Raw genomic sequence first — 288,358 nt, 5'->3', positions numbered from 1 at the left:
GGCACCCTCTCCCCTATTGCTAGGAGTATTAGCGGGGGTCATCCTTGTAGATTTCCTGGGAATTTCTCTATCGACAGGTTTTCCCCCAACCCCACAATGGCACCCTCCATCAATTTATCTTTTTAATTATTCTCCCTCTCTGTCCTTCCCCAAACTTAAACACCCTGTTCCCTCACATTCTTATCTCTCACACCCTCCCCCCTCTAGTGCCCCTTCCCATCCCCACTTTACCCAGGAGATATAATCTATTTCATCTTCCTAGGGTGATCCATACATCCCTCTTATGGTTCTCCTTATTACCTAGCTTATCTGGGGCTGTGGATTGTAACCTGTTACCAGGACATTTTAACAGAAAAAGGAAGACCCATCCTGAATGCAGGAAGGACCACCCCATGGGCTTTAGGACCAGACTGAAAAAAGCATTCTGGTCACCAGGTAATCAGAGCCTCACTCCCACCCCAAGCCTTCCTTGACATGATGAACTGTACACACAAATCCTTTCTGAACTTGCTCTTAGCAGCAATGTTGTCACAAGGAAGAGAGAAATAATGAACATATGTGTGCATCTTGGGGTAATGCTAACGATAAATGAAGTGTCTTGTTTAACATTTGACTGAGGTTGATCAGGCCTGCAGGTTTCACTTATAGTATCTATGAAGGAACAAGTTAAATTATACCATTAAAAAATCAATCTACAATTCAATCTGCTTTGTTTCTCCAATGGGCCATGAAAAGAAAAATATTCTGGAAGTTTAAAAAGCAAACAGGAAATAAACATGATGAGTGTTGTGGGTTTAAAACTAGAGTTATAACAGACAACTGAAATGTGTGGTCCTTGCCTAAGTCCTAGATTTCTGTTTTTTTCTTTTTTGCTTTTGTTTTGTTTTGTTTTCTAAGACAAGATTTCCCTGTATATCCCTGGAACTCGCTCTGTAGACCAGACATGCCTTGAATTCAAAGATCTGCCTGCCTCTGCCTCCTGAGTGCTGGGATTAAAGACATGAACCACCAGCACCTGGCTAAGTACTGACTTTTTAAAGGTATAAATGATGTTTAGGAAACACTGAGGGTCTTTAAATATAGAGTAGAGATTAGATGGAGCTGTTGTCTACTTTCTGAGGACTGCATTAATGTGGAATAATAGCTGTTACGTCTGCTACCCTGAAGTGATCGGGTGTATATATATATTCTTGGACTATAGTTGAGGGGAAAATAGAGTGAGATATGGGGAGAATGGAGGGGGGGATAAAGGCAGAGAGTGAGGAAGAGAGGTGGGAGCAGCAAAATGCTGACAGTTAATAAACCAGACAGAGTACACACAGAATCCTGATGTCCTTTCCACTTTTCTGCACTTTTAAGTCTTAAAATAATTTAGTAAAGTGAACGAAAGAAGCATTTTAAGTACAACTTAGAATGAAATTCTCATAGTCTTAAATGTAGAATTGTAAGCCATAAAGGGAAATATAATCATACATGTGCTAAGATGCTTAAGAACTTAAATAATTATTTTTTTGTGTGTGTGATAGTTTTAAAATATGTCCATAAACTATTTGACATTTTCTCCCTTGATTGAAGGTAAGGTTTTTTTCTCCATTTTTTATTTAAATTAGAAACAAGATTGTTTTACATGTCAATCCCAGTTCCCTCTCCCTCCTCTCCCTCCCTCCCCCCTACTAACACCCTACCTATACCCTACCATATCTGCTCCCCAGAAAGGGCGAGGCCTTCCATGGGGAGGGTCTTCAGAGTCTGTCATACCCTTTGGAATAGGGCCTAGGCCCTCCCTCGTGTGCCTGGGCTAAGGGAGTATCCCTCTATGTGAAATGGGCTCCCAAAGTCCATTACTATGCTAGGGATAAGTACTGATCTACTACAAAAGATGCCGGAGATTTCCCAGATCTCCTCACTGACACCCACATTCATGGGTCTGGATCAGTTCCATGCTGGTTTCCCAGTGATCAGTCTGGGTACCAAGAGCACTCCTTATTCAGGTCAGCTGTTTCTGTGGGAATCACCAGCCTGGGCTTGACTCCTTTGCTCATCACTCCTCCCTCTCTGCAACTGGATTCCAGTTTGGTTCAGTGTTTAGCTGTGGGTGTCTGCTTCTACTTCCATCAGCTGCTGGATGAAGGCTCTAGGATAGTATATAAGTTAGTCGTCAATCTCATTATCAGGGGAGGGCATTTAAAGTAGCCTCTCTGCTGTTGCTTAGATGGTTAGTGATGCCATCCTTGTAGATCTCTGGACCTTTCCCTAGTGCCTGATTTCTCTTTAAACCTATAATGGTTCCCTTTCTTATGGTATCTCTATTTTGTTCTCCTTTATTCTTCTCCCTACACAACCTTCCTGTTACCTTATGTCCTCCTCATTCCACCTCTTCTCCCCTTTTCATTCTCCTGGCTCCCTCTCCCTCCCCCCATGCTCCCAATTTGCTCAGGAGATCTTGTCCCTTTCCTCTTTTCCGGGGACCATGCATGCCTCTTAGAGTCCTTCTTATTTCCTAGCTTCTCTGGTGGTGTAGATTGTAGGATGGTAATCCTTTGCTCTGTCTGTAAAATCCATATATGAGTGAGTGAATACCATATTTGTCTTTTTGTGACTGGGTTACCTTGCTCAGAATGGTTTCTTCTAGTTCCATCCATTTGCCTGCCAATTTCAAGATTCCATTGTTTTTTTTTTTCTACTGAGTAGTACTCCATTGTGTAAATGTACCACATTTTCTCTATATATTCTTCAGTTGAGGGGCATCTTGGTTGCTTCCAGGTTCTGGCTATTACAAATAATGCTGCTATTAACATAGTTGAACAGATGTCCTTGTTGTATGAATGTGCTTCTTTTGGGTATATGCCTAAGAGTGGAATTGCTGGATCTTGTGGTAGACTGATTCCCGTTTTCCTGAGGAACCATCATACTGATTTCCAAAGTGGCTGTATGAGCTGGCACTCCCACCAGCAGTGGAGGAGTGTTCCCCTTTCTCCACATCCTCTCCAGCATAAGTTATCATTGGTGTTTTTGATTTTACTCCCATTCTGATGGGAGTAAGATGGTATCTCAGAATTGTTTTGATTTGCATTTCCCTGGTGGCTAATGATGTTGAGCACTTTCTTATGTGTCTTTCAGCCATTTTAGATTCCTGTGTTGAGAATTCTCTATTTAGTTCTGTACCCCACTTTTTAATTGAATTATTTGGTGTTTTGGAAACCAGCTTCTTGAGTTCTTTGTAAATTTTGCATATCAGCCCTCTGTCAGATATGGGGTTGGTGAATATCTTTTTCCTTTCTGTGGCCTGTCATTTTGTCTTGCTGTGTCCTTTGCCTTACAGAAGCTTCTCAGTTTCAGAAGGTCCCACTTATTAATTGTCAATCTCAGTGTCTGTGTTACAGTTGTAATGTTCAGGAAGCTGTCTCCTGTAACAACTGGTTCAAGGGTACTTCCCACTTTCTCTCCTAAAAGGTTCAGTGTGGCTGGATTTATGTTGAGGTCTTTAATCCATTTGGACTTAAGTTTTGTGCATGGCAATAGACATCTGCAGTCTTCTACATGCCAGCATCCAGTTATGCCAGCACAATTTGTTGAAGATGCTCTTTTTTCCATCGTATATCTTTAGCTTCTTTGTCAAAAATCAGGTGTTCGTAGGTATGTGGGTTAATATCAGGGTTTTCAATTCTATTCCATTGGTCTACCTGTTTATTTTTGTGCCAATATCAAGCTGTTTTCAGGACTAGAGCTCTATAATAGAGCTTGAAGTCAGGGATGGTGATGCCTCCAGAAGTTCCTTTATTGTACAGGGTAGTTTTGGCTATTCTGGGTATTTTGTTTGATATAAAGTTGAGTATTGTTCTTTCAAGGTCTGCGAAGAATTGTGCTAGTATTTTGATGGGGATTGCATTGAATCTGATTGCTTTTGGTAAGATTGTCATTTTTACTATGTTGATCCTACATATCCAAGAGCATGGGAGATCTTTCCATTTTCTGTTATCTTCTTTAATTTCTTTCTTTAAAGACTCAAAGTTCTTTAAAGGCAAACCTATCAGAATTACATCAGACTTCTCCATGGAAACTCTGAAAGCTAGAAGGTCCTGGATAGATATTCTACAAACACTAAGAGACCTCGGATGCCAGCCCAGACTACTATACCCAGCAAAGCTTTCAATCAATATAGATGGAGAAAACAAGATATTCCATGACAAAACCAGATTTAAACAATACATAGCTACGAATCCAGCCATACAGAAAGTACTGGAAGGAAAACTCCAATCTAAGGAAGTTAACTACACTCACAAAAACATAGGCAATAAATAATCCCACTTTACCAAAAGCCAAAAGAAAAATCAGGGTAAATCCACACACAATACTACTACCAACAACAAGTCAAAAACAAAAAAGAATAAGCACTCAATGGTCCTTAATTTCCCTCAATATTAATGGTCTTAACTCGCCTATAAAAAAGACACAGGCTAACAGAATGGATACAAAGACAGAATCCATCCTGCTGCATACGAGAAACACACCTCAACTTCAAAGACACATTACATCAGAGCAAAGGGTTGGGATAAGATATTACAATCAAATGGACCCACGAAACAAGCTGGGGTAGCTATCCTAGTATCTAACAAATTAGACTTCAAACTAAAATCAATCAAAAGAGATGAAGAAGGGCATTTCATATTCATCACAGGAAAAATCCATCAGGAAGAAGTCTCAATTCTAAACATCTATGCCCCAAATACAAAGGCACCAACGTTCATATAAGAAATATTATTAAAACTCAAATTGCAAATAAGACCTCACACAGTTATAGTGGGAGACTTCAACACCCCACTCTCACCACTGGACAGGACCTCCAGACAGAAACTTAACAAAGAGACAAAGGAACTAACAGAAGTTATGACCCAATTTGGATTAACAGACATCTATAGAACATCCCATCCAAACACAAAATAATATATTTTCTTTTCAGCACCACATGGAACCTTCTCTAAAATTGACCACATACTTGGCAACATAGCAAACCTCAACAGGTACAAAAAAAATTGAAATAACCCCCTGTATCTTATCAGACCACCATACTTTAAAATTAGAATTAAAGAACAACACAAATTGCAGAAAAACTGCCAATTCATGAAAATTGAACAACACGCAATTGCACCATTCCTGGGTCAACAAAGAAATAAAGAAAGAAATTAAAGACTTCCTAGAATTCAATGAAAATGAAGACACAACATACCTAAACTTATGGGATACTTTGAAAGCAGTACTAACAGGAGTGTTCATAGCTCTAAATGCTCACATGAAGAAACCAGAGAACAGTCATGCCAGAGAGTTGAGCTCACCACTGAAAGCTCTAGAACAAATGGAAGCAAATTCACCCCTGATGAGTAGATGCCCAGAAATAATCAAACTGTGGGCAGAAATCAATAAAGTCGAAACAAAGAATCAATGTAACAAAGAAAAAGGGGACATAACATTGGACACTGAGGAAATCCAGAGAATCTTCAGGTCATACATTGAAAACCTGTACTCCACAAAATTCAAAAATTTAAAGGAAATGGACAATTTTCTGGACAGATATCACTTACCAAAATTGAATCAAGAACAGATAAGCAACTTAAACAGACCTATATCCTTTAAGGAAATAGAAGCAGTCATCAAAAGTCTCCCAACCAAAAAAGCCCAGGGCCAGATGGCTTCAGTGCAGAATTCTACCAGAAATTCAAAGAAGAGCTAATACCAGTACTCTTCAAATTGTTCCACACAACAGCAGCAAAAAGTTCATTGCCAAACTCTTTTTACAAGGCTACCATTACCTTGGGACCCAAGGCTACCATTGCCTTGGTACACAAAGACACAACTAAGAAAGAGAACTACAGACCAATATCCCTGATGAACACTGATGCAAAAATTCTCAATAAAATATTGGCAAACCAAATCCAAGAACATACCAGAAAAATCATCCACCATGATCAAGTAGGCTTCATCCCCGGGATGCAGGGTTGGTTCAACATATGAAAATCTATCAATGTAATCCACTGAAGAAGAAAAACCACATGATCATCTCACTAGATACTGAAAAAGCCTTTGACAAAATCCAACAACACTTCATGATAAAGGTCTTGGAGAGATCAGGGATAACAGGAACATACCTGAACATAATAAAAACAATGTACAGTAAACCAACAGCCAACATCAACTAACTGGAGAGAAACGGAATGTGATTCCTCTAAAATCAGGAACAAGACAAGGCTGTCCACTCTCTCCATATCTCTTCAATATTGTACTTGAAGTGCTAGCTAAAGCAATAAGACAACAAAAGGAGATCAAGGGGATAAAATTGGAAAGGAAGAAGTCAAACTTTCACTGTTTGCAGATGATATGATAGTTTACATAAGTGACTGGAAAAACTCTACCAGGGAGCTCCTACAGCTGATAAACACATTCAGCAAAGTGGCAGGATACAAGATTAACTAAAAAATCAGTAGCCCTACTACATACAGACGATAGGAGGGCTGAGAAAGAAATCAGAGAAACATCACCCTTTACAGTAGGCACAAACAACATAAAACATATCTTGGGGTAATGCTAACCAAACAAGTGAAAGACCTGTACAGCAAGAACTTTGAGTCTTTAAAGAAGGTCAGTTTTATGAATTGTTTTTAAACAGTAGGGAAGTAATGGTTTCTAAGTTCAATATCCCAGTGGCTGCCCTGTGGTTTTGTTGGCCTCTTCAGTGCTCCTTCAAAAGAAACTCTAGGGGCCTGGAGTGATGAGTCAACACTTCAGAGCACTTACTGTTCTTGTAGAGGACCTGGGTTTGGTTCCCAGGACCCACATGCAGACTGACAGCTTCCTGTACATCCAGATCCAGGGAATCAGATACCTTCTGGCCTCCACCTGCACCAAGCACACACAGGGTGCTCATGCATACACTCAGGGACACACATGCACACACAAATACATATTTTTTTTTAAAGAAACTCTAAGCTACAGCCCTCCCACACTCTAAGCTGAGCTATTTATGAAGTTTTAATGCATAGAAAATGTTGGTATAATATGCTTTGGTATTTTTAAGCTGCTATCATTTGGGATAATTTGTCACACAAAAAATAGATAATACAGAAGATTAAGGTGTCACTCCCACTTGGTAGTCTGTCTCAAACCTGCAAAGAGTGTCATCGAACACTCCCACCCCCACACATACACACTCAAAAAAAGATTTTTTAATGGTTTTTCCTAAGGAAATATCAGATAGGTATACAAATATATATGTATATATATATATTGTTTCATAGTACTATGAGGTAAGAAAGCAGTCTAAATTCAAAACAATATAGGATCAGTGGTGTAAACTATGGCAGGTGTAGGCAATGAAATGGCATGTGGCTACTAAAGAAAGTACCTAGCTATCCTGGGAGTGCTCTTAATATTTAAAGGGGAGGTGTTAAAATGCATGTAAGCAATTCCTCGTTGGCAGAATTTACCAATTGGCCTGGCTCCCCTTGTGGAGCTCAAGTCCAGTGCTCCACTACAAGTTTCTTTCCCACCTTTCACAATGCTGGTCTTTTTCCTAAAACTGATTGATTTTCCCAGAGAAGAATGCTTCAAGCCCCCTACCATGTAGGAGTGAGTGTGGCTATACTGAGAACTGGAAGATAAAGCAGCTGGAATCCTCGGTATCTCATAGTCTGGGGACAATAGCTCCCACCCTCATCTGTCCTTATTAACCATAGACATGGAGGCCCCTTCAACACTCCAACAAAAATCAGCCTCCAATCTTCCATCTGTGTGAGTATAGGTGACTTTCCCACTGTAGCCTCCACTTCCATAGGGATCAGCTTACACACTTGAATCCCAGCAACCACAGGAGGGACACATGCTGCCAACTAAGTGATGAATGGAAATGTGGACAAAGAGGTCCTGAGACAACAGGAAGACAACAGCCATCCCTAGCCATCCCTAGCTGAAAGCAGCCACAAGACAACCTCTGAGGACAACAGAAGGACCACTTGGCCAACATATAGGACTGTGAGAAAAATGAACTGCTGCTCTAACCACAAAGCATTGGGATGTTTTATGGTCACAGAGCAGGATAGCCAGCACAGCTGGGAAGAGAAAGTGAGCTGGGAAGGTGACCCAGAGCCATACTGTATCAGCCTGTGTCTTTAAATCTCTTTTCAGAATGCTTTCTTACTGCCCTCCAAGCTGCATTAAATTCTCAATTTCTAAGCATATCCCATAATCTGAGATTTGGATTGCTAAACATGAATTTAATCAAATATTACAAAATCCATTTCACCACATACAGTAATACAATTCTAGTTTGCAATGGTTAACATACAGACAACTTTGGTGATGTGGCAGAGAGCATTTTTCTGCCTAGCTCTCATTCCAAATTATATCTGTATTTATTCAAACGTATGCCTGTGACATTGATTGGAGACAGGATGAATATAGACTTGTGTCAGTTGCTTCTTCTTTTTTAAGAGTCAGGTCTCACTGTGTTCCTGAAGTAGGCCCTGAACTCATATGGGCTCTAACTGTTGTCCTGCCTCCACCACCCAAGTAGCTGGCACTACAGGCATGCACCTATACCCAATAATCAATTAATTCTTTGCTGTCGTGAATGGTATCTAATTCTTATGAGCCATGATTTTTAAAATCAGGAAACTTGACCTTTCTCCATGGTTCACATGGTTCTCTTATTAATTCTTCAGCATTTTGAGGTGAGAGATCATCTGTGAATTAGAAGAGATTCTGGCTTTTCCTTTCTACGACAGTCGTTAGTAGTATTCACCAACTTTCCACTTTCCTCTATCCGGCCACAAAGGAGGACAATGCTTCCGACCACACTAGTTTCTGATCGATGCTGTAACAGATCCCTGACAACTTAATGGCTTCAAACCATTCATATTTGTTATTTTCAGTTCCATAGGTCAGAAGTCTGACACCAATATCCTTGGGATAAAATCAGTCTAGGGGAGAGTTTTAGACTATTCAACTCTGTTACAATAAAATAATGAGAAGTGAGTAATTTGTAAACATTAGAAATTTTGTTCTCTGATTTATAGAGGCTGAGATCCGAAATGAAGGAAGTACACCGATGGCATCTGATAAGGGTGTGTTCTAAGCCTCAAGGGTGGCTTCTGGCTGCTTGACAAAGACAAAGCCATGTGCTCACACAGCAGAGGAGATGGGAGGGTGCTTGGCAGTCTGGAGCTTCTTTCCCCTGTGTATAAATCCCATTCGTGAGGACAAGGCTCTCTCCTGGTCTAATCATTGCCCGAAGGCCCTGCTTTTAACACTGTCATTTTTGCATTTTATTTCCAACCTAAGGATTTTGGAGAGGCACATTGTTCAAACCATAGCTGGGAGAACCATTTCCTCGGGGTTTTCTTTTTTCTGAATCTAAAGGGAATCCACGTTCCTTGACACATGCTCCCTTCCCCCAGCTTCAAAGCTCGCAATATAGCATCTCCCTTGCCTATTCTCTGCCGCATCTCTTTGTCTGACTCTCTCCTTTGCCCCCTTCTACTTGGAAGGCCCTCTGTGATCATACTGGGCTCAGTGAAATCACTCGAAATATTTCTACAGTCAGCTAGTTAGCAACCATAATTTCTATCTGCAACTTTAATCCCCCCTCGTCAGTGTAATTCTGTGTAGTCACAGGTCCCAGTGATTAGGATACGGGCAATTTTGCAGAAAAAGGGCATGAAAATTTGGTATGGCCACGTGATTTACTTTGCCCAGTGAAAAGTAAATGCAAGTGACATTTGTCGAGTCTTAGCAGAAACTTGAATGTAATTGGCCCTATTCTTCCCTGCTGCTACAATGATCACAGAAGCATTTGTTGTTGGGGTCTCACTTTGCTGAGCAAACATGATGAACAGAGACTTGCTGCCAAACTGCAATGGACGATATTTTCGTTAGGGTGAGATTTTATTTGTTTACCACATATAAACAGACTGCAGCAGTCACTTTTACATCCCTGTGACCAAATAGCTGAGAAAATCAACTTTAGAGAAGAAAGATTTATTTGGTTCTTAACCTGCTGGGTCCTTTGCTTTTAGGCCTGCAGCAAAGCAAAAATCATAATAAGTGGGCTTGGAGGTGAGGGATGGTGGGGGGGGGGGAGCGGCATAGCCCATGGCAGCCAGGAGAGGTAGACGAAAGAGCCAGGAATAAGACGTACTCTTTAAACATACTCCCAAATGGCCTATTTACTCCAGGTAGCCTACCCTCCTGAAGTTTCCACTGCCTCTCAATCATGTCATCAAATTATAAATCTAGTGATGAATTTATGCATTGATTGGTTACAGCCTTCACAACCCACTCACGTCTCAAAAGTCCTTAAGCTTGCAACAGTTTGAGCCCATGTATTGAACCCATGAGCTCTCGTGAGCATACTTCATATGCAAATTGTATCTTTTAATACTAACACTGAAGTGGTACCTCACTGTGTTTTAGTTGCATCTCCTTAATGAATTGATGATGTTGAGCATCTTTCCCTGTGTTTCATGTGCTTATTGACCATTTGTTTTGATTCTTTAAAAAAGTTTTCTTGGGGTCCTTTGCCCATGCTGGATTTTAAGAGCTCTTTACACATTTGGATACTCCAACTTACTTTTTCCCATACCAAGGATTCGAGGGTTGAACCTATGACTTCATACATGCTGGGCAATGCTCTGCCACTGAGCTATACCCTAAACTGTGAATTTGTAGAGTCTTATAAGATATTGCTATGCAAATATTTTGTCCTACTCCATAGATTAGCTTTCTACCTTCTTGGTGATTTTTTTATACCCAAAAGGTTTTTAAAATAATTTAATGAAGTCTAATTATCTGTTTTTCTTTTATTGTTTTAATTCCCATCATCAGACCAAGAACTTCATGAATGGTATGAGTGTCAAGCAAGTTAGTGCTAAACCACCGAGCTAAACCTTGAGTTTTTTTTTTAAAGTTATATGTTGATGCATTTGTTTATTGCTAAGATGAGGTCTTAGCATCCACTCCTTTCATCTTGCCAGGTGGATAGGACTGCACGTGTGATTGTGAATTCCCCATTTGTTTCTGACCTTTCTTTCTTTCAAATAAAGGTATTAGAAGCTATAACTTTAGTCTTCAATATTCCTTCGGCTGTGCCTTCCAAACATTGCCATATTATTTAGTTCTACATTCATTTTTCCCTTTCATTTTAATGCACACTATTGTTCCAGATGCTACAAAATCCCTTAGAGCATTTTAAAAATAATATGGAAATTCTTTGCCCACTGTTTAATACATACTTATAATAACTATATAAGTAAAAGCAAAAGGAGCTACCCTTCTGTTTTAATACAGTCTGTATAACAATTATTTGGAATGTGTTGGGTTTTCTACTGTGTCCAATATTGTGAGAAAATAATACCAGAAATGCAAACATTTGAGATATTGCTCTTTTCATATACTGAAGATCCTCACATAGGAAAAATAAAGTTTTAAAAAGTGACCAACAGTCATGGAGACACGATTTGCAGGGTTTAACTTGATACAATAGAAGTCCTGCCCATCATCTTACTCTGTGTATTCTGTTAGCTAAAATTAACGTAAGTAACCATTGCAGCTCAGGCTACTGCACAGACCCCAACAGACACAAGAACTAAATACAGGACCTTACATGCCAAACATCATCTAACCAAGCCAAAGCTTTAAGGGGAAGATAAATCCCAAAATAGATGTGTTTTTTTCCCCTGAAAACAGGAGAGCCCAGCCTATCTAAGTAAGTATAATAAGAAAGACCTCTCTGCTTTAACCTTACAGAAAAAGAAATCTGAAGTGACTTACTATTAACCATTCAGGCAATTTTTCTGTTGTTCTGTCTCTGCCACACAAAACCAACTGTGCTGTCATCACTGTAGCCCAGTGGGGACTCTCATTCTATTCTGTAGAATGGAGGATGCACCATTCATGAATAAAAGGCCATTACACTCAGAAGTAAATTAGTTGTAATTTTGTCTTTTGATACTACCATTAACTATATTATGATTTTTTTTTTGTTTTCCATTTGAGAATTTGAGTAATTTTTCTTTCCTCTAAAAGTGAAACATTACATATTTGGGGGTGGTCTTTAACTTATTATGTACACATAAGTTTACTTATTCTTGTTATTTTTTTAACTTATCAGTATCTGGTAACTTATCAATATCTATAATTTGATCCTAATAAGAAAACTCATCCCTCAGTTTTATGTCTCTCTCCAGTCCCCTGCCTATCATGGTGATACCACGCTTCAATTTTGTTTGTTAGGAATGGAAATTTCAAATTGTCTTTAATGATGGCGTTCAAAGAAACAACAGAACATAGTGAGTGTTCAGTCCCTCATCCTCCTGCCAGATGTTTTCTCGTGCTTTCCTGGAAGTATTTTCTCTAGCAGTCTCTGCATGGCATAGCTTCTGAGGAGTGTACACCTGAAGATGTTTTTAATATGCTCACAAATTTGGTTTAAAATATGGCTAGATGCAAAACTCTGGTTTTTGAATTTTTTATAACAAATTTTATAACTTTCTTGCCATTTGTGTATCAACCCACTTATAAGAAATTTGGTGTGATTGTGATTTTTATTTCCTTCTGATCTGTTCTTAATCCTTTAGACTTTGTCTTTGCTCTCCCTCTGCCCCGTCCCCCTTTTGTTCTTTTGGGGACGGAAACAAGGATCTCATAAATGCCAGGTAAGTGGTCTACCACTAACCTAACCTGCTTCCATAGCCCATCTTCAATATATTCTTACATTTCAGCTAGGTCTGGATATTTATTTTTTCTTAATCTGTTTTTTTTAATGAGACTATTATACTGAGTACTGTGATTACACTCTTTCTACCCCCTTTCTCCTCTCTCTGAACCCTCCTATGTCCCTCCTCAAACTCATGACTTCTTTATTATTGTACATAATATTTTCTAGTTCCATCCATTTACCTGCCATTCACTATTTTAGTTTTTCTTAACAGATTGATGGAACTCCATTCTGCATGTGTACCAAATTTTCATTATCAAGTCATCAATCCAAAGGCATACATCTCCTAACTATTGTGGCTGAGAATCAGTGAACATGGCTGAGCACGTATCTGTGGGGTAGGACCTGAAGTCCTTAGGGCATATGCCAAAGAGTGGTATAGCTGCCTAAACCATTGAACTCTCCACATTAGGCCATCCTAATGTGAAGGCATCTCAGGGATTTTTTTCATTGTGGTAATGATTGGAATTACTAATGGGATCCTTCTTTCCCTACAATTGCCCCACATTCACATTTTGGAGTAGCAGGCTGCTAGCAGCCTGTCATCTAAGCCCAAAACAGCAGATATCTTACTGTCCTGCATCTATGCTGTGATTACAACAGTACAGAGCCGTGGTTCCTACAATCATCTGCATGTAGAACTGTGTCCATTATTTAGTATGCTTCCCCACAAGGTGTATAACTATTATACACATTTCTAATGTAATAGAAAGAAGTGCATCTCACTAGTTGATTTGCATGCGTTTGTTCACTAATGAGACTGAAGTGTTTTCTCATGTTTACTGAGAAGTGCTTCCCTTCTCGTGAGAATTGTCTATTTGTGGCATATGCTCATTAGCTATTTTAGGATTAGGTTTTTTCCCCTCATTTGTTTAGTCTTGTATAATTTATTTTGATTTACAGTTTGTTCATTTTGATTGCCACTGAACATTTTTCATAAAGTATGCTGTAAAGAGTCTCTGCTGCAAGATGAACAACAACAATAACAATATGGGGAAGCCTAGTAAAAGGTCTCCAACAAGATCTCTGTAAGAAAAAAGTCAAGATTTTGTTACTATTTATGTATATCTGAATCTGTCAATACACTATTATTTTGCCTATTGTTTCTTCTAAGCTTATTGTTTTTAAAAGTATCTTGTCACTGCCTTTGAGCCGTTAAATTATATCTTATTCTGATATTTAAGCTTTGGTATTTTATTAGTCAATCTTTTAATCCATTTGAGATGGATTTTAGGGGGATGAGGGAGGAAGTTTAAAATGCAAAAATTACAAATTGACTTTCAAAATAGACTCCTTATACCTTTTATCCAACAAAACTATTGCTAGAGTAGATGGCAGAAGACCATGAATCCGGGCTTTGCAAGAAAGATAAATACTCTGTTGTCAAAAACAGATTGCTCAGCCGAAAGAAAATAATGACAAAAAGGAAGCTCATAAAATGTCCCTATCTTGAAGCTGTTTGGGTTTTATTTTGCTTGTCTGAAAGCTTGATTGTTGGGGAAAGAGAAGCACATAGAAATGGAAAAGGGTAGTTTATTCTTTAACTCTATATCTTATTGCAAAATTGCCTCTGAATACAAGAGGTGCTTTGAATTGCCACAGCTGAGGCAGCCTGGAATGGATCACAGAGAGTTTGGGGTGAACTGAACCATGCCTGAGAGACTTTGCTGAACTGATAATGCCTTTACTTCCCCAAATAAGTCAGTATGTATGATCCGATTCACCCTTTCTGCAGTTTTCCTTTGAGTCAGGTATTAGTGGGTATCGCCTATTGTTTATAGATCAAACTGAATTCCACTCACCTCCCAGTGACCTGCCAGCCATCCTAGAAACTTCTCTCTGGCTCCTCGTCAGTCTTTGTAAAACAAGGGGGTTGGGGGGTGGAGGCATCATGTGAATCCCTTCCTGCTAATTGTCTGGAAAACTAAGGTACCAAAGGACCAAAACTTTCTCAGCACCTCTGCTGTGGGCTTTCTCCCTGAGGAAATCATTTCCCTTATTGAATGAAACAGCTCTTGCCGTCACCCTGTGGAAGGAATTTATCAAACTGCTTTCCAACTTCACACCTGGGTAACTCCCGCTTGAGTCCTTTGCACATTAATTGTCAAACAACTTGAACTGAGTCAGTTTCCTTCCTGTGCCTTAATGTTTCATTTGTAATGACACGCTGCCCCTAGCTGCTTAAGGATTAGACCTAGTGACAACTTATTAGTATGAATATTTGAGGATCATAGTTAAATGTCCTAGCTGCAAGGGTGAGGTTAGAGAAGAAACAAAAAACTAGAATTTGAGCAAGAGAAGTTTCGAGAGTTTGAGTATTATTTTCTGGTCTCCATTTTAAATGTGTGTTTGTTGTTGTTGTTGTTTTTCTTCTTATTCTTTCTCCTCCTCTCCTTCCTTCTTCCCTCTTCTCCTTCCCATGGCACTAACTAACCTATGCAGTTATCCTTTACATAAATGAATGAGTAAAATGCAGCATTTCAAATTATATATGTACTCTATAATTAGCTCAGAATATATGACCATGTAGAATCAGCACATGATTGCAGCTAATTGGAGTAAAGCATATTAAATCATTAAACAGGCCCATGGCTCATTTGAAGAGGAAACGTAATAGTATTTTACAACTTTAAATTCTAATGCCATGAGAAGGCAATTAAGAATAGCTCAGAGGTGCTTGGACTTATTTTGGCCTGTTTTCTTACTCTATTAGAAACAGTTAGTATTCTTGTTACACATTTCCAATTCAGATTAAAAGAAAAAAACAACATATTTTCCTATTTCACATTCTTTTTGCTGTGCCCAGAAACCTGTTTTCTACTGCCCTTCATACTCAGTATTAGAATGCCTTTCTTTGATGGATTTTACCCAGGCAGACTGTAATTCAATGAAAGGCTCCTGACATGGAGTTTCCTAATAATGTTAGCCATCCTGAACTTACCTCCTTCACCTTCCTGGGGCACAGACTCAGTGTGGGCACATTTCCAAACAGGTGAGCTCAGAGAGCAATAAAGGAAGAGCAGGGACAACTAGAAGGTAGCCCAGGGTGGGGTGGATGGGGTGGGTTTTATTATGTTTTTTAAAAAATGTGAGAACATCAAAACTCTAAGTAAGACCACCTTCATTTAATGTTTGCTGTCAGCCAACCAGCATTGATGGAGTGTCTGCTATGTACCTGTGTCAGATTCCATGGCAGCTATGCTTTTTATTTTTTTTAAATACACATCCTCTTCCTGTTTTCAAACATCTCCAACGTAGAAGTATAGATATAATGATGACTCTGAAGGTAGAAGGAGACAGAGGTGATAGGGTTTAATGCATTCATCAAGCCTGGCTTCTCCTCTTTACTCTTAAACCTCAGGCTCTTCTGCCCCTCCTCCAATACTGACTTCAGGGTCATCCAATGCTCAGCAGGTAGAGACACTGGCTGCCATGCCTGACATCCTGGGTTAGATGCCTGGAACTCACATGATGGAGAAAAGATAATTGACTCCTACAAGTTGTCCTCTAACTTCCACCTGTGTGCCATGGTACACACAGACACAGACACAGACACAGACACACACACACACACACACACACACACACACACACACACACACACACACATCTTTCAATGATAGCAACACTCATTTCTGGACCTTTACCCTGGTCCTTTTTTCAACACAGAACACCTTTCCCCCAGGTGTCTACCTGGCTGACTCCTTCAGCTGTCACCACTGTAGTGAGACCCACCCCAAACACCTTATTCAATATTGTAAATTGTGTGCCTCCATTGTTCTTTGCTTTTCCATTTTCCTCAGAGCTTTTACCTCCCAGCACACTGTCTACATTACTTATGTTTATCATCTGTGTTTTCCTGCTGGAATCTCACTGAGCCTCATGGGAAAGGGCTCAGGGATCTCCATCTTTTTTGTTGTTGTTCAGACAGTATCTTGTGCAGCTCAGTCTGGCCTTGAATTTACAGTGTAGCTGATGACTACATTAAACATCTGTCTGTTCCTCTTGTCATCATCTTGTAACTACTGAGATTACAGGGTACACTTCCACACCTAATTCTACGTGATGCTGAGGATTAAACCCAGGTCTTCCTGTATGCTAAGAAAGTCCTGTACCAACTGAGCTACATCACCAGCCCTGGGATGCCACCTTCTTTGTGTACTGATACCCAAGCAGCTAAAACACTGCTCAGCACGTGGTAGGAACACAATAACATATGTTTCATTGAAACCCAACTCCTTCAACACCACTTGAAAGACAGATATTTTTGAATGTGCTATACACCAGGCTGCAATGTTATGGCTAAATATTAAGAAGTAAATAAGACCTTTCTTTACATCCATGAAGTACAAAGAGCACTGGAGAGCAGACTCCAAGGAAGTAACTGTGATGACTGCTTAGACAGCAGTAAGAAAATACTGTTGTTGGAAAATAATGTGGAAATCACACCAAGGCTTGGGAGTTAGAAAAGGCCTCCCTAAGGAAACAGTTTGAGTTAAAACCAGAATAAAATATAAATGAAAGTGGGAAAGGCAGAAGAACATTCTAGACTGAGGGAGCAGACAGGGGTGGCTTCACCCAAGCATGTATGAGAGTGATGATTCATTTATGGCAGGAAGAGAAAAGAGGAAAACAGGATGAGATCACATTTAAAGCAAATTGAATCGACTAGGTAAGGTGGTAGGGACTGATAAGAGGGCAGGGGTGAGTGTCTGGAGCAAAGGGGCCAGTCTAAGCTGAAATCTAAGGGTAGGGGAATGTGAAGCTTGGTTGATTCGGTTTGCCTGGAACACAGTGTTGATCTCCCCGGGGGTAGTGTGGAGAACAGAGAAGCAGCTGGAACAGAGGTGATGAGGAAGTCAGTCGGGAAAGGTTTTGTACAGAATTTCTTATTTAGTTATGCCATGTCGACTCCAAGAGGAACTGACAGTATGAGAGCACAGCGATACTGAGTTTTTTCCCCAACTTAGAAGGTCCCAGACCTTGTTTTTATAAAGGAATGAATGCCAAAGTCTTAGTCATTAAAATTTATAGGAGTCAAATGAGCCCAGGGATTTCAACTGACTTACTTACAGTGAAAAATAAAGCCACCACATGAACTAGAAAGACAGGTTGATAAGCCTAAACTCTGCTGACAACCATGGTCAGTGAGTGCTACTCACTGCATATACTCTTTCTTTGGATCTGGGAATGCACTCGAAGGTTCCAGAATGGAGATTTCCTGTAACCTTGGCAAAACATTGCTGTTCAGGGCTCCCACCACTTTTGTTGGGGAATGAAGCTGCTCTCATTTTCAAGTTCTTGGACTGAAGAAGGTGTCTCCCTAGACAGCTAAATGAACCTAAGAGAAACAAGCTGGGAAGTGGAAAGGCCAGTTAGGAATCTGTGTAACCCGGAAGATGACAGCAGGGCAGGAGGAGGCAGAGGAAGACCAAGGGAATGGAAGATTAAAATGATGGTATTTGTCCAAATTACCCTCTCAAATGATTTCACTGAGGAAAGAATTGAAATCGTTGAGTGGGAAGAAAATCGTAAAGCATCAGACCTGAGAAAATTACACAGGAAATTATCTTTATTATTTTGATCCTTTGGCAATTGAATCATGGGTTTTAATTTATGACATATCTGTGTGGGGTTTTTTTTCTATGCAACTTTGGTTTTATCATTATTTTTTGTGTTACTGAAAAAATATGTATAGATATGTATTGTGTGTGAGAGAGATGAGAGATTAATAAGAGAGGGAGAGACATGAGAGACACACACACACAGAGAGAGAGAACAATGAGAGTATTATGACATAGGATGGAAAAGAAAACTGAGCTATCAATAAATGAATTCTGGAAGTTCTAATAAGCCCCTGCATAATGCAGGTATAGAACATATGTATATGTGTAAGATCTTTCTGAATCACTCAAAGTCAAAGTGACTTCTAATTAGGCAACAGTAAATAGTTCTGTGATTCATGCCATCCTTTGTGGGTACCAGCAGAGAGATGGATAACAAAGGAATAAAACCAAAACTTCTAAAAGAACTATTGGAATGAGCCTTTCTAAAGGGTTCATTTTTGTTTTCAGCAAAGAGACATAATCACTCAATTGCTAAAAGTGCCTAGAGATAGAGGTGACATACTGTTTGTGAGATCCCTTTCACTCGACTTCCTGTGTGCAACGGTGCAGCACCTGTCTAAATAGCTCCCCTCCTGAGTTCACAACAGTTGGCACACACACACCACTCCAGTTTCACTTATTTTTACTGTTTAGATTTAGTGACAACTGTCTAAATTGTCACCACACTGAAGTAAACCAAATGGGAATTTTTTTTAAAGGGTGAGTTATGACTATCCTAAAATCTCAGAATTGAATATCTGCCCAATTTTAAACACAACAGCTTTAAACTTCTGCATTTATCTTTTGGGGAGGAAAAAGCATTTGTCTGTTTTCTGAGGGCCCTGGGGATTTTGCCAGAGTAACACAGCAGGCCTTGGGGAACTGGATGCTCTTGAAACACATTGTGCAATGCACATACCTATGGGGACTGTACTTAACCAGTCTCAGGGGAATCTGGGGACAGAACACTGAGAGAAGAAGATGCTTTAGGGCTAACTGCTTCACCATTGGCCTTGGTCAATTTTTGCTGCTGTGTTAAATCACCTTCCTGAATCTCAGAGGCTGATCACAACAGATACCAGTTTCTCTGTGGCTCATCCAGGTAAGGCCCGGCTGAGGCCTGGAGCTCTATCCTCCGTGTCTCTCATTTTGTGTTTTACAACATCTGTAAGGCAGGAGGACGGACGGTAAACTGGGATACTCAACACTTCTTAGGCATTCTGTTCACAACTGCCCCTCATTGATCTCATTGATCCAAGCAAGCCTCATCCCTGAAGTCAGTGAGCTGGTACTTTGATGTGGATGTGTCCCTCAAAGGGTTAAAGAGATAAGATGAGGCCTAGTGTGAGGTCTTGGAGTCACTGAGAGCCATCTCCGAAGGGCATAGGACTCCTTGCCCTTTGTCCTCTTCTCCTTTGCTTTCCAGCCCTAAGGTGAGTGCTCCCCCTCCTATGTCTACCCTGTTGTGCAACTTCACAGATCCTAAACAGTGGGGCTGAAGCCTTCCAAACTGTGAGACAAAATAGCTCTTCTTTTCCTGTACAAATTGATTTTTTTTTTTTAGCTGTTTGTCATAGTGGCAGAAAGCTGAGTAGTACAATTGTCAACAAAAACATTTTCCACAACAAACCATAGCTAGAATGTGGAAGAGAGAACAGATTGTGAAAAATTGTGTCTCCCCCTTCCATTTCTTTGAAAGCTGACACCCCATCTCCCCAGGTGTCGGGCTTTGGCATAAGTGTTCATTGGGCTGATGGAACGTGAAGCCCTCACATAAAAACCTTTCAGTACAATCATAATATGATGTGTTATCACATGACAATGAATAGTAAAGCATACTACCTTACTATATTTAGCACACTGCCTCAAAAATGTCCCTTGGTGGTCCCTGACAGTCTGCCGGTATTTATGTCCTGAATAATGCCCTTTGTTTTACTGTGGACTGGGTGTGATGATCTCCTTCTAAAAGATAGATGACTCTTCTGAGATTAAAATATGAAAAGGCAGTTACAGTCCTCTGTCTCTCTGTCTTCTTGCTATTCTTTTTCTCTCTATGTCTCTCCAACACACACACACACACACACACACACACACACACACACACACACACACTCTTTGGGAAAGCAAATTTCCTGTGTTGTGAGAGACCAGTGTGGCCAAGGATTAATATCTGTAGCCAATAAAAACCCCCAATAACTGTGTGAATCCAACCTTGAGATGGCCACAACGCTGACCAAGACCTAGATTTTGGCCTTTAGACACACATGCAAGCCAGAGGTGCCCAACAAGGCTTTGCCCAGATTGACTGTCACCCACAGAAACTCTGAGATAATAAATATTTGTCTTCTGTTAACTCATATTGGGATAATTTGTTATGTGCTAATAAGTAATGCCTTAATATTAAAATATGAATAATTAAGTTGGCTAGTCTTGTTGATAATTTTCTGACTTACTAAGGTAAAGACCATTGTTAGAAAGTAACACTTGAGTTGAAGGAAAAACAAAACCAAATTCTAAAATATGTGTATCTAAGTTTAATTACCAAGAACAATATATTTCTGTTTCAGATATAAGAAATTATATTTTATAATGACTTAAGAGAGTAGCATTTATTAAAAATGAGGCAGGCTAGGACAGGAGCTTGCTTTGCATGTGGGAGGAGGCCCTCTGTTCACTCTGGGGTGTGGGAAAGAGAGAGCAAGAGTGAAAAACAACAATGACAAACCAACGCTCAGAAAATTGCTGATATTACTACAATTTTGCTAGAATAGATCATTTATGAACTTTTCTTAGAATTTCATTTCTTGTTATGTAAAATTGCCTGAACTGGGTACACACTGGTTGCAAATCTTCCTAAGTCAGTTTTTTTTTTTTCTTCAGTTATCAATCATGTATCTACTATGCTGGGTTGATGGGTCAATGGCCTTGTCTTTATTTAAGGTACGGGTTTCTCCAGCTTCAATATTGTTGCAGGTTCGGTCACTCACATCACTGGAAGACTTCTTTGTATTCACCTTCTAGTACACTCTTGCATGTTTTTCTTCATCTTGGCTGCAGCCTGTGCTGACACACTGTCACTGCTTATCGGTTTGAATTCACGAAAGAATGAATGAAAAGGTCGGGGCTGGAACTGTGTGGCCAGCCAGGTGGCGATCATCATTTGTAGAAATTCCCCTCAGGTCCCTTAGCATGTAGATTGGGAAAACTGAATTATGAATGTGAGGCTTTCCCCACAGGACATTTGAGGGCTTTACCTGCCTCCCAGCTGTTCTGAAGAATGTGTGTAAACAATGAGGTTCATTTAACTAAATGCCTCTATACTTCTCACCATGGGCTCATGCTACTTTCCTTTCTTTATCTGCTGGCAGTTTCTTGTCAGGGTGGCCTCACGTGAAAGTTATGCTTGGGAGAAAGTTAATTTGCTTTTAAGAAAAAAGTTTATTTTCTGAGCAATCAAAAGACCAATTTTTAAAAAAATCAATAAAAGCGATAAAGGAAGGAAGTCTCCAAATTGAGTTTGCAACAGCAGGATCTTACATAGCATCCAGTGTTTCTGTAGCTGGCATCTTATAGAAAGTGTCCCATTTCAGATGATCTGTGAAAATTTTCCCTTGTCTTTTTCCCAGAGTTACTTTCCATTTTCTGTACATGCTAATCCGTTAGCCACAGCCACCATGCAAGAAAAACACATTTCCCTTTGCCCAAGGTATTTCCCCCAACTCCACTTACTTTGCAGAGGCCACCTCTTTTCCAAGGTTCATCTTAGTGAAACCAATGAAACATTCTTCAAAGAGTCCCTCAACTACAGTTCACATCAGCATCCTCAGCCTATTGATTAATCAGGACTCTGAAGCAAAGAGCACGGAGAAGACTAATTCCGCACATCGACCTCAGCTGGGCTGTGGTAAAACATTACCCTGGTAGTAATCACACACCTGAGACTTTCCACATGCACACCAATAAACTTGCATGCATTCTTTCCTGAACAATTCAAGCCCACATCGTTGTAGTGTTTCTGTGAGTCAGCAGATTCTAAGTGAAATAAATTAACTTCCATAATGTTGGTTATCTTCATGTGATAGCCAAGGCCTAAACAGAAGACTGATCTCACCTTAATGAAGAGGGTCCTCTTCATTGAGCACCCTTGGACTTCCAGCCTGCCCACCCACTCCAAAGGTTTTGAATTTCCCAAGCTTCCACAGTTGCATAAACCAATTTCTTCTCTTTTAATTAAAAAAATGTGAGAATTTTATACATTTGTGTTATATTTATATCATTTCCAAACCTTTCCTTTCTTCTCTCTAACTCTTCCCATGCCCTCCACTCCTTTCCAAATCCATGGCCTCTTCTACATTATTTTCACAGATATGTATGTATGTGTATACACAGAGATACACACAGCCCCCTGAGTCTATTTAGTTTTGTTCATATGTGTGACTAGTTGGGATTGGATAACTTATCAGGGAGTTTGTCCCTGGAGAAGACTGATTTCTCCCTTTCTCAGAGCCATTAATTAACTGTAGCTCTTCATCTATAGGTAGGGCCATGTGAGATTTCCCTCATCAAAAACTCTGGCAGGTTACCTGGTGTTTTGTTGGGCCAATCTTGTTTAGATGACCATGTTTTTGAGATCTCATTCCTTATCATGTGTAGAAGACACTTTCTCACAGCAGATATGCTGACCTTCTGTCTCTTATAGTCTTTATTCCTGTCTTCTCTGATATTCCGGAGTCTTAGATGTAGGAGTTGTATACGTATTAGTTGGAGTTGGGCACTCCACAATTGGTTGTTCTCTTGCATTTTGATCAGGTGTGGATTTCTGTAATGAAAAAAAATTAATGAGAATGAGAGCTGCACTTATTTGTGGGTATAAGTGCTGGGATCCAACCTGTATAAGTCCCATGCTACAAAGGCCATCTATTAAGGACTGATGTCTTTGTGGCTGTAATCGGAACCATCTGAACAGCCCCGGGTCCATCCCTGAGTGGGAGAGTGTGGATCTGAGGAAGCTAATTACCCAATGGCATTAAGGACACAGACATCTTGTCATTTCAGGCGGGCTCTCAGTCCATGCTGAAGTCTGGAGTCCATGGTTTATTCAAGCATCCTCTTAAATAGCTTTCCAACAGTGGGGATGATATCAGAGGATATCTATTATCTTGTATAAAGCTGATCTCAAATATTTCCTTTACTCTTAGAGGTACCTCTAAAACTGCATGTTTTAGAGCCTCTCACCAGTCCATAGGCATGTACACAAGCCCTCAGAATAGGTGTGAGCCCACCCAGGGCCTAGGTGTGTTGTTATACAAACTAGGAGATATTCTCCACTGAGGCCAAGCCATCCGGTGGTAAACAGCTAGACATCTAAAAGACAATGTGAGATCCGAGCTCCTGGGATAGAGTTTGAGGCCTGTATCCGAAATGCCATAATTGATATTTTTTGGGCCCCAACATATAAGTATTTGGCAAAGGATTACAAATTATGCTGGTTTAGATGGTAGTATAGAAAACTCTATTCTAAGGTTCATGAACTCACTAATCACAGGAAGTTTGCAGGTTTACAATATCCTTCACAAATTCTCTCCTATTGAATGGCCTGAAGTCCAATTAGACAGCTGTTGGTTACATCGGTGATAAAAGTACCACTATTGCACCTTGGGGATATCTTGCTGAACTGGTCCTTGTTCTGGTTTTAAGGCTTTAAAACTGGGTAGCACTACTGACTAAGTTTGTCTCTTGGAAGCTTGCACAGCATCTTTGTGTACTATGGGGGTTAGTCCTCAGAGAAGAAGCTTCTAGGTAAGTTCTAGCTCAATTTCTTCTTTTTCTTTTTTTGGAATTATATGTTGGCTCCATGGTTGAATTTTGAAAGAGATAACTTGTTTCATTTTATAGGTTCATATCCAGAAAATAATTTTTCCTCAGCATGACTCATACCTGAGGTCCCATCCACACCTAATTTCAATGCTATTTAGATGCTATTGAGATTAGTTAAGGCTGAAATGTCATTTTGGGGATGGGCTAATGCAATTTGCAAGTAAAAGTGATAATTTGTGTGCTGACAGAGAGCAGGGTACTTTATATGGGCTTAATATCCATTGTTAAAGCTCTAAATGTCTAGTGCATTGTATGTGACTGTATTTGTAAATAGGTACTTTAAAGAGGGAATTAGATATGATGAAGTCAAGGGGGTAGAATGTAGTCTAACATGATTGGTGTCCTATAAGGACAGGAAATTGGGAGACAAGCAAATGCAGAGAAAAGACACAAGACAAGGAGAGAAGACAAGATGGGTCAAGTGGACATATCTGATACCTTGAACTTCAACTTCCAGCCTTCATGACCAGAAAGAAAATAATTTGTCATTTAAGCCACTCACTCCATGGTATTTGTTGTGGCAGCCCTAACAAACTAAAACAGTGAGTTTTACAGAAACCCAGTTGGTAGAAATGGCCAGACCTTAGTATCGCCTGGCCTCAGTCATTGGACAGGGCTGCCTAGAAAGAATGTGGTTGCAACTTGAAAGATGGTGTGTATTTGGAAGATCCTTTAGTCAGAGTCATCTTGCCATCTCATGGCTGAAAATTCCATCTACACTTCTCATAGTTTAATGCTAAGGTCTTTCTTGAAAAGCCAAGCAGTACACTAACTAGCTGTCCCATGCACATGGATTGAAGCAGAGAAAATAGGTAAGAAAAGATGAGACAACATTCTTCCTTTGCCAACAGAAATCCGACAATTTTGCTCATGGTATAATTCATGGTAATAGGCTTGTAGTGAATATGCATTGAGCCAACTCAATTAATCTGGAAAACATTTCTTAGAATCCATTTTCCTGGGGTGTACAACACCAGATTTTTTTTTGTCATGGGATTTGGAATAGAAAAATCAGAGTTACGGCCATCTTTTTTTCTATGGTCTTGATGTCAGGACAAGACATGAAGAACTGTTGTAGCTCTCCTACATATCATCTGTTATTTGGCCTCAAGTCTTAATAACCAGAATGTCTTGCTTTATATTCAGAGCATGGGATCTCTGAGGTCACCTTCTTCAGATCTTCATTTTGGTACATATTTAACTCCCCACCTAAAGGCTCTGTATTAGACATGGTTATCCATAGAAACAGAACCAGTAGGATAAGTGAATACATGATTAATAGATAACAGATGTGTAGATTTGATAGAAACTAGAGTAAGTGATTAGGAAGGCTAAATCTCATACTCTGGTATTTTTAAGCTAGAGACCCAGGAACTTGTACTGTCCTTCCAGTGTGAAGTTGAACACCTAAGAACCAAGAGAATCACTGGTATGAGTTCTAGTCTATGGTAGGAGGGACAGGTATTCCAAGTCAAGCTTCTTCTCCCTTCCTGTTTTTTTCAAACCATCAGTGGACTGAATGACTCTACACTCTGGAGGACAGAGTATTTTATTCACTCTATATATTCAAATGCTAATATCATCCAGGAACACACTTACAGGCATATACAGATATAATGTTTACCAAATATCTGGAACCCTTATTATCTATACAAATTATATAAAATTATCCATTGGGGTTAGAGGCGCAGATCAGTGGTAGAGTGCAAGTCTGCCATGTGCAAGACCCTGGGCTTAATCCTTAGCACCTCTCCCCTTCAAACAGATAATTAACCATTGCAGGCACAAACATTTCCAATAGCACCATCTTAACCGTGAAAGCTAGAAACTTAGCATCAGTGAGTGACATATGCAGAGTGCAGTCTGATCCCAAGCACTCTACACATTCTCTACAGTTCCATTTCGTCCCACCTCTACCACTTCATGTCCAGTTGATGGCCTTCCATGCTGATTTCAGGCTGCAGTTCCAGAGAAAGGAGACTGTCTTCCATAAGCTTTTGAACCAGATTCCACAAGTGTGAAAGGCCAAGTTCTTACACAGCTCCCTTTATGAAGTGTATCTTCTAATGGTGGCAGTGCTTTCTGTTCAAACTCTGATTGATATGCTGACGTTCTTAGAGACACGACTATCTTAATTTATAATCAACCTACAATTTGCCAGGAATTGCTTTGCAAGAATAACTACACATCATTAACTTGAGGGACTGGAAATTCAGTGTGTGTTTTGTCACTCCTTCTTTGGCACCTGAGCAGCCACTGCTAATCAGTCTTCATATTCTTTCCCATTGAACAAGAAATATATCACAATTTTTCTCATTATATTGTCCGAGATAATGCTTAAAATTTTATCCTTTTTAGCATCTTAGTTGAAATCTGTCTCTGGTAGTAAACACAACAGACCCACATACTTGCATTTTATTTTAAAAGCCATCAAATTCTAGTATCAGATTGAAAGATCTTTGTGGAAATCATCAAAATGAATTTCCTCCAAAATAATGCACTTTTAAAATTGACTAGAGCAAAATATAAGAATAAAAAGCATCATCTTTTTAACCTACTTTAATTCTTGTAGACCATGGCACTCCCTCTCAAAGGCACCTAACACTCATACCCTGTGATTGTCACCTACTTACTAAAAGGCTCCTTTGGAGACATGATTGAGTTAGGAACACAAGATGAGGAAATCAGCTGGATTATTTAGGAACACAAGATGAGGAAATCAGCTGGATTATCTAGCTTGGTCCTGCATAGATCTAGTGGTAAGTGTTCACAAGGAAGAAAGACCGGTGAGCATTTGAAATAGGAAAGAAACACACACATACACAGAGGGGGGAGAGGGAGGTAGAGGGAGGAGAGGAGAGGGAAGGAGAGGAGAGTAGAAAGGACAATTCAATGTGACATGGCACCATAGGAAGTCTGCTGCTTTATCTCCTATTCATCCCCTTTGGAAAGGAGGCATTACTTTTGGATTATAGAGGAGGCTGAACACACAATAGCTAACACTGACTTGACGAGAGTTACAGCAGTTTATATGTCATATATACTCCCAGCCTGGGAAAGAAGACATTGTGTGACACGCAAGGTCACATAGAGATTACACTTGGTAACAAACTGAGCAACCAGAGACTGGGAGACTCATTGGACCATCAAGGGGATGGAGTAAATTGCACCATGGTTCCAACAAAAGGGTGCAATTGGATTACTATGTCTGTTATTTTCTATAGATCTATCCAGAGAACGTAACTGCTGAGGTATATTAGAGAGGATTTGTGGTTAGACCACAGGCAGCTCTTTTGCTTCTATGTAATCGATGTCAAGGCAGCATGTAAAATTGAGTCTCATTTCTCAGCATTATATTGTATCTATTGCTCCCCAAACCTGCAGAGGCAAAGAACAAAATCTCCATCAGTGCTTCCAGTGAGCTGCCTTGTTGATGACGTATCTGAACAGTTCTGGCCTGTAGTATTATTCTGCTAGAATAGCTTTCTTTTGTGTTCTAATACTTGTTACAACAACTGCAGCAAACTCTCTACTATTGCCTCAAAACCAAAGCAGCATGAACATTACTGGTTGGGAAATCTATCCTAGCTTATGTGAAAGTGATATATTTAAGGTATTGTGGAAAGAAGCAGAGCCACTGTCTCTTTAAAAAAGGAAGAAACCAGAGGTTTCCCTCTGCCTATTCTTAAAATTGTAGAATTATTTATTTCTATATCATTAGCTACAATTAAACTTTACCATCAAGAAGTCCTAAGTGTATAAAAATTGATGCTATTCCATGAAAAATCTTATGCTTTTGCCCTTTAAGATGTATACTCTGGTTGTTTTAATATATTTTCACCACCTATAAATATAAAATAGCTTTTACTAATTTATTTATCATTGTGTGCACATGTGAATGTATGTGTATGTGTGTGCATTTGTGCTATAGCATGTGCATGGAGGCCAGAGAGCATCTTGTGGGGGTTTGTTCTCTTCTATTAGGGGGTTCTAGGGAATGAACTCAAGTTGTCAGGCTTGGTAGTGAGTGTGTTTCCCCACTAAACTATCTCTCTAGTCCATCCCTTATCTCAGTTTATTCTTCCATTTTCCTGATGACTATTTCTGATGATACAAAATTTTTGAGTTGATTTTCTAGTTTTCTTTGTAAGTGGAGATCAACGACCTCTAGAGACTTACTTTTCACTTCTATTTATGTTTCTGTGTCTCTGTGTATGGATGTATGTACATACGTATGTAAACCCATATGGGTTTCTGTAGGGTCCAAGAAAGGGCATCAGGTCCCCTAGAGCTGGAATTATAGGTAGGTGGATGTGATCCACTGATGAGGATGCTGGAAACCGAACTCCAGTCCTCTGCAAGATCAGCAAGCATTCTAACTGCTTAGCCACTTCTCTGGCCCTTAGAAGACCATTCTAAACATCATTTAAACCAAGTATTTGTAAGAGATGAGTTGTTTTGTACTATTTTAGCAGCTTGATGTTTTCATTATGCTTCACCCAAGATTTAATAACTTATTACATGTTTATGTGCATAGCTTTTCATTACAGTTTACTTTCTACAACTATTTAGAGATTTAGTTTATTAGATCAGAAATTGAAATGTGGCCATCTTTTATTTGCAATGTGTGTGTGTGCCACCAAACCAACTTATTATAAAAGTTGCCCTCCCAGTATGTGTTTGGCTGTGTGCTCACAAGCACGTGTTTATCTCTGTGTCTCTGTGTCTCTGTGTCCCCTTCTCTTTCAGACAGAGTCTCATGGAGTCAAGGCAGGCCTCAAAATTGCTTTGACCTTCATGACTTTGAACCTTTGACCCATCAGCCACCCCCTACCTCTGTCATGCTAAAATTATAGCATGTACCATCATGCCCAGTGTATTCGGTGCTTGGGTGTTGAACCCAAGAAAGGTCTCATGCCTTCCAGGCAATCACTCTCTGCCAACTGAGCTATTTCCCCAGCCTCATGCTTTTTATATTTTTCTATTTGAAGAATTTTTGTTTCTGTTTGAATCTTAAGTTCTTTGGGAATTATTTCATTAGGCTAACGTTGGTAGAAATTGGAACTTGAATAGAAAATGGTTTAAATTACTGCATATTTGTTATCATTTGTCCTATTCTTATGCATTTTTCACATCAATTATGAAGCAAATTCAAATTAGAAAGTTTCTAGTGTTTATTTTATGTATTACTCCCAAGTTAATGACTGTGCTATTGCCTTTTTACTATTTTTTTCATTTTTTTATCTTTGCAGTATGAAAGGGAAATTTGCATCACTTAACACATACAAATAGATCTTCCCAAATAAATTTGTTTTTTATAATTGTAAGAATTATTTTAGCAACTTTATTAAAAAATGGTTGTACCTTCCATGTAATTTACCTAATTAAAATAAAATTTCAATGTTTTATGGATCATGTTTTAACTCATGCTTAACTCCTATATGAGAGCCCAATTAACCATGCCAATTTCAATGCGTAGTGTGTGGAAAATCAGGAATCAAATCATGAGAACAAGATAGCTATATTTCCGAGTCTACCAACATACTATTACCGGATGGCAAGGCACTCAGTGAACACAGAGACAGCTGCACATCATGAAAAGCTGAAGTTCCACAAAGGAATATGTGATGGAGGTGTTGGAGAGATGAAGGAGTGAAATGGTAGAGAATGCTGAGATTGATCGAGGAGCAGGTCATTGCCCAGAAAGGTCAATAAGATAACTTTGTGGATTGGTGAGGCTACAGAAGTGGAGGGAGGACATGGAAGGACTGGAAAATGAGTGGGTTTGGGGTACATTGATGTGAAATACTCAAAGATTCAATTAAACATTTATGTTATTTTTTTAAGCTGAATTTTGCCCAGGAGCTTGGTGGGCTACAAGCAGGGCTTAACCTTAAGCTCAAGGAGAATCCTGGGCTGAAGCCTGGGTGTGTGACAGTCAACACAGTGATTTTACATCCATAGACCCCTTCACCAGTCCACACCCCAAATTCCAATGGCCAGAATAATACATACATATGTTTATATGTTTATATACATGTGCATGTTCACAACCCAGTAGCTATGAAGGAGAAGGGAATTAAAAGATTCTCCGCTGGAAAATCTGAGTTATACAGAAACAAAGACCTCCCTAAGTAACATTTAAAGGCTTCCCAATAAAAAGCTACTAAGTCCACATGACTCACAGAGATGCAATTCAGTATTTTAGTACTTCAAATTTCATGTGAATACAATAAAATATTTTCAAACACTTAAGGATAGTTCTAACATGAAATAGAGAGACTAAATTACACAAAACTCAGGAGAAGTACAATAGATAGTAACATGCAACAAGGAACCAAAAGAAAACCTTCACTAAGAGTAAAATATTATAGTAGAAATAGTAACCACATTAGGTGAGTTGCATTATTGGTGATCATAACTGGTTATAAGTAAAAGTTACTGTCAACTACAGTATAATTATGCATCATTACTATTATAATGTAAAGGAAAACCCAGTAAGATATAACTACATCAGGATGGAAAAGGTGAAGAAAATTGTAAAAGATAAATCATCTGCATCATAAGTAAACCCACTAGCAATATCTAAAGTCAATAAATCAGTAAATAACACATAGTAGTGCAGTTGTCCACAGCCCACAGTTGCATTTTGGTCAGTGATGGATTACAACAGTGATCCCAGAAGATTATAATGGAACTGGAAAAAAAATGATCACTTAACATTGCAATAGCTGTCATAATATAACAGGGCAAGACATTTCACTGTTTATAGTGAAGCTAATATAAATGAATGTGCTGTTGTATAAAAGCATAGTGCATACAGTTAAGCATAGCTGCTAACACTTGGTAGTGATTACAAAGGGGTGTGTTACTGGTTTGCATATTTGCTATACTGTACTTTCCATCATTATTTTAGATTTTTAATACTTTTAGTTATTAAAACTAGGGCTTACTGCACAATAGTTTGCAGGGCTGTGCTACTAATAGCCTCACGTATCTTTGCTTGCTATGTCTCTCGATCATATAATTTTCTCTTGTGTCTCATGTATCTCACATTGATCTTGCTCATCCATCATAGCCCCAAAGCAAACAAAGTACACACTGCCAGTGTTGTCAGTAAAGCCAAGTCAAGAGTTGATCAAGAAACAAAATTAGAAGGTAAAGTCTACAGAAGTGGATAAGAAGAAATGGGTATTACTCCTCAGGCAGGCATGTCCCATAACTATCTACCCCATCTGAATAGGAGAGCAAAATAATTAAATCTGATTAAAACAAAATGTTGCTTCACTGAAGACAATACAACTAATAAAAATTCATGAAGGACCTATATCAGAATGTGGAGAACTGGTCTCTTCAATTGGAGAACAGAGAAACAGAGAGTGTGCCCTCTCAGTGTCCTGGAGATCACGGCCACAGCAAAAAGCGGGGCTGCTTTGGGATAGGCATGACAGCCAGTGAGAAGGAAACTGTCTGAAAGGCTGCTGCTTTCACTGTCTTCTAATGCTCTTTGAATTTTTAATTAGCCATGCGTATTACTCTGATAAGCAATAAGAATTAATTTAAAAGAGTAAAATCCAGGAATAGGATTTTAGTTAGCATAACTTGGCTTGTTTTCTAAATTACCTCTGGTTTTCAAGGGAGTGAGCCAGGGCTGTGCGGCTGATGACTCTGTAAATGGACCAATCTTGCATAACTTTTAAGTAAATCAGTTACACCCTTAGATAACCCTTAAAAGAGAGAGGAGATGGAAACACAGCAACTTCTGAGAAAATGAACTTTGAAGTTTAAAAACAAAACCAAATATCATTTCTACTACAAGGAAAAAAGAGTGGTGGCGTTATGCCAAGTTCGTGAGACCCCAAAGAAAGACCCCCAAGGAGCCAACTCTCTAATGCAAATGCATAAGGTTTAATGTTAAGTTACAAGTCTTGGCAGGGACCTTGTCCAGCAAACTGGCACAGCAGCTGCAGGAGAAGGGTACCTGGCCTCAATTGCAAAGGGTTTATAAAGGAAAAAAATGCAAGCAAGGTAGTACATGCCTTGCCTGTTCAGGATTGGGTAAGAGTAGGTGACCTTTGGATTCATTGAAATAGGGGAATTTCAAAATTGTTACTAACAGTTGCCCACAAGGACAGTTGTGACAAGAAGATATTATTTACCAAAATTAGTCATTGCCTGACCACCCGGATGAGGTCACTTTGTCTGGGGTGGGCACAGTTTGGGTGCTCCTTGGAACTGTTTATGGTTCCTTGGCTGGAGCTGAATCAGCCTTGAGCCATGCAGGGAATTTCTAAGGTAGCTTTTTCTGAGAATGGAGTTAACTCCATCCTCCCCAGTTTACCGTTCTCTTACAGTGGGTGATGACAATCATTTTCTCAGTCTGTGTGCAGATATAAACTCAAGGCTGTGAGGACAGGAGAGTGACAGCTCTTGATGCATTTCAGAGAAATGGTTCCATCTCACCATACTTCAATTTCCCCACTCCTTTCTAATTTGCCTCCCTTCCCTCCCATCGTCATGCTTTTCTCCTTCTTGATCTCCCTCCCTCCCTTCCTTCCTTGCTTGCTTCCACACTTTCTCTCTTCCTTCTTTTTTTTTAGAAGTACTGAATTTCCTGTGTGTGTATGTTGTTGGTGTGTGTGTGTGTGTGTGTGTGTGTGTGTGTGTGTGTGTGTGTATTTGTGTGTGTGTGTGTGTTGCTCACATGTGCTATAGTACATGTGTAGAAGTCTGAGCCAACTCTGGGGAGTCAGTTCTCTCCTTCCACCCCACAGATCCAGAGGATTAGACTCAGGTTATCAGGTTTAGCTACAGGTCCATACACACTGAGCCACCTCTCTGACTCCAAACGGCTTCTTTTGTTAGCTGTAAGTCATTGGATAAATAGGAGATGAGTGAAATTATATTTTAGAAATTCTGTTTAATGAGCAAACATAAATTAAAGATACAAGGGACAAAAGAGCTGCTTCGTTTTCTTCCTTTGTTGACTTTGATCTGAGTATGAGTAAAATTTAATAGTAAAAGAAGTTTCCACATCCACAGCTAAAAGAAGGATGGATAGGCATGTTTTCCCACATGCTGGGACTGGGGGTATCTACCACCTAGGCACTTTCCAGAAGGGATACATTCCTCGTCTTGTTGAGCCTCTCCTAAGCCTGGGTCACCAAATGTGGCCTTCATGGCACATTTTCTATCTGCTCTTCTAAGTAGGAATAAAGCTTTAAGATATCCACCCTTAATTGGGGTAGTCCAAAATGGGTTTTTGACTTTCTGTATCATGTTTTCCCATTCATGACCTGGTCCTTTATCTTGCAAAAAAAAAAAAAAAATCCACCAGGTTTAAGTATCATCATTTAATTACATACTGTAAGTCTTAAAAAAGGTCTGGCCATGTTAATTTAGGAGTTTTAGGCTTTGTGAATGAAAAGATATGTTTTCATTGTGTTGGACAGAACTGAGTAATTTTCATACCAGAATGAGAATGCTGAAACATGCTATTTTATCTGGAAGCAAAGTTTCTAATATTTAAAATAACTTTATCTGATTCTCATTCGTTCCTCCTCTACCTCTTCCCCTCTCCCTCTGTTCCTTCCCGTTCTCCTCTCTCCTTTCCCTCTCCCCTCTCTCTGCTTTAGGGTTTATAACATCAGAAGTGTTCCCTTCTTCACTCTCCTGCTCCACATTTGGGGTTAGCATGCTGTCAGTCCTCTTGCTCTGGTACTTTGAGCTCCCTATACTGAGCATTCACTTGCGTTCAGTGGCAAGTCAGATTGTAATTGATTGAACAACCAGGCCTCTACCTTGTTCCTTGTGTGCCTGGTTTTAGAGTAGATAGCTACAGGAAAAAAAAAAAACAAAAAAACCAAAAAAACTATAACTTCAGTAATCAAGGAGGTGGCTGTTGCTAAGCAACAGAGCAAACCAGGTGCCTTGTGCTTGGGTTTGGCAGTGTGCTACAAATAAAGAAGACCTGCCAATCATTCCTCGTCTTCAGGGGATGAGTTCAACATGCAGGTGCAGGGTGGATCCTATGTGGAGATCTAGCACTAACATCTGGCTTGTCCTGCCTCCAAGTCCAAGTTGCAGCTCACCACCATTCCTTCCCTTGATGCTTTTTTCTATAAAGGAGTGTTTATGCCTGAGCAAACCTCTTATTCCTAGGAACATTCTCTTCTGCCTACCGACACAATTTCCTTCCTAGGTCTCAGCTTCTTATTTAGCCAGTTAGAAGTCATTCTTTACTAAGCTTAGGGACCCTAAACTTACCCCCACCATGGACAAATGTCTTGATATTGTACCTCCAGTCTTTTCCTACATTGAGTTCGGGGTGTTCTATAAACTCCCTGGCCCTGATGGATAGTACTGTATCCTGGCTTCTTGCTGGAAGGCTTCTTCCTTCCCAAGCCTAAATTTTCCCCTGCCTGACTGAAGGACTAACCAGGGTCCAGACCGCCTTTATTCTTTCCACCTGCTATTCTCTCCCCACATATGTATTATATCCATAGTTGTGATTCTCTGAAAAGTCCAGAAGTATGAGTCACTGTCAAAATCCTCAAATATGATGCATTATCAATTTATTCCATGCTTTGCTGTCCTCCTTTGATCCTTTATTCTGACCCTGAATCTTCCTCCAGTGCTTGTGGCATAGCTCAGAACAGGGTCCAGGGTACATGATCGGAAGACTTCTCATCTATAACCAGCCTTTGTTCCTCCGCAGAATCTGATGGTGGACCTAAACGGCTGCCCAGTAGTAGAGAGTGCTTTCTGTGCTCTTCCAGGGGATCTGAATTCCATTTCTAGAATCCACATCAGTGGCTCCCAGCCTACTGAATTCCAGCTCCAGATTGATACTCTCTCCTGACCTCTTTGGACACACACACATACACACACACACACACACACACACACACACACACACACACACTTTAAAAAATGAAATCTTTAAGAAATATACATCCTTTCTCATTTTATCACAATTTTTAAAAACTATTTCCAATGCTCTATTTAATGAAATAACACAAAAATAATACATAAATATATTTGAAAGTGAATAAAATTATTGTTTTCAGATGGCCATATAACTATTTTAAATGGTTAAAAGAAGCTCTATTGAAATATACTAATTAATATGCATTCACTAAGGCAGCCAACTACAAATATAGAGAGACCTAGTTAAATTGCTAAGAAAAATCTATTCTAAAGCAATGATTGAGTCTACAGGAACATGCTTCACAGTGTTGATGTTATAAATTGTAATTGGGCCCTTGTGTCAACCTACACAAAGCCCACTTGAGGCAAGCACATCAGAAGTATCATTTGCCATTCTGCAGTTCTGTATCAACTGGTTCTGTAAGGAAGTGGAATTTGAGTTTTAGTTAACAATTCTAGGAGCAAACCAAATCCCTATCCTTTATCATTTGAAAGGGGAACTTTGTTCGTTTCTGAGAAGGGCCTGTAGACTAAGAAAGACCCCGTAAGAACACAAAGAGTTAACTGTAGCTAGGTTGAGTGGAAGATCTGGAAGTACACTGACCTCAGTTATTATTATTCAGAGCCTAAGGGTGGAGAGGAAGCTCAGCTGGTGAAGAACAAAAAGTAGGGAAGACACTGTTTAGAATGTCATACCTGTGCTGCCACTGTGGTTTGTAAAGAGCAGCGGGGCTGGACAAGGGAAGTTCGGTGCTAAAGTAGCATGTACAAGATCTTGGCTTTAATTCTTAGTGCTTGTGAATAAAAAAAAGCAAGCAAATAAGCACACATACACACACACAACCATACATAGGGACACACACACACACACACAGTGACACACTTACAAAGTCTGCTACTTTGGCCATAGGAAAGCTTGCTGATTATATCAAAGCTAGAACATAACAAACCCAAGAAAGGACTAAGGGTATGAACAACAGAGATTAAGAACTGAGAAATCTTGTTGGGCTTTCCTGCCTGGAAATTCCCTATTTTTCAATAGCCATGCCATTGCAGTGTGAGGCCACCAAGGTAAACCATTGTCTTTCCTGAACTATGTAGACTGAATAAGGGATGGACATTTGCTCCCTAGATGTTGAATAGTAGGATGATTGAGACAAAATGTAAGATTCCAGAGTTGGCCATAGAACAGAAACCCTGTTTGAGACAGAGAGGAATCAACTCATTTGTTTATTCATTTATTCAGAAAGCAGTGGGAGAGCAAGGGAGCTAACACCAAGTGATCACAGTGTGCTGCCTGCCACATCACAGAGGCTGCTGAGGAGAGCAAAGTGTGGTTCAAGAAGGGTGATGCAGTCCCATGGGGAGCCACTTGGCTGTGATGATTAATTTGCCATGATGCAGAGTCGGAGACAAAAGGCTACTTTGGCATTTGGGGTATCCACTCAGGACTTGCCATTCTACTAATAAGTTGGTTATTTGCCTTTGCTGAATGATGCAGACCTAAGAGAATTTCTGTGGGTTTCTTCTTGAGAAAGAGCAGCTGCTTGTCCTCTATGTTTATATAGAAAACCTTCACCATTCTTTTTCAATACCAACATGTTCCGAATGAAAGAAAGGCAATGCTGGTAAGAAAACATCCTGAGCCGGGCGTTGGTGGTGCACTCCTTTAATCCCAGCACTCGGGAGGCAGAGGCAGGTGGATCTCTATGAGTTCGAGGACAGCCTGGTCTCCACAGCGAGTGCCAGGATAGGCTCCAAAGCTACACAGAGAAACCCTGTCTTGAAAAACCAAAAAAAAAAAAAAAGAGAGAGAGAGAGAGAAGAAGAAGAAAGAAGAAGAAGAAGAAGAAGAAGAAGAAGAAGAAGAAGAAAGAAAGAAAGAAAGAAAGAAAGAAAGAAAGAAAGAAAGAAAGAAAGAAAGAAAGAAAAGATCCTGAATCTTGGTACAGTGGTGCATGCCTTTAATCCAAGCACTGGTGATGCAGAGGCAGGTGGTTCTCTGTGAGTTCCAAGCCAGCCTGGTCTAAATAGTGAGTTCCAGGACAGTCAGAGCTATAAGAGAAACTCTGTCTTGAGCCCCTACCCACTGCCCCCCAGAGAAAGAAAGAATGAAAAAAGCACACATCCTGAGACAAAAATATGTAATCTGTAGGGTGGGTTAAACAGCTTGCATAACATGAACAATTGAGTGGGTAGCTGTTAAAACATCCATGGTCAAACTTTGTGATTTTAATTAATGTATTCTATCTTATAAAATTGTGATCTTTTGTTATCTTCAAAGACACACTATCACCCACATTATTCACAATAACACATTTTACTGACAAGCCAACAGAACAATAATATAATCAAGATGAATACTGTTATATCCGCAAAAATAAAGCCAAACTGTAATTAACAAGTGGTGACTCAAGTGGAGTGTAATATTGCTGTGCTTGTGTGCTTTAAAAGTACCACAGATGCAATCATTTTCACTTCTCTAACTTGATAACTCTGTGCTGTCAAAATAAAAGTCTGCAGTACTCTTGACTCATGTGGCAAAAGAAAGCAAAACAAAAAACCTCATGAGAAACTAGCTCTGTGTATCAGTAAGGCTTTTTGAGAGAAAAAGAACCCGTTGGAGATGTATGTATATAGAAGGAAAGTCATGTAGAAAGAGATTTATTTTGAAGGCTTGGCTGAGGCTGATGTGATTATGAAGCTAAGTCCCAGAAAAGCTGAATCTGGGAGCCCAGCTGAGGCAATATTTAAATCCTAGCCGTCAACCGACAATCCAAGCATCAGGAGCATTGATATCCAAGGGAGGAGACTGGGATGTCCCAGCTCTGGAGGAGAGTAAATCTGCCTTCCTCCACACTTCTCCAGGTCTTCACTGGATGGCGGGGGATGCTTCCTGTACTGCTGTTCTGGAGACAATGGAGAACAATCTTTATGCAGCCCATAGATTCAAACACAGATCTCTTCTCCAAGCACCCACAGAGACATGCCCTCAAATTTTTTATCAGCACTCCACACAGCACTTAGCCTGGTTCAATAATATTTAACCTACTATCACACTATGTTTTATATTTATAATCTCCAGTCAAAACTAAGAGATGCTTGCTCCAAATTCCCGTCCCCTTCCCAAGTCATCTTTTTTTCTAACAATTCATGAACACTGGAAAATTAGGCTTTTCCTTGCCCCAGGGATATGTGTAGAGACTTTTTATCAAAACCAAACAAACAATCACGAAGCAAAAAGCAGAAGTGTCCAATGTGTCAGAATTAAACTATTTTATTGATGGTAGTATATGATTATTCAGGAAGCTACAGAAGCTGTCCCCATGATGTGACAGCCCCTGATGTCAATCTGAGATAGACAGGAAGCCAGAATTAAGGCCACAGCCAGCACACTTGACACCAGGAGCCAATCAGCTTTTTTTTTTTTTCACTCTTTTACCTCTTTGTGACAAATTGTTCTTTGAATTAACCATATAATAGTGACTGTAGGTGGAAGTGTCTGTCCCACCAGCAGCTCCCAAAAAATGGACACAGAGACTTAATTACAAATACTTAGCTAATAGCTAAGGCTTATTACTTACTAACTCTTAATTTTTTTTTTTTTGAGACAGTTTCTCTGTGTCATTTTGGAGCCTGTCCTGGAACTCATTTTGTAGACCAGGCTGACCTTGAACTCAGAGATCCAACTGCCTCTGCCTCTCAAGTGAAGGGATTAAAGGCTTTGCCACCACTGCCAAGCTTAGTTCTTACATTTTAAGTTAACCTATATTTCTTATTTACACTCTGCCACACACCAGTACATTTATTATCATGGCACATTCATCTGCTGTTCCCTCTGTATCTGGTTGCCAACTCTTCTGACTCCACGCTTCTTCCTCCCAGCATCCTCTTAGGCTGTTTTCTTCTGCCTAACCTCCTCCTGCCCAGCTTCTTTATTAAACCAATCAGAGAAAGACATATTCATAGTGTGCAGAAGAATTATTCCATAGAAAGTGGTGGCTTTCTTCATGTACGGCTTAGTTTTAAAATAATTACCAAGTAGAAATACAAAATTACAATATAAGCTGTACTGTATAGAGCATGTCAAATATTTCACATATGAATTAAAATGCACAGACTAAACAAGAATGTTATACATTGTAATTTATACTCTAGTGCACAGCTTTGAATTTTAAACAGGAATAAGATTCCAAGGTGTCATATAGAATTGATAAATTAAGATACCTAAAGCTCTTCTTATATCTGTGTAATCAATCACTGTATAGACTGTTTAAATTAAGTTATATATAATAACAGAACTTCATTTAAGTAATTTCTAATGTTTGATAATTTATTGCTAAATAAATATATATGATTGGGCCGAGTGTTGGTGGTGCACACCTTTAATCCCAGCACTTGGGAGGCAGGAAGAAAAATTATCAAAGAATAAGCGATAATTTGTGTGTGTTAATTTGGGATCAAATATGTATTGGCATCTAGAAATATAAAATATTTTTATGGAGGACAGAATATGTTTCACTCACACTGTTAAAATTTCAAAACAAGATGTCTTAGCTTCATCTGTTACTGTGATAAAATATCCAGTCAAAAACAACTTAGAGGAAAGGGCTTATTTTAGCTCTCAAGTCCAGGTATAGACCATCATTGCAGAAAAATCAAAGTGGGAGGAACTTACAGCCACCGGTCACATTGCATCAGATCCACTGTCAAGAACAGATACAAATTCTGGCTTGCCTGCTACTCAGATCACCTTCTCTACTCTCATACGGATGGTTCAGGACCCCAAACCATGGAATGGTGCCAGCCTTTGTTGACTAGGCCCTCCCTTGTCAATTACCATAAGGAAGACAAGTTCCCAAAGACATGCTCACAGAGCAGCCCCATCAGGACAATTCCTCCCTGAGATTCTCTTCCCAAGTGATTCTAGACCATGGTTGAGTTAACAATTAAAACCCATCATCGCAGATGGCTATAGTAAGAAAGCAAAGTAGAGTAAGAGGCTAGACGGACCACTCAGCAGCTAAGAGAAGTTCCTGACAACCAGGGTTTGGATACCAGCACTCATTTATCAAGTTGGGACTATAAACCCAGCTCTATGAGGGATGAGCATAGGAGGATGGGTAGGGCTTGCTGGCTTCCAGCCTAGCTGAGATAATACAAGCCCTAGGCATAGGGGAGACAGTGTCTCAGAGGAATAGACACAGAGTGAGAGGGGAGGATCTGGCCTTCATTAACATACAGATGTACACACACACACACACACACACACACACACACATTCATTTTCCCACAAAAACATACATACATACATACATACATACATACATACATGCATACATACACCCTTTTAAAAGACGGAGTGACTTTGAAATCAGCACTATTATTGTTTTGAATTACAAAAATATACCCCCTTATTCCTATACCCAAGACAAGCTGTTCCCAACAGACATTTTTGGTTATCTAAAAATTATTTTGACTTGCATAATCTTCCCAGGACATATTTACTGTCCAAGAAGAAATAACAATCTCCCCAAGTACAACTGAGGCTAAAACCTTATACACATATGAAAAACACGGTTTTCCTTTGTCAGCTAGGTAGTCACCAAATGTGTTCCAGGCTTAAAAATTACTCATCTTATGCTTCCCCAGGTTACAACATCCTAAGAATAAAATGGTGTTGCATAAATGGTAATTAAAAACCTTTCTTGCTTCAGCTCCACCTGCTATTTCAGTACTTCAGTCACTTTCCACATACCTAATTACTCATGTTTATTTATAGATGGATTCAGAGGGATAGCTGACTTTGGCAAACAAATAAACCCTCTTAGTCTCCATTAGCTCAGAGAGTTCTACCTTCCCCGAGTTCAAGGAGCCCCGTAAGGTCACCTAGGCTATTACCATAGCCCTTTGATTCTATGGAAGACATGGTGTCCCCTACACAAAGATGTTGCTATCGATGTTTTCATCACACCTGGGACACAGTTTCACAGTTGGCATGAACTTCAAAACCTATACGGATATTTGAATATTGGTAGCAGTGCTTGAGACTGCAAACACAGTTAAGAACATACATACTTGTCCTTGAGGAGTAAAGAAGGAAGATTTCCCAGAATGCATGAGGAGAAGGCCACAGGGTAGTCTGAGCCCAGAATATAGAAAGCATGACCATTTCTTTTAACACTCAAACTTTTAGACCAGCAGAACCCCTCTCCATCCAATTTTCAGACCCACAACCTGGCAGAAATATAGGCAGATATCTTTGACTAGATATATCAGTTAAGACTAGGTTTTCTCTGGTCATAGATGATATACCTTGGTAGGCTGACTATAAATTTTATCCTTGGTAATTGGGTGTTACAACAACTTACCAGATTTTTGATATTCCTACTAAGCAAAAAACAAAAACAAAAACCTCAATTACTAACCTAATAATCACTGCTTAATCCTCTCATTAATTTAAAAATGATTATGAATTCTATGAATTAGGTATTGGTATAAAGAATAATTCATCCTTTTCCTTTCTCCCATACGTAATTTTTTTCACTCTTGGCATCTGGCAAAAAAAAAAAAAAAAGAATATAAAGACATTGTTAGATTGCAGCTAATTCTACTTAAAGGTTACAAAATAAATGAGGTTACTGAGAGCAGTGCCATAAACCAGTCATTTGGTTTTAATATAGTTCACCTTTACCAGGAACCAATTTTTGAGAAAGATTCATTTAAATTATGTATATGAGTGTTTTCCTGCATGTACGTACATACACGATGTGCCTGTCTAGTGCTCACTGAGGCCAGGGGAGACTGTCAGATCCCTTGAAACTAGTGTTACAGACAGTAGTGAACTGCCATGCGGGTCCCGGGAACTGAACACAGGTCCTTTTCGAGAGCAACCAGTTCTCTTAAGTTTTAGTCCATCTGCCCACCACATCCCATTGTTTGTTTTATTTCATTCTTTTGTTTGTTTTGTGTGGGCATGGAAGTGGGTGCTCAACTTTGTGACCTCCTTAAAGATATGAGAAAATATATTGTTTCAGCTTAAGTCAAAAGTATTTGGTGGTGTGACATGGACAGATTTGGCACTCATTTGATACTACTTAGCTGGTGACAGCAGCAACTTCCTGGAAAAGTGTTGTGTTTGTCTTCATAGTCATTTAATATTCTATTCTATGTGAGGGCATAAGCTCCCAAACATCTTGATGAGGTAATGCTTTGTTCCAAAGGGGAAACCTGTAGATTCCTCCATGTCCATTGGATCATGTGCCTCTTTAACTTATTCCTGGACCAGCCCCTCTGTTGGGCATGAAATAAGGCCCTACTTTCTAAATTGTATTTCGAATTTTGAGCATGGTTGAGATGACACACTGTGTCTTCTTCAGGAGAGAAGTTTATTCTTAGAGTAAGGACAAGTAGCTGAAGTTCCAGAATCCCATCTCAACGAGTTCATCTAGGGCATCTGTTTCCAACTTCTGGGTCAAAAAAACTTACACAGGGGTCACCTAAGACCACCAGAAAACACAAAAATTTACATCATGATTCATAACAGTAGTAAAATTACAGTTATGAAGTAGCAATGAAAATTTTACAGTTGGTGAAACTGTATTAAAGGGTCACAACATTAGAAACCACTGTGGGAACTATTTTTACTTTTAATGATAAGATTATACTTTAATGATATAAATTTTATATATAATTGTATTGGCATAAGATATGCAATAATAACATAATGCTATACCCATAAATCAGTGTAGCACTCAACACTCATCAGAGAATCTTCCTCTTGCAGTAGATGGTAATTAACACAGAGACCCACACCTGGACACCATGTGGACAGTGAGAGACTTTGAACACTCAGTGCTAAATGGCATGTCTTCATCCAGCCCCTCCCTTCAAGGATCTGGGATCTTTGCAGTAGAGGAGGCGTTAGTATTCAGGCATCTGTACTGCCTTGTCCTTGGGGTTCTGACAGGATATGCCCTCAGCTGCAGCCACTAAGAGCACCACCTGTGCACATTCACTATGTTCCCTTTTAAAAGAGTCCTGCCCACCTCCCATCCTTCCCCTGCTCTCTGCCTCACTTTTTCCTCTCTCCTGCTGTTCCTGTCCCCAGAGGCCAGTCTCCCCCCTCACCTTTCCCCTTTTTATGATCCATTTCCCTAATGAATAATAAAAAAAAACTCTGCTTGAACCCTGACATGGCATCTTTCTCTAGCATGTTACTTTTCTTAAATTACAACAGGAGGTATAAAGATCCTTGGAGCCCAAGGTGGTGGATGACTCCAAGGAATCAGTGTTTTCCAGAAACAACAGGGTTGGTGCAGTATACTCAGAGACTGTAACAGCACACCCAAGGCCTGCATAGGTTTAAACCAGACAAAAACCCCAGTTCTTAGAAGGGGAAATGGACACAAAGTCCTGCTCCTGACCAAGAAGCCCATCTGCAATTGCTACCTGCTGGGAAGAGAAAATCGGTTTTCTCCAATGCAGTGTCACTGGTTGTATCAACCACAGGCCCAGAAGAGGTTGGCCAACACAAATAAGATTGTTTTGTTTTTGTTTTGTATGTGTGCTTTTTGTTTTGTTCTGCCATTTTTGTCTTACTGGTTTTATCTTTTTATTTTGTTTAAATTTTGTTTCTCTTCTTGTTTTTTAGGTTTTTGCTTTTTTTTTTTTTAAGAAAGAGTGCACACGAAGTTGGGTGTATAGGGAGATGGGGAGCATCACGTTGGAGTTGACTAGGGAAAGAATATGATCAAAATATATTGTATGCTAAAACAGAAAGAATCTATATACAGTGTAAGCACAAATATAGACATAAAACATATAGACATAAAATTTGAAAGCATAAAAGTTAATCTCACAAATCACTGGAGGTGCCAAGGAGCAGAAAATGGAGGGAAGGTAATGTATTCAAGCTAGATAGAGGGATTGGACTTTTACTCTTTCAGTTACTAACCATGGGACCTCACTAGTCTGTGAGCTTAAGAACTCTCTGTGCTTCAAACTACTTATTTTTGAGAAGGAAACGAGCAGTTCCTACATCAAATAGCATTATAAAATTTAAGTAGGGTAGTGCATGTGCAGTGTTCCTGAAAGTACCTGGCATGCTGAGTGATCCATAGCCATCATCAGCACTAGGTTTGTATCTATGTGGTATGAATCAGAGAACAGAAAGCCACTCTGCTTTCCTTTGATAACGAGGGGATAAGTGCCGTGTAAGTCTATACACGGGAATAAGAATGCTTAGTGACTGATCATTTCCAAAACATGTGGCTGATTTCCCCCAGCATGTGCAAGGTTTTCAGGTTCCTTTGGCCACCTGGGTATATTATATTAGCAGTGCTAGACAGCCTAGTATCTGATGACTCTGTTGTGGCTGACTTTCACTTGTCAGCTATAAAACTTAGTCACATGGCTTTAGCTTAATGTGTGATCTATGAATGATGTCACTCTCACCATAGTCATTTGCAGTGGAAACTAAGCTCCTACTCTCTAAATTGAAGCTCCCAAACCAGGCTTTAAAGAATAAGTTATTAGTTTTAGTGCAGTGCTCTGTGCTCCAGCTTCTCAGTGGCCAGAGAGTAAGGTTGCCATGCATTGTCCCACAGGGTGCAATGTTTCTCTTCTCCCTGTATCTTGTACAGGGATGAATGTCAGAGAGGTACTCTGTTTGCTAGAATCTTCCAGCTATTTGAAATGATGGCTAGCTGAGTTTTAATGTCTTATGAAATTTTCATGAACAATCCAAGAATAATTGTTAAGAACATGTGTATTAAAGTTCATGCGAGCGGAATAAAAGTTTATGAATGGACTTTTCAGCTACTTTTCTCTACTGCTTTTCATGTAAATTAGTTCTTTTGGTTTTGAGACATCTCTAAAGGAAATTGTCTTATTTTCCCCTCTTGGCCCCTAATGGGCTTTTACCAAATTTGAATGCAATGTTTATCCTAACAACAACAATAAAACACTAATTTAACTACCATTCCACCTGCCTCTGCCTCCCAAGTGCTTGAATTAAAGGCGTGTGCCACCACTGCCCGGCTTACTATTCTCAACTGTGGCTCACATGCCACCCCCCCTTCTTAGCCCCCTCAGAAACTGAAGTGGATTTTTTATTTTTATAGGTGGAGGAAGAGATTGATTGACAAACGGTTAAGTGTTTCATTTTAAATTTTGGTCTATGGTGTTCTTTAGCTTAGGAAGCCAATACGTTCTTGGCCCATAATGACAATGAGTCGCAATAGCTCTTAACTTCTGTGCTTCCAAACAGCTGTTGGTTTAAAGAATTTCTTAATGTTCTTTACAGACTGCCTTTGACTTCAATCCTTTATTTCTATTAGACAGGTGCACAGGATCACCTTTCTTTTTACTTTGTCTTACCCACAACCATTCCGAATTGGTGGCCATGTATTTTGGGAAAAGGCTCCACTGAGTGTCTATGATTCCCTGCTTCATCTGCTTGCATCCCACAGCCTCCCCTCATCCTCTTTCCTGAGGTGCAGCTCTTGGCCATTCAGCTCTTCATTAGACCACTCAGGTGTTTTAGACAGGCAAAGTAACACAGCTTCACAGAGTTAAACAAATGCAACATAAAAGAATGCAACACATCTTTGCATCATTAAACAAATGTTCCAAGGCATAAACAAATGTAACACATCTTAAAATAATACATGGATAATCCCAGAAAGGGGGAAGTAAGTGATAGATATTGGTAGAAGACAGTAGCAAATACCATTTGTCACTATGACAAACACCCAAGAAAAATGGCTAAAGTGAAGAAAGATTTATTTTAACTCATGGTTTCAGAGGCTTTACTCTATGGCCATCTTTTGGACCCAAGATAATAAGGTAGGTAGTGAGGGCAGGGAATGTGTGCAATCTGCTCACTTCCCATAATCACAAAAACCAGAGAGGGGAGCGTGACAGAGGCACCAGTGAAACGATAGCCTCCCACAGCTTATTTCTTCTTCTAACTAGACCCCTCCCCCGCTAAAAAGGTTCCACTGCCTCCCATTATTGCCATAAAGTCATGACTCTATCAATAGATCAGCCCATTGATGGGGCAGAACTCTTACCATCCAAACGTCTCCCCAAATCCCTACCTCTGTTACTGCTGTATCAAGAACCAACAACCTCCAGGAGGGAGAATCTTAACAAACTAACAAAAAATATGAGACTCAGCCAGGTGGTGGTGGTGCATGCCTTTAATCCTAGCACTTAAGAGGCAGAGGCAGGCAGACATCTGAGTTTAATGCCAGCCTAGTCTACAGAGTGAGTTCCAGGTTAGCCAGAGCCAGAGAGAGAAACCCTTTCTTGAAACAAAACAAAACAAAACAATAGGAGATTCAGAAAGCTCAGAAAATTACAAGACTCACAATGCCTATTCCCAAGGTTATGTGAGCAGTAGATAATTTGCCGGGGAGCAGGGAGAAGACTCTGGTGGAGCTGCCTTTAAATTGTATGGGATCTCCAATGATACAGCAAGAATTGTAACATCTGTTGTGTGTCATGCATGTTGGAGTGACTTTTCTGACAATGCAGCTACTCAAACAAGTCACTTATGCTGGTATAAGTAACCCTAACACACTTGCTACTTTGCCAAGATACATTTGGGTAGTATTGTTTCTTTGATCTACTTTTTAAAATTTGGCCATTTTCTTTTCTTTTCCCATTTTTATTAAAAATAGATTCTTTTCTCATACAATATATCCTGATTAGTTTTCCCTCCTTTTATCCACCCTAGTTCCTACTCACTTCCCTTTTTTAGTCTATTTTTAGTGCCCTAGCCGAGACAAATAAGCATTTGTTCATATCTTCCCAGGAAAAGTCACACAGAAAGCATGAAATAAAGGGATGTGTGTTTTGAGGTTCTTTGACTCTCGGTGCATATTTCTAAAGAGTAAATGAGAGCTGTAATGTGGGCAGGAAAGAGAGCTGTTATGTTGATGACACACAGGAATGCAAGAATGTCTGTGGCTGTGACAGAGCACCTTAGATAATTTAAATAGAGGAAGAATTTGTTTTGCACATCATTTCAGGAGAGTTAGTTCATGATTCTTGGTCCCAAACACTTGGGCAGAACATTATGGCAGTAGATGCACCTGACCAAAGAAGTTTCTTTCTCTTCCTTCCTTCCTTCCTTCCTTCCTTCCTTCCTTCCTTCCTTCCTTCCTTTTTAAAAGTTTATTTTATTTATTACATATACACTGTTCTACCTACATGCCAGAAGAGGGCACCAGATTGAATTGTAGATGGTTGTGAGCCACCATGTGGTTGCTGGGAATTGGACTCAGGACCTCTGGAAGAGCAATCAGTGCTCTTAACCTCTGAGCCACCTTTCCAGCCCCCAAAGAAGTTTCTTAACCTCATGCTACAAAGAAAAGGGACTAGAGCCACTCTACTTTGTGAGGGTATCCTGCTAGTCATCTACTTCATCCATCATGTTCCTGGCTTCTGAAGTTTCTACCACTTCCCATAGTAACATCAATATCTGGGGGACCAAATCATTGAACATCTGAGCCTGTGGGAGAGATTTCATATTCAAATCATACATTAACTCTCATGTATTGTCATATTCTAAATAACACAGACCAGGGCATGGGTGAGTTAACCCCATCAGCAGCAGGGAGCCATCAGTGTCCTACCTACTTCCTACACTGGGCTCACTCTCTTTTCTGTTCTAAGACTCCTTTTGCTGCAAACAAATTATCTACTCTTTGTTTTTTTTTCCATGTTTACTCATATGTGATGGTGCCTAGTAATATCTAAGCCATACTTTTAGTACTGCCATGACTCCTATTTCCTCATTGCCCCTACATATGTATCTTTCCAAATCCTACTCTGCCTGCCAATTGCTCAGTTCTATTAGTTGCAGGAATCTTCTTGGGGAGAAAAAAAATATGGCTTGGCTTTGAAAATTGCATACAATTTGAAGAGAAAGGGAAAAAAGTTGCAGAATTCTTGGGATGGAAAAGAAGATATGAAGTTATTTCTGGGACAGGAAGAAGTCTGAGTCACCAGTAGGGCACATTAAAGATCAAGAAGAGAAAAAGAAAGCTGGGAAAGTAGAGTTACATTGGTCATCCACACCTTGGAAATAAGGACCTACTAAAGGTGTTGAACAAAGTCCTCATGAGTCCATTGTTTTTACAGCCAAGTTGGTTTCATTGAACCCTTGTCTTTGTCAGCCTACTAACCAACTAGTTCTTGTTTTCAATCTCTCTCTCTCTCTGCTTGTTTTTTCATGGATGTCTTGGGTAAACCTTATTAGGCTAGAAGTAAGCAGTCAGCAGTTAGGAGCAGGTCTCATTGCTGTAGCTTAGTATTTCCTGTTGTCCTCACTGTCAGACTCAACCTCCTTATCTTGTAATAAATATTTCTGAAGTCTTCCTTTGCTGTCTTAGAAAAAATTCATACCCATACCCTCAGAAATGTGTTGAAGTCCTAATCTCTACTACCTCTGAATATTTTTGGATATGGACTCTTAAAGAGGTCATTCAGATAAAATGAGGCCATTAAGATGGACTTTAATCCAATGAAGCAGGTGTCCTTATTTAAAATTGAAAATGTGTATGCAGACATGTACAATGAGATGCTGTAGATGGTACATGGTAGAAGATCATTGACAAGCTGGGGAGCCTGGAAAGGAAGCAACCCCACTGACACCTTAATGTTCTACAATCATAACAAGCTAATCATTTGTTCAAGATACTGGATAAAGACACTGTACTTTTTTATAGTATACCTAGCAAATGAGAACATTATCTATAATTATTTTATCATAATATAAACATGAAATGTCATTTACAATAATATACACACTTTATATGAAAATGCCAAAGTACAGCTATATTTAGTACCCTGCATACAACACCTATAAACCATGCTTGAGTGACAGTCTGACTACAGCCTGGCATGGTGGGCTACATTGGCAAGACAAACACAAAACCTTGAGCAGTGTTAGTCCTGGCACATGATTTTCCTGAAAGAGTGAACAACTCATGGCAACGTCCCAAACCAAACAAATTTACAAGGTAATTGCATTCCTGGAAAATTTAAAAGTGTGTTGTGTTTATTTGTAAAACTGGGCTGGGTTCTAGGCAGAGACCATTGTAAATGGACTTTTCACCTAACTGATGTCTTGTGGTACATTTGGAGGTCCCAGACAGTGCTTATCTTCCTATAATTCTGCACAATGTGAAGCTGTCTTGCATCTCTGGCTCACTTCATTAGGATACCATGTAGTCATAACACCCCCAAACATCTTATTTCTAAAGTATTCCCTAATGGGGGGATACTAATCTTATTCTCCTTATTAAGATTCAAGAAGAAAAATTATATGACTTATGACCTTAGGTGTTTGGCCAGTCACATTGCACTTTTGGTCAAAATTTCTACCAGGGGAGCCTCATGGCTGGACCCACAGAACAGGCAAAGTCAAGCCAAAGACAGGTTGTTCTGTTGGTGTTGTTACTAATGTTTGATACAGTATGCTAGTCAGTGGTTCTCAGCCTGTGGGTCACAAACCACAGGGGTGACCTAAGACCATCAGAAAACACAGATATTTAAATTATGATTCATAACAGTAGCAAAATTACAGTTATAAAATAACAACAAAAATAATTTTATGGTTGGGATCACCACAATATGAAGAACTGTATTAAAGGGTCACAGCATTAGGAAGGTTGAGAACCACTGTGCTAGGCAAACACTCCACCATTGACTTATACCCCAGGCCTTAAAAACATATTATTTATTTATTTATTTATTCATTTATTGTGTACACATATGACAGGGATGATGATGGGTGTGCCAGGGTGCATGTACAGAAGCCATAGGACAACTTTGTAGAACCAGTTTTCTTCTTCCACCTTTACAAGGGCTCTGGGCATTGAATTTAGGGCATTAGGCTTGGACAGCAAGTGCTTTTACCTGCTGAGTCATCTTCCAACCCTTCTCCAACCTTACATAAAAATAAAAATAATAAAAAACTTTTTATTTTGAGACAGAGTCTTGATAAATTGTTCAGATTAGTTATGAGCTCTTAGTCTTTCTACCTTCGCCCCCAGTGTAGCTGGGATTACACCAGGCCAGGTTAGTGTTTTCTTTTGAAATTTTTCTTTATTGTGCAATGTGATTATTGTCAGTTACTTTTATGTTGTTGTGACAAAATACCATGACCAAGGCAACTTATAAAAGAAAGTATTTAAGAGCTGGAGAGATGGCTCAGAGGTTAAGAGCATGGGCTGCTCTTCCAGAGGTCCTGAGTTCAATTCTCAGCAACCACATGGTGGCTCACAGCCATCTGTAATGAGATCTGGTGCCCTCTTCTGGCCTGCAGGTGTACATGCAGGCAGAACGCAGTAGACATAATAAATAAATCTTTAGAAAGAAAGAAAGAAAGCATTTAATTGGGCTTATGGTTTCTGAGGTTCTGAGGGTAGAGTCCACGATGGCAGAGCAAAGGAATGGTGGCAGGAGGCACTGAAAACTCACCTCTTGGTCCACAAGCATGAGGTCGAGAGAGCAATATCTAGGAATGGTGTGTGTGTTTGAAACCTTAAGCCATTCCTCAGCAACCCTTTTTCTCCAACACAGCCACAATTCCTAAGCCTTCCTGGTCACCAACTTGGGATGAAGTTTTCAAATGCCCAAGACTTAATGAGGGGCATTTCATTCAAGCCACCACCACCACCTCCTCCACCACATCATCATCATCATCATCATCATCATCATCATCACCATCAATGGTGTGATGTTTGGGATTGAACCAAGGCCTTGTAGGGGCTAGACAATCTCTCTACTACCAACTATACCCATGGTCCTCTGTACTTTGAGGCCAGGTCTCGAAGCTATGTATCTTAGTCTGGTTGTGAAATCATGAGCCATAGTGCTGTGAGTACTAGACTTATGCCACCCTGTTCAGCGGGCTGTCCATTTTCTAAGCTAGTTCAGAGGCATGATCTTGAGGCTACCACTGAATCCTATGTGTTAAAAGGCGTCTCCTTCGGCTTGAACTTGGGCTGGTCCCTGCTGGGTGGAGTCTGGCAACTGTTTGTTGTGTATTTTGTCTGTTTCTGTGGGATCCTGTGATGCTTGTGTCAACTCCAGAGAATCTCCTGACCAATTCTCTCACTCTTTCTTCTGCTTCTGTACTAAGTGACTGGACATTCATTGTCAGAGAGTTTCTGCCAGAATACTGTGTCATCTAAGATTGAGCCCTGGCAGTACCCTCTCTCCTTATTCCATCCTGCCTGCTTCCAAGCTCTATCTCCACAGTGCTCATTTTCCACCTTTCCCATGCTTATCAAGCACCCATGTGTCAGCTTGTGTGGTCTGATACTCCCCCTATCAAAGGAGCATGTCCATTGATTGAGGAGCCTGGTTATTTCAACACTTCCTCCTCTGGCTTTCCCCTGAAAAATGCCTGTGGGGGCAGAAACTTTTTGTTGCATCAACAGTTACCAGTCATTCACCAATGGCACATTAGGAGAGCCCTTAACAATTGACTTTGTTGTGTGAACATCATAGAGTGTATTTACACAAACTGAGATTGCTAGGATATCTCTAGGCAATGAGATTGCCTGGGACTCCTTGTACCCCCTGTATATGTTGTCCATCATTCATAAAAATATTGTTTCGTGGTGCCTGTCTGTAGTAGAAACCAACTTGGGGGCTGTGGATGCAACTCCGTTGCTGGAGTGCTTGCCCAGGCCTGAGAAACATGGAACATAGCAGTGCATATCTATAATCCCAGCACTGGGGATATGGAGACAGGAATATCAGAAGGCCAAAGTTATCCCTGATGACATAGCAAGTCAAAGCCCACTGAGACCATTCCTAGGAATAAAATAAAATAACTTGAATGCACATTCACCAGAAAGGGGCATTTGCTCTTGAGTAACAGGGGTCTCAAGGAACTTAAGAGTAGGAAGGAGTTGACATAGCACAGAAAAGAGCTCAAACAAAAATCACAAAGCCATCAACACTTGTCAAACCCTTGTTTGTTACTCTCTTGTGGCTCTTTTTCCTCTTTTATGTTTACTGCTTCTCTTTTGCCTTCTTGTGTACATGATGGAATTGCATTTCTGTGAGAGAGACACACCCCTCTCCTAACTAAATTTGTTTCAATCTCTGGCTGAGTCTGTAGCATGCTAGTGCTAGGGACCAGATTTAATTCAGAGAGAGAGAGAGAGAGAGAGAGAGAGAGAGAGAGAGAGAGAGAGAGAGAGAGAGAGAGATGACACATGGGCTCTAGCCATAGATATGGCATACTGCAGGACAGTGGTCCCTGAGAAGGGAACAGGTGAGGAAAGCCTTGTGAGGAACCGCCCTCCTCTGGAGAGCAGGGCTACTGTGCAAGGAGAGAGAGAGTTCAGGCAGAGGGAACAATCCCTAGAGTTCCTAGAGATCTGGAGATAGTGGGGGTGCCCACCAGTGGCAAGCTTTGCAATTCACAAGGTGTGGAGTAGAATTTTCAGAGGTATTGGACTCAGTAGGGAAAAAATTTAGTTCTCAAAGCCATGCTGGTCCTGCCTAACAAAGCTTGAAAACAAAATGGAAAGAATCAAACTGTCTCCAGGTTACTACATTCCAGGGCAGAGCTCAGGAATATTTATAAAGAACACAAAAATACCCATCGAACAAGTTCATGATGTCTGTCTTCCAATCAAGCTCCTGGCCAAAGGGGGGGGCAGAGAAATGACAAGGAACAATGTTCTGTCCTGAAAATTCTGAGTGCTAGTTTCATATTAAGGCTATTGTTATTTTTGTCCTTATATCCCTCAGTATTGTTTGACTCGCTATAACAAGCACACATTACTACTATTATTTCAAAAGATTGAACAAATCACGTAGGAAAACGAGATTCATAGACAAAAGTACTTCTGTACTTCAGAAGTGATTTAAAATCTCTTTCCCTGACTCCTTCCTGTTCTGCCTCACTTTCTAGAAGGTTCTCCCTTTCTTTTCGGCCATCTCTTGCCTTTCCTCCCTTTTCCATGTAGTTTAGGTCAATGTGGTGGTGTGGCTATATGTTTTAAAACCCCATACAGTTAGTTATTCGGATTTGAACACCCCATGCCCTCACTAAAGCTAGTCTAAGGCCTTTTTTGTTCAGCCTGCTCCGGGACCCGGATCAGTTGGTAAATGCAGGTAAAGCCTCTATGAACCAGGCTCTATTGCCATGTCACTGAGCAAGGAAAGATTACACTTTGGCTGCACCTGTGTAGCCTGCACCCAAGTTCACCTCTGCTGTTCCCGCTAAAGGGATCCTCCTCGTGTGGAGTGAAGACTGCTACAGGCTACGGATAAAAGTGGTGGGGAGTCCACAGAAAACAGTCGGAGGGAGAAGCAGAGGGCCGGGCCACGCAAAGAAAGGGACCACTCAGCGACGAGACCCAGAGGTGAGAGCAGAGCTCTCCAGCACAGCGTGGACAGCGGGAGGAGAGCCAGGGGGCGCAGAAGCTGAGCGCCTGCTCTGGGACCCCAGATCACCGGAGTCGCCCGGGCGTGGAACGCACTGTCCGAGCGCACATCGCACGCACCTAGGGGTCCTGTTCACAGCCACCCGCGATGAGTGAGAGCAGCCGCCTGTGTTCGGGCTACTACAGCCTCAACCGCAGCTTCGTGGAGCCCTTTCAGTGCCCGCGGCACGGCGATGGGGCCGCGCTGCTCTACTGCTGCGGCTTCGCAGACCTCAAGTACTGCTGCAGTGAACCGGGCAGCTACTTCCCCTACAAGCACAGCTACATGTGGAGCCTCAGGTGGGCAGGGCAGGGCAGGGCAGGGCAGGGCAGGGAAGGGCAGGGAAGGGAAGGGAAGGGTAGGGCGGGATTGGGCAGGGCAGGGCGACTCCTCCCGGACCTGGGAAAGTGACCAGTGGAAGTCACGAAACCGGAATCAGGGAGATCTCCCAGTGCCCGCTGTATTCAGGTCCTTGTGCCATGGCGCCAGGCTTCTGAATGGTAACTCTGAAGGGTACCCTGGAGACCAGTGGGCAACCTGTGCATCCCAACCTACCTCGGGGACCTCTGCTGGCACTACTAGCTGGAGGCTCTACTGACAAGACTGGAGGTTTTCATTCCTCTTTAGGTGTTTGGGGTTGTTTGTTTGTTTGTTTGTACATACATTTAAACGGAAAGGGGGCTTCTTTGGAACACGAGTTAAGGTAGTAAGAACCATAAGAGTACTTAGGTGTCACTGGGCAGCTGGAGTCCTTAAATGTGTGTGTGTGTGTGTGTGTGTGTGTGTGTGTGTGTGTGTGTGTGTGTGTGTGTGTGTGTGTTTGCACAGGTGCATGCGTACCACTGGGCTTTACAACCCACTCTTGGAGGTTCAGACACACTGCCCAACCAGGCTGAAGATGGAAGAAACCTCGAGTTGCTCTGCTTATGCACGCAGCACGACCTTTCTGGACACCCTTCTCCTACACCCTCACGGTTTGACCATTGATGGATGTCAAGAGGCTTTGCTTTCAAAGCCACATATTTCTTGCTTCTTTTTCCTAGAGTGGGATTTTCCCTGTTTCTATTAGTCCTTATGCAAGTGTTTTCATTAAGAAATACTCCCCTCAAAAACAGCAGACTTTGAAACTTTAAATGATTCTTTTCTTTTGTCTACAGAATGAATGGAATCCTGAGACTATAGGAAAGAACTTCCACTGTCACCACCACAAATTGTGTGTGTGTGTGCGCGCGCGCAGCGTGTGTGTGTCTGAGAGAGAGAGAGAGAGAGAGAGAGAGAGAGAGAGAGAGAGAGAGAGAGAACTAGCTAGTGGGAGTACAGTAGAGCACAATACTATTGCCCCGCTCTCTCATCATGATCCAGAATTTGGCACACATGCCAGCCAGATCAACAGCAAGCTTATTTCTTGGGGGCAATAAAACAAATACTATTTTTGTGCATTGCAAAGTTGAAGAAACTCTCAAGAGCACTGCCTTCTTTCTGGGAAGTCAACTGACCAAGTTGTTCTTGAGTTGGACAAACTTGGCAGGAAATGATGCCAACGTATTCTCTATAGATTATTTGGGGAAAGAAAATGAGGTACTGCCCTGTCATTTTGGGCTTTTGGAGACTGGCTCGGTAGTCCATCTGTGAGCGTTTGAAGGGCAGATGCACCTCTAACAGAGTGGCAGTGCTCAAGTCAAACTCAATTGGAAATGGTGCCCAGGGTCTTCAGATCCTCCAGGGTGGCCATAAACCCTTCCCAAAGTCTGAGAGAGCACAAAGGAGGGAGCAACCTGCTGGTGTCTGCCTTCATCAGGCCAAAATCGGCAGCTAGCTCAGTGTCAGGGAAAGAGAAAAATCATGATAACTACGGGCATCAGTTGGCAACACTGAAGCAGGGGTTCCTGTGAATTACGGAGCTCTGAAAACACTGCAGGGAGGTAAATTCATTAGAGCTTCATTTCTCTTCTATTCTTTGCTCTTCGCTGCTAATTTAAAATGTTCCAACTGCGAAAAATATTACAGAAGTCACTAGCTTTGGAACTGAGATTCCATAGCTACCAGCGAGAAAGACAGCCATAGCTACTTTGAAGGTGCTAAGTAGGAGGATGGTGCATGGCTATGCTAGCAGCTTCAGACACTTTCCAGTGGCTAGAAAAACAACTATGCTGGAATACCAGGAGGACGGGTGTTTCTCCCTTCCCCGCCAGTCCCTTTTTTCCTTCCCTCCTCTTCTAAACCCCTAAATTCAAAGGGTCTCCTTTAGTAACCTTTTCCAGGACTTAGGAAAAGAAGGCTTATTTGTCAGGGCATTCATGGATGGATGCTGAAAAAGCATTTGTGGAAATGACCAATTTAGGAGACTCCTGGATCCCCACCTTTACATGGAGATCTTCAGGCACATAAGGAACCATGGCTATGAAACATCAACATGCTGTTTAGGTTTCCTCCGAATTGTGTAGTCTTTGTTGTTGTTGTTGTTTTGTTTTTCAAGACACGGTTTCTCCATGGCTTTGGAGCCTGTCCTGGAACTAGCTCTTGTAGACCAGGCTGGTCTCAAGCTCACAGAGATCTTCCTGCCCTTGCCTCCTGAGTGCTGGGATTAAAGGCATGTGCTACCACCACCCAGTCAAACTGGTGTAGTCTTTTTAAATCCCTGCACATTGAACATGTGATGTACATGCTGAATTTCCTTAGACTGACAAATCTTAATTTACAAAATCCCTTATTACCTTAAAAATTGTTTTCAACAACTGGGTTCTCATTTCAAGAATCTGTCCAGGTGCCCCACCTATCTGATTTGTGCACAAAGTAATTCTAAATCTAATACTAATGGATTCCATTCTTGTGTGTCTGTGTAAGTGAACCAAACCCTCCCTGGCACAGTTTGCAGAAGGCAAGGTATAGGAGTTTTGTTCTTAATCCAACTAGAGTAAAGAGCAAGTAGCATGGTGACTTCCAAGTGCAAATACATAAGTCTGTTTGGACTCTGACATAAAATTACCTAGTCATCATTATATGCAGGGGCTGGTTGGGACAAGCTCAATGTTAAGAAACCAAGTACAAGAATTTGGAACATTGACTCCATGTTGCCTATAGTTCAGGAGGAGACAATCTCTTTTGTGCAAGGGTGTTTTATCTCCTCACATCAAGGGAGAGTGGAATAAACAGCCTGTCACCTTCAATACTGTTCTTTCTCTCAAAGCAGTGATGTTCCTAGTGTCCCTGATCTAATTTTTCCTTTCTTTTGGTAAAAGTCAAGCTTGCCAGGGGCCTAATCCCTGAGAGAAAGAAGAAGCCAGAAGACAAGCCAAGAAGATAATGAAGACTAAGATCATTATTTTTCAGTGATGTGCATTGCAAATTGCTACATGCAGATCAATCATGAATTAATTAGTGTTTACTCTCATCTGTTCAATATTTTCTACAAGCTAAACTTGTATGTAAATACTTACAGAATTACAGTATTCACAACACTATGGGAAAAATGTCTGAAGTCAGCTCTTGAATAGCCTAACATTTAATTATGGCTGTTTCTCCATGACTCAAGAGACATTCGTCTGCATACAGCTCAGTATGACAGTGACTTTTCAAATTCCCTCTTTTTAATGGTACCAAGTGCACAGAGTTTATGAAAACTGCTGTTTCAGTGTCTAGCATATGTATAACCACATAAATGAATTACTCCAAATGCGGCACAGGGAAAATGACAGGAAAATCTCAGGCTTTGAAAGTGAATTTCATATACATTCTGTAAACAGCTTTATTTTAACTAATCCCTCTTCTCTTTTGCAGTGGTTGTGGTTTTGTACATTAACACATGTCTTTCATATACATCTCTAAGAGAAAAGTTTTCTATCTCTGATAAATATGTTTCCTGACTCATACTGAAGCAAGTACTTTTCTGTTTATCTTTCCTTTTGTGAAACTGATCTTTCTAATGTGTGGTATTAATTTGATTAACTTGATTTATTTGAAGTGGGATGTTTATGACATTCCTAGAGAATCCTCTGACCACTGACCTTTCTCACAGATATCATATGGTAGTAACACACAAATTTTAAAAGTCCTTGAATACCATAGACAGGATATGACAAGAATTCAATGTGAAAATTTCAACCAATTACTCCTTGTAGCAAAGCAGAATTTGGTTATGAATGGATGAGAGCAAGAATGAGCAGTGAAATCTTTGGTCTAGCTTGAGTGCACAGCAGTTTGGATGACATGACTCTTTCTGTTTCCTTAGCATTGGTGCTCTGATTGGATTGGGAATCGCCGCCCTTGTTTTACTTGCCTTTGTCATCAGTGTCTGTGTCCTTTGCTACTTATTTCTGTACACAAAACCTCAAAGATTGGACAATGGCCTTAAACTTCAGCACCTGGAGGTGTCTTCTGCACTAGAAGGTAACCAGAATCCATTCTTTGTAATCAGTTAATTGTGCTATATCTTAGCTGGGTGACAGAGCACACTTTTAAGAATGAATGTTCTTTAAAGATTCTGTTTACAATGTATCCTTGCAAGAGTTCACATTGAATCAGCTTTAGTGATGGGATACTTTAGGGAAATTGTGTTCAAGACAAGTTAGCAGACTATAAATGCTCTTATGGAAAGCAAGTCAATAAAGGCCAGAACTTTCACTTTGATATATTTAATTCTTTTTTAGTTATCAATACATATCCTTCTGAAAAGAATTACATTTTGGTTTTCTGGCAGAACCAAGAATATCAAGTACATAAGAAAATGAAATGCCCAGTAGGACACTTTTGTTAGTGAGCTTTATCAGTGGTCAGTCAGTGGTCAGACTGGCACCTGGTGTGAGGAATCAAGGGGGCATGTAAGACAATTCAGACATTTGCAAAAAAAAAAAAAAAAAAAAACCCGAAAAACGAATGGAATATTCGTTTTTAAAAAGAGAAAGCATTTAATTTGGGGGCTCATGGTTGCAGAGGGTTAGAGTCCACGGCCATCATGTAAGGAGCATGGCAGCCGGGAGGCAAGAGCAGGATCAGTAGCTGAGAGTTCACATCTGATTCATGAGCAGTCAAATAGAATGAGAGAGTCAAATAGAATATTCTTTGTTGTTGAATGGCCTACAAACTAGTTATTTCTTTTCTTTTTTGTTTTTTGTTTTTAGAGACAGGGTTTCTTTGTGTAGCTTTGGAGCCTATCCCGGCATTCGCTCTGGAGATCAGGCTGGCCTCAAACTCACAGAGATCTGCCTGCCTCTGCCTCCCTAGTGCTGGGATTAAAGGGGTGGGCCATCAATGCCCAGCTCAAACTAGTTATTTCTATTGGTGTATGTATATGTGTACAATGTAACTATGAAGTAGAAAGTAACTTTTATGTATAAATCACAGATTCTGTGTCTCATTATTTCGGTTATAAAATAGTATATAGATGTCAGTTGTTATCATTATGAAACTATCAAAATTTTGTGAAAACTGGTTTCTATGAGTGTATTAGGATACACCAATCATGAATTTTGACATGTGTGTATACAGAATATATTTTAAAGACTATATAGGTAACAATACATAAATTTAGGATCTATATTGACATATTTAGAATGGCATATGAGTGTTTATTGCTTTCATTTAAAAAGAAAAAGGAAATCTTAAAACATGAAGGAATTCATAGGCTGCATTTTAGCTGTGATGTTTATGAAGTGCCTACCTTGTGACTTAATCAAATATGTCACCATCACCATGTGCCTGCATTAGCTGTAGTCTCCTCTGGGGAGAAGAATCTCTCAGCCCCTCTTGTCCTCTTGTCACAGTACAGCAGGATAGATTCCTCTGGAATTCTCTTCCCAAAATGCTGATAAGGAGGGGCCAAACTGAGAAACTGGGAGCTGAATTTAATCCAAGTGACTTTGACCCAGTTTCGTCTCCACAAGCACAACCATGCGATTGATTGGTGGTTATCACATCATCAGACTGAAAAAGTAATTATCATCTCATTTGCTTAGATGATTGAAAATCATGGCTCTAAATCTTTTCTATACTCAAGAATCATCTGCATGGGGGAGTGGGGGCATCTTAAAAACACAGCTTCTCAGTCCTAGCTTTTCCAACAAACACCTCTTCTTCCCACTCTTCCTTGACCTCCTACTTTCCATAGAGCAGTCATGGTGGGACTGTTAAAATCTAAGTCATAGGGGCTGGAGAGATGGCTCAGTGGTTAAAAGCACTGACTGCTCTTCCAGAGGGCCTGGGTTCAATTCCCAGTACCCACATGGCAGCTCATGACAGACTGTAACGCCAGTTCAAGGGGGTCTGACACCCTCATACCAACATTCATGCAGGCAAAACACCAATACAAATGAAATAAAAATAAGTAAATGTTCTTTAAAAAAAAAAAACAAAAAAACTCTTAGTCCAAGGAAGCCTTCAGTTCAAGATCCTCCTGCCTCAGCTTCCCGGGTGCTGAAATTGCAGGCATGTAACACCACATCTCTCTGAATTCATAACACAATGAAATTTGTTCTTTTTTCATGAATTTATAATTTCAAAATGAAGAAAATACATAAAATAGAGGAAAGACAGACTATACTAGTCAAATAATGGATGCCTGGATTCCTTTTCTTTTTGGACAGGTTTTCATGTCAAGCTGACCTCAAACTCACTATAAAATCAAAAATGACTCTAAGTCTCCAAACCCTTCTGCCTTCAACTTCCAAGTTCTGGGATGACAGGCATGTACCACCATGCCTGGCTTATGGTTCTTTTTGATGTTATTTTATATCTCTAAAAAAATTTATAAGTGTTTTGAGATGACTGAGTGGGTAAAGACCTTTGCCCCCAAGCCTGATGGCCTGAGTTGGATTCTCTGGACCCATATGGCTGAAGGAGGATTCATTCCTATTTGTCCTCAGACCTCTGCACAGACAGGTGCCACAGTGTGTGTGAGTGTGTGTGTGTGTGTGTGTGTGTGTGTGTGTATACCTGTGCCTATGCACACACACACACACACACACACACTCTCTCTCTCTCTCTCTCACACACACACACACACACTCACACAGTCTCTATCTCACACACTAACACACACACACACACACACAGACTCATACACTCTCACATTCTCACACACACATTCTCACACTTACACACACACACACACACACACACACACACTCACTCACACATACTCACACAAGAAAAACCTAAGTCAGCCCTCAAACCCTAATTTTCCCCCAACCATCTCAATGGATACAGCTCTCCACTGTGACCTTTTATGGCCCTCTAGGTCTTTCTTTTTCTAATCTCCTTTGCCAAAGCACATTGGGCCCTTTGCCATTTCTTGAGAGTCTTGATCAGGGCCTTTGCACACACTACCACCATTTGCTCAGACATCTGTGTGACTTACAGTTCTTTTTAACTCCTTACTGAGATGTCCTTTTCCCAGGAGTTCCTCCTCGCCTGCTTTCTTAACTTCCCTGCAGCTCTTCCTAGTCAATCTCCCCCCACTCCCTTTCCCCCAAAATGTTTGGGTATGATAAGCACTGGGGATATTACAATGAACAAACATGACAAAAAATCTTACTTTGCTGGAACTTAGCTTTTGGTCATAATGTCAAAAATTTATAGATAACAAGTAGACAAGTAAATAGACAATAGTGAAGTTAAATGTATCTTGTGAAACCTTGACCAGGTATGTTCGCTGCTGCAGTTATCAAACACACATCGAGTGTGTCTACTATATAATGCACTGTGTTAAATAAAAAGTGGTTATTTTTCCTGGTTTAGCTGAAGGACTATTGCAAAATTTTATTTCATGCTTGCTCTGTGAAGCCAGAAGCGGAATTACTACTGGCATGCCAATTCAGATTTGGCATGTGTCTTGCTGTTTAGGGGGTGAAACCAGTTAATGTATTTCTTATGAAGTTAGATGAGACTGCTTTCTTGCAGTGAAATAGCCCCACTTTGTTCCTCACAAAAATGTATGTATCAAGGTACCAAGTTAATTTAATATACCTTTCCTGAGTCTGGCTATTAGAAAGCAGCATACAAAATTTAAAGTAACCAGTGCCTTGCTGTTGCTTTCAAAGGACTTGATGTTGGTCATGTGAGTTGATTTTTTTTTAAATCATAGTGCAGAACACATAACAAAATAGGTAATCCATATGTTGTTGGAATAGAAAAATGGGTTCCTCTTGAATGGACCCTTTGAAATGATATTTAAACATTGTGCACTTTATTAAATATGAGCAACCCATTCCAGTGTTCCCACCACCTAGCAAGAGATGCTGTTGTTTAAGCTATGGGGAAGACAAGTTAGAGATCTTACTGCATTTAAGGAACATGTTAAAGACTGAAAACATAAGGAAAGGTTTGCAGAATAACAGGCTTGTAAGTAGAATTGATTTCACCATTAAGCCTTTTTTTTTTCAATACTCTCTGTTCCAAAAAAATGTATCACACATTATTTTAGACTAATTTCTTAAAACTATCTTTTATTTTCTGAAATTCTAATTACACAATTTCCCCCTTCCTTGCTCCTGCCTCAAAACCCTCCCCCATATCCCTCCATGCTCCCTTTAAAATTCATGTCCTCTTTTTTCATTAGTTGTTACATACATGTGCACACACGATCGTGCGCGCGCGCGCGCGCGCACACACACACACACACACACACACACACACACACACACACACACACACACTCGCTCCTAAATACACGAATACAACCTATTCAGTCTGTATAATGTTACATTAAATATGTTTTCAGAGCTGAACATATGACATTAGATAATTGGTTGGTGTGTTTTTCCTTGGGGAAGAGTATTTGGATTAATTTTTATAATGTAGACTGTTTTTGTTACAGGTAATGAATAATCTAGGAGGAACTGTGTTCTTGTACATATTACAATGGATATAGGGTCCTCTTTTTCTATAAATGACAATGGTTTAGGTCTAAAATAGGCTGATCATAGATTACACTTCCAGGATTTTCCTTCAGCCTATTTTTATTCCAGGCTATTTCGATTTTAAATGCATACAGCTTAAGGCTTTATACAGTCTCTGAGCTGATCTTGAAAAGGCAGGTAGGTCTTTTCTGGCCATGGCTGCAGACATTAGTGGTATAACCTCTGTTGTCCACACTGTACAGAGTACCTCTCGCTGAGCAATTGGTGGGCTTTTAAATTGTGCCCTGCAAGTGTTTTCTTCTTTTAAAGTTTTTACATTTTGTGTTATGCACATTTCAAATGCCAAAATTCTGAAGACTACTGGGGCTTGTATTGTTTTGCCTTGGACACTATGCTGCCAAACAAAAGATGCCTATATGAAGTCAGTCCTATGCATGAGGGCTTGAGAGCTTTACCAATTCTTTCCTTTCCCAGCACCCAAACTCGCATGCCCTGGTCAGACTGGGGCCTTGTAAGTCTCTGAACAAACCCGCATATAGGTGGTCGCCTTGGAAAGGTGGAAGATAGAAATGAATAAAGGTAAGTAAATTAGCACTAAAACACAGTAACAGGCAAAAAACAAAACTGCATATAGGATACTGAGAGTGTAAGTTGGCAGGGTGGGGGGAATCCCATAATCATTTATTGCGGCCATGAGCAAAATGAGTCTTAGGCTTACTTGAAATGGTTTTATGTTTCTCCTTATAAGATGTTCTTGGTTCCTCAGAAAGAGAAGTTTCTTTCCACTCATGGTAGAAATACTGGAAATACAGAGAAACAAACAAATGCTCTGGGCACAGAGGTGAAAGGTGTTAGCACTTCATGAATATCCTTCAAGGAGGTTTTTCTGCATATCCGTAGATCACATAGAAAGCACAATAGGAAATGCAGGACATGGCAGCCTATGTCTGATCCCCGCACAGAGGGTGAGGCAGGATGGTAACAAGTTTGAGGCAAGCCTGGTGGGTATCTCTCTTTCTCTCCCCCTAGCCCGTGTGTGTGTGTGTGTGTGTGTGTGTGTGTGTGTGTGTGTGTGTGTGTGTGTGTGTGTGTGTGGTATGTGTGTGTGGTGTGTGTGTGAGTGTGTGTTTGTCTGTCTCTGTCCCCATCCTCCACCTCCCTTTAAAAAAACACAATAGTTGCATCTTTCTTTGCCTATAAACAAATGCCTGTTATCCTTTAACCCATTGTTACTTCACAAAGCACCATGACTTTTGCTGTTGATATAATAAGCCTTTTTATATCCCTCCCACGCAGATTTACTGATTGTTAATATTTTGCTTTATTAGTTCTATCACTGGTACTTTGTGCATATTTTCTGAACTATATGACTTTTAAACTATAAAATCAATAGCACTTCCTAAGAACAAAGATACTTCCTCGTGTGTGAACCCTGCCCATACATCCAAGTCAGCCACCAAAACACTGATGCAACGACATACACTCTGGGATTTATATTAAAGTTTTCCAATCTCAATAGCTAATTTTTCTTATCTCAGATCTGTTCCAGAATTACATTCATATCCTTTTATTTCTTGTTTCCTTTCATCCTCAGCCTTTCTTCTTCTTTTATGCCCTTGGCAGATATTTTGTGCAGTGTCCCTCAATCTCTGTCTGTTTTCTCATTATTGGAGAGACAGCATACATTCTTTACAGGAACACACAAAATTTATAGTATCAAAGCACCACAGACAACACACAATCTTAATTGGCCTGATTATTAGTGGTAGTAACATGATTACAGTGAGGTATTTGAAACCAAGAAAATATCCTGTTCCTCGGCAAATCTTCACTCAGTCACTGATTTTTTGACAACCGCTATTATGATGACACTTATAAATGACAATTTTTCAACTTCTTACAGCTTTTGAATTTATTATTTCACTGCTCCCCTGTTTATTTATCTAAGTTCTGTGTGACACTGAAATGAAATATCTTAGACTGTGTAATTTATAAAGAACAAAAGGTTAATTTTCACAATTCCAGAGGCTGGGAAGTTTAAGATCAAGATGTCTGTGTAGTGAGCACTGAGTGAGAGCTGATGTGTGCTTCTCAGATAGCGAGTGCCTTGATGCCGTGTCTTCTCATGGAACAAGGAGAAAATGGGCAAAAAGAAGCTAGACTGTCCTCCCCCACCCTAGCTCTTTTGCAGGATTGCTAACTCCACATATAGGGGCAGAACTCTCAAGGTCTAGTCACCTCCTAAGGCCCTCAACTCTCAATACTTGCCATTTGATTTCACACACCTTTTAGAGGAACACATGCATTCTATCCTTTTCATTTTAAAGTCAGTATGGATGTGTGCATTTTAAAATGTTGTTGTTGTTGTTTATTTTGACCCATGAATGACCTTATATTTGCCCAGTGGAAAATTTTTAATTTAATTTTTGGGTGTATGTATATATGTAGTATGTGCACATTGCATGCAGAAGCCAGAGGTAGACACTGATTGTCCAACTGTATCAGGTTCTTCCTTACTTCCTTGGGTCATGGTTTGTCACAAAAGCCGGAGCTAGGCTGCCGTCCATCAAGCTCAAGTGATCTTCCAGCACCATCTTCTATAGTGCTGGATTACAGGTATACACAGGACCTTGGCTTTTAAATGCATGCTGGGATCCAAGCTCACATCCTCATCATTGCATAGAAAGCACTCCTAACCACGGAGCCATCTATCTCTCTTGCCATTGAACAAACTCTTTTAAATTGTTTCCCATGCCTGTTTGAAATTTGCCCATCATTTTGGGAGCACTTTTTTATTCTTCAGGACATTTGGTTTGTTCCCAGTTCCAACACTGGAACCTATTTCTTCAAGAGCCTGGCTCATTTCAGATGGTAATGGTGTTTATAAATCAAATGTGGATATACCATATTTAATTAACTCACTAACTTCCACTTTCACCATCTCTTCCAGATATATCTAATACCTAAGTATTTTCTTAGCATAAATCCTTAGCAGTTGAATTCCTAATTTGAGTGTGCACACATATCAAAAGATGTGGGTATAGTTTCTACCTACCCTCCAGAAAATTACTATTTACACTTACTTGCTTTTCCACAATCTCTGTGGCTTTGTGTATTATAATTTGGAGGTATCTATTTCACTAATTTCATAAAGAATATTATTTTATTTTAAAATTATCTAATCAGACATTTTCATGTTTGTATGTTTTGTGACACACTACTTATATTTTATGTATTTTTCTATGAGGGTATTCATTCTTTAATAGATACTGCAGGTTTTCTTCTGCTGCATTAAAATTTGTGTGTATGTGCTTAAAGCTTTAATAACTCTACAGAAGCAAATATTTTTATTTTTTATTTCCAAATGAGTCAGTTGTCCAAATATCTAGTAGTCTGTCTTTCTAATGTCAACCTACATGGTCACTTATCATAAATTGTTGCATGTACTCAGGTCTGCTTTTAGACTGTGCTCTACTGAATTATTCATTCTGATTATTTTTAAGTTATGATAGACTGTAAAATTATTGCTGTTATATTAAGTCAAGAATTCATTCCCTTCCTTCCACCAAGCTTCTTATAAGAATATATTGGCTTTTTGTATGTAATGCTTAAGTTTCCAAATGAACTTTTGAATCGCACTTTAAAATTTTGAAACAGTTAAGTGATATTTTGATGGTTTATAGTAAATTTATAGATAACTTTGGGAGCCACTTTACTACTTAATACTCTGTAAAACACAAATAAAGTGCTCAAAACTCATTAAATTGGGCTCCTAACTCTACTCAGTAATACTTTATTTCACAAAAGCTATTAAAGAATTCATTGTGATATTAGTAGAAAATGAGATAATTTGGATCCCAGAATAAAAAGCCACTCATGTATTCTCTTGGAAAGGGAGGATGAATTGACAAACTTTCTTGATCACGGCCTGCAGCTGTGTCTGTGAGTCTGTTTCAAAAAATCAAAACCAACATCACCACAAAACAACACAATGACTTGGGAGTGCAGATTTAAGATTGTTTCCCAAGGCTATCCAGCGGTGGGGGTGGGGGCCAAGGTTGCTGCTTGGAGCTCCATTGCAGAAGCCAGGTGAAGATGGATGGATAATGAATGGCAGGAAAGCTCCACCACAGTCTGCTAGGTGGCCAGGGGACAGAGACCTGCAGGGGTCCCCAATCCTCATTTTCTGTTTTGAAATGCCTGTCAAGACCCAAGCTAACATGGTAAGCTGATCCCTGAGGAAAAGCTCTGAAATAAATACGAGTTTAACTGTTATCAGAACAAGTATTTGGCATCACTGCAATGAGAACAGGTAGAATGATTTTGTTTGATGCACTGGATTTAAATTTTGCCAAAAGTCAACAGTTTATTATGCTTGGGATTAAAGGAAGGCTAGGATTTACATATAGTAGCCAGATTAAAATGAAATAAGGACAGAAAGATGAAAGCTCAGCACCAGGAACTGAAGGGAAGAATTACAGGCTTGGCAACTGTACCCAACTAAAGACAGGTATCAAATAAGAAAAACTCTCCGAGTGTAACAAATCTTTGGCAGTTCAATGGCATTACAGACTTCTTACTTGAAATCAAACCATGTTGTAACCTGTGATAGAAGGTTTTATCCCTACTTGGCTAGATAAGAAATTAGTTTTTATGAAAGGAAACTAGGGAAAACAGGTTGCTGAGGTGGCTCCTTCTCTTAAAATGGCCCCAGAAAGACATTAGGGGACTTTGTTATCTCCGGGGCTTCACTTGCTGTTTTCTTGTATCTCCAATTACTTTAAACTGCTGGAGGGAAACCCATTGAAAGTACTTTTGGATTTTTATAGCAGTAAATTCTGGAGTGTTCAGGTGTTTACAACCCATCTTTTCTTATTCGAATAGGAAATTGCTTTGTTAGGGGTAATTGCTTTGGTTTTAGAAGCCAACCTAGGAAATTGTCTTGATAAGGTAACTTGTTTAGAAGCCAAGTCAATAATGAGTTAGGGCTGGGGAATAAGGGCTTTTGCAAATGCTAAGGATGGAGAATTTTAAATACTCGAATGTATTTTGATAGCTTGTACACCTCAGAGAGCAGTAGGTAGTTCTGATGAATTCCTCTAGCTTTTGCCTCAGAAATACATAATGGAACCAAACCTGCCAGAACAGAGACAAGTTAGAGCATCCAAATTATTAGGTTAGAAAATAACACCTGGAGATTCCCCCTTGCTATAAATACCATAAAATCTGTATATGGTGGTGGTGGTGGGGCTTGAAATTTTAATTCAAAGGTTATGAATTTAAATATGTAAGCATCACTTAGGAAATATGTAGGAGTCAATAAACCAACATTAGGTTTAAGTTTTCAGAACCCCCCAATACCCCAATTTGAAACTTTTGCAAGCTTGAATAAGATACAAGGACAGTAACAAACCACAGAATAGCAATCCACTTCTCCTTTGTTAGCTCAAGTGTTGACAAGTGAATACCACACTGCCCAGCCATTGCTTATTATGGGTTTACATGCAGTGTGTGAATTGGATTGTGGAGTGAACGTGCTCTTTTAAAAAACTCACATCCAGATCCACTTGCCTCTGCCTCTTCAGCAAATCCTACCGGCCTGCACCACCAGAGCCGGTGACCTGAACATGGATGTCAATAAGGAGGCCTCTGCACTCCAGGGAGCCTCTGATGGTGGATTAGTATTTTTCCCTGGTGCAAGAAGGGACTTTGAGAGCCCATCCTACGTGAAGGGTTACACACTGGCCCTGGACACATGGGGAAGGGCCCAGGACCAGCACAGGAAGATTTGGTGGACTTTGCAGAGCCCCCGTTGAGGGCCCTACCCTGCCTGGGGAGTGGTGGGTGGATGGGGTGGGGGGTGGGCTGGGGGTGGGGGAGGAGGGTTGGGGTGAGGGGAGGGAGAGGGAGAAGGGACTTGAAACAAGCTTGTTCCCTAACTAGAACTAATAAATAAATTAAAAAAAAGAACCCAGATAAAAACAAAACAGAACAAAACAAAACAAAACTCACATCCAAATTGCTGATGGTGGCAAAGCCTTCAAGTCTTGAAATCATCATGATTAGCTTTAATGCAGTTTATATTTCTGTAGGGTAGGAACAGTTACTTTCATTAAGTGAACCTGAATTGTTACCTCCTAATGAAATGTGTGCTTTCTCATAGAGACATGGAGAAAAGAACATGGAAATGAAATTCATATTCCTGTGTCTGAGTATCTCCCTTCACTTTCAGAATGAATGGCTCAAACTCGTTCTGAATGGACTTGGTTCTCACTCATCCATACAGTATTTTCAGAACATACCATTTTCAATACTATTATAACAATTCAAGCACAAACTTTGAAAAGACAAATTCTATATCACAAGTTTAACTAATTATTTCATTTGGTCTTGTGTATTTTGCAGGCAACTTGAATAGAAAAACCAAAGGCCTCATTTTAAATGCAGCATCAAATTCAACAAATGAGACCGTCTATGAAGCTGATGATGTAACTCAAGAAAAAACAATGGATACAACACAAATCAATATTGCTTATTAGCTAAAATTCCTGTTTTAAAAGCTCACTGGAGAGATGGAGCATTAAGAATAAAGAATGCATTCTACTTTATTTGACTTTTTGAGACAGGGCTTCTCTACATAGCCTTGACCATCCTGGAACTCACTATATAGACTAGGCTGGCCAACTCACAGACTTGCTTCTGCCTTCTGAGTTCTGGGATCAAAGGTGTGTGCCACCATACCTGGCAAGAATGCATTTTCAATCAGCTTCTAACTTTGCTTTTTTAATCTTTGCCACTCACAAAGCAAGACCAGTTTCAGTTTTAATTAGCTCATTTATTAAGCACTTTCTGAGGTTCTGATAAATGGTTATGTGCGTAAGTTTCCTTTGTCAAGTTTCTGTATGACATGGAACTATGCTATTTCTTCAAAATAAAGAGTTTAGCAATGACAGAAAAACAAACCAATCTTAGTGAAGCACAATTAATGGGTTTGTTTTATTACCAACATTTCACAATGACTTAACACAGGTTATTACTGCCATAAGAGATAATAATGGGTAGAGGTCAGACGCCTGCCTCGTGACAAGGAACCAATCAGAAGTTAGCTGGTGGCGCTATGCTTTACGACCCTGGGTGTACTTTACGGACAAGCGCACAGCAATGACGCACAGAGCATAGCAATCACCCTGGGGGGGCCTATGGGCCATAACAACCAGTTGACCAATCAACACAGGGCAAGCCCTCCAAGCCTGGAGGCACACCAATCGTGAGCCTGTGAGTACCCCTAGACACTCCCTTTACGCTGTCCTTCAAGATCTCTCGGGAGCCCCTAGGAGTTGTCTTTGCTAGCCATCCGCCATGGCAGGTGGGTGAAAGACCTGAGCTAACATGGGGTTAGGTCGTTAAAAAAACAATAAAGCCTCATGCAGTTTGCAGAAAAAAAAAAAATGGTTAAGTAAACCTTGGGGGGGCCTTGTCTCATAAACCAAAGGCTCCCAAGCCTCTTGGACATTGATGCTTTTGAAGGATTTGTGTGTGTGTGTGTGTGTGTGTGTGTGTGTGTGTGTGTGTGTGTGTGTGTATGTGTGTGTATGAAAAAAGAATATATTACCTTCATAAAAATTAATATTCAATGGCAAAGATATCACTATATAACCTGTAAAATGGGTACATCCTATATTTCAAGTATACAAGGCAACTCCTCTGTCAGTACATTTCTTAAAGAAAGTCTGTAATGAAAGTCATAAGAAGTAAGTTTGAATGTCAGCAGTAGGCTGGGCTGGACACACTTCCTGCTGAACTAGCTCACCTCTGGGTTAACCTAGGAAAAGACATGGGGCTCCCCCTTGGACCAACTGGGCATTTCTCTGTAACTTATAAGCAGAAGGTGTTTCTTAAGTTAAAACAAAATATTAAAAGTAAAAAGCATTATTAAACTGTGGCTCATCTTAAACACTGAAAAACATATTTCAAATGATATACTTAAATTTCACAAATATTCAGTGTACTTCCAGCTAATGCTACTATCTAACATATAAAAAGTTTCAGCAGCTTACATCTCAAAAAATTTTCTACATAAATGTATCTATTAAGAATATAGCCATAGTTCCAAAAATGGAATTCAATAGAAAAAAGAAAAACAACGTAGGGCCCGTGTCACTGCACACATCTGCTTTGGGTAAGGTTTTCATAGCTGAAAGACTTGTCTTTCAAAATGTGCTGACCATGGCTTCTTCAGTCTGCTATCAAGATTCATTATTCTTGTGCATGCAAAACTCAGGGGTAGAAACTTCTCATCGTGTCTACCAAAGCAATGGGTTTCTCTCAGGCTAGCATTAAGTTTTGAGGGGATGGGAATGTTTTCTTATCTGCAGTCTGGTACCATTGCTGCAATCTTAGTGGCTACTGGGCAACTAAAATGTAGCTGATGTCACAGAAGTGACATGTTTATTATTTTATTAAACAATTACATTTGGCTTCCCCATTCAAATAGAATAGTTTCACTAAGGTTTAAATATTAAAATGCTAGAGTGTAATTGAAGTTTGAAAGTTCAAATATTTTTAATTATAAAAATGACCTTTTTTTGTTGTTGTTTTTTAGATCAGAAAAGCAATTTTATTTTGTGCAGGTTCAGAGCTCTCATGGATACTTGTGATCTTTTCCAATAATGTTTTTAAAAAGAAGCTCCAGTTGCTGGGCAGTAGTGGCACATGCTTTTAATCCCAGCACTCAGAAGGCAGAGGCAGGTGGATCTCTGTGAGTTTGAGGACAGCCTTGGTCTACAGAGTGAGTTCAATGGCATCGAGGTTACACAGGGAAACCATGTCTCAAGAAACCAACCAACCAAAGAGAAGAGGAATGGAGGGAGGGAGAAAGGAGTAAAGAGAAGAAAGAAAGAAAGAAAGAAAGAAAGAAAGAAAGAAAGGAAGGAAGAAAGGAAGGAAGGAAGAAAGAAAGGAAGAAAGAAAGAAAGAAAAAGAGAGCATGAGGGAGAGGATGGGAGGGAGGAAAGAGAGAAAGAAAGAAAGAAAGAAAGAAAGAAAGAAAGAAAGAAAGAAAGAAGGAAGAGAGATGCCCCTGGAAATGTTGTGCATTGATATACAGGAGTCAGTAATAGTTCTAGACTAGCTCAGATGGACATCTGTGTGGAGAATGCTTACTTAAGCCCCTGGGACAGCTTTATTTTCTTTGCTGAATGAAAGGCAAGGGAAGGCACCATAAATAGCACAAAAGAGAGGAAATTAAGGCTGGAGCTCATCCTCTCCTATCTGTGGGAAAGGCAAAATGGAGACACATATGGTTGTGTACACTATAAACAGTGCCCAAGGAGTAGGACTGCAGACCTTTGTTGTGCCAGGTACTTACAGACGAGTTGAAGGGAGAGACATGAGTGAAGTCAGATGACACTGACCTTAGCAACTGGGGTTACTGTCACCTCTGTTCCTATACACTGAAACCTGGTACTGTGAGATCAGCTGACATCTTGACACGAGGCCTGCAGAGGTAGCTCACCTCTAGGTTACCTGAATGGACAGAGTGATGTGTCTCACTGTAACTTTGAAGCATTGCTGCTTCCAAAATTGAGATAAAATATTAAAAACAAGAAGCCTTATTTAATTATGACATAGTCTATACATTAAAAAATATTTAAAATTATTTATTTGGGCTTCATAGTTAAAACATAGCTTTAAGCCCATCAAGAATAAAGTGAAATTAGCAATAAATCACATTTTGAAAAAATGTACATGAATATAAATTCTTAGAACCATTATTATTATTATTATTATTATTATTATTTTTATTATTATTAGTTTTAGGAAATATAAGCCATTATGTAATTTATAAACAACAGAGCATAAAACCCTAAAATTATCTTTATGTGGACTTTTTTTTTTGGTTTTTCGAGACAGGGTTTCTCCGTGTAGCTTTGGAGCCTATCCTGGCACTCACTCTGGAGACCAGGCTGGCCTCGAACTCACAGAGATCTGCCTGCCTCTGCCTCTTGAGTGCTGGGATTAAAGGCGTGCGCCACCAACACCCGGCTTCTCCATGTGGACTTTTAATGGCAGCAATTTCACCTTTTAAAAATTGTAGAACAGAATCATGAAAGAAGAGATGAGATCAAACCCCTGTGGAAGCCATCTCCTTCCTTAAAACGCTGTCATGACTCATGGCTTAGAGAGTAAAATCTAAGCTCACAAACATGGAGCCCTAAGGGCTCCTTCTCTTGGTTGCAGGAACCTGAAATGGTGGTGTCAGTTTTCACCACTCTGCCTTACACAGGCACACTGCCCTGCCAGGCGTCCATTTCTTCAGACACACAGTTCAACTCTTATGTCTTTGTCTTCTTCCTGTCCAGCACTCCCTCGTTAAGAAGTGCCCAGACTCTAGTCATCAACCCTAATAACATAAACTTCAGGTGTTCTCTCAGTAGCCCCTCTAGCTGCAGCAGACTAATGCAGCATCTGTATTTCTTTCCATGAATCTTCGGGTTCAGTACTGCACTCGAATGAATACCCTGGCCTCCAAGAACGAAAGGGGTAAGAGATGTACTAAATTCAAGGAACTAAGAAAAACACCCTGAGAGCTTTTAGACAAGATAGGAGAAAAAAGAATGGGGAAGGGAGTGGGGAAAGCACACTCATCAGCTTAAAAACAGTAGCTTCCAAGTGTTCAGATAATTTAGCTACAAACAGAAATCTATGTGTAAATTCTGTCTGCATTTGGTGAAAATGACATACAATTGGGTCATAACAAAATGAATTGAATACCATTTATCTACTTAAGTTGATATGTTTAGCAGTCATAATAAATGCAACCTTCACAGAATGCTGGCTGCTTATCTATAATACTTCCTTAAAAGAATATTATTTGAAATTCACTAGAAGTGATCTGAGAAAACATAGTACAACATTTCATAGGCAAGAGTCACCAAGGCCCTGAGAAGCTAAATGACTTTGCTGGGGGTTAACAGAGGGAGTTGGGGATAGAATGTGCTCAGGGTGGTGGAGCCAAAGGCTGTCAGGGGCTCAGAGGAGATCGAGCACTGCCAGGGTTGCTGAGGCACAGGCTACAACAGACAGTTACCATACCAGTAGTCGGGATTGTTACTTAAATGAAGTTTTCTTTCTGCTTCACATTGCCTAAAAAGACATTTCCTAGGAGGTATTAATGAGACATGAATCCCATTACAACAACTTCTTACTTTAGTAAAAATAAATGACTTTTACTTGGATATTTCATAAGGTTTACAAATATTATAGGGAAATTTATTAATAATGTTAAGATTATTCCTGGGGGAAATGACTGGTCCATTAAACATTTTTCATTCTATTATACCAGATTACTGAGTGAGGGCTAAGTGTATATATAAAGTTTCTGAATAATTAGCTGAATCAAGAAAAAAATCAATAAAAAAAACCCTTTTAGCCCAGTGGTGGTGTCACACACCTTTAATCCCAGCACTCAGGAGGCAGAGGCAGGCAGATCTCTGTGAGTTCGAGACTATCCTGGTCTACAAGAGCTAGTTCCAGGACAGCCTCCAAAGCCACAGAGAAATCCTGTCTCAGAAAAAAAAACAAAACAAAACAACAACAACAACAAAAAACCCTTATAAGTCAATTTACATTATCTTACAATTAATAGAAATGAAACTTGAAAACATAATGAACTCTTCATTTACAACTACTGTCACTGCTAACATCTACACACACAAAGGGATAAGGCCATTTCTCTATGTAGTATTTGTTACTTCTTAAGTTTAAAATTAAAAATCCTTAAATTTACATGCACATGTACATGTCTGTGCGAGCACCTGCTAAGTGCTCATGAGTACCACAGAGGTCAGCTGAAGGCACTGGATCACTTGGAACTGGAGTAATAGGGTTACAGGTGGTTATGAACTTCCCGGTGAGGATGCTGGGACCTGAACTCAGGTCCTCTTTAAGAGAAGTAAGAGTGTTTAACTGCTGCTCCACCTGTCTTAACAGCTACCTGCTTTTTAAAAAGGATTTTAAAAATGGCATTTATTTATTTTCATTAATCAAGAGAACTAAAACAACCAAAGATGTGACTTTCACAAAATTAGTGTCGACAAAACAAATCCTTAAAAATCCAAAAATTCTGTGCTTTAGTCCTAACAAATGACTAAACTATGAATAAAACAACTTCTTATGAGCCAAGAGAGTTATCAGTTTGTGGAAAAGCTGAAGATGTGAGCGCTTCATGGAAGCACTGCTAGGAAAGGGTGTGGCTGTAGCTTGTGTGGAACCCGGGGAGAAGTGAGGGGTTTGTTCAGAGACTTACAAGGCCCCAGTCTGACCAGGGCATGCGAGTTTGGGTGCTGGACAAAGGAAGAATTGGTAAAGCTCTCCAGCCTGCAAGATCAAGTGTACTTACTTGACAAATGTGCCTGCAGCCACATCTCTGCTTACCAACTTGACGCTATATAAGTGTACCATAGCAAGGTACTTAGAAACTTCAGTGCTGTTCCAAGCTAGCAGGTTGGTTTTCAATGCTTTTACAGCATAATAAGTTAACTTGTTGGGATTTGGGAATACTAGATGTTAAAACACACTACCACGAAATTAAAAATGTCAGAAACATTTGTATCCACTAACATGTCACTGAAAATGCTTATGTATATACAAGTTTCATTATTATACAAAGGCTTTCATGATGCTACCCCCAAGGCTTCTGTTTTTAAAAGTAGAGAATGAAATTCTCGATTTTAAATTTTTTACAGTGCTACTAAAATTTGTGACTGAAGTGAAAGAGGAAATATCAACATTGGTTATCTGTGAAGTCATAAGCTCAGTGTGAAACTCACACCAAAGCCATTTCAGAAAAAAATAAATACATAGGCAAACATTCATAAAAACTGCCACAAAACTCATGTATGCAAGACTATATAATAAAAATCAGCTTTAATGAGGATTTTGCTGTTTCCACACAAAAGTTCTATGTTTGAGGTATCACTGTAAGACATGCCAATGTGGCACACGTGTTCATCAACCCAGGATGGACCCTGATAATCCTGACCAGCACAGAATCTCCCTGCCAGACTTTCTAGTAAGCTAAGTGAGTGTCTTTAAAAAGGGGATATTTTAATTTTCATTAAAAGGGGAGACACGTGTTAGAAACATGCATTTCATAAAATAATGACACTTGTTATAAATACTTCCTATAGATCCCATTCATTTAAAAACTTACGATCAGTAAAGCAGTTTTATCTTCAGTGATATTATTTAAAAAGCCAAGAGATTTAAAAACAACAGTGAAGAACTTCACTATCTTTATACATTACACAGTAGATAAAGCTATTAAACTCCTTAGTATCAAGAGCAAATCACTACCACCAGCCTAGCTACATCACTGGAAGGCGGACACCACTCAGTAGCTGCTATGTAGATTACTTGGAAATCTACAAGGCAGTAAAGCCATGTGATAATTAACTCCTGAAGTGACAATGCTAGCCTAACACACAGAAACACAAATACAAATATCTGTAGTTGAGGCATGGCTGTGGAGTAACAAGATGGATTTAATACAGATGAGCAGAGAGACAAGGGTCCCAACACATGAGAAATGTCTTTATAGACGAGGCTGGGATTTGCTGTGAAGCTTAATTATATAGCAATTCCAAGGAAGGTACAATAATTAAAAATACTGAATTCTTCAATTTCCTGAGTTAGGCCAAAGATTCAGTTACTTTTTGGTGACTTCAGAACGGTTAGGGGAAGAACGTTTTTCCTTTTTTCTCTTCTTTTTTTCCTTTTTGTGATGTTTTCCTTTTTTTGATTTGTTCTTCCTTTCTTTTTTCTTTTCTTTTTTCTGATACTTCTGTTTCTTTTGTTTTGAAGAGTCCTCTTCAGTGGAGCTGGAGTAAGACCTATGGGCAAGAACACATTATGGCTGACTCTGAAGCAGTTAGGACTGGAGACATGAATTAAGTAGGATCTGAATTGCCTTAATTCTTGGAAGAGGAAGTGCAAACATAGATACTAAAAATTTGCTTTCTATTCTCTTTAAATGCAAAATTTGAAATTTTTGCTGCTTGGTCAAAGAAGCTGATAACGCTACATCTGCATTCTGCTCAACTCTAGTAATTTAATGGGCTTTAGGCTGGGCGAGAATGACATCACCTTTCTGGGGCTGTGACAGGTATGCATGCTGCCTGCCCTTCAGAATGTTACTGGGAAAACCACAGCAGAGCTCACTGACCTCACGCATACAGCCCACTTGTGTATGTAATAACTTGTTAGCATATTCTCTCGAGTCACAAAGGGATGCAATTATGGCTAAATATAAAAAGGATCCTAATTGTTCCTCAATGTGAATGGATAAGAGCTGAAAATTAACAAAATAAAAGCATTTTTGTAACTCCTGTGATTTTTCATGATAATGAACTTGATCCTTCTGCTTGAAGTGCTAGAAATGAACACTTGTATTTCTAAGTAATTTTTTTTAGTTATAGAAAGGGTGCTTTTAAATGAATACTGCATGTAGATAAATGAGGATGATTTATCATTATACTTTATTAATATTTTAACACAAAATTGAGAGGGAACACCCTTCCCTGATATGGGCTGCAGCAGGGGGATGGGAGTGAGCTAAAGAAACAAACAAAAACTCCATCTTTTCAGATCTTAAAGTACAACATTTTACCTATGTCCAAACTAAAAATATATGTGACAACACAGAAATTGAGTTAATTTAAAATCAATAGGTTCCTTAAAAGTTAGTTCATACAAGTAACATTATATGAACTGAGTAGGGTCTATTTATATATTTAGGAGTCTATCTATCTAGTTATCTAGAAATATAAATAATATTTGAAAGCTTTTTTTTAAAGCCATGAATTTGAGACAGACTTGGGGGATGTGTATGGGAGGGTTTGAAGGGAGGAAAGTGAAGGGGGAAATTCTGTAATTAATTAAGTAAGAAATTTTTTAAGTTAGCTTACTAATTTAACAGCTAAAACCCAAACTAAGAAACTTCAGGGCAACACAGGGAGCAAAAGCAAATCCATAGCCTGTAAGGTTCAGGGATCCCCATCCCTAGGAGTGGCTTGAGAGAGGCCCTGACTCCACGCTTCCCCTCACTTCCCTCATGTTCTCTCACTGGCCTATTTATTTACACACACACACAGCTTCTTCCATGCCTGCACATTTTTCTCCATCTTTTCTGTCCCGAATTCTCATCTTTAAGGCAAAACTAGGTTTGGGCACAGCACACTATTAGGTGGCTATCTGTACGTGCATGAAGAAGTTTGGGTTTCAGGTCCTAAGGTTTGGAAGGATTGACACAGACAGGTGTGATTATAATCTCTAGCTACAAACCACATGTGTCAGAACATGGAAGACTACATAGCCTCATGTTTTCTGCATGCAATGCAGCCTGCTCCCTTAGCACAAATAACAACACACCAGTCAGAAATCTGAGCCTCTGCTTTAGCAGTTCTTAAAAGTGAGCTAACTTTGACAATTCACAGGTTTTCTGAAGTATTAAAATACAGTCAAGTGCATTATTGTTATAATTATTGTTATAACATTATAAAGTGGTAACACCTGATTTAAAAAAAAATCTGGGAGAATAAAGTCCAGACCTAACTATGAACAAATGCTCAAAACCATGTCTACTTATTTTAGTATGAATATGACTATACTTAATAACCAGGGGGAGGATTTGTCTCTTAACTGCATTTGATCAATTTCTTTAATTAATCATTAAAAATCTTACCAGTAAAAAAATTCACTAATGGCTAGTGAGGGTTGTGAAAGATCTGAGGGAAGTTTAGGCTTATGGGATTCTATTAAATTCCATTAATAAATTAATTTCTTAGTCATGGTAATGATAGAATACAGACATTTAGAATCCAATTTCAAAATAAGCATAAAATACACATGAAGAATTTAGACATGTATCCAATCAAAATTTCAGCTCTCGTTCTAAATGTGAAATCCAGAACACAGATGTATAAAGGAGGATGGTACTGCCTCTCATCAGGACCTTGATTTGTTCCAGTGAGAACATGTGAGGTGACTGCATGATGATATCATTTCTGATCTAAGGTCGAGGGCTTTGCCATTGCAACTAAAGTAGATATAAACATATGATTCTCATTAAGAAAACTCTTTAAATTAACTGGACTACATGAAAAAGACAATTTATAAACCTTCCTGGACTAACAGCTTATGGTTTTCCTTTTCAATACCTAAATAACCTGTTAGAAGGTACCTTTTCCTCTTTTTCTTCAATTTAAGTTTCTCCTTGCTTTTTTCCCTTTTCTTTTCCTCTTCTTCATTTATTCCTGAAAGGGAAAAGGTGGAGGAAGAAAATCAAGTTGCCACGAATCTAGGTACAAATATGCTATATGTGTCTGCCTGTGTGGTGTGTATGTGTGTGTGTGTGTGTGTGTGCCTGCATGTGTGGGCATGTGTATTTTAGTTTACAGTTAGAAAAGCTGAAGTCAATAAAAAACAGGAATAAAAAGTAAAAGCAAGCAAGGGCCTGCAAAATGGCTTTTCTTTCATTGGTGGTAATTACACTATTAATGGTGACATCTTCGACTATGAAACCCAGAAGATCACATTAGCTCATAAATTATGCCTCAACAAATTTTGCATCTTGCTGATCACAATGATATGAAATTAGAAATTAGTATCAAGAAGAAGACTGTTTAGAGGCAGATTACAAATATGTATGATCAAACAACACACCCTGACCCAACTTCTGTGTCAAATAAGAGGAGTCAAAGAAAAGTGAAAGTGAACACAACACCCAGTGGGCTTCAGCAGAGCAGATGGAGAAGAAAGCCGGCAACTGGGAGGAGAGCCCGTGATGGGGAGGCAAGCCCACAATGGAGAAGAAAGCCTGCCATAAGAAGCTGAGATGCTTTTCTTTTCTTTTTTTTTTTTTTATCTATTTTTTCATTTTATTTAAAATAGATTCTTTTCTTACATAACATATGCCGATTATGCATTCTGTATCATGAAGATGTTTTATTTACTTCTTGTTTTTCCTTTTTTTTAATTTAAATTAGAAACAAGATTGTTTTACATGTCAATCCCAGTTCCCTCTCCCTCCCCTCTTCCCCTGCCCCCCACTAACACCCTACCTATCCCATACCCTTTCTGCTCCCCAGGGAGGGTGAGGTCTTCAGAGTCTGTCATATCAATCATAATACTAGGCTATGTAATTGGATGTTGGAATACAAATATGTACATATGGACATAGATATGTAGGCTGTGATCATCAGTATTCTACAGTCATGATGAGATTCCGTATGTATAAATATAGAAAAAGGAATAATGTGATTGTGGCCATTAAAAATAAACACATAAAAAAAAAAAAAAAAAAAAAAAAAAAGAAGCTGAGATGCCCCGCTAGGCTCCTCATGTTTAACTGCATCTTTTACCTCAAGTGGGAACAATACAAAAATACTACTTTAAGCCCTCTGAAAATCTAGAACACAATGAGTTTTCCTCTGCATAATATCTACATAGAGGCTGTAAAGTTTCCAAACCTCCAGCGTCATGCTTATCCCATTACAATAACAAGGCTTTATACACAAAATGGAGCATAAGATTAGGGACATTTCTTTTACAACCAACCAACTGAATGAAGCTGGTTTTGTTGTTTTAAAAAAAAATAATATAAAACTTCATGTCAATCTTTCTATGATTTGAAAAATTATTTTTATTTTATGACTGTGTGACTATGCAAATGCTGTGGAAGCCAGAGGCTGGTGGAGGATTCCCTGGAGCTAGACTTACAGTAATTGTGAGCTTCCTGAGGCAGAAGCTGAACTCAGTCCCCTTGGAACCACAGCAAGCGCTTGTAACTGCTGAGCCATCTCTCCAACCCCTCGTAAGTAAATCATGGTGAGAGTATGTCCAAAAGCAGAAAGGAAATTCCTGGGTGTTACATATTGGCAATCTTGGCATTCTTGCTTGCCTATGCTTAGGATTCTTTGTGTACTTAAAATTGCTACTAAGCTTATGAGCATCTAAAACCTCTGGTATTTGTCAGTGGGACCTGAAAATCTGATGCCTGTCTTATGCCAGGTAACAAATGAGGGAAAAGCAAAACCACTGTGGAATCAGAAACTGACTTGTTCCTGGTCTCATAACTGATCACTAATCTCATGCCAATGACTTTCATCAAAGCCTATGTTCTCACCTATGCTGTAGCCCTTGCATGCAATAGGAAAGACAACTTTGTGATGAACACAATTGCATAAGCATGACATGACTCAGAAGAAGAAACGGGAAAAACCACTGCTTACTTTTCTCCTGCAGAGCCTGTAATTTGTTCAGTTCTTCATTTTCTTCATCGCTGTCCTCGCTACTTGTGCTGCTGACATCCAACACGATGTCCCTTTTGGGGTCTACCCGGAGAAAATTGCGGCACTCAAAAGTCAGATGGCCAGCTAAAAAAGAAAACAAAAACCAAGAAGGATAAAACTACATACATGTCTGTGCTCTTTGTTTGGGTGCTTCACAGGGTACAAGTTCAGCACAAAAACTGCAAGTTTATTAATTTCCCTATGTGGGTTTTTGCTTAAATACAGTATTCCAACAGAACTTTTCCTTGGAACTTCTAATTAAGAAACATTGTGGAGGCATTTGTCATACATTTCAGAATACTGAATCACTATTTTCCCTTTCTAAAAGTACAGGTTATCTTACATTATTTAGATTAGGGTAACTAAAAACATACTCTTATACATGAAACTTTATATTTTATTCCCTTCTTGTAGCCTTTCTTTGATTGACTACTAACTCATGCAGTCACATCTTGTATCTAATTAAAGTGCTCATAATGCATAAGCATCACACAAAACTAAAAGTACTTCTCTAAAGGATTAAAAAAACTAAATATTTAAACTGATTTCATTTTTCCTAAAAATTCTTCCAGAAAGGAGACTTCAGTAATTGTTCACTGTGATGGTTATCACTATCTTGATCCTGACAGGATCTAGGATCACCTGAAGACAAGCCTCTGGCTGTCTTTGAGGGTTTACATTATGTTAGTGGATGTGGGAAGATTCACCCTACCCATGGGCAGCAGCATGCCATGGGCTGGTTCTGGACTGAATAAAAAGGACAAAGTGGGGGAGTCAACAAGTTGGTTCAGTGGGTAAAACCACTTGCCACTGAGCCTAAGGACTTAAGTTCCATTCCTAGGCCCCACATGGTGGAAGGAGAGAACTCTACAAGTTTCTCTCTGATGTCCACATGGCCACGGCACACGAGTAACCACACACACACACACACACACACACACACACACACACACACACACGGGGGGGGGGGGGGGAAGGGAGAGAGAGAGAGAGGAGAGAGAGAGAGAGAGAGAGAGAGGGAGAAAGTGTTGAAGTTCTGCCTCAGTCCTATCCCATCCCATTCTGTCTTCTAATGTAATTACGGTGCTGGGATTGCAGGTGTGGGTCACTATGCTTATATGCTTATATGGTGCTAGGGATTAAACTCACAACTTAGCGAATGTTAGGCAAACACTCTACTGAGTATATCATCAGCCCCTATAACACCAATTTTTAACAATAATATCATAGCACTGGAAAAATACCTGACTCAATGCAAACTGTACAATTCAAGGTTTGATTGGCAAGTCCACATTGCTCTTTTCTTTGTAATTGCTCTTTTACAGGTGCTCAAACATGAGTATTCTTGCTAATATCCCTAGATGATTGAGATTTTCCTAATCCCTGCTTCACAGTTAGGGTAGGGATCCTGCACCATCAGGGCTCTAAGGCTTTACTGCACACAGTTCTGAAGGCCGATGGATCAGGGTGTGACTCACTGTGTGTTCAGCATGACTCCTGGTTTCACTTTAAGACCCTTTTCGTCACAGCACTGGGTAGGTTGCCTTTCCTTCTTGAGAGCTCAGGGTTTTTTTTTTGTTTGTTTTGTTTTGTTTTGTTTGTTTGTTTTTGCTCTACTATTATCTCATTATTTCCCTCCAGTGCTATGCACTTGGCCCAGCAAAGTGGGCTTTCCATTGTAGCCCAGCTTGCCATTGTGACCGGAATTCCTCATGATGCAATCTTACTTTACTCATGTTGGCTTTACAACGAAATACCTGGCACTGAAATGCACATATATGAACAATGCTTAAGAGTACTCGGCTATTTCAGCTTCACTTTAATAGAAGTGACATGACACATTACTTGTGAAACTCCAACTGAAGTGTGGTTTTTGTCTGTTACTGTTGTTTTTCTTCTTGGGTCTAAGTGAAAGAAGCTTAGGACATCATTGTCTTTCTAACCATTCATGTCCCTGTGGTTTCTCTTTAAATATACTTTAAGAAGATGAAGGGCAAAGAGTCACTATAATGTGATGGGTTGGGAAGTTGGCTCAGTGAACAAAGCACTTGCCATCCAAGTGTGAGGACTAGAGTTTGGGACCCTACTGACCCTATAAAAACATCAGGTGGGCATGGGGGATACCTGTAGCCCAGTACCTGAAAGGCAGAGACAGGGGATCTATGGGGCAAGCTGGCTAAGGAAAGTAGCCAAATCAACAAGCTCTTGGTTTACTGAGAGACCAGGGTTCACGATGACATACCCCAAATGTGGGTTGTACCTTCCCATGAGTTGGAGGCTCAGATGGAATGGGGGGGGCAGTGGGGAGGATACCAGCAGTGCAGGACTTCTCTCTCTGATTCCTGTCAGCAGTGAGGTGAATACACACTCCACCAGCCACCATGTTCTGCCTTATCTCAGGCTCAAGGATAACAGAGCAGACCAAGAAAGCTAGGAATCCAGGAAAGCTCAAGCTAAAGAGAAGTAGCCCCTCTGATGGGGAATGCCCCTCTGTATATATGTTTCTCTTAGCTGGTTGATGAATAAAAGTTCTCTTATTGGTTGACATTTGGCCGATAGAGGCAGGAAGATGGGCTAGAAGACTAGGGGAATTCTGGGAAAGGTAGGCAGAGAAGCTCAGAAAAGAGATGCCATGTAGCTGCCAAAAGGGGTCTGGGCATTCTCCAGTAAGCCAAGACCACATGGAAATACATAGATTTATACAAATGGGTTAATAATTAAGTCAGAGCTAGCCAATAAGAAGCCCTAGTCATTGGTCAACAGTTTAATAACTAATATGGCATCCGTGTGTTTATTTGGGACAGCGGCACCTGGTAGGACAAATAATCCTCAGTAACACCCCTCCCATTCTGTTGCCGTGTCAGGAATTCTGTCACAGTAACCAGAAAAGAAAAAATGCAATGACTAACTGAAATCTGTCAAGAGTACCCATCACTTGGGGAGAACAACAGTCAGCTGAGACAAGTGTCTTCCTATATGTTAAATAATAGCACAGACCTCCACCTCTCATCACATGCAAAACCACACTCAAAGAGGATCAACAGACACAAAATACAAGACCCCAAACCACCAAACCTTTAGAAGAAAGTGCAAGGGTAAATCTTGGCTGTTTTACATTTGCCAATAGACTGTTAGATGTTAGACCAAAAGCACAGAGCATAAAAAGAAAAAAATTGATAAAGTTTAATTTTATCAATCTAACATGATCAAATTATCCCTGACTTCAAGCTCTATTATAGAGCTATAGTTCTGAAAACAGCTTGGTATTGGCACAAAAATAGACAGACAAATGAATTCGAATTGAAAACCCTGACATTAACCCAAAACCTGATTTTTGACAAAGAAGCTAAAATTATACAATAGAAAAAAGAAAGCATCTTCAACAAATGGTGCTGGCATAAATGGATGCTGGTGTGTAGAAGATTGCAGATAGATTCATATCTATGGTCCAAATGGATCAAAGACCTCAACATAAATCCAGCCACACTGAACCTTTTAGAAGAGAAAGTGTGAGGTACCCTTGAATAAATTGCTACAGGAGACCACTTCCTGAACATTACACCAGTAGCACAGACACTGAGATTGACAACTAATAAATGGGACCTCCTGAAACTGAGAAGTTTCTGTAAGGCAAAGGACACAGTCAACAAGACAAAATGGCAGGCCACAGAATGGGAAAACATCTTCACCAACCCCACATCTGACAGAGGGCTGATCTCCAAAATATACAAAGAACTCAAGAAGGTAGTCACCAAAAAAAAAAAAAAAAAAAAAATCCAATTAAAAAGTGGGGAAAGAACTAAACAGAGAATTCTTAATAGAGGAATCTAAAATGGCTGAAAGACACATAAGAAAGTGCTCAATATCCTTAGCCATCTGGGAAATGCAAATCAAAACAAATCTGAGATACCATCTTACTCCCATCAGAATGGCTAAAATCAAAAACACCAATGACAGTTTATGCTGGAGAGGATGTGGAGAAAGGGGAACACTCCTCTACTGCTGGTGGGAGTGCCAACTTGTACAGCCACTTTGGAAATCAGTATGGTGGTTCCTCAGGAAAATGGGAATCAGTCAACCACAAGATCCAGAAATTCCACTCTTAGGCATATACTCAAAGGATGCACATTCATACAACAAGGATATCTGTTCAATTATGTTTATAGCAGCACTATTTGTAATAGCCAGAACCTGGAAGCAACCTAGGTGCCCCTTAACTGAAGAATGGATAAAGAAAATGTGGTACATTTACACAATGGAGTACTACTCATCGGAAAAAAAACAAAACAAAACAATGGAATCTTGAAATTCACATACAAGTGGATGAAACTAGAAGAAACCATCCTAAGTGAAGTAACCCAGTCACAAAAAGACAAACATGATATGTATTCACTCATATATGGATATCAGACATAGAGGAAAGGATTACCAGCCTACAATTCACACTGCCAGAGAAGCTAGTAAACAAGGAGGACCCTAAGAGAGACATACATGGTCCCCCTGAAGAAGGGGAAAGGGACAAGATCTCCTGAGTAAATTGGGAGCATGGGGTGGGGGGAGGGGAGAGGGAGTTAGGGGAAAGGGGAGAAGAAGAAATGAGGGAGCAGGAAGATTGTGTCTGGGGAAGAATAGAGGAGAGCAAGAAAAGAGGTACCTTAATAGAGGGAGCCACTATAGGTTTAAACAGAAATCTGGCACTAAGGAAAAGTCCAGAGATCTACAAAGATGACCCTAACTAAGAATCTAAGCAACACTGGAGAGGCTATCTTAAATGTCCTTCCCCTATAATGAGATTGAAGACTATCTTATATGCTATCCTAGAGCCATTATCCAGTAGCTGATGGAAGCAGAAGCAGAGACCCACAGATAAACACTAAGCCAAACTCCTGGAATCCTGCTGTAGAAAGGTAAGGGTAATGAGCAAAGGGGTCAAGACCAGGCTGAGGAAGCCCACAGAAACAGCTGACCTGAACAAGTGAAAGTTCATGGACCCCAGACTGACAGCTGGGGAGCCAGCATGGGACTGAATCAGGCCCCCTGAGTGTGGGTGTCAGTTAGAAGGCCTGGGCAGTCTATGGTGCCCCTGGTAATGGAACAGCATTTATACCTAGTGTATGAATGGACTTTGGTAGCACATCTCCCATAGAGGGATATTCTCTCAGCCTAGTCACAAGTGGGAGGGTCTAGGCCCTGCCCCAAATGATGTGGCATACTTTAAAGATCCCCCATGGAAGGCCTTACCTCCCTGGGGAGCAGAAGAGGGATGGGATGGGATGGGGGTAGGTGGGGAGCATGGGAGGATGGGAAATAGAGGGAACTGGGATTGATATGTAAAATATTATTGTTTCTAATTTAAATTTAAAAAAAGAACATGATCAAGAGAGGGAAAAACAACACAGAATTGGAAAAATACTTATGAATCATATATTTGATAGAGTTTGATAACTGCTCACTTCATGTAAGAAACAACTAAAACTCAATGAAAACATGACTAGTCTAAAAAAAAAAAAAAGAATGGCAAGGTAAACATCTTCAGAAAAGAAATAAAATGGCCAAAATGCATAAGAGCAGATGTTCCAAATTATTAGAGAAAAGCAAAACAAAATGATAATGAAATACAGCATCTATTGGGATGGTCTGGATTCTACTCACAACACTTCCCATAGCAATGTGTAACTTTCTTTCCATACCAACAACTAGTTCTTCACTCTCTGGGTACTAGCTGGGCATCATACAATTAAATCCATTCCTAAATTTATTCTTATAGAGGGGGGCATGTACATGGGCCAAGGTGTGCATACAGAGACAGAGGGTGACTCTGCAGAGCTGGTTCTTTCCTTCCACCTTTATATGCACTGCAGGGATGGGCAGACCATCAGGCTTGTGTGGCAAAAATGTTAACCACCAAGACATCTCGGTAGCCCCAGTTAAATTCATCCTGAACATTTTCCAGGCTTAGTGCCCCCCCCCACAGAATATGGGTTCAGTTTCTCAAGGTCCCCCAACTTCAGATGTCAATCACAAATCTAGACCACTCTCATGGACTAGCCAGCTATAAAGTTACAGAATTCCCAGAAGCTCCTCAAATCTGATGATTCTCTGTAACGGTTCACTGAATGAAGGTTAATAGATGACTTACCATTCACAGTTAATTAGGAAATACACAGCTTACAAGCAGCTGAATGGAAGAGATGTACAGGGAAATATCTGGGTGTGTCTGTGAGGGGCAGCCCTCTCAGGCTGTGCCATCCCCCAGCACTCCAGTATTTTTACTAACCCCAAAGTACTCAAAAATCTGTAGTGCAGAGTTTTCTATGGATTTCCATCAGACATAAATGGTTGGTTAAATCACTGGCCACCGGTGATTGTAGTCACCCTCTATGAATTCTCTCTCTTCCCTGGAGGGCTGGTTTCAACCTTCTCAACATCTGTGTGGTTCCTCTGGCAATCAGTGTCTATACTGAATGCACTAAAAGTCATAAGAAGAAACTTATGTTTGGCCAAAAAGTATTTGTTACAGATAACAAAAGACACCCCTATTAGCTTGGAAAATCCAAAGAAAATTTTTTTTAACCATATCTGTATCTGGAACTAGGGACAGTATCAAATATATACTTCTTACTATTACTCAAGTCTATACATTTCATCAAATTAGAAAATAATAAATGCTGGTGAGGATGTGGAAACATGGGAAGCTTTATTTATTCCTAATAGGAATATAAAGTATAGCAAGTGAGGAAAAGTTAGGTGGCTGCGCAAAAAGTTCAGACAACAATTCAGTAATTCCACTCCTAAGAATATTCCTATAGGAATGAAGATCAGGGACCCATCAATGATCACTGTAGCATTATTTGTAATGTTAAAAGGTAAAAACAACCAAGTGTCTACCCACAGGTGAATGGATAAACAAAGCAGTATATCCATGCAATGCAACACCATTGTACCAAAAGAAACAATGTCAACATGCCTGCATTGTACAACATGGGGTAACTCTGAAACATTATGCTAAATCAGACACAAAGGGCAAACAGTGTATAGTTCCTCCAATGAGAACTATGCAGATTAGCAGAAATTACCAAGAGCTAAGGAAAAGAGGGAACACATGCATTCTATTTTACAGCTACAGTTTCTTTTTGAGGTTACCAAAATGATTTGGAATAGAAAGAGGACATGGCTGTTCAGAACTCTGAAGGTAATTAATGCTCAGAATGATTTACTGAAAAAAGGTTAAAATGATACATTCTGCCACCATGGGAAGTAAGCAAAAAACAAAACAAAACAAAACAAAAAACAGCATGGCACAGCATGGAATCTGATAACCAGAGTTCAAAATTTCACTTTCCCATCTTATAATGGAAGAGCCTGGGTTTTCTGGTGTGCAACAATCACAGTCCACAAAAATTGAGGACCAGCTATGGCCAGCCAATGACCTAAAGTCATCACTTGCACAAGCTCATTTCATATTCACAACAACCTTTATGAGTTTAGTTATGAGAATTATCTCATTTTGCAGAGAGAAAACCAAAACACAGAATGGTTAAGTCACATGCCCACTAGTTGCACATCTAGTAAGTGCTAAGGTGTTTACCCCAATCATCTGTTGCCAGAGCCACCAGAAGCAAATGGCCATTAAAATGAAGACCAGAAAACCTTCTTCATAGAGTTATTTAATCGTGGTCTGTGATATTTATTTTATTTGTAAGTTTTTTTAAATAACAAAGTTTATAAATCAATTTCTTGGTCTCCATGGAAATCTTTGTCAAGTCACTTATAAATTTATTAGAAAATAACCCTTCAATGAAGTGGAATATCCTAACAATCCAGTTTAGTTAGCACAGATGTCAAACAACTTTAGAGACAGCAAGTGCTGCCAGAAATAACTATTGGTAAGGCCTTCAGAGCTGTTGAATTTACCTCCAGGAATGCTGTTTACAGAATAAAAACCACATGACAATGTATGTAATTACATAGGCTTGTGTGTACCTTCTAATTCTATTATATTAATCACATTGGAGACATTGTTGAAATCTAGGTTTTTTTTTTTGCACATGAGCAGAAATTCTGAACCAATCAAACCTTTATGCAAAGGGGATTCAGAAAACATTCAAAAGATTGTTTTTAATGCCTTTACTCTTCATCTGGTATCCAGAAACAAAGCAATACATAGGTGCAAACATAAATACACACATTTACATTTTTTAAAGATTTACTTATTTTAGATTTTTTTTTTTTTTTTTTTTTTTTTTTTTTTTTTTTTTTTTTTTTTTTTTAGATTTTTAGATTTTTTGGCCTGCACGTATGTATCTGTATCGTGTGCATATCTGGTGCCTGTGGAGGCCAGAAAAGGATGCTACATCCCTGGGACTGGAGTTTCACGAGTTATCACGTAGGGGGCATGAATGAAACCCAGGTCCTCTACAAGGGCAACAAATGCTCTAAAGTCCTAGCCATCTCTCCAGCACCACCTTATTTTCATATGCAGTCTTTTATTTTTATATTTTAAATTATCTTAGTTCTATTTTCTCTAAACTCCTAAACCTCGTGCCAACCCCTCATATTTCATGGCACCTTTGCTACTTTCTGAGTCAACTACAAACCCTGGGAGAGGCTCAGGAGCCACCCACTCAGTTGCTGAAGTCAGGATGCTAAGCTATCCTGCCCACCCTCTTCCCCCCACAATGGCCCCCGCAAACACAGTTAACAGTATGTTGCTTTTCAGCACACTTACGGTAGCCACATTTTTTGCAGCCTGCTCGGACATTGTCCTTGTTGCAACCTGAAATATAATTGGAGAACATTTGGGGAAATACATGTAAGTAAAAATAAAGACTTTATCATATGATAAAACCCTAAGAAAATCTTTTGTTCTAAAATTTCTTGAAACAAAAAACCCTCTAATCTTAATAATACTACTCAATTATTTTGAGTTAACTTACTGAAAGTGAATTTTCCCAAATCATTTGACCAATATTTCAAGAACATATATTTTTCTAATTTAATAGGAACACAGCATTATAGTTGAAAGTTTAACATTTTAGGAATCCCACAATATTGGGGAAGAAATTTTAGGATACTATGGTTTATTGTTGAAATATAACTAATTTGCCATCTATCTATCTACCTACCATATATATAGATACATATGATATATGTATATATAAACACTAAGGTGTAATAAACATTTTTGTCTTTCAGTAGAAAAATAACTCCTCCTCTTCTCAAGGAAATTGGTGAAATTCCAGAAAATTCACTATAATTGTTAGGTATCATAAAAAACAAATTCAGCACTTGAACTTTGAGAAGTGAAAACAATGTAGTCACATGTTCAATTGTGATACAAGTTTACAAATATTCAGAGTATTTCTGTGTAGTCAGAGCATTCAGATGGTGCTAAAGAAATAAAACTTATTTTTAAGATTATGATAAAATACACACCAAAGGGAGGATTTTAATCACTTTAAATGTATGTTTCAGCAGCATGGGCGATAGTCACAGTGATGTACAGCTTTCAACTACTGTCCTTCTGCAAATGATTTTTATCATCAAGAAGAGTAACTACACCCAGGAAACACCTTATGTCTCCCCAGTCTCAGCTACTCTAGTCTACTTTCTATTTGTCTCTCTGGAGAAACTGAACAATATTTGTCCTTTTAAAAGTCAGACACAGTGTTTTCAAGAATCATCCATATTATAGCATGCACCAGAACTGAGTTATTTTTTTGTGGTTGAATATTCCACTGAATATCAAAATAAAAACTTTAACCTTTCAGTGGCTTCTGTGAAGCAATAAGAGGCCTGGTGTAACATTATTCCATTTCTCTGGGGAAGGGTGTTTACTTTCTAAATCCTTCAAATGGAGTTATCCTAACAGGAGATTATTGTAAAATGTAGAGAGCTGATAGAAAACATTAGAAATTGTAAATAAATGTAATTCTTAAGCCATTTCTTTAACATGATAAAGTTGAAACACTAGATATTTCCCCTTACTCCTAATTTGGAGAAAAATATACTAAATGAGCTGCTTTTGTAAACACGGTCCTACAATGCCTGTTTAAATAACAAGCATTGCTCTACTGTCGACGGACATCCTTAGAGAACATCCCAGGGGATGCACCTTACATCCATGTGATAGATCAGGTAAATGCTGCATCCTGCTGACATCTGAGCCTCCTGTGAACACACAGTACAGATGTTAACATCTTCCTGCTAGCCTCTGAGTGACATGTCCATCAGGTCTGGAGCTAGAAACTTTCTGCCATTATCCACTACACCCTCTCCCTTCACCTTCATAAGAACTCATTAGGTGCAGTTCTTCTGAAGCCTACTTTCACCCCAAGCTCTAGAGAGCATCACTATTTGTTTTAAACAGTATTTACATGTTTAAATCTAAAAAGGTGTCACAGCTGAAGTTTCTGAGCACTCTGTACTCCTTTAGACTCTGTATCTCTACTCAGTCCTATAAGACCCCACATGCCAGAGTTAGCAAGATCCACTGTGGAATAAGACTGGATTCATATAATCTAAGGCTTCTCCATTATGAAAATAATTGCATATTGACAATAAAGCTCAGAGAATATGGGTCAGTGTTAAGTTTGTTTCCATAGAAACCACAGATGTTGAATAATACTGAACAAACTGCTTCATGCACCATTATTACTACTGCCACAGACTAACAGTAACAGGCAGATGTGAAACTATCTCACTTCTTTCTATGCTAGACCTGAACTCATTTATATCAAGAGACACTGGTGAGAAATTATTCTGCAATGCGTCATATTTTTAGAATGAACAGAACATGAAACTTTTGTCAGACCATCTTCTTTAATCAAATGAAACCTTTTATGGCAAAGAAATAAGCAGATCTCCCTATAAATTGTTGAAATATAACTAATTTGCCATCTATCTATCTACCTACCATATATATAGATACATAGATAAAGTTGAAACACTAGATATTTCCCAGTACTTGCTCACTAGCTTTTGGCTAAGATAAGATCCCAGCTTCATTTGTGATCATTTGCAAGCCTGCCTGGCCAATGAAAATCTTCTACATGGACCTTTGAGACCAAGGCAAACAATACTGGGAGAAGTGATGTAATCATAGTTCACCTTGTTGTTAAGATCTAGCTTTTAGCTAAGTATCTGTAATCTCGACACCTGGAGGCTGAGGCAGGAGGATGCTGAGTTCAAGCTTAGTTGGGCTACATAATGAGTTTGAGGCCAGTTTGGCTTATTTTGGGTAAAAAAAAAAAAAAAAAAAGTCAATTTTCCAAAGCACCAACAGCAGTAGCATAGTGTTCCGGTTTGGTGTGCTTCACCTTTTCTGATTTCTGAGCATTGCTAGGAAGGATTTTCTTAGATTCAATAAGTTCCTTGGCACCTTTACTTTTCAACTTAGTCTTTAGTTTTCTGTTGTTCGGACAAGAACTCTGGCTGGTGTGTGGTGAGGCCCCTCCCCAGCACAGAGATCCACTCTCCCATTTATTTGCAGCTCCTTCATGTTTTTGGTTTCCTCACCACTAAATTGGCTTTGGCAGTGATACGTATTTCCCCTTCGAGTTCTCTTTGGTAATCAGGACCTACAATCTAAAGATCACAATAGAAGTACATGATAGGGCCAGGTTGTGTGTTGCCACGTGGGGCATTGAGGGCTGTATTCCAGTGGTGAAAACCTCCAGAAGCAAACTCAGAACACACTTCAAAGATTGTGGAACTCTTTCAATTTATGGAATTCACAGGAGGGACAAATTCCCCACTGTGGAAAATCAACACATCGTGAGTAAAAGACTAACAGCAACTGGGAAAAAAATGGGGAAGAGGTCAAACAGTGGACCAGAAAGTATATGGAAAAGGAATAGGAATGATTCTAAAACATGTAGAAGATGCTCACTTTTCTTTATATGTGAAATGCCCATTGAAAATGGTACCAGGATTCCATTTTCACTTATGAAAGGAGCTCAGGAAGAAAAACTTGAAATGCTTTGAGTGGGGGATACTCTAGAAGGGTCAGTGGGGGAGTATACTTTGGAAGGGTCAGTGGGGGAGTATACTTTGGAAGGGTCAGTGGGGTGTACATTAACATTGCACAGTATCTACCACAAGGCTTTAACCCAACAATCTCATACCTGGGAACTCATACAGTTCACTTGCACAAATGCAAACCCACTATATATAAAGTTAATCACAGCAACACTGTAACTCTAAAAATGAGTTTAAATATAAGCAGGAGACTACTACATGAGTTATGGTATGAAGAAATGAGGCCAATGTTTAACAAAACATAACAATTCTAACACATATAGGAAGAGGAAATAAAGCTATAGCAGAATGGTTTGTGATGTTGCACACACACACACACACACACACACACACACACACACACACACACACACACACACACACACATATCAAGGATTGAACTTTACTTCAGTTATTGATTGCTTTTCTTCTATAGCAGTGGCTCGCTTGGTGGAGAACCCTTTGGAGGTAGAACAACCCTTTCACAGGGGTTGCCTAAGACTACTAGAAAACATTTATATCACAGTTTATAACAGTAGGAAAATTATAGTTACGAAGTAGCAACGAAGATAATTTTGTGATTGTGGTCAGTACAACACGAGGAACTGCATTAAGGGCCTAACACTGTGTTAGGAAAGTTGAGAAGCACTCTCTATTATACATACATAAATTTTGGGGGCTGCACATTTTTTTAGCTGCAGGCCTTTTAATATATGTAAATTATATTTCAGTAAAGCTGTTGGTACAGAAGGAAAACTTACAAAAAGCAACAGTAGGAAGCAAAAGCAAGAAAAGAGAAGGGTGAGCGAACGAAGCGAGACAGGAAGAGCAGAAGCACTGATGTTACAGGGTGGAGACAATGTTTCAAAAACTGAAACAGAATAGCTAAAGAAAGGAAAGGAAAACAAGTGAATAGGGTCTCTTGACAGCTCTAGCAAAATAAGGTGAACACATCAGATTTGACAAAAGGTAGTTACTTGGAAGTTATACTGCCTATGATTCCCAAGCCAAAAATTAATTTTGAGCGAGGCTCTATAGACCCAGCTGGCCTGTGATTTACTATGTAGGCCCATCTGACTCCAAATTTATAACACCGTTCCTGCCTCCAGCTCCCCAGTGCTGAGATTCTAGGCAGGTACACCACACTAGGCTCAAAGGCAACATTCAGCCATTGAAAAATGGAACCGTCAGGTCCCAACCACACAACATGGTAGTCTGGGTTCAGTACAGACTGGACATTCAGCATTCCTCAGAAACTTTGTTTCTGCTTGCCAGGAAAAGCCAAAAGCAGTTACAGTCTTATCCGCTCCTACACCCACCCCCCTCCCCCAATCTCCAGAAAAGGATACCTAGTTCTCTATTAACTCTTAACAAGCCTCCAACAGATCAGGGCCCCACACTAGTTCCCAGGCTGTTCCAGCTCCCCTCCCCCTGCAACATAATCCCTTAACAGGCAAGACTCTCCAACTATTTTTGCTATCTTCTTTGTTCTAATATATCTGGCAACTGCCAATTTGTTTCTCTTCCCATCTTTTCTCTCTGCTCCTGTATCTGTCCCTGAGAGGTAGCCATGGCAGTCCCCCAGAGGTCCCTGGCTATTCTCCCTTTCTTATACACAATAATAACCTTCCCCCTTATTCATGGAACAGACATTTAGGCAGTTTCTTTTCTTTTTTCTTTTTCTTTCTTTCTTTCTTTTTTTTTTTGTTTTTTTGTTTTTTTGTTTTTTTGAGACAGGGTTTCTCTGTAGCTTTGGAGGCTGTCCTGGAACTAGCTCTTGTAGACCAGGCTGGTCTCAAACTCACAGAGATCCGCCTGCCTCTGCCTCCTGAGTGCTGTGATTAAAGGCGTGCGACACCACCGCCCGGCTGGGCAGTTTCTTTACTGAGCTCCTCATATACTGTAACAGTACTGAGTAGAATTTAGTTTCCTATGTTTATTATCTGCCTTGTACTTTGAATACATAATCATTTAATGTCAAAAGCAAGCAGTTAATGAGACTAAGCTTTCTCTGAAATCATTTAGCAACTGTATCACCTCTATCCCAGGACACAATTTGTTGTTGTTGTTTTTTTTTTTTTTTTAATTTGATTAGATTCAGTAGCAGTGGGTTAGATTTCTTTTGTAACAACTTTTCCATTTGGTCATTTTATTATTTAATTTAACAATACTGTGGGGCTCCTTCAGTAGAATATCAATTTATTGTGTGGGTGTGTTTTATTAACCCCAAATAGGAGGGATATTTAATATAGAAGTGCTAATGTCTGTATAAAATATAATTCTGTCCTGTGAAAGTTGAATGCAAAAAATAAAACAAGCTTTTAAACTTCCCTCTAGTTTATATTATCAGTTGTAGACATACTCTCCTTTGGGATCTCACATGAACTAATGAGACTAAAGTATAAAAAAATAACAGAAATCAGAAATTTTCATGAATGGAAACAGTAGGCTAACTGAAATTCTTAACGGAAATTCTTTGAAAGAACGGCTGTCCTATAGTTTACATCTCTTTAATTATCTGATCCCTAAGATAAGGATGAAGGTAATCCAGTTATAGTTCCTGAAACTACAGATATGAAAGTTAACTTAAGTAAATGCATAAAACTCTTCCTTCTACTTGCTTTACAAAATAATCTATGCAAGAAAAGCTAAGCTGGGTATGGTGACACTTGCATCTAACTACAGAGAACACAGCAGAAGGGTTGCCTTTAGCTTGAGGGTAGCCTGTTTTGAGTTTCAGGTAGATCTGAGCTACACTTGCAAAAAGTTACAGGACAGATTAGAGAAATTACCAAAGTCTCCTTCAAAAATATGTTCCAACTGTCTCTAACTAAGTGAGAACAAGAAGCCTGCAGTCTTTCCCAACCCTAAGGTCCCTAACTTCCCTCTTCACTCTGCCCAAATCAGTGAGCTCTTAACCCAGGAGCTCAGGTACCCATAAGTCCTGGGTATATAACCAAAAGCTATTGTCATGGGACAATAAGTGTAATCTGTTGTTTAATGAAACAATCAAGGCTGCTAACACTGGATTGTGCTTGTCATAAATGAGATATAAAGCCTTCAAATGGGTGTATAATTCTGAACTGGTATTAGAAAAATCATCCAAAGGAAGAAAGTCCCTCACTACAAGAAGCTAGATCATACTAGGTTACCTAGGGCAGTGTACCCATAGCTGTAATGCATGACAGCCTGTGCTGGGCAACATGAAAAACAACATATAATTTTGCTAATAAGCATAGAAAGAGGCAGACAAGATTGCCAGATGGAAACCTGAGGCAGGTATAAATATATAATGAAGTGATAACAGTAACAAAGGCACATAGCACAAAGAGGAAAAACATGTGAGAGGGCAGAAAAGAGCCAAGTCAGGTTTTTTACACCATTGAAGAATACATACATAAGAAGGGCAGATAAGGGTAGAAAACAATTGGTCATGCTCAGAGCTATATACTTCATTCTTATAGAGAAGGGAGCTTTAATATTTTAGAAGCTGAAGAAGTCCAAGACACTGTCCCCTTAGTTATAGACAATGAAACAGCCTATGAAAGGCTAAGTGGCTTAAAGAGAATTACAAGATCCACAGGTAATTGTCTGCCTCCCAGGAATGATAGAATCAGACATGATTTTTATGGACATTATTTCAGCAGCCAAGAAGTTACCTATAGCATGGCAGAGGAATGAAGGAAATAGTATGTAGTATGATTTCACATTTCTATTATTACATAGATACTTCAGCAATATGCTGAAGGGATGTGGTACTGAAATGTTAACATAGCATTGTCATCCTCTACCCTGGGGACATAAAAAGGTCAGTTTTTGTGCCATCCATACCAGTAACACACATTGCCACTTGTGATTGGTATACTCTTGATGGAGAAAAGTGACTTACCGACACAACTTCCAACAACTGAACTAAATCTGAACATCTGTGAATGAGCCAAGAAATATTCCAAAGAATGTAAACTTCACTGAATCCTATGTTCAATGCTATTTGTCAAACAACTAAGTGTCTGAGATTTTTTCGAAGGTCTTTAATATCTCATTGTTACCTACATAATGGTTGAAGCTAGCATACAATACTGAGGAATAGCGGTGGAAGCACGTGACCACTGAAACAGACAAGGCTGGTGGTTTGTGAAAAGCAGCCTCATTACTCTATAGTTATATCTTATAATAACCAGGAGCAGAATCACCCCAAGCTGAATCCATCACACCTAAAATAAAGGAGCATGACACAATACTTGTCCTCCTTGATGATCACCTCAATGGAGCTCTATTTTCCTTCCATGCAGCGTCTGGATCGATCATCCAGGAAATTATCTTAACACCTTCTGTGTCTGTATTTTCTAAAGCAGTCGCATTGTGCGTTGGTGCCATCTGTCATGCCTATTATCTTGATTTTTGGTAGGTTTAAGCAGTTTATGTAAGTCGTTCCATCTAGCTTAATGACACAATTTATTATTATGTGTTGAAGTATTTTTTGAACTGAAAGGTTAACATATTTTTAACACTGGTCTCAAGTTTCAGAGCATCTCAAACAAAGCTAGAAGAAAAGTTGCTTTTGTCCCTTTTCTTTAGTAGCACATTTTCATTCCTAAAGTTTTACAGTGTGTCTCTGGGTGTGCTCATACCACATGGGTGCTCAGAAAGCCTCCTCAAGTAATAAACAGTGACAGCAGACCAACTCTGGGTGCAGATGTGTGATGCAGAGGCCACCGAGCGTCTCAAAATGCCTAGGCAAGCTACTGTTCAGACTCGTCTCTCTCTGAGAGCCCCTTATATGCTAATACTTCTTAGACTCTAGTCAGAACTTCCCTTCACATATTACACACTGTATCCATACAGTCTCATGCTTTATCCCTTAATTCCTATGACATGTGCTGTTTTTGACTCTAACTTCTGGACTAAGATCTATTTATTCCTATGCTGTCTATTAACTATTTCCACTTTGTGTCTGATTAACCTTAACACAAGCTCCAAATAACTCATTGCCACCCCCTAAACTCTGCTCTTTCCAGTTATAAGGCATCTCCAGTCATCTAACGTCAAGAACCAAGTGAATCTGTTTCCACCTGCATCAAAGCAATCATCAATTCCCAGTGATTCTACCACCAAAACATAACTCAAACTTAGCTGCTTCTCATTAGACCGCAGTCTCAACAGGTGTCATGATAATTCATTTGAATCACCTCTAGTCACTAACTGTGCCTCTAAATTAACTCTCCTTAAGGTTACTGCATCCTAAAATGTAACTTTTCTTAAAACCTTTAAGCAGTTTCCTACTGTCTATCAACATCCAAACACTCTGTTCTTGCTTAATGTCCTTCAATGACAGGTCATCTCTTTATTGTGCCATGGATAGGTTAGGATATGCATTCCCACACAGTGGGGAAGAGTTAAGATAACCCGCCATTAGCTCTTTTAATAGGTGGGTTACTTGATTTCTACATGGCTCAGTCTGTGAAGTGGGAATATTGACAGCTATCTCTCAGCAGAGGTTATTAAAGGAAGAAAAAATTTACAATGTTTGACATAGTATCAGACGCATGGGTTACAAAGTAAATGTTTAATACTGTTAGTATCTCTTTAGTTAATTTCTCTTTTCTCTGACACAGCATACTGAAGATTAGCCATGGCAGGCATCTTTCATTTCCTCTTCTTACTTTCCCTCCTTTCCATATTCAACCTCTCTCCCTGCAGGCTTCCCTCCCTCTCACATTTCCTTAAGTCTCATCTGGAACATCCTTTGTACTCTCTATACCCTGCTAGGTGTCCTTACTATTTTGCTTGCCATGGCATGAGTTCCACTTTCTGTAAATTCCTCCCTTTTCCCTGCTGAGTTCTAAGTGATCAAAAGTGTCTGTCATGCTCACTACAACACAATAAAGAGTGTACAGCCACCTCTCTTCCCCCGGCTCCAAATGTGCTCCTTTGTAAACTGCCCAAGTTAGGAAAGCAGCTACCGCCTCCCTCCCTTCTCACCCTCCCCTGCAGCTATCTCTAGAAAAAAAGGTTCAGAAAAGGCTGCCACAGAACAAAGGAAAAGATCAAACAGTAGCAGGAAGGGCAGTTTCAAGCAAAATCGGGGCTTTAGAAACATCTCAGGGTCTTTCCTACAGTACTGTGCATTGTGAATCTCTAAGAGTCGAGGCAGGGCATATCTTTTAATATCACCGTGCTAATAGGGCTCTGTAGAGAAACATCTTGACAAAGACAACTTGGGGAAGTTTTTGCCAGGAAACTGGAGTAGCAGACATAAACATTCCCAGAGCACAGTTTGCCGTTTCTAGGATAGAAACCTCTGAAGACAAAATTGAAACCTAGTAAGAATCTTATATATAATTCACCAAAGCTCCCTCTTTTACACATAGGGAAACCGAGGCCCAGGAGGGCACAGCAACCGGCCTACAGCTAGCTACACTGTAACTACAGACAGGAAGAGCTAAACAAACCCCAGGTGTGCTTCTGGACTTAAGTGTCTTTCAGTACAATGTGTATGGCTACCTGGGCTCGTCAGATATTCATATTTCGAATTTTATTTTGAAGCCTGGTGAAAGTTTCTGTCAGTGTTCTGGGTAACTTGTCCTCTTAGGCCTACAGTTCATTGCTCCCAAGTCGTCTCTCCCTCCTTCAATACACTTTCCATGTAATCCTATGCAGTTCGGGCTTGCCTAGGAGGAACAACGATGATCTCTCACTCTTTCCCCCCTCCCTTTGGACTTGTAGTGTAAACTTTTTCATGTAAACCAACTGCACATTTTCAGGCCTTCGCCTGAATGCCGGAGGACTCCCCGCCGCCCCGCTCCCTGGACTCCACTGCTCGCCCCATTCCTCTGTAAAGGGACCCTGTGGTTGATCTTCACCTGGGACTGCCATGATGCAGGTGAGCGGAGTCCTGGGCTTTCGAGATCGCGTTAGGTTCAGGTCCGCTGAGAGGACAACGCACTATCAGAGAGATATCTCCCACCCCGGTCCCCGCAACTATAGCACACGGTAGGGGAAGGCCGGATGCGCTTCCAGAGTTCGCGGAACTCAGGCGCTGCGGATGCAGTTTCCAGGGGAGTCCTATCGCGGAGCACACATGGTCGGAACCATTCTGGCCAGCTTCGGGAGGTGAGTGCCATCTGCGAATACCTGACGTGGACGCAGCACTGGGATTTACGGATTGGTCCTTTAACTATTATGACAGTTAACATGACCAATTCTCTAAAGTTGCAGAAGTCTTATAATATTTTCTAGTTACCCGAAGGACACCGAGTTTCCCCCCTCCGGAGTTAGCGGTGCTAAGGTCCGAGAGCAACATGGCGGCGTCCATGAGTGGCTAGTTTGGGGACTAACTAGTGTTTAGTACGGCTGTCTTGCCCAACTCTGAACGAGTCAAGTTTTCCCCAAGTATCTAAGTTAAAGAATTGTCTGCTAACAGGCGGACACCTTCGGAGATCCGCCATTCACTCGCGACCACACTAAGGAGCGGAGTTCTGACCACTGACCAAGATGAGTAACATCTACATCCAGGAGCCGCCCACGAATGGGAAGGTGAGAACCGCTCCACCACACCTGGACACCCCAATTGAGAGCTCCCTGATTTAGGGCGGGGACGGAGGGACAGGTGTCGGGTTCTTAGAGTTGGAAAGACCAAAAGAACTGTCGTCCACACACTGCTCTTGGACAGTGTTGCATCAACATTATTTACGTTGACACGTCTCAGTGTATTTTTGAAAGAATCCTTTTGAGCAACTTCTCTATTCCCTAGTCTGCTGGCCCCTTAACTTCCTTGATCCAATTCATGTGGGCGCCTTCTAGTGTCTGTTTTTTGTTTTGTTTTGTTTTGTTTTTTTTTAAAGATTTGTGCTAAGATTGTTAAATTGGTTGTTATTTAACTTGGAGACCATGCCTTTCTCTACAATCATTTATTTCCTCGGCTCAACATTTTTTTCTCCTGCAAAATACATGCAAGGTTTTATGTTAGGTCTTAAGGATGCACTGGAAGAAAATCCATCATCACCCCTTTTATTGTTGAATCAGTTAAAGGAACTGTGATTTGATAAAATAATTGTGTAAATAAAAATACAGTTACAAATTATGATGAATACTGTTTTTCTTCCGAATAGAAACAGGCTGGAGGAGAACATAAAGCATAGTCTATAACTTTTTAGAGTCTCTACTGCCTAATGTCCCATTAGGCACCATAGGGGTGTAGTTGGATTCAGAGTCAATGGGGCACATTTCCCTTATTCAGTAAGCATGGTATCACATAGGAAGAAGTTGATGTATGACACCAGCTTACTTCTGAATGCCATCATGGCTGAAGGAGGAAAAAGACATTATTAATTTAGTAGCTTATCAGTGGAAAGTTTTAAGGTGTGCAATGTGTCCAAACCACACATTTTTTTTCTAGAAGTAAGTTCTCAGCAGCGATATATATGTGTGGTAGTGTTTCTTGATTTGTGTGCAGCTTAGTATTATATGAATAACAGCTCATTTCATCCTCACATCAAATCTATGGGGCTAATATGCCTGTTTTTATAGAAGGAAGTTAGTTGGGTGAGAACTGGTGGATATGTCCAGGCAGTCCAAGCTAGTAGGTGGAAAACTCAACTTTGAAGTTGAACACCTTGACAAAAGAGCATGTGGAGGGAAGGGTAATTTGTGGTACTTTGTTCTCAGAGATGGTACTAATGAGGGCATATTTTAGGGCTTGGACCACTATTCCTGAGACACTGGGAGAAAATACGTGTCTATTTGCATTATCTTCTCTTTATTTGTTTAATTATATATTTGTGTGTGTGTGTGTGTGTGTGTGTGTGTGTGTGTGTATTCCCAGAACCCATATTAAACACACACACACACACACACACACACACACACACACACAAGTCCAGGTACTTGTCAGTCAGTTTTTGTATAGAGTAATTATTTAATGATATGGATATATGGTGGCTACATTAACTAAGCCAACCTTTAAAAACTTCATATTATTATTATTATTATTATTAATTTTATTTTATTTTTTGGTTTTTTTGAGACAGGGTTTCTCTGTGGCTTTGGAGGCTGTCCGGGAACTAGTTCTTGTAGACCAGGCTGGTCTGGAACTCACAGAGATCCGCCTGCCTCTGCCTCCCGAATGCTGGGATTAAAGGCGTGTGCCACCACCGCCCGGCCAAAAACTTCATTTTAAAGATAAGATTAATAATTAAAAATTTAGCCTGGTGTAGTGGCACACATCTTTAATCTAGCATTTGGGAGGCAGAGGCAGGATATTCTCTGAGTTCAGTGACAGCCAGGGCTACACAAAGAAACCTGTCTTGAAAACAATAAATAAAAAAAATGTAAAAACTTGCCAGGTGTGGTAGTACATGCCTTTAATATCAGCACTCAGAAGGCAGAGCTCTGTGTGTTCAAGGCCAGTCTGGTCCACAAAGTCCCAGTGAGACCCCGTCTGGAACAAAATAAATACAATGTACAAATATAAGAAAACTATGTTAGCATTTAAGCATAGGAAGCATAGGAAGTCTGTCAAATAATTAAAAGTTATGGAGATTGTTGGGAATACATATTTCCATTTATTATTGTTACAAATGAACTTTGTATTAAATATTTGTTCTGTCCTGAAATATTTGTCTCTAAGATTATAACACCATTGTTTATGATCTACTGAGCTTTTAAAAACATTTTAAGCCTAAATACAGAGAACAGGAAGACAGACTTCTTTAATTTCAAAGTATATTTGGTGAAAGAAATTGTACATGAGAAGGCCCATTTTGTATGATTCTCTTTATATTAAATGTTTTATTTGCAATGTCTATATAAACTGAAAAAAATTTGTGATTGCCAAGGGATGAGGGTAGGGGAGTAGAGAGGGACTGAAAATGGTCAAGGTTTCCTTTCATTCTGTGGTAGTGAAATGCTTTGGAAATAGGGTCAGTGGTTTCCAAACTCTGTGAATGTACCAAAAGCTAGTGAACTCTTTAACAGGTTGAAATTATTGATATATATTCATTTTTTGCTATATTTTATACAAAATTATATCTGAATTACCTTTTTTTAGTTTATTATTTATGTGCTGTATTGGTGTTTTGCCTGCATTTCTATGAGGGCTTTGGGTACCCTGGAAGTTGAGTTACAGAGCTGTTAGCTGCCATGTGGGTGTTGGGAATTGAACCGAGGTCCTCTGGAAGAACAGCCAGTGCTCTTACCTGATGGGCCATCTCTCCATCCCCCAATCTGAACTATTTTTAAACATGGTGTATGTAACATCACAGAATTCTTAAAAAGGTAGCTGAGAACAAAAGTCTAGGTCTCCCCAAAGATCCAAGTTATAATGAAATAGGTTAGGTCTTCGGGAAAGAGTGCTTAGTGTCGTTTCAGGTTAATTCTGAGAAAGAGGGAATAATCCAACTTCAGTTTGTATAACACACACACACACACACACACACACACACACACACAGAAAATGTAATAAAGGAAAACAGTTTGAGATGACCTAGGGCTTGCTACATAAAGGTTGGCCTAGAAGTCCTAGAGATCTGCCTGCCTCTACCTCCTGAGTGCTATCATTAAAAGCATATGCTGCCATGCCTGACCTTTTTTATATTTCTTTATGGGTTAAGGAAACCATTAAACATGTAGCATGATGTAGATATTTTCACTTCTCTTTTTCATAGTACCTGAAGAGTAGTGTAAAAGAGCTGTATGTTGCCAGAAAAGGTCCCAAAGATGTAATGCATTCATCAGTGTTATATAATTTATTATAGCATTTCCTAAGCTTCTGAAAGTGGTAGCAAATATGTATTGGGTTGGGAGCTGGCAGTGAGATGCTCTTCTCATTTTGCTATTGAAAGCATTCTCATTCAGTTTACAACTCCTAGGGTATGCTTAAAAGGCCAGGCTTTCCTGGATGCTTTTTAAACTCCCCTCATTTCCAAAACTGGTCATGACAAGTTTTAGAAAATAAGAAAAGTGTGACTTACATCATGGATGCAGACTCCTCATGAGGATCAGTTTAGTTTTAGTTATTCTGCAGTGTTTCTTTGCAAAAGCATTCTGTGTGGTGGCCACAGATTATTGACACTAATCAACTTTTCTACACATGGGGTAGAAAAGAAAAGTTGATACTGGAGAAATTAGACTCCAGCTGTGCCACAATGTTCAGACTTAGGGACCAACATTCTTTTTCGTTGTTTGTAGTTATTGACCCAGTTGTTGAATAAGCTGTTTCATCCTCTGGTCTTAGCAGAGGTTCTGGTTGTTATATAGCAGCTGGTTCCACCAAAGAGAAACTATTGCCGTGAGCCAGTAAAAAGGGGGACTATTAAATATACTACCTATTATGGAGATGATGACTTTTAAGACATAACCATTTGGGCCAGGACTCTAGCTAAGTTGGTAGAGGACTTGCCTAGCATGCACAAGGTACTGGCTTCACTCCCCAGCCCTGCTGGTGACATATACCTGTACTTGGAGATAGAGAGAAAGACCAGGTGAGTTTGAGGCCATTCTGGACTACAAGGCTATAAGACTGGCTGAAAATCAAAACAACCCCTCCCCCACCAAATATAAAGGAGCTAGAGATGACTCAGTTGATAAAGTGCTGCTTGATGTGGATTCCCAATATCCTTGTGAAAATTTGGGCATGGTGGCATGTATCTGAAACTCCAGTGTAGGGGACACTGTAAGCCATACCTGCTAGAAGCTGGCTTCAGGTGTGCCCAACCACATCTGTTAGGGCGTGGTCAAGGTGATGTCAGGGTGATGCAGTATAGGGTTCAAAGGGACAGACAAGGCACGGGGGGGGGGGGGGGGGCTTCTCTCTGGTCTCCGTTGCCTTGCTGCCCCTGGCACGCTCTGGCTTGCTTTTGGCTGGCGTTTATCTAATAAAGACATCTTAACCTCACAGATTACATATCTTCTCTTAACATCCCAGACTGGGGGTTCGGGGACTGGCAGAGACAGGTGGATCTCTGAACTTACTCACAAGCCAGTCTAGTTGAATTGGTGAGATCCAGGTTCAGTAGAAGAGCTATATAAAAAAGTTAAGGTAAAGAGCTATGGAGAAAGACACACAAAGTCGACCTCTGGCCTCTGCATGCACACATATATATTCCATCTGCATACATGCATACACAGAAAAAATATTTATTTCCAAATTAGAGCATGATTTTAATACAAAAATAGGGTTCAAAGGCAATTTCAAATGAATGATTGTAAAATTGTCTAATACTGTCATAATTCAATGGGTTCATTTACTTCTTAATTTCATAATTTTCTAACCAATTTTATTGGAAATAAAGCAATGAGAAATAGTAATAGATTCTCACTCTTGTTTTTTAAATGAGTGAAATTTGTTTTCTGTGATTAGAAAGAGTAGCTGCTTTTTTTTCCCCCTTACCTTTTTCTGAAAATGGTGTGTTAAATCATCTAATGATGATTGGCTAATAATGAATATTTGACATTTGTTCAGTGTAACAACAAAACCCAGAGTTTATAATATTTCTTCTAAAATTAAAAATTCAATAGTCAGTGTTGCCAGTTGCATTGCCAATTATCAAGCAAAATAAATACTTAATATGATGTCATGTTCTTTCAATAGGTTTTATTGAAAACTACGGCTGGAGATATTGACATAGAGTTGTGGTCAAAAGAAGCTCCAAAGGCATGCAGAAATTTCATTCAACTTTGTTTGGAAGGTCAGTATTGCCGTCAATATCATTCTGGGGAGAGACTTGCCTTAGTTGACAGATAATGGCAGTGTGTTAGGCATTTTGGCCTGCCCCTGTAATTCCATAACTTTGGAGGTTGATATACAAAAACATTTGTAGTTTCAGACTATCCTGGCCAACACAGTGAGACTCTAAGTAAAACCCTTTTTTTAAAGAAGGAAAAGAATAAACCACCATGTGCTTTTCACATTGAGGTCTGGTGTCAGCAACATGATGCTGTTGAACAATGCATAAAGAAATAGGCTGTAGGAATCACAGCTTTCCCCCAGATAAACTATAATTTGTGATACTCTTAACAGACACAGGTCATGCCTGACATTCATTTCTGCTACTTGCCACTCATTCCAGCTTTCATTCTTTAAATATGGATATTCCTTAAGTTTGCCTCTCATACTGTGTTACCTTTTCCACTCTTGTGTTGTCTCTAGACAAAAGACTATTATTTTCAGAACTCTATTCATTTCTTCCCTTCTTGTGCCTAATTGATCTGATGGTGTAATGGTCTTCTCTACGGGAAACTTCTGTTAGCTACCACTAAACCAAATTTCAACTTCTTCCTCAGACAGCCTGGACTTTCATCTCCATGACTGTAATTGCTGCTTATCTGGTCTCTCTCTCATTTCTTTGCCTTCTGCCTGTGCACATAACATTTGAATTTTTAGGAGATTGGCTTCCTAGCTTTCCATTATTTTCCATCCCATTAATCATATGCCTTCAGTCAGCCCTTCTCTCTATTTCCTGAACATTCCCTTTCCTCTCTGCATATCCTCATACTAGTTCTCTCTCTCCCTCCTCCCCCCCTCTCTCTGGTACATTTCTCACCCTGTTTTCATTTAAGTATAACCAATTTTTACTATTTCATTCAAAGTCTGTTTTTCCACAAAGCTTACCACCTGGAATTCACTAATCTGTTACCAATTTGAGTCATAACATGATTATTTTTCTTTGTAAGAAACGTGGCAAAATTTTATATTCACTTGGGTATTTTTTGTTCATGGATAATTTTGTATGCAGCTATATATTCCATAAATTCTTTACTGTTTCTGGTTGGCTTCTAGAATGCATTACATATGACTTCAAATACCTCCAGTGGTGGCAAATCAGTGTCTTCTAGTTATACCTGATTTTTAGAGACAGTGTTATTCATGGCATCAGAAAACAATATTTTGGGTGAGAAACTAGGTATTTAAGAATCCACAGTATCCTCTTGTATGACATAGACAAAGCTCTCCAAATAGAAATTAGGTAAATATAACACTGCAGGGGGAAGATTAAAGAAATAATAATAAAAGAATCAAATCCCTCAAATCAGACAAAGAAAATAGTCTGCAAAGACCATTATTAATAATTGCTATGGCAGGCAGGCAGGAAATCAAATCAGACAGGTAGTTTAGTTAGGGACGCCTCGGATAACTGTCAACAAAACTAAGAAACAAAGGAGGCAGAGAAGTCTGACTTCTGGGAATAAGTGTGAAGTCAAAAGCTCAAATTTTACAGGAGAGTGGAATTACAAAAACACGAGAAAGAATGAATGGTAAATGCAGTCCAGGACCAGGTGAATGAAGAAACAGAAAGTATCTGGATAGAATGTGACAATGAAATAAACATGAGGTTCAGCGGTTCAGCTTGATGCTGACATAGCTTCCTTGCATCAAAAAAAAAAAAAATATTATTCTCCCATTTATAAGAAGACCAGGAGTTAGAAGTAAAGAATGGAAAATTCATAGAAATAACCAGAGCAATTTTCATAATGAAACAGGCAAGAATTTAATAAAATTATTGTTGGGAAAGCTAACTAAAAACCTGAGAAGACTAATTTTTTTTTTTAAAAAAGATACTCCTGGCAGGAGAGATGGCCCAGCAGTCAAGAGCACTGGCTACTTTTCCAGAGGCCCTGGGTTCAATTCCAAGCAACTACATGGCAGCTCACAAATGTTTGTAACTCAAGTTCCAGGAGATCCAATGCCCTCTCTGGCCTTCAGGTCACCAGGCATGAATGTGGCATACAGACATACATGTAGTCAAAACACACATCACTTATTTTAAAAAAATATGTGTATATACAACTCCATTTATTTCTTTGAATGTCTGATTCAAAGAAGTTAGGATGTTTTTGGGTCTTGTAATGCACCTTTCAATACAACAGCAGCAGCAATGCATAGTTTTCAGAATGAAAAGAAAATGGACAGAAGCCTGGGAGAGAGGGAGGGAGAGAGGGAGGGAGGAGTTCAGTCTCCCACATGGCCCTTGATGAAACAGGTTTTTTTGTTAAAAGATGGTCACATTCTTTGTAGAACTCAAAGATATGTCATTACGAATTTAACCTTGGACTTTGAGGTCTTTGCTTATAGTTAGGAAAACATCTAAAATAAATACATTTTGAGAATTGCCAGTCTTAAACATGGTATAAAACTGTTACAAAAGAAGGAAAGAAACAAAGCAAAAGGCTACTGATTCTCAATGTTTAGAGAGGATACCCTATAACTCAATGGGTACCATGCTTCTATCTTATCTAAGTTAACTTTTTCCTTCTTAATGATTCTGGTTTCAGAGAATAAATGCTATGGGATACCATATTTCATCTGTGCTGAATATTTGTGGCTAAAAATATATTTATAATATAGAACATATTTAAATTTATTAATTTTATATTGATTTCTGAAAGTCACTTAAGTGAATGACTTTGATTGGAATAAAATATATATTGTGTGTTTCATTTGCTGAACATTTTGTTTGAGGGGACTGCAGGTGGACAGTGCTAGAACTATGATCAGTTAATAACTTTAGTATCTGTGGGTTTGTATAATCTTGTATATTGGTAAGTTAATTTCCTGTCAGGGGAAGAGTCTCAGTCTCAGCACTGTTGGCATTTGGGATGGGTTAGTCATTGCTGTGCAGACAACCCTTTAGATTTTAGGGTGTTTGACAATATTCTTGCCATCTTGTATTCCAGGAGTTTTCTCCAGTTGTGATATTTCAAAATGTTGATAAATATCCTCTGGGATGCAGAATTGCTGCTCCTCTCTCTCACCTAGTTGAGAGCCATTGATGTATTAAACTTCTTGTCTTTGAGAAAATTCTGGAGATAAAACAAAAACTAAAACTAAAGCACTGTTGTTTCTGTAGAAGCCTATAGTGTTTTGAAGATTGAATGTTTTATAGGAAAGGTTCTAGTCTAAAAGCATATGTAACATTTTGGAAATTAAATCTGTGGCTCTCTTTATCTATTAATTATGATTACTAAAGCCACACTGACTTTTAGAAATTGTTATATTGTTTTTCAGCATACTATGACAACACCATTTTTCACAGAGTTGTGCCTGGTTTCATAGTCCAAGGTGGAGACCCCACAGGCACCGGGACTGGTGGAGAGTCCATCTATGGAGCACCGTTCAAGGTCAGATCAATTTATTGTATTCTAAGTCAGCTTGGAGTGCTTCTTCCAAAGTAATAGTGTCCCATAAGAAAAATGTCTCATGTAGTGAACAAAAAAAAAAAAAAAATCAATGGAGTTAGAATTATTTAGAGATAGGAACAAATATTACCTACCAAGCATTCTTTTTTTTTTTCTGTCATGGAAAAAATGTTTATTTTGAAATTATTTTAATTTAGAATAGAAAACCTCTTATGGAGGAGGAAAGAAAAAGAAACCACAAAGTATACAGGCAACTTTTTACTTCATGAGCTTCTCACACCCTCATTTGTTCACTAGTTCCCACGAAGAGAAAGCACTCAGCCACTCACAATAATGTTATTAATAGGGATATGGATCAGTTTCACAAAGAAGCTAATGAATCCCATGATAGCAAACCCTATGGCTGTGGCCATGGCAATCTTCTGGAATTCTTTTCTGTGGGGTTTGGTGCATTTTTTTACCAGCCGACTTGAGTCCTTGACAAACTGCCACTGGCCTAGCAAACTGCATTACCTGGTCCATGGTTGAAAGTTGCTGGATGACAGCTGGTGAAGCTAGAGACACATAGCTTCCCTACCAAGCATTCTTTCTGATTTATTTTGTGCTAGATTAAGTTAAGGTAGAACTAAGGGTTGCTATAAGAGAGAGGGAGAGAGAGAGAAGCAGGATTCAGGAAGAAGTGCATATGGTGTATTTCTTGATGTTTGTCTGATCTCAACAGCTAAGTTTTTTTTTTTTTTTTTTTTTTTGGTTTCAAGACAGGGTTTCTCTGTGTAGCTTTGGAGCCTATCCTGGCACTCGCTCTGGAGACCAGGCTGGCCTCAAACACTCACAGATATCCGCCTGCCTCTGCCTCCCAAATGCTAGGATTAAAGGTGTGCAGGCCCAGCTCAACAGCCAAGTTTTAAACATTGCATGTGCTATTTTAGATTAAAATAATTTGATTTAAATATTATATGGAATTTTCAGTAGTCTCCTTGGGCTACAACAGTCTGGGGAGAAATGAGAATTTCTTTCTTTCAGTTGTGGAGGCTAGGAAGTCCAAGTCATAGTGTCTGACCGCCCCACTTCCTGCCTTGAAGAGCTCTGGGGATGAAACAGCCAGGTCTGATGCCCTGATCTTTGCTTTTAAGGCCATGAACCCTATTGGACTAGAATGGGAACACAACCCTTATGACTTCTTCTCAGCTTTTCATGTTTATAACGATCACCACCTTGTCAGAGCCACAAATACAGCTGCACCAGGGATTAAGACCAATATAAAGCTTTTGAGGAACCAAGCTTCCACACTGGAGCTTACTGTATATTATGTACTTACTGTCCACAAAAGAATGCTATAGCACAAAGCCATGCATGATTGACAGTCATAAGTGAGCAGAAGGAAGAGCTAAAAATATTAGGGAAAAGATATATTAATCAAAAATGGATACATAATTTCTTATTTAAATTTTTTATTAGATTTATTTGTTTTATGTGTGAATGTTTTGTTTGAATGTTTTAAGTTTACCATGTGCTGCTTGCTGACAGCCAAGGTCAAAAGAGGGCATTGGAACCCTGGAACTGGAATTATTGATGGTTGTGAAGTACCATGTGGATTCTGGGAATTGAATCCAGGTTCTCTGCAAGATTAACAAGTGCTCTTAACTGCTGAGCCATTTCTCTAGTCTGGACTGTGACTTCTTGAGTACTAGCATAAACTTAAGAAGGAAAAGAGTTAATCTGTTTAAGAAATTAGGGACAATTATGGACTTAAATATGGTTCTTTGAGTGAATAACTGTCAGTGGTTCTAAAAACCAGGAAACTTTTGAAAACTTCATATTTATTCTAGTAGGAAAGAGTGTCTGGAGACTCCTTTCATCTTTTCCTGGGTCACTGTTATTTCTAATTATTTCAAAGTTTCTATCGAGGGTCCTGCTATGTTGCCTTGGTTAGAATTTCAGTATAGTACAGACTAGCCTTAAATTTGTGACTGTCTTTGTGCCTGAGCCGCCTGCGTGCTAGGATTGCTGGCATGTGCCACAGTTTCTCACAACAGCATGATCTTGATTGTTGAGAAAAACAGTGGAACTTCTTTTTAAACTTTGTCTCCAGACTATAGTCACCCTGGAAAGTAAGACACAGTATTTAAAAAAATCTCAGTTGTCACTGTTAATCACATCTCATAATTTTAGGACCTCTACTTTGTAGGAAATATCCATGTATCAGGATATTTATTTAATTTAATTTAATCCCATTGTTTATCCTAACTTCTCTGTTGGTGTTTCCTTTCTGAGATTTTTGCTTTGTTATTTTAAAATACTACAATAGGGTTACTGTTGTTGTGGTAAAATACCATGACCGAAAGCAACTAGGGGAGGACAGGGTTTATTTCACTCACTGTTTCACATAACAGCCTGTCATCAAAAGCAGTGAGGGTGGGAACTCAGGCAGGGCAGGAACCTGAAGGCAGGGGCTGATGCAGAGGCCATGGAGGGGTGCTGCTTACTGGCTTGCTCCTTGTTCAACTTGCTTTCTTGTGGAGCCCAGAACCACCAACCCAGGGATGGTACCACCCAACAGTGGGCTAGGCCCTCTACCATTAACCAGCAACCATGAAAATGCTTTACAGCCTGATCTGATGGAGGCATTTTCTTAATCAAAGTTCCCTCCTCTCAGATGACTTTAGTTTGTGTCAAACTGACATAGAACTGTCCAGGACACATGGTGTAGAAATGCCACACATTCAGGGGATTTAAACAACAGGAGTATTTTACTCTCATTCCTTTTGAAAGCTATCAGTCAGAGGTCAAGTTGTTTGGCTCTCTGGTTCCTGGTGCAATGGACTGAGTTCAACTCTTAAGAAGAATGTATTAAAGAAAAATAGCATCTAATGCTTGAAAAGCACTGATTACAGAGATGGGTGTATCATAGATGATCCCAGTGTAGGTCTGAGGGGAAATCCTAAGTAGCTCTCAGAACAAGGAAAGTACCCAAGGAACAGTGGTCCTGCACTGTTACAATCTGCCAAGTGAGACTCTTGCCATCCCTGAAGAGTCAACTTAGGGATTCTTAGGGCTTTTAAAAGCACAGTAAAATCACTAACACAACTTGATTAGGTCTCTGAATTTAAAAAAAAAAAAAAAAAAAAAAACAAGAAGAAAGCCACTGCTTCAAAACATGTGGATCCAGATTGGAAGGAGACTAGCTGGCGGCTTCACAGTGACTCAAAGATAGGTTTCTTTCGTAGGGAAATGATATTAGACCCTGAGTCCCTCTGAGTCCCTTCCTCTGTGTGTATGTAGACTTCCATAAACAGCTATGTGGCTGAATATATTTAGAAGATACAAGTTGCTGAATTCAGGTTGAAGAAGATTGAACAGATAGTAAATTTGGATTTGATTGTACTTCAAAATCAGTTAAATAAAGCTTCAGCATTTTTTATTAGAAATTGTCTGAGCCTCACTAGTCTGCTGCATAGCTGATTGAATATGAAGGGTCTTGTGACTGAGAACAGTCACTAAATCTCTTTCATTCTTGCAGGATGAATTTCACTCCAGGTTGCGTTTTAATAGGAGAGGACTGGTTGCCATGGCAAATGCTGGTCCACATGATAATGGCAGCCAGTTTTTCTTTACCCTGGGTCGAGCAGATGAACTTAACAATAAGCACACCATCTTTGGAAAGGTTAGTGTCCATTTGTTAAGTGTGTAGTTCGGTTTTGGTTTTATGATACTCTTTAAGTTTCTATGGTACATCCACAATTAACACATAATGTCTGTCTTCAAAAATGTTATGCTGTTTTACTTACTGTTTTCGAAAATGATGGAGTATGTTCCTATTATGCTGAACTTTAAAGGACTACCTGAACTTTGGGTACTTTAAGCCAGTCATTTGTCGTCTACACATATTCTTTGTCACAGTGGTGGCATTAGCTACTTAAGGCCACTTAGCCAGTGTTGTTTGTACTTTTAAAAAGATACTTAGCCAAAACTATTTTACAATTTAAAGTTACCAATGGTAAATCCCCTTAAATTTAAAGTGGAAGTTGTATTAGTAATTAAAACTTTACTGGAATCATTACTTTGAACAGTTATCTATTTAATCCTGCTGACATTTAACAACAAATGAAAACATGATCTTCCGATAGAATTTTCAACAGTTCTCTTTAGAGAGGGATCCTGAAGGTGTCTCTCCCTCATCCTCTTCCCTTCTCATCTGAATATCCCTGCATTTAATGCTTAGACATAGTAGATATTAATAGCTTTTTAGCCCCCTCTGCTGGTTCAGTAAGAATTGCTTCCCTATGTCCTAGGCAAAAGTGAGTTTTGACTATAAAAGGATGGAAACAATTCAGTACAGTTGGACAACTGAACCTTTGAATTTGAGTCATACCCAAACTGTAAGATGTATCATTGTTGCTTACCTCTTAAGGACAGGAGTTAGGAAATATGTACTGCCATGTTCTTTGATGCATTCCTAATGCAGGTTTTTCTGGCAATCATGGATTTTTTCCTACTTGTAACTTTTTTTTTTTTTTTTTATTAGCAAGATGAGACTTGAGTTCCCATCCTGTACTGTGTTTTACACTCATTGCTATATAACCCAGGCATGAGAGAACATACAGCATGGCAGTCTTTGGGTCTGTACTTTCTTTGAACCTCTGTCAAGGAAGGCAATCTTACTTCTCATTTTTAGAGGCTTTGTGTAGATTAACTTAGGCAATAAGCTGCAAAGTATTTATCACAATGTTAATGCTTAAGCTGCTTTAAGTCCAAGTTTGTTTGTGATTTTTGAGTGAACTGTCATAGTAAGAAGGTTGATATTGTATGTTTATTTTTAGTAACTGGTATTAGTATATACTGGAAATATATGAGGCTTATTAAGAGACTGAGCCTCTCTGTGCTTTTCAGTATTAAAGTGAGCATGCTTTACCTTCATTGTTAACTGTACATAGTCTCAGTAAAAATATAAAGATTCTCTTTAATTATTTAAAAACATCCTTTCAGGAGTATGCTATTTACTGAAAAGATGAATACAGATGTTTGCCGTCATGTTCTGTGTTTTGTTTGATAGGTCACAGGGGATACAGTCTACAACATGCTACGCCTGACAGAAGTAGACATTGATGATGAAGAAAGACCCCGCAATCCACATAGAGTCAAAAGCTGTGAGGTAGGCACATGGCTGCTAGGTGCCATGTAACAAACACATTTAAACCATTAGATGAAAGATTTATACCAAATACAGTGTTTAAGAACAATTGCTGATATAGATTTTTGTTTTAATTAAAGGGTTTGGATTCTGATATGAACTTTAGATGACAGTATAAAGAATGAAAAGCTCAACTCATAATGAAAAGTTAACAGAATTAGGTTTCTTTGCTTACAGAAGTGGATTTTGGGTGAATTAAATTAGTCTTTATTGAGGAAGTGAGGCAATCCTTAAGAGCATTTGATATGGAGTCCAAATATCTGAGTTGGTTCCTTATGTTTTTCCTTCTGTAAAACAGGTATCAAATAAAGTATCTTTTTCTTGAAAAGAACATGTTTTGGGACAATTAGTGAGGGCAAGTGACTGGAAGTGCACTCTGTACTCCTGTACAAATGCAGTGTGTGTAGGGACGAATTAGATCCTAGTATCAGTACATTTCAATATTGTTTTTAGTTTTCTTATGAGATTAAAAAACTGGAATAATATGTTCAAAATGCTTCTTTTCATAGGTTCTGTTTAATCCTTTTGATGACATCATTCCAAGAGAAATTAAAAGGCCCAAAAAAGAGAAACCGGATGAAGAAATCAAGAAATTGAAGCCTAAAGGCACAAAGTAATTATAATAGAAAGATTTTTTCCAACTTTAATAGTGACACTAATTTATGTAGTTAATTTGTTTTTATAGTCATTGTTTACTATAAAGGGAAATGTTATTTTAAACCAGAGGGCTAACAGAATTATGAGATGGGGGTGGGAGGGTGTTTAAAGTCAACATTTCTTACATTTAATGACTTTAATTGAGTTAGAAATTGTTGCATATGGCCATATAATATGTGCTAATAAATATTTAGTATTCATTATATTTACATAGCTAAGTTACTGAGAAACATTTGCTTATTTGTAAGTTAATTTTTCCTTAGTATAAAGAATTTGGGGGGACAAGAACACTATAAAGAATATTTCTAATGTGTGTTATAGGATTGCATACTTTATTTAATTTACTTTGGTGCTATTCAAAATAATCTTTTTATAAATATATTTAAATAAAACCATTTCATTATTCTGTTTTTCTCAAAGATATTTTTCTTAAAAATAGCAGTTTATTTCTTAATAATTTATTAATTTGTACTAATATTGTTTACATTTTTTCCTGTTTCATTAAAAATAATACAGTTAGATTTCAACTTGCCATTTTGCTAAATTGTATCATCCTATTTATCAGTGTTAAATTCAGTGACCTACTGGCCTACTCATTGCAAATATAACGGAGGTTATATTAAGCATAACACCTGGTTGTTAGGTTAACATACAAATGCCCTGAAGTATAGGTGATCAGTACATACTGGTTTCCACAAAGTTAATTCATTAGACTGTGTTAATAAACTGTCACTAGGCACTTTAACAAACAGTAGATGTCTTGTGGTAAAATTCCTTTTTCTAGTGCTGTATGTTTGATTTTCTTTGATCCCACCATTAATTTCTGACTCCAATTCATTGGTGCTGAGAGGTCATTGTCACTGTGTTAGGATACAGTGTTTCATTATTACCATTTAGCCTGATAGAAGTCTTTCTTTGTGTGTTTTTCATTATCTTGCTTTCATTCAGAACAATGAATAAAACCATCCCTTTTATTCAGAACAAGGGATGATGCAGCATCATTGCTTGCATGTAGATTAAAAAAATACTCCATTGCTGCCAAAGGTTTTTCTTTTTCCAAAACTCAAGAGAGCACTTTAATAACTTACAGTTCATCTTACCTGAGTTTTTGTTGTTTAGTTTGAAAGACCTGAGACATTTTCTACCCATCAACTCTTTGTGTTTCTTAGTTTTAAAGCATTAAGATATATTTGTCAGGTGTTAAAGTAGTTTAATTGCTCACCTGTAGTACACTTAGGATTTCTTCTAGCTTTGATAACTATCAAAAGCTTATTTCTGTCATGCGTGACTAACTACACTACAGTAATATCCTTGGGTGAGCCTGTGGTAATAGTTGAGGGTACTCGGTGAAACGTTAGTGGTCTGAGGCCAAACCCTTTGCTCAAAGTTGTGGATGCTGGAACACTCCTGCTGAAGACTAAATGATACTGTACAAATAAAATGTATTACTTAGAAACCTTTGCTATTGCCTGAAAATGGAACATTTATGAATTTCATCTAACTTTTCTCCTGAATTTTCTTTTCTGATAGAAACTTTAGTTTACTTTCTTTTGGGGAAGAAGCTGAGGAGGAAGAGGAGGAAGTGAACCGAGTCAGTCAGGTAGCTTCCCTTTGCCCTTTGCTTTGTATTCTTATTATCTCCTGCTCTACCTGGAGCAGCATGGTTGACTTCACTTGCATAGTAAGTGTGCGTTGTATTGCCGCATAGTCATTTGTGCAGATTCTGAGTTGATTTGTTCTCATAGAAACATTGTTCATATTTATTTATTTTTAATCTTGGTATTTTTCTGTCAGTTGAATGTAGTCTTAAAGTATTTTGAATGGTTCGACTTTATGATTTAGATTTTAGTTGCTATTTGCCTTTTATTTTGCTATATGACAATTATCATTATTATAATAGTCAATGACTCAATTGTCTAATATTCATTTTAATGTTATTTTCATATATTGTGTTTGCTTCATTAATTCTCAACTAACTCCTATCACAGCCTTTTGAGATAGGTGTTGTAAACCTTATTTATATAAATACTTACATTTACTCATAAGTAAAACAAGATTCACAATAATGCCCATAGATTATAGTTATAAATATAAAGTCACATACCTAGTAAGATGCTATAACTAGAATTGATCTCTGAGTGAGGCTTTCTATAATTTGAGATTCATGACCATGCATCTGGAACATCTACCATATTTTGTCTATTTTTGGAATAGATTGTGAAATTTGTACTCAAAGAAAATTACCTTCAGAGGTTTTTTGTTCCAAATGTTGTGCTTTGTGTTTGTTTCTTGGAAGAGAGTGAGCATTGAGACCTGAGAATTAGTCCTAGAATATTTATTATATATCAGTAATTAAGCTTCATAACCCAGTTCGGCTTTACTTGTTTATGATGGTCTCCTGTTTCTCCCCAGTGCTACCAGTAAGACAGACTGAAAAAACACACCATTGTTGTACTTGTCTTCTTTATCCTTGTACTTTCATCAGTAGTGAGCATGGTTCAGAGAGGGTCTTACTGAGCACAGCACAAATTCTTGTGCAACAAAACTTTTCCTGGGGAGATGCTTCACACATCTACTCACCCCAGCTAGGGAGCACACAACTGACCAAAGTACAGATACCACCAAAGTCCATCTTGGTGAACCAGTGAGTTTTATTGGGGTTATTTATGGGGGAATGGAGCAGAAATGACTCAGACAGCTGCATCACCAAAACCCATCTCAGCATGGCTGATAGCTCAAAGGCTGGGAACATAGAACATGCTGCATAGCCAGCAGGCAGCTCAACAGAGTGTCCCTTCCAAGTGGCTCAGTTAATCTAAACCTCTTCCAGGCAGCATGGCTATTTTTCACTTGTTCCAGGTATCTAGTCTGGTTCCAGAGTCTTTGCAGCTTGGCTCATCTGAGAATGATTCTCGGTGCCCTTTACTGTTTTCTCTCAGAGTTAGGAGCCTAGTGAATCTGGTTGGCTTCAGGGACTTCCCGAAGCTATTTTGAGTTGTTTACCTCCTGGCTTAAGAAACTTCCCTGCAAGATAGTGTGCTTCAATATCAGAGGAAACTGCAATACAATAGCACTCTCCTTATATGCTTGCATTAAAACTGAATTAAAATGGGAGTGTAGAAAAGATAATTTGTCCCTGATTTTTGCTTGCTTTTTATAGTATCAATTTTAATAACATGCGATCAGTTACTGTAATCAGCAGACTAAATTCTCAAAGATAGGCTGAATATTTCTTTTGCCTTTTTACCTTTATTCTGGGCCACTTCAGGAAATGTTTGTATATTAGATTTCAAAAGTAAATTCATTTTTAAATGAAGACATTCTTGCTACAAGCATCAAGAATTACTCTGCCACCATGGTGTTGGAGTTATCTTCTGTAGATGCCGGTGATTGGTGTTGCACTGTTGGTGATTCAAATTTGTACCTCATCAGAATGATGAATACAGGATGTTATATGCCATGATTCCAGGGTTTTATTAGTGAATGTACAAAACTATAATTGTTACATCTGGGAATTACCAGTTCTTGGCTGGTGTTATCTAAAGTTGTCAAATTCTGCAGGGCATAGTAGAGCATATCTGTAGTCCTAGCACATGGAAGGCAGAAGCAGGAGAATTTCAAGTTTTAGACCAACCTGAGCTGTATAATCCTGTCACAAAACAAGATGCCAAATTTCCCTATGCCTTTCTTATAATATCCCAAACCCCACTTTTCTTTTTTTCTGGTATGTTCTCTACATTTCTTCTGTTGTTCTCCTTCCTGGCTTTAGGGTTAGCTCCACTGTCACTTTTCACTGCCTTTTTTTTCCTCACTGAACTGCCTAAGCTGAGCTAAATATGCCTTTCTTTGACTATTTGCCTATGTTATCAAAGTACAAATCACATTGCAGTATAATCATGTATTTTCCTCTCCTTACAAAATGTTTATTATGTAAGTAGTAATTTTATTACATACATAATAGTACACATTACGTATGTAATAAATTTTAGGTTATTAATAATTTAGTTTATTGTATAAGTAATTCCTTTAACAATTATGCTATATAGCCATTATTCTTCTTCTGTAGCTGTTAATACTTGGGAACTTCTAATTAGGAGATGGTGGAATGGGAATTGGGGATACAGGCTTTATAGCTTCTTAGGCCTGTGGGATGATTGTGAGTGATGTCGAAATCTCCCTCAGCCCAAGCCATTCATGATGCCGCTGAGAATTTTCACTGATAAAGTGGGTTCTGGGTGGAAGGCTTGTGTGCAGCACTCTTGACCTGCTTGCTAAGGTCCAGCAACCTGGAGAAAAGATGGGAGGATGGAGTTGTCTTGTATTTTTGTTGAAATAATGTTTCTGGTAATAAACAAATTTTGCTTATAATTACCTTAAGATGGACTAGGAAATTAGTTTGAAAATTTTCTGTTAGCTAAAATTAAATGTTCCAAGCTTGTCTTCCTTCTTTTGCTTTCTGTTTCCAAAGGAGAAAAATAATATGCTTAAATTCTACCGCATACTGAGAACTCACACAATCCATTTGTGTTTGCTGCAAGACTGAAATGTGAAAGGATCCCATCAAGATAACCCTGGCTTCTTCTTTCTTAAACCTGAGAAACATCCAACAGCTGAGAAAGAAGAAAACCCTTCCCTCTGCCAAGGAAGTTAGAGCCGCCATTCTTTCTCAATGAGAATTGCTGTCCCAGTGCTGTGGGAGCCACTGTAGTTCTCCAATCTGACCTTGTTCTGGAGGGGAGGGGTGCTATGAAAAAAATCCTGCCATATAGCTGTATGTTCTGGCTTGCTCATTTTTCCCCCCTCCAGTAGTCTAATAGATAGCTCTTCAAATAATTCCCTAATTTCTCAGCCCTTGGCCAAGGTGAAACTCTTTATCCCCATATCCTCATATCAGAGCCCTCCAAAGCACTTGAGCTTCACATCTGCACTATGTATCAGGGCACGGTGTTTTGTTTTGTTTTGTTTTTTTAAATAATTTTACTTATTTTTTAAATTTTATATGCATTGGTGTTTCACCTGCATGTATGTTTGTGTTTGTGTGTCTGATCTCCTGGAACTGGAGTTACAGACAATTTTGAACTGCTTTGTGGGTCTGGGAATTGAACCTGGGTCCTTTGGAAGAAGAGCCAGTGCTCTTAACCATTAAACCATCTTCATCCCCCAGTACATGGTCTTAACAAGCTTTCATTGAAGAAGTTTTTCAGATCAGTTTTTTTTGTTTTCCTTTTGTTATAATTGGTTATTACCCTTGTTTAGGCCTTCTGTATTTCTGGCCTGAGCTGCTGCTCTATCTATCCATGGGCCTGATATCCCCCTCTTAGTTTCCTTATAGTCATGGCTGCCAGAGTCAACTTCCTGAAGTCTAATGTTGCCATAGCCATGGCTTCCTTGACTCCCCACTTCCTCCTAAACTTTATTTCAGATTAAATCACTTGAGGTAATTTTTTTCTTCTTTCCCAGATCCATGGAGTCAGAATTTTTTAGTAAGAGGCTTGGTAAAGCTATCACCAATGAATTCTCCTGGAGTTCATAGCAGAGAAATATCAGGATCACCACAGCTGGGAATCTATGTGGGTCACTGTTTGCAGTTTTCGTGCTGGAAGTGTCCTGTTCCACATCTAGACACTAGAGATGTATTTATTTTCAACACCCCAAATACCATCTTTTCTAAATGTTTTTTCCAGTGTTTATAGATCTGTTCTGGTTCTACCCTAATGTCTGCTGTTCATGTTATCCTGTATTTCATTGCAAAGCAGTTTTTTTTTTTTCCCTTTATTATAAAAGAGGCTGTGATTGTACTCTCAGTAGTAGATCGTTCCAGTACTCTGTATTCTTTGCTTTAAGGGCTGAATAAAGTTCTGGTTTGTGAGCTCCTTGAAGGTAGATTCTGTTCATCTCTGAATCAACAGTAGAGTAGCAATAGCTTAGATTCAGTGTCATTGAAATCATACAAATCAACTGAGACCTCATTTTCCCCTGACACTGTGTGATCAGGAATGATTGCTTTCACTTTCAGGTTTTCTTTGTGTAACATAAAAGTAAGATATACCTGCTAGTGTTGTGAATAAAGATACTTTGATATATTAAACCATCCTGAAAAATGCCATTAAAGGTTGTGTCTTTAAATAGAACCGTATCTTTTATGTTGTAATTGCTATTTTATTCTTGGTCTTAAAAAGCTGAACTATTTGTAACATGATCACAATTATTATATAGAGGCTGCTACCCTCTATATATTCTGTCCAAGCAGAATAGAGAGCTGCTGAGAAACCTTACCACAGACTGGACAGTCCTTCCTAAGAGGCAGACTGAGCAAACTTGGGGTACATGTGTCTCCTCCCCTTAGTGCCTAGTAGCTCGTTCCGGCCCATTTATCTGTTTCCGTCTACTATGTAATAGACAACTGGGTAGTTATATCTGAGAAAACAAAAACAGTTTGAAATTCACTGACTTAGAGAACAGAAATTGCTCTAAGATCTGGATAAAAGCCAAATCTAATTTTATTTGTGTTTATTTAGTTCATGTACAGTTATTCAGACCATGAGCTTGTTTCAAATACACTTTCCTTTTTTGGTAAAATGATACCTTGATAAGAAAAAGGAATATACTGAATATTAGATGTGGTTTCAAAATTTAGTCTCATTGCTGAGTGTTGAGATAACTAGAGCCAAAGCCAAGTGAATCCTTTAGTGACAGAACGATTTGAAGTTTCAGTGCTTGCATGAAATTAAATATTTCTAAAAGGCTTAGAAGTAATTGTTCCATTATTCACTTGCTTATCGGATTTCTTTTTTCAGCAACTCACAGTGGTAAGCGTTATTCCAGAGCTAGATTGCAAGTTAATAATTGTTACGGTCTCAACTGAGGCATTACTGTATGTGAGACAAGAAATCTGAATCTCCTCTGGTTTGTGGATTATCACTGTGAGGTTACACACACTCTTTCACCTCACTCCTTTATGTATGCAAGGTGTCTCTCCCACGTGGATTAGCTTTTCTTGATTTGTTTCAGTATCTATGTACTACCTGATGAAAACCTCTTTGAAATCATAGGATTTTATAGCTCCAAGGGATCTAGTCCAACTTCCTTTCTTTATAGCTGAGGAAACTGAGACCCTGGCTAAGTGACTTGCCAGACTCACCTGTTTCCTTTCGGCTAGGATTGCATGATAGAATGATGCTGTAATAACCATATCTCGGCTCAGAAAAGCACTCTGTTGACTTTCTCATGGTGTTCTTATAGGCGCTTGAAGAAATCTAATCTGGGAGATAACACTGTCAGATGGATTTGTAGCTGAGTACTTTGGCCCAGACGGTGCTGTCTTATCAATCTATGCCTGATATTTTTTGTTTGTTTTCTTTTTTTAACTCTTAAGTTGAACCATAATAGGAGCATTTGTAAATTCTGTATGTTAGTTCAGTAAGTCCAAAATGTGTAAGGCAAGACAGAATAGTTAGTATATCTTAAACTGCAGCCTGGACACTCAGGCATGGTTTTTTATGTTGTTTTTCATTTTGGAAATGAAAGTTGCTTTTAAGGCCTCCAGTTGCTAAGATGAGGCCCACTCATATTTTGGAAGATAATCCCAAAGACTGCTGAACCAAGTTAGCCACATCTACAAAAAATTCGACGTCTAGACTGGTGTTGCCTATAACATAATTGGCATCATGGTTGGAAGAGATCATCACATGAGTGAGTTAGAGGCAGAGCCCAGACATCCTGGCTTGTTGACCACTGTTGTCCCTCTCTGTCAGCATGCCTTCTAGCTCTTTCTGCCTTCTTCCTTCCTTCTGTACTCTTTTTTGATGCTAATGCTATGTTTCTGCTATTTTGCTCCTCTTTATTTTTCAATATGAAGTTCCAGGTCCACCCCACTTGGTGTTCATTTTTTAGATATGCTAGTGGTCAGTTTTGACTTTCTTGTGAGCTCTTTATGCAGAATTCATTAAGTATATGTAGTCTAGTTTTTAGCATCTAAAACCTTTAGCCAAATAATGACCTTAAAATAGGTCATTCAGGAAGAATTAGCATTAAAGAGAGTCAGACTTCTGTTCCAGTCTCAGAGACTCTTCTAATTTTTTCCATTCTTCCCTAGTTACTTTCTGTGCTTCGACAATTTACTGTAGTGGGAATGGGTGTGCATTTAAAAGCTGCTTTTGATCCTCTATCTCTATGCTAACTCAGTTTGAAAACTTAATTGAAATCTAGAGTGGTAATGATTATTCAGCTTAATTTATGAGTTCTTCCTGTTTTCAGGTCTTATTCTAAATCACTATGAAACAAGTTTATTAGGCTGTTTAAAGTGAGTTTTCATTTGAGAGCTCAACAAGGACCTCTTCTCCCCTCCCCCTCTCTTGCTAAGTAGCCCTGGCTAGCCTCAAATATGCAATTTTCCTGTTTTAGTCTCCTGAAGGTTGGGATTACAGCATGCAACACTATAAGGTTGGGATTACAGGATGCAAACTGTACTTGGGAAGAACTTTCTTTTTTAAAAAGTAATTATTTTAAATTGGCAAATACAATTATAAATATTGTATACAAATTAATGTGTATACAGTAGAATGTCCAAGTTAAGCTAATTAACATACACCCATTTCACCCACCACATACATGCTGTGGTAAGAATATTTGAAATGTCTCTGTGGGGCTGAAGAGATGGCACAGTGGTTAAGAACACTTGTTCAGAGGACCCAGGGTTGGTTCCCAGCACCCATTTGGCAATTCAGATTTTTCTGTAACTCTAGTTCCAGGTGATCCATTCTGACCTTGAGGTTCCCAGGTATGAATGTGCTGCACACACATACATACAAATAGTCAAAACATTCATATACATAAAATAAATAATAAAATAAATAAATAAAAATAAAATCTCTGCGATTTTTAGGAAGATAAGAACTTACTTTTATAAATTAGCATTACAAATTTTGTGCCTGCATTTAATTTTCTCCTGTGAAGTAGATAAGGCTGCTATTCCATTTTGTAGCTAAGTGTTCTGAGATCTTACACAGTTTATTGCTTCCACAATTATAAGTTTTCAGCTAAAAGTTATACGGTTGTGGGATAGTAGATTTTGAAACTCATTTGATCAGATTATCTTTTGCTGTTGTTACTATTGTGAGATGGGGCTTCAAGGTGTTGCCTCAGTAGGCCTTTACCTCCAGGGCGGAACCGACCCTCCTGCTTATCCTGAGTACCTGTGATTAAGCCCAGGTGGTTATCCCTCTGGGCAGCACCTGTGGTATTGTCCTATGTCAGTACCTTTCTGCTGTGCTCCCTTCTATTTGTGAACAACTTTCCCAGTCTTCATAGTTAGCCAAAGGCATTAGTGAGTCATTAGTTGGCATTTTGCCCTTTCATCACTCCTGAGCTTTTAAAGAGGCTGTGGAATAGCAAGTGTAGACTAATGACATAATTTAGAGTCTATGATTTTTTACAAATAACAGTGTATTTAAATTCACTTTTTTGTTTTGTGATAAAAACCAGACTATTTAAGTTTCTTCAGAACTGTATTTGATTTGCCAATGTGAAATTTGATTTCCATTGAATAATAGGAAGTAAGGTGTCTCCCAAATAAAAATGTTCTCTTCACTTCATACTGATACATCTGCTGACCAATAAAGATGCAAGATCAGAGTTCCTCTAAAACTATGTTTCTGGTGGTCTGGTAAGGCAAATTAAAATAGATGATAACAGGAAAACCAAAGCAGCAAAAGATGCCATGGTATTTGGAAAAACCCAGACTTTCAAACTCCTTAAAGTTAGATTCTCATTATGGTTACTGATGATTTTCAAAACCTTTGGTGATGGCATGTTATGTCCTTAATTAAAATGTACTTTGTACTCAGGCTGTAGCTCCAGAGAACACTTGGCTAAGTACATGTGAGGACCTGGGTTTAATCCCCAGAACTGAGATCTCAATGCAGGATCAGAAGGGTCTTCTGTCAGGCTGATGAGTCTTTAAACAACACTGGTAGTCTGGCACTGACCCACGCATCCCTGTAATCAGAAAGACAAGAACGTTCTGTTCTTTAGCCACAGATGCTGCAGTCTACTCCTCTTCTTTGCACTCTCCATTGCACCATTGCTACAGAAGAGGCTGTTAACAGCTTTATTCAGTGTTTGAAGCATTACAAAACCCAGCACCTTAGTCTGTGCATCTTTGGAAGATTTGTAGAAATCAGACTCTTTGAAAAAGGAACTGCTGTGAGAATTGGAAACTCTGCACTTGTATGTAGGTATTTTTAGCAATAAAGCACAGGCTGAGAATGCAAAAATTTTTTTTGGAAAAAAACCTTAAATTATGTCTTTATTTTACTTGATTTGATCTTTGAAGCATAGAGGATCCCATGTTGATACAGAAATGTTTAAATCTTTGATTTTTTTATTTTGTCATGGAGGTATATTTTTTAAGGTATATACCTATCTTTAAGTAAGACCATCAAATTTAAGGGCCTATTCACAAATTAATCAGTGAAACAGAAGACCAATTTAGGAAATTCCCACCATGTAATAGGGAAATATATAGAATAGGGCTTGCAGTATTTGGTGTCTATGGGGACCTAAAGGACATAGAAATGGCTCCATTTGGATTCTGAGTGTACTAATTTAAATCCTGATCCTCTTTTACTGGCAAGCTTTGTGATTCCTAATTAATAGCTTAATCTCGACTGTCTGTAAAATGTAACTATGTTCTACACTGTGTTTGCTTTAGAGAGGGAGAGTGTGTTGCTAGCACTATGACTGGCACCAAGAACACACTTAATACATTAGAACAATAACAACAGAAATATTTACAGTTCTATTTCTTATAGTAGCTTTTCTTAGTAATGATTCCTCTTTTGTTTCCCTATAAAAATGTCATTATTGAGAAGATGCACTTTGAAATGAAAGCACTTACTTTGATAATTGGTCCCCGGTGAGTGTTATCATCTTGAGATGCGCTTCTGAGTGTCTGTCTTCCATTTGATAAGTAGCAACCTCATCTAATTTCTTAGGGATGCTTTTTTAAAGTCATCTTGTGCAGCATAGACTGTATAATGAAGGGCAGTAGTGTGCATGTATCTCAATTTATTCTTGGGCCCTGCCTTGTAAGTTTTTCGGTATGTGTTGTAGGAATTAATAAGTTGTGTGTAAACCATAAGCACTCAGAGCTGGCAAACCACAGTGCTTTTAACAGTGTCACTCTTTGTTGGGAAAGATGATCCTAAAAAAGTATGTTTTGAGCCATGAGTGGTTCTGCATTCCTGTAATCATAGCACAAGAAATGATGAAGCAGAAAGATTATGAGTTCTATATCAGTCTAGCTACTTAGAGAACTGAATGCCATCTCAGGCTAGGACTGTGTCTTAAGAAAATAAAATCAAATAAAGATTAATAACTTAAATAAATAAAATCCCATTTTCAGTCAGTAGAAGTATTATTTCTAAAGCTTTAGTTACAAGGAACCTTTTAGAAAGGTTTTTGCTAATCATACTATGTCCTTACTAAATTTCATGCAAATATGTTAATTTTCTTTTTCAGACGACTTTTAGTTTCCTATCTCAACTATATTGTGTTCTTTCCCAGAGCATGAAGGGAAGAAGTAAAAGCAGCCATGACCTGCTTAAGGACGATCCACACCTAAGTTCCGTGCCAGCTGTGGAAAGGTTAGTGCTGTGTTGAAAGCTGACTCCAGTTTTTAGGCTTTATCTCATTCTGTTGTTGTCTTGGTTACCAAGCAGAGCTCATAAATTTCCTAAGCCTAGCCAAAACAATAATACATTTTGATAAGTGATTCATCTTAGGCTAGTCTGAATACTAGAAACTGCTGTAATAATTGCATGTTGCATTGCTAACTGTCTTTGGGGCATTTTTGTTTGGGTATCATGAGTAAGCATGAGAGTGCAAGGTTACCGGAAGAAGTGACCACATTCTGGGCCAATTTACTGCGTGTAAATTCTCACAACTTTCAGAATTGACAGAAACCTGTCTTAATTGTCTTTGTTGCTTTTGTTTGAGAAGTGGAACATTAGTGAATGTTAAATGTATTAATTATACATGGCCATTATACATGGTCAGTCTCAGACTGAGCTAAAATACTGTTGTTCTGAGGTTAACTCATCTTCAAAAATTCTATTTTAAAATACTGTTTTCTTAGTATCCTTTAATTTGTAGGATTTGGTCCCTTTAGCCAGAGCCTTTTAACACAGCTTGATGGTGTTTGCTTGTATTTAAAAAAAAAAAAAAAAAAAATCCAGAGAATTCTCTTATCTGCTACTGGAGCATGTCTCTTCCTGTTTATAAAAGGTGACTACTTTTGAGCATGTTCCCATCTGTTGTGCAGTGCCGTTGTGAGAGTGCTATGGTGGAAAAGCAAAGCAAAACATTAATTCTAGCAAACTAGTTATAAATTCCAGTTTACGCTTTACATAAATGAATACTTGTATTAGTTTCACTTTGAAACTAAAATGTATTTGTTTTACTTATTTTTGTAGTGAAAAGGATGATGCAACAGGAGATTTAGAAGATGTGAGTATTCACTTTAGTACAAATATAGCTTGAACAATTTATAAATAGGTCAAAGTTTTACAAATTACATTTTCCTTAAAAAGATACAAATATATGTAATTTAAAAATGAAAATAATTTCCTATGTTATTAGAATATTTACTTCCAAATAGATTTGCATATTTCCCCACAGAATTTCAGTCTCATATATGAATTTCTGTCCTGCCTTTTCTGTCACATAACATTATGTGAAAAATCTTAAGTGGAAATGTTATAATTTTATTATGTTAAAAGTTTAAATGTGATGAGTGAGCATCCTTCATGCTATATGGGAAGTGCATAGAGGAGTTATTTGTAATAGTGTATTCCTTTTTATACATTTATCTGAGAAGATTCTCTTTTAAGATTGTATCCTTATTACTAGCTAACAGTCATAAAAACAGAAGGAGCGGCCAGTGCTAGGTAGAGGTGCTCCCAAGGACAGGGGCTCAGGTTCCTTACTCACTGGGTAGAAGAAGAGAACTGACCTCCACATTCAAGCTGTGCCAAGTGTGTGTCTCCACACACACACACACACACACACACACACACACGAGAGAGAGAGAGAGAGAGAGAGAGAGAGAGAGAGAGAGAGAGAGAGTAAACATTAAAATAAACAAAATGAAGATTTGCTTGTACTATGTGAATGATAATGGTTTTCCAATTATATAAATATTAAGATGAAACCTATTAATGTGTACATTGCATAATTCAAAAGAAAATATGTAATCTAGCATGTACAGAGATTTACCTATGTCCACAGTCAAAAGGGGAGGGGTTCTCTGATTAGGTATATCAGAGAGAATGAGTATCTGCTCTGTGAGGAAAACCCTCCTGGGAGAGAAGAAACTTGGATCTTATAGGAGACCAGACGATAACTGGATCATAGAAGAGGGGGTGGGAAAGGCGGATAGCATGGCATGCTCTAAAGCTAAGCAGAGATTACACCTTGTTCAGGAAATGCAAACTGAGCATTAAAGTTTGGAGAAACTTGCTGTGTGGAGAGGTGACCAGGCTGAATATAAAAGGAGTGACCAAGCCGGGTACTAGGGAGGCAGAGGCAGGTGGATCTCCGTGAGTACGAGACCAGCCTGGTCTACAAGAGCTAGTTCCAGGACAGCCTCCAAAGACACAGAGAAACCCTGTCTCGAAAAAAAAACAAAAAAAAAAAAAACAAAACAAAAAAAAAATGAGTGACCAGTGCCAGTCTAAGTAGGAGAGTTTGATATATTCCAGGAGCCAACAGCAGACCAGTATGACCAGTGTAGTGATGAGGAGAGTGGGGGGAATGGGCAATGGAGGGACTGGCATGCTTTACACAGTGTCACAGGTGTGCTAAGGAGTTTGGGTTTCACCTTAAAGGTACTGAATAACAGTTGAAGGATATTCGTTAAAAAGACAGGTGCACGGTCAGCTCTGCATTTTAGAAATCATTATTGGCAACATTACAGAGAACAAGTGAGAGGGAGCAGGCCATGGTAAAGGGAGTTGTGGGAAAGCTGTCGAAGGACAAATGCTCTGCGGAGGGAGATGAGGCAGGAGTCTAAGATAACCACAAGTTTCTGGCTTGGTGGCCTTCTTAGCAAGGCACCAAAGACAAGACAGGCTTGAGGCTGGATGGGAGATGAAAATTAATTAACGATTTGTATATTTTTGGATGAGTTATATTGAAGCCATCTGGTTATAATAATATGGGCTAGAAAATATGGTTTTGCTCTTAAGTTTATGGGTGGGTGGGATAGGTCACTTAAGGATAGTGTTTCATCTCTAACCTGTTTTAGATCCCAAACCCTTTTAATGTGTGGGTCCTTTTCCCAGAAAGTGTCTATACTCAGAAACAGAATCTTATGACTTTGCAAGAGATTTGTTTTATATTTTCTGAGGCCCAAATGACATGTCTGTGTCATTGTTTAAGAATGACTTAAACATCTTGCCAGACACATGTAATTTTTATCCACAGAGACTTTTGGTTCAATAAGCCTGCAACAAGATGGATTATATGTACTTAAATAATAATTTGATTGATTCTATACTGATACTTTTGCATATATGAAAATCAATATATTTAAATATGTAGGTCTTTTTGTTTTGTTGAGACACGGTCTCACTATATAGTCCTGGCTGGCTTGGTACTTGCTCTGTAGATCAAGCAGACTTCCTTCTTAGAGAAAGGGCCCTCTCTGACAGTTTCCTGAGTGCTGGGATTAAAAGTGTGTGCCTGGGTGGGTTTTATCATTTTAACAGATAATGATATGAGGAGTCAGAGAACCAGACTTTAAAAAACATGCTGTAGGTGTTGATAACCCTCAAGTCAGAAGTCCTGTCTTGCTGTGGTTGGCAGGCCAAAGAATCACAGGGGACGAAGAACCCCTTTGGTGTAGTTTCTTCTTTCTCTCCCTTCTCTCTCCTCTTCAGTAATGCTGAGAATATAAAGTAGTGGGCAAATAGACTAGACTTTAGCTTTTGTGGAGTTTTCTCCTTAATTGTCTGAGAAACAAACAAACAAAAAACCATGTAAATAATTAGTGCTGTAGAAATAAGGAGGAAAGAGGAACATGAGGTTGGAGGTGGGTTTTTTTATTATTATTATTATTTTCTCTGTTAAGTGGGTAGGCAAGGAAAAACCGAAACATTCAGATATCTAGAATAAGAGAGTTTCAGACTGGAGAGAATGACTCTAAGGAGATGGTGTCAGGAAGAAGGTAGACAGCCTCAAGCAAGTTGGGGACCTATTGCAAAGCTTTCAGAAGAGCTGTGACTGCTGTGTCTTAGATTAGGAGGTGGGGGGTGATGGTTTGGGTTGGGTTGCTGTGGTGCAGGCACTCTGATGGTTTTTGTCCCAGGGTGCTTAAGTCTCAGTGTCTGCAGGATACCCCTTCTATTTGAATGAATTCCTGGTTGATGTTATGCTGCTCAGCTGCCTCCCGAACCACATTTCCTACTGGGGTAAGGATAAGACTGGGTGGTACAGAGGGAGGGCTACACAAAAGAGCTGGTGGAAATGAGCCCATTATCCCTCTTGGGATTCCAGGGTACATTAGACCAGAATGCAGGGGTTATCCCAGTGGGAGAACAGTCTTCAAACCCTTACTGGTTCAAAGCTAAACAAACCTGGCCTAGAATCCAGCAAGCATCTAAGATGAGTCTCTGGAAGTAAAAGGGGAAACAGAATGCCTGGAAAAGACTTACTTTAGATTTTACAGGATGGAGAAGATGAGAATGCAGATCCTGATGAATGCATTGATGATGATGAAAAGAACCTGATGAGAGAAAGAATTGCAAAAAGGTTAAAAAAAGACACAAGTGCAAATGTGAAATCAGCTGGAGAGGGAGAAGGAGAAAAAAAGCCGGCCAGCCGCAGGTGAGTCAGCCATTATGCATTGGGCTACTTCTCTCTTTTTATGCTTCTGTTCACCTGGGACTGAGTACTTGAAATTGCATAATGTTTCTTAACTGTTAGGTTCTGAAAAATCAGCCCCTTTTGGAGCCTAACATGAATCAGAATTAAAGTAAATTTAATGTACAGTAAACAGTATATTAGCTGTATGTATGAAATTGTGTTAGCTACTCTCATGCTAATGAGAACATTGAGCGATTTGTATAAGAAAGACATCCTGAAAAACTTTAGGTGAGTAAAATTTGTCCAAATTGGTGAATAAAGTGGCCTGAAACCATTCTTAGACATCTTTTCAAGTGTGATTGGCTAAAAACTTCTTGCCTCTCTGATCATTGGCATTATAAAATAAATTTCAGTAAGTGCTGGAAGTTCTGTCTGGTGGTAAAAGTTTGTTGGATTTTGCTTTTTTGAAATTCAGAGCAGTTAAAACCCCCTCTCTTCCTATGTGATTCTTTATTACAACTCTAGGATATATACATCTTAAGTATCACTGCTTTACAAAGTCATAGGATGTCTTTTCTTCAGTTGATCTCTGCAATACAATAGAAGTACACAGAAATTGTGTGTGTGTGTGTGTGTGTGTGTGTGTGTGTGTGTGTGTGTGTGTGTGTGTGTTTCCCAGCCTCATGTGGAAAGCTTTATGATGGAGGCATTACCTTGGCAGAGTTCCCTCAATATTTGCTTTGTTTAACCAAAAATAAAAGTGATAGCCAGAAATGTACTGATGACATAATTTTTGTAGTCAGAGATAGAATTTAGAGCCTGGGGTGGTGGTCCACACCTTTACTCACAGCACTCAGGAGTCAGAAGCAGGCCGATTTCTGAGTTCAAGGCCAGCCTGGTCTACTGAGTGAGTTCTAGGACAGCCAGGGCTGTTATACAGAGAAATGATGTCTTGAAAAACAAAAAATACAAAAAAAAAAAGGAGGAGGAGGAGGGAGGGAGGAAGGGAGGGAGGGAAGGAAGGAAGGAAGGAAGGGAGGGAGGAAGGAAGGAAGGGAAAAAGAAAACTGATGAAAATTCTGACTTTTAAAAATCCCTATTGTCATGGTTTTAGAAACTGGCGTCAAAGATCAGGCTGCTAACAAATTTTATGTTTTCATATGGTAGAGGAGACCTGTGATGTCTCCTTTTCATAACAGTGCTATATTATCATAGAGTCTAAACCTCCCCAAAGCTTAGTCGCATAATGTTGGAGGACCACCAGGAGGAGAAAGGAGATTGGAAGACATTAGGAGGCTTTTGTCAGTGTGTGTGCATGAGAGCTGGTGACTACCTGAATTAATGACTCTAAAGCAGGGTTCACAACCTGTGGGTCACAACCCTTTGGGGTCAAATGAGCCTTTCACATGTCTGCTTATGACTACTGGAAACACAGATTATTTACATTGTAATTCATAACAGTAGCAAAATTACAGTTATGAAGTAACAACAAAATAATTGTATGGTTGGGGGTCAATACAACATGAGGAACTGTATTAAAGGATGGAGGCATTAGGAAGGTTGAGAAGCCCTGCTAAAGGATGCTTTACATAAGAGTGATGTGATATTTGAATCAAAGGTACTGTTGATCTTGTCATTTTGTCTTGTTCTTATCATGATTTCTCACATAGTCACATATTAGAAAATATCTAGTTATCTTAACAATCTTCCTGTTTTTATAAATGAGTATAATTTGCATATTTTAAATCATAAAATATTTAGTTGATGAATTTTTTTACATTCACTGTATTAGGAGAAAAACTTTAATAAAGTACTTGCAAGTCTACCAAGGAAAGTAAATTTAAGAAAATTAATTTTGCAAAAGTGGCTTTAAAATATTAGGTAAAACTTCACATGGTAGAAGGAGAAAAGTGAAGCTGGCAACTTGTCCTCTGACTTCCACACTTGTGGAGGTTATTTTAAATAAATACATGTAAATACATTTAAAATAAATGCATTTAGTTTTTAAGGTTTTGAGTATTTAAGCATTGTGAATATTGATTTTATATTTTATATTTTAGTGTAGTAATTGGTATATGTTCCTAGAAAATATGAAGCAAACATTTATCATTTATAACTATTTCTCTGTTCACTCAAAACTGTATAATTCACATCCTTTAACCACCCCTCAGAAGAGGCCCTACTACTGAGTAAGCAAACCAGAATTGTTATAATATTTCATAAAAGCTTTAAACTCCCATTTATTCTTATGTGCACACATGTCAGCCCACTGCTGGTTGACAGGTAAGGTAGTACCTTCTGGAAATGGAAGTCTTAGCTTAAAGCTTAACTGAGGAATCGTTTTTTGCCTGTAGGTGGCACTCAGTAGCTACAAGTTAGTCATGTGAAAACCAAATTGAGAATTCTGCCCTGCTTATTTATTCCTGGCCTTGGTGTTCTAGTTCAAAATAAATAGCTAAACATTAAAATCAGATGGGACAAGTAGGCTAGTCAAATATCATTTGTTGTAATGATTGTAGTCATTATGAAACCACTGTCTTTTATTGTGTAATTTCTTAATTTTTAATGTGTAAAAATGCAATCATAGTACCAAGTAGTTAGGCACAAATATCAGTCAAGGATAAAGACCTTATGAATTGGATAAGCTTTGAATTATGAGATGTGTTATTATAAAGTCATAAGTGAAATATTCATAACTCCTGAGGCCTGAATGAACACTTAAATTTAATGTCACTAACTTTAGTCCCTTTCATCTTCCTCTGCTGAGTTTGCAATATGTGACTGGGATGTCTCTAGAATTTCTAGACCTCCCCCAAAAAAGTATGTCTCAGACTTGCATGAGTCTTGTCACATACATGTTCTGCTTTTGATTTATAATCACACTTAGAAGTGTGAGTTTTCCATGGTGCATAAAGTCTGTTTTCTTTCGAAAATTTAAAAAGGTGGCCTGATAATTGAATTTCAAAAAGTAAAGATAGCACTTTAAAAATGATAGTACAATTTTTAAAGGATAGTAAAATTTAAAAGATCAGAGCACACAGACCTTCCAGCCAGTCAACTTAAAGCCTTAGAAGCATCATCTGCAGGGTGTCCCACTGTCTCCTCAGGACCTTTACAGTCAATGAATGGAATTGAACAATTGGAGGATGCCACTTCCCTTTTCTGTCTCTTATGGTGTGGACTGAAGCAAGGAGTGAAAAGACATAAAAAAATAGAAATGCATGGCTTAAATTCTGGATAATTGGTCCATACATAATACTTGGAATTATGTCTTTGGTCTGGAATAATAGTGGTATAAATATGTTTTCAGGAAATGATTTGTCTGGGCAGCAGATACTAAAGTAAAACTCAGATGATTTTTTTTTTTATGTGTATCTTCTAACCAGTCACTCTATTCTTAACTTTAATCTCAAATATTTGTTGTTCTTATTGCTAGCCACTATAAGAACTACTGGGAGCTAGGCTCTGGAAACATGAAAATATGAGAGAAATGGTTTCTGTCTGCAGATGTTCATTGTCTAATTGATGTTGTTTGGATGAATCTTCCAAGGTTCAGGTGCAGCAGTGCTCAGAGACTGAAGGAGTGATTATTAGGGCATAAGGCTGATTACTCTAAGAGTGGGTTAGTTATCTGGGCAATGGATACTGATAAAAGTTTGCCTACACCATCCTCCCTCTCACACATGCATGTATATACGTGTACACACACACACACACACACACACACACACACACACACACACACACACACACACACGTGCACGCGCATACACGTGCACGCACGCACAAATGCGTTCTTGCCCTTGTGCTTTCCATCCTGGACATAGAGGAGGCCCTCTCCATCTGCACTTGGCAAGAGAGGTGCAGAGGTGGCGGTCCATGCCTGCAGTCCCGCGCATTTGGGAGGCTGAGGTGGGAGACTCAGGAGTTTGAGATCTGCCTGGGCTGCCTAGTGTGTCAAATACCACAGGTTTTATATGTGTTAACCTAATTCTAGTAAGATAAAGCATCTTTTGGAGCACTGTTTAAATACTAACACATGCATCAAGCTCAGTTCTTCAGATTAACTTGCTGGTCTCCCCAAGCAGACTGGATGGTTTGTTTTACTGTCTTTACCTGTTATGGTTAAAATTTTGGAATAGTATCAGTTATAATATAAACCATATCATACTTTAGTATTTCTGGCAAGTTTCCTTTATCATACTGTTTGGAGCTTTATTGCAGGAATTTGGGATATTCTCGACAAAACTGTTTCTTGAACTGTTTGAAATAATATACCATTTTAAAAATACCAAGTCATAGTTCACTGAGAACTAGTTAATCCATATGCAAGGGGTCACCTTCAAACTAACCCCCTCACTCCTCATATACTTGCACTTAAGAAAATGTTCCAGAAATATGACAGCTCTGCTGTTTTTACAGTTAGATTCCATATGGCAGACAGGAAGCTGTGAAATGCACATTGGGGGAAGAGTGTCCTGTCAAAACAGGCAAGGGGCATTTGCATGTCTTTAGAATATATTTATTTGTATTACCCATGAGAGTTGCAATCAATTGATCTCACAGCATCTGTTGTTTATGAGGAATAGAGTTGTACATCTGAGATGTATTATTGAAATTTTACAGGCAAACATTTCTTTAAGTCATTCAGCATTTAAATAAAGTATTCTCTATCCTGAAAAATGTATTTCCATTGAAGAAGTTTGCAATACTGGTTGCTTTCTTGTCATCCCCAGCTGCTCATTGTGAATTCACCTGTTCACTAAACAGGCAAGTACAGTTGTATAAGAAAGAAGGACCACTAGTGATTCAAATTTCTTTGTTTTGCACAAAGCACTTAACATTGTATAAGGGCCTGAAGGGAATTATGGCTAGTGATTCTGTCTAGACCTGTCTTCTTAGTCATTCCCCCCACCCCTGCCAATTCTCTGCCCTAACTTTAGTGATTTCTGCCACCCTTCAGATACCACTTGGATTTTCCATGTACGTTGAGTATTATTTTAGGTATCTTGAGCCAAGGACTTGTTCTGGCTTTTGACACTTATTGTACTTTTCCAGTATTGTTAGGCACTTTGCCAAGTATTTTCCTCCACAACAAAGCTACAAGGTATACTTTGTGTTATTATCCTTGTTTTGACAAGTGAAACAAAGAAACCTAAAGCACAAACTTGTAAATATGAAGTGTCTTGCTTTTTGTCCATGATTACATGGCAGCAAAGCCAGTGCTCAGGCTGCAATGATCTGTGCCTGGAGAACCCTATCTTCAGTGAAGAACCTATTCCTAGAAATAGGATGGAGAAGTGATTGAGGAAGACATTAACCTCTGGCCACCCACACAAGCCAGCACACTCAAATCTCCCCCCCCCCCTTTCCCACACAGGCATGCACATATGTGCGCGTACACATGCATGCATATACATGTGAGGGGGTGGGAGACAGAGACAGAAAGATGAATGAATAATTCTAGCAACCCCTCAGATAAATAAGCAAGTATGTGTATGTATAAACATATACATAAATAGGCAAAATTTTCAGTGGCTTAAAACAGCTTCTGTCTCACTCTGGTGAAGAGCTCCAGGTCAGCTCCATGTTATCTTTATCTGGGGCCTGGAATGCAGCTTCTTTATAAGATAGCATGGCAGAGGGGAGAGTGATGATGAACTCATGCTAGCTCACAAGGTTTCTGCTTTGAGGTGAAAAATCACCCCATCATATCAGAGGTTAAAGCAGGCATTGTGATTAAGCCTGGTGTCCTTTGAGTAAGTCCCTTCACAATCAAGAACAGGAAATGGCTGGAACAGCAATGGAATCTACTATAGTTTCTGCTCTCATCAGGAATTCCAGGGATACCTGTGATTATTTAATAAGTTTAATCATCATCTTTCTGCCATTTTTGTCTTGCTCCATAGCAAAGAGAATTAACTATATAGTCATCATCACCAGAATTTCAAAAGGGATATCAATTTCTAGTTATTAAAAGAGTTTTCCCTAGTGGTTCTATACTTCACTTTCTTATCAGTCTTTATGTAGGAGGTAGGGAAGATGACACTGGATGTCTTCCATAACTTTGAGAAGTGCTGGAGAAATCCTTCACATGCACAGTTAAATTATAGCTTCTTCATGAGGTACCTTAAGGATCATTTCCTTGTAAGGAATAGAAATGCATTCATATTAGCTCAAATACAGTTTCTGCATGAAGGAACAAGGCTGTTGCACAGACTCCAGATAAAAGTATTGCTGTGGCTCTTCCTGGGAAGCAGATGTCAGAGTGTTCTATTTTTTTTCTTCCTCTGCAGCCTTAGCCTCTACTTTTCTCTGTTATTTTTCTTTTTGGTAAGCCTGTTTTTCTGTAGGGCAGTAATTGTTCTCCTAGTGTATACCAGCTCTTCAGAGAAAACTTGTTTTGATTTGTGTCCCAAATACAATCACCCAGGTGACAGAATCTTATTGACTAGGCTTAGGTCTGATGTTCACTCATCTATGGCATTGGTAGTAGGTAGGGAAGTGGGAAGCCATGAGTTAGCCCTCATCTTTCTTCCCTTCTACTTAATATAGGAATTCCAGTGTTTAGTGGAACTCATAACTGCCAGATCAAAGCAGTCACCCTTCTCTTTTGTAGCCGAGTGGCCATAGAACCTCTGATTAATGAGGTATGGGAAAGTATTACAGACCATGGAGCAATTTTTTAAAACAATGAATTTTATTAAGCGTGGAATGGCCTAATGCTTATTATTATTATTAGTGGTGGTGGTAGTGGTAGTAGCAGCGGTAGTGTTTTATTAGGCTCAGTGGTTAAGTGCATGTGCTGTTCTTGCAGAGGACCTGGGGTTGGTTCCCAGTACCCACATGGCAGCTCACATCCATCTGTAACTCAGTTCCAGGGCATTCAGTGCCTTCTTCTTTCTTCTGTAGGCACCAGGCATTTAAATGGTGCATGTGAATACATGAAAGCAAACACTCATACACATAAAATTTCATTTTTTTTTTTTTCGAGACAGAGTTTCTCTGTGGCTTTGGAGGCTGTCCTGGAACTAACTCTTGTAGACCAGGCTGGTCTTGAACTCACAGAGATCTGCCTGCCTCTGCCTCCCGAGTGCTGGGACTAAAGGCATGTGCCACCACTGCCTGGCATAAAATTTCATTTTAAAATTGTTTTTATTTTTTGAGAACTTCATATATGTATGTATGCATGCATGCGTGTGTGTGTATGTATGTATGTATGTATGTATGTATGTATGTATGTATGTATGTATACAGTGTATTTTGATCATATATAACCCCCATAGCCCCACTCAAACTCTCCCTGGACTCAACCTTCCACCCCCCACCCTACCCTCTTCCTCTCATGCCTGCCAACATAACAGCTCCCAACTTCATGTTCTCTTTATTTTTTTGTATCACACTGAGTCTAGTTAGTGATGCCCATGTACACATGGGGATAGGCCTATCTAGTTAGTGATGACCATGTACACATGGGGATAGGCCTATCTACTGGAGCATTAGCAACCTTCCAGTGGCCATACCCCCCAATTACCTTCTTTCCCCCAGAAGCCATCAGCTGCAAATTGCTCCTCAGCTAGGAGTGGGGCCGCATGAGCCCCTGTGTTATCCATGCTGGAATTTTGACTGGCTTGATCTTGTATAGGTAAACAAGGCTGGGTGAATTTATGAATGTGATAGATAGCATTGCCATGTCCAGAAGACACATCTCATAACACTCTTCCCCATCCTGTAACTCTTTCATTCTGTTTTTTTTCAAGATACAAATGATAAATTATATTTATACAGTAAATATATATGAACAGTCAACACAAATCCAAATCAGCAACCAACCCTGGGACTGAGAAACATCTGGGTGACTTCCTTCAGGAAGTTCATCAGGAAGGGTATAGTGGTACATGGGCAACACTGGCCAGTGATTTTATGATCAGTACAGCAGGTAACAGGGACATACACGGGATGGTCTTTGGAAGGACCATGGCTACTGTCCAGTGGCTACTGGGGCGGGGCCTCAGTCTCCTGCAGCAGAATCACTGGCCTAATTCTTGCATTCTTATACTTCCTCTTCCACAATGTTCCCTAAGCCTCAGTGTGTTGACATAGATGTCCCATATGGGGCTGAGTATTCACAGTGTCTTATTCTTAGTTATGAATCTCTATGTTAACCTCTGCCAACTGTATCAAGAACCTTCTCTGGACCAAGTTTGAGAGCAGCTTATATCTACAGGCATAAACATTAATATTAGAAGTCAGTTTGACAGTATGATCATTTAGCAGTATAACAACAGTAGGTTCCTGTTTAGGGCCTATAACCTCAACAGCCAGATTTTGGACCAGGTTTATAGTACCAATTATACATTTTCTCCTGTGTAACAGGCTTCAAATTCTATCAGAAAGTCGTTAGTTCCCCCTAAAACAGTCATGTCAAGATTGTAGCAAGAGGCACATATTTGTCTGGCAGATCACTGCTGTGGCATGTAGGGTCCAGACCACTGATGTCTTTTCTCCCCAAGGGCCTGCATAGCACTTTCTGGCACTATAAAAATAGCTAGCTAGCAAGAGGGAAGTTTCTTAGTCAATTCAAGATTTATTGTTTTATATTCTGCAACCAAAATATATGGCGTCTTTAGCAGTAGGGTCTCAATATATAATAATGGTAGGCAACCAAAAACAATGACAATAACCCATGTTGTTTTAGAGACCTGTGGGGCCTTTTTGAGGTAGCTAATCTATTCCTGGCACTGAGGTTTTCATTTAATAGCCCTTGTCTTCTGGGAACATCATTGTCCACCCATGCAGGTTATCTCCATTCAAACTCTTTTTTTTTTTTTTAATCTTTTAAATAGATTTTGTCATTAGCTTACAAAGCCGTGGGGCTTGGTGTAAGAATTATTAATACATCCTTAATTTTTGCCACTTTCTACTCTTACCTCATCCTTATACCCTCACCCCCATCTTCTCTTAAACCTTTGGCCCCCAGTGTTTTCCCCACTCTTGTTTCATATCACATGTGTTCTAGTGTTCCCTTTGATTACATTTTTTTTATCAGGTTCTAGTGTATTTCATGCACCTTGAGCAGTTTTGTGTTTTCCTTTTTTTGTTTTGTTTTCTTCTAAGAAAGAAAGTAAATGCTATCCCCTCGAGCCCTTCTTCCTCCCGTTAATCTGTACCCTGATTTGATGGCTGCAGAAGGGACCTGGATCCTTGAGATTGTAGGAACCAGAGTTCCTGCTTGAATTTCCCACCCTGAATATTTTTGACATGAGCTAAAATACCCCTCAGATTATGTTGATCATATTATTTGGGGTTTATGTTCCATGAAGCAGAACTCGGTGGATGTGAGTGACACAGTAAGACTGTGAGTAAGGTAGGTCCTCTAAGGCGGGGAGGGGGACAAGGAGGCGATGGTCACTGCTTATTGATGAATAACTGCTTCATTATTTTAATGGCTGCCTTTGTTGATTTCCTTACTTTTCCTAGAAGATAATCATATTAAATTTGCAGCATTCAACATTTATATCTGACTTCTTACTTTGAAATGACAATCTTGTTATTTCATTAAGATAAGAGAAGTTGTGAGAAAAAATATGTGTATTGTTTTCTTGCAGCAAGCCTACCTGTTCTGCATCCGAATCCATGTTCTTCTGGCAAAGGCATTGCTCGTGCTTGGGCCCTTCGAGCCTTGCATTGCCCTGCGCCTCGTAGAGTGTTAACCACTTTGACTTTATTTTTGGACCAGTTATACTGATTTTCTTTTATTGCCCCAGACACACTGTGAACACATCTCTCTTCTAGGCCTTAGTACTTGGATTTTCTCAGCACTCTTATTTTGAGCTACTTTTTAAAATCTCTCTTTCTTTTCACCCAGTCCTCACTGGAGTGCCTTCTTAGACTGTACTTTTAAAACAAGTGCTCATCCGTATGATGAGTACACATCCAGTAGCCTTAGGAAAATGTATCAAATATGTTTGACTTTCATCAAATACGTATGTTGGGTTGGGTGGTAGTGGCACACGTCTTTAATCCCAGAACTCAGAAGGCAGAGGCAGGCAGTTCTCTGTGAGTTTGAGGCTAGCCTGATCTAACAGAGTGAGTTCCAGGGCAGCCAGGACTGTTTCACAGAGAAACCCTGTCCTGAAAAACCAATAAGGAAAAAAAATATGTGTGTTCAGATCCACTCTTCTTAGAACAGAGAAATCCTCACTATTATAGTAGTTCTAGTGTGTGTCTTAGGTATGTGTTTTATAAAGTTAGGAACAGTGGCTCATGCCTATATTCCTAGCAATTGATGGCTGATTACAAGTTTAAAGTTAGCATGGGCTACATAGTAAAATCCTGTCTCTAACAAAATAAGCAAAGAAAAAAAAATCAAAGCCAAAGAAAATCCAGTTTTCAACTGTTTTAAGATTTAAGTAACACTAATATAGTATTTCATCAATATGAATCATCCAAATGAATGGATTTATTTTATTGAGTCATTGCCTTCACTTAGGTTGCCCTTTTCAAAGAAGATACAGTATAAACTATTAATAATGACCGGGTCTAAAGAAAACTTCACAGCATTCTCTAGAGTAATCCTTGTCTTTGTCACCTTTGATGGTTAGTTAGTATTACTATCCTTCTACCACCCCTGGAGGGCACTGCTTTCATATACTATATATGTAAGTATACTGTCTATCTCAGTCCTTTCATTTGTATATGTGCAAGTATGTTGGTGGCCAGGCAGGATTATAGGTAGGACTAGGAGACAAGGAGGATTTTGGGAAGTGTAGGCAGAGGAATTGTCATGAGATCCCAGGAAGTGATGTAGCTGGGCAGAAACTGCTACTAGCTAACCATAGTGGTCTGGAGGTCTGTACAGATAGGCAGGAAGTGATGTAGCTGGGCAGAATCAGTATATAAGCAGGGACAAACAGGAAATCACTTTCTTCTCTCCTCTGCTGAGACACTGAACTGTCGAGAGGACGCCAGAGGAGTAACAGGTCCCTGGATCTTTCTCCTGTAAGATAAGACTATGTGGAAATACTTAGATTATTAGAAATGGGTTAATTTAGACAGAGCTAGCCAGTAAGAAGCCGTAGCTAGTGACCAAGAGTTTCATAATTAATATAAGTCTTGTGTGTTCATTTGGGACTCACATGGCTCTGGGACCAGGCTGATCTCAAGAAAACTCATATTATATTCAGTAAATGCTGTTCATAAATGCATGGGTATAGAACCATCCACACATTTTTAAATTTCAGAACTATATTAACCTCCATCTAGGTCATGAATGCTGTGGTAGTTTGAATGAGAATGGGCCTTGTAGGTTCACTTATTCAAAAGCTTATTCCCTAGTTGGTTGTCTGTTTGGGGAAGGAATAGGGATTATGGCCTTGTTAGGGGAGGTGTGCCATTATAGATTGGCTTTGAGGTTTCAAAAGCCCACATCAGGCCTAGTTTCTCTTTCTCTGGTGCCAACTTGTAAGTTGACAACAAGTGTAATCCTTTGGTTACTTCTCCAGTGCAATGATTACCTGCCCATTGCCATTGTCCCTATCATGATGGTTATGGACTCACCTTCTGAAAGTGTTACCCAACCTCCAGTTGATGCTTTCTTTTGTAAGTGCTTTGATCATGGTTCTCTTCACTGCAATATAAAAGTAACTTAAACAAAGATACAAATCAAATTTACTCCTCCTAGTTGTTTCAGAGAATGTTTACCATTATTAATTATCCATTCTCTCATCCATGTAGTCTTATGTGTGTACCATAACTCCTCGGTTTGCTTGGGCAGAAGTAAGAAAATATTTTAGGTGCTAAACCACCTGTCTGCATACATTGCTGTGTTCTTTGTAGCATATGCTTTTGAATGTTCCTGTTTCAGCTTTACTATCCTGTACCTATTTCATAGTATAAAAGGGGGGGATGGGAAACCAGGGTCACTCCAGCAGTATCTTTTGATCATTTATTTTCCAGTGAGGAATTTTATTTCACTCCTATGACATATTGGATTTTAGTAAAGACATGTAGCAAAAACAAATTATTTATCATTACATATACCTATGTGAGTTTGAAGCATATTAGTGGGTATTGTTTTTCCTACTCAGTGTTTTTTTAAATCTCCTTCATGGCATTTTCCCATTATTTACTTCCTAACTGTGTAGTCAACTTAATGTGTTTTCCCTTTTAAAGTGTGTGGCATCTACTTAAATACTTTTTAAGAATTGTCTTGTTCAAACAGTCTCAAAGTAAAATTGACAGGCTTCTGTTGGGACTGAAAAGTCCTTTTCTTGTGGCTAAATGCAGATATTAATTGACATGAAATTTGTTAAATAATTTCTTTATAACTTGTTTCTTGCTTTAGAAATTCATTAGATCAAATATATATATGTACCCACCAGATAGGAAGTTAAATTTGTTCTTTGCTATGCATTTGATTACTGTTGATGTTTTACTGTTCAGCATTTTGAGGGTCCTGCCACCCAGCTCCCAAATAAATCACACATAGGCTTATTCTTAGTTATGAATGCCTGGCCTTAGCTTGGCTTGTTTCTTGCCAGCTTTTCTTATCTTTAATTTAACATGTCTACGTTTTCCCTCTGGGCTTTTATCTTACTTCTGTGTTTCTTTCTTTACTCTTACTCCATGCCTGGCTGGGTGGCTGGCCTCTGCCATCCTAGTCTCCTTGTTCTCTTACTCCGCCCTCTCTTCCAGATTTCTCCTTCTATTTATACTGTCTGCCTGTCAGCCCTGTCTATCCTTACTCCTGCCTCACTATTGGCCATTCCGCTCTTTATTAGACCATCAGGTGTTTTAGACAGGCAAAGAATCACAGCTTCACAGCATTAAAACAGTGCAGCATAAACAAAAGTCACACACCTTAAAATAATAGTCCCCAACATCTGATTTTTCTTGATTCTATAAAAAGTTTTCCTAACTTTGAACATTATGTAATATCTTCCCATTTCCTTTCTTTCTTTCTTTCTTCCTTCCTTCCTTCCTTTTTTTTTTTTTTTTGTTGTTGTTTTTTTCAAGACAAGGTTTCTCTGTGTAGCTTTGGAGCCTATCCTGGCACTTGCTCTGGAGACCAGGCTGGCCTCAAAATCACAGAGATCCGCCTGCCTCTGCCTCCTGAGTGCTGGAATTAAAGGCGTACGCCACCATCGCCCAGCCCTGTTTCCTTTTCTTTGGGTAAGTGTTTGGTTTTTTAGTTCTATTAATCGTTACAAATTATTAGTTGTTTTCTGGATATGCTTATTTGCTCAAAATATTTACAGCAACTTGAAATATCTTTAAAACAAGCTTTGTGCAAACAAAAAATCCTTGCCATGGCTTCAGAGTGTTCAGTCAAATACTGCGTTGGCTTGAAACAAAGACTAGAGTGTGTGAGGCCCTTGTATTTTATATCCTGCTGGAGGTTGGTAAGATTTAGTTTTAAGGGAAATTTGTATGTACTTGCCTTGTTACCTGAAGAAATGTCCAATAACAGACCTGTGACAGTACATTTATTATGATGGAAGATGAGGCTTTCAAATTTCCATGCCATTAGACTGGCCTAGGATTTGAAGGCTAAGAAAACATTTCATTCATCAGCCTTACTCATTTGCTCACAGGTAGAGTTTATTAATATTCCAGTACAGAAAAAATGATGCTTCTTTGTTTCTTTTTCTTTCCCTCTTTCTCTTCTTCTTCCTCCTCCTTTTCTTCTTTCCCTTTTTCTTTTCGTCTTTTTGCCTATGCTATGTATTATGGTAAGTCTTTTGGAATAAAATGTTCTTCCACTTTACCAGATGGGTAAAGGTCTTTACCAGGCATTTTTAGTCAGTTAACTAGCAATGAAAATATGCTTGTTGCCTATCTATTTTGTATTTATTGGTAGCAAAAGTAAATATGCTAAATAAAGTTAAAAGCAAGTTGGTATTCAGATTGTTTTGTCTTTCCTAATACTATCCTCCGATGTTTATAGAAGACAGTGGCCTTTTAAAGAAACCAAGTGAAATTGTTCCTCTTTTGGCCTCCTTAGTTTTATGTCTATGGTGTGTGAGTTGATTGGAACAATTATCAGTAGGGTGGAAGGGACAGAACATCTGCTAAAATCCTATGTGTGGCCTGGAGCAATAGTGCACCAGCTCCAGAAAGAGAATGCAGCCTAAGGGTAGTTAAGCTATTTGGGATGTAAATGTGATTGTAACATGAAATGCTTTTTAGATTACCTAAATCCATGAGCTGTAGGTCATTCCAAATCTCTTGATATGTATAAAGCGGGGAGTAGTGACACCTGCTTATAACTCCAGCCTCTCTGGAAGCTGAGGTAGGAGTATCCCATATCCAGGCATGTTGGGGCTGCAGGGTGATTTCATGGCCAGTCTGGGACAACCCAGTGAGGCCTTGTTGCAATAAAGTTTTTTAAAATAGGCTGACAATGTAGCCTAGTGAGAAAATACTTGCCTAGAATACATTAGGCCCTGAATTAAGTATGAATTCAATCCCCAGACTGAACAACTGAAAGTCACTAATCAAAGTATTTTTTCATAAAACACTGGTTTATAATTTTTTTAAAGTAAAACCAATGTAAAAGGCATATTTACATTTGAAAAAAATAATTTCAGTCTGCTTTTTCAAAACAAAAGTAGATTTGATTGGTCATTGTTTGATTAGTTATAATGTGTAGATCTTTACTCTGTGAACACTGAAATTGCTGTAGATTAGTAGTATAGATGAACAACTGCCATCTGAACAGATTAAAACAAAATTCAAACGCATAAAAACTTTACAAAACTATAAATCAGACATTTAAATAGACCGTACCAAAGGAATTCACCTCACCTGGCCTTTTGTAAAGGTTGGGGACTCCCAGTTTTCTGACAGAGCAATTGCCCAACCTCCATATAGCTCTTCCTGTACAGTAGTCTGTCTGCTTCTCAACACTTATTACTGGTTGTTGCATTTCCATCTGATTTGAAAATTGGAATTCTTTTGTATAGAGTTATACCTGAACTAGAGGAGCTTAACCACCATATTATGTTTTCCCTAGATATAGTTACCAGGTGGGATGTTGGAATTGTAAATCAAGGATGCAGACAGTAGGTGCAGGGGCATAGGTGAGAATTTGATACCACTGGTAGCTGAAGGAGTTTGTATACACAGATATCCATGTCTTCAGGAACTTTGGTAGAAAATGTTAGAGAATTAGAGTAGTGCAGGTCATGATGGGCCTGCCTTGAATCATGTGCTTGGAACCTGAGCTCTGTCAGTTAGATGGTAGAGGACAACATCAAGATTAAATTGGAAAATGACAAAAGCAAGTTTCTTTATGGAAATGTCACCTTTGTAATGCTAAGGAAGGAACCAAGATGACAGGTTAAGGAGGCAAACATGATGAAAACCTATGCTAAGGCAGTACTATGTCTGCTAGGTGCTTTACATTTAGAAATCCCATCCTCCAGAGCCTGACAGACAGCCTTCTGAGCTCAGTGAACTCTGTGTAAAACACCAGTGCAGAGAAAGCGCAGTAGCTTCATGTGGGAGGGAGAAGTTAATTTTAATTTAATGGATCAGGAAGTCTACATGTATTAATCTGGTCCTTGAAGAAGAAGTAAGGTTTGAATAAGGGGAAGTGGGTGGGAAAGGAAATTTCCAACAGAGGAGACCAAGAAAAGAACATGGTGTTCTTAAGGAATAATCTGTTGTGACTCGAAGAGTGGATGCAGTTGGAAATCAAGCTGGAAAGATAGGCTGGGACCAGATGACAAGGGAACTTTTAGGGTAATAAAGTGTATAACTTACTCTACTTCATATATTCATCAAATTTACCACTACAAATATAAAGCAAACTTTTTCAAATTGAATAAATAAACTTGGAAGAATCGAAGTTGGGAGAATATCGAGTTTTTCACATATTTGGATAGGAGTAATGTAAATAGGAAGGTTTAATGAAATTACTGTATCATGCTACTTTACTTTCTATGGTTTGAATCTCAGTAACAGAGCACATTAGTGAATGGGGTAGCGTGGCTCAGTTTAGTAGCAACTGTGATCTGTGAAGACCCCAGGGATGCTAACTATAAATGGGATCAGAGTAAATCAGTGTTTTTCAGATTATGTCCTTATCTTTAGGTGAGATGTATCTTCTTTTTTGGCTTAAGTAGGGTTTTAAAATGAAGTCAAATAAAAAAAAGACATACAAAACTACTTTGAAAAATGATGCTACTGATGGTATATATTGATAAAATTTAAATGGCCTTTGATTTTCTACAGACCAGTTCTCTTGGTTTTAATTACAGGACAGGTCACTTTCTAGTACTTTTTTCTAACCATAACATACTGAAATTAAACTGAAAAATTGACTTGTCAATTAACCACTGATAGTTACTAAGCATATATAGGAATATATTTATTCCTATATATATTTATATATTTAAAGCATATATTTAAAGACACACACACACACACACACACACACACACACACACACACACACACACATATATATATATATATATATATATATATATATATATATATATATAAAGTATATAATACCAATGACATGGAAGATATGGCCCCAGCTCCTGGAGTGATTTGAAGAGGCAGGTTAAGCCTATCTATGTGATTAAAAGCCACCATCGTTGGTAAGAATCCTAGTTGTCTCATCTTGCACATCTTTTTTGGCTCCAGAGAATGTAATCATATGAGATGCATATATTGATTAGATCATACACAGGAAGATGATAAAAAGTATCAGATGGTGTAGATTATTTAGTACTCTAAATACACAAGAAATCTCAAGTAAATTTTCAGGTTGGGTGACGTTTGTTTTCCTCAAGGTGTATTTAAAGGAAGTTTATAATGCAGTAACCAGAATCCAAACTGGAGAATGTGTGGATAATTTTGCTAAGAAAAAGAAGGAAAGCCTCTTATTTGAAATGGCTTTGCTAATATATGACATTTTCCTTGAGTCAGTATTTACTATTTTTATTTCATTTGTTTAATTTTGAATGCTATAAAATGAAAGTATTACTCTTAAGAACATCTTGTTTATAATAAAAATTTTATGACAACTTCATGAAACAAAAATAACTCATCTACAAACATGAATATGGACATGTTCACTCAAGGAAACAAATTTAAATAACATTCTAATTTTAACTAGCTAGTGTATGCAACTGTTTTATTTTAGAGAGATGAATATCCTTGTTTATGGTTGGGTGACATTCATTGCTTTGAGAAACACTTCATTTTTTAAAAAATTGATGTGTTTTTTAAAACATAGCACTGACAGACACTTTTCATATTGTACTAAGGGAAATAAGTATAAAATGTCAATTTTAAAAATTGAGTTTTGGCAATGAAGTTTGTCTAATCCACTCTTCTGATTTTGCTGGAATATTCACAATTTTTGAAGTTTGATGTGTCAATAGTTTTAAGAAAGTGGTTTAAAGTTTTTCCCTATGTGACTATTGTTATGATAAGCATTACCTAATACTTGGCATCGACAAAATGATGAATGATTAGTAAGAGAGTACTGAGGAATTGTGTGTCCATTAGGAATTGGAGTTACTTGGTTTGTGATGTCTGAAATTGAATTGGGATTGGCTCCTCAGGTCTTCTGCTCTGGGAGAACAATGAAGAATGAATATCTCATTTCTTACCTTTAGCCTATAGAGGGAAGTTTGTTTTGTTTGTTGGTTGGTTTTGTTTCATTTTGTTTATTTGTATTTTTAATAGGTATTTCAGTATGTGTGGAGGGGGGCTTCTGATTGACAAAAAAAAAAGTGCTTTGTATGTTGGCCTATAGAAGAACTTAAAGTAAAAAGAATATTAAACAGAAGATTTATGTTTTATCATCATAAAATTATATGGTAAATTTCCAAAAGGAAAGAAAGAAATAGAGTAGATAGGTAGGATGGCATTTTCCCCTGTGACTACAGCATAATGGTGCCTAGGTATACAGATTTCCTAGTAATGTACAAGACAACCATGACACAGTATGTTGCCACAGGAGTTCCAGGAGGGTGTTAGGAACCTAAGTTATAGGTCTTGTACATGTAGGTTTTGTCCCAACCCCATCTTCTTGACTTGGAGTGTTTTTTTTTTGAAAAGAAAGGAATTGGGGCCTGGGGAGATGGCTCAGACAGGAATGTGCTTGCCACACAAGCACAAGGAATTGAACTCAGGTCCTCAGAACCCGCATTTAAAGCCAGACATGGCCTTGTACACCAGTATCTCAGTACCGGGAGTGTGGAGACTGGAAGAGCCTTAGTGCTTGCTGCCAGCTAGTGTAGCCAATCAGTGGCTGCCATTTCAGGGAGAGACCCCCCATCTCAGAAAATAAAGTGGAGAAGTGATTGAAAGAGACACCTGACATTATGCCTCAGCTCTATACACATATGCATACATGTGCATATGAGTGTGCACCCAACAAATACATGTACACACACACACAACACACAAACACACTCATGCATGCAAAAGAAAGTAAAAGGAAACAATGTAATTGAATTACCTTTAAGTGCATATCTAACTCTTGCTTCCAAGAAAATTCTGTCTAGGCCATCTAAGCAGGGAGAGGCTACAGCTAGGTGTTTCCAATGAACAAGTTTTATTTATCATTATAAGTCTTTGAAGCTAGCAGGTATGTAATTCCAACTGTTGATGAAACTGATTCAGGTGCATTGCAAGTTCAAGATCAGCTTGGGCAACTTACTGAGATTTGCTCTTAAAAGTAAACAGAGAAGCCATGCGTTGGTGGCGCATGCCTTTAATCCCAGCTCTCGGGAGGCAGAGGCAGGTGGATCTCCGTGAGTTCAAGACCAGGACAGCATTCAAAGCCACAGAGAAACCCTGTCTCGGAAAAAAAAAAAAAAAAAGGTAAACAGAGGACTGGGCAAGCAACTCCATGAAGAGCAACTGCATGATGTATGAGGCCCCAGTTCAGGCTCCACTATCAAAGAAACAAGTCCTTGAAATACCTGTGTGATCTATAATAGTCTGTCTGAAATCCACTTCTTCCTTCCACATGTTTAATTTGTTCCTTTCCTTTCCCCCTTTCTTCTGTCTTGTTTCTCAAATTTCTGATAGAAGTTTTGGCCGTTAATTTTTAGATCTTCTTCCTGATGCAACAAACCTTTAAAACTTCAGATATCCCCTCACCACTGCTTTCTCTGCCTCTCATTTATTTTAGTTTGTTATTCTGATGATCCACTTTTTATATGCCAACTTGGCTCGGCTGCAGATACCAATTACTCAAACACATGCAAAGCAAATTTGTAGATGTGATTAAAGTCTGTAATTGGTGACTTTGCTAGGTAAAGCAGGTAATTCCAGATGTCTGGTCGTCTAATTCAGTTAGTTGAAACCCTGTAAGGAATGTTGGGGTTTCTCTGAAGAAACTCCATCTGGACAGCAGCTTTAATCCATGCCCCAAAATTCCAGGCTGCCCTACCTGATGGCCTGCACACTTTCTTAGCACCCATAACCAAATATACCCATTCTTGGTAATTCATCCACCTCCCCATCCCCAGATGATTTCTTTGAAGTGAAGCTGACAAATTATGATTTTATTTTCCTTTAGCTCAAAATATTTTTCAAATTCCCTGCTGCTTTTTTCTTGACCTGTGTGTGATGGTTGGGAATTTTCCAAGTATTTTCTGTTGGTGATATCTAAATAAATTTCATTTGTATACAGAGGCAATGCTCTACATAATTCTGTATAAAACTTTGTTTTTTTGGTTCAGCATATGCTATGTTGTTCAAAGAATGAATATTTTTGTGTGTGTTGGGGAATTGTTGGTAAATATTCCATGTATACTTAAAAAGTATGTGAATTCTGCTACAGTTGCTTTAGAATGTTCAACAACTGCTCCCATTGTTTTAGATGGTACCTTAAACTTGCATTATTGTTTAAGTTATATCAAGTAATTTGAAAATCCCTTCATCAGTCAGATTTTTTGAAGGGAGTGTATTCCTGAAAAATTAAGCACATAGTGAATTCCAACAGTATAGTGCATTGGTTATTCTGTATAATCTTAGTCATAATTTTTTACTTCGTTTTCAAGTCATACTATAACTGTTAGTTTCATGTCTTCTGTGTTAGCTTTACCTTGTGTGATGGTTGGAAATTTGTTTTCTTTTAATTGTCCAAGAATAAAGTTTTAGTGAGCTTATTCTTGGACTTAATTTTCTTCTGAATATTTGTGTGTGTGTTGTTTCATCCCAAGAATAGACAAAGTGATAGAAATAAAAAAATCAAATCAGCACATTCTTCTGCAGCTTGTTTCCCCTTCTTTAAGAAAATGATAGTATCTAGTTATTGGTATTTCCAGTGTGTGCAGATCTCTGGTTTCTTTCCTTAGATTTCTTATATTCCTTTAAACAATGTTGTTGCTATTTGTGTTTAATTGACAGTTTATGTAGCATAAAGTTATACATGTCTGCTGTGACTAGGAAAGTGAGTTAGATAACCTGTGTTCAGTGAACTTATTGTATCATTTCAGTTTGGTATTTGGAAGATGCCATAGAAGCTTTCTGGTCCAGTGTCTCACCCCATCTCAGAACCCTTTAGGTTTATCCATGTCCTCAGTTATTGAGGCCGTGTTTGTATGAGATTTGTTGAAAGATTTACCCTCTTTTCCTTTTCCTATTGTCATTAGTCATGAAAAGTTGACTCTGAAAAAGCTGCTAACCTGTAGGAATCAGAGATACTGTAGTGGAGAGGATGTTGCTTTGGAGTTAAAATCATCTAAGTTAGGGTACCAGCTATACAATTAACTTCTTATTTTTTATGAATCGTTTAATTTCTTTTGCCCTCATTTTCTTAGGTTAAAGGAGAAGGAACAGTGCCTATCTTATTAGATTGCTGTAAAAAGTTAATATGCATTCAATAAATTGCAGCTGTTTAATTACATCAATTATATTTCCTTTGTCTTCTAGGGAATACATACAAAGATATTCTCTAACATATATTCTGGGAATTTCAAGTGATTCTGAATATTGTTTGTTCATTTTATGGTGTGCCATTTTATTTTAAAGAATAATATAGATTATGTTTTCTAAATAAGTAGGGTGAATCATTAATACCACTGTTGTTTTCCCCTTAAATAGTATTTGATTTCTGCCCCACTTAATCATTCTATGCCAAATGTTCACAGTATTAGTAAAATTAAAGAAGTTTGAAGTCGCACAACCCATGTTAATTTCCTCCTAATGCCTTAATTCATTTGGGGTGCTATAACAAAATACCATAGGCAGGGCTGGCTTATATGCAGCTCAAGTTTCCTTTCCTCAGTTTTGGAACCTGGCAAGTCCTAGATTTAGGGGGTGTCAGAGTCTATGCTAAGTGGCCACTTCCTTGTTCACAGATGACCAATTTTATACAATGTCTTCATAGGACAGAAGAGTCAAGAGACACATAAAGGCCTTCTTACTTGTGAAGGCACTAATCCTATTTGTGAGGGTTCTGTATGGATGATGTCAGCCTTCAGAGCATAACACTTGGTTTGCAGATGAAGTCTTAGAGGGTTAACTGATTTATTGAAGATTCTTTTTTTTTTTTTCTGATAGTGTAGATAGTTTGAGTCTGAATGTAACTCTGAATTATTTTTTTTTCCTGTAGTGTCTTTTGAAACCTCCCAAACCACTCACCAGTCTAAAACAGCAGATAGGCTTTGCAGCAAGCTACTAAATACACAGTATCTTTTTTGGTCCACCCAGTAGTTAAGGGGCCACCTATAAAACAATAGGCTAAGAAGTGTCCTTAAGGACACTCATTGAAATAGCAGTCCTCTGTGATATATAAATGTCTATCTATCCTGTGCATGAATGAGTAAATGTTCTGATCATGTACGTGAAAATACCAATAATTGCATAAAATAAAAATAGGTTTTTAGCCAGGCATGGTGGTGTATGCCTTTAATCCCAGCACTCAGGAGGCAGAGGCAATTCAAAGGAAGGAATTATTGAGCACCTGACCTGTGATAAGATAAGAACACATTTTAAGATGTTTTCGTTCCAGCTGTACCCTGAGAGGCTTGACTAGGTGATTATTACATCATATAGTGCTTATATCAGCCTTGGTCTTTCATTAGAAATACAGTTTATTTCCAAATCACACATTAAAACTTCTTTTGTTCTTCTACACAGAATTATTCAACTATGTTTGCTGGCCACTTGCTCCTTTTACCTTTCCAATTATGTTTTGTTATTTGCAGATTAGTGAAGACACCACGCTTTTAAAACTACTAGTACTTTCTTGAATTGTAGAATTACAGTCGATAAGATAATCTTCTTTTTTGCTAGTCACCCTGTTCTTAGTAGTGAATTGTGGTAGATGTGTGTGGGTAGGGGTGTCCTGCTGTAACAATTAGACACAAAGCCCCAGAATATAGAAGAAACCAAAGGCTGCTGTCTTCTTTCCCTAAACTCTTATTGTGTATATGCTCTTATTGTCAAGTGTAGAAAGAGACTATGTGGCTTTGGTTCAATATCCTCTAAGTTTTTGATCTTGGAATCCTTTAGGCTCATAGAAAGTATTAAAGACTCCCAAGAGTTTTGATTATTTGGGTTGTTATTATCAATAATTCCTTTATTAGAAATTTAAAACATGTATTAAGTACTTTTGAAGTAACAGTAACAAAACTCCATTATAAAACTTTGCATGAATAGCATCCATTTAAAAAAAAAAATCTCCAAACAGAACACATTTAGAGGAGTTGTAATATTTTACATTTTCCCCAGACTGCTTAATTACTGACTTAAAAGAAGACGGATGGAGCCCCATATCTGCTGCTTTATTCACTCTATTTATGTGCTAAGTTGTTTTGGTCCAGTTGTAGGAGGAAAATTTGACTTCATACAAATACGTAGTTTGAGGAAGGAAGGGTGTTTAGCATCCTTTTCAGATAATTGTGGTAATTATCCTTTGACCCTGTACCAAAATCCAACAGGTAATAATTTCTTGTGCTAAGGGTAATGTGAAATCTAAAACCAAATCAATAAGCACTTCATAATCTGTTTTCCAATACAATCCATTGTTTATTTTACACTTTGAATGAATCATTTACCCATTTGTGGCTTCATAATATTATGTATTGGTCATTTGGAAGGTATTGATTCGTCATAATTTTCTATTAAGAACTCACATTATCATTGCTAATGATAATTTCTAGTCTTTCTTGAAATAAGAAGAAACTCACTTTGTTGCCTCATTGGAATAAGCATATTCTCAAGATTCGTTAGTTGTTCTTTCAAATTAGGTTGTATATGAAAAGAACCTTAACTTTTTCAACTCACAATTGAAATAATTGCACAAGTGTTCTCTGTCAAAACAGCCATCATGCTCTTATGTTCAGGGTGAGTGTTCCACCCCAATATGGTATTAAAGGTTAAATTTTCAAAAAATTAGAAGAATGTTCTTTTTTTTTCATCAGGATATTCTCAGATGAAACAAACCTTTAGTTTTAGTCACTGCAGAGTGCCTAACAAGATGCAGAAATCAAAGGCCCTACCATATGGCTGATGTTACTGACTGAATTCATGGAACAGTTCAGCGTTTGCCTACCCTTGCTTTTGTACCATCACTGCAAATGTCAAAACAGTGAAAAGGGCAAATCACAGCATAATGTTATTACTGTAATCATTTGATCTAGTGGATTCTTTTGAAATGATGTTGAGATTTCCAGTGATCTGTACTTTTGAACTACTTCTCTAGTGATACATGATTACAGAATACAGATCCTAGATCAAAGGAACCTAGCCTTACCTAGCCCTGGATTTTTAGAGATCTAGAAGTACTTACCTCCACTTTCTCATTTTAAAGTGACTTACAGTAGTATTATTTAGAAAGATTGGTCTGCAACAACTGGACAGAGTATCCATGCCTACAGTCCTATTTATTCTAAGGCTGAGACAGGAGGAATATTTGAGGCCTAGAGTATGGTACATAGTAAGATTCTTTTCTCTTAAACAAAGAGAAGGGGCAATGAAAAGGAAGACTCAAGTAATCGTGATGATTAGATTGAGAACTCTTAGGCTATTAGTAAAATGTATATCTGAGTAGATCTATGAGCTCATTGCCTGAGACATTTAAATCATGGGGATACTCATCTAGTGAATGGCTTAATATATTGATTAATTTTTTTTCTTTTTAAAGATAGGTTGTCATATGTCCCAGGCTAGCCTCAAAAATAGGTTCTCATATATCCCAGACTAGCCTTACTCTATAGCAGGGGATGACCTTGAACTCCAAACCCTTCTGCTGCCTCCTAAGTGCTAGAATTATAGGTGTCATGCCCAGCTCTGGATTAGGATTTTCCATAAACTGTGTGAGATGATGAGACTATAGAAGGTAGTCTGTTTGAAAGAAGGAGATCACAGAGGGCATGTCCTGGGGGCTGTCCCTTTTTCTGGCTCCTCCTTCCAATTTCTTTTTCTGGCTCCTTCTTCACCAGTTTCTTGTCCAGGTCCTTCCTGTCAGAATGGACCACATCACTGAAACCCTAAGTAAAAAGCTCTTCCCTTCCTTAAGTTTATCTGTTAGGTGCTTGTTCACATCAACAATACTATGAATGCAAAACTTAACAAACAAGTGCATCAGGGAACCTTGATTAGACTTGGAATCACCATGCAGTGTTGTGGAGGTAAATGAGTTCATGTATAAAAAGTTCCTACCACAGTAGGAATATAATAAATTAGTGGTTTTAGTCACACACATACATACCAATTAATCTGTGCAATCTCCTGATTCTGAATGTTTAAAAACTCCAGTTAAGCTTTCAAATTGAGTTACACTTAAATAACTGGTTGATGATACTGTTTTAGCTGAAGGTGCTAGATTCTCTATACCTAGTATAGACTACTTCAGGAAGCAAAGAACACACTTGTAGTTGCTTTGATAGCAGATAGAGTCGTCAGAGTTGTCATCCTTGCTTTATAACGGGGCCCTTGGGGTGATTCTTTCTGCAGTTTTAAGGACCTTAAAAGCCAAGTGTAGTGTGCTATAGGGATGGTTAGATTGTTTTCATTGATGGCACAATTTGGCTAATCCTTAAGTTAACTACTTTCAGTTCTTGTATTCTGGTAACCTGGATGCTTTTGCAAGCTGATTCCTCATGGTATGCTCAGTTCAGGTTCTCACTTTCCTATGGCTTTTATTCAGAGGGATTAGTTACCAGCCTTGCCAGAAAATGTATGTAGAGAATGCTGAGCTTCTGGGTATAATGGAAATTAGTATTCCCTAAGTTAAATTCCTCACTTGCTCAGATCACACATACTACTCATTACTTCTCTTTCTTGAACCTATTTGCCAGGACTTCTGATTGAAACTGAAAGTAACTTTGGGGCCCTAGAGGTGCTTTTGTGCTATTGGTTAGTCACACTGTATAGAATTACTGTGTTGGGATAATGAACAACAATCGCTTGACTATGTATATCACTAAACAAAATGGACAGGAAAATAGCTATGAATTTTGAATGCATATGACTTCAAAATTAGTTCTTTATTTTTATGAAATGATCTATTTTTAGTGTTCAGACTTTACTTTCTAAAGAGACTAAAGCCAACTTGGAATTTTGGAGTTTTTCTATATTTATTAAACTACATCTGTTTGGATAGCAGTGTGATAGTTACAACTTTGTTTTCTGTCCTCTTTGCAACTTAACTGCACTTTCTGATTCCAACTTTAAATGAGCTCTTCCATGATGCTCTTATACTGTCTCTTCCTGCTATGCCACTATATTCTTTGTGTAATAAATGCTTTCCTTTTCTAAACCAAGGGTACTTTGATGTGATGCAGTTGTTTAAGTCCGCATATGAGATCTGGAGTAATTTTATGTTTTCCCTTACCTTGGGTTTATAATCTGGCATTCTGGATTTCTGTGACATGGCTTTCACATTGTTGACTAGACGAAGTCACTTCTCTCTGGTGATTCTCAGTGCAGTGGCACCTTCAGAGAGGACCTCCCAAACATCCTTCTCTTGATGTCTGTCCTTGTATTTCCTGCTGCTTTTTTTTTTTTTTTTGACTGAAACAAACTAAACTGTTCTTTTGTAGACCAAGGACGCATATGTATTCTATACATAGGTCCTAGAGTTTCCTCTTTATATGCTTAGGCCACGGAGTTTCTTCAAGCTTGTGGACACCTAAGCTCTTAATCCTTTCCCCTGAGCCATCTCCAAATAAAGGTTCATATTTGATGAGGCAGGAATTGTTTCTAAAGATTGTCCTTGGATTCAGTTATAGAACAGGAAAAGGGTTTGCAGTTTTGGGAGTTCCCTAGCTCTCATGGCCAAAGCTGAAAGTTTCTGGAGCCTGCATAGGTTCCCTTTTAATAGCACAGAGGCACATCTTTTAAGATCCAAGTCAGCATAATGGAAATGGAGAGCACTGTGCAAACATAGGGTTTTGTTGCAAATATAGTTTATTTATTTTGCTATGTGTAAAGCTATCATTTAAAGCACACAATAGTGCACTAAGAAAAACTCTCAACAATGGAATATTATTCCCTAAATTTTTTCACTGTGCTTTAATGTAGTATCTTTAAATAGCATGATTTTAAATACTTTAGCTGCAAATCTTATGACCATTTTCTATTTAAAATAAAAGTCTAAACCACGTTTTTCCAGGATTATAGACTAGGTCAGATTTCTCCCTTCTCACATAAATGCCCCTAAAACAGATGTAGTCCTGGCCATCGATGTCTCATCACTCATACTCTGTAGATTGCTGAACATTTGGCAAAGATAATTATATACCTTGGCTTGGGGTGTGGAACCAGCAAACGTTCCACTTTCCATTATGTAAATTAGCAGTGGAAATAGCTGTATATTGCTCTATGATGTTATCTTACTAAATATAGATAATGTGCATTCATTTCTGTGAGAAGGAATAGTTTGCTACGACTAATGGTCAAATTTTTGTTATAACAAACTATTCAGTATTGGAATATTCCATGTCTTTCAGTAATTTCTTTTTCCCTGTAAACTTCTTTAGGGTTATAAATTGATCAACTTCTCTGACTTTACTTAAAGTTATTTCTTATATTTTTTGGAAAAATCCTACTTTGTTCATATATATATATGTATGTATGTATGTATGTATGTATGTATGTATGCATGTATGCATGCATGCATGCATGCACGGGTGGGTGCCTTTGGAGGTCAGAGGCTTCATCTACCCTAGAAGAGTTAGAGGTGACTGTAAACTGCCTGATTTGGGTGATGAGAATTGAACTCTAATCCCCTACAAGAACAATAGCCACTGAGCCATCTCTCTTGCCCTTATTTTATTCTTGACTAAAGAAAAAAGATGTGGATCTTGTACTGTTGATGCTGGTTTTGTGTTCATGTGTCTTTTGAGCTTATTTTTAACATTGCTGATATATGAGTAATAAAAACCAAATGAGATTTAAGACGTGTTTGGTTAATTTTGGTGATAAAATAGAAATTAAATTGCATAGCACAAGAAAGATATTTGGGGATGAGGAAAGTGGTCTTTTGAGAAAAGCTCTCACTTGATAGCAATTCCTATGTATTAACTTGTAGATGGAAGTTTCTGTCCCACCCAGTCTAGTAGTCGTTTAGTCCCAAATAAACCCACAGAGGCTTATATTGATTATATACTGTTTGGCCGATGGCTCAGGTTTCTTATTGGCTAGCTCTCTCTTAACTATTAACCCATTGCTATTAATCTGTATTTCCACATGACCTTATCTTACAGGAGAATGCCCGGGTGTCCTACCTTCTCGGTAGCTACATGGCATCTCCCTCACTCTTTCTCTATCCCTGTTTGAATTTGTCACCTGGCTAAATCCTGCCTGTCCATTGGCTGAAACAGCTTTATTTATCAACCAATAAGAGAAACATATATTCACAGAAAACAGAAGGACACCCCCCATCAGTAGCCCAGGCTGGCCTTCTGCTCTTAGCATTTCTCCTACCTGAGACTGTGAAATACTGGTATGACAGGCATGAGCCAATGCCTGGCTAAGGAAAAGATTCAGTGATGCTATAAGCTACCATATAAATTATGTGATACATCACTTTCACAAATATGTGAATATTATATTCAAATAAACAGTTCATTTAAGGCACTAGATGACACAGTGTTATTCTTGTCTTGTTTATAAGTAACAGATGTATCTCTTAGTGAACATCAGATAACAGATTACAAATTAAGTTTATTGGGGAGGCTGCTTTTTTCTCAAAATGCTTGATGCAACCTACTGTTCCTCCATGGCTCTAGGAGACAATGGAAAGGCAAAGGAAAGAGGTGACACTCAAGGCATTCAGCACAAATAGTACTGCCCACTGTGGCTCTGCAGAGCTCTGTATGCCTATTTTTAGGCTCTACTGTTGTGTTTTTAGTTTCATTCAATTGCTAATCAACAGCTTCCTCTGTGAAGATGTTTTTGCTATTCTTGGAACCATGTAGAATTTTCCCTTTAATAATACTACTGTTTGTAGAGGTCCCAGGCATCTGACCTTTAGAAAAGAGAAAAGAAGCAAACCATGTTCCAAATTTAGTATGTGGTTAGAGTTAAGTTGGCCCATTCACATCAAGCCTAATTTGATGTGAGTTAGTACAACCTTTGACAAGTCTGGATCACAGCTCGTACTGGAGGGAGACAGTACATGTATCCTGTAAGCCACCCAACAGAGTAACAGTACTGCCAGTAACACTGCTTCAGTCATCATTCTTAAATCTGCTGTTCTGTGATATAAAGCCTGCTTACTTTTCAATACTTTGACATTTGTTTGCTAAAAGTGGAGCTCAGGAAATATGCCCATCACTGAGAACAATGCTAAGTTTAGTAAGGCTGTTCTGTTGTTTCTTTCTCAGAAGACATATTTATCTGAGTTGCAGGACTGCTTTGTATAAATGAGGAAGTAAGGTTTTCCATATACTGGGAAAACTTTTTTAAAGGATGGCCTTTGCACTTGCCACTTCATCCCCACCAAATGTTACATACAAACATTCATGTCTGCAGTAGGCTGTTTGTAGATGTGCAAATTGTGGTTCAAGTCATTCAAGCTCAGGCCTTTTCCAGGTCTAAATGAGAAATGTTCAAATATGAATACTCCCTCTTTATTTATGCAAAGAGTTCAGTGTTTAAGGCTTATGAATGAATTTTGATAATATCAGAGAATAGACACTTGATAATGGATATACTGTGACCACTGTCAAATGTAATTACATTTTTGTTTCTGATTTTTAAAATGTTACATTCTTAAATAGTCTACTTAATTACTTTTGTAATGGCCAGAGTCAGTTCTTCTTGTAATATGTTGGTCCTGCGAATTCGTGGCCACTGCCTTTACCTGCTGAGCCATTTCCCAGCCCTGCTTTCTAAATAGGATCTTTGTATGCTAATATGTTTTAAAATGTTGCTCCATTGCTTTTTTGGCTACTAACATGCCAAATTAGGTTTTAAAACTAATAATATTTAAGTTCTTTTTAATGGAAAAGCCAGAAGAAAGTATCAGTGAAGTCACTGTATTTAATAATTAGTATTGGGGCTAGAAAGATTGCTCAGTGAGTAAAAGCACTTGTCAAACAAGTGTGAATACCAGAGCTTGGATCTTCAGCATCAGTGCAAATGCCTGGTGGGTGTCATGACCCACCTGTAATCCCAATACTTGGGAGGCAGAGACAGGGGATCCTCAGGGTTGGTTAGTGAGATAAGCTGAATATCGATGGGATCTGCATTGATTCAAGTGCCCTGCCTCGATATATAAATTTGGAGAGTAGTCAAGGAAGAGAGTAGATGTCAACTTCCGGTCTCTGCACTCACATGCATGCACATACACACCACACTTAATACTCAGTATTAATCTTACTACTATTAGTAGCAGAATAGTTTCTCCTGATAAACTAATAAAAAAAATGTTCAGGGTTAAAGCAATAGACTTTGCTACTGTATATCCCAGTTTAAGAAGAAAAAGGAAATGTCACCTCACAGCAGCCTTTTTTTATATAGAGTTTGATCACTTTAGTGTGAAATTGTGTTAAATTAATTCCAACATATGAAAGCTGGAATAGTAGTTGTTACTTTACCCACTGTTTACCATTGGAAGTTTTTTGTTTGAGTGGAACTCCACCTCATCATCCTTCCCCTACCACCAACCCTAACCAGTCTCAGAAAGCCCACTAAATGTTGGCCCCTCCCCCAGAGATGCTCAAGACCACACCTACAAGATATTTAAATAGCCTCCTACAGAAAGGCCAGTGGTTTTCTAGTTCCTTCTCTACTCTTCTATGGGAGCCTGGAGACCATCCAGGATTGTTTTACTCATTAAACCTGGACTTTTAATTGGTAATTCTGCGTGGTTTGATTGGCTGTGTTGGTGGAGAGGTTTAATATTGGGGTACAGAAACCTTTCATTTTTGAAGGTTGAAATTTTAATGGTATTTTGCCAAGAAGGTGTTATATTATTTCCAATGTTTGGGGTATCATTTCTTTAAAAAAATGAGCCACTCCCCCCCCAAAAAAACCTTTACTGATACACCAGTTTCTCTAGAGATTGTTGGGTATATTCATGAACAAGAGTATCTGCACAATTAGTATTGTTTTTGTGTTTGACCCATTCCTCAGTGACTAGCAAACTTATTCAGTGAAAGTAATTTGACTGGATTTATTATCCTTTTTTAAACATAGTGTTTTGGGTAGGTTATGGATAAATAGGAGAACACACATATGTGTACGCCTTTAGCTTTATGTTTCCAATTTAATTAATCAAGACCCAGTATTTTCTCAGGAGTTAAAGTCAGGGAGAAACAGATGCATAGTTCCTTTTAGTTTCAATGACCTTAGCAGCTAATAAAAATATACAAACAAAATGGAGTAACTAATTCAATGAGGTGCCTTTCCTATATCACTGACTTTTATATTCATTGTCCTGAAAGAGTTAACAATCTGTAGACTCTTCCTTTTCATCACTATTCCAGGAGAACTTGAACTAACAATCTGTGGCTTTCCTTTTAAGGGAATGTTTATAATTGTCAGGCTTTCTTAGTGCTTGAACCAAATTCAGCATCAGCAAGGACACTTTTTATCTAGAGGAAGAAAGCAGAATTAACACTCAGGTGTCCCCTCCCTCCCAGTAGCACACAGTGTTTTGGAAACCCATTTTCTAGAAATATTAAAGCTGACCTGTATAACCCTGAGCTATAGAATAACCGATGAGCTCTTGCAGTTTTGCACCAAAGAGAAAAGAACAGAACAACACAGTCTAAGTTGACCAAATTTGTAAAATCAATTATGTTTGGACTGAGAATGATTTTTGTACTAAACTCTAAATGTGACCATCTTTGCCTAGGGAATTTGTGAAAAGTAATGAGTCACACTATGAAAACTTGACCCCAGAGGAACTGTGAAGCTGTCTGCTCTTGTGCTCTCTCTCTCTCTCTCTCTTTCTCTCTCTCTCTCTCTCTCTCTCTCTCTCTCTCTCTCTCTCTCTCCCATTTTCAATTTTTAAATTAAATCCCCTTTGTGTCTGTTGTCCACAAGGTGCTCAGGAAGTGTTTAATTAAATGAGAGAATGAGTGCAGTTCCTGTATCTTGTGAGTACATTCACTAGGCCCTTAAACACGATAGGTACATGACATAAAGATACAAAATTAAAGTCTTGGCCCTTAAAATAGTTGTTGTGAGGAAACATATTTTTGTATTTATCTCCAATATATTGAATTATGTTGGGTTCTTTGAAGATTCCAAGGAGGAATAAAAGCTATATTTAAAAAAAAAAAAGTAGTGGAGATAGGCACAGAAGTTCATGGGTAGACATATAGATATAATTTCTATCCTAATAGAACTTAAAACTAGGGAACTAACAACAAACCAAAATACAGATATCACCAAAGTCCAACTTGGTGAGCCAATGAGTTTTACTGGGGTTTCTTACAGAAAGTTTGAGTGAGAGGTTACAGAGCAGAAAAGACTCAAAGATAGCTCTATCACCAAATCCCACCTAATGTGGGTACAGCTCACTCAAGCTGGGAACTTGGGGTACACTACACAACTCTGGGGTAACTCATCAAGTCAAAAACTGTCCTTTTCTTGTGGCTCAGTTCTCTGAGCCTGAGGTAAGCAGCTTGGCTGGCCTCTGCTTCTTCAGGAGCTCAGCTTGCCTGAGAGATATCTTATAACACCGTGTTTCTTGAGGAGCTTCCTTCCAACATGGAAGGTTTTAATCTTGGAGGAATTTCTATGCAGCAGAACAACATGGCACTTCAAGAAGTAATCGGTCTTGTCTCTTTATAACCACAAGCAGAAATTTGCCTGTTTGTTTTTTGAATGAGGGTCATGATTTGGATTCACTGCTGGCTTTGAACTCATAGCATTCCTCCATTCCAGCTGTGTGCTGGAATTACAGGAGTGTGTCACCATATCCAGACAAAATTTGTGTAGTCCTGAAAAAAAAAAATCAAAGTAGAAATTGTAGTTGTAGTCACTCACCTATCTAGTTATTAAAATTAAAATGTACCATAAAAATTGACAAACATTATACTTATCCATGTGGTTAAACTTAAATGATAATCAAGTAAAAGATAACAAAGAAAAACCTTTGCTTATTTCAGTTGAAGATTTATTATTTATTAAATACTAAGTGTAAGGACGTTCACTGGATGTTCATTAATTTCAGTAACTTTGTTGAAAACTTAATGACATTTAATATATTTGACTCATTTTCTTTTCCTTTTTCAGGGGAATTCCAACCATTTTAAAAGCTAATAAAGTTTCTAATAAATGCTTAAAACCAAACTTTTCAGAAACATCTAAAACCAATTTGAGTATATAACATAGCCCATCAGTGTAATTTAGAGAACATGTGTCTGTTTCCTACATTGCTTTCCTTATTTCCTGAAATAAAGTCCTAGTGCTAAGACACAAGAGCTTTTCCTCGGGATGAAAGCATAAATAATTGATTAGAGTGCTTCAATAGTTTCATATTTGATGCTAGTTAATGCTTAGTATCATTTCATGTTTATATATGTACAAACTACCCCAGAGATCACAGTGACTGAAAATAGTCTTATCGTTTCAGGCTGTTTTAAGTACATAATAGTTGAAATCTCTTAACACAATGAAATGAGATCCATGGTTGCTCAGAACCTGTGATGCTTCTTTTCTGCTATTTAGCCCAGAGTATTTTGTTGAACAGCATGTAGTAGATTTCTGAGAGTTATTTCGGGAAGAACAAGAGAGCCAGACAGTGTTTCCAGGTGATCGCAGAAGTAGGGGCTTTCCAAAAGGGGCTACTGGAAATGGCAGGGTACAAGGAATTAGCAGAGGAGTGGAGGAAGAGCAACAATAACAACAAAATGATGTGCAGGAATATTATAGTGAGGCCTATTTGTGTGTTAAATAAAAAGTAACTCATTAAAGAGCTTTTTATATTTGCATTTTCAGATAGTCTAAAATTAAGCCGGTGGTAGTGGCTCATGCCTTTAATCCCAGCACTCTGGGAGGCAGAGGCAGGCGGATCTCTGGATCTCTGAGAGTTCAAGACCAGCATGGTCTACAAGAGCTAGTTCCAGGACAGCCTCCAAAGCCACAGAGAAACCCTGTCTCGAAAAACGAAGAAAAGAAAAGTCTAAAATTATAAATAAGGTGGCATGCCTTTGTATCTACTCATAATGTCTTGAGCCATGGGAGTTTGGGGCTTTTGCTTTTGGATGACGGTCTTGCTAAGTACTCCTGGCTGGCCTATGCCTCAGCTTTTGAACTCTATTGTAAGAGAAGACAATGTAAAGTGTTATTATCATTTAAAGCATTGAGCTGATGGACTCACTGCAAGGAAACTGAGACTTCAATATTAAGGTGTTTTCTGTGAAGCCTTTTATATTAAATAAAATAAAGTTGTTCACTACAAAGAACTAGGTATTCCTGTGCTCTCTGGTACTTGTGGGACAGAACCAAGAGCAGTGAATGAAAGGAACTCAGTGGCAAATTTAGACTCAAAAGTAAGGAAAAACTTTCTAGTAGGCAGTCGATGGCCAGAATGGAATTGGGCTGCCATACCACAGAGAAGTACCAGTGCTCTTGTGGGAGTTGCGTGCTACAGGTGATAAAGGACGAAAACAATCTTTTGTCACAAAAATGAGTGTATAACTCTTTGGGGCATGAGTCATTAACTTCCATATCCCTCTGAGGAAGCTTTGTGAAACTTACTTCTGCATACCATCAACACCTTGCCTAATCGCTGCTGAGCAAAGTATTTATTCCTTCTACCCCAGAGTTCATAGTATTTATTCCTTCTACCCCAGAGTTCATTTTAAGAATATTTGTTTTAATTTTAACTGTAGGCAAAGTAGAAATCATGTAACATTTACCAGCTTTTAGCCATTTTATGTTTGTTCTCTGGGTCTCTGTTTCTGTGACAATTTTACTTTCTGCTTACAGGTGTATCTTTTATGTAGACTCCCACAGACTGGTGACTGGCTCAGTTCACTTAGCATTTGTTCTTCGAGGCTCATCCATGTTGTGTTGTAAGAATTTCCTTCCTTTTTAAGTGTGGATTTTATTCCATTGTATGCATATACCATATTTTCTTTATCTGTTCATCTCTAAGGGTATTAAAGTTGCTTCCACCTCTTGGCTGCTGTGAATGTTACCACAAACACAGATATGCAAATATCTCATTGCCAGTCTGTATTCAGTGGGATTGCTGGTTCATATGGAAAGTCTATTTTTAATTTTTTGAGAAATTGCTGTACTATTTACCATAGCAACTGTTCCATTTCACATACCCACTAACACCACAACATACCAATTTCTCCAGAAAGTAGCACTCATTATTTTCGCCTTTGGGATTGTTTTGTTTTTTGCTTGTCTGCTTTCAGTAGTATCTATCCTAGTGGGTCTGAGAGGTATTTACCTAGGTTTAATTCCTTAGTCTTAGGCAATGCCCTACACATAGCAGCTGCTTTATGAAAGCTTATGGATGAGAAGTACTAGGACTTTTTTGTTTTCATAGTGTGTGCTTCATACAGTTGATCTTTGTCAGAGATTATTAATAGAATCAATGTTCTGTACTTTAGTAAAAAAAATAATGGAAACACTTCTTAGAAATAGCCACGTCTACAACTATTTATTTCAGTTTTAGCACTAAGATTTATTTATAGGTGTCCTCATAGAGATCCACCCCAGCCCTCGCTTAGCATCATAAGCTATTTTTGACTTTAGTAGTCTGCTCTGCTGATTCTAGAAGCTTATTATAACATGTATAAGGATAGACATGGTAATTCCTCTATAAGAAATCCACTCAGTACACCTAGGAGTAAAGGTTTTGTTAAAAATATTTTGTTAGATTCTTGCCAAGAGAAAGCTATATTGCTAAATACATTCAAGAGGCGTGTTATTTAATTTTCTTTCTCCCTTCCTTCCTTCCTTCCTTCCTTCCTTCCTTCCTTCCTTCCTTTTTCCTTCCTTCCTTCCTTCCTTGCTTTCTTTCTTTCTTTCTTTCTTTCCACCCTTGTAGTGCCTACAGGCTGATGTGAGATCATTAATGTTATGAGCCAAGTTTATAGTTAGTGTGGTCATGTTTAAACTTTTGCTATCTGGAATAAAACTTGGTAACCTCAATATTAATGTTCTAACAATGAGCAATTCTAAGCCTTTTGAAAAAGATTTATTGTCATATTTGGGGAAAATGATTTTGAAATAAATAAAAGGAATAAGTCATCACTCCCACTTAATTATTGCAGAATGTTGTAGGTAGCAATGAGTAAAGTCAACATTCTCAGATTGTTGTGATTGCAACTAGAAAATATGTGCTTGGAATCTCTGACTGTCTTGGCATATTATGCTTTGGAGCTGTTTCACCTTGTATAGATATTGCCTATGAGAAGTAGGGCTGGTCTTGGCTAGTTTTCTTCTTAAAGTTGGGACATTTCAATTAATTTGGGAGTTTTTTTTTTTCTTTTAGAGTGATATAAAAACTATCTAAGCTGTAGCTGTACTTGTGAATCAAAACCAAATGCCAGGAGATTTAGTGGAGGAAGAAAATATTTTCATCTTACCCAGATACATGTTTATTGAGTAGTGACCAAAGCAAGCCTCTACAGTTAACAGTGAGGCCTAATGTGGTAATACTGGACATTCTTAAATAACATTGCCTCATAACCATTTCACAAACAACATTCCCTTGATCAGGAAGTTTCTTCAGAAATGTTTTTCAGGTTTTTCTTTTTACTTGAGAGGACAAGGTAGATGAGGAGACATCTTAGTAACTAACTACTAATATTAGTGCTTTCATAGGAGAAAGTTCCTCTTGGGACATTAGGAAGAAGCCATGGTGGGGGAAAAACCAGCCATTCCTAAGACATTCGTACTAAGCCCAGGTAAAGGGTATATGAGCTATCAGGCGGAAGCTGACATGTTACTAACATCACCATCCTCTTTAAACCAAAAAGTCAAACATCCCGGGCGTTGGTGGTGCACACCTTTAATCCCAGCACTTGGGAGGCAGAGGCAGGCGGATCTCTGTGAGTTTGAGGCCAGCCTGGTCTCCAAAGGGAGTGCCAGGATAGGCTCCAAAGCTACACAGAGAAACCCTGTCTCGAAAAACCAAAAAAAAAAAAAAAAAAAAAAAAAAAAAAAAAAAAAAAAAAAGTCAAACATCATTCTTTGTATTTCTAGGCATCCTACGTATTGGGGTTTTAGATAACTGTAAACTAATTGCAATGCTTGACTTCTTTGTTTTTTCTTTAGCAGATACCTCATATTTTCTTAAGCAAATTAGGACTTCTACAATGGGCCAGTTTTATCTTGGCCCTTGCCACCCAGTATCATGATCTATACAAACAGTTGATTTAATCAGATTGTTTTAGGTTTTGAAGTTGGTAATATATCTATATTTTAATAAAGCATGTGTGGACTATTGCTAAAAGTAAATCTAAATACTTTCCTAGTTAAAAGAAATACTCCAGAGCATTTAATATTTTAATTTATTCTTTGATAATCCTTTTCATGTCTGGAGCTCTGTAGCATCTTTGATCACATTCACTCTCCATTCTCCTTGTACTCCTCTCCCACCGCATCTTACCCTTTCTTCTCCCAGCACGTGCGTCCCTCTGCTACTTTAAAGTCTGTTTGAAAAATAATTCACTGAGTTCAATTCTTGCATGCACACAGTTGTGGCATTATTAACAGGATTATAGAGAACTTACCTGTGGCTGCACCTCTGAAGAGAGTCAACGCTCTAACCCAGTAGTCATTGCCCAGTGTTAAAAGTTTACTTAAGACAGTTTCATAGGCATGCACTCTGTGAACTATTATGCCCTTCTGAAATACTTCTCTTTAAGAAACTTAAGTTTCTGAAATGTTCCTAGATTTTAATGCAAACATTTTAGTCTTTAAACAAGAGCTACTGTTGTTTCTTTTGATGTTTTTTCTTTTCCTTAAAAAAAAAAAAAAAAAAAAAAACTGGTTATTTGAAATAGAATCTCTTATAACCCAGAGTGGCCTTGAATCAATCTCCTACCTTCTACTTTCAAGATCTAGAGGCCTGCACCCCATGCCAATCCATGGTCGTGTGGTGCAGCATGCTGTGTTCTGATGTGGTACTGAGGTGGTGTGATTACAGGCCTGTTCACATGCCCATCTATGCTATTGTGGTGTGGTGTTGTTGTGATACAACATGATGTTGTTATGTTGTGGTATGGTGTGATAATGTTGTTGTGATTACAGGCCTGGACTGTGTTGTTATATTGTGTTGTGGTTTAGTATGTGTGTTGCTGTGATTACAGACCTACACCATCTTTATTGTTGTATTGTGGTGTGGTGTGCTAATATGATTTTAAACCTGCACCATCTGTATTGTTGTGTGCCATTACACCCCACTCTGGATTTGGGAGATGAAACCTTAATGGCTTGTTGCAAAAAGTAATTCCAGAAAGAATTTAGAGATTTAGATCATTTGGGGATGCCATGTTCAATGTAAGAAAAGATCATATTGAGTAAGTGATAGGAATTGATTTAAACAATGGTAAACATTTTGAGGGATATTTAAGAGTAGTAAAAATTAACATACTCTTAGCTGTTTCCTACAGCCTTTCTGAATAAGGAAGTCTATTGTAACAATGCAAGTCAGATCTGCTTTCAATTTTATTATTTCTCCAAATGATCTTTATACGATAATACCTTGTGATACACAGATGTTCCTAGCTAATGTGGTTAGCCCAAGTGAAAAGTGTAAGTATGTTGATTAACATTTGTAAGGTAGGAAAGCCTGTAAGAATAGTAGTCCTTTAGTAGCAAGGAGGAAAGTATCAGTTGACAATGTGTTTTCCAGCCCATTCTCCCTAAAAAGGTACCAGACAGGAGACATGTAAGCTTATGCTTGATTTAAGGTTTGAGTGAGTTAGCAGCTGGTAAGTATATTGTTTTAAAGAATAAAGTCTAGGCATCACTATTTATTACCAGTTTAAATTTCAGTATTCAGTCCATTCATCACTGCCTAATAAAGACTGCACTTCCTTTTCACCACATTTGCTCACTGACGGGTATTCAACACTGTCCAAACAAGACAAAGACAGATGTCTTTGTATGGGTAGAATAGGAACAGTCAGGATGTCTACGTGATGTCTACCAAGTTTAACATTTAACAATACACAGCCTATAAAATAAGACCTTGGCAAGGACCTATGCTACATGATTTAAGAATAATAGCTAGAAAGAACCTGTTAGTAGCTATTGACAACCTGGAGCATATATTGTATGCCCTTTATAATATCCAATTTAATGACTTTGAAAATCAGGGTTGAGAGAATACTCAATATATGTGCATAAATATATTAGCCCTACTAAAATTTGAGATGCAGGTGCAGTGCAGACAGGTGTGCTGCTGGTGGTTAAAACTAGAAAGCAGTTCAGTCAGGTCTGATCTATCAAAGGAGTGGAGTGCCTCCTACAGTGGGAGCCAGTGACCCATCTTTTCATCAAAGCTTGTCTTGGATTTGTCTTTTCTTCTGGATTTAGTAGGTGAGCATTTAGATTTTGACTGCATTACACATTATTTCAGTATCAATTGTACATTAAAGAAGTGACAAGACTTGAGGAAATATTTGCAAAATGTATTTGATGAAAGACTTGGACCCAGAAGTTTACTATCCAGCGTGAAGTACACTCTTTTAAGATTTGGCAAAAACTTAAACATTCATGGGAAGAAAACAAGGAAGTGGCTGATAATCCATAAAAATGTTCATCATATTCAGTAAAACAAAATCTAGCCACTGTTATGCTGTTCTTGATAGTTTCATCAACTTGACATAAACTAGAGTCAGTCATATGGGAAGTGGGCTCTCAACTGAGAAAATACTGCCCTAAGATTTTCCTGTAGGCAAGTCAGTAGGGCATTTTCTTTGTTAGTGACTGGTGGGAGAGGGCCCAGCCCATTATGGGTCATGCTACTTTGAGGTTATGGTCTTGGGTGCCTTATAGCAGGCTAAGGAAGCCAAGGGAGAAAGCCAATAAGTAGCACTTTCCTATGGTTTCTATTCAGTTCCTGCTTCCAAAGTTCCTGCCTTGATTTCCTTCAATTATAGGCTATGATGTGAAATTGTAAGCAAATAAACACTTTCCTCTTTAAATTGCCTATGGTCATGGTAGCACAGAACTAGAAACCCCAATTAAAACAAATGCCCAGTAGTTTAGCTTTTAAAAGAGGAAGAAAAAAAGGAGGGGTAGGAGGAGCAGGGAGAAAAAATTAATAAAATGTAGAAAACCAGAACTGTTAAAATCAAGTAGCCAGTGTGAGTATAAAATGCAACAAAAAAGTTGGAAATTTTTTATAAAGTTGAGAGTACATGTTCCCTGTGAACCGTTATGTCCAGGTATTTAGCCAAGAGAAATGAAAGCATTTGCCTACCAAGACTTGTGCATGTATGCCGTAAGTGCTCTTACTGACTAGACACTGTAAGTCACCTAAATTTACATCAACTTTTTGGTGGATAAGCAAATTGTATGGAGCATATACATACAGAATACTAGTTATTTATAAAAGGAAGCAGACTAGTAACATATATCACAGCAATTTCTGGGGCTCTCAGAAATATTTTGTGCTAAATGATGAACTCTGGCCTAATGAAAACATAGTGTATGACTCCATGCGTGCTGATAGTAGAACAGCTGTTGTGGCAGGATGGGGCAGTGGGCAAGGAGGACTGGCAGAGATTAGATTGACATGGAATTCTCAGTGATGAGAACTGCATTGGAAAGGGTTAGGTTGTTGGTGTGCATCAATGTGTCTGTCACAACTCTTTGAACTGCATATATTTATGATACTGCTTATTGTACTATAGCTAAATTATTATACCTCAAAGAAAGACAGTTTCTAAAAGAGCAAAACCTGACTAAAACTCAGAATAGAATGGCAAACATAACTGAAATCATAGACAGTACATATTATTATTATAGGGTTTGAGCATTGTTAAAACCCAAAGCAGACCATGTATAGAAAAGTATGTCTAAACTGTGTGTGTGTGTGTGTGTGTGTGTGTGTGTGTGTGTGTGTGTGTGTGTGTGTGTGTGTGTGTAAGAGTCAGGTAAGGTCTCTCATGCCCATAATCTGCACTTGGGAGGCAGGAGGGTCACCACAAGTTTTAGGCTAGCCAGACACATATAGTGAATTCCAGGCTACCCTGTACTACAGAGTAAGACCCTGTCTGAAAACAGGCACATGTGCACGCACACACACATACCCCCATACACCCCCCCAAATAAGTGTACATGTAAAAAAGATGGCACATAATAGAAGATGAATCAGATGATGTCTTCAATTCTGTTTCTGTTAGAATTCTGTTAATATTATGGGTGTCACTGTTTTATAGGCTGCATGAAGCCCCTTATGTTTATTTTTATGTTTATTTTCTCATTCATAGGCTTTTTCTAGAGCACATAAAAGTTTATAAAATGTTATTTTATAGACTTACCATCATTTTATTATTGTTTAATAACAAGTGTTCACTTGGTTTGTCTGTATCTACTTTTCCATGTGAATTTATTAAACCTCTCACCGGCTCTAAGAGCAGTTACTGTCATTAGACTGCTTTTTTTTTTTTAAGACCTTACATATTTAATACAGTGCGTTACCCCTGTACAAATGGAAAAAAATTAAGTTCAACATTTCTAGACCAATATGGCTGTTAATTTTTGTACAATGCCAACTCAACATGGTAAACTGGGATACTTTTTTCCAAAGTTGACAGCACATCTAAAGTTTCCAAAAATTCAAATTATATATGTATATATATATATATTTATATTTATATAAAAAGACCAATAATGGCAGTATGTTATGCATCAATAGCAGCAACAGCTTTTCCAGGTTCTGCAGTCATTTGAACAAAATTGTAGAGACATCCAGCACACTCCATTAAAAAAAAAAAAGTAAAAAACAAAATCCCAGAAAACAGCACAGTTCTGTTACTCTTGTGGTACCTGGCACCATTTTTTTTTTTAATAAGCTTCTCAATCATCATCTGGAAGGAAACCAGTCTGAACAACAACATTAAAAACAGCTCTGATTAAGCACGGTTACTACTATGTATCATAAAGCAGGACCGCATATGACTGAGTACATATCATGTTTGTCTTTTTGTGACTGGGTTACCTCGCTCAGAATGGTTTCTTCGAGATCCATCCATTTTCCTGCAAATTTCAATATTCCATTGTTTTTTACTGCTGAATAATACTCCATTGTGTAAATGTACCACATTGTCTCTATCCATTCTTCAGTTGAGGGGCATCTAGGCTGCTTCCAGTTTCTGGCTATTACAAATAATGCTGCTATGAACATGGTTGAACAGATGTCTTTGTTATATGACTGTGCTTCTTTTGGGTATATGCCTAGGAGTGGAATTGCTGGATCTTGTGGTAGACTGATTCCCATTTTCTTGAGGAGTCGCCATACCGATTTGCAAAGTGGCTGTATAAGTTGGCACTCCCACCAGCAGTGGAAGAGTGTTCCTCTTTCTCCGCATCCTCTCCAGCATAAACTATCATTGGTGGGTTTTTTTTGTTTTTTTGTTTTGTTTTGTTTTTGTTTTTAATTTATTTATTAGTTCTAGTTAGGGAACAAGCTTGTTTCACATGTAAGTCCCTTCTCCCTCTCCCTCCCCTCACCCCCATCTTTCCTCCCCCACCCCCCAGCCTACCCCCACCCCATCCACCCACCACTCCCCAGGCAGGGTAGGGCCCTCAACGGGGCTCTGCAAAGTCCACCAAATCTTCCTGTGCTGGTCCTGGGCCCTTCCCCATGTGTCCAGGGCCAGAGTGTAACCCTTCATGTGGGATGGGCTCTCAAAGTCCCTTCTTGCACCATGGAAAAATGCTAATCCACCACCAGAGGCTCCCTGGAGTGCAGAGGCCTCCTTATTGACATCCATGTTCATGGGTCTGGATCAGGTTTGTAAACTGGCCTCCCCGACAGCATCTGGGGTTGATGTGCTCTTCCTTGTTCAGGCCAATTGTTCCTGTGGGTTTCTCCAACCTGGTACAGACCCCTTCGCTCTTCATTCCTCCCTCTCTTCAACTAAATTCCCGATTTCAGCTCAGTGTATATCTGTGGATGTCTGTCTTTGCTTCCATCAGCCACTGGATGAGGGCTCTAGGATGGCATAAAGAGAAATCATCAATCTCATTTTAGGGGAAGGGCTTTTAGGTTATCCTCTCTACTATTATTGCCTGGATTGTCAGATCGTGTCATCTTGTAGGTCTCTGGAGATCTCCCTAGTTCCAGATCTCTTCTCGGACCTATAGTGGCTCCCTCTGATATGGTATCTCTCATCCTGCTCTCTCTCCTCTATTCTTCCCCCAACTCAATATTTCTGCCCCTCCATTTCCTCTCCTCTACTCCTCTTCTCTTGCTCTTATTGTAGCAGCTCCCTCCCCCCTACCATCATGCTCCCAATTAGTTCAGGAATTCATGCCACTTCCATTCCTGGGGATCATTTATCCCTTAGAGTCCTTCATGTTTCCTACTTTCTTTGGTGAAGAGGATTATAGGCTGGTAATCCTTTGTTCTATGTCTAAAATTCATATATGAGTGAGTACATACCATGTTTGTCTTTTTGTGACTGGGTTACCTCACTCAGGATGGTTTCTTCTAGTTTCATCCATTTGCCTGCGAATTTCAAGATTCCATTGCTTTTTTCTGCTGAGTAGTACTCCATTGTATAAATGAACCACATTTTCTCAATCCATTCTTCAGGTGAGGGGCATCTAGGTTGCTTCCAGGTTCTGGCTATTACAAACAATGCTGCTATGAACATGGTTGAACATATGTCCTTGTTGTATGAACATGCACTATTTGGGTATATACCCAAGAGAGGAATGGCTGGATCTTGAGGTAGACTGATTCCCATTTTTCTGAGCAACCGCCATACTGATTTCCAGAGTGGTCTTACAAGTTCGCACTCCCACCAGCAATGGAGGAGTGTTCCTTTTTCTCCGCATCCTCTCCAGCATAGATTGTCATTGGTATTTTTGATTTTAGCCATTCTGACAGGTGTGAGGTGGTATCTCAGAGTTGTTTTGAGTTGCATTTCTCTGATGGCCAATGATTTTGAGCACTTTCTTAAGTGTCTTTCAGCCATTTCAGATTCCTCTGTTGAGAATTCTCTATTTAGTTCTGCACCCCACTTTTTAATTTCATTGTTTGGTGTTTTGGTGGCTAGCTTCTTGAGCTCCTTATATATTTTGGAAATCAGTCCTCTGTCAGATGTGGGATCGGTGAAGATCTTTTCCCATTCTGTGGGTGGTTGTTTTGTCCTACTGACTGTTTCTTTGCCTTTCAGAAGCTTCTCAGTTTCAGAAGGTCCCATTTATTAATTGCAGACCTCAATGTCTGTGCTACTGGCGTAATGTTCAGGAAGCGGTCTCCTGTGCCAATTTGTTCAAGGGTAATTCCCACTTTCTCTTCTAGAAGATTCAGTGTGGCTGGATTTATGCTGAGATCTTTGATCCATTGGCACTTAAGTTTTGTGCTTGGTGACAGGTACGGATCTATCTGCAATTTTCTGCATGTCCGAATCCAATTTGTTGAAGATGCTATCTTTTTTCCATTGTATAGATCTGGTACCTTTGTCAAAAATAAGGTATTCGTAGGTGCATGGGTCAATATCAGGGTTTTCAATTGGATTCCATTAGTCTATCTGTCTATTTTTGTGCCAATACCATGCTGTTTTCAGAACTATGGCTCTATAGTAGAGCTTGAAGTCGGGGATGGTGATGCCTCCAGAAGATCCTTTATTGTAAAGAGTTGTTTTGGCTATCCTGGTTTTTTTATTTTTTGAGGCATTGTTAGAATTCATTTGTCTACAATTTCTCTTATGTCCCATTTTACCACAGTTGAAACATCTGGGTTCCTGGAGCCTTCGTGGTCTCCAGGGGAAGGCTCTTCCTACCCAAGGTTCTGGTTCATAGTAGTAACCTCTAGCCTCTTGGTATCTATGTTGACCTCTGTAAGGTGCTTCTCCTTACCAAGCCCTTACATCCTCACCTCTAGACCTTTTAATTTCCTGTTGCTGTTTTAAACCTTTGGAGATGGCTTCTCCTACCCAAGCTCCAGTATCTTGCACATTATAGTCAATGTTGGCTACATACAAAACCCATTCTTCTAGCCGAGCTGATCTTTAAAGGCAAAAGTATTCTTTTGCATATAGGGTTTGCATTTTCATAAGCTATTGTATATATAATTGATTGTCTTGTTTCTGGATCTGTTACCTGTAATTCTACTGCCCTAGTTAACCTTTGTATGAAATCCTGGAACTGTTCTGTAGTCCCTGTTCTATTCTGGTATAAGCTTCTAGGCGTTCTCCTGGCTCACGAACCTTATCCCAGGCATTTAATGCTGCTTTCCTGCATAGAGACAGTATATCGTCATCATATTCAGCCTGAACCTGTAGGTCAGCATAAATACCCTGACCAAGAAGTTTATCTAGAGGGACTTCAAAACCTTCCTTTATGCCCTGACGCTCAAGGAGCTTTGCCTCTTCCCTTACTATTGCCTTCCATTGGATTTGGCATGAATTCTCAAGTACAGCTGCTACCAATCATTCCCAATATGTGTGTGTCACCCTGTTAAAGGTTGCCCATGAATGTAATAGCTGTTTTACGTATGGGCTATGGAGACCATATGAGACAACTGATTCTTTAATATTCTTAAGATCCTTCAGCTGTATAGGTTGCCATTCATAAGCCATCCGTCCATGAGGGTGTTTCTTAGAAGCTGGCTTTTCTACCATGGTAGCTGGTTACACTAATGGTGTACGAGTAACAATCTTAGAAGAATAGTCACGATACCTGGGTGGAGTAGGTGCCTGGGATTGGAGTGATTCTGCTTCTGAGGCATCCCAATGATCTTTAAGCCTAGCAATGATATCCTTTTGAAAAGTTTCAATCTCCTTAATCATAAAAGATTCCAAGCACGTTAGTGAATCTGTAAATTGCTCTAACTGCTCATCTACATGTTTTTCTAGGTCTTTAATACGATCATCCTTAGGCAGCATCTGGATGGCATGGAAACTGCCTTCTAGGTATTGGAGTCTAGATTCGAGGTCATGATTTGCTGATTTTGAGTCCTCAGCAATCTACCGTATAGACCTATGTAATCTGTCAGCCCTATATTGTAAATTATCTTCCAAACATTCAAATCTAGACTCAAATTTCTGATCTACTACCTTGGATGCTTCAATAACTGATTGAATGGCATTGTCCAATTCTTCAGCCCTATGCTGGGTATTTTGCACCGTTGCATCTAGTTGATGAGTAACATTGCCTATTTGAGTTTCTAGCTGGCTACAGATATTCTTTAGCTGGTTATGGTCTTCTGACAGCCTAGCCTCTAAGGCCTCAGACATGGAGGATCTCTCTGTGTTTATCTTATCATAAATACGCTGCATCTCATCAGACAGCTCTGTCTTTAGTGCATTGGACACAGAGCCAAGCTTATCATCCAATTTCTGTTCCACTTGCTGCACAATTGTGGTCTGACCTAATCTGTTCTCCAAAACCTCATTGCGTAAAGCTGTTATTTCCTGCAAGCAGGTGGTGAGGTTATCTCTGTCCCTGTTCCTGAGTCCTCTGGCTAGTAATACTATTTGTACCAGCAAGCTAACTGCCATTATGGCATATAGGCCAGTAATTGGGAAATTAGCATCCTCCTCAAACAGTGAATGCACATAATAAGCAAAAATATTACCAATTTTAGCAAATAATAAATATTCTGCCATAATTTTACCTGATTTCTACTCCAGATGCAGTAAATATCTTTTACCAGTGTGTGGCACAGGTGTTCAGTGAGTCCGCGGCGTTTGGCAGCAGTCGGTCAGCTGTGGAGAGAGGTCACAAAAGTGGCTGCGCTTATCTTAGAGACTATACGGCCTTGCGGCAGCAACCACTGAAACAGATGCAGCTTTGCAGCAGCAGCGGCCAGGGGAAGCCTCTGCTGAAAGTCGAGGCCTACCTCCACTCTAGGCAGCTAGAAACTGTCTCTGAGCTGGGTGGATGGTTCTGAGCAGCTCAGCTGCAGCGGGTTGGCTGCTAGCTGGGAGCACCTATGGAGAGAGGGCGCTTTCCGGGCCTAGGCCGCAGGCCCGGTGAAACCCATAGCCTCTCCCAAATGGGGTGTAGGTTTCCAATATCCCGCTTCTGACAACCAGATATAGTGGGAAATTACCAATATGGAGTCAGGTAGAAATATAAGGGTATTTAATAGGGAAAAGCCTTACTTACAGAGCGACCTAGCCTGCCGGCGTGGCAGCAGTCTGTATAGCAAGAAGCAAAGTGAAACCGAAAACGCAAACGCACTCTGACCACGCCCTCACAAGTGTGGTCAGGCACACCTGTAGCCAGCCCCTAAGTAGGCGTGGCTACAGCTTCCCCTACAATTGTTCTTTCAATGTCTGTGAAAAATTGTATTGGTATTTTGACGGGGATTGCATTGAATCTGTAGATTGCTTTTGGCAGGATTGCCATTTTCACTATGTTAATTCTGCCTATCCAAGAGCATGGGAGATCTTTCCATTTTCTGATATCTTGTTTAATTTCTTTCTTTAAAGTCTCAAAGTTCTTATTGTACAGGTCTTTCACTTTTTTGGTTAGTGTTACCCCAAGATATTTTATGTTGCTTGTGGATATTGTGAAAGGTGATGTTTCCCTGATTTCTTTCTCATTAGATTTATCATCTGTAGATAGTAGGGCTACTGATTTTTTTGAGTTAATTTTGTATCCTGCTACCTTGCTGAAGGTGTTTATCAGTTGTAGGAGTTCCCTGGTAGAGTTTTTCGGTCACTAATGTAGACTATCATGTCGTCTGCAAATAGTGAAAGTTTGACTTCATCCTTTCCAATTTATCTCTTTGATCCCCTTTTCTTGTCTTATTGCTCTAGCCAGAACTTCAACTACAATATTGAAGAGATATGGAGAGAGTGGACAGCCTTGTCTTGTTCCTGATTTTAGAGGAAACGCCTTGAGTTTCTCTCCATTTAGTTTGATGTTGGCTATTGGTTTGGTGTATATTGCATTTATCATGTTTAGATATGTTCCTGTTATTCCTGTTCTCTCCAAGATCTTTATCATGAAGGGATGTTGGATTTTGTCAAAGGCTTTTTCAGCGTCTAGTGAGATGATCATGTGGTTTTTCTTTTTCAGTTTGTTTATATGGTGGATTACATTGATGGATTTTCGTATGTTGAACCATCCTTGCATCCCTGGGATGAAGCCTACTTGATCATGGTGGATGATTTTTCTGATATGTTCTTGGATTCGGTTGGCCAATATTTTATTGAGTATTTTAGCATCGATGTTCATGAGGGATATCGGTCTGTAGTTCTCTTTCTTAGTCATATCTTTGTGTGGCTTGGGTATCAAAGTGATTGTAGCCTCATAGAAAGAGTTTGGCAATATCCCATCTGCTTCTATTGTGCGGAACAGTTTGAGGAGTACTGGAATTAGCTCTTGTTTGAATTTCTGGTAGAATTCTGCAGTGAAGCCATCTGGCCCTGGGCTTTTTTTGGTTGGGAGGCTTTTGATGACTGCTTCTATTTCATTAGGGGTTATAGGTTGATTTAAACTGTTTATCTGATCTTGATTTAATTTTGGTAAGTGATATTTATCCAGAAAGCTGTCCATTTCCTTTAGATTTTCCAATTTTGTGGAGTACAGGTTTTCAAAGTATGACCTGAAGATTCTCTGGATTTCCTCAGTGTCCGTTGTTATATCCCCCTTTTCATTTCTGATTTTGTTAATTAGCATGCTCTCTCTCTGCCTTTTGGTTAGTTTAGCTACAGGTTTGTCTATCTTATTGATCTTCTCAAAGAACCAACTCTTTGTTTCATTGATTCTTTGTACTGTTTTCCTAGTTTCTACTTTGTTGATTTTGGCTCTCAAGTCGATTATTTCCTACCGTCTACTCCTCCTTGGTGTGTTTGCTTCTTTTTGCTCTAAATTTTTCAGTTGTTCTGTCAATTCTCTAATGTGACTTTCCTCTAATGTTTCTTCATGTGGGCACTTAGTGCCATGAACTTCCCTCTTAGCACTGCTTTCAGAGTGTCCCATAAGTTTGGGTATGTTGTGTCTACATTCTCATTAAATTCTAGGAATTCTTTGTTTTTTTATTTCTTCCTCAACCCAGGAATGGTGCAATTGTGTGTTATTCATTTTCCACGAGAATTAGGTTTTCTGCAATTCGTATTGCTGTTGAATTCTAGCTTTAATGCATGGTGGTCTGATAAGATACAGGGGGTTATTTCAATTCTTTTTAACTGTGGAGGTTTGCTTTGCTGCCAACTATTGTGGTCAATTTTTGAGAAGGTTCCATGTGGTGCTGAGAAGTAGGTATATTCTTTTGTGTTTGGATGGAATGTTCTATAAATATCTGTTAAACCCAGTTGGGTCATAACTTCTGTCAGATCCTTTGTTTCTTTGTTAAGTTTCTGTCTGGTGGTCCTGTCTAGTGGTGTAAGGGGGGTGTTGAAGTCTCTTACTATAAGTGTGTGTGGTTTTATGTGTGGTTTGAGCTTTAGTAATGTTTCTTTTACAAATGTGGGTGCTTTCGTATTTGGGGCATAGATGTTCAGGATTGAGACTTCATCTTGATGGACTTTTCCTGTGATGAGTATGAAATGCCCTTCTTCATCTCTTTTGATTGCTTTTAGTTTAAAGTCTAATTTGTTAGATATTAGGATTGCTACACCGGCTTGTTTCTTGAGCCCATTTGATTGGAAAATTTTTTCCCATCCTTTTACTCTGAGGTATCATCTGTCTTTGAAATTGAGGTGTGTTTCTTGTAAACAGCAGAAGGATGGATTCTGTCTTCGTATCCATTCTGTTAGCCTATGTCTTTTTATGGGTAAGTTAAGACCATTGATGTTTAGGGATATTAATGTCTATTGTTCATTGGTTCTTGTTTGTTTTGGATTTATTGTTGATGTTGTCATTGTATGTTGATTTTGCCCTCCTGTTTCTTTTTGTGTTTGGTAAAATTAGATTATCTATTGCAGTGTTTTTATGAGTGTAGTTGTGTTCGTTGGGTTGGAGTTTTCCTTCCAGAACCTTCTGTAGTGCTGGATTTGTGGATATGTATTGTTTAAATCTGTTTTTGTCATGGAATATCTTGTTTTCTCCATCTATAGTGATTGAAAGTTTTGCTGGGTACAGTAGTCTGGGTTGACATCCATGCTCCCTTAGTGCTTGTAGGTTATCTATCCAAGACCTTCTGGCTTTCAGAGTTTCCATTGAGAAGTCGGGTGTGATTCTGATTGGTTTGCCTTTATATGTTACTTGGCCTTTTTCCTTTGCTGCTCTTAATATTTTCTCTTTATTCTGTAGATTTGGTGTTTTGATTATTATGTGTCGGGGGGACTTCTTTTTGTGGTCCAGTCTGTTTGGTGTCCTGTAAGCTTCTTGTACTTTCATAGGCATATCCTTCCATAGGTTGGGGAAGTTTTCTTCTATGATTTTGTTGAATATGTTTTCTGTACCTTTGAGCAGTGTTTCTTCACCTTCTTCTACACCTATTATTCTTAGGTTTGGTCTTTTTACAGTGTCCCATATTTCCTGGATATTTTATGTTAGGGATTTGTTGGACTTGAGGTTTTCTTTGCTTGATTGATGTATATACCCTAGCGAGTCTTCAATAGCTGATATTCTCTCTTCCAGCTTTTGAATTCTATTGGTTATACTCACATCTTTAGTTCCTGATCATTTATCCAGCCTTTCCATTTCCAGTATCACCTCATTCTGTGTTTTCTTTATTGTGTCTATTTCAGCTTTCATGCTTTGAACTGTTTCAAGAACTTCCTTCACTTGTTTGGATGTTTTGGGTTTCTTTAGATTCTTTAAGAGATTTGTTTATTTCTTGAATTTTTTGGTTTGTCTTTTCCTCCATTTCGTGTAATTTTTTGTTTGCTTTTTCTTCTATTTCTTTAAGGGATTTTCTTGTTTCCTCTTTAAAGGTCTCTATCATCTTGCTGAGATAATTTTTGAGGTCCATCTCATCTTCATGTTCAGTGTTGGGCTTTTCAGATCTTGCTGGAGTGGAGTCCCTAGATTCTGGTGGTGTCATATTGGTCTTTCTGTTGTTGAGTGAAATCTTATTCTGTCTTCTTCCCATATCTTCTTTTAGTGGGTGCAGGTGGGGTCTCTCTATCTCCTCTTGTGACCCAGTAGTGTGTCAGGGCCAGGAATTCAATGTCCACAACTCTTGATGGTCTTGCCTCTCCTGGTATCCTGGTAGTCTCCTTACTCGTTGTGGATCAGTTGGCAGAAAGAGATGGAAGAGTGGAGTGTTTCCAGATTCAGGGAGCAGGGAGCTCCTCCCTGCCTGGGTGTGTCTACCCCAAGCCGGCAGGTGGGGGGGGGGGGGGGGAGGATTGATGTTTTGGGCGGAGTTAGGTCCTGGGTCTGTCGGCGGAAAGGACATCATTGGTGTTTTTTATTTTATCCATTATGACAGGAATAAGATGGTATCTCAGAGTTGTTTTGATTTGCATTTCCCTGATGGCTAAGGATGTTGAACACTCTCTCAACTTTATATGGAGAAACAAAAGACCCAGGATAGCCAAAACAACCCTGTATAATAGAGGAACTTCTGGAGGCATCATCATCCCTAACTTTAAGCTCTATTACAGAGCTATAGTCTTGAACACAGCTTGGTATTGGCACCAAAATAGACCGGTAGATCAGTGGAATAGAGTTGAAAACCCTGATATTAATCCACACACCTACAAACACCTGATTTTTGGCAAACATTCCAAATATATACACTGGAACAAAGAGAACATCTTCAACAAATGGTGCTGGCATAACTGGATGCAAACATGTAAAAGACTACAGATAGACCCAAGCCTTTTGCCCTGCACAAAACTTAAGTCAAAATGGATCAAAGACCTCAACATAAACCCAGCCACACTGAACCTACTAGAAGATAAAGTGGGAAATACCCTTGAATTAATTGGTACAAGAGATAGCTTCCTGAACATAACACCAGTATTACAGACACCGGAATCAGCAATTAATAAATGGTACCTCCTGAAACTGAGAAGCTTCTGTAAGGCAAAGGACATAGTCAGCAAGACAAAACGGCAGCCCACAGACTGGGAAAAGATATTCACCAACCCCACATCTGACAGAGGGCTGATTTCCAAAATATACAAAGAACTCAAGAAGCTATTCTCCAAAACACCAAACAATCCAATTAAAAAATGGGGTACAGAACTAAATAGACAATTCTCAATAGAGGAATCTAGACTGCTTTTTGAGCTGAGGCTCTATAGGTATAAGCAAGCAAACAAACAAACAAAGAAAATCAGAGCCAGACTTTCAATCCTGTAATGTCATTTCGAAGTGTGGTGCTATGCCACACCAAGCCTGCAGGAACATTTTTAACCTCAGCAAGTCATAACAATTGAATCACTTTCTTCATTCATTTATGAATTATTCTTACTGAAATACAGTGTTTAACACAGAATACAAAAAATTAAAATATATGTAAAAGTTCAATGTGAATAAAATGCAAAGCTCATCACCATTTACTACAGTAAACCACCCACCAGAAATCGGCATCTGTCTGAAGAAAGTTCCTGCTGTCTGTGCTGTCTGAGCTGAGAGTCTGCATCACCCCAGGAGCCCACACAGATTTGCTTTCAATGCACTCCACCATTGCTTCAGAGTGGTTTCCAGAGAAGGTTAAAGTGTCAATCTCACTATAGGTTTTCAGTTTTACCTTTTGTTGTTTTGACTACTTTCATGATAGGCACCTCTTCAACATAAGGATCTCATTTAAGGTCAGTTGTGGTATTTTATGTCTGCCACAGTATCAGTCTTTGAGATGTAAAACTATCCATCAGTTTTGAGTAGGAATTTTACATATATTGTGGTATTTTTAAAATGTTATAAAATTGAACACTATTATTTTCTCATAATTCCACATAATTTAGTCCAACTTCATGTGGTTCAGAATTATAAATGAAGAGTTTCTTTAGGTATTCATTCACTGATAGCTTCTTGGTGCGTATAGTTTGTTATCAAATATAAAGGATTCCACATAATAGTATATGGGCCTGTTTCAGTTACCTATTGTATAAAAACTATCTCTGAGCTCAATAACTAACCAAAACCTTTTAATTCTGTTTGTTAGGATTGGTTACTATACAAGTGGATGGTTGAGTCTCCCTGCAGTGTGTGGGGCCTTAGCTAAGGTTGCTCAAGTGCCTAGGAGCCCAGGGCTATCTTAAGTGGGGTGTTAACTTCCCAAGCCTCAGTGCTGCCTGTTGAAACATCCTTCATTCTTCCCTTCATGTGGCCTTTCTTTGCACTAGCTTTGAACAAACTCCAAAAATACAAGCACAGTTGTTCTAGGGATGACCAAGCCTCCTCTTGCATCATTTGTATTTGTTTGTTTATATTGGTGTTTATTGGCCAAAGCTGGTGTTCAAAACTACTCTTCCCTTAGGGAATTATGGTCAAGCCTGATATCACAGCTCGATGGATCCCACCTGCCAGTAACTTTTATTTATATCTTAGTAGAATTTAGTTCATTAAGATTTTGTTGGTGGCAAATGCCTTTAATCCCAGCACTCGGGAGGTAGAGGCAGGTGCATCTCTGTGAGTTCAGGGCCAGCCTGCTCTCCAGAGCAAGTGCCAGGATAGGCTCCAAAGCTACACAGAGAAACCCTGTCTCGAAAAAAAAAATTTTTTTTGTTTGTTTGTTTTTGTTTGGGGGGGCAGGGTTTCTCTGTGTAGCACTAGCTGTGATAGAACTTACTCTGTAGACCAGGCTGGCCTCAGGCTCACTCACAGAGATCCATTGGCTTCCCATGTTCTGAGGAATAAAGGCATGTGTCACCACTGCCTGGCTGCAATGTATCAAGTGTATTTCTGTTCCAAAATATGATGTAACATATATATATGTTAGGAGCATCATCAGGCATAGAAAATTATCATTGTGTTGGTCAAGGAGACTACTCTTAATATTTCTAGCAGGACGGAATGTGGCTATTGTTAATATTTAAAGAATAACCTTTAAGAGACTGTGACTAACTGACCTGGTTCACTGTGTAGTGAACCCAACTGGCCCTATTCTCCATCACTTTCTAAGAATTGAATGTTTCATGGTAAAAATAATTGGAAGGTCTATAATATTACCATTAAGAATCATCTGATACAAATCTATAAGGAGAAAAGAGGATATTATTATACAGAGTAGCAAGTAATTCATAGCCCTGTCTTGCTCTCTCTGTCTCTGTCTGTCTCTGTCTCTATCTCTCTCTCTGTTTCTCTCTGTGTGTCTGTCTGTCTGTCTGTCTCTCTCTCTCTCTCTCTCTCTCTGTCTCTCTCTCTCTCTCTCTCTGTGTGTGTGTGTGTGTGTGTGTGTGCGTGCGTGCGTGCGTGCGTGCGTGCGTGTGTGTGTGTGTGTGTGTGATAAACAAGGGTTTGAAGAAGGACTTAAATGGAAATGCTGTTATCAAACGGGAAGGTTAGCGATTGGGTCAGAGGTTATTTTGTTTTTGAGGTAACTTTGAGAGTAAACTTGCCTGCCTTGGTTTAGAGGGGAATGGTTTTATTTAGGATTGTAGCTTTTATGGTTATGGTAGTAAGCCTGGCCTTTGATGGTTTAGCCATCTCTCCAGCCCTAGGATTATCCTTATAATTTAGGTTGATACTTTTACTCTGTAACAGTGAATTCTTTATTTGTGAAACTATGCCTGTTTGCTGAGTACTCTGGTTCCTAACAGCTGACAAATAAGCAATGAAAAGCTGTGATGTTGGGTGCAATTTTCATCTTTAAGAGCTACACTTATTTTAATGTCTTCCAGCCACATCTGTTTGTTATATGTTGTGCCTATAAGAAAATGGATCCAGATTTCAAATGTTTAGAACTCAAACTAGACTACCTCATTATAACCAGAGCATATGAAAAAGTCTTAGTAAAAATGATCACAAATGTACATAACAGATTTCAAAAGTTAAGGAACTTGAGACAGGCTTTGTCCTTCAAAGAGGTTTCTTAATTTAAGCCTCGGTTTCCTCATCTCTAAAACAGATAAGTCCATGTTCTGCTCTCTCCAGGCCTCCCTCAGATTATATGTGTATACACTTAGTTGATTATAAGAAAATGTTATAATTCAAAGACCATGTTTGGTAATTTTATCTTCAAGTCATCACATTAACTTTTAGGGCCCCCAGAAGAACAATTCCAAATAGTCATTTCCAAGAGAGAGATAACTGGCTGATTTTTTTCCTCCAATATGTTATATGTTCCTTAATTGGGGGAGAGTGTCAGAAAATGAGTACTAGGCTATTCAAATAATCATATTGATGACTTGTTTACCTAAGGCTTATAGTACAACAAAACTATACAAAGTACTTTTCCAGGTTCTTTGGGTAGAATGGTATATTATCAAGACAATTAACATAAGCACCTACATAAAAATGTGATTTTTCTCTAAAGCCTTGTTTTAGATGTATTCTGTGAAGTTGAATATGTTTGCTTTCATTTCATTCTTCTCAAAGTATCTTGATTCCCCTGTGACTTCTTTGACCCTTGGTTATTTAGGAATGTTATTTTCTACTACTTCTGAATTTCTCAAATATTTCTTTGTTCTTAATTTCAAATCTCATTCCTTGTTTAAAAAAACACACACCATTCAATGTTTAATCCTTCTAGATATGTTGAGGCTTGTTTGTGGTGTACTATATAATCCATTTGAGACTGTTTTGCTATGTGCCCTTGGAGGACGTATTGTTTAGATGAGAGTCCACACCTTTGATTGCTCACTACATGGTATAAGAAAGACTAGAGGGAAAATGTACAACACTAAAATCAAGATCTTAGAAAGCCCTTCACTGTGGTCATTCCTCCTTTTACATTTTAGGAAGTAGCCCTCTGGAAGCTATATGCAGCTGTGTCACACAGCCAGTGAGAGTTTGAACTACAGTGTGAACTTCTGTCTCTGGCAGACGAGCAGTGTCTAAAACTGGCTTGACCTTTTAGATCAGCTCCCCTAGAGAGGATGGGAACAACAAGGGGCAGGAAAAGCACTTTGGAAACTGCTTGCACCCAATAAAACACATTTTAATTCAACTAATGTGAAATCCAAAGTAAATTCCATCAGTCCAAAAGGAAAAGATTTCTACTTTTTATTTATATTTACTTACATGAGCTCTCAATTTAGGCTAATTCATACTTTATGAATAAAACTGCCAGTATATAAAATACATTGCACTTTGATCTTCATGAGCCCTTACTATTCTTCAATAAACCAGTAAGACATGTGCTAAGAGTCAATATTTGCCCTTGATTTTGTGAATAAACAAAACTTTTCTGTTATAGAATAAGTGCAATAAAGTTATAGTCAACAAAGTAATTAATTAGAATTTCATGTCTGCTTGTTTTTTTTTTTCTTTAGTCCCATATTTCTCCAAAGTACTATACTAAGCATGTCACACAACTTATGGCATTGAATGGCCATATCCAAGTCTAAAAAGATGAAACTGGGGAGATGGCTCAGTGGGTAAGAGCGCTTGTTTATTGTTGGAAGAAATTCTATAAATTCCTCGTCTCCCCTTTCTACCTCTCCTTTCCCCTGTCTCCTCCCCATGGTTCTCAGGACAGGAAAGAATTTAAAATTAAAGAGGGAGGTGCAAGTTTGTGTTAAGTCTCCAAAATTACCCTTTTAGTGGCTTACTACACTCATACAAAAGCTGACTCATTCCCAAACTACAATATGTATCAGTGTATTTCCCTAAATGGTTTTTGTTTGCTTGTTTGTTTGTTTTTAGGCAAAAGACTTAACCTAGAGCATTCTTTGCTTTTCTTTTTAGCTGATTTGGGCCTGTAGCCAGTTTCTAAAGAGATAGATAATAGAACCACAGTGGAAATGTTAGGAACTGACACTGAAAGTTATCTGTACATGCATGCATTGTAGTAATAGACTTTTTATTTAATACAAATTGTAATATACTGTATGATAAAATTCATTTATTACACAAATGAGACATGCAATCCTTTGTTCTGTTCTTGACTTAATGCATTCATTTGAAAAATATGTGATATTCAGTGACACCATGGTATCAACCAAATATATAGTCATTAAGTATCCTTAACACCATAATATTTTTATTTGATTAAATTTAACCTCTTAATTATGGCATTGTTTTAATTCTAGAAAAGGGGACAGAAAGAATGTTTCATGAGAACTAAAATACCCCCACAGACTTCTTTGCTAAACAAAAGTGAGTTTATCTTTGTAATCAGACATAACAATTTATAAAATCATTAAGTCATAGGATGTTGCATTCTGCAAGGCTAGCTACTGGTTTCATTTTGGTATCTTTATTTTTGGTTTTGTGTGCATAAACAAAGCTCTGGTTGTATTATATAATGCCTATGGTATGCTCTAATTACTGGAAACCTCCCATTGTAAACAGTATTGTAATGGACACCCAGTGCACCCTTTCATGTGTGTGTCCAGATGCTTGAACACTTTTGGATTATTAGGATCATTACTTGAAATTTGTCATTGATACATATTACTAGAAGTTAAGGGAACCAAATTGCATTTTAATGTTAAGTACTTTTTAGAAAACCCACTTAGTAATGAAAATCATAACAATGGATGATCTAAAACAATAGTTAACACTTAACACTAAATATTTAATTTAGGCAGTATGGCATATTCATTAAGTACTAAATGCTGTTAGTTCCTCTGCTAGTTGTTCTAGTTGCAAAGTGAAACAACAGTTTTATTTGACTGCAAAACATACAAAAAAGTGAACTGGAAGAAACACAAAAAAGTGACTTCAAGATATACAAAAAAGTGTCATAATAAAATAAATGTGACACAGAAGGGATAAATGAAGGGACTTGAATATGATATTGAAATTGAGAGAAATTTTTGTGGAGAAAGTAACAGAGAAGTGAAGATTAAAAGAGTGACATATATGAGCTGTAGAGAGAAGGGAAGAAAGAGAAAGGAGTTTCTTAGGCACAATGATTATGATAGGTTCCAGGAACTTGTGCGATTTTTACATGTATGGAGTACAGTCTGGAGAGATGTGCTTGTTGAAGACCTGGGTTCAGTTCCCAGTGTCCACATCAGGTAGCTCACAACTGTCATATCCAGCGCCTTCTGGCCTCCCAGGGCACTACACACACATGATACACATGCAGACATACAGACACATATATACATAAAAAATAAATTTATAGGCTACATGTAAGTGATGAGGTAAAAAACAGAAATAAGAATTAAGTGAAAACCATGGGGAACCTTGTAGTTATGCTCAAGAATTTGGACTTTGAGGTTTAAGTGATGTTAGAGCAAAGACATGATATCAAATTTAATTTTAAAGAAATTGATTAAAAAGTGATCATGACTTTAGTTAGCATAGGGACTTGAAAGTAAACAAAGTCACAGAGCTGTGTGGTGGCCTTAATTCTGATAAGCAGCTGAACTGAGAGAGACCACGCCTTCCAGTTAGAGAAGACAGTAAATCAAACAGTTGTCAACATCAGATTAAGAAGAGTTTTTATTGCTGTTAAGAGATACCATGACCATGGCATCTCTCTAATAAAGGAAAACATCTAATTGGGGTGACTCATTTAGTTTCAGAGGTTCGGTCCATTGTCATCCTGATAGGGAGCATGGTGGCATGCAGGCAGACATGGTAATAGAGCTGAGAGTGCTACATCTTGAAAGCAATAGGAAGTTGACTGAGACACTGGGCGATGTCCTGAATATAGGAAACCTCGAAGCCTGCCCCCACAGTGAGATACTTCACCAACAAGGCCATACCCACTCCAACAAAGCTACTCCTCCTAATAATGCCACTCCCTATGAGATTATGGGGGCCAATCATAGTCAGCTACCACACTACCCAATGTGAAGAGTCTGGAATTAGAACAAGACAAAGTAAATATCCTTGTCTTCCTCATTATCATTGTGTAGTTATTATCAGGAAGGCTTGCATATAGATATATTTGATGATGGACCTGAAGCAACATGACTTGGTTTTGACCGCGTTCTTGAGTGGCTCAGAAGAAGCTCATGGCCTTCTGCTCATCACAAATGCAATTGGCTTGCTGACAAAAAAAGGGGCTCAGCATTTGTTCCTTTAGAGGAAGAGAAGGGTAGGGCCACCATCACCAAAATTAAATTGTGAAATCTTAGTGATGTAAGAGAATTCCTACACAAGTAAGATACTTTGTGAAACTGTAAAGCTTTGTGGTCCTCTAGAAGTCATTTTGGATGATTTCAATCTGTGCTGATGAAAGACTAGCTGATCCTTTTCTCCTTAGTCCATACCATGTGTCCTGCGTTTGAAGGTGTTTGTCCATACCTTCGTTCTTTTACATAATGTGGAAAACATTTTAGTGTCAGTAAAGCAAAGAACTCTGTTGGAAATGGAAAATCTTCAGTCATTTCTAACAGTTACTATTTCTAGTAGATATAGACTTCATGATATGACCTCATCTTTTTCATGTGTACATTGTTTTGTCTAATGTTGTGTTCTCAGTGATTTTATTATATGTGCTACATTTGAGATATTTCTCTTCTCACAAAATCCCCCTCTTCTCAAGCCTCCGCATTTTCCTTCGATAGTTCCAGGGTTAGCATTCTGATACTGTTCCGGTTTGTGCCTGTGCTTATTAAGCACCAACTATATACTGAGTAACTTTATCATGATACTGTAGTTAATGAAGCTGGCTAGACTTTTCTCCAAATGACTTCAGCTTTTTCTGTAAATATTATGCCTACTGGACTGGAAAGATGGCTCAATGTATAAAGCTATGCACGAATGAGGAACCCCAGAACTTATGTAAAAGCTAGGAGCTAAGCAGGTGTGGCAGCCTTCTATAATGCCAGACCCAGGAGGCAGAGATAGGAGATTCCTTGAGTACGCTGGCTAGATAGACTGGTCAGAATTGGTGCACTCAAGCTCTATGTTCCATGAGAGAGAGCCTGCCTGGGTAAATACCATAGAGAGAGATGGGGACTATTTTTATTCTGCTGAGTTCATGGCATTCATTGTCAACTTCCAGCTTCCACACACGTGTTCTCACACTCACACACATACTTGCACCCATACATATGCAAACACTCATATATACAAATACCCACACCACATACCCATGCAAAAATCAATTATTAATTTTAAATTTTTGACAAAATATCTGATCGTGGAAAAACTTGAGGCAGCTAGGTATGAGTGCATATCCCTATACTCCCAGCACTTTAGAAGCTACAGCAGAAAGGTTGAGAGTTCTGCTAGTCTAGGATACAGAGCGTAGACCTGCCTTAAAATAAAAGAAAAAAAAAAGGGGGCAATGTAGCCAAGAGAAAAACAAAAAAACAAAAGAAACTGAAAATGACACCTAAAGGTACCCAGCAATAGCTAGTATTCAGAATAGAGCAATGTCTGTATTTATATAGAGAAAATGAGATTAAGTAGATATTTTATTAAAAGAGAATTATCATACCTTTAAAAATTATTAGATTTTACTTGAATTTAAGAAACTGTTGTCCTTCATTTTCCCATCCTCTGCTTCTGAGTTCGGGACAGTTGTGCCAATGTTCATGCTGCTGGAGTACATAGCATCTATGTGGGGCACGGTGGCCGTGGTAGTTCTAGTTCTGTATGGAAGTACATTTTTCCATCATCTCTTCTCCTAGCATCTGTAGTCCTTCATTGGAATTCAAATTTTAGTTACATGGTAATTTTCTCATCATATGCTCTTCTGAAAAAGGTGCCACAGAATTTGTTAATCCCATTATCTTTGTATTTGAGATTGTGTGTTGTCTTTATAACTACATGATGCTTTTCTAGCTATTTCCTTTTCCTCACTAAGTTCTAGACATTTCCCTGTTGGGTTTTTTGTTTGTTTGTGTTGGGTATTACTTTTATTGATCTCCCTTCAAAATTGCCCTTTGCCCTTGCAAACCACCCCCATCAAAACAAAATTTAAAAGAAAAACCAAAACCAAGCAAAACAAAGGAACTAAACAAAAACAAAAAACATGGAAGAACCTTTCCTGGAAGTTATAGTGTGGCCCACTGAGCCACACAGTTTACCCTTTAGTTCATTCATCTTTACTTGCAAGTGGTCATTGCCTCCAGTCATTGGTCTGGCTGGAAGCCTGTGGCCTCTGCTATACCATTGATAATGGGCTCTTACTGGAGCTTCTCTTGAATACCCTGATGTTATCCTGTGTCATGGAGATCCTGCTCATTTGGATCTGTAGGTTCATCCCCTTCACATGCTCCAACATTTCATATGTTCAGTAAATGCTGGAGTGGGTCAACTCATAGCCATGGTTCTGGTCGTGGGTGGTAGCTGAATTGGTCAGCTCATTAGCTTTCCCTATTGTCATTACACAGATGAGCCGAGGCACCTCGGCTAGCTCACCCAGTACAGCCTACAGCAAGGAGCTGGGCCAGTTCTCCTGCTCTCATGCCCGCAGGGCTGGCTTACCTTGTTTTGTTTTTTTCTTGCACTGTCTATGTCAAAGTCTGTAATCATCTCCTTCTGTCTTTCTGCCCCGAGTAATTTGATTTCACTCCCAGATTTCTTGGGGGTTTCAATTATCCTTGAAGCTCATTAATATACTCAAGATAAAACAGTATCAGTTGTTTTATATTAGCTTTTCCTTACTAGTAATACCCAGTTAATATCTAGATTCAGTTTATTTCCCTTAAGTTTACCTTTTTCTTTAATAAATACAGTCTCTTTTCTTTCCACATGTAACTGTCTTATAATACATGTAAATTGTTTCACAGCTCCTTTCAATGAATAGCTTTTCATCCTTAAGAGAACAGTTCATTTAAACATTAGAAAATACCACATTAAAACACTTTGAGGCACTAAAAGACATATATACTGCATTGTCAATAAATGGGAACATCATAAAGTATGCTGACTGAATACTGATAATGTAAAGTTATTTTAGCTTTGACAGTGCATAGTAATCTAACCAGCAGGTTAGGATGTGTACAACCAGATACATACTTCTGTGTGTCCATCTTATCTGCAAGAAACTGACTGATGACAGTTTTGAAGCAATGACTTTGGTCAGATTGCATCCCACTCCTAAGATGTTCACTTATCAAGTTTTACTTCCTTTGGCATTTTATTCTTCCAGAGTCAACATTAATAGAAATATCTCTATACATTAGCAACTTTACAGCTTTTGAATTTTCAAATATAAAGCTTTAAAAAACATCTGAGAACATTATTTATATTAATGAACATTTTCACAGTTTGAAGAAAATGCAAGTTTTTGCCAATGATAGTTTGTCTTCTTTTAGAACCTGTATCTGGGGTGTACTCCCATTACATAGCCACTTCACTGTAGCTTCTGGTTAAGGGGAAACTGGCAAACCCACAAAGGAGGCTTTTTTTTTATTTAATAGAAACAGAAGAAACATTCTTATGAGTGATCCATCATAAACACACACAGAGAACTCTGTGCAAACAAAAGGCCTATATGAAACATTTCCTTATGATTCCTGAACATATTAACAATCATAAGTTTTTCATATATGCAAAGATAAATTCATTGACTTTAATATATCTTTTATTATTAAGAACAGAATCATTCCCGTTTCACTAAAGTATTTGAATGGAAGTTTATTGAAGAAGAAAAGATAATAAGAAAGAAAGAGAAGCCAGGTGGTGGTGGCACACACCTTTAATCCAGCACTCTGAAGGCCACTATAGAGTGAGTTCCTAGACACACAGCCACACAGAGAAAACCTGTCTCAAAAATTGGGGCGGGGGGAGGGTAAGGAAAGAGAAAAATAAGAGAGAAATAAGACTGTAGGGAGCCAGGCTGTGGTGGCACACACCTTTAACCCAGCACTTGAGATCTCAAAAGAGTTTGAGGCCAGCCTGGTCGACAAAGTGAGTTGGGAACTAGGAACACAGCCAGTTACACAGAGAAACCCTGTCTTGAAAAACCATAAAAATAAATAAAAAGACTGTAGGGAATGTAAGATATACAAGTAAAAAAGTCTCCACACAACAGGGAAACAGAGGAAAGAAAGGTGCCTTCAGACACTACTAATAATTGTTTTTTAAAAGTTCTTTGTAGATCCACATAACTCCATACTCATTCCTTCCACTAATAATTAACTCTAATCCACTATAAATTGGTTGAGGTTTTAAAGAAAACCCCACAAAACTTAAAAATAATAATGAACAGTCCATGTATTACTTTCTGCATGGAATGTAAGCTGACGAATGATATGTCACGTCATCATACTTCCAACTATAAAAATACTAATGATCAGCATGATAATTCCCATCTCTTTACTGAAATCATTAATCACTTATCTATGGGATTGAAACACTTCAACAGGTTGAACACTACTTGTTTAAGGCTCAACACTACAGTGTTTAGCCCTAGGAGTCACTGTGGCACATCTATTTATCTATCCACTTTATCTGCTGTTCGTGTACACAATGCTAATTTTACTTGAATCATTCCATGTCTTCATGCCAGTAGAGTCTCCGGATTCTTTATCTGCCTGTTTTGTCATATAAGATGGGACCTCTGAGGTGGCTCCTTTATCTTCATAGAAATCTCAAATATTAGAATTTACTTATTATTTGCAGTTACACTTTCATAGACTATATGAAGTCAAGTTTCTGCTTTAAAACTGAAAAACTAGTGGCTGGTGAGATTATAGAAAATTTAGTGAAGTTATTTTAGAAAAGATTGGTTAGCCATTTAGAGCTGTCATGGCGTAGAATAAATTATGAAGGTTTTCAAGCCCTCAATACATAATCTGTAATTTTTCTGAAGAAATAACTGCTTTCAATGACAATTCAGATGTGTTGTTAATTTCAAGCCCCTCAATTTTCATACTTGCTGTTGCTGCAATCCAAATATCTTCTGTCTGGATCCCATCTGAGTACTCAACTCATAATTGGCTCATCCGTTTTGTACTCAATATTGTAATTCATACTTACTATTAAATTTCAGTAACCAAGTATTTTTAGGATCCTTTAAAAATATTTTGTCCTTCTCCAGTTCCCATTTCCATGGATTTCTTTAGAGTATTTTTCCGCTTCATCAAATTTAATACATACTTGTGAAATGCTGTAAGTTATTAATAAAATGCCATCAAAATATGATTAAGATCCAAATCCACAGAGCTCATCTTTTCAGAGTCCTGTGAGATATGGACTGAGGATACCTTTTTTCAGAGAAGATTGCCTGAAGTCTTACAAGGCACATTGCAGTACTGCAGACCCTGTTGGTTTTAATTGTAGTACTCTTCAGATAGCCTTCCCATGTTAATTACCTTAAAAGCTTGCTCTTCTTGGACCTGAGGCAAGCCGACCACTCTGTATTCTTCTTGTGCTGTTAGTAGATGTGTGTATTCTCACCTGTTCATTGAGTGAAGCATCCTGATTGAATGTGGACAGTCCTCATCATTGAGCACCAGAAAATCAGATGCTTCTGCTCTGGTTTAGTTTCCTGCTCATCTGAAAGTTCTGCTAAGCTGTATATCTAGATGTATTCTATTGATGTAGTGTATTCAGTCCTTCTAGGTATTTGACCTCATGAGATCAGATTAATACACTGTCTTACTGGAAAAGAAATCTTGATTGTATATTGTATAACAGTTATAAAGTTGGATCCTGGAAGAGACATATAACTAATGATAATTTCCAGCCACAGCAAATTTACTTCCAGGAAGTCATAGTATGTTTGTTTCTTAAATTGTCCTGTTCAGACACAATAGCAGTATCTACTCTCACTTTGGGCATTTTACATTTTTGCTGCAGCATTTACTCTTAGTTTGTTTTGAAAGAAATTGAAATTTTTAAATAATTCTCACAAAGACTGGTGACATTTTCTGTCAGGTGTCTATTTTCTGTTTAAAAAACAATGTGATGTCTCATATCAAGGAGTTAGATTATAAGTATAAAGGCCAAGTGCAGATGCATTTAGATTCCCTTTTGTCTTCTTTCTGAATTGTAGTGTACTTAGGATAGGGCCAGCCTTCTAGTTCTGTATATGTTTGCAGCAGATTATAGAGAACATGTAGAACACTGCCTCTCAGATTGAATTCATGTTCTGATAGTGTTTCAGAATGACTTTACCTAATGTTTTCTGTTAGATACTGTGGTGATATATTATTTATGATGTAATAAAGATTACCTGAAGTATCAGAATGCAAAGCTAGCCATACTAGTTAGCTATAAGAGCTAGGCAGTGGTGGTATACACCTTTAATCCCAGGACTCAGGATGGGTCTCTGTTAGTTCAAGACCACCCTGGGCTACACAAGAGTGAATCAATCTAAAAGATCAACAGAGGTTTTGCCTTTAATCCTAGCCCTAGAGAGGTATATAAAGGACATTAGCCCAGTGTCTCAGGAGAGGCAGCAGTTTGAGGCTTGGTGGAGAGCTGGTGGAGACAGGATCCCCCTTTTAGTCTGAGGTAAAGGTAAGAGGTAAGAGCTAGTGGCCAGCTGCTTTGCTCTTCTGATCTTCAGCTTGAAGCTTGAATCCCAGTATCTGTCTCTGGATTTTTATTTTTCCTATTACAAGACACCTCATAAAAAGTGTAGCTATATACACATTTCTTTTCTGCCTTGTTTATTTCTATTTTAATAGGATTATAATAAAAGAAAAGCAGTTTGGATCCAAGTGTTTAATGATAAGAGATGGAATATGGGAGTCTTCTGATTTTTAGTTTTCTGAAATTGATATCTTTTGTTTTCACTTTTTTTGGGGGGGAGGGTTGTTGTTTAGAGACAGGGTTTCTCTGTGTAACAGCCCTGGCTGTTCTAGAACTGACTTTGTAGACCAGGCTAGCCTAGAACTCATAGAGATATGCCTGCCTCTGCCTCTGCCTCCTGAGTACTAGAAATAAAGGCCCCTGCCACCACTGCCTGGCCTGTTATCTTTTATTTTCATAACAAGTGATATTTCATTCAAGTAGTGAGTCAAACAAAAGGAACTTATCAGTAAGATTTTGAAATCTATATGCCTGTGAAAACTATGTGAAGATTTGAGCTGTGTGTGTGTGTGTGTGTGTGTGTGTGTGTGTGTGTGTGTGTGTGTGTGTGTGTTTAGTTGGTTGGTTGGTTGGTTGGTTGGTTGATTAGACTGGAATCTCATTTTATCAGTCGCTGGTTCTAGACTCTGAATACTAATAATAGTCGTGTCTGTGTGGAGATGAAAGATGTCATCACCACAGGAACAGTTTTGTGTTGAGTGTGTCTTCTAGACCCAGCGTGTTGTGAGGCTTGCTAACTTCCACTGAATCTTGGTCTTTCTTTCAGTCTGCTCTTCCCTTCTTAACCTTGGGAAGCTGAGGCTGCTTGGTTGGTCTCCTTGGTTGTCTGATGCCTTACTACCAGCAACACAGAATAAGTTTGAAATCACAGAGAGATGCCCCTCATTTTGCTTTCTAAGTTTATGCATAAGCTATAGCATATTATGATATTTATGAGTGATGGCAAACCTGTATCTCTCCTCCAGCTGATGCTACCATAAATGTAAAAACCATACCATACATCTATAGTCTTGATACCTATGATGGGATTTTATTGTAGTGATTGTGTAATTTCATCAATAGCCAAGTTATTGTCTCATTATGAGCAAATTGATATTGTTGTGATTTAAGGTTGTATTGGCTGGCTATCAGCCATTTCCATGTGTTATGAATTCTTATCAGATATTGAGAAATAGAAGGCTTGAGCTAACTTCAAGTGTTAAGTTCATGATCCAAGAAACAGCAGTCTGTACTGGATTTGTGTTTACCCATGAAACACAAGTAAGCTTGCTTAATGAAGTCTTTAACAAATTTGTTTGCTATCTTATGTAAGAACACATGTATTTCATTTTTTGTTGACTAAAATTCTTTTAAAGGCATATCAAAAAAAATCAGGGCCTGATAATGTTTTCCCAGTTTTTTAAAAGTAAATTTTAGTGATGGTTAGTATTTGAATTCAGCAACTTATATTATGATAATATTTATCATTCGGTAAGAACAAAAGAACAGATATAAAGTGATTTTTTTTCTTCAAGGAATTCTCATGGTACCTGAAGAAAATGAGTACTAGGTGAAAATTAAAACTGAGTGAAAATTGTGCCATTGTAAATTCCTCAGTCTCAAATTCAAAAGTTGCATAATTAAAGAAAATGACAGGATTGAAAAAACCTACTTATATAATATGATACAAACATCCTGATAAAAATGTAAACTGCCATAGTATACTGTCATTTTAAAATTGCCTGTGTAGCTATTTATTCATTGTCTTTAGTTAAAAATGTGCAAGTGAACCAAGCTTTTCCTTTGGTGGGCAGCTCTCAGTTCAGTGGGAAAATACATTAAGAACTGGGATGTCTGAGTCAGTGTGCAACTCTGCCCCAACTCATGCTGTTTCTGACTCAAGCCTGTGTCCAAGGTGAATATCAAATTATTTGACATCTCACTATTTTCTTAGATGTGAGAACCAAGAAGAAATAATTTAATTCATAATGGGCTTTAATGTCCTAAGGCTAAAAGACTTGAAATAAAATGACATGCATATGACAACTATTTATGCTTATTTTGATACTATAACCAGAAATACTAATGTATACCTTACCCAGACTGTTCTTGTGATGATAAAACTAAAGCTAAGGATTAATTGCTTTCTGTGGCCACACAATAATGTTGAGCCTAGATCTCTGATAAATAACTCTGCCTATACACACTCAAATGTTTTGTCTCAGATTTTAGGATGCTAGCATGGATATTAGGTTGGAGGGTCCACATGTGTGTGGAGGACTGAAATCGATGTCTCCTGTTGTTTCCTCAGGCACCATCTCCCTTGGTTTTTGAGACAGGATCTCTCACTGCGGCTGAAACTCGCCCAGTTAGCCTAGGCTGACAAACCCAGACAACTTCAGGGATCTGCCTGTCTCCCCACCTCCTCAGTGCTCAAGCACATGTCACTATGCCCAGCTTCTTTTGCATTTCCTAGGATTGGACTCAAGCTATCATGGTTGCAAGACAAGCACTGTACCAACCAAATTACCTCGCCATCCCTGACATTAGTTTCTTTCATTTGTTTTGCTTTTGAAACATTTTTGTTTATTCTTTCCATTTCATGCACACATATACAAGTACGTTAATCATATCTCCCCATTATTTTCTCCCCTCTCATAATGAGCCCATTCTTTGTAACTGCCCCCTCCTATTTCATATCTTTCTGATTGTGTTGCATATAGTTGCTTGCATGAGCATGGGCAGGAGGTTATTTGCTTAAACAGGAGCAGTTCACTAGTTGCTAAACCAATGAAGAATATGCCTCCCCACTTAGCAACTGTTGACTGGCTTCACCTTTTCAGAGTTGTTAGGACATTATGGACCCATCTTCTATTCAAGATGAATGTTGATGGCCCAGCTTTGTGCCATTAACCACCACGGTAGCATATCATGGGTTCAACAGCTGTGTCTCATCCAGAAGACAGCATTTCAAAATACTCGTTCCCATCCTCAGGCTGGAACATGCATTCCACTTCCTCTTCTGCAGTGTTCTCTTGGCCTTTGGGGTGATATATAGATGTTCTTTTTAGGGCTGAACACTTAACAGTTGCTTAGTCTCTTGGCACTTTGACCAGTTCTGAATCTCTGCTAATTGCTGCCTACTACAAACAGAAACCACCCTGACCCAAGCTCAGAGCAGCACTCACCTATGAGTATATGAGTATAAACATAAATATTCCACAGAGAGTTGTACAGTGTGACCATTTAGCAAACGACCAGTAGTAGGTTCCCCCAGGCAGTGGTTCTCAACCTTCCTAATGCTGCATCCCTTTAATACAGTTCCCCTTATGTTGTGCTGACCCCCAACCATAAAATTATTTTTGTTGTTACTTCCTAACAGTACTTTTGCTACTGTTATGAGCTGTAATGCAAATGTCTGTGTTTTCCAATGGTCCTGGTGACTCCTGTGAAAGGGCAGTAGCAGTCACAACCCACAGATTGAGAACTACTGACCTAGCCATGACCTTTTTTTAATCCCTTAATTGTTTAAATTAAAACTAGAGTCTTCTCTCTTATGATACATCCCAACCACAGTTTCTCCTCCTTTTACTCCTCTTAGCTCCTCCCTACCTCTGTTCTCTTCCAGATCTACCCCTTTCCATTTCCTCTTCAGAAAAGAGCAGGAGACAACAGCCAATTAGGACAAAAACAACATACAATAAACAAGGTGAAAGCCTTCATGACAAGACTGAACAAGACAACACAATAGGAAGAAAAGAATCTCAGGAGTAGGCAAAAGAGTCAGAGATACACTTGTTTCCATTGTTAGGAGTCCCACAAAAACACCAAGCTCACAGCCATAACATATGCAGAGAACCTGGTACAGACCTAATGCAGGCCCCCTACTTGGCTCTTCAGTCTCTGAGCCCTTATGAGCCCTGCTTAGTTCATTCAGTGGGCCATGTTCTCATGGTGTCCTCCATCCCCTGTTACTCCTACAGTCTTTTCTCACCCTCTTCCTTGGTATTCACCAATCTCTGAGGCAAGGGACCCAATAGAGATCTCCAATTTAGCCATGAGTTTTTAATCAGGTTTACTATACCATGCATGAATTCAAACAGGCCTTAAACTCAACCAGAGAGCAGTTAATTACCCCATAAGAATCATGCCACAATTATATCAATGGTCACACCTTGCCTTGCAGGTTGGTATTTAGCTGGGCAAAACCACTGATTTTATTTTTCTCTAGCAGCCTATATAGCCTCTCACAGGGCTGTGAAAGCTAACTGGTGTGGAGGGAACTTCTATTACATTTGTCTGTGTCTTCCAGCCAAAGTATGGTGCCTTCAGCAGTGGAATATTGTTGTTTATTCCTGCTGGAAAACCAAGAGCAATAGCAATGGTAGTAGCCTGCATTGTGTTAGGGGCCTCTGGAATATCTCTAAGCAACAACTAGTAGGAAGTTATCTCATCTGGCACTGAGATTTTTGCTTAATATCTTATGGCTCCTGGGAGGGATATTTTTTACCCATTCAAGGCATCTCCCTGAGACTCAATTTTTATAATAATATTTTAAAGTTAGCATATGATGTAGTTGCTTTTTCATGTATATCCTTAGCACTCTACTAATTGAGTTACCTCCACAGCCCTCACATTAGTTTTAAAAGAAAAACAAAAATCAGTGGCTGAGTAGAACTTGGTATAATATTCAGTATCATTTCATAATTTCTTTTAAAAATCTTAATCCACTAAGTTGCTGCTATAATTTAATATTCATGAATTGGTTGTGACATATTTTAATTATTGACGTATTTTCTTCTGAATACATGGTAGTGTACTTTTTCATGTTAATCTTTAGTATTTTTTTTTGCACTAACCTTGTTGTAACAGTATGTCCTGAATAGAGCCACAACTTAAGTGCCACTTTTTCCATGAAGCCTGGAAATGAAGATTTTAGTAAACAGCAATAGTAAAATAACACTATTTTAAGTCACAGAAATGGCATGAACAAAGGGTATGTATGCCAAAGCTTAAATTTTGCCAAGATAATGATGACTAGTTTGTTTTGACTGAAATTTAGAGTAATTGTATAGTCTATGTGGAAGATAGAGTAGAAAAATGTGTTTTGAGACTAGCTCATGAGAGGACTTAAGTACTTGAGAGAGAAGTAGGTGCATGGTACAGTGGGGTTTATGGAAATCAGTGCATGATTCGGTGGGCTTTATGTAAAGCCAGGGGGAATAGAATTGTAGATTTTGGCATCTTCGCCAAGTTAAGATCAAGCTAGACAGACAGGAAGGCACTGTGATGAAAAAGAAAGGGTGTGTGTAGTAAGTCAGGAACTGGGTGAGACCAAAACAGGAACAATATACCTTGCAAGTCAATGGGAGAGTTAAGATAGGACAGTTAAGAGTAAGTTTATATTAGTCCTGTGCAGGTAAAGTTTTCTATTTGTAGTTAAAAAGTAAGTTCCTGTTTGTCCTGTGTTAAATGCTTGCAAGTCAGTTTGTATTTGTAATTGAGAATAAGTTCCTGTTTCTTGGGTCTGATATAAACAGCAAAACATGTTTTTCAACCTATACTAAACTTGTGACTCCATTCCCATGATGTATATCCTTGCCCTTGTTCCTTGTTCCTTCCCTTACATTGTATTTTTCTCTCACAGTTTCTAATAACCACCTCTCTCACCCCTGTGAACACTTTATCTCTCCTATAAGAAGGGCTTCAAGAGGCCAGCAGGGACTGCTCTCTCAAATCCCCGACTTGGGGTGAGACAGTCAGTTGACTAGTCCCAGGGGCGCCCCCAAATATAGCTTGCTTTAATTGGACAGCTGTGGATTTGGTCTTCTATCCTCACAATTCTCAGGTTTAACAACTGTTGCCAGAAAGTGAGCCTGACACCAGTTTCTGGTGACTTTGTCAGAAATAGGAAAGAGAGGAATAGATTAAGACAGGGTCTCTTTGAATAGTCCAGGCTAACTTAGAAACTCACTATGTAAAGCAGGCTGTCCTTGAACTCACATTCATAAAGATTCACTTGCCTTTGCCTCCTGGGTGCTAATATTAAAGATATGTATACCACCTTGCCTGGCTCCCATCATGCTTTTTTTTTCCGTGTGTTCCAGGAACAGAACTCAGTTGCCAGGTGTGTTCATCCTGCTGAGTCAATGACCCTTTTTCTTTTATTCTAGAATTTCCCATACCCTTTTGCTCTCTACTTTCTCTAGTTTTAAGCCTACTGTTTGGGTGCCTCGTCATCTTGGTCACATGCATGTTCCCAACTATTGCTAGGGTCCAGTTCCTGTGCCTATGCTGTGAAGTTATCTATTATCTAACCTGCACTAACCTACAGTGATCTGTCTTTTACTCACTTCCTAAGTACTTCAGTGCTTTCTTTATTTTTTATCATGCAGTGTTTTCATTATTGGTGGACAAGGTTCATGTCCTTCTTACAACAGGTTTGTGTAGGTGTTAGTGTGCTGTCCTAGAAAGAACATAGACTGGAATTTACAGATTCTTGTTTTTAGTTTCTAGTCCCATCAGTGTATGGTAGTGTGATTACAGGCAAGATTTTTATTTATTCTCCTTATACTGGGCCTCTAATTTGCACAGTGACTGTATTATAGGATATTAAGAGATTAAGTCATGAGTGAGTAACTGAATTGAAGATTTATTGAAGTTAAGATCCCATCTCTTCTTGCTTTTCTTAATTTCTTTGCATGTATCTAGAGTGCTACATGCAAATATTAGAAATTGTTGAATAAATTGGTAATCTTTAGTAAGAAGGAAAGATAGTATAGATTTACTAAGTTAATATAGATATATACACACATATATAGTATAGTACAGAATTATTTATTGGTGAATAGTGTTGTATTCAAACTGTATTAAAATTCAGATGAATACATAACTAGAAACATACCCATTAGAAAAAAATCTTAGAATTAATAGCAGCAGAAGCCATTTATAAAGTCACTGTCTCTTATTAATCAAACAGACACTGGGCTTTGAAGAGGCTAAGGACATTTTTTGGACCTTAAAGCAGTACCATAGTTTTGGCAGGACATACTGACTTCAAGATTATAATTTTTACTTTTGTTTTAACAGATTTAAACATATTTTGTGACGGTGGATAGGAGGATTATGTTCTAGAGAATGTAAGATTGGGATCCCTAAAGTTATCCTATGATCTGAAGATTAATTTTTAAAGGTATAATTCATTCCAAGAGTATGGATTCCACTAGCATGGACAGATGTGATATTTCACTAGTCTGAAAGATTTTTACGTTGAAAATCCTCAGTCATTTGAAAATTTCAGCACAGTGAGCAATTTTTAAAATGTATGTGTCTATGCTCCTATTTCACTTTGCCTTTGAGTTTTTAGTCATTTTTGTTCAGTTTATGCTACATAACTTCAACAGAGTACCTAAATCTGTGACTATTTAGGGATAGATTTTTATTTTTTTTACTCTCACAATTACGAACAAAATTAATCTTCATATGTATCAGGGGTGGCATTCATTCAAAATAAACAATTACAAAATATCCCTACATGATAAATAGCTCTAAGCAATAGTGCTATTTTAAATATCTGACTATATAATAGGGACTTTCATTGAATCTATATTGTGTGCTCAATGTCTCACTACCTTACATAACTGTTCTAAAATCACTCCTTGGCTGATTCATAGAGTTGACTTTTAAATCCAGACTGCTTAACTGTGTTTAAATTAACTATGTTCTTTTCTGGTGCAGTAGTGGCTTACATGGTATAAACTTTCTTAGTCTCATTCTTTATATACTTCAAATTATTCTCATAAACTGTAGCATGAATTTTAATTGTTCTTAATTATAAAAAAATCAGAGACAGATACTGGGGTTCAAGCTGAAGATCAGAAAAGCAAAGCAGCCAACCACTAAGAGAGTTCTTACCTCTACCAAGGCTCAAACCAAAAGGGGTAATCCTGTCCTCAGAGGGACTGCAGACTGCATTGCTCTCTACCAAACCTCACACTGCCTAGGCTAACTAGTGTGTGTGGCTAGCTAGTGGCTTCTCTCTCTCTCTCTCTCTCTCTCTCTCTCTCTCTCTCTCTCTCTCTCTCTCTCTCTGTCTCTCTGTGGGGGTGTGGGGGTTGTAACTAGTGGCTTAGCTCTGCACTCTGATCTTCAGGCAAGCTTTATCTGTTAGATTACAAACAAAATATCACTACACATAACTGATTTATCTGGCCTACAAATGCAGTATTTGCTCTTCAACTTACAAAGTAATCTGTATCTCAAAGATCTTAATTTTCTAAACAACTGAATTACTTACCCAAATGAAAACTAGCAGAGTAAAAGGTCCAAGTGCTTATCAGGTGGAGGAGAAACTTTGTGGGTGTTCTTTGTGGGTGACTACACAGTTTAGTTATACTTTATGCTGGTTGAACAAGAGACTTCTAGGATTGTGTCCACAAGCTTCAGAAAGAAGGAAGTGATTGTATTCTCTGAGGTGTGTGTAAGAGATTGAAGTTGGCATTGATGGTAAGTGACAAGAGGAAGTATTGTATGTGTGATATGTACTTTAACACTGATCCAGTGAAAACAAAGAGCAGTCCTGGAGAAGTTAGAAGTTTTCTCTTGAGATAGGTAATAGTTCCATCATCAAATACATGAAAAAATAGACTTGGTCAAAGAAGAGATGGCATCTGTTTTGTGTGTGAGGTGTGTGAGTGACTATATTGAGACATCTGACCTGCAGTCCATCTAGATAAGAGTTCCAAAGATGTGGCCAGGCAGAAATAAAGTACCAGAATTCCATACCAGACTGGGAAGACTTATTACAAAACATTTAGAAAAATCTTCATAGTTTCTTTTTACATGTTGAAATAAAAATATCTTGAATATAGTTAAGGATAATTTTTATACTCTTTTAAGTGATTATATGTTATATCTTATATTTCTTTCATGCAGCATTCTCCATACTCTATACAGAGATGTATAATAGTTAGAAAGGTAGGGCCAAATTCAAGGCAAAGCATTCACACTAGACTTAAAAAAACAACTATATAGGGTTGGTATGAGATTAAAGTGACACTACATAGGGGATACAGATAAGCAAAACTCCAACAGTTTTAAGTTAAGAAGAAAAGGAGTAACCACAATGAGGAGAATTGGGACATCTTGATTCTAAAATGCTGAAGTCTGATTCAGATAGAATTTCAGGAAGGAAGTAGTTAACATCTTTGAATGACAGTGAGCCCATCTGGAAAGAGGAGGTGATCTAAACATAAGCCATAGAATTTGGTTGGTGTAGAAACACTTTCAAGAGACTGTAAGAAGGATAGATTGCAAGAGATTGTGAAACAGACTGTGAGTATAAACTGCTCTTTCCAGGAGGGAGTCCATTTGTAAAGATAATAATCACTTGATTACAACAGACTGTAGAGAAATTTGAGTTTATTTGTTTACTGAATGAAAAGATTAGTGAGTAAGAGTGCTTGATTGTAAAGGAGAAAAGATAATTTCTACAGTAGAATGCTAATCTCAGTGCATACAGGAGTCATCAGGGGCATCCATTACAAGGGCAAATCCCCAGGCATCATCTCATGGCAAAGGTTACCCTTTTCTGTAGAGATTTGTGTCTTAGAACAGGCCCCTGAAGGGATAAGGGAGAACTTGAACCATATTCACAGTTTATTCCAATCAGTTATGTCAAATTGTTCAAGAAAATTAAGAGTTCTGATGAGGAAAGTTGTAAAATGACTGCCAGTATAGTATCCGGAATTAATATAGTGCCAATGGGATTACTATAGGTGGACCATGGAGTATAGCGAAGGAAGTGGCTTTGATTATTTTAAGAGGGACTGCAAGCTCAGTAGAAATGAAAGACTGAAAACATTTAAGAGGTAGTAAACTTGGATCAGAGGGATAGTTTCAGAATTCATGACCATGAAAGCAAGTAGACACAAAATGGGGGCTCTTTGCATAGAAGGTGAAAGAACTGAAGCATGCATGTTTTAAGGCTTTTCGATTTGGTAAACCTAGTACTTGTTAGTATTACAAGAGGACTCAGGACCAAGAGGAAGCTTTATACACCCAGGAGTCCATTCTTTTGATATGGTGATGCAACATGATCATCTGCAAAGTTCATACTCAAGTACTTTGAAGTTACATTACAAAAATAAATTGCAAAAAATCTCCTAATATTTTAAGTGGCTTTATAATTTTGTGTTGGGCTACATTCATAGCTGCCCTGTCACATGGGGCTGAGAGCTGCAGGTTGCATATCTCTGCAAAGTTGGGTCAGTGTAGAACTATCTAGACTTAAGATTGTCTTGAATAACATTAGAGGTCAGAGTGTGATATCTGCTTGAGCTTCCAGTTTTCTGTAAGCATCCTTGATCCAGTCTAGCTTTTCTGTAAACAGAGTGAATATTTGTCTTTAAGGATATATACCTGGCTTTAACTGCTCAAAATTTACTCTAACAGTTTATGTTAGTCATTACAGATTAGATAGATAGATGGATAGGTAGATAGATAGATAGATAGATAGATAGATAGATAGATAGATAGATAGATAGATAGATAGATAGATAGATAATATGTAGATAGATGTATTTGTATATATACATGCATATATGTATATATTCTTATGCAGCTTATAGTTTGCAATGCTAACAGGTCAAACAGCCTAACAGTCTTGGCACAACCCATACCTTAGCTGTGTTACCTGGTGAACAGCAGTATTTAAAGCATGTTTAAAAGACAGATTATATCTTGAAACAGTATTCCAAAGATAAATTGAAGTAACACAATGCCTTCTAAGGACAACTCACTGCAATTAGCCTAAAACTTGCTACCCGTTAAAGGTCCTTTCCTTCCCTATACTATGACTGAGGACAAACCTCCATCCCATGGACCCCGGGGAATAATAGAGTATAGCCAAATTACAGTGCATGACATGGATACTTAATAATTGTGCTCAGGAAGTAAATTTGAAGTTTCTATCTTAAAACTGTGTTGCAGGAACAAGTCATTTACCTAATGACTTGTAAATTAGCATTTGCCTTTAACACATGACATAACATGTTAATTATCAGAATATTTTGCCCTAGAACTTTTACAGAAGACAAATTACATGCCAACTGTGGCATTAGACAAATTTTTAAGAATTGGAGTGGGAGAGTTACATTAGAACAGGATCTCACTGTGTAGCCTAGGCTGACCTGGAAGTCACCATATAGCTTAGACATGGCCTTAAACTCTCAGTATTCCTTCTGTTTCTGCCTCCCAAGTGCTGAGAAAACTTAAATGAGCAAACTATGTCCAGAGAGCGAAAACTCAAATGAATTTTAAAAAATTTTAGCCATGTAACTACCATGTAATAATTGCCTAACAAATGGTAATTACTGATACAACTTCAGTAATTTAAAAAATTTTGAAGTCAAGCTGTATTGTGTATATCCAGATTTGATGTATAGTACTTACTCAGAATCTTGTTTGTGTGCCAGGTATGGTGGTACATACCCATAGACAGGTGGAAGAAGTGGGGGCTTCGTGTTCAAGGTCACCCTGAGCTATGTAGCCAGTTCCAGGTCAATCTGGAATACCTACAAAGACCCTATCTTCAAAAACATATATTTTTTAATTTTGTTTCTGACACAAGAGCTCTATTCATTGAGACTAGTATTAAGTTCACTCCTAAATTAGGGAAGCAACAGGCCCATTTTCATTGAGTGGGTTAATTACCTTTATCTTGGGCTTATGGTTCCAGGGATATAAGAGTCTATTAGCATCACACTGGGAGGTGCAGCAGCTATAAGAACAGCTGAGAGCTCACATCTCAAAACAGCAAACAGGAAGCCAAGAGAGCAAACTCAAAATGGCAGATGTCTGAACCCTGAAAACTTGCACCAAGTGACATACTTCCTACAGCAAGGCCATCCGTATCTCCTAGGCCAAACAGAGAGCCATCATTCAGTGCCTGAGACTACAGGGAACATCTTATTCAAGCCACCACATAACTTCTAGTGTTTAGTGTACTTGAGAAGGAAAATGTTTATAGGTTCTTAGACTGTTATTGTGAAAAGTGACAACTTAGGAAATATTTACCTATCCACGAATGCATGTACATAGCATAAAATTAATTATGTTATTGACTACATTTCTTTGTTTTGTTTTGTTTTGTTTTGTTTTGTTTTTCAAGACAGGGTTTTTCTATAGCTTTGGAGCCTGTCCTGGAACTCGCTCTGTAAACCAGTCTGGCCTCAAACTCACAGAAATCTGCCTTACTCTGCCTCCCAAGTGCTGGGAATAAAGGCAAACACCCAGGATTTAGTGCACCTAAAAATAAACAGTTCTGTTTTTTTGCTAATCCTGTTTTTCTATCAGTATATTATAAACTTATGTGTCTTCTTTGCTTTATAGTGAAGAGCTCAGAAAAGAAGCAAGGCAACTGAAGCGGGAACTTTTAGCTGCAAAACAGAAAAAGGAGACTACAACAAAAGCAGAGAAAGGAAATGAAGGTAAAGGCTTAATTGGGTTACAATCTTTTATTTAATGCTGTGTGTGTGTGTGTGTGTGTGTGTGTGTGTGTGTGTGTGTGTGTGTGTGTGTGTCTGTGTGTGTGTCTGTGTGTGTGTGTGTCTGTGTGTGGGAGTATGTGTGTGCAAGCCAGAGGTCAGCCTCAGATGCCATTTATCAGGAGCTGACACTTGTTTTGAGTAGTATTTTTAACTGAAGCTGCAGCTCACTGGTTGTCTAAGCAAGCTCCAGAGATCGTTGTGTTTCCACCTTCCCACTGATGGGTCTGCAGGTGCATCCCAGCATGCCCAGCTTTTCTGTGGTTCTGGTGACCCAAGCTCAGGTGCTCATGCTTGCACATCAAGCAGTTTAACAAATTAGCCATTGCCTTAGCCCCTTACACTGTCTCTTGATGCCCATTTTTACTGCCTTCCTGCCTCCTGGCTTCCTCCTCTTCCTTCTCCTCTCCTTCCTTCTTCTTGGTTGGAGGTTTTGGTTTTTCCTGCAAACTTGCCCTGGACAGTTACCAAATAAAATAAATCTGCATTTAAGGAGATTATTTTTCTGAGAAATAAATTTGATGCAAACATGGCCATGATTATTGCTTTTAAGTAAACTTAATAAGAACTTACAGAGCACTTAAAACCAGATAAGACAGTGTGACTGAAACAGGCAACTGGATTAAAAGTGCACAGAAACTGTTCATTCTTTTCATATTGCACAGTCTTTAAGACCTGTAAGTAGTTTAGAACTATGCTAGGACCCATACAAACATTTGTTTGTTGGTTTGAATGGTATTATATACCTATTGGATTTTTGTTATTGTTGCTCTTTGTTGCTGTTGTTTTAACATGTATGTATTTGTGCATATTTTCACATGCACAGAGGTGCACACATGGAGGAAGATATGGAGAGGTTAGAGGACAAGTTCAGAGTTTGAGCCTTCAGCTTGTTTGAGCTATGGTCTCTTGTTGCTCACCATGGTGTACTTTGGGCCAGCACACCTTGGAGCTTCCAGGGATTCTCCTTGGCTGTCTCTCATTTTACCATGGGAACACTGAAAATACAGATGAGCACTACCATCTCTGGTTCTGCGTGGCTTCAGGGCATGCTAAGTCAGGTCCTCATACTTGTGACAAGCACTGTACCTAACTGAGCCATCTCAACCATCCCATTTATGTTTGGTTTCCTCTACAACAAGACATAGAAAGTCTAATACATTTAAAGCTGATCAAAACAGTGCTGTACTTCTATACAAGTTTCTGTATTTTATATTCTGAGGCACTGTGATTTTTCCTAAAAAGATCAGCTTCAGAGAAAGCTATCTGTTCCACAATAAAGCATGGAATGTTCAGTTTCCAGAATTACTACTTAGAATCCTTAAACCTGTTTTCTTTTGATCATGTGTTATACTATAAATTCCCATTGTTATCGTAAGTGTTATTCAGTTACCTCTTCTACAATGTGTAGTAAATTCGTGGTAACATGTTACTTTGTGCAGGCAAGCTTCATCTTCGCACTTTTGTAAAACATGGAGTGTTTTCATCTGTTAGGTTTTGTAGTGTTTATTGGAGTTGTGCTTAAGAAAATAGCATGTGTCAAATATCTAGCCTTAAAGAATATAAGTGCCAATACAAAACAGTAGTGTATCAACTGCAAAACATATTATCGTAGTAGGAAGTACAAGTAGACCCATAGCTACTTAAAGAATGTGATTCGAGAGTGTGTGTACTGTATCTCCCAGTGACTTGAAATAAAGGCAGGCCCTTGATGAAAAACTCAAGTCACTGGAGTATACATTTGACTTAAGTTGCTAAAACTTTAAATCATCCATAGTAGTCCAAACTGTAAAGGAAAAAGTGGATTTATTCATGGCTAGCTCATATAGTTAAAATATAATCCAGAGTAGAAATAAGCTGTATTGGCAGTATATATGTAACGTTCCCAAGGGATTGTTTCTTATATTAAAAGCATATTAAATATAGGATTTCTGTTGGACTAGAAAGATGTTGTACTTAGGTATGTTATTCATTTTGAGCTAATAATTATATGAGTGCCCACATGTGACAAAATCTCTACTAAGAGCAGTGTATGGGGTTGGCAGTAGGGTGGTTCCTGCTCTGTTATCTCAAGGTCTAGAAGGAGAAGAGAAGTGCAGCAGATGCCAGCTGTGCTGGCGCAGTTACAGGCCCTGCAGTAGATGTGTGGTGTATGTCTGTCTGCTTTTGAGACACCAAGTGTAACTAGGGAGAGAAGTCTTCCTTACAAAAGAGAGGGCTCTTTAGACCCTGGTTTGGCTTATATGTAAATGAAAACAAGCCATGATAAAGTCTCTTGTGTCATAATTAGAGACTCTCCAGCTCCAGGAATTGTAACTTTGAGATATCTTTGCTGGTGGTATTTAAATAGTTAAGTGGGCTATTTTGGTTTTTTCTTTTTTAAAGATTCATTTATGTATTTTATATCTATGGTTGCTTTGTCAGTATGTACATCTGCACAGCAGAAGAGGGTATCGGATCCCATGGGACCATAGTTATATAGACTTTTGTAATGAAAGAGCATCAAGCCATAAACACTATTTTATTACTACTATGTGTGCTGTGTGTGTAGTTTGATGCAGCCTATCCTAGAACCTATTTATGATATACATTATGGATTACTTTTTCCTTGGAATTGTGTTTCCTCTAAGCCTACTTTGAACTTCTAAAAATGGCAAGTTTTGGGCTGGGTAGTGGTAGAGCCTTTAATTCCTGCTCTCAGGAGGAAGAGGCAGGCCGATCTCTGTAGTTTCAAGGCTAGCCTGGTCTACAGAGCAAGTTCCAGCAGAGCTAGGACTGTTAAACAGAGAAGCTCTGTCTCAAAAAACAAGACAAAAAAAAAAAAAAAGGAGGAGGAGGAGGAGGAGAAAAACTGTCAAGTATTAGTAGGATGATAATAGAAAACTGATTTTTATGAAAGATTTGTCAATTTCAGAAAACATCACTTTATATTTGAAATAAAAGTGTTGCTATGCAATTTTTAAGCAAATGAAATGTCTTCCTGTGATTATCAATGATACCACAAGCCATCTTACAACACAAGGTTTTAGAAACAAAGTAGAATTTGAATATCTTTCAGTATATGTTAGAACTCAGCCTGCCTTCCCAATCAGCATATATTCCAAGGTCAGTACTACGTGAACTCTAGGAAGAAATACAGAGGCTCTTGTATGTGTTTCTGTGAAGTAAAGTCCACATGTGAAAAAAAGTTGGAAAGTGTTATTTGACCTTGGCCTTGCAGAGTTATCTGACAGTGAAGCTGAGTATTCTCATGAAACTATTCAGGAAAGATTTTGTGATTGAGGTATGTCAGCGTGTCAGGCTACACATCTGGCTTTTGTAACTCATCTTATTTCAGTCTAATACTAAGTCATCTGAGTATTATGGGAACTAGATGATTTGTCCTTTTGAACATGTTAGCTATATACCACAGTTGAATTCACTAATAAGCTTAGATAAGCAGTAGTCTAAAGCCTTCAGAAAATTTTGAATGACAAAATTTTATGTAATATGAATCTGTCTTCCATGTGAATTTTCACCTAATGCATGTTATTGTAACTGCTGGTCTAGAGAGACCAAAACTACATTAACTGTGATAATTCTAATTTAGTAGTAATTCTGATTGTAATGCTTCATTCTTTATATCTTTGGGGGCTAGGAAGAAAGCTCAGTAGGTAATGGCACTTACTACACAGGCCTGAAAATGAATCCAATCCCCAGAATCCTTGTAAGCATGAAGGGTATGAACCAGTTCCACTACAGCCCAAAGGTACATGAATGTGCTCACACACAGACACACACACACACACACACACACATACACACACACACACTAAGAATATTTTAATTTTTAAAAGAAAAGTTTGAAATATATATTCTCAAAATAAGTAAGAAAGTAGAAAATTTCAGTTACTGAAATTCTTAATTTCAGTTACTGATGGGAAAGGTCCTTCTGTGTATATGTTTGTCTTATTGGTTGATAAATAAAGCACTGTTGGCCAATAAGGAAGCAAGTTAGGCAGGACTAGGAGAGAAGGAGGATTCTGGGAAATGTAGGAAAGGGAGAGGGTTGCCATGTGATCCCAGGAAGAGAGGATGCATAAGGCCGTCGTCCTCGGTAAGATAAGTCCTTATAAAAATATACAGATTAGTAGTTATGGTTGATAATTAAGACTGAGCTAGCAAATAAGAAATCCTAGTCATTGGCCAGCTGTATTGTAAATAATATAAGACTCTGTGTGTTATTTGGGGGCCCTAAAGCAGCGGCAGAATCCAGGCAGCTGCAAAGAGTTATTGTTACAAGTTATTAGCAGGGAAAATATTTAAGCCTCAGTTTTCTTATTGTAATTCTAGAGATAAAACACCATATATACCCTTCAGGCTTCTTATTGTGGAGAAAACTTTTAATAAAATTACACTACTATGTTAAAAATAATAATTTTAAATTTGCAAGAGAAAAACATAGCTAGCTGTTCCTGCTTTCATTTTGTTTCCTGCCTAAAACCTACATTCAAAAATATGAATTTTAGTAGTTAGTAAAGCCCACAGTTGATATGATATGGCCATTTTAAAATGTGTTGTAAAACACACAGAGAAACACTATCTCGGAAAAACAAACAAACAAACAAAAAACAAAAACAAACAAACAAAAAAAAACAACTCTTATTAAACAGCCGGGCGTTGGTGGCACATACCTTTAATCCCAGCACTTGGAAGGCAGAGGCAGGTGGATCTCTGAGTCTGGTCTGAAGAGGGAGTTCCAGGACAGGCTCCAAAACAATACAGAGAAACCCTGTGGGGGGGGGGGGAGATGGGACTATTTAAACAAATTTCCTTTTCATGTTTGTCAGTCATATTTCTATAAATACACTGTCTTTGAAAGTGTACCTTCTTAAATGTCCAATGAATGCATCTGGCAAGTCTGGTCCCATGCTGATGGCAGACACTTCATTTTAGAATTTAGGGTATGATTGTTGAATTAAAACACACTTGGGAGAAACATGAAAGACCAAGAAAGCCTTGCATTCTAACATTGTGCTTTAAAATACTAGTTTGAGTCTTTCATGAATGAGCGTCCCCCATTAAGCCAGGTATTCTCATACATGTGATATTTACTTCAGAATATGACCATTTTAGGAAAACTTTAATTAGGTTTTAATTAATATTCCTCTGGATTTATAATCTTTATCCAGTTTCTTGGGCCAGGTTCATATTCATAATGACTTAACCTTAGTCATTTTAAGTCTGTTCCATCACACTAGGCAAGTTACTTTGAAATCTGGCCTCATGCTATTCTTCCACTATATAGATAAATAAATTTTGCCATCCCTTGAGCCATACAATATTATCAGTTAATAGACATAAGTACACTTAAGAAAAAACCCATAATTTTTCCACTTGTCTTCTAATTAATTTTAATTTATATTACATTCACATGTGTGTGTACATGCATATATATATATGGGTACAAACATACCACAGAACATGACTGTTGGTCAGAAGATACTTGTAGGAATTGAGTCTCTCTTTCTACAATGTGAGTCTTAGAGATCAAACTTAAATTGTTGGACTTGTTTGTAGCCATCTTACTGGCCTAGGAGGACTGCAGACAATATCTAAGTGAATGCTTTGGTAAATAAAAGAAATCAAATGTCAAGAAATAAAGCTATTAGTACAGTAATCCAATTAAAATTTTCATAATAGTGTGAGATTGAACCTTTCAAAATTCAAAATTGTTCCTTCTCTTAGTTGAGTACAGAATCTGCAGTAGATTCTAAGAACAAACACCCCAACTTAGGAAAACAAGGAACAGTGTTTGGTTTAGATACCAGCAGTGTCAAAAGAGATTTACTGCAGGACACTCTTGTTCACAGCCTTGGGGTCTTGTAAATCCCACAATAAATCATCCTGGCTTATGAACAGGATTGCTGTGGGAGGTAATAAATTTAAAATAAGATTGATAATTCATTGGTGTTAAAGTTGGCTTCTTGTGTTGTCTCTTTCCAGTTCTTTAATCCTTTTTCATTAAATTATATGTAAACCTTTCTGAGTTTTTTTAAGTTTCACCATCTTAGAACTAGTAACAAACTGAATGTAGTCACATAGAGCTACAGGTTTGGGCATACCTTTAAGGAGCTAAGGTGTCTGAGTCTCCTTGACATTCTGGGCAGACAATTCCTGCTCTGTGGTTCTTGCCAGAAGTGAGAGGAGAGGGGCAATATGAGCTTATAAGTCAACTAAGAATTCAAAAGCCTCTTAAGGAAACACACCCTCCAAGGTACAGAGCACCTCTTGAGCACACAGGGCCATTTCAAGTTGTTTCTGACTGTCTCTTAGTATTGCATTAAACAATCAAGGGATCTCAGGCTTGACTGAGTTGTGACAGTATATAGTATTTAGCTACTTCCCATCTATCCAATGTATAATGTTAAACTAGCTTAATCTTGGTTTTATGAGAAACAAAAACCCATGTGGAATGTTTGCTCCCTGCTAACCTAACAGCACACATGGTGAGTTCTCACTGAGCAAACTAGTCCTTTCCCCAAGCTTTTAAGTTTCTCTAGGTACTACTGGTTCATTTCCCAACCCCTTAGAGGCTGGTCCAAAGTTCCAGAATTCACTTTCTTCAATAGTTGCCTCCTAATTTAGATGTTAGTTTTAGCTTTATTTGAAGAAAGGTAAAGTATATTTGTGCCTGATTCATAGATACCCTTTCAGGCCAGCAGTCATTCTGTTTCTTCTCACTTAAGGTTCAAAGCACTTTAAAAACTAAAGATGTGGACAATTATATCTAAAAGGGTGAATGCACACACCTTAGTTAGGGTTTCTGTTGCTGTGGTAAAATACCATAACCAAATACAACTTTGGAAGGAAAGGGTTGTTTTCATCTTACACTTCCACATTACAGTCCATCATCACAGAAAGTCGGGGTGTGAGCTGACATGGGCAGGAAACTGGAGTAGAGGCTGTGGAGGAACACTGCTTACTGCCTTGCTCCCTGTGATTTGCTCACCCTGCTTTCTTATAGCACTCAGAACCACCAGCCCCTCAGTGACACCACCCTCAGTGAGCTAGACCCTCCCGAATCAATCATTCGTCAAGAAAATGCCCCACTGACTTCCCCACAGGCCAGTCCAGTGGGGGCATTTTCTCACTTGAAGTTTCTATTTCAAAAGGATGCTAGCTTGTCAAGTTGACATGAAACTAGCTAGTATAGTGTATAGTGTATATCTCAGTTGTTTTTTAAGGAGTAAATTAGCAAAAAGAAAGTCAAAGCAGGGGCAACCCTGTGGATCTTTCTAACCCACTACTTTGTGTCTTTGTTTTTAGTTGTTCCTAAAAGCCATACTGCAAATATGTAGTATGCAAATAAGTAGTATGCTTCTAGCACATGGGAAGAAGTAATATGTTCAGTAAAAGTCGTTAGCAGATGTCAAGATGTGTATGCCAGTGGTTACATAAAGAATTGAATCTTTTGGTAACATAAGTGAGAGACCCTCTGTGAGTCCATGGTTCTTGGGGACAGCCATGTCACATAGCAAATCACTGGTTGTAGACCTCTTCCTTCGACTCCTAAAATAAATGGATGCTTTTCATTTGGATTTTAAAAGTTGGGAAGTAACTTTTTTATGAAAAGTATGGAGAGGAAATGAGTAAGTGAACAAAAAATTGAAGTATCATGACAAGTGTAATGACTCGTAATACCAGCAGTCAGGAAGCTGAAAAGGGGAGGTCCAGAGTTCCAGACCATTCTAAGCATCATAGTGAGACCCTGTTCCAGAAAAATAAGTAAATGAAGCAAAATTAAGTAACATACCCTGTACAAAAGACAGGACTTGTGGAAGAGAATAAAGATAGAAAAGATCACTCATGTAATCCTGTTAACCAACACAATCATGGTTAGTATGTAATACCTGTTTTCCCAAACTTTGTCTTAATGGCAGAAACATCATAATTTGCCCTAGTAATGTGATTTTCTTATAATCTGTAACATTTTTAAATATCTTTTTATTGAAACTGACCAAGAACTCCTAAATGATCAGTTTGCTTTAGAAATATTTGTTCTCAATCCTTGTAGTCAACACATTGAGCATGATGGATATAGAAACCATATGTATAAAGAAAAAAAAAAAACTCATGACTCTCAGCTCTAGGGTGTAAAATATGTGTAGTGTCGACAGCCAAGGACTCCATTCTTGAGAATTAAATTATCTTTACTGCTCACTCAAAAGGGAAAAAACAAACAAACAAACAAACAAAAAACAACTCACTTTTAAACTGTTCCTAATTGATTTGGTAGTATGCCACCTCTTCCTTTCTCAAATGGCTTATGATAATTCAGCAAGGAAACAATGGACTCAGGCTAGCTATTTTGAAATAATTATAGATTTTTCCACTTAGAAAGTAAAAGAGATGATGGGGGAGGGGTCCTGTGTGTGTGTGTGTACTTGTATTGCTTGTTTTGTTTTAATATTTAGATTCACTCAGGAAGAACTAATATCATTAAAGGTTTGATTATAAATAGTGTTCCCATTTATAAATGGAGTTTTTAGCTTTTCCAGGCTAATGCCATGATCTTGTTTTAAATCAGAGGTTTTTCTTTCATGTGACATTTTGTGAAATTTTTTTGCCAAAAATGACAAATGCACACAGTAACTCACATGAGCGCTGAACACCTTCAGCATCCTGCAGTGTGCAGTCACATTGGGAGGAGATTTGCCCCAGCTGCACAGTATGCACCTGTGCCCCTCTTATGTGAAAACTGATTCAGCGCAGCTTAATCTACACAATGTTAGCTGGCTCCCTTACACGACTGATGCAGTATGGTGATAATTTCAATAGTTCTATTTTCAAAATTCCTCACCAAAACTCCTGGCAGGTGGTATAATTGCAGCTCTTCAGTCTGAGTATTATTTTCCTTAAAAATCAGATAATCACTAAATTGTTAGATAATCACTAATTGTTACATAAGATAATTTGAAATGTTAGAATAGACAGAAAGAATAGTGAAATTCTCAGAACTAATGTCCAAGTATCAGGAAATCATTTAGAAATGACTTTGGAGACACAAGAACATTGTATACTGTTTTTTGCTTATTATTTTTAGAAAATGGCCATAGCAGAATGGAAGCCCACTTCAGACTATACTGTTGAACACTTAAAATGTGACTCTGAGTTGGCCTCCAGGAATGTATTAAGTACCTGAACCTCTGGTCTTGAATGTGCTCTGGTTATGTTGCATTACATGTCTGTAATCATCACCGGATAGGATCATCAGCTAGACTTCCCATATATGCACAGAAAGCCAAAAGCCAACCATCGACAGAGCTCAGTGAATACCATCCAGCAGCGTCAGAGAATTAACCCCAGTGCCCTGGTCCCCAGACCAGTGTCATTTCTACTACTCAGGATTTCAGTGTGACCCAACATTTAGACAATTTATTAAGATTTTATTTATTAATATTCCACTGGGATTTTGACCAGAATAATTATTTCCAGAACCCCTTCAGCAAACTGAAGAGGTCTGTAGCACATTGCTAATATAAATATGCACCATTTGGAATGAATGACAAAAAACATAACATGTTATGGAAAACATCAGCTTCTGGCAACATGGCCAACTAGAAGTTTAAATTGAGCTCCCCATAGGAGACAACTAAAAACCATGGCTATAATGTAAGAGTAACTTCTCATATACTCCTATGATTTGCCATAGGTCAGTAATACCTAAACCAGGGAAAAAGTAAAGGTGTGAACTGAGAGATATGTGAAGCATTCAGTCTGGCTTTAGCCCAAAGGACATATGCTAAACTGGTGAGTTGAACATTGATTTTGGAAGTCTCACAAAGTTCTAATGAGAATTTAAAACCCAAGGTCTAATGAAGGCAGGAAGGATCTAACGAAAGACTGGGCAAAAGACCTCATCATATATGGCCAAGAGAATAAAAATAAAATGGGGTTCCTCGTGCTCAACAGAGAAATTCTTACTATCTCAGAACATAGCACACAGTATTGGAAGGCAAGAATAGGAGTGCCCAAAATTATAACTAAAAAGTAACCTTCCAACAAGTTTTCAGCCCACAGTCTCCCAACCAAGTCCTAAGTGAATCTAGATGCCTGATGGAACCAAACTTAAATGCTTTCAAGGAGAATTTATTTTTATCACCAATCCAGAGGGAGAGAGAGAGAGAGAGAGAGAGAGAGAGAGAGAGAGAGAGAGAGAGAGAGAGAGAGAGAGAGAGAGAGAGAGAGATGAGAACTAGAATTAACACATAAAGACACAATTCAATCATCCTGACTGAAGGCTAGAAGAAACGGCAGACATCAGACTCAGATGCACACAAACTCAGATTTTATTCAGACAATAAGTGTTAAGTATACCTAACCTACTTCTAAAATGACTTGAAACTATGAAGAACAAGCTAGCATAAAAGTAGAGATTATCTGAAAGTGAAAAATGTAATATCTAACACTCAAAATTCAACAGGTTTGATAGCAAATTAAACACCATTAAAAACATTAGTATATTGAAAGATAACATTGAAAAATACTATTATTGAATTCAGCCCTCAAGAAAGAGGATACTTGGGAAATGAAGACCTAGTAAGTGTCCACTCAAATTCCAGATCAAAGTTAAAAGCAAGGTATCAGGAGGTGGTGAGTGAGAGTACTCTGTAACTAATCAGAGAGATCTTGTTACAAGGTTGAAGAATCCTCAGAAGCCTAAAAAGATAAAAAAAACAAAATCAGTAAACCTAGATTTATATGTTCAATGTCAAGATGCATTAAAAGCATCTAGAGAGAAAAATTATTACCTTTAGAAAAGTAAGAGCTGATTCCTTAGCCTGTGAAGAAATGAAGCAAAGTATGGTGTTCAGCGCATTAAAGGCTGATTAATGTCCTTCAGAACAACAGAAACCGAGAGACCTTGCTGCCTGCAGACCATCACGTAGACTAACAATATAGTCTTTCTATACAAACTCAGTATTCTCACTGAACTATCTTGATGAATCTATGACAAAAGCCACCCTTTCTTATTTGTGTCAGGTTTCTTGGACAGTTCTATTGACTGAAACACCTTCCACCATTTTTGCCTATGAAATGATTTTTCTTCATGGCTTACCTCAAACATTTTCACATCCTGTGAACCTTTCCCCAACTGGCATTAGAGTATCAAAAAATTCCACAAGTGGTATGGTTACTACTTCTATCAAAGATTACTCACTTATTTCCAGCTGTGTAAGCCTCCCACACATGTTTTAGAAGCATCTGCGTGAAACCCAGTTCACATCTTATGTTCTTATGCTAGTCTGCCTTGTATTAATTTTCTGTATCTGTCTATTTACAATTGAATTGCAGTCAACCTGATTTCAATAAATATACATTATTTAGAACATTTAAACCTGCTTGTTTTATTTATAACATTTTGGTGTGGTGGTTTTTATTTGTTTTTGAGACAGGATTTCACTATGTAGCTCTAAGTATCTTAGATCTCATTGTGTAGACCAGACTGGCCTCAAACTGATCTGCCTGCCTCTTGTCTCCCCGCTGTTTGGATAAAAGGCATGCACCACCATGCCTGGCTTAAGCAAAATAATAAATAACTTTATAAACTCTTACATTAGTATACCCTACATTTACTACTGATCTAGTAAACTAAATATAGTCATTCTTAGAAATAATTGATTTAAAAAATGCATTTCTAACCATAAAAAAAATCATGTACATCAGACTTACTATGTTTGTTATACACATTAGGAGTCTACATTTGATTTTCCAATTCATGTCTTAGTCTTTTCTACAGTCTAATCATTTTTCCAGGATAATTTATAAAACAAACATACTGTTGAAGTGTCTGTCCTCTAGGGCTTACATTCCAGTGGGACACTGAGTAAATGCGGACTGTCCATAAAGAAGTAAATACACAGTATGATGACAGGTAATGGCAATTCCACTAGCTTTTAGCTAGTCAGTTCTCAAAATTTCTGTTACAAGGGAGACTACGAGGTTACAGATTGCAAATAAATGGAAGGAAAAGGGAGAGCTTACTTCAGACTTACCTCCAAAGAATGCCTTTCCTGTTTACCATCCTGGCTTTTCAGTCTCAGAGCTGGATGTAGCCATGATTTTATGTTATGAACTCTTGGTCTCCTTTGGTTTCTCTAAAAACAAGATAAATTCCTGGAAACTGTTCCCAAAGAAACAAGTGTGTAACTATGGAATAGCAATGTTTGTTAAATTAAACTTCATTCTTATAGATACATAGATTAGAAATATAGTTCCTTCTATTATTGTTGCTAGTTTATAATAACAATGAATGCATATATCATCACAAATATATATGTTATGTCAAATTGAACAAGAACTGTATTTTTTCAATTCAGCTTTTGATTGAGGTGATATGTTGCTTGTGACTTAAAGGGAAAGTTTAATTTTCTTAGTCCAGTAATAGAAGGATGATAGTTCAGAATGGTTACTTCATTTTGTAAATCTGGCCAGCGTTTACCAAAATAAGGAAGACCAAAAGGCTCACTTGTCATTGACATCACCGGTGTTCACATAAGTGTATCCTATATTATAAAATTGCCGTAGCCAAAGAAATTCTGACAGAGGATGTCACGTTTACAGAGTTTACCATGCTCATTACCTCTGTTTTCAGAGTCCTTACATTTCTGGTGCAGGCCCTGCCTCTGTGCCCAGTCTTCACAGATAACCCCATCTTTGCCTTGTAAGCATCTAGCATGTTCCCCATGGTTTCACTCCTTGACCCCCAGCGCTTCTGTTTTCCCACACAGTTCTCCAACGTGCCCTTTGTATGGTGACACTAATTCTTCTCAATGGTAACCACCACATCCCTTCTCACAGACTTCAGGAACTTTCTCTCCCATGTTCCTGTATGGCAGTCTCTTCATATCCACTAAGGTTTGTTTTTTGTTTTTTTCTCTCTTTCTCTCTTTCTCTCTTTCTCTCTTTCTCTGTCTCATGTCATTCATGCCTTCCATTACCTCATAGATAATTTTCAAACTTTGTTTCTTTTCTGTGCTTCCTCCTAAACTCTGGCTTCTACTATCACCTACTTGTGAAAGGAATAGTCTTAACTCCTTGTTTAAATTCCCAGATGTGTTCTGAGATCTACATTAGCAATTTTTCCAGTGTCCTGAGCTTGTTAAGAGTCAACAGCACTCACTACCACTTCTCAGTCCTCGTTTTTTGGATTGTTTGACAAAATGCCTTTTCAAGATCTCTACTTGTTTGTTTTTTGGAAATACGTGGTAACAAACCAAGCACAAAACAGTTATTGTGCGTACCTTCCTACCTTTTCCTACTGTTGCAAGATGACACCTAGAAAAGGAAGCCAAAAAAGAGTCGTGCCAGTTATTTGTAGAGTGAAGAGTGGAGAATAGTGCTGGGAGGCAGTAATACCTCCCTGAGCTTATCTTTTGGACCAGTTTGACTTTGGAGATGTATTCATGTTCTATGTTTTTTTAAACATTAAATCAGTAAGCACAGCATGAAAAAAAGTGAGACAGGGAAAATAAAAATAAACCTCATTCTACTTGAGATGAGCGACATCACACAATGGTGAGTTAACAGAAAACTAATTCAAGCCTAATTAGAAGCTGCCTTATATTTTTCAATTTTTCCATTAAACAGTACTATTATGAGATAGTGGAGTGAGATGATCGTAATGTTTTTATACAAGAGACGAAAATGGTAAAAATGTCAGAGTATTAAAATTGGTGAATATGAGTGCAAAAATATTATAAGGTTTTGAAATTTTATTCACATTGATAGCCATCATTTTTTCTTTCAAGTTTTCCTTTATCTTAGGAAATGTGGCAAACATATGAAAGAGTACAGGGGCTTTATATTTTTAACCCAATTTACCTTAACATATTTTATATTTGTTTTAGATTTTAGCTTAATTGAACATGAATATTGTATAACCCCCATTTGTTGTCTAATTTCGTTTATCTCCCACAAAATGCCCTCACTATACAGAAATGAGAGTGATTTCATTGAGTGTGTTTTAAACTTTGTAGTGCGTGATCTGTGCAGTCATCCAAAGTGATAGTACCTTCCTGTGCTGCATCATGTAATATCAAGTACTTGGTTTCCATTGTGTTGTTTTCCCTTAACGTTATACATTTAACATCTGTGTGTGCCATCATGCTTAGCACATACTTGTTAATCTTGAGTTATTACATGTTATTACATACACATGCCAGTTGTTTTGTAGATTTTGAGGGTCTTTGGTTGTATTCCCTATTTCAGGCACTTAACCGAGAGCAATCTCTCAGATATTTTCTGTGACCTAAACAGGACCTTCTCTAGGATGTATCTTGTGTAACTGGTAGAGTTATCAGAATTAGGAAATTAGTAACACTCATCGTTGAATTTTAGCTTCATCTTGGGTTTTTCTAATGAGCTTTGCAGTTGTCTTTGTTCTCCTAGCTGGAATCTAACCCACGAAAATGCCAAATATGTCTCTGTGGGAGCCTTTAAAATTATGTGTCTTATTCTTCCTCATACTTTCACCCTTTAGTTCTAGTATTCAGTTGTTTGCCATTAGTTTTCATCCCACTGGACAAGCAGCTGTCCATTTCTTCCTTGTTAACTCACTAGGTCAGCGTAAACTCATGGAACCTGAGTCCACGAAGTCCAGTGTGTTGGTTGTTGACTTTTCACTTGATCAGGGAGCTCAGCTCCTTCCTGTGTTCTTTTGAGATACTCCTGATAGTGTTTTAGTACGTGGTGCTCTTTAACAAGCTGTTCTAGGTGCAGATTGTCCTTTGCCTTTGTGCAGCCTGAAATCATCCTGTTTTCTAAGGAGCTGTGCTTACCACCATTAAATAATGTTTAGCAATCAAGGTCTAGTCCCTGGTTGCTCATGGGTTTTGCTACTAGGCCTTTACAGTGTACAGAGCAAGGAGAGGCCCTCAGAGTCTAACTAACTACAGCCCTACTTTGCAGGACATGTTGTTTCTTCTCCCTGTTTCTTCTAATTGTGTTCTTCAGCAATAAGGATCTTCAGGTCTTTTCTACTTCTTTTATATATAAGCAAATGCAGTTTTTAAAAATTAATATATATTTACTATAGAATATTTTTATCATAAGAGAAAAATTACTTTCATTCTTAGTATCACTGGTATAATTATACTTCCATTCACTTTTTTATTTTATGATCATATATGTACAGAAATAAATAAGTGATCCTTCTACTTTTATTTTAATGAGGTTGGGAATTACATTGCTAAATGTTTATGAGGCATATTTGCCTCACTGGCACACTATTATGAGTGTGTTTTCCCAATATACTGCTGTCACAGAGATGTACATTTGGGCTCCCTTACTTTGATATGTTACTCAGCAATCTTGAGTGTGTCATTTCTGAGCCAAGTTTCCTTGCCTGAAAATAGTAATAAATAAGTAAATGTATTGCAGTCGATTGAATTTGTGTGTGTGTGTGTGTGTGTGTGTGTGTGTGTGTGTGTGTGTGTGTGTGTGTATGTGTATCTGTCTGTGTCTGCCTGTGTGGCCAATAATTACTAATTTGTTAGCATAGCAGTCAGCAAATTATAATATGTAAATATCAAAGCACTTATTTGCATGTGTAGACAAATAATTCATTGATAATTTGTTGGTAGGTGGAATTTGCTGTTTGAGATTAAAGCACTTTTTTCTTCATTTTGTTGTAGTTGTTTTGGGGTGGTATTAAGCATCAAAGCCAGGAACTGGTTGGTATATGCTAGGCAAGTGCTCTACCATTAAGCCACATCCCTATCCTGAAGCACTTTCAAGGATAAGAAATGGTGTATTTTATGCTAGTAAAGAATCTGCTGTAAATCTTTTTTAAACAAGTGAGTAATGTGAAAACATTTAAGACACATAGTATATATTTTATATGTAAACATCTATGTATATACACATCTAAAGCATATAAATCCATAAATTAGGGATCATGCTTTGTGTGCAACAAAGGCGTGATGAATACATGTGTTATTTGCTGGCAGAATGTGCTCGGTCAGCCTGTTTTTAGCCTTCATTCTTGTAACATGCAACGAAAACATTGGCTCTCCACAGCCAACCAAATATTTGTTTTGCTGCTACTTACTCATTACTGTAGACTAAATAATTTTTCTTGCCTTCAGCAGCATAAATATAGTTTTAGTCCAGACTTTAGTCACTTCAGGCTTAATTTTATGTCTGTTCATGCAATGTCCCATGTGTGTTTCATAATAAAATTGTAAATATTTTATCCTCCATTGAGCAATGAGTGAGTCATTGGGCTCAGGTATACAGAAATAATTCTAGAAGAAAAGGATAAAGGTATCTGCTAACATGAAGGGGGGGTATGCTGGCACAGAATGTAGAACTACACTCTTCTAAAGGAAAAAGCAGATCCTGAAACTCTTAAATGTTTAAAGCAGGCTATCTTGTATGCTTTTCAGTATAAACTGCTGATAGCCATGGTAAAATGTTCCACCATGCTGATACTGCTTGTTTAAAAGAAAAGAAAAAAGACAGAGACAAGGTGGGGGGTACGAAATTAATGAATAAAACAACTGTCACCCCAGATCGTGTCCCTGTATATTTCTTACTAAGGAAAAAAAAAAAACTGAGTTTATAAAGGTTTTGTTGTTGTTTTCAATTTAAAATTATAAAGGAATTAATGTTGTCAGAATTCCTAGCACAAAGATAAGATTTTGTAATTAACATTTACAGAGTGACAAGCTGCTTGTCATTATGGTATGCCATGAAATATATCATATTTCAAAGTCAAGAGTAGGCAGATAGGTCTGCCTCAATTACTTATCACCCTGTACTAACCCAATTACAACTTCTTGTCTTTCCCTCTGCCCTCCTGAACCTTCAATCCTGTGTTTACTGAATTGCCAATTTCCTATCATAGTCCTAAATATCTGCTGCAGTTCTACATGACTTTCTTTGGCATATAATTGTTCAGAACATGGTCTGAGCTATGTATGATTTGACCATCGCTGGGGAAGAGTAGGATTTCCTAACTCTAAACAACTGGGAGAAAACTACTGTTGCCATTGCTACCAACTTGCCTGAACCTATGCCATTTGCTGGCCTACCCTCTGGCAACTGTGCTGCACAGCCTGTGGGGCTGAGCGTCCTCCCCATCACCTACTTGCAAATGTCATTGTAGGAGTTCTTTCTCTCACCACTCTCCTTTGAAGTCTATCAGCCCCTATCAGTACTTTAAAAAGCAAACAAACATTTCTTAAAAACCAAAGCCCCTCCATGTATCTGTGCACTCCTTGTAGTCTGCACCCTCAGGGCCTGCCTTATCAGTCTGATCTTGTTTCCTAGTGCTTCTCTCACACTCTGTCCTAGGCTCAGCAGCCTCTTTGATCAGAACCTTAGGGAAGGCTCATTACCTTGCGTCTCACAACATCAACTTTAGACTCATGTGCCCTTCATGGTGGGCCTCAATTGCCCTTCCCTGTGACATTCTTCTCTGTATTATTTACCACTCTCTCGTGTTATATGCATCCCATTTTCTCCCCTCAAGAATTTTTTGTTGGTATTCTTCACTCCATGGGGAAGATGGAAGAACTGGTATTTATATAAAGGAACTGTGGCTCAGAGAAGTCTATTGATGTTTTGCCCCCATGTCACCCTGTAGCTGATAGGACATACTTTGTCCGAGAATATATACAATTACAGGTCAAAATCCTGTGCAGTAATACTTTGTAAAATAAGGTATAATCATTGTGAGTCAAGAATCTAGCAGTTTCCTCCAGGAAAAAAAAAAAAAGATTGTTTTATCTATAACTTGAAAAGAAATGGATTATGTATTTGAGGTTTTAGTATTTCTGTATTGAAAATTAAATTCTTGTACAATAACTGAGAAATTAGTGTCTACTCTTGTTTACTATCAGTATAAATGGGGAATATGTTCCTTTGTGGCCACTGCCTCACGTTTCACCCACAGCTTCCTCTCTCAGCCAGCAATGAATGACTGCCTTCAGCACCCATTCCAGTACAAGGCACAGCCAAATACTGAAAACAAACATAATGAGGACTGTTTTTGTCAGTAAGATCACAAATTAACCAGTTAACATAAAAACAATATGATTGTTACTTTTTGTTAGCTTATAGAAAGACATCAGGTATCTATAAACTCTCTTGCTGAGAAGAAATTATTGCTAGTAATTATAGCCTGCTGAACTCCAATGCATTCACTATGTATGTCACTAATTCACTATGTGTGTCACTAATTCCCTATTTCATGCTTCAGACGGTGTTCTGGGTTTTTAAGGCTCCTGTGTCTGTCGGGGACCTATTGATTGTTGAACTATAGTTAAACACATGTTCCATTCAAAACCTTGTGGAGAACAGTGATGGCCCCTCCGACTTACTATTCGGTGAAGAAATCACACTGGGCACCCTCTTGCATGAACATGAAGTCAGAGGTTGAAACAGATGAAAGTGATGGGCTTTTGGTCTGGAATGGAATGAAGACATCTGTGTTGAGAAAGAAAGAGGTTTATTGATGAAACTGTTTCCATTCGCCCTTAGTTAGCTTAATAAAACTGTCTCAGGTTTTACTTCTTTTCTGCAATTAGGCAAGAAATTTGATTTCCATCTGCTTTTTATATTTGCAGCATAAGTTGAATGTGGTTTTTGATTGGCATAGTAAGTAGTCAGGCCTGTCACAATCTAAGACTTACTATTTTTGCCTTCATTTTTTGTCTTCTGTTGCTTAATCTGCCTGATGCAAAGACCTTACCAGCTAGAGCTCGTCTCAGCTGCGTGTACACACTTCTAGGTGACCATTTATTCCCTTAAGACACGTGTTGCATATGAGTATTTGAGTAACTTCTTGTACACGTTGGCCATTTATTTGACAATCTTTCATTTTTTGTTTTTTAAAACTTAAAACCGTTTCTTGTATCAGCAGTCTGTGGGAGTCTGTTCCACCCTTGTTTCCATGTATCGTCTTACTGCTGCTTCCTAAAAAGGAAGCGTTCCCTGCAGCCAGCCTGTTCCACCTTGTTTCTCATCAGTAGGTTTGGCACCAGGCCAAGTTCTGTCAACACTATTCCATCAGATAAATAGCTGTTGGTAACACAGAGAATGAGGTTGGTGCAATGTACACCAACACCAACGAGCAGCCTTAACAGCATCCCTACTACATCTGTCTTAGCCTGCATTTTATTGCTCAGCTGGAAGTCTAGACTAATTTATCTGTACCTTGGTGCTGATGGTGATTCTTGCCCTTGCAAGTATGAGCATCTGTCTGATAGCAGTTGAGTCATTTGGATAAAATGTATTCTCTTCCAGCTTTTGTTCATGATCTTTATATACACAGTTTTCAGTAAGATACAAAGCTTGATGAGAACACAGCAGCCTGTCTGCCATCTTATCATCTGTGCTAGTTCACTGTTATTAGTAGAACTAGATCATCTTCACCTTCAGAAAATGCTCTGTAGCTCACCAGTGATCTTCCAGACAGCACAGAATACTCGCTCTGGCTTTCCTCTGCAAAAGGAAGCTTCGTGTTACATATAATGTCATCACTGTTGTTGACAGATTCAGGAATCTCCATTCTGAGCATCAGATCACAAGAATCAGCTGTGTTATATGATCAGTATAGTTATGTCTCATCAGCAAAGCTTTAGTAAAAAAATCCTTCCATCTTCGAATCACCTGCATTTGCTAGGGTCCTCATCAGCTCTGCCAAGTACTCCTAGGTACTCAGAGTTTCCAGGCAGATATGTTACCTTAAATACTTTTAATTTGTGAACACTGCATAAATTGGAGGACAGAAAAAGTTAGTGTAATTATAGGCAGCAACTCACTAATGGAACATGAAAGCAATAGTTTGTCTCAGTCAGCTTTTTTGTTGCTGTTGTTATGCAATGGGAAGGCATAGGCCAGAAATGCTAGAGTATGTCATATATAGTAAGGGTAAATATTATTTGTGAATTTTCAAAATGTTTATTGTTAAACAATATGAAGTTAACGTCTTTATTGATAGAAAATAGTACATCTGTAATTTTATAACACTTAATCTTACATATACTAGTTTTATATATTAAATAGATACTAAACATGTAAAAACATATCTGTCACATTTGTGTCTAATCAATAGAATTCAAATGCCATTGAGTTACAATAAATGTGTAATAGCACTGTGGTTAGCCCAGAAGAATTCACAAGGTACTTCCCCTCACCTCTAAAGGAGCTAGCCTCAGCTGGACAAACACTTCTAAGTGAAACGAAGGAAATATCTTGTGATAAGTATCTTAAGATATGAGCATCTAACAGTCATCATTACACAGCATTCATTTTTAGTGATCTGTGTTTTAAGAGCCAAGATTTGGTGTGCATATGTAGCAGAGGCATAGAGATCAGCAAGAGTGAATGTTGAGAAGTGTCCACACTGAGCTAGGTGGATGGATATGAGGTTAGCAACAATCTATGCGACTTAGATCCATAGACGAAATAAGGTAAATTAGTCAAAAGTTATCAATAGTAGACAGTCCTTATGAAATGAGTTCAGAAAATAATTTTAAAACCAACTTTTAAAATTATAATTTAATTATAACTTTTAAATTTGCATTTTTTAATTTAAAGTAAAAATTGATTAAAAAACAAGTTTAATTTGATGTCAAGGAGATTTTGTTAGGGAAGACTTAAATATCTTACTTTCTAAGTCCGTACTTTTCTGAATGAATTAGATTTCTGAATTAAATGTAGACTGCAAAATTTTTGGGTGTCCTGGGATATATATGTTCTTTGTATTTTTTGTTTGCATACTCTACCTATAAGTTCCTAGCCCGAGCCTTATGTCCTTCCATGACCATTTTAGCTACACTGTTTCTGCTGGGCTGATTTAACAACCTGCTAACAGGCTGCCAACAGATTGCTGTTGCTAATCTCAGCGAGCCTGCCACTTCATTTTGTGTGTGGCTTTTCCTAAAAACAAACATGATCATGTGTCAATCCCTTTCATAAAGTTCTTTAATGGTGTCTCATTTCCTAGTGGATAAAGTCCTTTGCACAGAACACAGGCCTTCTACAGCCTATACTGTGCCTCCCACATGGATCTCATCACTCACCCAGGATTCTTTGCTCCATACAGACTAAATTCTTTAACACTCAAACCTATTACACCTATTGGCCTTTGGCCTCCTAGCTTGCTCTTCTTGGAAAGTTCTCTGTATCTAATGAATGCCAGTATTCAGGTGTTTATTTAAGATAATCTCTCTAAGATACCTTTCCTGATGTCTCCTAATTGGTAGACTGCTGGTTCTCAAACTTTTCTGCATTTTAGGGTCTCCTAGAGCTTCCAAAGCCCAGGGCATAAGACCTGATTTTTAAAGCCTAATAGGTGAATCTAATCTGAGTTGAACTGTGTCTGTTCTAAACTGAGATACACTATTAATGTGACATATAAACCATATTTTAGTCTTAAAACCAAAACTTACTAGCTAGCTAATTAGAACTGTGTTAATTGTTAATTGCATATTGACACAGTATATTAATATTAGATTACTTTTTAATTATTACAATTTCATCTACTTCCTTTTATTTTTTAGTAAAATTGATAGACTATTTTAAATTCTATTTTTGGCTTGCATTATAGTTCTATTGATAACACTAATATATAATAAGTCATAAATATACTGAACTATAGTCATATATCACATAATCCTTCAGTCAGGATTCTCTTAAGTTACGGAACTAACAGAATGAATCTCTCCCAATATGTGGGATTTATTAGAATTATTTACAGGTTGCAGACTGGCTAATCCAACAATGACTGGCTGTGAACAGAAAGTACAAGAATCCAGTATTTTCTCAGTCTACAAGGCTGGCTGTCTCAAATGGTCTTCACTATATGCTGAAATCCCAGAGAAGTAGGCTCCAATGCCAGTGAAGGAATGGATATGCTAGCAAGGCAAGGGCAATCAGACAAAAAAGCAAAAGCTTCATTTTTCTATGTCTTTATATAGACTTCCAAAAGAAGGTATGGCCCAGATTAAAGGTGTGTTTTCCTGCTTCAAGATCCTGATGAAAGTCATTTGTCTTCCCTCTTCAAGATCTGGATCAAATAAGTCTCTTCCTGCTTCAAAAGTCAGGACTAGAAGTGGATCCACCCACTTCAAAACAAGCAGAAAATCTCTCCTAAGTGTGCCCTCTATTTTTGGATTGTAGTCCATTCCAGATGTAGTCATGTTGACAACCAATAATATCCATCATACCTGCATATACCACTAGTCCCATAAAATGAGAGAGGAGCTGAAAACTGATCCCTTAGAAACATGGTAGTATGGCAAGCTGTTCATGGTTTGTTGTGTTGCAGCTATGCACATTAAGACTTGGTGGCTATGTTGCTGGATTATGTATTTACCATACTTCATTGCTACTTTGGAATGTATTTCTTCAAAAGTAAGTTGATGACAAAACAGTATGCCATGCCATCCTGGCAGCAGATTCAGAGTTTCAGTAGCATCAAAGGGCACCTAAAGGTTAGGGAGATGGTTCAATTGGTAAAATACTTGCTACACAGACATGAAGACCTAAGTTTGATCTCTGGCATCCCTGTAAAAGCCGGCATGTCAGCATATCTGTAACTCCAGTGCTGGGGAGGCAGAAACAGGCAGATCCTTGTAGCTCATTCTGACAGTATTCCAGTCAGTGAGCTCCAGGTTCACTCCCCTCTAAGGAGACAAAGTTCTGCTGACTCTGATAGGATGGGAGGATGATCACTTAGGTTCTTATTTGGAGGGTGAGGGTGGGGTTCCAGGGAGGAAATGTAGACTTGGATTATATCTGTAGAGGGACCAGAAGCATCGTAACAAGCCAGTATGTAAAGAAAGGAGAGGAAGTAAAAGTTAATACAACAGGTGGTGCGGCTGCTGCCCATGGGCACAGAAGACCCTGACGTCATCGCGTCGGCAGAGAGGCAACTGCTCTGGCCTCCCGGCCCCCTCTACTTGCTGCCTGAGGAGATGGTCGTACTGTACCACTACCATCATATTTTATGATTTATTTTTAATTGCTTAAGCACTCTGAAAATTATTTTGGCCCATGATATGAATAAAATTTATAGTTTCGCAGGGGAAGGAGACCAAGTACCTTTTGAAAATCAATATGGACTAGCTGATGAAAGAATAAAATGAGACAATTAACTAACATAGCTTCTAGATAGAGTAATTCAACCAGAACCAGATGGCACTGAGGCCAACTATTACACCTGTAGACTAGAAGGGTTGTTTCTTTTGTAAAGCTTTTTGAGATGACTCACATACCATGAAACTTGCCCGTTTTAGTGGTTCTTAGTCACAATCACTTTAAGACATTTTATGAACTTTCACTATCTGTTACAGCCTCAGTCTCCAGATCTAGCCAGTCACTAATCAACTCCATATCTCTATAGATTTCTCTTTCCAGGACATTATCAGTTACTTTTGTCGTTGTTGTGACAATGAGAATTGGGGAACCACTTAAGAGGGAGGAAGAGTTTATTGGCTTACTGTTTCAGGGTTTGATATTCTCTCTGTGTGTGTCGCTCTGCCTCACTCACTCACTCACTCACTCACTCACTCACTCACTCACTCCCATATATATTAGTCCCTCCAGGAACCTGGTCCATAGATGGTACCACCTACATTTAGGGTCCATATACTCTCCCTTAGTTAATCCTCTCTGGAGATACCATCGAAGCCATACCCAGAGGTTTGACTTATTGGTCGCCTAAGTGGTTCTAAATCCAACCACAACAGGACATATGATGTATACTATTTAAATTACTGTCTTTTTCTCAGCATATTTTCTAGGTTCATCCATAGTATAGCATGTATCAAAGCACGTCTTTCCTTTTGAAAAGCCAAAAAATATTCTATTGTATGCCTGTCTTATATTTTGAATATCTGGAAATTGATAAGGCAGGTGGGTTGTAAAATAAATTTGGAATACTTCAAGTTTATAGATTGTATATATTTTTTTATTCATGGGTAATTGCTGCTAAATGTATGTGTTGTATACTATATATGACAGCCAAAAAAGACTATAATAAAACATATTGAACATATGTATAAAACATCATAATAAGACCTATTATATACAACCAACACATGCTAATGAAAAAAGTAACAAATATATTGCTTATCAAGGTAACTTGTCAAACTAAAGTCTCCAAATGTGGTATTACAAAACATACTTTCTAGGTAAAAGAAAAAATTCCAAAATGGCTTCTGTTTTGAAAGAGCACAAATTAATACTTTAATGTAGGGGGTTATTTGGGTTTTGCTACTAAAGCAATCTTACACTCCTTCTTGGTGAAGTGAAATATTTCTCACTCTCTTATTTTGGATTACAACATAATTAGAGTCACATTCTCACTGATTAACTTTAAAAAAAATCTTTGGCTTAGTTACTAAATAGGAAGAACAAAACGAGTGGATGGGATTGAATATTCAGGGTTACCAACCTCCCAGGGTCCCAGATTTGCCTTGCAAATGTTTTTGTTTCCATTTTCAGATGAGAAAACACTATTAATTAATATTGTCTTCAAGGCATGTAGTAAATGCATTAAGTTACACAGATAAATAACAGTGTGAATAACAGAAAAAAATTGATGAGCAATTCTTACTATTCTTTCCCAGTCCTCACCCAACATTCTTACAAAATACATGCCACAGACTAGCAAAATCTTGGGCAGAAGTAGAGTAAATTTTGAAATTATTTTTCTTTCAATCATACCCAAATGAGGAAAAATAAACTCAATTATTTTTCTGTAGATGCTTCATATGGCAACTTAGTACAATATGGAATAAAGTATGAGGGATTTCTCTGTGAGCTTTGTAGCAGGCATGACACAAAGGTCTGCTTTTTTATGTTGTTTTCCTATAGCTGACTAGTGTCTCGGAGTCTCCAATGATGCTTAGCTAAGATGTGCAGAAATAAACCAAAAGGAATGCTGATCCTTGGCCTGGGTCATCTGAAGGGAGTCCAAGGTGTAAGGATGTTTAAGGTCTAAGGATAAGGTATGGTAACAGTGCCTAATACGTACTGCCAAACAGCAACAACACAACTACAGATCACAAGGTGAAACATACTCTTATGTAACACTCTTTCCTAGGTACCCAAGAGCATGTAGGTGTTCCGTCACTGTTCTTAAATTATTCTAGTGAGGGAAGAGTAGAGATGACTGAGTGAAAGATTCCATATCCTTTCTACCCTGTGTTGTTGACGAACCATTTTGTGAGACTGACCTCAAACTTCTGTGCTCAGGCCATCCTGTTGCTGCCTCCTAAAGAGCTGGGACTACAAACCCTCACTACTGCACCTAGTTCCACTTTCTCTTGCAATTTATCTTCCTAAGATACATTTCCACTAAACAGTCACTTGCCTTTTTTAAAATATTCATTCAATTACTCATACTATATCTAGTGCAAGATAGCTAAGGCACTATTTGGATAATAAACATAAATTAATGAAAAAGAAACAGTCTTTCCCTTAGGAAACTCGCTTGTGGTGACCTTGGAATGATGGACATTCATGCATCATATACTTTTCCAGTTTTCAGCTTTTATGGAATGGATGGATTTCCAAAAGGAACATTGGTCTTTCTAGTACAACCAATTCTATTTCAATAATGTGTGCCTGAAGCTCTCATTCAGGGCACTGGCTGTGAAAATGCATGCTGTAAACAAAAAATGGGAATGGCAAAGCATGTTCTACCAGTCGGGGTTCCAGCAAATATTGCTTGTATATTAAACAAGTTCAGAATGATGGCTAAATCTCATGATAAGCTGCTCTACAGCTGCATCCAAATGTATAGAAAATATAAGTTAAATTTTGATCATTTCACAAAAGAATTTTTAACATTTCTCCTTCTTAGGCTTTTATTGGTGTCTTGATTATAGGATTGAATGTGCAGAAATATATTTTATTCAAACCTGTATGTTACCGAAATGAAAAATTGTAACTACTTTCTGCTTCTTCAAGTGAGATTTAATTATTTGAAAGGAGTTATGACTATAAAAAATTGCTTATAGATGTAAAATACAGTGCCTATTACTCACTGCCGAATAATAATACCTAATATTTATATAACATGAACACTGTGCAGAGTCCTGCCGCAGCCTTCATTACTGCTCACTCTTCCCCGTCCTGAGAAGTAATTTAACCAAGGCAAGTTTCCACTTTGCAAATGAAGAATCTAAACCATTAAAGTTCCTCAGTGCCTACCCTAGCAAACAATGCATTTTAGGGGTCAGAACTCTTACCAAGAGTTCTTTGCACGGTAAAGCTGCAGAGCTCTGTTTCCTTTAGAAATGAAACAAGCCACTAAAAACAGGACCTGTTGGTAGATGCTGGGCTCAGCAAACTGAATACTTGTAAGCGATGCACAGCATTCGACTAAGCAGAGTGACCCCTGCTTCACCCACCCTCCAAAGCCAGGTTCCAAAAGGACATTTGGACACAGTCACTTATGAGAGGAGGCAGTTTGGTGACTTTTCCCCTCCATCTCATAGTTTAATTTGTCAGGGCTGTCACTAACCCTGGATTTTAGGGAAGACGGGTGCATGTAAACTGAATTCATAGGGAGAAAACATGGTCAAAGCACATAACCTATTCTGAGACAGTGAAGCAGAGCTGGAAACAACTGACCACCGTGCTATTTTAGAAGTCAGATGTTTTCCCATTTAGAATGTAGTATTCTGAAAAAGCTAGAAAAAAAAAAAACTACCTAAAGTAGGAGGAAATTCCAAAGCTTGAAAGAAAGATCTCTCTCTCTCTCTCTCTCTCTCTCTCTCTCTCTCTCTCTCTCTCTCTCTCTCTCTCTCTCTCTCTCTCCTCTGCCCCTCCCTCCCTTTCTCCCTCTCTCCCTTTGCTCTCCTTCCCTCTCCCCCTGTCTCCATTTCTTCCTCCCTCCCTGCTCTCCCTGCCCCCTCTTTTCTCTGTACTCTCTTAAGACTAAACTACTGGTTAAAAGAATTGTGCATAAGAAACTTAGAACTGTAGTCCCATCAACTACTTCAAACTAGCGCTATAATTTTAAAAATAAACCTTTAAATCATTCTGAAGTTTTATAAAGACTCAACACGCTTAAGAATGGTTTCTTGGCCCAAAGATTATAAATGTGGCCAATTTCTTTTTGCCAAATCTCAGTTCCTTGATTTATCACTTTCATGACCATGTTATTGTCTCATTTTCTCTATTCCTCATCTTATTCATCCATTCTTCATTTTCAAAGAATGAACTCCTCCTTTTCCTCATGTGCATCCTGCACTGACTGAGTTATCCTAACACCGTGACTCTTGCATCTGCTGTGGCTAAATATTACTTCTCCTTCGAGGTCCATTTTGCTGCCTCATTCTCTATCTGGCTTTCCCTCTCATTCAACTACATAAATTTCCCAAATGCTTTCTCAAAACCTCTTGTGCCATTTGTTCCACCTCAGTTGGTAGGGCATGTCTTATTTCTTGTCTAGTTTACAAATGTTTGATGTCAGGAGCTAGCGTTGTTTCCCTTCCTCCCTTTCCCATGCACAGTGTCACCTCCCCCACCCACCATATAACTATTTGCTTTGTGACAGGATAGAAAATCCGAGGGCTTTGAAGTCTGAAAGCCCTGATTTCAAACCCTTGCCCTTGCATCTATTGGCCCTATAATCTAAGGCAACAGACCGAACCTCTCTGAACCCCTGCTTCCTCAGGTCAAATAGGGAAAAGAACGCCTCTTCTGTTGCAGAATGGGGTGAAGTGAGAAACACACACAGCCTTCTTAGAATTGTGTCTCAGGCACATCAGGTCCCAAAAAGTGGTTCTAGTGTGGATAGTAGTAGTTATATTTTAGAACTCACTTTATTGCTACAGTTGAAGAGGAGAAATAATGAATGCCATGGCGCGTACCCCACTTTCAAGTATTTTACGGACCAATGCAAATTCTTGAAACTTTTTGGAGAATGTTGTCTCATGCATTAATAGAAACATTAGAGCCTTCCTTTAAGTTCTACTAAAATCATAAATATTCTGCTATGTTTTAATTTGCTGGTATAAGGTCATAGCTGTAGGAAATTTTAATTAGATATTCTTTCTAGTCTACCTAGTTGGCTTCAGAAATCTTTTTGTGTGGAGGATAAGGAGTTTTGGGGGTTTTGTTTTGTTTTTTCCCTTATTGCTACAATGTTACATACATAATTTGTAGTGTCTCCATGGAGAGTAGTAGGGTAACATAGTAATGTTGTCAAAATGGCTATTGAACAATACTATAAGAATTGTGGGTCACAACATCTAGAGAAATACAAAGTGTGCTCTGTAGAAGGACCTGTGGAAACATTAGTCAACATCTGTTGAGAATGCAAATTGAACAGAAGCAACAAACTAACTGATAAGTAAAAACTGGATCCTCTCGGGAAAAGTTATTCATATCCCCCAGTAATTCTCAGTAACTCTTTTTTTTAATATTTATTTATTTATTTATTTATTATGTATACAGTGTTCTACCTGCATGTATGCTTGCAGGCCAGAAGAGGGCACCAGATCTCATTACAGATGGTTGTGAGCCATCATGTGGTTGCTGGTAATTGAACTCAGGCCCTCTGGAAGAGCAGCCATTGCTCTTAACCTCTGAGCCATCTCTCCAGTCCCCTCTCAGTAAATTTTAATAGTCAGCTGTATATTACAGTTCTTTCTTGGAATCATTAAGAATGGAGAAGTCTGGGAAAGGGCTACTTATCAGATAGAGTAAATCCACTACTTAGTAGTGAATAAAACCCAATTTAATATCTTTTGTTCAGAAGCCATCCTTATTGATGCAAGTTGTCTCTGTAGTGCTAGGGAATTGAACTCGGGGTCTTATGCATGCAGAGGAGTCTATCATTGAGCTATATTCCCAACCCTTTCCCTATGTACCTGACAGGGCTGAACTTGAACTAATTTCATCTCCTGACTGAGCCTTCCAGTTGCTGGGATTATAAGCATTCACAACCTCACCCCATTTCCCTATTTTTTTAATATAGTAATATCACCTACATCAATTTAAATATATTTTAGTATGATATTTTGTGATAGCCTCAATTAAGTGCTGTTATGACTATAAATTGTTACCAAAATAGCTGTAACTTGAATTATAAACCGAACAAAGTAATATGATCCTGAGCAAAAACAGTAAATTTTTGCATTTAGATAGAAGTGGGGTCTTTAAATATCTTTTAAATTCTAACATGTTAAGGGAATATAAGTAAAAGGAAGAAAATACTTAGAGAATGTTTCTTAGAATGTATTGTTAGTGTTTGTGTGTGCACAGAGGCCAGGAGTAAGCTTCTGGTCCCCTGAAGCTGAAGTTTCATGTGGTTTTGTGCTACCCAACATGGGTTATGGGAACTGAACTTGAGCAACAAGCACCTACTACTGAGCCATTTCTCCAGACCAATCCTCAATAACTTTTAAAATGCTAATGATACACTCTGTTTCATAAGTGATCACCCTGTGCTATTGAAAATATCTGCATTGAATACTGGGCATGGTGGCACATGCCTTTAATTCCAATAATTAGGAGGCAGAGGCAGGCAGAGCTCTGTGAGTTCGAGATCAGCTGGGTCTATAGAAAGAGTTCCAGAACAGCCAGGGTTACACAGAGGAACCCTGTCTTGAAAAGCCAAAAAAGAAGAGACAGACAAGGAGAACACTCACTGCAGAGAGCAAATGCACATGTCTGTGCATGTAGAGTGGAAGCATTGGCCTGTTAGAAACTTCATTTCAGCGGTGGCAGGGGCAGGGGCGAGGGGTTTATTGCTCAGTGATAAAAGCACTTTCTGTGAAAGCAAGAAGACTTGAGTTCAGCACCCCAGGACTCGCACAAAAGCCAAATATGGTTGTACATGCCTGTAACTCCAGCATTGAGGAGCAGAGACAGGCTGATCATGAGATCTGGATCAGTGAGCGATAGATTTAGTCAGACCTTGCCTCAAAAATAAGGTGGGCCAGAAAGATACTTTGTGGGTAAAGTGCCTGCTGCCAAGCCAAAGACCTAACATTCATGTGAAGAAAAAACCAACTCCTGAAAGTTGTCCACTGACCTCTACATATGCACCATGGCACATATATACTCACACACAGAAAGTAAGTAAGTGTGATAAGAGCAATTTAAGTAAGTAACTTGCTTTCTGGAATTCGAAGTTTAAGGCATTTAACTTCTTTGAGGCTCGTTTTCTCCATCTATAAAATTAGCAGATGGCTGAGGACTTTGAACATTGAAGTTTTATGTTGTGATCCTGGACTCAATCCTCTGACACATAATTTAAAAATCAAGATGGGGCTTTGAGGACAATGCAGATGTACAGAAGTTCTAGATCTGAGCTCCCACGGGCTACTGTTGTACGTCTGATGGGAAACACAGCTGGAAGTCCAACTGGAATCCAGTCTGAGAATCTGGTCACACTTAACTCGTGTTCTAGGAAACTTTGTTACCTACACATTTCTCAAATTAGCTGATAGAAAGGCTCAGAGGCAAACATTCTATATGACTTAAGAATTATTGTAAGCCCCAAATACTATGAAGCAGTGAAGCTAAGTATAGAGAAAAATAGTACTTCCTTATACATGAGAAACTTGGTCAATATCAGCATTGAGATAGTTCAGTGTTCAGATATATTTCTATTGTTTTCCATTTTTATTTGAATTAGAAACAAGATTGTTTTACATGTAAATCCCAGTTCCCTCTCCCTCCCCCCTCCCCTGCCGTCACCCCAACTAAAACCTACCTATCCCATACCCTTTCTGCTCCCTAGGGAGGGTGAGGCCTTCCATAGGGGGGTCTTCAGAGTCTGTCATATCCTTTGGGATAGGACCAAGGCCCACCCCCGTGTATCTTGGCTCAGAGAGTATCTCTCTATGTGGAATGGGCTCCCAAAGTCCATACCTATGATAGGGATAACTCCTGTGGTAGATCAGATATATTTCAAGTAACCCCTAAATGCTTCAACCACTTTGACTGAACTTCGTGAAGCTACAGAGGTTTGTTGACCACCAGATGGAGACAGGATTGCTTCACTGTAGCATGGAAATACACTGGATGATGCTTCAAAGGTGAAGAAGGAAAAACCCAACTTCTGTATACAATGAAATTGCCAAAATGAAGTTTCAGTCATAGTAAACTTCTTAGGTTTCTGTCTAGTTTTTGTGAGTGTGTGTATACCAAAGACTATTATTATTATTATTATTATTATTATTATTATTATTATTATTATCATCCTAACGTATTTTTTAGACAAAGTAAGGATTTATATCCTGGTTGCATAATAAATATTATTTGCCATAATTATGAAAATGATAGTAAATAATGTATTGCATTGTGCAGTCATTTAGATATTACAGGCACTTTCCATTATAATCATTGCCATAGTAGATTCAAAAGAAAGGAAGGAAGGTCATTATGGCAGGGATGGGAGAAGGTGTCCTTTATCCCCAGCAGCTTATTAAGGGAGATGATAAGATGGTGAATGGCTACAAATCCTGCAGAGATTCTACTTAGAACACTTGGTGTCCATGGGCTTTCATCAGTGAGAACTGCTTCAAGTTCCCCATCAACTTAACAAGGGTCATAAATCCCTTATTTCCTTGCAACTCAATTTAGTGAGTCAACTACCTATTGAAAAAGTCTGTATATTCTGGGGCACCAGGACCCTTAACAACACTCAAAGACCTATTCCATCCAGTAAAAGTAAAGATGACTGAAGACATTGTTATAATTTAGTACCTTAAAATGATTATTTGTCCCTTTTGCTACTGTTTATTGAGCACCTAATACAGTACAAGACCTATGCAAGGCCAGGGACAGGCGTAGAATTTACAAGTGCTCTTCCTTTGGTAAAGCAGGCTCTTAACCACTGAGCCATCTCTCTAGCCTCACAGGGCCTCTTTTCTGTATTTAATTTTTTAGTAAATACAACCATAATTACTAGAATATGGTTGTATTATATAATGCCTTTTCATGTTCAATTTTAACTTCTCTTTTTTTCGTTTCTGTCTCTCTCTCTCTCTCTCTCTCTCTCTCTCTCTCTCTCTCTCTCTCTCTCTCTCTCACACACACACACACACACACACACGCACACACACACACACACACACACATACACCTAAACTAATTAAAAGTGTATTACTTTAGAGTCAGACAACATAGGTTTACCCTTCATCCTCAGTTTAGTATCTATAAGTTACATGATTATATCTTTTGGTACCTTAATCTACCAATCATCAAAATGGGATTAATAGCATGCCTTCCTTATAGGGTTGATAGTTAATAGGATTAAGAACATAATTCACTTATTAGTATTTGGCACACAGTAATGTCTTTACTTAAAATGTTTATTGTTGTGGTAGTTATTTTCAAGTGTGGCACACTTTTCCTGGATTCAAGTTCTGATTAAAATTTTTATTAAAAAATTTCCAGAGTGTATGATAAACACAACTGCACATTAGTAGCAATCTGTCCCTTTGGTCATTCAATTTTATTTACTGTTTTTATAATGTGACCTTCATTTACATAAAAGTTTTTATTTATTATGGAAATTTCACAAAAAAAAATTTTGAGGTGATGAATCCAGTGCCACTTACAATCATTTATAAGCAGGCTTCTGGCATATAGAACCCATTAAATACATGTTGGTTGGTGGTTGGTTGTTTGGTTGGTTGCATTCTTGCTGACTTCCATGCTTGATGCATGCTTGCTTGCTTGATGCTTGCTTGGTTTAATGAATATATTTGCTACTTCTTGGACTAGCTCCTTGAGTTCTGATCAAAGAGCCATAGAAGACATAAATTCTACCTGTAGAATGAAGTTTGTGAGTATATGTCATCAGTTCATTTGCTAGGTAGACAAGAAATTCAAATGGAACAAAGATTTAAGTTACTGACTAGTTTGTAGAGGAAGGGTTATGACAGGCAGGATTTGCACTCTTATTATAGTTGGATTATAAGTTGTAGCTGCTGCCTCACATGGAACATTACCTAAGTAACTTAACTTACTTAACACTTAGTTGCCTCATCTATAAATGAAGTGCTTAGAGTTAGAAGGGTCTCAGCTTACTATATAGCTCTGCAACTCCAGTTGTGAGAGTGTGGTCCTGGATTTGCTGGGTGCTCATCTCCTCCTCAAGCCCCCTCAAGATCTGACCTGACTTTGTCTTTGAGATAGCTAGTAGTTTACATTTTTATTCTAATGCTATAGTAAGAAATATTTAAACCCTCTAGAATAGTGGTATTCTATCCATGAATCCAAATTCTGGTGCTTATATTATCTTAAGTAACTGGATTTCTTAATATTTTCGCATGTTATGTTTGTTTACCCTTCACATTCTTCCCAAAACATCTCTGAGTATTAGGCACATCAAGTGGTCTGAAATTTAAGTTTTAATTGAAAACTTCAAGGATACTGTAGGTCTCTATTATTTTATAGACCTGGCCTCTGCCTGTCATCCCCAGATCTTATTATGGGATCCTATGTTGTTGGGTTTTGGCTCTCTCTCTCTCTCTCTCTCTCTCTCTCTCTCTCTCTCTCTCTCTCTCTCTCTCTCTCTCTCTCTCTCTCTCCCTCTCTCCCTCTCTCCCTCCCTCTCTTCTCCCTCCCTCCTTCCCTCCCTCCCTCCCTTCTTCTCTCTCTCTCCCTCATTTGTAAAGTAAGTTTTTGGACACCTCCTTCGTGGCTATCAAAAGTACCTCAACTTGGTGCCTGACATGCTGCAGGTCTTTTATAAATGTTCTTTCTTTCTACCCTAAATGCCTATTTAATATATTTCATAAGAAGTTTGGTTGGTAAGTAGTCATATTGTATTACTGAATCATAATCCAGTATAAATTGAGATTTATAAGAAACTTAGTAAAACATAGACCACTCTGGAAACTAAATGTTTTTTTTAATTTCTTATGTATCTGATTGTCCCATTTTATACTACTAGAAACATACAGTTGCTTATTCAATTTTTGTTTGTTCAGAATGACTCAAACATATGAGAAACAAATGCACTACTTCCTGTTCTAGCAGCACACACTACATACTCCTACAAATATATGGAAGTGCTAGATAAAATATGGCCCAACTCCATGTAAATATTTAGGCAATTGTGCATGCTTATGAAGAAGGTTGGAGAAGACAGAGACAGAAACAAGGGAAATACCGGAAACAAACGGAAGTGTAACCAGAATATTAAGTGAGCAAGCTGGTATTAGACTGTGCTTACCCAGAGGGATACTGGAACCAGATGTATGCTCTAATAGTTAATTCTAGTATCAAGAAGTTGAACCTTTAATCTCATAGTTGAACAGAATATGCAGTCTTGGGTTGAATAGATCCAGAAGTGTCCACCTTGCCAGGGAGGTCAAAAAAAAATATGAAAGGAAAGAAAAAGAAAGTTGAATAAAAAACAAAAACAAGACTCTAAGCCTCCAGTAGACATAATTATAAAGTCTGGCCATCTGTATGGTATAAGAATATTAAATCAAAATGGCAAAAGATAGTCATGGACCAATAGAATGCCTTGATTGTCTTGGAGGAACAATTGCAAAGGAACCTTTACACAGTATTTGTGCTAAAAATTTCCTATGGGGTATGATGAAAATATGTACATGACTGAAATAAATTCATCTTAGAAACACAAGAAATTACTTCTGTAGGCAGAGCCAGAAGGCTTAGAGCAAAAGGATCCAAGAGTCTAAAAGAAATGAGTATGTTTTAATAGCTGGAGAGGCTGTTTAAGAATAAAAACTACAATCCATGGGGATAGTTATGGGAAAAAGTAAATGAATTTGAAAAAGAGCCAAATGCAGCTTCTATAAATTAATTTTAAAAAAAACAGCTATTGAAGTCAGCAGTTGAGTGGTTGATTCAAAAACTGATTAGATACAACTAAACAGAGAATTGATGAGTTGAAATTCAGAACTAAGAAAATTTATTTACAGATGAGAACTGAAAACAAAGGAAATAAATGTTCCATGGCTGTATGAGTATTCATAATATATCATACTTTATATTAATGTGGACACAACACACATATACACTGTTAGGAAGCGAACCAGTTAACAACTTTTGTGTAGAAGATTCCTTTACCTTTAGCTGAATTTACCTTGTGAAAGTGTTTGAGCTACAATTTCCATTCAGTTCAGATAGAACCTGACTAGACTTGACGCTGGTGTCACAGACCTCCCTAGGGAAGCATCGGCAGACCCTACAGCCATCTCAAGCCTTTATCTCTCTGACTAGAAGTGAAAGCAGAAGAAAAAGACATCCTTAAGCCCAGTGATATTAAATTGATTGATTGATTAATTGATTGATTTTAAAAAAAAAACACCTCACATCACTTCACTAAACAAAAAGCTAGAATGGCCAGAGTGTATCTCTTGAAGGCAATATACCTACCTAGACTTGTCTGGCTTTAATGGTTTAGAATTACTAATTTGTAGAAAATAAAATTTCATATGATGAATTTGATTAGGTCTTTATATTTTTCCTATTATGTTTCTCACATAAAAAATTAGTGACCAGCTTATCTTAATTCTTAAAAAGAATTTATTTTTATTTTATATGTATGCATGTTTGCTTACATGTATGTATGTGTACCTTGCGTATGCCTAGTATCTGTGGAGGCCAGAAGAGAGTATCCATACCCTCTGGAACTGAAGTACCAGAAGGCATAGCAAAAGGATCCAAGAGTCTAAAAGAAATGAGTATTTGTGCTAAGAACCTAACCTGGGTCCTCTGGAAGAGCAGCAAATGCTCTCAAATGTTGAACCATCTCTCCTGCCCAATTATGTTAATTCTTGACCCAAAGTTGACTTTGATTTTATGGTTTTCTTTGCCATTGGCAAACAGGTAAAATAAGTTATATAGTGAATCTTTTCTTCCTTTAATTTTTATGAGCATAGTCCACCAAATCTTATCATTATTTCTTGCAGTTGTAAGAGATGGAATTCATCAGCAAATTTATATATCTAAGAAGATGCTCACTTAGTGTGAAACAGTTGTGACTATTAATTTTGAAAGGAAATTGCTTTTATAAGAATTAAAGATTTTAAATATTACTTTGGGGGAATAAGTATATAATTTTTCAGCTGTAACTGAAATGATTTTGTTTACAAACTTTAGTTTAGAAAATCTTTTAAATTTTTAGAAAGGAATACCATTTCCATAAGATATAATCTTTCTCTTTTGTGTGTGTGAGGGTGTGTGCTTTATTTTGTTTTGATTTTTCAAGACAGGGTTTCTCTGTGGCTTTGGAGGCTGTCCCGGAACTAGCTCTTGTAGACCAGGCTGGTCTCGAACTCACAGAGATCTGCCTGCTTCTGCTAATCTTTCTCTTTTATCCTGTCAATGTATCTTACAAAATAACATTTAATGGTATATTGTATTTTAATTACTTGGAGGTGAATCAAAACAGCTAATCAATTTCTGGAGAGATTGTTCAGTGGTTAAGATCATTGTCTGCTCTTCCAAAGGATTAACACACCCACGCGGCTGCTGAAACTGTCTATAACTCTAGTTCCAGGGGATCTGATGCCCTCTTCTGGCCTCCATGAGTGTGAGCCACACAGTGGTACACAGACATAATGCAGGTATATAAACACAAAGCAGAATCAAACTGTCCTTCATAAGGATTGTAAAGCACATCTGTCTTTATTTTATAACTTTGAGAAAACTATCACAAGATAAAATCAGACAGAGCCAGAGTGCAGCACATTTCGCTGCTAAAATTGTATGTCCTGGACATAAGCAGATTAGTGAGACCACCTTTCAAAAAATCTGCAGGGCCCACCTATCTGCCTTGCCCTAATCCCAAACTCAGGGAATGCACCTGCGTTCTCAGATCTTACTGCTCTACCATAAATAGTAAGCAATGGGGACATTTCCTTACCTCTGTTGAGTATATTGAACATATCATTACAAATACAAATTAAATTGGAGTAAATGACCAATAAACACAATTGAGCACTAAGAACCTCCAGAATGCATTCAAATATTCAAGCCCAAAGGCAGTTACTTCTGGGTGGAGCAGAGGTGCCACACACCTTTAATCACAGCACTTGGGAGGCAGAGGCAGGAGGATCTCTGTGAGTTTGAGACCACCCTGGTCTTCAAGGGCTAGTTCCAGGACAGGCTCCAAAGCTGCACAGAGAAACCCTGTCTCGAAACCTGCTCCCCCCCCCCCAAAAAAAAATGCAACTTCTGTGCCACCAAAGAATCTGTGGATCCTTCGAGAACAGTCTAAGGGATGGAGAGAATTCACAGCTGTGTTAGGTTACAGCCTGTGATTTACCTATTTAACCCCCAAGGTTCCAAACATTCACGTTCTTACTTCTCATAACAAAATCCAATCAGTTATATTTGAAGTCAAAATGCTATTACTTGTGAGTAGAGAGTTTAAAGTCTAGTTTTTACAGTTTCCCTTTTTCAGAAGCCAAAAGCTGTAGTCGAGATAAGATTACAGTCCAGGACTGTGTTGGATGCCAGATGCCTTAGCGATTGGGGGATAGGTGGTAGTCTAGAATTCTGTGTAGTTTCAGTGTGTCTATTGAAAACAGTTGAATTGGAGCTTTCCCAAGAATAGATGTCGTTACAGGGTGATAAGTACACAAAGTGCTAGAAAGTGATTCTACAACCTATTGATTAGAGATATAAATTTCTGTTGTTTTAATTTGACTTACTATTGCCAAAAAAAATGCATCAAAGAGATCCTAAAATTCATGAGACTCACTTTTGCTTCTTTAAAACTTTTGTTATTATTGGATTCCAAGATTGGGTTAATACTATTCTCTAAATTATTTGAAGGTTTTTACTCTAGCCAGCACAGCTATAGAATTTCCATGCTTTATTATATGCCTAAATTTATCTATTGCTAGCTTTTAAATTTTGATTTATAAGGCTTCCTTGTTGCACAATGTATTTACTGTAGCTGGGCATGGTAGCAAGCCTCTGTAAGTGTATCCTCAGAAGAAGCTGAAACAGGAGGATCTTAACATTTGAGGGCAGCCTAGGCTACAGGGTAAGACCTTCTTTATTTCAATGTTTTTAAAGTCTACTTTGAAAACACTCTTAAAAGTGAAATCAAGACACTGACCTTGCTAATGGAAATCATTCACAAACGAATGCATTAGTTAATGTTAGTCATTAAAACAAGTGTGGCTGAATATTAACTTGCCTTAGCTGTGGCAATGGTAGCTCAACATGTCTCTCAGCATTCCTGTTTTTTGTTGTTGTTCTCACCATAAGTAAAGGCTTTTAGTCTCTTGTGTCTGAAAAATCTTAGAACCTTTCTTTCATGTTTAATGCTATCTAGTTCTGAGGATATTCATTATCATTAGAATTGTAACAAATTCTGCTATAGGAAAATTGCAGAAAATGAATATAACTGACTCCCTAACGTGACAGAGCAGAAGATCCTAGATGCCAGGATAGTTCTGCTGCAGCAGTGTAAGTCTGGGGATCAAACTGACCTAATACCTGTTCATTTTCCCCTTCCTTCACTTATTTTATTAGTTATCAACATGTATCACTTGCCAGACTCTGCTCAAAGTGATGGAGAAATGTGACTTTTCCTCAAGAATTTTAATGCCCCCTAGTAGGAGGAGTAAACAGTTGCCATAAAGTGTAATAAGTGTTATGGGGAGGTCCAGAAGCTCAGAGGAACATCCATACCAGCCTTTATGGCTGCAACCAGAAAGGGTGCCTGGACCAAGTGCCAGCCAAACTGAGACCTACAGGGTGAACAGGAATTAGGCTGGGAAATTAATTGGGGAATGGAGTGATAGTATGATCTTAGTATTCCTGAAAGAAAAAAAAAAAAAACGACAAAAGGGAATCAAGAGAGTTGGGTGAGTTTCAAGAAGAATGGAAAACAAGGAAAACACTCTTGAGGTGAACAGGACAAAGAAGTGAGAGACACAGCTAGGAAGGAATACATTAGGGTGGGCATGTGTGTAGCTCATTAGAAGAGCATGTGCTGAGCAGGTATGAAGCCCTGTATTAGTGCCCCAGCTCCGTGGCGGGAAAAGGGGGTTAGGTGGGGGGAGTGAAAGCATTGACTGCCTCATATAAGGATATTAAAGCCATGTCAAGGTGCTAGATTCCAAGATGGTGCAAGTGCAGCTGTTAGGATATAATAAGAAGACTGAGAATCAAAAATGTAATTCAAGGAAAAATGTGGAAGTAACCTTTTAAAATCTACTATGAAAATATCTTTTTCTATGTGTCAAACATAGCGATCTCTTCCTCACAAGTGGTTACTAAGCATGTATATCTCTGACACTATTAGTAGATGTTGTTTGTTGTTCATCAAGTGCTGGATGATGTAGATTTGTGGTCTAAATTCTGACTTAAATGAGTACATAAAAGAAAACCAAAACAGTATAGTGTAGGAAAAAAACTGCAAAATCTAACAGTTTACTGCTGTTCACTTTGTAGTTGGGAAAAATAATAGATTTTGATGGATCAGATTGGATTGTTTCTTCTTCTTCTTCTTCTTCTTCTTCTTCTTCTTCTTCTTCTTCTTCTTCTTCTTCCTCCTCCTCCTCCTCCTCCTCCTCCTCCTCCTCCTCCTCTTCCTCCTCCTCCTCTTCCTCTTCCTCCTCCACTTCCTCCTCTTCCTCCTCCTCCTCCTCCTCTTCCTCCTCTTCCTCCTCCGTCTCCTCCTCCTCCTCTTCCTCCTCTTCCTCCTCCGTCTCCTCCTCCTCTTCCTCCTCCTCCTCCTCCTCCTTCTCCTCCTCTTCCTCCTCTTCTTCTTTGGTTTTGTTTTAATTAATAGAAAAAAACACACCCTAATTTGAGCTCCCTATTTGGAGAGCTGAGTGTTTACATGACCCACAGGCCTTTTTTGTGCTGCCACACTGAGTATGTGCTCCTGTTTTGCAGAGGAAGAGGCTGCCCCAGATGGCGCTGTGGCAGAATACAGGCGAGAAAAGCAAAAGTATGAAGCTTTGAGGAAGCAACAGCCTAAGAAGGGAACGTCTCGGGAAGATCAGGTAACTGCAAAACCAAAGTCCATACTTAATTTTATTCTTTTGCAGTGTTGCTATAATATATTCATGTGTCCAGGAAAGCAATGAAGAAAACATATACATGATAGAATGCAATAAACTGGGCCACTCATAGGGATCCAGATTTTAAAGTTATTCTCAGATATTTATGCAAAATACCCTTGAAACTTCGAAATTTCAACTGGTCCATTCATGTCAAGTACAAGAGCTTCATAAAGCCCCAAGTTTTCAGAAATGCAATGAGTATTGCCTCCTGTGATACATGAAGCAGCAAAGGCTGTAGATAGACAGTGTAAAGACCTCTTCTGGCTCGGTGTATCACGTGCTGAACATGAAATAGCATCCTGCCTAAGATTACAGGGTTTGGTCTGTAAATTGATTTCTACTGATTTCCCTGTTCGTTGCAAGAAAATTTCTCAATGTTTTAAAGTAGTGATATGAAAGAGTTAGAAGACAAGAAGAGGTAGAATATACTGGCCAGCTGGCCAGGTGGTATAGGCAATTGATAAAACAATTCTTTCCACTGCCCATTATGTTGAGAAGATGTGAGGCTGGAGCTGGAGTATCTCATTGGTTAAGAGCACTTGCTGCTGTTGCAGAGGAACAGGGTTTAGCTTCTAGCACCTGCATGGTGGTTCACAGCCATTCATAACTCCAGTTGTCTGTAACTCCAGTTCCACGGGATGCAGCACCCTCTTCTGTCCCCCTCTGGCACCAAGCATGCACATAGTGCATATACTCCTACACATGAAATTTAAAAATCTTAAGGGGAGTGGTCGGAAATAGAGTTTTGGTGTTACCTTGCATGTATGAGCATATACTATTTTAGAGATATAAATAGACAAAATAAAAGTGTATTAAAACTTGAAGCCAATTTGGTTAAGTTAATCTAATCAGAAACTGTGTTATAAATGACATTTAGTTACTGGTAAGAAATGCCCATGATCCTGATATTTAACATGGAAATAATGATAGGGAGGTTCAACAAGAAACCTGGTGTAGGAGATTTTAATTAAAGAGTACTAACATATTCTGTTTTCAAAAGAAATGGCACACGGAATGAAATTAAGAAAAAGTGCATTCTTAACTTGTTCTTGTGGAGTCTCAAAGTTTCTGCATAACCACTATATTTGTAGTAGTTACTCACACCACCCTCAACCTGAAAGCAAATAACTATTAAGGACCTAACCTGGATGGACAGTGGTGGCGCGGGCATTTAATCCCAGTACTCAGGAGGCAGAGGCAGGGGGATCTCTGTGAGTTCAAGGTCAACCTGGTCTACAGATCAAGTTCCAGGGCAGCCTCCAAAGCTATAAGGGGAAACCCTGTCTCTAAATAAATAAATAAATATTTAAGAACCTAATCTCTGTTTTTAGTGGTCAACAAGAAGGTAGCTCCCTGACTTCTCTGAACTATCCAGGGAAAGAGTCCATTAAGTGAGTACTACCAACAGAAAGCTGTGAGCATTGTGGAAAGCATGGGTCCTAGGGAACTATATAAACGTTAACTGTAGGATCTACACATGTCCAAAGAACCTCGGAAGGTCTCTCTGAGAAAGCAATCTTCCTGAGTTTACAGATGAAGCCGCAGATACCCAGGTGAAGCAGAGCAGTGTGTGGTGAGGCAGGAGGAGGAGTCTGTGTGGGAAGTCTTCACCCTTGTTCAAAAAGGGAAGATGCTAAGGAATGCTAAAGATAGCTAACCCAACCAGAAGACAAAACTGACATAGAAGAGTAAGCAGGAGTCTGCTCCTATTTAAGCCATAGTAAGGATTTAGATTCATTCTACACAGTAAGGAACCATTGCTAGGTTCCTTGCAGGAAATAACATGATATCATTTGTACCCTGGGACCATCTCTCCCAGCCATGGAACAGTGAAAAGTAGACTGAAGCACAACAGTCCAGTAGAAGACTCTTGGTTGTAGATGTTCCTTTAACAGAAGCCTGCATACTGAGTCATTCCCCCAGCAAATGCCAACCAGAAATGCCTCCATTGTGGGTGCTGCCATCACCTACAATGTGCCTCATAAATGTAGTGTCATATCTTCTGACCTGTGTCTCTTACTTTAGGTTGTACCTAGACAAAATCTGATGATCTTAAATGAAGGAGAAGCTCAGAATGAGCAAGGAGATTTTAGTTTGCTTTTAATGGTTTTAAGCAAATGTCACTAGCATAATTGGCCCCAAAAAGGAGCAGCATTTCCACTCTAACTCAAGGGGAAAGATCCACATCTAGCATAATTCTCTAGGAAATTTTACATTTTCATTCCACTAAGAAATTCTTGTTCTTTGTTTTTATTGTTCTTTATTTCCTTAAAGCATATATTTCCAGGCTGAAGAGTTGACCCAGCCTCTTAAGAGCACATATTGCTCTTGCAGAAGGCCCAAGTTCAGAACCCATGTTGAGTGGCTCTCAACTGCTTTTGATGCCAGATTCAAGGAGACCCAATGCTTCTGTTCTCTGTGGGTACCCACATACAAATGACATACACTGTGTGAGTACACAGATATACACATAACTAAAAATAAAAATAAGTCTTTAAAATTATGTATACATTTCCAATTATACAAATGATCACCTTTAAAAATTCATATGGCTTACTTTTAAGATTCAAATTAGTTAGATATGGAGATACATATACCAAGATATTCATGAATAAAACATAAACAAGCATGTATGCACACACTCTTAAATGCATTTACCAAAACTATTAACACTGGCTGTTCTGAGTGATGAAATAGTAGTTATTTCTATTTTGTTTCTCTGTTTCCCCCAAATCTCGCAGTAATTTTTTTTCTTACTATAAGTTAAACATGATAAAGTTGTAGTCAATAGAGTGTTTTGTTTTGTTTTGTTTTATGGAATCAGATTTAAATTAAAAATAAAGAATGTTAATTTTTTTTTGAAGATCTTAATTCTAGAATATCTACTCTAAAAGCAGATAAAAATGTCTAAGTCCTAACACAGGTGGCCCTCACGTTGCCTGTGATGACATTTTGTTGAAATAGCAACCATGGTAATGTGTCTATTTTTCATTCTTGCCCCTGTGGGAATTGAGTATTTAATAAAGTAATATACTTTTCACTACCCTTTTTAGCAATAGCTGCTGTGTTTCTTTATTGAACTCAAACTAGACTATAATTACTACTTACTTTTTCCTTGAACTATAATCTTAATGATCTCAAGATTGATTATGGAGCTTAAGTGCCTCTCCTGCCTCCTATTCCTGTCACTTACATGTTGGACCAACATTCACGTGCCCCTTGAAGGATGAAGAATTTAGGGTTGGATTAAAATATCAACTTGTTTTTAAGCCTTGATTTTTTCAGGCTGGTTGTGTTCTATCCCTGCTCCTCATGAGGAGGCACTCTTTAAACCTAAGTAGAAAACTTTCATCCCTAGCCCATGTTTTCTGCTCAAGTTCCAGAAGACTAGCAGCTGTAACCAGGAGAAGATGTGATTGCAGAAGTGTGTAGACATTTGTAGCTTCTTGCCCACAAGGCTAGGAGAAAACTAAGAATTCAATGTAATGCTCTTTTTCTTCTTTCTTTTTCTTTTTTTTTATGCTCTTTTTCTTAAAGAACAAAACAACAGCAACAACAACAAAAATGCCTATTCAGATCCTCGTAGCCTCTTTCTCTAAGTAATTTCCAGTGGGATGCAATGCTCATTTCTATCATTTCCGACACCCATACAATGGCATAACTGTTGCTTTTTACCAAATTTATTGAATTTCTGTTGATAGACTTTTAACATGTTAGCATTCACATTCTGTGTTGATGAATAGTACTGTCCAGTCATTTTCTGACCTCAGATTTTTTTTTTAAAGTATGTTCCCAGGTCAGAATTGCTGAATTAGAGGGAATGTACTCAGTAGAATCTAAGATATGTCAAGAGTTTTCTTAAAATGTTATTTCACTTTATCCATAGTCCACCAATTGATGGGTTCATCCATTCTACTTTCCCAGTGTGGATGTTTTCACGTCTTGTTTGATTCAGTATATGCTGGTGACTTGTGCTTCTGTTTGGAAAGCTCTAAAAACTTGTCAATGAGCATGTGTTTTACAGTGAGAGTATCTGATGTATAAGCAACTTTAAGTCTTGGACTAGAAAATACTGAAATGTCTCTAAAGAAAGATGCCAGTGCAGATCCAGACAGGACAGTGTGGGAGTTTACTAATGCTACCTCTATAGCCTGAAAGCAGTTTTATTGATTTAAAAACAAAAACAAAACAAAAAAATTTACCTGTGTCTTACATCCAAGTAGGATATTTTCTTTTTTTCCAAGTGTCTCTCTTCGGATGACCTTTATCAACAGCTTAGCATCTCATTGTCATTTCAGACCCTTGCACTGCTGAGCCAGTTTAAATCGAAGCTCACTCAAGCAATTACTGAAACACCTGAGAGCACTGTTCCTGAAGCAGAGGTGGAAGATGATGAAGGATGGTAAGGACTTGGATTTCTTTGTATTGACCATGAACCAGAGGCTCAGAGTAAAGACACTGGGACATTCCTACTACAGCATCCTTTCTAAACTTTACCCTCAGCACTGTAGGGCCTCCTCACCCTTTTACTTCCTTTCAGTTATGAAGTGAAATCAATAAACTCACCAGTCATTCTCTTTATTATGTGAGCTAGGAAAAAAATGGATAAAAAAATTTGATGCCTAAGTAATTTCTAAAATTGTTTTTTTTTTTTAAAAAAAAAAGGTAAGATTGTTTTTCTTAAAATTCAAACAACAGCTAGGAAACAAACTTAAAAGATAGGAAATCAATATGTTTATATACTTTCACACAAGTATTTTAGAATTCAGTCATCTATTTTAGGTATATTCCCTACCAACTTCCTATTCAAGTTTATCTAGGATCCTAGGAACACGTGCATGATTAATTTTCTTTAGATACTTTTTAACTTTTAAAGAAAAGATGTGTATGTATCATGTGCTTAGAACTTGGTCTTATTCTGGGGAAGAAGGTATAAGTAAAAACCAAAAACAGTCAAACCTCATTTTCCCTTATCACACCCCTGTCCTCAAGTTGACTTCACATGCAGTATATTAGGCCTCCCCACACCTAACTGCCTCCGCCTCCCACAATATTCTGGCTCAGGCACATTTGAAACAGGCCAACCATTGTAGTACCCCCCACACGTGTGACTCACCCTCTGGAGCCTCTGAACTGTCATGTGTGCCATTACCCCAACCCAGAATCATGGCCCCATGCTCCCTGCCAACAGTATCTCCCCTATTTCAAAACTGTTCAACACTCCCATCCTCCAAGAAAGCAGTCAGCAAGATTTGTGGCTCACTTACAAACCTAGTGGGTGGAGGAAAGAGGCTGGACACACATTTAAAAAGACATAAAAACACTTACTAAGAAAACATTTAAACAAGTAAGACTTTGCAACTGAATGTGACATTAGCCAATAGGGTTACATGAGAATGGCTTGAATGGAATGAGGCCTCCCTACTCCAGGACCCTGAAAAATATCTGTATATGTCTTCATTAATTTATAGTTTCCGTAGGATCTGGGCTATGATGCCAATCTTTATAAAACCCTTGATCTCTTGTAACCAGTTTGTAGTACATATAGTGTTTCTACCCAAATTCAACGTTACTTGATGGCAGAAACTGTAGTTCTGTGCCAAAGGCTTCATGAGTGCTGATGACCCATAGAGACAAGTGCACACTGCGTAGAAGAACATTCTGTTTTTATGTAACTTTTATTTTGAATTCTTTCAGTGTCTCAAAATATCTTTCAAATATTTATTTGGGGATCAGCTAACACACACACACACACACACACACACACACACACACACACACACACTCACACACACACATGAATCTGTGCATTTTCTAAGGAAATGTGACCCATGTGTTTCTGATTCATCTACACTTAACTCATCAAGATGGGCATTTTGTAAGAGCAGCTCGGTGCCCACTGAGTTTTCCTAACCTTTGTATTAGCCATGTAAGCACTTTTTTATTGAGCAAGAAAGTCACCATCAAATTCAAACCCCAGAAGTTTCATTCAAAACCCATAACCCACAGGATTCAGATTTACCTTCAACTTGGCAAGATGAGTTAACTTCCTAAGGTTCTTCGGAGTCCTTTGAGTCCATATTTCCTAGTCCTGAATCCCTCTTTATCTTCAGATACCAATTATGTGCTTTCATAAGGCTCAATTTTATTTTTTAAAGGATTTGGCCATATAATCAATGTTTTATCTAATCTCCTCATTAGAAAGTTAAGTAAGAAAATTCTCTTAAATTGGGGGTGGGGGAAATCAGTGGTTTTGATGTTGGCTTATTCTCCATCTGAGGAAAAAAATGGGGTGAAGGAAGGGAAATAGAGCAGTCATCAGCCAGCCTTGGGGATTTGTTTTTCCTTCCACTTGTCACCTTCTAAGAGAAAATCAAATCTGTATGCCATGTAACTCCAGGGTATTATTGGTGTTTGCTTAATGCAACCTCTTAACAAGAATATCTCTAGTAATACAGGCACTCTTCAGAACCCTCTAGAACACACAGTGTCCTCATGCACTGCAGACCACAGAATTTTGTAGCTTTATAAGAACTACATCACTTCTGTTCACAGAGTGGCCAGCTCAGCTTCCTGGGTCGATGATGATTTAGATTCTCTCTCATGAACCTGAATTCTACCCAGGAAAGGGATTTCATATTCAAAATAAGTTATAGCAAATGTTATGAGTGCATGGCATGTGCATGTGTGTTATGCATAAATTACATGGTTCCCAGACTGTTTTGTAGATTATGGTTGCCGTTTTTTCAGACGTGAAAGTCAGCCAGTATGCTCTATGGCACTGTCAGGGTCTGTTATCTGAAGTAAAATGATTGCTTCTAAGACATTTTTATGTGTCCACATGAGTGGCCACACATTGAGGGATCATTTTCAGTTTCTGTCAAGATAGAAACCATTACCAATTTGTTATGTTTTCTTTTACTTGGCAAGCCATTCTATTCACATTTTTGGCTGAGCTGCTGTGTTGGCATGGTATACAACAGGCATTTGGGTACCATTCAGCAGCATTCTATTTTTCATGAAAAAAAAAAAAACAGCAGGATGGGGAGAAAGAAAGAAAAGAAATATGATTCTATTGTAAACTGTATATGGTGTTTGATAATTATTACCAGGTTTCAGTGTCTAGCAAGGCACTTAAAATGTGTTATTGGTAGACGAAGCTCAAGTGCATGATAGAAATTTCTCATTCACAATTACTAGAATTTTTCCTTTGTCCAGACATCCACTGCCAGTTTTTGGTGGCAGTGATGGCACCAGATTCAAGTGTAGCAGGTGGAGTGGCCTCTGTGGTACTTTATTTCTTAGTCCCACATCAAATTCATGCTGCCGTAGGACTCTTCTTCAAGCATGGATTTCATAAAATGATTTAGACACATGGCAGGAGGCATCAGCCAGAGGACTCATATGACCGTGTGGATGAAGTCAATATGCCAGTTTGAGTTTGCTTAGCTAAAGCTTGATTAGCTCCAAATAAGGTTACAGAGAAGCTAGCTGTTGCTAAAAGGACAGTGAAGAGACATTTGGGTTCTTTTTTTTTTTAAAGCCACCTGCTTCTTCCACAAAAATAAAATCTGTGAGAGCCGTCTGAAATCCTAGAGGTACTTCACTGTGTACTTTCAGGTTCTCTTGAAAATCTCTTCCCAGGTTGCTAAGCTGAGATAATCTTAAAACTGTACAGCAAATTCACGTGATAAAGTGATAACTAATATGGTGGTCCACTCCCTTCTTTTTTCTCTTCATCTCATTCCTATACCACTTTCCTCCTTAGTATATACAGCCTTCCATGTTATAAGAATTCAAATACCCTAACATTGCCTGATTACATCAAATCAATACTTTAATGATTATTACAAAAGTAGAAATATTTACTACAGAAAAGCAAGCGATATAACTTTCAAAAAAGTAAGTAAAAATCATCTACAATATCAATCTGATTTCTTCAGAAATACATAGGGACTCCATTTTATCTTGTGATATTTTGTCACGTGGTTAAGAACAGGCTTACTTTAACATACTGCTGTATATGTAGCCTCTTTCCAGTTTTCAATTTTTGGTATTATGAACAATGCTACAAGATATTTTCTTCTATTTCATTGCCCGTTTTCTCAGTTGCTAAGACTGGAATTGCTTAGTCAGTGAGGGTACATATTAGGCCTCCGCTAAATATTTTCATTTTGTCCCTCCCCAAATGTCATTCCATTTATACTCACAAGTAAACATCACTTCAGATTTGCCTTTAGGGCAGTTAACATCTCCAGAATTAATTAAGGTTCTCTGCTAGCCTTAGTGAAAGAGAATAGCATTTTAAAAGAAATGCTTTGCTTTTGTAAAAATGAAATGCACATATGGTCTGGTTTGCTCTGTTTTTAATAAGACTGTGCAAGTTTCAGAATAGCTGCTCTTCTCAAGAGCCTCATCCCTACATATTTAATCTTGATTCTGAAAACTAGCCTTCTATAACAGCCCTCTCTAATAGGACTTCAGGGCCTGCATTTCTTCCCCTCTACTTTATTGCCACACCTTGGCTGGCATTAAAAATCAGTTTTATCCCTCAGTTGTAGTTTGTTTCCGCTACAGATTGGAATTTTGTGAGCCAAGATTTGACTTGAAGAAATTTTAAAGCCTTCCTCTGGAGTTAGCAGTACAGAAGTAATGAATACCAGTTGTCTGAGTATCCAAAACAGTGAATTTTTAATAAGGCAAATGTTTTTAAAAAATGATTATTGACTTTTAGACCCACCTGGTCAGATCGTATCATAACATGCCATTTTTAAATATAACATCATCTTGTTGCTTATACCTCTAAAGCTCTAAGCATATTATTTTATATTCACTATATTCTGTTATTTGTGGGTAGTTCATCCATGGAGTGACAATAAGTAAATGTTTTAATAGTAGCCTTCATTCTATACACCAGGACATTGTCAGGCCTGAGTAACAATTTGGTAGACCCAAACACAAGATCAAAGTAATGAGAACCCAGGTTAGCCATGTAGGAGGCTCTTGTCAACCTTTAGTGTTAGCTTGGCAATAGGTCTCTAATTTTTGGTCTCAGGACCCTTGAGATCTTTAAAAATTATTGACAAGCCTGAGAACTTTGTTTATATGGAGTATTACTACCAGTGTTTGCCTTATTAGAAATTAAAACTAAAAAGGCTTAAATATCTTTAAAGTAATTATTTAAAACCATTATATGTTAACATAAACAGCAGATTTTTTTATTAAAATACAATTTTACCATTTCTGCCCTTCCTTTTCTCCCTCCAGCTCTTCCTGTGTTCCCTCACTCTCACTCCCCCTCCAGTTCATGGCCTTTTTTTCTTTGTTATTATTAATGTAAATACAACCTACTGAGTACCTTTAGTGTTGTTTGTATATAATTTCAGGCTGACCACTTAGTATTGGATAACCAATTAGGGGATCACCTTTGGGAAAGACTATGTCTCCTTTTTTCAGCATTCCTTAGTAGCCTGTAGTTTTTTGTCTAGAGGTGCCCCCACCCCATAAGAAATCCCCTTCCCCATTAGCATGGCTATTGGGATTGTCATTGTTCAAGTCTTGTTTAGGCAGCCGTATTGTTGAGGAATCATGGGTGAAGCTTCTGTTTCATTTCTAGGAGATACAGTATCATTGCAGATTCTGGTCTGGTCCTTACAATCTTTCTAGCCCCTTTCACAACGTTCCCTGAGCGTTATGTACAAGAGTTATGTTGTAAATGTATCCACTGGGCCTGGCCCCCCATGATCAGTTGTTCTCTGCATCTGAGCAGTTGTGTGTGGGTATGTATATGCATGCAAGGGCATGTGCACAAGTGTGTGTGTGTGTGTATGTGTGTGTGTGTGTGTGTGTGTGTGTGTGTGTGTGTGTACATACATATATACACACACATATACACATATTTTTATGTATGGATATACATATATACATACACACACATATGTACACATATTTTGTGTATGTGTGTGTGTATTTCTATTGTAAAGAGGAGCTTCTCTGATGAGGAGTGAGAGCTATACTTCTCTATCTGTATAAGGAAAGTATATAGTGTGCAGTTAGGAATTGTGGTATTTTAGTAAAGCGGTGAAAATTCTCCTTTAAGATCCATGAAGTCATTCACCACGGATAATTGGCTAGGTTTCCAGTACCAAGCATGATTTCCCTCCTGTTGAAGACACCTTAAGTCCCATTAGGAAGCTGTTGGTGACTGCCAAGATATGAGTGTCACTTTTGTATCCTGAGGGGTATTATGCTATCCTGGTCATTGTTGTGGTTCTAATTATAACTGCAAAACCTAACAAATTCATGAGGAATGGCATTGCCTTGCTCTTTTCAAATCTCTAAAGTCTAGCATGTTAGGAGCAGGTAGACTCTCATGGACACTTTATAATGTTGTGGTCTTTCACATCATGTAGTCTGTGAAAGATCTCAGCAGGCAAAGAAAGGTGCTTGCCACTGAGCCTTACAACTTGGGTTTGGTCACAGAGACCCACGTGGTACGAGAACCTACTCCTGTAACATGTCCTCTGACCTCTACCTGCATGGGGCAGGCAACACATACATTGACACAGACACACAAATAAATGTAATTTTAAGATGTCACTATATACTCATGAAGGAATGAGAATGAAAATGACAAATAAATATAGCAGGTTTTCTTGGACCACCCCCCTCAAATCATGACAAGAAGACTTATTATTAATTATGAATGCTCAGCCTAGCTTAGGCTTGTTTCTAGCTATCTTTTTTTTTAACTTAATTAACCCCATTTCTACTTATCTATGTGCTGCCCCAAAGTTCATACAGATGACTTTGACCTTGTAGACACAGGATTCCCACACCACACTTGGAAGACTGCAAGACTCAGACTCTTAATTCTGTGGTCATGCTGGTCCCTATTTACCAAAGGTTATAACCAAACACATTGGTCCTGGAAGCTTTGTTCCCTGGGTATAGGTTGGATTTCAAGTTGTCCCAGCATGATACTTTCCAAATTAAATGTGTTGGATATTGAAAATATTGTGTAGTATTTATAGTTTTTAATCATTTCTCATATTACTTATTTTTGACTAACTTCTCATAATAGATCACCACCTTAATCACATCTTACTGATTCTAAGATACACAAATGAGGCAAATTAAGTCAAAATGACATGTGATCTTATAGAGTATTTAGTAAAATGTAATTTGTGATTTATCTGATGTGTGGCCAATAGTAGGCTTTCAGATACTTTTACTGACTTCATGCAGATCTTTCCTAAGGAAAGGAGTGTTTGAGTCTATGCCACATTGTTCCCCACTGGGCCTGGGGTTTGGGGGCAGCAAGCACAAACATGTGCAAAGGTGTACCGACTCCTGCCCAGTGCCCTTTAGCTATTTCACTTGCTGTTCTCAAAGGGAGCTGTCATTTTCAGTATGTCCTGGGCTTGTCTTCTGGCCATTGCCCATTTTCTCTGAGGTTGTTTCTCTATATGAGCTAGATCAGATTTGCTACTTTTCTCTCGTGCTTTTAATTTTCGAATTTTTATGGTATTTTCATTAGCAGTGTCATTGTTCATACAGTGTCTAACTGACTTTTTTATGGATTGTGCTTTGAGTGGTTGTATTTAAGACCTCTTTCACATAGAATTTCCTCCTAAGTTTTTAGTAACTGTTTTATTCTTTGACATTTACATCTATTACCCATTTTTTGTAAGAGGCTTTGTGAGGTATGAGGTTCAGGACATTATTTTCTTCATCTGAGTGTCTGGATGTTACAGTGTCGTTTCCCAAACTGCCTTTCCCTCCTGAGTGCCTTGCAGCACTGTCTGCCCTTGGTGCAGGCTCTCCGGTTCTGTCCCATTCATGTGTGCTAACCCTAATGCCACACTTCCTTTCTCAGAGCAGTTTCTGAAACCAGGTCATGATCAGGTAACAGGAGTCTTGAAACTTTTCTCTTTTCTAAGTTGCTTTGGTTGCTTTGCCTTTCCATGTAAATTTTAGAATTAGTTTCTCTTAAGTGCAAATAAATCTGCTATGGTTTTATTTGAATTCCATTGTTTATTAATTAATCTTAGGAGAATTGGTATCCTTGCCATGTCGGCTTTCCGGTGTTGAATTTTAAACTTAGTATTTTCCCACAAGTCCCTAGGCTCTGTTAATTTTTTTTCACTTTTCTTCTAGTTCAAACTGATACTTTCTGATGATCTGTCTTCAAACTCACTGACCTTTTTCTCTATCGCAGCCATTCTGATACTGACCCCATCAATGGTTTTTCAGCTTTGAACTTGGTGTTTTCTATTTCTAAAGCTTTTACTTATATTTATATTTACACTGAAGCCTTCTTTCTGTTTTTCTGTGTCTTCCAAGATATTTGCCCTTGCTTCCTGGTGCTTATTTTTTAAGTCTTTGTCAAGTAATATCAGTGTCTGTCATTTCGTTATTAGTGTCTGTTGACTGTGCTTTTACATACAGCTAAGAGTTTCTTAGTTTCTTACATGCTAGTTGATTTTTGTTGTATCCTAAACATTTGAATATTACAAATTTGTGAGTCTTCTTTGAACCCTATGATGAATGCTAGTATTTGCTTATAGTATTCCTGTTTGGTTTTAATCTAAGCAGCCTTGGCAGAATCTGATTTCCATATCAGTTCTGCTGCCTTAAATTGCTGTGTGTCTATCTTATGTGAGCACTGACAGTCTGGTTCCTAGCTGTGGGTCTATCTCTCATTTGACTTCTCTTTGTCTTTATTATACAGTTTAGAATAAGGTTCCCAAATGCATTGACTTTATGAGGTCTCTTTCCTTCTTTTCGATGTTGACAGCTTACACAGTCATCTCCCTTACAACCAGAAAGTAAGTGCATGAGCTCGCCTTCAGAACCAGGCTGTAGTAGTATGGGGGAAGAACCTCACACACACTTGGGGGATTCTTGTATCTGCACTGAGCTGCTCTTCCTTCTGCTCTTGGAAGATTTATGTTTGGTAAGGGCCTCAGACCATGTCACATTGCATCATTTCCCGTAGCAGAATGTCATCTTTCTTTTGGGTCTCACATGCTGAAAGATCCTTTTTTATTTTTTATATTTATTGTTTTGGTTTTTTTTTTTTGGTTTTTTTTTTGTTTTTTTTTCAAGACAGGGTTTCTCTGTGGCTTTGGAGGCTGTCCTGGAACTAGCTCTTGTAGACCAGGCTGGTCTCGAACTCACAGAGATCCACCTGCCTCTGCCTCCCGAGTGCTGGGATTAAAGGCATGCGCCACCACGCCCGGCTTTTTTTTTTTTTTTTTTTTGGTTTATTTTTATTTTTTAAGAAAATTCAGATACTACTGAATTCCTAGTGTGAATAGTATTTTTCCTTTAAAACTATCTTAATGACTCTGAGTTGTTCATTGTGACATAATGCATTTCTTGGGAAGAGTATTGTGTGCCCTGATCAACTCACAGCTAAAGAGCACTCTTTGGAGCACTCTGAATTCAGTCCTAGAAGGAGGTCACAGAATTGCTGCCTCCCATGAGATAGGAAGAGGGAGACTTGGCGGGTACAGCAGGTGATAAGCTGCTTTTTTCATAGCTTTCATGTTTGTGGTCTTTGCTTGGAGACTTCAGGAAATTGTTTTTCAAATCTGTCTTGTATACCAGAACCAATGACAGTATATGAGGCAGAGGAGGCCTGAAGAGCATAGGCATGATCACAGATGACAGAAATCCCTGGAGGGATGTGGATTTCCATGAGGTGTGCAGTGATACAGGGGTCCCTAGCTAAGAAAGGCTTCCCAACAGGATAATGCCTGAAGCCATAAATCAAATTAATAAAACTTACTTGGTTCAAGTAACTGGAACAAAATATTGGTAGTCTGTAAAGTCAAAAGGAGAGTGGTTAGTAATTTCAAAGAAGCCAATCTGCCTCAAATTCACTAGTCTTCCTCTCCATCTGTGTGCTTCCACTCAGTTGAAGAATCTCTTGCACTCATTAAACCATTATTACTCATCAAGTAAAGACTCTAGATTCAATTAATAAATAAATGAAAATAAAAAAGAACTCTAGACAACATGCCACCAAAAGAACATGGACCTTAGAATATGTGGAGCTTATTTAGGTAAATACAAACCCTCCCCCATTTTGTGACTATGTATTATCTTGTGACATAAACCTCACAGTGTCATCTGTGAATGCCACAGTGCTTATGGATTCAGTGTATTCAAGTAGGTTTGCATACTGTGAAAGTTAAACTTATTTTACTTGAATGTTCTTAATGTAAATAATATGAGGCATGAAATGTGAAATGAAGTTATACAGGACACTATCGCAAGTATGACAAGGTGTCACTGTGAGGAAGGTTTCTGCATTTTTAGTATGTCCAGGGAATGAATGGTGTGTTTCTGTAGCACGAACCTTGCCATCACAGTAGGACTTCTAATGACCCTGATGTTGGGACTGTTGCATTCTTATTGCATAAAATGAGATTGAAGGATCAATGACCATAGGCAGAAGTGTCTGGTAATATGCCAGGCACTGAAACCTTGGGATATTGTACTGCAGGGCACTCCAGTATTTGGCTAGGAATTTACTTGGCCTAAGAGAGGTTCTGAAGTGTACTATTACCTGTCTAACTTGAAAGCAGGTTAAAGGAATCCACAAAACCCAGATAAAGAATTAACAGGTATTTATTTGGGAAGCACTCACACAATGACAGGTCTTCCTGCTCCTGGAAATGCAGCCTCTGCCCTTTAGGATGCTCCGACCACAACCCAAGAGATCATGAGCCAGTCCCTCCTCGTCCTTATAAGGGGTCGCATCAGCAAACACTGAAGCCACACCCTAAGGTGTGGCCACCACCCCAAGTCCACTGGCAGAACAAGATGCCACTACGTTAACTCTGTTTGATTTATCTCAGTACACTACATTTAGATGTCTAGAAGCCAAGTAAAAGCCTCGGATGACCAAATTTGTTCTGCCCTAAGTGGAATGTAGATTTTCACAGGCTCTCCCACTTGTTTGGGCATACTTCAAGAGTCACTTTAATATGAAATCCCTTCATTTCTTTTCAAGTACTGATTGATTATACTTTAAGCAACTATCATTTATTCAAATTATCAAAATTATACAAAGTAACTAATAATAGAAATTTATTGTTGATAAAATATGCTTCCTTTTCTCCTGTGGTCTTTCATCCTAACACTTGTGATGATGGAGGTGGCTCTGGTTTCTACCAATTCATTCAGGAAGCAAATGCTTGTATGCACTGTATTCCAGGCCCCTACAGATCCTGCATCCTATCTCCTCCCCATTAGCCCTCACAAGAACAGGTTTGTAGGTTAAGGGTTTGCTGCAGCAGAAATCTTTTTCCCAGTTCCATCAGATAATGAGTATTGTTCCCATTCTATAACTGTGGTACTGAAGTTAAAAGAAATAAACTATTTGCCCCCATGGTAAATGATAGGGTTGCTTGCAATTCTTTTTTTTTATTATTCACTCTTTTATGTACAGTGGTGTTGTGCCTTCATGTATGTCTGTGTGAGGGTGTTTGAAGGTGTTGGGTCCCCAAGAACCTGAGTTACAGACATTGGTAAACCACCATGCAGGTGCTGGGAATTGAACCTGGGTCCTGTGGAAGAGCAGTCAGTGCTCTTAACCACTGAGCCACCTCTCTAGCCCTGCTTGAACAGGAAATAATGACACTCCCAGTCGTCGTGCCCCCCCCCCTGCTCCGAGCCCCCGAACAAGAAAGAAATTCAACTTGACTTTCAGAGGTGACTTTCAGGGTCCAGTGAGTCTAAGCAACAGTACCCACCTCTGCAGCAGGTTGTAGCACTTCATCCATTCTCATCTGTGGAGAACTTTGCACATTCTTTTTTTTTTCTACTAAGAGTTCAAAATCTACTGTCATCCCATTTATTGAATTTTCACATGCTTATACAGTGGACTCTCTACTTAGACTGCCTGGGTTCAAATCCCTGCTCAGACACTGATTGCTGAATGACCTCAAGGAAGCAGCTAGTTTCACCTCTAAAATGGAGATATCCATGCTCAGCACAGAGTTACTGGAACCGAGTTAGCAAACTCATGTAATATGGCATTCATTCAACACAGTGCCTAGCGCTTAGCAGGAAGCTCTGGAAACAGGTGTGGGAAAAAGAAAGGCATGCATGGGACCTGGGACCGTATCAGCAGGGCTTGACTTACTGCTAAGTAGCATAAAAATGGTGTAAGTCAGCAGAAATGTTCCTGATATATCTCTCTTCCCCTAATCTCCTGGGGGAAATAATATGAGAAAGATAATGCTAGTTTTCTGACCTAGAGAGAAGGTAGACATCCCCCTGAAGTGTCCCACTCATAATGGCAGCTTCCATTTTAATTGGTGTGCTGGTTACAGTGGACCTAGAAACCATGAGCTTCTTAACTTTTTAGCTGAATCTAGATATAAAACACTAAGGCTGGCAGAGTTTAATTAGTATAAATTTAGCAGAGAGATTAGCTTTTCTATGTTGGAAATATAAAGCCATGGCCCTCTCTTCAGGGTGCCTTTTTGTTTCATTTTATTAATAAGATCTTCTTAAATGAGCAAAAATGTGCACATATAAAGCCCACTGTTTCTATTAAAAATGAAGTTTAAGGAGTAAGAGTCCTAAGGGTTGGTATAACGTAGCAGAGGAAGTCACTTCGTTGAGATTGTTACAGATAGAAACAAAGCCAGTGCAGGGGCATGGAGAGGAGAGAATGTTAGTTTCCATGGTACTCAAGCAACTATTAAGTCATCACATGATGAGACTTTAACTGTATCTCAAAATTAAACAATATTTAGGAAAACCTAGTTAGGATTTTTTTTCCAGGGATGCCATATTTCTTTTCATATGTTGTCGTTTCAGTCGATCATCAGTGTTCTCTATATCATTATTTTCATGGCATCTCATTTGATGTGATATAATATTCTATCATAAGCAAAATTTATTAATTGTTCTTTTTTGGAAAAATTCATCTAATTTTTAATTATAGCACTTCATGAGTAAATAAAGTGACAAAGTATTTTATAAATTGATTATTCCCTGAGGCTAAGAGGAAATGAAACTTCTAAGTAAGGAATTTTTTTTTAACCTTTAATCCCAGCACTTGGAAGACAGAGATAAGTGGATCTCTGTGAGTTTGAGGCCAACCTGATCTCTAGAGCAGTTCCAGGATGGCCAGGGAAGTTACACAGAGAAACCCTGTCTCAAAAAACAAAAACAAAAACAAAAAATAATAATTGAGGTATAATTTACAAGTGAGAAAAAAACAGTTGTTATCTCTGTGGTGAATTTTGGCATATGAACCAAAACAAGATCAAATATTTGCATCACCCTAGAGAGTTCCTTCAGCCCCTTTGCACTCCTGCTCCTTTAAGGACTTTCTAATGTGCTCTCCAGAGGGCCCACACAGGTTTCCCTAGACAGCACTCTAGAATGTCAAAGCCTCTATACCCAAACCAGCAAGGCGGAGGCTTTAGTTCCCCTGTCTCAAAGAATAGGTGAGTAGGTGTGTGTGTTATATCAGAGATACATATTTATTAATCTTTGCCACTTTGTATTTTATAGATTAATGGTGAAGCTGGGCACTTTTAAAACATTACCTGGCCATTTGTTGTGGTTTTGGAGTTTATGTTTTATGTCTTTTGTATTTATTGGTTTGGTTTTAGGTTGGGTTTTTTGTTGTTGTTGTTGTTTGTTTGTTTGTTTGTTTGTTTGTTTTTTAAGACATGGTTTCCTATATACCAGATTGACCTTGTACTCACTGTGTAATTGAGGATGGCCGTGAACTTCTAATCTACTTGCCACCACTTCCCAAAGACTGGGATTACACCAAGTTTATGTGGTGATGGGAATTGAACCTAGGCCTTCATGCAAGCGGTTTACCACCCATCCCCAGCCCTATTTTTACATTTCTAATTGATATGCAAAGTCACTAAATATCACTGGTATTTGTTTTGCTTAAAATATTTTTACCAGCTTGTCACTGCCTTATAATTATGTGGGGGTTATTTTGTTGAAATAGTTGCAGTGCCAAAGCTGTCAATATTTCCCTACATGTTTTCTGTCTGATGTTATTCTTAAAGTCTTCATAATCCCAAGATTATATGAATATGCTTATATATTTCTCTAGTGTTCTGTGCCATTATTTTTGTTTTTAACCACCATCAAAAGCCCACCTGGAACTGATTTGGTATATTAGGCCAGTGTTAGAACTTTTTGTTTCTAAATTGCACACTACTAAGTGAATAATCCTGTTTCCTCAACTGATATTATCAGAGTGAGGTCTTATGTTTATTTTTAAGTTCATTTCATTATTTTACATTATTTTTTGTTTGTTCTTCTGCCAGTACCCCACTCTTTAATTACTATTAGCATATTACTGGTTAGAATGTGGGCGGTACAGTGAACCTTTATTGTTCCACATTTATATTTTTACTTTCAGAGCTTTCATGGATAATGTGCTACATTTTTATTTTCTTTTAGTTATCTACACCTGGAAGAAACTTAGACAATAGACCATGGAGTCAATAATAAAAAAGGAAAAAGCCCCATTATTTAACAGGTGGCCTCTACCTGAATTGCAGTCCTGGTGCCAAGAAGGAAATAATTAGTCTTTAGACAAACCCTTCAAAGAAATGGAAAAGATCACATGTGGAAAATAACTAGCATGTAGAAAAATGAAAGAATGGAATACAGTGTTTTAATTGCCATCTTTCTGGTCCAGGTATATATGTGTTCTTAATGAGACATTGGGTCAGATGTTTTCCATTTCCACCTCTCTGGTACACTGACCAGAAACACGAGAAATTTTAACCCAGTGTCAGAGTAGATGTCTCAACTCCTCATGCTTTATCTGTTGTGAATCCCCAGAACACCTCAAGAATGGCCAAGTATAAATGCAAGCTACAAAACAGCTAAACCTTGAACTGAACTAAAATCCAGATGCAAAGAAGGAGGACTGACCCCCTGAATGTGGGTGTCAGTGAGGAGACCTTGGAAATCTATGGGGTCTCTTGTAGTGGATCAGTACTTATCACTACCATAGGAATGGACTTTAGGCGCCCATTCCACATGGAGGGATACTCACTGAGCCTAGACACAAGGGGGTGGGCCTAGGCCCTATCCCAAAGAATATGACAGACCTTAAAGATCCCCCATGGAAGGCCTCACCCTCCCTGGGGAGCAGAAAGGGTATGGGATAGGTAGGGTGTTAGTTGGGAGGACAGGGGAGGTAGAGGGACCTGGGATTGACATATAAAATAATTTTCTCTCTCAAAAAAAAAAAAGGGGGGGAACCCTCTTCCAAAGATACTCTTTGAACTACTTGACATTTTAAATTAGTTATAATCCCCTCCCTGGTTACTAATGCAGATAATTGTCAAGTAAAATGTAGCAATAATGTTTTGTTCTGTGTTTAGATGAATTATTTAAACTGATTAACTGTTACATTTGAGCCCATTTGTTCTGAATTTTGGTTGGTGCATGGGTTGGTTGGTTGGTGGTTAATTGTGAGACCTTGTCTCAAACCAAAGAGAGGAACAGGGCAATGGGGTGGGCATATGCCATTAATCCCAGCACTCAGGAGGCAGAGGCAGGTCGATAGATCTCTACAAGTTTGAGGCCAGTCTAGTCTATATAACGAGTTCTAGGTCAACCAGGAATATAGAATGAGAACCCCTCTCAAAGAAAAAAGAAAAGAAAGAAATTCTTTAATTGTGCATGGTTATACATGCCTATAATCTCAATACTCAGAAGATGGTAGTGTTGGATCAGGAGTTCAAAGCTAGCCTTAGATACATAGTTGGCTTGTGGCCAGCCTGGGCTACAATAAGACCTTGACTAGAAAAATGAAAAAGTAGAAGCTTACTTACATTAAATATTCATATATCACTAATCCCATTTAACTCTACAACCTGGATATTGTTAGTATATTATATAGGGGGAACTTGAGGCGGTGAAAGGTCAATATGATTAAGATATCATAGCAAAATATAAAAAGAAAGTATTACTTTGATGAAACTGGTTGCTTGATTGATTTTTCTAACGGGGTTTCATATATCTAAGGCTACTTTGAAACTAAGTTTTCAGGATGACTTTGAACTTCTGGTCAGCCTACTTTGTGCCCCACACCAAGTACAGGAATTACAGGTGTAAACCACCATGTCTAGTTTTACACAGTGCTTGGGGTCAAACCCAGGGCCTTCTGCATGCCATGCAAACATCCTTCCAAATTAGACAGAGTCCCAAACCATAGATAAGGAAACGTAATACATCAGTGTTTGGTGGCATTCTATTTCAAATGCCATCTGAGGTTTTTCCACCCAAGCAACAATTTTTCAGAATTAGTCTGCATATTTTTCATGTTTGCTAATAACAGTAGTGTTGTTGTTTTCAACTATAGCAATAAGCCACCAAACATAACTCTAGGACTTAGTAGCTCTTGAAATTTGGAGAAAAAAAATACAACCTCTTCTAAATCATGAAAGATGTTAAATTTCACAACCCTAAGATTACTGGTATTATTTGAAGAATTAAAATTTGGAGAGAGATTTAAAGGCATGTTTAGTTTGACTTAGAAATTCCTGTGTGTTTTCATAGAACTATAAACAGTAGAGTGGTTATGAGCATGGGAGTTTAAGGTTAGACCTAATCTTGAATCCAAGCTTGGAAATTTCCTAGCTCTGTGATCTTGAAGAAGTTATAGAATCTTTCTATCATTGTTTCTTAAATTATAAAGTGAGGGTAATACTGGCAGCTTTTGTGGGTGTCGGTTTAGCTCAGTTTGTGATCAAGCTAAGATCTATTTATAAAGGGATTAGCAAGATGTTAGGAGCAGTTAGTACTCTGTAAATGTGTCACTGTCTTCTTGGATATTGTCTGTCTTTAGGAATTCACCACTGACATCAGTAGATCTGTCAGGACCATGACTGGAACTTTTACCATTTCTGTTAACAGTTGATAACTTCTAGACCTTTTCTTTAGTTGGCCTATAACTCACAGTGACTAGCTTGAATTTGGTTTCTGTCATAACCCTTAATAGTCTGAGATACATTTGAGGTTGGGGTTTTTGTGTATATTTTATTTATGCATAGTAATCCTCACTAATGAAATAGTGACTCTGTCCATTAGACTATACTCAGGTGTGGAAACAAGAAGTGATGTGGCAGAACATGCGTTGTACACATAATTTAAAGACATAGCAGAAGTAGCTCAGCTTTGAATAGCATAAAATTGTGAGCTCGATGTAATACAAATGTTTTTATTGCATCCCTTTCTCAGCCAGGTTCTAAGGTAGTGATCAAATGAAGCAAGAGGAATATGATTATAGACCAGAGTCCCTGGTTAGTGTTCGTTTTATACAGAACTATAAATAATACTGCAAAAGGCCAGTGTAGTTTGTTATAAATAGGGCCTCATCAGAGTTGCTGACCCTGGAATGGTGATTATTTTAATTCTAAGCTCTCTAGCCAGCCTCTGACGTCACCTCTGCTGCTGCTTTTGTCTTCTAAGTGAAGAAAGCTCTTCTGCATTGACTCTGTTGTTGCATAGAGTTTGTCCTAAAATCCCTTCTATCACGAGGGAAGCTTTGACCGTGGGTATGATTTGAGTGAGATGAGCAGCCAGTCATGTGTGCTAGCTGCTTAGGAGACCTGCTGGTTGGGAGCTGCCTCTTCCCCCTGGGGGCTGTTAGTCTGCTGGCAGCAGAGTTTGTATTCCTGGCTGAACTATCAGCTAAAGCTCCCAGCAGGTGTAAGGACACACTGCAGTTGTATTCTGGAAGACATCTTAACTCTTTCCACCTGGTCCTGCTCAGTGTTAAGTTGTAGATAGGCTAGAAAACCGAGGAAGGGCATTCTCCTGCTGCCGGACAGATTTGGAAAATTATATCTTCCAAATTGTGTCTAGCAGTACCCTATATTTAATAATATTTTTTAACTAAGGAAAATGAAAGACATTATTTAGAGTTGGCTTTTCAAAACCCCAGAGGGGCAGTGTTCCTTTAAAATTCAGAACGAAGGAGATTTTCCATGTTAGTGGTGAACAATGACAGTACACTGATTTCCATATTTGTTTTCTTTTTCCAACAGTCTCTGCCTATTTTCCTCCTTGCCTGGTTTCCCAAATCTCCTCTTTTCCTGTACTTAATTCTGTTAGCTCAAGTATCTTAAAGTTCTGTTCCTACTTTTTTCCTGTTGTCAATTTTAAATGTTTCTTTGGTTCCTGTCTTCATTTCTATCTCTTTTCCTCTTGAGTCACTTTCTGTTGCCCATTTAAGCCTTCTTCCATCCTGATTCTCCTTCCTGATCCCACTGCCCCTTTCTCAGGCCTCTCTGTGCCACCTGCTCTGCCAGACCCAAGCAGTGCCATGGCCCTACCTCTCTGAGGCTCTTTTTCTAAATACTTCCATCTCAGGACACATGGGTGGTTTTTTGTCTGCCTGTCTTCTCATGTGCATTACTGTGACCTCAGCTGCATACTTTGTTTTGGAAAAAAGATTTACACTTTTTTTTCCATGCATAGTAGTACTTAAACCCTAACCTCTTAATTCCTAAATAAGTTGCTTGTAATCAGTAATGAAGAAAAGTCTAAAATTAAAAATCCTTATGTTTTTAACATAAAATAACATTCTGATAGTTAAAAACAGAAATAAAAGTGTTGTTTAGATTATGTTTAAACATATCCTAAGAGGTATAAGAAAGGTCAGAATTTTAATCAAATACTCATTTATATTTTAAATAGCAGCTAAAGTACATGTGACTTTTGTTTTGAGCCTTCTTAGCAAACTTATAGTAAGTACCAAGTGTTTGTGAGCAGTTTTCAAATCTCTAGAAACTATTCTGGTCTTTATTTTTCATTAGCAGAAATGTTTCTCCAATAGCACCAGTTATATTTAGGCTTCCCGTTTTCCACAACTGGGAACTGGGAACCGACTTCAGAGCAGGAACTCTCTCTGTGCCCTTCCATGACTTCTGCTCTGTTATCTACCTAATGTTCTGAGAGCGCCTTCAGTATTGTTAGGTACAGAATAGATGCATAAAAGGCAGAGGTGCTGAAATAACCACTCCTACAGAACCAGATTCATCAAATAGCAATTATGTGGCAATAGACTTGAGAATTCTCTGAATCTTTATGTAGAAGACAAATGGCAGCAAATTATAGAGATAGGTAAGTGTGTCTCTGGATCCAAAACCAAGATATCTTCCTAATTTACAGGTTATTCTGTAAATTTAATGTAATCCAATAAAAAATGATAAATATTTTTGTATAAACATAGTTTGTAGGTAATACAGTTGATCATGTACACAGATTCAGGTGCTGAGGATCTAATGCCCTATGTGGTAGTATTTAGAGTATAGCATTTGGGGAGAAATTGGGTATCAATGAGATCATAAGGGTGAGCCCCCCATGATGATATTAGTGGTCCTCTTAGAAGAAAAAAAGACAAAGTTCTCCTTCCACTCACACTGTGTATCGGGGACACAGTGAGAGGAAGCCATCTTGTAGACCAAGGAAAGAGAGCCTTAGTCAAGTGAGTCTCATTTTTTGTCTTCAGACTGTGGGAAAATGAATTTCTGTTTGTAAGCCACCAAGTCCATGGAATTTAGTTACAGTCCAACCTGAGAAAGGCATAGGAAGCACATTGGTTAAAGTGACTTTTGGACCCTTTGCCATTTGCAGAGGCCTTCTGAAGGCATGGTGTCCAAGCCTCACTTGTACTGTGTGAAGTGAATATGCTGGGCCTCACCATCTTCTCATCACAGGTCAGGAAGCAGGCCTCAGAAGCTGTGATTCCCACAGCTATGCTGAGTGAGTCAAACCGGGGTGTGACTTCATTCATGAGGGTTGCCCTAGAAAGCATTGAAGAAATTCAACTGTAGGACCAGGTTCTGAGGACCAAGATAGTGAGAAAAGGTTTTGGAAGAAATGGAAATTCAACTGGGCTTTGAAAAAAACAGGAAAGAAGGGGATGGAACATTCCAGAGAAGTGACATGGACAGAAAGAAGTATGCTGCAGTCTGTTTCTAACAGAGCAGTGTGGTCCTTCAAAGACTCAATGGAGGCAACACTTGGAAACTGTTTCGTCTTTCTGAATGTGTATTTACAAACAAAGGCTGCTTCCACCTTTCAAACCATTCCCCCAAATCATGTATGTTTGTGATCTGTAGTCTAAAGAATGACAAACTTAAATAATAACCAGGAGCTATTTAGTTGAGTTTCTTAAGAATTCTAAGTTAATAGGGAAAGACAAAGTCATCACCATATGCAAACAAATTATGTTATAACAAATTATGTGTATGTTCTCAAAGATTGACAAGGTCATCCAAACCAGGAAGGAGAAGGCTGTCTCAGGACAGTAAGTGCATTTTCCCACACTTCAAAGTGAGCAAATATGAGCAGATGTTAATTTTTAAGCTGTTTAACTGGTCCATTTGAGACAGGTCAGCACTAGATTATTATAGCACAAATGTGCTATCTGAAAAAAATGCCTTGATTTTAGGACTAACTAGAAAGTTTTCTTTGTTGGACAGTTTGAAAGGTGAATTACTTGCCTGAAAACTAAGGAGTCTGTACAACGTGTAATTGCTAAATAATTTAGAATTGTATATGAAGACTATCAAGTAGAAAAGTAAAGAAAATCAATATTCTAGCCAAAAGCTTCTTAGAGGTGATGGGAGGCCCAGAAATGTTGAGTTGTTTACAAGTCCTCATCATCAGCGTTCTTCTGGCCAACCACTGCTGGAAGATGAGGTATAAAGGGCAATTAAATAGCCTCTGATTTCACAGGACCCCAGAGAGGCAGGCTTTGCATCATGCTGAAGAAGGCTAGAGCCATGAACAGGACTGTCAGGGAGGCCAGGAGAGGACCTCACTGCTGTTGGAGAAAGCAGGCCTGGCCAAGCTGGAGCCAGGGTGATGGGACAGCCAATGGGAGGGAGGAAAGACAGAGAAGTCTTGGGAACACGGGGGCAGTAGGGAGGTTGGAGAAAGTGGGCATTCTTCAGGAAGCTACTGAGAATCTGACATGTCTGGGATGAAAGATGGGGGACCATGTAGAACATGGTCAGGTATACAAAAGCCAGATTAAAGAGAGCACATAAGAAATATGGGGTTCCCTCTGTAGACAGTGGACCAAAAGGTCTCTACCACAAGGGTTTTCACAACTAAATTTGCTGCATTTTCTGAAGAAGAAGAAGAAGAAGAAGAAGAAGAAGAAGAAGAAGAAGAAGAAGAAGAAGAAGAAGAAGAAGAAGAAGAAGAAGAAGAAGAAGAAGAAGAAGAAGAAGCAAAGAAAAAATATTTGGGGGAGAGAGAAGAAAAGTCTGAGAGATTGCCATAAACTACAGTTTCACCTTTGACATTGTCAGACACCCATCCTCAAAAGGGACAGAGCCTGGACCCTGCTTCTGCCTCTCATGGACCTGCAGCTGAATGGGGCCTTCTTCATTTTAAATAGAAAAAGAAGCTGGGGCTGGAATTCCAGAAAACAGGGATTTAAGACTTTAACAGGATTCATAGTAGAAGTTAATGCTGTTTTTAAACAACGGTTTCCCCCAAAGATGCACCCATGCTGCTTGGGCCTTTGCAGTGTCTCTTTAGAACTGCTTTAAAGGCCAGCCTGGGGTTCCCACATGACCCTCCCTTTATACCTACATTGTAATTTCTTGTACTCCAGAGTAAGCACTACCCATTCTGATTTTTATCTTACTAGACCTGGCACTGACCTAACTTTTGACTGATTCCCAAGGTTAAAACTCCATCATTGCAGATAAAAGCCTGTTACCTCTGAAAACTATCATGAAACTACCTGGTCAACAGCTTACAGATTCTTCTACCCTCTAAGAAGTGGCCAGTGAGAAGGGACTGGTCAGCTAGGGGTGTAGCTCAGCGGTAGAGTGCTTACCCAGCATGCACAAGGCCTGAGTTCAGCCTCCAACTCTGCAAAGAAAAAGGAGGGGGAATAGAAATCTCTTTTCTGCCTGTTCATAGTCAGTGCAAATGCCGCCAGGCAGCATGGGAAAGCTTGTTGGGAACACTGTCAGTGGATGCTCTGATATTGTCTCACACTTTGTTAACATTCCAAAACACATGTTTGCCACATTGTGGTATCTGTGTGTTCTCCCAAATAAACTGTTTGCTTCTGGAGAGCAGAGCCTAGGTCATGTTTGACTTTATGTCATCAGTAGCTAGCATTGGACTCGCCCATAAGAAGCCCTCAGATGTGTGTTGAGAGAATGATTGAGTCTAGCTTGTTGCCTTGTTTTCATACCATATATGAGAACTGGACTGTGCCCTTGGGATTACTCAGTTTGAGGAACAGACTCAGGACCACTTAGGCCTCATCAAGTGTGTGAGCCCAGTCTTGGGGCCAGAGAGATGGTGAGCAGTTGAGAGCACTTGTTGCCCTTGCAAGAGGACCTGGGTTAGGTTCCCAGCACCTACATAATGGTTCATAACTAACGATAACTCCACTTTCAGGTGATCTGGCAACCTCTTCTGACCTCCATGGACACCAGGCATACACATGGTACACAGACATATGGCAAAACACTCATCCACAAAAATAAAATATCCCAAGGATTTTTTTTTTCTAGAAAACCCGCTGTTCTCTACCTCTGAAGAAACAAAGCAAAAGTAAATAGAATGAAATCCATCAGTGTGGAAGTATAAAGTTTCCTAATCTTTGGCTCTATGCTCTTTACATTTAAAAATAATGGGTTGGAAGGTTTTAATGACTAGTTCTGGGTCCTCATCCTAAGATAATTAAATCAGTACTTTTTTAAAGGCACAAGCCTGGCAGGAATGGTTTTTAAAAATATCCAGCTGATTTCCACATGCACCCTACATCTGATGTAAGGGTTCTAAAACTACTTAGAAAAAATGCTGCTTTAAAAAAAGAAAGAAAGAAAAGAAGAAACCCATGAGCTCTACATTAGGAGCTCTGAGAGATACAGAATAACAGGAGGTATCTCCCACAGAAGTCTGTCAGGGAGTAAAACCATTCATCCCTGATAGAATTACTGTAAGAGCAACACTTAGTGTGTGCTGAGTTGTGAAAAGTCATGGAAAGTGGACTTGAGACTTTGCAGCCCAGTAGATGTTTCAGGAAGCTTATCATTAGAATAAAAGACAGCCAGCCCCTGCCCACGAAAGGTCAAGTGGTTGCCTAGCAAACCTGGTGCCAAGCTTAGCCAGTACCAAGGGCCTGAAGATTTCATTCTCATTAAAAAATCACTGTACTCAGCACTGGGCATACAACTGTGAACCAGGCACACACTGTCTCAAACCCCTGAGTCTCCTCCCAGGTCAGTGAACAGACAATTACAAAACAGTTGAGAGATGATGAACAGCCAAGTAAGGTTGGTGATAGGAGTGCCAAGTGCCTGAACTATTTTAGTCTAATCCAACAGTGAGTCGTTCCTGAGTAGAGGCATATGATAAGAAAAATGAATAAGAAACATTGAGTAGAATCTAGAAGAATCTGAAGAAGAAAAATGATTAAATAGTTAAAACAATAAAGTAGTATAGCAGAGTAATTGTTTCTTTAGTGGGGCATGGTGACACACAGCTGTAATCCTAGCACTCAGAAAGGTACCAGACCAGCCTGAGGTACATAGCAAATCCAGCTCAGAAAACAAAATAAACATGTTTATTTCAAGAGGGAAAAGTTCTTAAATGGGGTGACTTGGAAATGAGAAGGAATGGCTGTGAAATCTTTTAACAAGAGATCTGTTTATGTCCTCTTGGGATAAATTGTTTAAATTCCTTTTAATCAGAAATGAGTTGCTAATGTTGGGACTCTGCATTGAGTTAAGAATCGGATCTTCTGACTTTTAGACAGATGTCACCGCCATCCCATAATTTGTCTCCCAGTTATGTGAGAACTTTGCACTGAAGGTCAGTGAGGAGCCACTTGTTTTCTTTTGTGTATGCTTTTGCACAGTCCCACATCAAAGTAAAATTCCTTGTATGGCACCACTCTGGAGATAGGAAGCCTCCATCTTCTAAACCTGTGCTGAAGATTTTGTTAATCAGAACTAAATTTCTGTCTTTGCCTTCAAGTAAACAAGTTCTGAAATTCTCACATGTAAATGATTAGTGTGTAATTAATTCCACAAAAATTCATTGCTCTGATTGGTCCAACTGTATAACCAGTCACCAAGTGGATAGGACTGAGTTGTTGGGATGTACAAGACTGAGGGGCCAGCACCTACTGGATGAGGAAATAAGTTCTCAGTCTGCATGTGTACCCTCACAGGAGACTGAAGTGTGGGCAGGCTTTCAATTCATACAGTGTCTGATTTATGGAGGCACGGAGGTCAGGAGTTTTTTATACCCAAAATCATAATAACTACTTTGTTTTCCCTTTAGAAATGAAGTGACCAAAGCATGTTGAAAGATAAATGGGTGAGCCATTCTCTACTAGTAAAGATTGAATATTATTGTGGAGTAGCCAGCCATTCTAAGTGTTGTGGTATTAAATCTGAAGTAGTCTGTAAGCTGAGAGCCCCTCCTTTCCTCTGGGTTTAACATTGCTATTAATCAAAATTTTGGACCTGTGTAGCAGTGGTGTATGAAACAAGCAGCTGAAGCAGACAGCTACTTTAATTTATGGCTTTCTGTGTTTTTCAGATTTGTGAGAGAAGGTCTCCTCCTGTAGACTTGGTTCTGTGGCTCACATGCTTAGATTTCATTTATTGTACCAGAGCAACCAAGTCCAGTAGTTGCAAGATTATCTCTTGGCATTGAAAGGAGGAATGTACCTTTTTATGTTTTTAATTTATAAAGTCTGATAGTCGTTTTGAAACATGAATAATTTCTACCAGAAATAGGTGTTATCAAAAAAATCTATATTGGAGGCAGAATTTGGGATCATTTTTTAAAATAGAACAATGAATTTATGGAAAGGTTAATAACCTAACTAGGGTAGTGGCGTAAGTGAAGCATCGACATAGAAGTATTAAATAAAATTGTTTTGAAAAATGTGTGATTCCAGCTTAGGTGTTAGCTTAGGGTGTGTACTTCGGAGGCTGTAGGAGCTCACCGCCCTTGTACAGGGCCTGAGCTCCTATGGTGTGTAAAGGGCCTTAGCAGGACAGCCTTGATGCTCTAATGAACTTGCTCCCCTTCCTTGGTAACATGCTGGGAATTCATAGAATGCACTTTGTGGGGTACACAAGACCAACATGTAAAGAGCTTTACTTTATTCACTGTTTCCAGATGTCTACTGCTGTGACCAAACACCATGACCAAAAAGCAAGTTGGGGAGGAAAGGGTTTATTTGACTTAAACTTCCATATCACTGTTCATCATCAAAGGAAGTCAGAACAGGAACTCAAATGGGGCAGGAACCTGGAGGTAGGAGCTGATGCCTAGGGAATGGAAGAGTGCTGCTTACTGGCTTGTTCCTCATGATTTGCTCGGCCTGCTTTCTTATAGATCCCAGAACCACCAGACCATGGATAGCACCATCCATGTGATCTGAGCCCTCCCACATCAACCAAGAAAATGTCCTATAGCCAGATCTTATGGAGGCAGTTTCTCAATTGGGTTTCTCTCCTCTCAGACAACTCTGGCTTGTGTCAAGTAGACATAAGACTGCCCAGCATACCAAGTGAAGCAAGTTGCAGAAGTATGAAGTCCAGAGTTGGTGGAGGCGGTTGCTTCAGGCTTAGCAGCAGCCTCAACAGTAAAAGCTGCTGCTGGCTTTCAGAAACACTTTTTTCTGTTTTGTTTTGTTTTTCGAGACAGGGTTTCTCTGTTTAGCTTTGGAGCCTATCCTGGCATTCACTGTGTAGACCAGGCTGGCCTCGAACTCACGGAGATCTGCCTGCCTCTGCCTCCCAAGTGCTGGGATTAAAAGTGTTCACCACCAACGCCGGCGAGAAACACTTTACTGGGTGAGTCTGCCACTGATTGGCCAGTTCTCACAAGTAGGAAGTTGTAGCTGGTGACATGAGCTGTCCCTGCTTATTTAGACCTTGGTAAGTCAGAATTAATTGGTTAAATCCAGTTGTGTTTCCAACTTGATCAACTGGTTCCTTGTTTCCATGATTACTGAAAAAAAAAATTGATCTTTTTCAAGGAATTGGGCATTCTCAGAAGCTAACACCCAAATAAACACCATAGGAAATTTACAACACAAGAAAATCAGACTTTATAGGGAATCCATATATGTATGCAATGGTTGTAGAATGCCCTTTCTAATTGGTAGTGTTTAATTAAGCACTGGACCTGTTAGAAGTCAGCATTTCTCACATGTGACATGGCTCATTCCTGTGTTGAGATAGGTTATTAAAGTCAGAACAAACTGCATTATTAATGATAAGACATAGTAATTTAAAGGGATTGTGCCTGGTGAAAATGCACTGTAGGTCATCTGTATGTCCCTGATACTCACTGCATCACCATGGCCTTCTAAAGTAGAATAGAAGGAAGTGGTAATGATCCATTTGCTACTGAGTCCCCAAAATGACAGTATCTGTAATATTTTCCTTTCCTACCAAATCTCTTTAAGAATCTTCAAAATCTGAACATACTCATAGGAGTTTTCCATACAAATAAATGTCACTCACCGTCTATGCTGCTGCAGGGAAAAGACTGGAGGTTCCTGACAGTACCAACTGCCCAAATCTTTACTTATACAGATCTAAAGAAATCAATGTCGCATGTGGGCTTGTCTGAAAGTTGCAAGGGGTGTAGGCAGAGTTTTATTCCTGTCTACTATGATGAAGAAAATACGTATTTAAGATGCACTGATACAAACTGGATTTTTTTAATTACATAATGAGTAGAAAATTCTTAACACTTTTGTTTATTCATATAAAAACTGAATTTTTTCCTTTCCTAATTCATTCAATTGCCCTGAAGTCTTTTGATTCCCTGTGTGTTGCTGATACCTTGCAATGGGGATACAGCTAATCCTGGCGTAGTTCCCTGCTGCTGAGGGTAGCTAGCTTATGACCACTTAGGAATCAAGCACATGCTGATACCTTAAGACCAGTAAGCATTTGCTAAAGTAGGAAGGCAGGATAGTGAAACTTGCTGTAATCAACAGTAAGAGGAGAAAATTAGTTCATAGAGTTACGCCAGAAGTTCCAGCCCCTTTTGCATAGAAAAATTCAGCCACTCCCAGAAAAGACAGCCACAGCACCATTTGAACATCACTTTTGGTTGTTTTTAAGCATTTATCTCATAGATGCATACTTTTTGTTCTGTTTGTCCCTGCTTATTTGGTTTTTGTTAATTTGCTAGTAGTGCTGGGGATTGAACCTAGGATGTATGCAAGGCAAAAATGCTCTACCACTACACACCAGCCCTAACACATCCCTTAAAGATGGGGATTTTTTTTTTTTTTTTTTTTTTTGGCTTGGTTTTTGTTGTGTTTCTGGTGTAACCCTTGCCTTTGACCCAAACATCAGACAGGTTTAGTCATTGGCTGGCATCTGGCTCCACAGCTGGCTCCGTGTATTTGAGTACACTCTTCAAAGAAAGAGGATAGAGTTCCAAATACAGTTTTAGGAGACCCCCCCACCCCGCCCCAGGTAGTAAGCATAGCCTCTCACCAGGGAGGAATCTGCAGTGAGCATGAGAGACAGGCATGTTCTCCAAAGTTTTGCTTTGTTTCTGTTGTGCAGTTCTGGGGACGCATGCTGGGAACTCTGCCACCAGTGGAATTCCTCACACAGCCTTGTTTTCTGTAGAACTGCTTTCCAGGTGGGATGGATAGTGTAAACAGCAACATCTCCTGGTGCTCCAGGCTGCCTACTTCCCTGTGTGAGAGTGGGGAAAAAAATCTCTCCATTGGGCCAGGCGGTAGTGGCAACAGTCTTGCGGAGGCAGAGGCAGGTGGATCCCTGTGACTTCAAGGCCAGCCTGGTCTGCAGAGGGAGTTCCACGACAGGCTCCAAAGCTACACAGAGAAACTGGGGGGGGGGGGGGGGGCTCTCCATTGGGTTCTCAGCCTGCGCTCACTGGGCCTCTGTTCTCCTTCAGGATGTCACATGTGCTCCAGTTTGAAGACAAAACCAGGAAAGTGAAAGATGCAAGCATGCAGGACTCAGACACATTTGAGATCTACGATCCTCGGAATCCGGTGAACAAAAGAAGAAGGGAAGAGAGCAAGAAGCTGTTGAGAGAGAAGAAAGAAAGAAGGTGAGAGGAGAGTGGTGATGCAGAACTGCTGGAAGCCTGCCTGCCATGAATGTCTTCGTGATGGCCAGCCATTGTTCACATCAGCAGGGCAGCATGGAGGGCTGTGAAAAGTACATCTGAACCTGTTCTCTGGTTCAGAAACCATATTTTGTTTTTTAAATTTGGAATGATGTAAGCAAATGCTTTTGGTTACTGACAGATTTTCTTTTCCTTAATTGACCTTTTCTATTGCTAAATCAGAAATAAAATCAGTTTCTTTCCAGTTTAAATGTTAACCACTTACAGGTTATATATGCCTGTTTATGCCCCTTTACCCTGAAATGTGTGAGGTTATCTTGTCTAGATGTTTTATAAGTGCTCACAGAAAGAATAAGGGGAACTTCCTCGACACTTTGATATAGAATCAAAATTATAAAATAAAAAACATTAACATTGATGACTCTTTTTGTATATAAACATAAAAATAGCCAGACCAATAGGACTCTTGCTTTAATTCCTAAGGAACCCACAGGCAAATTAATATTGTCTCTGTTCAGGCTATTGAATGCATTCAGGACAGTAGCACTCTGCTGCCATGCTCACCAAATACCACATCCTGGTGCTTGGCCACCTGCCACCCTCTGCCCCCACCAGCAGCGCAGCCCCAGGAGCAGGTGGGGTGCACGGGACCCGTAGCTCCCGCCAATAGAACACATCGGGAATTTAGCTCTTGATGCAGTCATTCACATTGGGTGATTCTGTTCCCTATTTTTAGTTCTAAAATCTGCTTGCTAAAATTGTACAGCAGGCTAACTTCAGTCACCTAATAAAACTTCACAGCCACATCTTCTCAGAAGAAGTAATGAAGTCGGTTTCCTCTTCCTCAAGCACTGCTTCTTCATCTGTGATCCCAGGTGCAGCACTGGCAGTAGACAAGAGGACAGAGAAATCCTAGTCCCTGCCTTGCTGCCTGCCAGTCACCACCAACACCCCTCCTCTAGACTGTCAGTTTCTAGGGGACTTTAAAATGCCATATCCCATGGCCAGAAAGTTAGAATCCTAGGCCGGTACCCTAAAGAAATTTTGAGACTGTTCAGAATGAGAAGGTGCTAACATACATTGAAGTATCATAGAGCCAAGTATGAATATGTCCTAACATAGCTACACTGTGGAATACTTTAGAGCAATAAAGACCGCCACACTCTGGGAATGTGTCTAAAGGAGCAGTGTTTGCCTCAAATGTACCAGGCCCTGAACTAACTCCTCAGAATGGGAAAAAATAAGTAAGTCAATAGAACTATATTACTGCATCTTAAAAGGAACTAATAAAACCAGAGATATTAAAATTTAAAGCAGATAAATCATTTGTATTGTTATGGATGTGCACATATGTAAAGCAAAAATGTAAAACTAGTGGTTCCCCTCTGCAGATGAGAGAGGAATACCTGGGGTTCACTTGGCTTTCTGTTAGATGAAGGTGCTCAGGTCTCACCCTTGCACATTTCAGAGTACCTGAAACACTCCACAACCTTTTCCTTCACAATCGTGTCTGGAACCTGAGGTGAGGAGAAAAGGGATTCCTAATATTCACAGGATTTTCTTTTTTTGAGTGAGGAAGGAAAAAATTTCAGAGAAAAGAAAGGAGTGATAGAAGTCCTCTTGAAAATGTCAGTCAACTCAAAAGTTTGGATGACCAAGGAAGATTTGGTTCTCCAAACACATTGCTACAGTTATTTTTTTATTGTCATATATTCATCATACATAGTGATAGGTTTCATAGAAATTTTTATATCATATCATGTACCATGACCATATCCACTTCTCGCTCCCAATCCCATTCGTCCCACCATTTCTACTTTTGTATCCTGTACATGTACAGTTTTATGTGTTTATATAAAAATCTAGAATCCTCAGATGAGAGAAAATGTACTTGTTTTCCAGATCTGTCTTATTTTATACGCTGCTACTACATCCATTTTCCTGCAAAGGACATAAATCCAATCTTTATAGCTGATTAAACCTCACCCTACACCCATACACATTTTCTTGGTTCATTCATCCATGACAACTAGGCTGAGTCCATGACTTCACTGTTGTGTCTTTGCAGGCACTGTGGAATGTACTATACCTCAGTCCGTGTGTATTAAAACGGTATCTCTGCCATTCCTTCCCTAATGTGGTCGCTTTTACTGATTCAGTATTAGCCCACAGAAGACTACAGTTCTCCCTCCAGTGACCAGTCAAAGAATAATGTCAGTTCTAAAAATCACTTTATTTTTTTTTATTTTTGAAGTTAATAATTTAATTATATCATTTCCCCTCTTCCCTTTCATCTGTCCAAGTCCTCACATATTTCCCTCCTTGCTCTAACTCATGGCATCTTTTTTCAGTAATTGTTATTACACACATGCATACATTACACACAGACACACACACACACACACACACACACACACACACACACATTTCTAACATAACCTGGTCCACCTGTATAATGTTTTTTGTATGTATGTTTTCAAAGCTGACCATTTTATAATTAGATGACCGATTGTGCTCTTCACTGGGGAAGACAGTTTCTTTCACTCTCAGCATTTCTTGGTTCTTTGTACAGGATTGAGGCCTCATGAACTTACCAACATCACTACAGTCCACATTAGCATGTCTGCTGTTGTCCCTGTTCAGCTCCTGTTTAGGCAACCACGTTGGTGTGGCTTTATGGGTGTGGCTTCTGACATCACTAGGTGGACACAACCTCACAGCAAACTCCTGATTCTCTGGCTCTTAGAATCTTTCTGCCCCCCTCTTCTGTGAAGTTCCCTGAGCTTTAGGTGTGGGAGTGTTTTGTGGATGTATCCATTGGGACTGGGCTCCATAACTCTGCATTTCTATTAGTTGTGTTTTTCTGTAATGATCTCTGTCAGTTACAAAGAGTCCTCAGCATGAGGTGAAGACTGTACCACTTATCTGTGGGTATAAGGTCAAATATTTAGAATGTAGTGAGAGATTGTGTAGGTTTTCCTCCAATACCCACGACTTACTAGCCCTGGATAGCTGGCTGTGTTTCCAGTGCTAGTACTAGGTATGGTTTCCCTCTTGTTGAGTGGGTAGTAACTCCAATTAAAGAGCTGTTGGTTACCACAAGGGTAAGTGTGCCATGAAAGCACTCAGGTTTACAGTACCATGCTGGTTCATAGGTCTCCATAGCTGGGTAGAACTGTTGGTTGCTTCCCTCCTTTGGAAGCTTGCATGACACCTTCTGATACCATGAAAGAAAGGTAACCGACAAAATTAAGATCTTGTTGTAGTTAAGTGTTCATCCTATTTTAACTGCAAGAAACAGAAGATTGTGAAATGTAGTAGTGATTAGAATATTGTGCGATTTCACCAGTGTAAAATTCACTAAATTTGACTAGGTCTTTTTTTTTTTTTTTTTTTTTTTTCCCCGAGACAGGGTTTTTCTGTGGCTTTGGAGGCTGTCCTGAAACTAGCTCTTGTAGACCAGGCTGGTCTTGAACTCACAGAGATCCACCTGCCTCTGCCTCCCTAGTGCTGGGATTAAAGGCATGTGCCACCAACGCCCAGCTTGACTAGATCATTTTCAAAAAGAATAAGAAACTAAATTTGGTATAAAATATGCTTATTGTCACAGGAAAATGTTTAGGCCAAATAAACGGACTGGAAAAAAAAAAACCTAAAATCATTGCGAAAACATTAAAAATAGCCTTACTTTTTATATCTGGGTTGTTTATATGCTTTGATCAGTGATACTCTCCTGAGACAAAGCAACCTGTCAGAGTTCTTGTTCTTTGCCTGGGACAATGCTAGAAAGAGAAAAACGATTGGCATTTTCTCCTTAAAGCAAGCCATGCCTTCCACTTTGGGTGAAGCTGGTGGTAGATAAGAGCTAAAACTCCCTCTTGACTTTTCTTTTCTCAAAGGGTAATTGAAGTTAATGCAGATCCGGCTGGGATTTTTAACGTTATAAAAATGCACATGGCCACATGCCCTCAGCTGTGTCTCCTCTGAGGCCGCATTGTCAGTAATGCATCTAAAAATGGGGCTATCATAACACGGGTCATTAGAATGTGTGAGGGGATGACTGGTTTGCTGCTGTTTTTAGAACTCATTCAGTGAACTGTGGTGGGCATCTTTATCACACTGTCACCGCCAGGTTCTTGATAAGATCAGATGTGTGAGGTACATAAACCTGTCGGGTTGTGTCAGTGTGGCCTGTGTGGAAAAGGTAGATAGATAGAAGGAGAATATGGCCAAAACATGCTGCTTTATCTTAGTGATAACAAGAAAGAGAGGGGAGGTGTGAAGTGAGTTACCACTGAGGGTCTTATCAGTGTGAACAATTTGTATATACAGTGTAGATGTCGATGTGGAGAAGTTAAGAGGATTTACATTCTTCACTACCATTCACAAACAAGAGTAGGCCTGCCTTCACCATAGCTGTGACAGCCAACAACCTAGCAGTCCGTCAGCTTCCTGGAAAGCACAGTACAGTTCCCATCTTTGCTTCCTTTAGCTTTTTATGGAGAGACGTGACATAGGAACCACACTGTGGAGAAATCCATACCAGATGAAACTCGAATTCTAAGAAAAAATGCTAAGACATCAGACCTTACTAGGATGGTGTCAGAAGTTCTGGGTCTCTAGAAAGAACATTCTTTAACACGGCCATCACCACCACCTCCCTGACATTCACACCCCTCACCACACCCACAGACCACATCTCTGTCACAGCTACTAAGTTTCCTCAGTCCCTGTGGAGAGGTATTTTCAGTGGTGTGATGGCAAGCAAGCTCAGAAAGAATTTTCAGCACTTGTCATAGTGTCACACCATGGCCAGTTTCAGGCCCTGATACAGCCCTAATGTGTGAGTGCCTTTTGCCATTCGCTTTCATTCTGGCTAATGCCTTTGTATATATACGAACACTCACATCAGTCGGCACTGAAGAACTCTGTTGTGACCCATTTTCTAAAGCCACAATCGTCATGGGTTTTCTATTTTTCATGATTACCATCTTATGATTGATTTGTATCTAGATTCTCTGTTGAGGAGGGTCTCCAAAGCTTCACTTTGGGTTTTTTTTTTTTTAACCCTACTTTTTTTTTTTTTTTAATTTCCAGTTAATCTTATGCTCAGCTCGAAAGGAAGCAAAAGGAGGAAAAGGCAGTGTAGGAAGTAGAATGGTGGGTCTTTGATTTTTCCCCCTTTAGATGGTAATGTACAAATTTATCATTTAAAAGAGCAGTATTGAGTTAGAAGATGGGGATTCCCACCTGAAAAGAAAAGCATGGATTCTAAATGAAATGCAGGCCAAGTCTGGTCTCTCGCTCTCTCCCACATCTGCTGGAAATTATTCCCTGAAGATTACATCATGGTATTAATTCATGTTACTTGATCAGCTAAAATGTCTTCTGGATATTTTCTTCACAGCATCAGTTAAGAAGAAAAAGATATTTTTTGTCTTTTTAGAAAATTATTATTTTCTCATCCTCATGATGCCAAATGTGATCCTTATGGCTAAACTGCTATCACTTTTTTAAATAATCAAGATAATTTTGAAATTAGGAGACACTCAAGTGGCTTTTGCATCTATTTTCTGTGTTTAGTGTAGGTTAAGATTGTATCAGGCTATCCAAATACTTTAATAAAATTATGCTAGAAATGAAGGGTCCTACAAAATTCATGATTTGTAGTTAGTTCTCAACAGTTACAGTGAACTTACAATCTGAGGGCTTCTTTCTCTTTTCCATGTGGTATGTATAAAGTGTTGTTGAATTTTCAAGTTGGGGAAAATATTCTATTTGGGGTGAGAGGCACGGAGCATTTTGCCTCTTCTAACTGTGTTATGGGTGCAAATGAATAAACTGTTTATGAAGTGATATTTCTCAACCAAACAAAAATCTCAGTAAGTGATTCTTAAACGTACAAAAGGGATGTGTGCTGAGTGTGGCTTAAGTCCACTACATGGGAAATTTCATGTGTGTCAAACTTGACACATCCAAAGTTGAACATAGCTACCATTCTTAGCCTTGCCTTTGCCAGACCCACTTCCTGACAGTTTTCCCATCTCTCCACTGGCAATGCCAGCTTCCTAGTTTCTCAGGCCACATAACCTGAGTTTCTGTTACCTCACACATTCAAGCTGTCATGATATTCCATTGGTTCTACCTTCAAAATAGACCCAGGGTGTCACTATTTCCCACTGCTACCACTCAAGCAAAAGGTCCCATCAGTTTTCACGTGGATGACTGAAAGAAGGCCATACCTAGTCCCCTTGCTTTCACCCATCTCCCTGTAGCTTAATATCATGGCAGTCATCGAACATTTTTAAAGTATGTCACAGTGTTATATTCTGATTAGGCCCTATCTGCTTCAGAGTACATGCCCAAGCCCTTACAGTGGTGTGTGAGGCTTGCTGGATTTGCCACCCTGCTCCCGTCTCTCTGACCTCCTCCCTCACCACTTTCCCCACTCACTCTCCTCCCTGGCTGCTCATCAAGTAAGCTGTGTGTATTCCATCTAGGGTCTTTGTAGTACTCCTGCCACTGAAAACAGTGTTTCCCATCACATCCTGACAATATATCCATTGACTTCTTCAGGTCTTTGTTCAAATGACGCCTCCGAGAATTCCACAGTAACAATTCTGCTTCACAACCCTCCCCACTGAACATGATCAGTCCCAATTGGCCTGTTCATTTGTAGTCAGCGATAGATACTATAAACCTAAGCACTTTGCCCAGTTAACTTACTGAATTTTACACACAGTCTTATGAGGTCAGAACTTGCTATTCACTTACAGATGAGGGAATCAAGTGTTAGGTATTTATTGAAGCTGGAGAGATGGTACAGCCAACAAGACACTGGCTGCTCTTGCTGAGGACCCAGGTTCAGGTCTCAGAACCCACAGGTTGGCTCCTAACTGCCTGTAACTCCAGTCCTAGTGGATCCAACACCCTCTTCTGGCCATCAACAGTACCAGGCATGCACATAGCATAAATACATACATGCAGGCAAAACATTCATACACACAAAAATAAATACATTTTAAAAGTTTTTTTTTCCTTTTTGCAAAGTCTACTAAAACAAGTATTTTTGTCAATGTTTTTTACTAGTATCTCAGTGTTCAGAACTTAACAGAGAGTGGATAATCTAATAAATATTTCTTAATTGATGGATGAACCACTACATCCCAGAAAGAACCTTTGAGGGCCAATCTGAGTTTATTACATGCTCATAGTTCAATATCAGTTCATGAAGAGAGGTTATTCTTATGGTAAAAATGCAAAAGGATACAACCTCAGCTCTGTGACCACCCCAGCAATGTATAAATAATCTCCCAGCTTCCTTCCTCTTAGATGGAAACAACATCCATCTAACCCTCCCACCAAAGTCCTGTCACAGCCTAGCAAACCACAGTCAGGAAAATTGCTTTCACTGGTGAAGACTGTAATGAGTAATGCTAGTGCCTAGGGGGTGCTGACTTTATCCAAACCCTCTTCTAAGCATCCTGTGTTAACTCTTAGAAACAACCGTATGAAGTGTTCATTTCTGTCCTTATCTCTGTTTTCCAAATCATGAAAAGATTTGAACCTTAGTGAAGCAAAGTAATTTATCAATGTCACACAGTGAACAGAGTATCAGCCTCATCCCAAGGCTTCTGCCCTCATCACTAGTTTACTGAGTCTCTTACATGAACCAAGATGTCTTTCTGGTAGACCTTCTACTAACCTGTAGCATTTATAATCCAGTTAAAACACAGGACTTCAGCTGAAAATAATTATACACATAAAAACGAAGTGAATGCCAGAAGGGACCAAGAGATGGGGTTAGGGAGATTAGCCTAAAACTACTTCATGACAGGGAATTTTGACCATAATTGAAAGGAAAGGAAAACATGACATTGAGGAGACAGGTCTTGTTCCAGGTGGAGAAAAGGTTGTGCAGACGGAC

At 38.6% G+C, this 288,358-nt stretch overlaps 3 protein-coding genes and 1 pseudogene across 4 annotated transcripts; 2 read left to right on the top strand and 2 right to left on the bottom strand.

The window, feature by feature from the left end:
• The first annotated feature begins 53,748 nt into the window (after nt 1-53,748).
• On the top strand, nt 53,749-69,074 carry Shisal2b (shisa like 2B). Its single transcript, XM_027401530.2, has 3 exons — nt 53,749-53,939; nt 57,869-58,026; nt 68,898-69,074. The coding sequence occupies exons 1-3, from the start codon at nt 53,749-53,751 to the stop codon at nt 69,029-69,031; spliced, it is 483 nt and encodes a 160-aa protein (XP_027257331.1). The 3' UTR covers nt 69,032-69,074.
• A 6,318-nt stretch (nt 69,075-75,392) lies between these two features.
• Srek1ip1 (SREK1 interacting protein 1) lies at nt 75,393-99,905 on the bottom strand. Of its 2 annotated transcripts, XM_027401532.2 has the most exons (5): nt 99,724-99,903; nt 89,571-89,618; nt 80,783-80,926; nt 78,733-78,805; nt 75,393-76,384 (listed from the first exon to the last, which is right to left on the bottom strand). In XM_027401532.2, the coding sequence occupies exons 1-5, from the start codon at nt 99,734-99,736 to the stop codon at nt 76,201-76,203; spliced, it is 462 nt and encodes a 153-aa protein (XP_027257333.1). In that variant the 5' UTR covers nt 99,737-99,903; the 3' UTR covers nt 75,393-76,200. The 2 variants fall into 2 exon arrangements, with proteins under 2 accessions (XP_027257333.1, XP_027257334.1); XM_027401533.2 differs by lacking the exon at nt 89,571-89,618 and having other exon boundaries at nt 99,724-99,905.
• An 81-nt stretch (nt 99,906-99,986) lies between these two features.
• Cwc27 (CWC27 spliceosome associated cyclophilin) lies at nt 99,987-280,849 on the top strand. Its single transcript, XM_027401531.2, has 14 exons — nt 99,987-100,396; nt 105,450-105,546; nt 108,864-108,976; nt 112,515-112,658; nt 114,048-114,146; nt 114,695-114,798; nt 116,373-116,442; nt 126,408-126,487; nt 127,316-127,349; nt 130,570-130,727; nt 208,089-208,186; nt 248,111-248,220; nt 252,579-252,682; nt 280,255-280,849. The coding sequence occupies exons 1-14, from the start codon at nt 100,355-100,357 to the stop codon at nt 280,415-280,417; spliced, it is 1,416 nt and encodes a 471-aa protein (XP_027257332.1). The 5' UTR covers nt 99,987-100,354; the 3' UTR covers nt 280,418-280,849.
• Nucleotides 109,257-109,516, bottom strand: LOC103160162 (annotated as a pseudogene).
• Nucleotides 280,850-288,358: the final 7,509 nt, after the last annotated feature.

This window comes from Cricetulus griseus, chromosome 2 (assembly GCF_003668045.3).
Source record: "Cricetulus griseus strain 17A/GY chromosome 2, alternate assembly CriGri-PICRH-1.0, whole genome shotgun sequence".
In the NCBI taxonomy this organism is placed as follows: Eukaryota; Metazoa; Chordata; class Mammalia; order Rodentia; family Cricetidae; genus Cricetulus; species Cricetulus griseus.
Note: the sequence above shows the minus strand (reverse complement) of the source record. Positions and strands in the feature narration are given on the sequence as shown.

What these genes read in the sequence shown, in the direction of transcription:
- Cwc27 (XM_027401531.2), top strand. Translation starts at nt 100,355, where the DNA reads ATGAGTAACATCTACATCCAGGAGCCGCCCACGAATGGGAAG. An exon ending in GAACGTCTCGGGAAGATCAG is followed by an intron (nt 248,221 to 252,578) that starts GTAACTGCAAAA and finishes TTGTCATTTCAG; the next exon opens with ACCCTTGCACTGCTGAGCCA. An exon ending in GTGGAAGATGATGAAGGATG is followed by an intron (nt 252,683 to 280,254) that starts GTAAGGACTTGG and finishes GTTCTCCTTCAG; the next exon opens with GATGTCACATGTGCTCCAGT.
- Shisal2b (XM_027401530.2), top strand. Translation starts at nt 53,749, where the DNA reads ATGAGTGAGAGCAGCCGCCTGTGTTCGGGCTACTACAGCCTCAACCGC. An exon ending in AGCTACATGTGGAGCCTCAG is followed by an intron (nt 53,940 to 57,868) that starts GTGGGCAGGGCA and finishes CTGTTTCCTTAG; the next exon opens with CATTGGTGCTCTGATTGGAT. An exon ending in GGTGTCTTCTGCACTAGAAG is followed by an intron (nt 58,027 to 68,897) that starts GTAACCAGAATC and finishes TGTATTTTGCAG; the next exon opens with GCAACTTGAATAGAAAAACC.
- Srek1ip1 (XM_027401532.2), bottom strand. An exon ending in CTGCAAAAAATGTGGCTACC is followed by an intron (nt 80,927 to 89,570) that starts GTAAGTGTGCTG and finishes TTTCTTTTTTAG; the next exon opens with CTGGCCATCTGACTTTTGAG. An exon ending in TTGAAGAAAAAGAGGAAAAG is followed by an intron (nt 76,385 to 78,732) that starts GTACCTTCTAAC and finishes TCTTGCCCATAG; the next exon opens with GTCTTACTCCAGCTCCACTG.